Genomic DNA, 282330 nt, shown 5'->3' on the forward strand with positions numbered 1-282330 from the left:
ACTACATCCAATTTGGCTTCCAGCTTCACAAGATGGCAGAGGAGTTGCAAAAAAATACAAAAACACCACCCTCTCGTCTACAGGCTTACTCCACTCCTTTCATGAACTCCAAGAACTCTGCAAAAAAGAAGTCAGTGTTACAAACAGCTGAGCTTCAGACAAACTACTACGAAACCAGAACATGTCTTTATCAAGCAAATGTCTCATTGTGAATGTGTCTTAAAAAGTAAACACAACTGGTCCAAAGTCCTCACCATCGTAGTCAATTTTGCCATCGTTATTTTTGTCCCCATCCTTCATCAATTCCTCGATGTCGTCCTCTGTAATGGCCTCTCCCGTGGACTCCAGCATCATTTTCAGCTCATCCAGGTCAATATAACCATCTGTGTTTCTGCAGAATCAAAGGTGTGAAATGTCGTTAATGCGTAACAAACTTTAATTAAGCTTTACAGCTGGCATTGGGGGAAGAAGCAAACTTGTATTTGATGTGTGACTGGTCATATCTAGAATTTAAGTGTCTGGGAACCACCACGGTGAGAAAGGGAAAAAAAGCACAGCGAGTTTGTTCTTTGATGCTCAGACGAGGTGTCTGGCTTACATCGAGTGGGTGTTTAAAATATTCGGAGCTGTCAAAAAGGATTATGGAGCAAACTACATGCTGTACTCTGCAGAGCTGCTTGGCATTTTGTCTGTACTCATAATTGCACATTGGAAGCATACTTTGCTGGAACCACACAATGAAGAAGAGCAATTTGTTCAATAGACTGTGGAAATGCTCCAATGATAGCATCCTCTTGCCATAGATATTTCCCCCCCCCCAAGTCTGTCAGTAAGCATGTAGCACAGTATTTCTTTTGTGGTGAGATTTTGCTAATAAACCGCTCTGAGTGCAGGATAAAGTAGCTACAGGTTTAAATATGAAACGTACTTGTCAAACATCCGAAACAGCTCTGCCAGTTCTTCCTCTGACTTCCCTTTGCTGTCGTCCTTCATGCATCTCACCATCATGACTAAGAACTCATCAAAGTCCACCGTGCCACTCCCTGCACACACAACACACTTCATCACATCCTTAAACTGGGATTTTATATTATCCCAGTTTAACCAGATGATCAGCTTAAAAGTACAGTCTGTTCACCAATGGATCACTGCAGTGATGTTATAGCATCTCAACTGATGTTACAAATGTATTTGATTTGAAGCCTATAATTGTCTTATTTATTATATTTATAACAGGCATACCTGTGAATTAAAGTGTGTGTGGTCTAACTATACAGAACTCAATTATCAGCTTTAGCTTTATCAAACAAAACCAAGATGCTGTTTTCATATTTCAACATTAAATCACATGGAAAATCCAAGATGACAAGTGTAACATCTGACACACATTTCCCTTTAATTCAACCTGACACATCAAGTTGTATTTAAGATCCCTGACTAGCATTTAAGGTCAGAGGGCTCGAACAATGCTTGTCTGCATAACATGCTTGTGATGCATTTGGCAGCTGACCTGTGAGAATGAGAGTCAAACACAACCAATTATTTTGTTCTTTTTTTTTTCTTATCCATAGCCCACTAGCGGTTTCGATTTACCATCTTCATCCACCTCGTCAATCATCTCCTGCAGCTCCTCCGGTGTGGGGTTCTGACCTAACATCCTCATTACCTTCCCCAGCTCTTTGGTGCTGATGCAGCCGTCCTCTGCATCCTGTACGAAGATGTCAAAGGCGGCCTTAAACTCTGCAGCAACAAAGCAGCACACACACAAAAATATCTACTGAAGCACGTCTGGTTTAGGACAGGGTTAAGATTAATTCCTGGGCATCAGCACAAAAGGCTATTTGTCTTAAGTGTTGGTGCAACTAATAGTTGCAGTCCTGTTGAGGTATAGATTTTTTCTACCAACAACTATAACTAAATCATCTTTTAAAGGGACTCGATGGCATGCTCAAAGCCTTTACGCCTTCAGTTGAAAATCGTTTCACGCACCATTTTTCTGTTCATCTGTCAGCTGCTCAACCTGCCAAAGAGAAAGAATTGAGAGAGAAAACATCAGCTTTCTGGGATATATTCTGGAATTTCTCTGTAACAACATATTTATGGGTTTGATTGCATTTTCCAAAGCTCCAAATATATCTCGGTTAAGATATCTGGAAATCTAGACTAGATTATTTCTGTTTGTTTTGATAACTTTTCAGTTAACAAAGCTCCGGGACATCCCTGACATTACACAGCACCTACATATCATACATGAGAGCTGGTAAGAGGAGGAGTTAAAAATAAACAGTCAGAAGAGAGGCTCAGGAACGACAGATAAAGGACACAATACACAGTGCTCTAAATTAGCATAGCTGTGGATCTGTCCCAACAATGGAACAGTAATCCTGGAAAAGCTACCAAGAATGAAAGAGGGAGACAGCTGCTTATGTAAGAGTTATTGACTGTTGTCCACTGTAAATTAACCACATACATACAGTATACAGACTTTCACATTTAAATTCCACTGCTGATGATACTGCAAAAGAAAAAAAAAACCTGAAACAGATGTAATATACATTCCAGTGTGTTTTTATTATCTCCCCGTTGGACTGTGAGCAAATAGGAGAGCCAGAGGACTATCTGTGCAAAGGTGGATAAATAGCCACACGGCTCTCAGGCTCACAGATAATGCTGGAATTCAGCCATGGGGCGGTTTATCTAAACCTGAAGCTCTTCTCTGGCACCAGAGAACCACTGAAACAGAAGCATCTGAGCAACTGGCCAAAATTAGCCACGTGAAGTGAGACCGTTCCATTTGAAGTCATGAATGAAGCAGCAGATTGTGGTCCAGGGACATGTCCTGTCAGTGACCTTATGAGTGGCTCTTATCAGTTCTGATAGGGCTGAAGTAGGAGGAAATCTAGAGACATACTTGGTGTTAAGGCTCCCCCGAGACGATGTAGCACTAATGAAGGCAACATAGGTATTTTACAACTATTTTAATAATGTGAGCTTAAAAAGGCTTAAAAAATGATGGGTGGCATTTTTTCATGCAACAAATAAACATTAAAGTGCAGCTTTAAATGGGGAAATTACACTCTTTCACTCTTAACTACTGATTACATTTAGCACTATTAAGAAATGTTAAGGATAATGGTTTTACATCCATAAAAACATCACTCCCACACTAGATTAGTTCTCACAGTGTTCTGGTGAGCACCCAACAAATCAAATAACTTCACCAGAGGAAGTCAACTGCACTCTTTCAGCTGTGTTTTGAGTGGGATCATACCGCTGCCTTGTAGATGTCGTTCATGTCGGAGGCTCTCTTGCTGCCTGTCCTGACAGCGTCCTGGCACAAAGGAAGGAAGTACTGTCCAGTTCAGGGCAGGACTCTGGCCTCATCCTCCGAGGGTTTTATAGCTGGAGTCCAGCGCTCTCTGGTCCCTCCCTGGGCAGAGCAACCTCCCCTCTGTTTGTGTCCCCTTGTGTGTCCATAAATGTGTGTGTTTGTGTATGTGTGTCATTTGGCAAATCTGTCACAATCACCAGGCTCAGATAAAAATGTGGCAGCTCTTAGGGGGCACACTTTGGAATGGAATGAAGTGAGGGGGGCAAGTGTGGTGAAGCCTAATCTCCTGAGAGGGGGGGGGGGGGGGGGGGGGGGCTGTAGGGACACTCAACATTCCTCTAGACCTGGACCACAGAATATATATGTGTGTATGTGTCTGCGTGTGTGCATGGAGGAAAGCCAAGCTGGGAAACATCTACAATCAGAAGACCAAGGAGGTAACAAGAAGAGAAAGAAGGCAGTTCTAAGAAGTCAGAGAAGACCAAGGTCAAAGGGGTGTTCTTGTGTTTCTTAAAGTCCTGACCATAGATAATCCTTTTGTTTTTCAACAGTGGACAATTTGAGTTGTTGTAGTTTTAAAAAGTAACGGGAAATAGATACATAATTTAAAGCACCAACTTCTAGGAAGCTATTCTATTGTGCAACACTATGAAGGTGGACCTGGAGTCCCCAAAAGGATAGCAATCATTGGTTGTACCAGTGGTTAAGACGAATAACCTTTTATGCTGAAGATAGGAAGAACTTTTAATGTTAGCAGGAAAAATTAAAGGCTGTATTTTCCCTGTGAAGAAAAGAGAATTCTATCATTTCTGGAGGTCTTTGGGTTTCTGCCTCCATCAAAATACAATCAAAGTGACTGGGATCTTGTTTCTGATGTTCACAAGACTGAAGATGACATTAAAAACTTCAATGACCACGTCTCTTTCCAGAAACGGTGTCCCTGTTTCTCTTTAATCTCTCTCTCTGTCTGACATTAATGTAAAAAGGCTCAACTGGAACTACTTTCTTGAAGAAAAAAAATCCCCAGTTAAACTGTTGACAGTGTCCTGCGTGGATTAGCCAGAATAAAAGGATCATTGTGCCTAGAAAAAGAATTTGATACAACATTGTTAAATTAAATGCCACATTTTCAGCGATGTAAGCGCCAGAAACAAAATTGCATTCACGCCTGCTGTGTTGGGTTAAAGGTACAGAACATTATTTTGACAGCTCTGAATATTTTAAGCATTATCTCCATACACATTAAAGTGAAAAAAGACTATCTGTTGGATTCTGTCTGAAGCAAATTTTCAATGTTAATCACAACCTCCGCATATTTGACCACTTGCAATATGCTTGTATTTATTATGCAGCGTATAGGCCATTGTTTGAAGTACAATTTAGCCAGTTGTGATTTATGTGTGCACATTTTTGTTTGACCGCATTACAATCAGACACAAACAGGTTTGCTAACCTCTCTGAAAAGAAAATACTCACTAACTTTGTTATTTATGGAAAAGTAAAACGTTCATTTGCTGCTTTATTGCTCATTATATTATGCTTTAAGGCATAATTTCTGATGAGTTCTTCAAGATGCTCAGTTGTAAGCACTAACCAATTTTTAGCTTACAGATTAAGTCAGCAGAGGGTGCTGTTCACTACATATCAACTAAATTAAATTGTAGCACAAGGCTGCCTCCAGATATCCAATTTATCAATAGAGGGGTAGGTGAGAAATCTGGGTCAAACAAACCAGACACATTCAGACACATTTAAATTGAAATGTTTGCGGCACAAGTCTTTGGAAGCTTTTTTCCCCCTGTGTTCTTTTGAAACAAGGCCATCTCAATCACTTGACTGTGTGATTTACACACGTTCACACACGTGCCCTCACAACAAGCTCTCTCTCACACTCTCTCACACACACATACACAGAGCACGCTGTGGCAGGCATTCTAAGTGACGAGTGATCATGCTGGTTTATAATGGGATGCTAATGGAGACTGGCACAGCTTGCAAGCATCATACAGATACTCAGATGGAGAGAGGGAGAGAGAGAGCTCACATCGCACAGCATACATGTCCCACTCTTAACATGGATAAAGACACAGCTCTCCTAACGTCAGTGAAAGCCAGCCACACGGAAAAGTTTGAGCTTTTATTTAATAAGAAAGGCAGGGTGGGTGGGGAGGAGGTGTGGAGGTTTGGGAGGAGGCATGTGGCAAAACACATTCTGTGTGTGTACGTCAAAATTTCATAATCAAGACGCCGTGCACTGTGTCGTACACGGCTGTTGGAACTCAGAACAGAAATGAACCGTCATCAGTGGCATCGAGTCAATCAGCTGAAACCCAAAGCATACTGATGAGTCTACATGGTCAGCCAGACAGATTCATTTGGAAAGCTGAGTGCAGCCTGGTGGGTGCCAAGAGTGACGAGCAGCTCTGCAGGGGGCACTAGCTTCTAATGTAAAGCTTCCTTGAGCGTGCACGCACACGCACACCCACACACACACACACACACACACACACGCTCTAGGACCAAAGGCTGGCACGCACATCAAAGAAAGCATATGGAGTGCTGTTTCATTGGAGCTCTCCACCAATTTCCTCTTACAGAGGAAGACTGACGAAAGAGCCAGCCATCTCCTCCACACAGCGCAATCAGACAGCGCATCTCAAATCCACAATTCACCGCACACCGCTTTTTGAGGGGTTGCCATAGAAACTCTGCTGGGTAGTAGCGGGCAGAAAATGAGAGGAGATGAGCGGGGCTATTTCCCCCCACCACCACCTTCCTCTCTGCCTCCCTGCCACCACATTTTGTCCTCAGAGCGACTATTTTATTTTTCTATTCCTTGGCTTCTATTTGCATACATGAACACAGCAAAACTGCATATACATGCGCCGTGTCACAATTAGGGTAAACAGTCGCAATTTGTGCACGGGAACCATTCATTCATGCAAATTTGGTAATTCCAAATGATTGTGTTTCATGTCTGTGGATTAAGAGTGGAATGCAATGCTTCCACTCCATTTATGTTTGTATTTAAGCAGGTTTAAGACATGTTTTAAAGATTCAAACATGCACAGTGGACTTGTGAATCCTACTTAACATAATAATAGTCATCTCACTGGCTTTTTTGAGACTCAACCAAAATCTCTTACAGCAGAACAACATTGAAGATTTCCAGTGTGCAATATGTTGAAGTGGACATGGTGTGACATCTTGCGCTGGCAGTTCTGAATCAGCTGGAGCTACTACTATACATAGCATACTTCATGTGAGTTTAAATAGTCATTCGACATAATGATTGGGTTGACGTGCAGCTGAGCTTGAAGCATGGGTCCTGTGCTCTCTCCTTCTTGTCTGTGTGTCCTCGCCTCCCAGATTGTCAAGAGGAGGAGGGGAGCTGAGCCTGTCAGCATCTCTTTCTTTCTCTCTATTATTTCCTGCCTTCCTCTGTGTCTATTTTCCCCCCCGCTCTCTCTGCCCCCTTTCATTGATGACCAACCTGTCAGCAGCTCCTGTTGTGGTAGAAAGTGGATGCTCTGCATGTGAGTGAATGAGGTGCACAGCCTTCTTTTTTCTGTATGAAAGCATTTCTGTCTGTCCTGCCCAGTGTTTAAGAAGCTGCTCAATTTCTCATCAGTTTCTCATTTGAACCCAAATGGAGGGATTTCTCTTCGGTTGATGCAGGAGAGAGGGAAGTCTTCACTTTGCTTCACTGCATTCAGTGGTTCCTTTCTGAAAGTCTTTGCGCTTAGAAACTTGGTGTCACGTAGTACTCCTTACATCAGCGCTCTAATGAACCAGTGGCCATATTAGCTCCACCACAGATACAGCCACACACTAACTTTCTGCCAGGGGGCAGCGTTTTCCAGTCCACTGGACCACCACGGCGCCTCCTACCACTCTTCATACCCCGCGCTTCCCCTCCTAGCCTCTATAACGTAGGAGGCACCCAGAAAAGATTTCATGTGAGATATATGGCACATGAAGTTCCCTTCAAGGAAAGGACAAAATGTGTTTTCAGAATTTTGTCTCGAAATAAATCATCGAACAAGCTCCACTCTGGCAATGGTGAAAAAAATAAATAAATAAATGGCAGATCTGTCGAGTGAAATATTAATAATGCAAAGTAAAGTTTTTATCTGTTAAATTTTATGTGTAGTAAATACCTTAGCTTAAATACAGCTGCCTTTCCTTTGATTTGTATAAATGACTAGAGTTTACCACTTTTTATGCTGTTGAACTCCAAATAACAAGAGCTGGCTTCAACAAACAGAAAATACCAAATACAAAGTCAAATTCCTTGCAACACATTAACTGTCTGATTGTAATTCTGGGTTAAACACAAGGGCTAAATGTGTGGCGTAAATACAATAAATGAATCCAGCAAAACTTATTTATGAGCCTTTATAAATGTAGCAAATCAAACGAGTTGCCTGTCTTTGTAGAAATGCTCACTGTGTGCAGACACACACACCCATTTTGGATTTGTCAGTGTCACTGCCTTCTACCCTTCGCCTCAAATAGCTGCTCTCTGAAATGGAATCCAAGGGCCCTCAGGGTTTCTGACAATGTTTCAAACATTTCTAAGTAAAATGAACAGCGGTGTAACCTCGGCATTATTAAATCTAAAAGTTAGCTCCAATGAGAATGTATTGAGGCAAAGCGGGTCACAATTTCTACTATTCCAAGTTGTTATCACCCTGCTTTTAGACTGTCAGCTCGAGCACCATAGATATGCAGTGAAATGCTGGCGAATGTGGATGAAAAGACCTAAATAGCAAAAAAACAATATTATAAATGTATTGCTTTTCAATGGAATAATTGTAAACATCATAATTGCCGCATGTAACATTTATTGCACTTTTTAAAACCAGCTGATGGTTAGAGTGAAGTTCATTGCATGCATATTGTATCTATAATGTGACAACTGCTTTTACTTGATATTTAAACCCAGATCCAATGAAATAACATTTTAAAAAGTGTAACCAAATTGTAAGGAGTTACACATTTTTAACATCCTGCATGCTTTTGCTTTGTTTACTGTGTAGAGTAGAACGCATGTTGTAGTCTCACTTGTTATCATTACTGCAATGTGAAAAAGAGAATACAAAAATCCCATAATGGAGATTTATAATCAGTATATTCTTTTCCATTGTACGGTTTTGAATTACCAGACTGCAGGACAAGAAATGTTTTTATTTTTATTTATTTATTTATTTTTACAGGCCTGCTTGACTACTAGGCAGCATTAACAGGCTGGGTGGGATTAAAACAAAATATATATTTGTGTAGTGCAAATCTTTGAAAGGTTTCTGTTCTGAGGAGGTAAAAATCACAAACTAAAGGAATGTTTTTAGGTACAATGGGATGTTTCAGTATAACTAGGGCATGTGGTGGCTCTTTGAGTCTTACATTTATGAATCTATCTATCTATCTATCTATCTATCTATCTATCTATCTATCTATCTATCTATCTATCTATCTATCTATCTATCTATCTATCTATCTATCTATCTATCTATCTATCTATCTATCTATCTATCTATCTATCTATCTATCTATCTATCTATCTATCTATCTATCTATCTATCTATCTATCTATCTATCTATCTATCTGTAGGACATTGTGCTAGATTCTACAAACCACATAACACTGTACTTTCCTATTTACCCATTTACATACACATTCCTCTACACTGGTGGCGGTGGAGCTGTGATTGGGACCAACCAGTGATTCAATGCCTTGCCTGAGACACTGTAACACATGGATGTGCCAGGGATCAACCTGCCAACCCTGCATTTTGTAGACAGGTAGTAGACCACTCTACCTGAGCTATGGCTCCACTTCACTACATCACTATGCAGGGATGTAACAGACAATAGCACCTGTCAAATCAGCAGTTTTACTTTTTACCTTTTCTTTCCTTTCCCTTTCTTTCTTTTTTTTGGACATTTGGACATTACTTTTGCTAGAAGAGGACATAAAAATTCTTGGTTTTACAGCTCCTTACACTGGTATTGGAAGCATAACTGACAACTGTGTAGTTGAGCCTTGCTTGCAAGCATGTCAGGCTGCTACATGAGGCATGTATATATAAGATTGAGACAAGGCTAAAGCACAGAAGCTTTACACAGATGTTAATATTAGAATTTTTTTAAAAAGGAGTGAAATTCATCACAACATTGAAACATTATAGATTTGATCTGTTTATTTCTTGGTTCAAATGAAACAGCTACAGAAAAAAAAGACTCAGTTTGTCTCGTGTGAGATATGGGTCCAGAAGTACAGTTTTATTTGTTGTACAATTCATGGAACTGTCTGGGAGTGAATGCCCTCCAGAGGCTCATTCATAAGATAAATTGGCCTGAAATTCATTGGTCTTGCAGACTGTCTGTGCTTCTGTATGTATGTCTCACTCTCTCCTTCCTGTTTTTTAGCAGCAACACTCGAACAAGCTCACAAACACACACATACCCTCACGCCCTTGTGTTCTTTTGTGTTTCATGGAATTGCCATGAGCTTGAGCTAAAAGAAGGGTAAAAAACACCTATGTCTGTCTGCATAGCTGAAGTCCAGCCTAGGGCCTCCTAGGCTTCAGTGAAGTGTGCTGTGATTTGACAAGGCCAGTGACGAGAGGCACTGTAAATATCCAGCTGTCATGTGACTCATTTAATGGCCTCAAGGAACCAACGAAAGGTCAATGTTTTCTGATGCCATTGCCAACAACTAAATTAAGTGACTTCATCTCTTGCTCATGCATTTCTCCCATTTTAGGAGATGGATACATTTGAGTTGCTGCATCATTTTGTGCAGACACCACTACAATCATTTCTACATACATTTCTGGCAGTACACACAAAAAGCATGCACACACACACACATACGCGTCCTCATGCATGTCATCTGTGAAAGTGACAGCAGTATATTAACACGTCTCCACAGCTTCTCTGATAAAGCAAATTATGATGCAACGCCTTTATACCAGCTCTGTGCAAAAGGTTAAATAACCTCATTTAAACTTAAACCATTATATAAAAGAATGAAAATCAGCTTTTCTGTGAATTTGCATGTCTCTCCTAACATGGTGTTACATCTTTTTGTACCTCTTACTGTTAATGAATGAGTACCTGTGTGGAAAGTTCTAGTACCACAAAAATATCTTGCATCATCAGACAAAAAATAGGAACACAGTGTTCAAAAATCTGCAAAGGAAAGTGGAATATCAGGTAGTCTGCTGCAAAGAAATACAACACCGTAACTAGTAGATGTTTTAAAGTAAAAAGGAAATAAGTGCCTATGTGTGTCCAAAACCCCTGAAACTCTCCAACGCCCCAGTGGAAAAGCCACTAATGAAATATCCCTCCCATGTCCTAAAACACTCATCGCACAAATTCACTGGGCAAATTAAAATCCATTTTTCAGTGTGCAACTGGTCTCTCTGAATAAAATGTGGTTTACTTTGTTCAGTTTACCGTGCCTTGGGGAGACATGGGAAATCAGGGAGGAAATAAGTAACAAAACTATCGGCCAAAGCACACGAGCAAGACTGGCAGATTGTGGCTCTCCCTCTGTGTAAGCTGAGTGGTGATGAATCTAACAAGTCTGGGATTTGTGCACAAAGCTTTAAAGTAATCTGTCATGTCAAACTTCCAAATAAAGGCAGGTAACATCTCTACTGAGAGACAGGCAGTACACTGGGGGTTTCAAGTGGCGCAGAAATGCACCTTACAGTATAATCAGAGGAGGGGGACTTAGTATTAGTTTTATGGTTAGCAATGGTGGGTGGTTGGTTAGTCTTTGGCGCAAGTGTTGGATCTGGCTGGGAAAATCAAGGACACTGCTCACTTATATAAAAGTTATTAGTCAATCAAAAGGTAGTTCTGCATGAAAGAATATGGAGTTCATTAATCTGTATTGGTTTGGTTCATTTCTATGTCTAACTGTCTCTATTAGTTTAATTATGGTGGATTACAAATTATGCATATAAAAAGTCACTTATAGCATATTATTAAATTATTAAATAACTGATAAAATAAAATTCCACTGGGATTGCAAAACAACTTCTTTGATCAATCACAATCCACACAGCATCATTGGCAAAGGCTAAAATGTGAGTCTCCTGCATCACTTAGGGGGCATATTTTGCTGGCCGACTAGCCTGGTTGCACAGCCAGGTGCATAGGTTTCCAAGATATTTGTAGACAATGACGTAAAAGAACAAACATTAGAAATATTGGAAAGCCCAGTTGTTCTTGATTAAGCTATGTTTGTGCACAGCAGCACACAGTTTGTTATAAAGTTATAGTTGCTGAAACTATCAAATGAGACCATAAACTAATCATGAAAGTGTTTTGTGAGGTCATCTATCAAGTCCTTTACCCATAGACTTCGATACAACTGCAAATCTTTTTGCAACCAGACATGTCGCCCCCTCCTAATGATCATAAAGAACTCAGAAACTTCTGGCTTCATTTTACCGATGGGGCTGCAGCCATCTTTTATATACAGTCAGATATGACCAAACATTAGTGTGTTACCTGACTTTCATCTAGTACCTCCAGCAGTACAAAGATGTACTTTAATCTGCAGAATATCAACACACTGATCGGGTGGTGTAAGGGGGGAGGGGGTGCAAAGAAACTGTATTGTTGCAATTGTTTTAGCTCCAGCATGATCTCTTCTCTGTGACAAAACTGAGACAACATGTGTTTTAACAACAAATGACTTAATCATAATACACCCTCGTGAATTTTGAAACGTTGCAGGTTATGGCAATGGTAGACATGAACTCGTAAGACCAAATGATCTATAAATGATTTAGTAAGTACATCACTTATTCATTGTGTAGTTCACAATATACTGAAGCGCTACACACAAGACAATGAATTTGTGGAAAGTGATAAAAAAAAGAAAAGAAAATATGGCTTTACATTTTTTCTTGTTTGATTGTACAGATTGTACATTTATTCCAATAGGTTTATTGCTAAAAAGCATTTAAATGAAAATGTTAGGAAAAATTCAGATTAAGTACTGCCAAGTAAGTATGTCTATAGTCTTTATATATCATAGGGAATAATTGATTTGTATTTAGATATCATAGATAGGGTGTCAAAACTTGTCAAATACCTTTTTAAAAATCTGACATCACTTAAAGCTTGATAGCAGTGCCAGCTGGATCCGTTTCTCCTAAAGGAGAGTCAGGTTTGACAAAACAGACAATTTAAATTTATACTTAGATTACACATAGACATTGTAGGTTTTATATATCATTAATAAATGATGAATACATAAAAAACAGTGTAGCCCTGATAAGATGCCAGAAAAGCATCCAATTAAATACCATGCAATGCTGTGCTATACCATCAGCGACTGCTCAGGGGAAAAATAAAATCACCCAAGCAGGTAATTCATGTCCGGGGTATGCTTTTGGCACTTTTATAAAAAGGACAGCAACACACAAGATACATGAATGTGAGATTTAGCTGAATTGCTGCTTTAACTAAACAAGAAGCACAGCCTTAACCATACTTCCCTATGTTTAAGATTGTGCTCACCTATGAGCTCTGTGTTACAGCTGATTTCAGCAGATTTTAGGTCACAGGCGTTGGCACTGACCAGACCGTTGGTGCTTGTGATTATAACCATCTTTTTTCCTGTAATTAGCAATTACCGAAGCTCTTCTCCGAGATGTTGAGGGGGCTGGAGAAGTGGTTTGGGATGGATTAAAGCTGACGTCAATGGCAAATGCAAATGTGCTTCTTCTAGCTTTATGTAAAAGCTCTGAATTGGGGGCTTAGCAGGGAAATTTTGTCCACATGCTCTAACCCATTCTTGTCAGCGCTGGAAGGATTGCGTAGTCTCGCTGATGGGTTGGACGACCAGCTCCCTCAGCTTTGAAGCTGATAAACCTTTTAAAACCATGACAAATATTCTCCTGCAATTTTGCCAGAGGAAGTCAAAGAAATGAAATAGGTATCGGGAGCAAGCAATATGAAAATTTGCTCCAACCACCTTGAACTCCGCACCATACAGCCAAGGTTTTTTTGTCTTTCTCTTAAAGGCTGAAGTGCTTATTCTTGCGCTGCTTTGAACTTGCAGTTGCTGTCTCTTCTTGAGCATTTTTCTTTTTCCTGGGTAAAAAAAAAATCACTATAAGTCTAGCAGCATGTAATGTCACATAGAGACCTGTGGCGTGTAGGGAAACAGTGAACAGCCAGCATTTTGCTGCACAACCTCCATGTCAGTGGCCGACATGGCTGCATGGCACAAGTTAGGCGGCAAGGGTGAAACATCCAGACAGTTTCCATAGTGATGTGGTTGAATGGAGGGGATTAGCAGGGGCAGTGTGGTGAGAAAGGATTGCAGGCTTCTGTCAAAGCTTCCATTTAAAGAGTTCCATGTCGTGGCTCCTTCCTATTTGGATATGCTGATGATGGACCTTTCGTTTCCCTTCGCTCCCCACACCTCACACAGACATGTTTTATGTGCACTGAAACTGCCACTTCCTTCTCAGTGGTGGTTTCTCAGGTGTAAAATATGTGATTAGCCAGCTTTGCACAGAGACATATGACACCAGTGCATAATTTACATACCAAAAAGTAAGGGTGGGGGTAATTATTTCATCAAGGTTGGCTTTAGACACTAACCAAGGACAAACTATTCAAATAATTAACATGCTGCATGATACAGCAATTTAACCTTCAAGCTGCACCCCCCAAAAAGGTGCTGACTGTTTTCTCAGTACATATTTAAGACCTCTTATATACTGTTTAGATCTTTTAGACAATTACAGACCGATTCACAACCCTCATTTTATTTCCAAATGTCTCAAAAGATGTTGTTGGAAAGAAACAATGTGATTATTTTCACTGCATGAAGCACTACTACTAATTTCCTCATAGCCTCAGATACTGGACTTAGACCTGTATTTGTCCTGCAAAATCTAAGTGCAGCAAATTACTAGTGAGACAAGGACATACCACTGGAATTAGTGGAAAAGCAGTGCATTGGTTTGAATTGTATCTATCTGATATAAGCACAGCATGCCACAAAGTTCTGTGCTAGGGCTGGTACTTCTTATATATGCTTCCCTTAGGCATGTGCAAAGTCGCACACAAAGTTTTGAGTGATCATGCCCCATCATATCTTAAAGACCTCATCAAACCAATAGAGCACTTTGCTCTCAGACTGCAGCTTACTTATAGTTCCTGAGTTTCTAAAAGTAGAATGGGAGGCAGAGCCTTCAGCTATCAGTATCCTCTCCTGTGGAACCAGCTCCTTTTTTAAGTTCATGAGACAGACACCATCTCTACTTTTAATATTAGACTTAAAATTTTTCCTTTTGAAAAAAGATAATACTCAGGGCTTGGTCATGTGACCCTAAACCACTGCTTAATGCTACTACAGGCTCAGACTGCTGGAAGACTTCCCATGATTTATTTTTTGCTTCTTCTCCACACCCCTTTTTTCATGCTCCATATATGTATGTATACCATTAATTGCATGTCAATAACCTTTGTCTTCTTTCACCCATAGTTTTTTGGTCCTGTTTGTTTTTTCTGGTCTCTTTACACACTCCTCTTTTGTGTCTTCTCTTTCCTGTTACCTCCAACCGGTTATGGCGGATGGCTGCGCCTCCCTGAGCAAGGTTTTGGTGGAAGTCTTCCTGTTAAAATGGAGTTCTTCCTCTCCACTGTTACCAAACGCTTGCTCATACCAAATTATCTTGTCTCTAATACTGTAATGTCTTTACAATATAAACTTCCACAAGATGCTGTTGTTAAGTCATGCTGATGTTCAAATAAATTTGATTTTAAATCTGTATAGTGTGCAGGGCACTCATAGTAGCGGTTTAATTTTGTGTATATTGAAATGCTTTCTGCATATTTTCCTTCAATAAAAAACACTCCTAATGTAATAATTATTCAGCATTTAGGAAGCTGATTATTGTGGATTTGCCATCCATTTATAATCAACTTGTGTTAATCCTATAAACATTTATTTTTCATCTATCGCTCTGCAACATTGTTTGGAATTATGTAATGCCCAGAGAGCCTTACTAAGCAAAAGATTATGGGAGCTGATATACAACTCCTAATTGCACAAAGAAAGTACAAGAAGAGTAAGAAGATAGAGACAATCGGTATATAATTCAGGGTGCTTTTGACTCACTTGTGTGGTTTACATATAAAGATGTCATTTATCGAAACTCAGGTGGGCAGATATATAAAATGATTCAATCTGAGACCGGACTATTGTTTCAGAAATGTATCTATGGTAATGAGAAAAAGGCAAGGCTTCCAAAATATTAAAAGTATCACTAGATACAATGTTTTCAGATTGTACATTAATATAGAATATCGACATAAAGTGAAGAGTAGAAAAATCTGTTGTGATCTATTTTAAGGTAAATTTGGGGAAAATGGTAAAAGTCTTACATCATAGATATGTATCCAATTAAGCCCTCTCCTGAGAGTGAGGAAAAGGGTTAGATAACAACATATGCTGCCAATTGAATTAATAAGAGTGACGTCTGTCCTGCCAGGTTTTTTTTATTCATATGGCAGAAATGATAAGATTCAGCTGCAAACAACAGACAATGTTATATAAACAACTAATATAAGCAAATAGTTATAATATAATGATTACAATGTAGAATATGTTATATCTATATTCGATGTATGTTATGTCTCCATTCATACAAACAGTTTAAATTCAGGCTATGAGTGGGCAAACAATGCTGCTCTTCTGTGCTTTTTTTTAATTTTTATTAAAGGAGACTATTTATTGTAACATTTCTTGTAAATTCTCATTTCATCGCTTAAATATGTAGTAAGTGTCTGGAAATTAGGCTGTGTATACTGAAACCAGTATGTCCAGTGTGCCAAATAACCTTTTCAATTTTGATCATATTATTTAAAACAATGACTGAAGCTGTTTTTGCTAGAATACAGTCAAACTCATGGGTCTAGGATCATTTGTTTCAAACGTCCTTTTAATCTTGGCCGTGCATTTGTATGTTGGAGTGTAATTCTGAGTAGCCTAGATGTGTTTTTTAGCCCTCAGAAGCCTAATCTGCACCATTAATGGACTTTTTGTAGAAGTTAATTAACCATTTTCAGTGATAGAGGTACAGCAATCCCAGTAGAGAGCCATATAAGGAGGGAGAAACGGAGGCCGATTATGTTGTTGCCTAGCAACGCATGTACAAAATTTGAAGCGATTTAGTGCCCCCATACTGGTTATCATGGAGGTCATATGTTTACTAAATCCACACCGTGTGCTGGCTGTCACACAGGGTTGTCAACACATCAGCATGAGTACCTGTCTCCGTCCTGCTCGGTGCATGGTGACAGGTCGATGCCAAACATGTTAAAGCTGCAGCTGGGCTGAATGTCTTTTAAATCATGACTATCTAATTCCATGGATTTGTGGAAACAGCATTTCTTTTGAATGAGTGGCAAACACAGCGACTGAATCCCAAAGGAGGAAAAAGCTAGTCTTTTACAGCGTTGCACAGTTGATCCCTCCAGGAAGGTAAAATAAGGGGAAATAACACAGAAAAGAGAAACAAAACAAAAGCTCTGCAAATTTGCTAGATGCTTCACTCAGTATTGCTGAAATCTCATTAGTCAGCCCACATAAATAATTCTTACATCCCACAATACTTACTACGCGTGTAAATAATCTGGCAAAAGCTGTTTGTTGTAAAAAATAAATAAATAAATAAGAAAAGAAAAGAAAAAAAAAAAACATTTAAACAACCAAAAAAATGTTCCCTCAGCTTGTTTTGCCTGGTTGTAAATCTCGTGCGTGTGTGTGTCTGTGTCTGTCTGTGTGTGTGTGTGTGTGTGTGTGTGGGGGGGGGGGGGGGGGGGGGGGGGGTATATATACATATTCTTGTGTGTGTGTGAGAGAGAGAGAGTAAAGGGAAAAAAAGAAGTCAAACAAAGAGCGAGAGAGAAAGAGAGATGTTGGGAAGAAAAAAAAGAAAGAGGCAAGACAGAGCTGCTGAGGCACTCACTTCACAGCAATTTAGGTCATGCTAAACAAATGCTATACTAAGGAAGCACAGACAAATACGAGTATCAAGCCTTGAAGTAATTCCAGTATCTTTAGAGGCTGTGTACTGTGAATATTCTGACATGGTGGCTAAAAACATAAGAAACTGTGTACATGAAGTCTCAAGCATCTCTGTGCAGCGTCTGTAGGTGTAAGGTAAATTTAATAAATCATTCCTGGAAGGGAAGATCAAATTATATTATGCTCTACACAGAAATACTGAGTGAGCATATATTCAGTTATGCATTACTTCCCTAGTGGAATACATGCAGGCTAGTCCCTCTATGATCAAGACACAAGTGGTACTGCATCGATATTATACTACACAAGTCCAAAAAAAATGTACAGCAGCAATCATGGTTACAGGCTGTTGAAAAGGGAGACAGCAGGTGAGAAGAGGCTGCACATCCAGGCTTCTGACAGCACAACTCTTACAGGGATTACCTAATAAGACAGACTTATATTTTAAATATCCTGTAGGAGACAGACTTGGTGTTAAAACAAAGGATTTATAAATATTTTATGTTGATTTTTAAATATATATTTGAATTGCATGTTCGGTGTTTTTAAAATTGGACTGAAACGTTCTTTTCTTCTTCTTCTGCAACATATATGTGGTCGTTTAAAAACATTTTCTTGATGCTGAACACAAGGAGCAATCCACATCACAGATGCCCTGTTTTTATTTCCTCAATCCAATGAATGAATTCATCCGTCCTTATTAGACACTGCAGCTTAAAAAACCCCCCACTAAACTAAAAACACTACAAGTAAAACCATCGTTTCCACTGTACATTCTCAGCAAGTTACCACACTGACTTGCATGTTTACAATAAACATAGAATGGGAAGTGTACACAATTCCAGCAGAAGGAGAAAAACAACTCTGCGACAATATGAATAAAATATGTGAATTGCTTATGATTAGCATACTAACGACTAATCATCATGCTAATCAGTTCATTTTGTGGCCTCAAATTGCAGAGGGGTGTTGAAAAATGAGTCCATGAAGATGCATTTCAAAACAGAGAATTGCATAGAGATTACCTGGCAGTTAAAACAATCACTTCAAGGTAGGTTAATAAAACAGTATTGACACCAACATAGAAAATGGAGTGACCTGCCCTCATCCTCGGGAGAGTATTTAAGCACTGTTTCAGACATTAAAAAAAGGGTTTACATTAAATTTTAATGCTTTTACCCATTTGAAAAAAACCTTATATTTAAAACCCTAAACAAAACATTTAAGTGCTCTTTTTTTATTGTTGATTTAATATTTTTCTTATTTTTTTAAAAATTTCCATTATTTATTATATTAATAGAACTGAAGAATTGGCCATATTTTATTTTTAATTTTCCAAAGTATGTAGTAATTATACATTATTTGAAATGCATTAGGCACATATCTAAGGTGTCAATTTAAAAAACATCTATACATCAGGGTTGAAAAATGACAATAAGCAAACAGTGTTAAGTGAATTGCACATTGGCTGCATCCTTCTGCAAACACCTCCCTAACATTTAAATGATTTTACAGCCAGTGGGCCTGTAAAGAGGGGCAACCCAAGCCTCAATCTCACTCACGTACTCTAAAAGCCATTACAAGAAAGGACAAGTAATTCCAAACTAATGGAGCACACACAGCATTCACTTGGAGCCAAATACAGGCTTCTGGCTGAAATTAAGAGTCTGATGAAAAGGGCTGGTGAAAAGGGCAGTGAGCTGAATCAAACCAAAACTGAGGGGTTAGGAGGTCAGCTGGCTGAGAGTGCATGTCACCAGCCTATTGGACATGCCTGTGTGCTCCATCAGCAGGTGTATAAATATGTGTCATGTTTCACACTCCATGTCCGCAGGGACGGCAACCCAGATGGGATTTTAAATGCTGCATTTAATGTGGTATCATTTAGTAGGTTAGTTCACCCCTCATTGGTTTGCCATCTGGTGCCCTCTCAGCCTGTGATAGGAACATTCACGCTGGAGTCTCTGCTCCTGATCTCTCTGCCAGAGCATTTCCAGCAGTTTGCTCCACAGTCCGCTTGTATTCCCTCCACCTCAGCGCTGTCACATGAAACATTTTTCAAATTCTGCAGCAGGGAACTAAGTGTTAGTAGTCAGCACGTGTGGAGTATGAAAGCAAACTACAAGCATGGAGGCAAACTACAAAGCCTTCAAGTTACTCAGATGACAGGCAGGATAAGCCAACGTGACATCACTGATCACGCAAGAAAAATAGCTAAGCTAAAGAAAACAAAGTTGTTCCTAAAATTGAAGTAAATCTAACAAGTGGGCCTATATTTATGTAATTTACTTACCTTTGCACTTTAAATTCACAAGCTGTTCCACAAAGATGTTTCGTTCTTGTCTTCTACTTCCAGAAGGTTTACTTTAGAAGCAAGAATAAAGAAAAATTAAAAACCTACTACGAGTGGATCCATTCTTCGCTGTTCCACGTGTTTAATAGTTCCCCCAAACCATTTTTTTAATCTTTAAGTGTTTTCCTTTTCCTTTTCCTTTTTCAGTCTTTCTTTTTTAATTGCGAGCTTATAGTCCACGTGTTTATTCTTCTCATATCATCCCCCCATTTGTGGAAGACGTCGGGCTTTGGACGATTACAGGCAGAGTTAGACAACCAGCCAATGTTCCCTCCCTTTATTGACGGGCTCCCTTTATCACAATTTGCCAGATTTGCAGACAGCCGGTAACTGGCCTCCCCTTCCAAATACACGCGTTTGGAGCAGATAATGTTGCTTATATTAGCCCCCATATGTTTCCATTTTGCACCTCGATTTATTAGTGCGGGGGGGGGGGGGGGGGGGGGGGGGGGTCCTTCCGTGTGTATCTGAATGTGGAGGGAGGGGGGGTCATCTTTTGTGTAGCCAGGAGCAGAAGATCCCAAAATCTCATTTTGCCACCTGAATAAAATTCTTTTTTAAGCCCCTGAAATAATCGCAGTTTATCGCTTTTAAAATGAGGAATAATTGTGAATGGGAAATCTTTATTTCAGCCAGTGTTTTACAAAGTTGCTCTTCTTGTTTGGGGGGGATAATAGTCAAAAAGAAAAAAATGTGATTACCTATTTGACAACAATAATTAAAATGTAAAGGGGGAAATCGTTTGAAATAATAAAAACAAACAGGCTGCAAGTGCGATGTCAGTGCAGCCTATAGATGAGGATGAGGAGGATGAGTGGGGGGGGCGACTTTGAGATGACATTGAGGCTGTGTAGATGGGAGTTGAGTCTCTGGTTGTTGATGTTAGTCGCACAAGGCGAAGCGGCTGCTGCCCGTGTTGATTCAGCCTCCTCCTCCTCCTCCTCCTCCTCCTCTTCATCCTCCTGGTCTTCAGCACTGCTCCCCGCTGGACAGCTCCTGCTTGGACCCCTCTAATGCTGCATGGTCCCTTTAAGTCTTTTAATGGAAGTAAAATCTATTTATGTTTCAAGAAATATTGGGAGTTTACAACTTCACCCACAGGAGGAATCTACGGATACCTCGTTCCGAGATTTGTGGCAGGCAGCGTATCCTCGGCGGCACAGATCACAGATTGACTGTGAGTAAACTGGGTGCTGAATTCTTGCGTCTGTCTGTGCGTGTGTACGTGTTTGAACACCTATACAAACGATGCTGGTTAAAGCATGGTTATTATTTTTATTTATATTATTTTTCGTATCATGTGATAATGATTAAACTCTGAATGGGGCTAGCGACATGTAGCTGGGATTCATGTAAATTGCACGATGATCTCTGAACCTACGCGCTGTATCCAATTAAATGGTGTATTGATTGCTGCATGCCAGTCATTTGGATGTTGCAAGTGTGGAGAGGACGCGATTTCATGCGTTTAATAACGCGCAAGGTTCTCAATTATTCGGGTAGATTGGGGTAGGAATTTGTGCAGCCTGGTGCGTAAAGCTTTTACGCATTGGAGATCCCTTTGTCCCTACAATGCGTTTTGCATTCGAGTTTGTTTGAGAGGTTTATTTTGTATCCCTGCTGCTTTCAGCTCTTTACGTGGTTAACTGTTAAGAATCTGTAGGTGGTAATTGGTGGACTTCGCTGTGCTTAGATCTCATAGGCTATTTGCTATCGCTACGGTGCGTCTTGCGCTTATGTGTATGTTTTGGATCCTGTAATTTGTCTCCAAGTTTGTTTGCTTTTTTTTATAAATATTTTTTTCGGTATCTTTTAATAATATTTGCTGGATAATTAATTGCAAATATTGTTTAGGCTTCCATGTCTGCTGGTCTGGCTTTGAATGCTGTTAATTTATGTGCAATCTACCGTCTGTGTTTTAGTTCTGGAGCAAGTCAGCATGACTTTGCCCTCGATGGTTTTTGTTGTTTGTTGAGTCTGACATAAATGGAAATTTTTTCTTCAGGGTGCCAAATGATCGGGAGGTTCGCTAGTCTGCGTTTTCATATTCATACATCAGAGATAAACAGTGTTTATATTTGATTTCCATTCTTTTATTACACCTGCCGGGAGTATAACATGTCCATATTTGCTTATTAAATAACCACTTTTTCTGCGCTCCCTTGAAGAGACAATCAATTAGCCTACTCTATTACAGGTTAACGACGACTGACGAGCCTTGAGCGCACAGGCTTCATCTCCAGACATTTGGTCCAGGGGTTAGGTCGAAAAACCGCGAAACTGCTGTCTACGTGGACTGGTGCTGAAGCCTCCCGTCCGACTGCCAGGACCTCTGCCAAATCCAGAGACATGGCGACGAACGGCACCAAAACGGATGGACAAGTCACAGAACTGAATGAGGTGGCCACTAATAATGACAAACCCAAGTCACTGGACGTGAAACCCGAAAAGCAGAAAAAGGAGGTGCCTGATAGAGAAACATGGAGGGGGAAATTTGATTTTCTTCTGTCGTGTGTGGGTTATGCAATTGGACTGGGAAACGTATGGAGATTTCCCTATCTCTGTGGAAAAAACGGTGGAGGTAAAGATTATTTTCACAGCTAATTTAACTGCATGTATCATTCAGTTCTATGATACACATAGTCGAACTGACCAAAGTGATCGTGCTGATAACATAAAAATAATTAAATCATCGCCATGTAATTAATTTACTCTAGGCAATTTTAGCCTAAAATTGATAACTCGTAAGTGCATAACGTAATCTCCTTTTGTCCATCCAGGGGCCTTCTTAATTCCCTATTTTTTGACCCTTATATTTGCTGGGGTCCCCTTGTTCCTGTTGGAATGCTCCCTCGGTCAATACACATCAATTGGAGGGCTTGGTGTGTGGAAACTGGCTCCTATGTTTAAAGGTATATGAACAGAATATTTATAGGTAACCAGAAAATATTTACTTTGATGAAAAAAGCATGAATATTTATGATGTTGATGCTTATAAGAAATAAGTATGGCCATCACTATATGTGGAGGCCACACTCAAATCCAATAATAGTTGTATAGTGGCTAATTCATTTTTCTGTGACAGGTGTGGGCCTTGCAGCGGCTGTTCTGTCCTTCTGGCTCAACATTTACTACATTATAATCATTGCCTGGGCCATTTACTACCTGTACAACTCCTTCACCACTGTAAGTATTATACAGTGTGTTTCATTTAAAGCTGAAGGAAAGATAAGAGCAAGGTTGTTCATTGGGAATGTAGCCTGCAATATCTGCAAGAAACTGGTAATCCCTAAATTTGTCATGGAGAAAGAAATCGCAAATTTCTATTTTTCAGGAACTTCCATGGAGCTCATGTAACAATGAATGGAACACAGAGAGATGTTATACAAACTACAGCATTGCAGACACCACCAATCTCACCAGTGCAGTGGTGGAGTTTTGGGAGTAAGATATTGACTGCTTTCTCTTGCTTTTCACAACAGCAGCGCTTTAAACTGTCCTGCATGCTTCCCCGAGCTACATAAAAGGCAGCCTCCTCTGCTGCATGGTTATTTCCCTGTGTGTGTATAATAGTCTTATTGTTGCTTCCTCTGACTTATAGGCGCAACATGCATCAAATGACTGATGGCTTGGAGAAACCAGGCCAGCTTCGAGTGCCACTGGCAATAACGCTAGCTATTGCCTGGGTCCTCGTGTACTTCTGTATTTGGAAAGGGGTTGGCTGGACAGGAAAGGTAAGATGTTTGATAGATTTGGTTACCCAAGACCTCTGATGCTATGCTGATTCCAAAAGTGGAACACTATGTGAGCTATGCAATATTAATCACTTTAATATCAGCTCATCAATCATTCAAATTGCAATCAGTATCGTCCAGATTTGTTTCAAAATAGGAGAGGAGTTAGCATAAACTCATGTTCACTAATCCTGCTCTGCCTTATGGTGGCTCCCCTAATTCTGCTACTCCTGACACTTCCTCTATCCTGCATGTGGATTTGTGATAGGTAGAGCAACAAACAGCCGCTTGCAAGAATCTGGCTTTATCTTTTCCCTTTACTTGGGGCAGATTCCCTCTCTTGGGGTGCCACATTTTGAAAGTGAGGTTTATCACATGACCGTGGAAAATAATATTTGGTTTGGTCACAAAATATCCCATCCCCCATCGCCCCATGCTTTGCACACACATATCTTACACTGTGTGAGAAATTCAGAGAGACAAACAGGCCAGCTGTAAGTGAAGTTTCATTTGCTTTTTTGTTGTTGTTGTTGTTGTTGTTGTTCGGAAAAGCTACAGAAACTTTACAGATCTCATGAAAATGTATAAATCTATGGATCATATATATTGTTAAAATGCAGCGATGTTACCCTGCTGATAATGGTCTTACATTTTCAGGTCGTTTACTTCTCAGCCACATATCCTTACTTCATGCTGTTTATTCTCTTCATCCGTGGGGTGACTCTACCTGGAGCTAGAGAAGGAATTTTGTTCTATATCACCCCTGACTTTGAAAAGCTCAAAGAATCTGGGGTAATGACATATTATTACATGATTCATACCCATGTACTGCATGCCTGAGTGAGCAGACGACGGCCTCACGCAGTTATTTTCTCCTTTTTTCAGGTATGGCTCGATGCAGCTACCCAGATCTTTTTTTCCTACGGATTGGGATTGGGGTCACTTATAGCTCTAGGCAGTTATAACCCTTTCAATAATAATGTTTACAGGTAAGACTGGTGATGATTCATGAACAGGATGTAATCTTTGAGACAACGACAAAGACTGCTGCTGAATTTAATATATGAGAGTAAATTGCAATACCTGAAGATAGAAGTAATTAAATTGTTGCTACTTTATAAGATAAATGTCAGTTCCTGGCATGAATATAATAAAAATCTAAGGCAGCTTCTTTCTGTTGGTGTGTGTGCTGGAGGAAAAAAAAGTACTATTCTTGCAAAGCCTGTTTTCTCCAGCAGCCCCATGGTTCTGGGTCACATAAACAATCAGTTACATAAAAAATAGTTGCATTCATTTTGTGCATTTTGTGCCCTTGATTCAAACGGATCTAGCTTTCTACAACATCTATATCTATAAAAATGTGACAATGGTCATGTTTGATGTGAGGTTTTGAATGGAAATATATTTATATCATTCACAATTAAGAAATATTGCATATATATATATAAAACACTACAATGAAAAAGAACAGGTAACAATGATGACCTCATTTTGAGGTTTTTCAGAGAAGATCAGTTAAGAAGCACAAGAGTTAATCAATTTAAGTCTTTGACACAAGCTGTATTTTACATTTCCTCTCCCCAGAGACTCCATCATTGTGTGCTGCATCAACTCGTGTACCAGCATGTTTGCTGGCTTTGTAATCTTCTCCATTGTTGGCTTCATGTCACATGTGACAAAGAGACCCATCGCTGATGTAGCAGCTTCAGGTAACTACAGATTGTTTTCTTCTGTAATGATTCTGCGTCTGCACAAAAAAGCTGCACTGTCATTGATGCTCACTGATGAACAGCATCAGTCAACACTTCTGTGTGAATATGTATGCATGTCGTTATCAGAATACTGTGAGAGTAACCCTGACGAAATATGATTTTTCCTGTTTTCCAACCAGGTCCTGGCTTAGCTTTTCTGGCCTATCCGGAGGCTGTAACCCAATTGCCCGTTTCCCCTCTCTGGGCCATTCTGTTCTTCTCCATGCTGCTCATGCTGGGAATAGACAGCCAGGTAAGGGGCTTGGAGATGATCTGCTCATGGGCTGACCTAAATATTTTAAATGCAGGTACATATCATGCAGCTCACCCCTGCTCTCTGCATGATAAGCATGCAATTTGCTTCTTGTGGACAGATATAGCTGGGCTTTGACATTGGCTGTCAAGTATTTTTAATGCAACTTTATCACCTCCATTTGCCTGCAGGTCCCTTTACGTGTGCGTGTGTTTTTTCTCTTAATATATGATAGCTCAGTTTGAATAAAGCTAGAGAAATTTGAACACCATATATGCAGTTACACAGTGCCCATGAGCATCAGCACTTCAAAGTAAAAGACTAATTTTAACCCTATTCTAATATCAACAGTGCTTTTGCATACAAGAGCTATTACCAAAATGGCATCCAAGAAGTGAATGCTTGGTCATTCAGAAGATTACATTAGTGATTTTGTCCCATGGTTTGCTGCACACTGCGGTTCTTTGTTAGTCTAACCAGTTAAATAAAGGTTCTCTGTTAAAGAATGCGTTTTGCTATATAACTGCAAATCTCTGCAAAACGTAGAAATCCGTTCTTTTAAAAACACCCACATTAAAGAATATAAAAACAGCAAAGTGCAAAAAAAGTGCTAGTATTCATACTTATCCCTAATGCTGTTTCTATGACTCTGTCCTTCAGTTCTGCACTGTTGAAGGCTTCATCACTGCTCTGGTGGATGAGTTTCCCAGAGTTCTTAGAGGTAGACGAGAGCTCTTCATCGCAGTTGTCTGTCTGGTGTCCTATGTGATTGGACTTTCAAACATCACGCAGGTACAGCAGGGCATCTTTCTCATATTACCACTGACTATTCATGGCGTTACGTTACACAAATCAGTGAAAGAAAGGAGAAAAATTATTAAAAGATACAAGTAAAACATGTGCATCTATGTACTATGCAAAAGGCAATTTATATTTTAATCAGTGGCTTTAATTGATTACAGCACTAGAGTATATTTGCACATAAAGTTTTCAATAACACCTATCAATTTCTCTGTAACCAGGGAGGAATCTATGTGTTCAAACTGTTCGACTACTACTCTGCCAGTGGAATGTCCCTGCTGTTCTTGGTCTTCTTTGAATGCATCTCCATATCCTGGTGCTACGGTGTGTATCGGGAATGTTCCATTAAACATAGCAAGAGAAACAAAATAAGCTTTTTTTTTTTCTTTTTCTTTTTTTTACAATTTTAAAATAGGTTTGCAAAAAAAAAATCTAATATGTGAAAGGCTGAAAGCCTCAGGTGCATCCAAAGATATGTGCACAACTTCAAGCGACGTTCAGCCTCAAGGTCACGAGCACTCATGTGTTCCACCCCACCATCCTCATCATCATGCATGGCAGACCAGGGGCAAATTGAAATAAATTGGATATGAATATTTTGATCATAGATTCATTTGTCTCGCAGGTGTGAACAAGTTCTATGACAACATCCAGGAGATGATTGGCTACAAGCCTTGCATATGGTGGAAGTTGTGCTGGGTTGTATTCACCCCTCTCATTGTCGCAGTGAGTCCTCCGAACTAACAGAACAGTACATCTAAAGTCACGACATGAAAAATGAAACAATAAATAAAGTCAATATTACCTGCCTGCAGCCATGTCAGGCTAAGACAGCGCTGCCTGTAGTCAGTGGTGTCAGGATGCATAAAGGGTTTCATGTCTCCCACAGGGGGTGTTCTTGTTCAGCGCCGTACAAATGGTTCCTCTCACAATGGGAGACTATGTGTTCCCAAGCTGGGGTCAGGGAGTAGGCTGGCTCATGGCACTGTCCTCCATGATTCTCATACCAGGATATATGATCTACATGTATCTCGGGCTCAAGGGCACTTACAAAGAGGTAAGAAGGAAATCATCTGTTGTTGGGTCACTGGGTAAACAGCACAGATTTTGCCAGCTTTTATTTGTAGGTTTTTAGCTTCACTCTGTAACCTAGTATCTTCTTTCTCTTATGTAATTATTTTCACCACGTGTTCTGCTCCCAGCGACTTCGGATAATGCTTCAGCCCCCTGCAGTTGTCAGGCGACCTCAGGAAAATGGACCGGAGCAGCAAGTGGAAACCAACACCGCTAACCTGTCCAGCCCTGCCAATCCAACCAGTGCTGCCAGCCCAGCCAACCCGGCTCCTGCGAACACCGCCAGCCCCACCAGTCCAGCTCCTGTCAACTCAACCAGCCCAGTGACACCTGCTGTCCCTCCACCAGCTAATCCAGCCAGCGCCTCTAGCCCTGTGAATCCTGTGACAAGTCCTTCCACCACTATCACCACCACCACCACTACCGCAACTGGTCCGGCTAACCCTCCCACCACAACAGTTAGCCCAACCAGCCCACCACCCAACCCAACTAGCCCACCAGAGCCCGTCAGCCCCCCGAACCCAACAAGCCCGACCTCTAACCTGACCAATGCCGAGGCCAACGTGTAGACAACAAAGAAACCCTCATGGAGCATGTAGACAAAAGAGAACATTACAAAGGACTTCCAAGATTATAATTGATTCACCTACCTCCAGGGGCAATATGTGATCAAAACCGATTTTCAAACCATGTTTAATTTTTTTCTGCATTTGTAAAACCAAGCCAACGATGTCTTATTGTTGGTTTGCATTCCGAAAACAATATCAAAGACTGTTAGTGTCCACAAATACAAGCATAATTCTGGGTAAAAAAAAAAAATGTAAAGATACTGTGTAATACTGTGAGAAAAGAAAAAAAAACTTAGAGATATAGATTAGAGATTTGTTGAATATCTTCATGAATCAAGTAAATTCCGTGTGAATATAGTAGATGAAGTAGTGAACAAAATTGACAGTGCAAAGGATGGCGTCAATTTTCCTTTTTTTTTTGTGGATGTTTTCTAAACCTCACACAGTTGTCTCTTTTCCAAATGTTGCTCTCTGTGAGGTAAAACATGGCCACACGGCAAACGGGGAGCTCTGAGTAAGCCCAATGCCAATAAGAAGTTCATGTTAAGGAGCTCTGGAGCGATCCAGTATTTGTTGCAAAAGATTATGTGTGTGAGAGAGACTGTTATTTTTCCTTCATTTTTTCAGTGAAAAAAAGAGAGAAAACTTTTATGTGATCAAAACATTTTTAGAATTATTTTTAGGATGTTTTATACTATATGTGTTGTGATGGAGGACCAAAATCAATAGGCAGACAAAAGCAAAAACTATGCTATTAAGTATTCGGTTGGTAAAGCACAGGGTACAAAGAAGTACAATAATAATAATAATGATGATGATAATAATAAAAAGCACAGGGTTCAAAAAGCGATTTACAAACATCGACTATCCCTTAATGCTGACAGTCAATCCTGTTTACGTTTTGCATGCTTTCCTCAGGAACATCAGTGAAATACTGCTGAGATGTCTCCTGACAAACAAAAGAAGAGAAACAGAGTAGGCCTTAAGCCAGTACACCAATTCCAACTAAGCCATAGTCTGTTTACATGACTGGGCAGAAGTACAAAATAGCACTTTGTATGCTAGCACAAAAAAAAAACTGGACCAACTCTGTGTTTAAGTACAGTCATGTTTTTTTTCTTTGTGTGTCTTGATCAAATATAGTTTGATCAATATGTATTCAGCAATACATATGTAGGTGTATAAGCGCAGGCCATTAAGCAAGTGGTCTGTTTCTCTTTTTGTTGATGTTGTCTTTGCTTTACCACCGAAAAAGCATAAGCTTTAATTTTACCAGAGTTTTGCCATGGTGTGTCAAGACAATGTTAGTTTGCTTCTATGGCAGCTACTATGAAAGGCATCTGGTTGAACAGCACATGTTTACTTTGAAAAGCAAAACAACTGAGCGAAAATGTGAAATGGCTACAGTTCATGTCCTGTGAATTTTGTATAAAGTTAATCTACCACAGTTTTCTCTGGAAGTTTGTTGTAAAACTGTACTGTGTAAAACATGTAACTGTAAATGTCTGTAATACATTGGAAGTTATTGTCTAAATGTTGAAAAAACTGAGTTGCTGTTTTCTGCAATAATATTTTGATCACAGAAGCTAAAGCACATATCTTACAGAAATATACGAAATGATGATGATGATGATGATGACAATGAAGATGCTGACGATTATATTAAAAATAGAACCTATGTCTAGTAAAAAACAATATTGTTTTGTATATTTTTAACTGTCTCACTGCCTAATGTAAAACATAATATAAACATGATATGTATCTAAATGGTGTCACATGATAAAGCACGATTGTTATGTTCTACAAACAGAAAAAGACTGAAAAAATAAAGAGTTATAGAAAATATAAATACAACACATGCCTGGCATATGTCCCTTAGCTTTTGTTTTTTAAACAAGCAGAAAGAAATAGTGGTTCTGGTAACACTGTTACCAGAAAATTAGGTCAACTCCAAATATCCTATCAAAAAAATAAATAAATAAATAAATAAAAACATCCTGCACTGACTCTTCCTGCAGTAATTGGCTGTTGTTCCCTCGCTTGTAAATAAACCCTGTCCTTAGAGCATTTCTAGTCAAAAGATATAAGAAAGTGTGAAACCAATAAAATTACATGGATGGATTTGGTGGGGGGGGGGGCTTGAAGTGTTGTGTAGCTGCATTCATCTTTTGTTCTTTTAGAATGAGACCAGGTGGGACATGTAAAATAGCTGCTTCTGTAGCTTTGGCTGAAGATGACATCCAGTTTAACTCTATCATGTGGGTAAAATTAAACATCATTACAGTTAAAAAGTAAATAAAAAGCAATTACACATCAAAAGCGAAATTGACTGAAGCCCTTCCTTGTGGTTTACTGAGTGTCAAAAACACAAGCTGATAGAGAGGCCTCAGCAAACAAGAAAAACATCACCACAAAACAACTCTTGCCCCGGGGCCTGCCGTCCCCACCCGCCCCATCTCCCCAACCTCTTACGGCTCCTTGTGTATTTATGTGCACGTGTGTGTGCGCGTGCGGCTGCATCTTCTCCCCCACCTACCACAGTTGCTGCTTCCATTAGCTTCCAGTGTGATAAAAGAGACGGCACCAGCTGACACCACAACAATGACTCGCCGTGGATAAAAGAATGACTTGTCCCCTGTAGTAGCTCATAGCAAACTGTGCATGTGGGCATGTGCACGTGTGTGCATGTGTGTGTGTAAGAAAGAGAGCGAGAGAGCAAAGAGAGAAAAAGAGGCAGGTCAGGGATAGAAAGCTATCTGTTTGAGTGGACTAGGCTTTGAATAATGCCTCTAATCGCAGCTCATATAAACTAGCCACTGATGGATGACTTAGTAGCCTCCTTTATTCCCAGTTGTGCAATTTAACATCATTACCTATCAAAACCAGTCACCACTGAGACAACCCAAACTGATGTCTTCTGTCCAAAAGAGAGGTGCATCATCATTTTTTGGCAGAGGAGGACAGGAAGAAGGAGCTCTTTATTAGTTAGGCGCAATCTAGCAGAACACAATTAGCTTTTGGTTAGGGCAGGCAATTTCTGCAGTTTCCCCAGTGACAGATGTAACTTTATAATGTTTTATTGCATTACCAATGCTTCCAGCAAAATGTTTAAAAAAAGAAAAAAGACAAAACAATGGGATTTTGGTGTTAGGGTGGGGTTATGACTATGGTCCAAAATCGAGACATTTTTGTTTTCCAACATAGCAATTGAACTATTTTTTGACTTTTATCCTCTTTTTTCCATCTTTTGCAAAGGAATCTCGGCCATATTGCCACTTCAGGTGACTTCATCATTGTGACATCTAGAAAAATGATCGCTCTGTCGAATCTATTTCACCAAAAATATATATATGATTAAAAATATGACTCAATAAGATTTTGATTAGGTCACAAATTTTCATTGTGGTGGCCACTTGTGCATAGATCTGTCTATAGAGCACTAACAGCTCATCTGTGTTCTTCCTGTTTCAGCATAACATCTATTTTAGCATTTCTTCCTCTGATGAATAAATTGGTGCTGACTCCCTAAACAGCCTCTTCTTAATTATTCTCCCTGCTAATCAGGCAATTTTCTCTTTTTGGTCTTAACAAGCAGATAAAGGAAACGCCGCCAAAGTCTAGTGAGGACGACACTGTACGGCCCTCTGTGACTCCGTATTTAAAGGGTTTTTGAAGAATACTGCACACATTATTTGAAGTAGACAGCATTTAAAGACATGATAGTATTTTTTTTTTAATTTCTTTTGTCATGTGGAGCACGGTGTCTCTGTGCTGATCGGCTCCATTTTGTGGACAGATCTGAGCAAGGGGACGTTGTTTGTTATTTAGCATTCCTTGGCACTCTCTGTCGTGAGCCTATTTTTAAAGTTAAAAAGTGCTTGCAGTGTGGCTGCAAGAGAGGACACTGAAGAAGAAAACTGGTGATCCATGATGCTTTTATGAAAGGATGACAGAACGCTACCGCTTATAAACTCACACAGACGGCAATGATTAATCCTCATAGCCCACTTTGAACAAGAAAAAACAATTCTGCGTTGAAGATGAAAAGGCTGATAATTATGTTTATACTTCCTCTGTTTTTAACCCCAGTGCCAAAGGATTTTCTTAATCACAGCGCCCATATGGATTTATTCTATTGTGGGGTCACTGAACCTGCATTTTTTTTTTCTGTGGATTTTGTGTGATCATTTGTGACAATTTTCCTTAGATGCATTTGGCTTGCCCCAGACTCCTGGCTGAGGTACACTCACACGAGAATTCACAGCAAATACATTAATGAATAACTAATCTTTGCAGATGCATGAATCTACATATCAATGTAATCAGAGGATGTTGTGTGCATGGCTATTTCCAGCAGAGGGGCTGAGAGGATGTCAAGCATGCAAAGCCTCTCTGCACGTATGCTAATTGGGCTCCATTTTCTCAATATGAATATGAACCTTGCTAAAATGAACTTGTTTAGCAATTTACTTTTAAGGATCCAACGTCTCATTTTGCCCATGCACGCAAGCTGCACTGCTGCTTGCATACTAAGCATGCATTCATGCACTGCACCTGGGAAAGATGTCAGTTTAATGGACACACTCTGAGACATCTGAAATGGTGGATTCCCAAAGATTTTGCTGTTTCATTATTTGTTCTCATGACACAGCAAATATTTCATAGCTCAAAGCTCAGAGGCAAACAGAGCATGCAGTTTTGGTACAGATGCTCTGGAGGCTAGGTCAAAATGGTTAACCTGTCTTACGTATCACTAGAGATTTTTAAGTGTGCTGTAAAATATCTGAAAGTTTGAATGAACAAATCCTATTTCTCTGGAACTCATGCAGACCCTTGAATTGCTTCTGTAGCAGCTCATAAACCTACAATATTACAATGCAAAGAAACGTCTTTGCCCAACATGGTGTCTAAGGTAAATATTTATACTGGTGAATTTCTCTTCTGTATATTTGTGCAACAAAAGCCATCACCTCTGATAATAATATAAAAAAAAAAGTAGTTTCAAGTGTAACCCAAACAGTGGAAAGCACTTTGACTGAAGGAAGACTTCAAAAAAGCAGCTATGATTAATATGAATCTCTATAAGTGAGAGTGAATTTAGGGACACGTTCAGCTAATCAGGAGACTATCCCTGCTACCTTCAGTTTGCTCTAGTGCTTCTCGTCTTTTGTCACAGCTTATAACATCTCCCCAATGTGCCAGAGGCTTATGGGGGAGTCACTGTAGATTACTGCCTGGGTCAAAAACTGAATGCAAATCAGGACGAGGAATATGCAAAGTGAAACACTGAGGGAAAAAAATCAGGGTGCAGAAAAATATCTACCAAACAGCAATCTTTTCTTTCGTTCCCATTCTAGAAATGTGAAGTACTCTAAATTCCAAATGCGTGTGTGTGTGTCTAAATATATACAGATGTATATATTTAAGTATTCTGAAAATGTTAGAAAATCTGAACGACTGTATTCTAATGTTAACTATTTTTAGAGAAGCCTAATTTACAAAACTGAATAGTTCATGCTAAACATTTCCCAGTTCACATGTTGCTGTGCGTGGATGTCACGCACAGCGGGTGCTGTGCACAATCTTGTGGTCTGATGTGAAGCCAGTGGGAGGAAATACTAGTTCTCCAGTGAAGCTCCTCTAATGGCTTTCTCCTGGATTCCCTACCCAAATGGGCCTGTGATCTACCCTGGGCCTCTTTATTCTGGAGTTTTTGCTGTGGGACTTTGATAATAGCTGACAAATGAAAAACTCTTCCAGCATCAAATGGAGTTATTTGTTTTTCTGCCCTTACACAAAAATGACAACAGAGGAAACATACCCTGTGTTCCACTGAATTTCATTACTGTGAAGCTAATCTCCAGGATCTTAACCCACACTGACTTGCAGCGCTGCACGTTCATGCATCCTTTTTTCTATCACAACTGCATTTTTTGCATAGTAATACATGAATATTATGTCTTTATTTATACAGTAATTTCTGCATAAAATAGAAAAGCATGTATATGCATGTGTGTGTTTCCGTCGGCATGTGTGTACGGGGTTGTTACTGTATGAGAATACGTACAAACGCTCCTGTTAAGTGTGAAGACAGGACCAGGCAGCTGCTTCAGGCACAGCTTTAGTAAAGACCTGCATTCTAAATAAGTTCTGTCAGATTACGCAGGCACACACTTTACACTTCACTCCTCAGGATGTTGGCTGAGTCTACTCAGTTTATTACAGCTGGGACCTGAAAGTAAAGTGGAAAGTAACGAGCAGGTGATTAAGGAAAGCTCATAGCATGACCTTAAGCTATTGTTATTTCACTTCAAAACAAGGTAATGGATTATATGATTTACTTTTTCTATTCTTTTAAATGTGATTTGGATATATTACAGGCAAGAATCCCAGTCGGGATGTCTATGTTTTTGGTGAGAGCAAATGAATATTAATTTGATTATTTTTGGCACATTGTTATATGCAAATGTGGCCAACTGACCTCCACACGTGCTTTGCATGTATTATCCCTACAGTTGCATGACATTTTCACTCATGTAGTTATGCCCTTGACTGCACATTTTAACTGTGCAGAATAAGACACAGAAATTTCAGTCGCCACATATGAATAAATACCATCCTCGCTCAAATATGAGCCGAAAACTGCAGCGAGCACATGAGACGCGTACAGTGCTGTGCTTTCAGGAGACATTTTGAGGGCCTGTTAGGATGCTGTTTACTCTTTCTGACATACAGAAAACACACAGGCAACTTTTATAGAAGCACTGTCATATGCAAACAAGTTCATTCATTCCCTGTCTCTCTCACTCGCTTCCTTAAACAACACACACGCAAACACACATACGCACACGATGATTAAGAGTGCTGAGGGTCTTCTGGGCATGCTTGGACTTGAGGCTGGAGTGAATCACAGCTATGATGTGGTGCATGCTTTCTATTCTGATCTGTCAGAGAGGTTTGGGAACTGTGCTCACAGATGAGTGAGTCGGACCAGGCTGGGCCACAGCGGCCTGCCCAGTCTGTCGTCCTCACCTCGGGCTCCTCGGCTCTGCACACTCCCTCCCTTTAGCTAAATAATGACAGGTAAGACACCCCAAAGAGCAGACGAATGGACGCGCAGCAGAGGTGAATGAGGTCAAGAAAAAGCCAAGCACTGGAGCAAACAGGGTACATTGGTGTTACCTCACAAGACACACATCAACAGCGGAACCAACCTCTATTCAACCAAAAGAAACATGTTGACATGTGGAGACAGAAAAAAAACAAGCATAATGTTCCTTTTTACTTTTTCAGATATAGTAATGCATTTGCCTAAAGCCAAAGTTCAGTCATAGTTTGGGTTTCTTGGATCAACATAAGTTTGGTCTTTTCCCTCAAAGTCAGTGTTGTTTATATTATATGTAGAAGATGGTAGCACTGTTTTTTATTTATTATGGTTTATCATCAGTTTTTATGGTCAAAACTACCTTTAAGCTCAACAGTGTTGAGAACAAATATTATTTCAACTGTTTTTTAGAATTAGTGCAAACCCAAAAGCTGCACAAGGTCTGTAAGTTTCTAAGATTTCTTAACTTAAAACTTAAGTGTAGCATAAGTCAAGCATAAGCTAGACTTTTTTTTCCCATTTGTAGATAGTATCATAGATGAATATAAGTTTCTTGAATACATTAATGCCTGAGATTTTAAGAATATTCAGCAAGAAGAAGGGAGAGTTCTGCAACAGATGGCATGGCCCCCACAGAGGCTTGATCTCAACATCATCAAAACAATACTGAGATTACAGGAAGACAGAACAACTGAGACAGCATAAATCCACACACACAAAAAAAATCAGTGCTCAGTTCTTCAACATGCTAGTTTAACTAACTAAGGAATACTGAGGATTTGTGCTGTTGTAATAGCAAAGCAGCAGAATGTGCATTTGATTTATTTATTTATTTTATTACCATTAGTAGCTGAGTATAAATAAAAACTGCACCTCATTAAAAGCTTAACTTATATTGTGTCCTTTAGTGGTTCCTTGTCTAGTTTCTGATAATCAATCCAAGTGCTGGTTAGGGAGGGCGTGGTTGGAGATCTCTTAACTTTCTTATTACTTATCATTGAATATGTGGACAGGACTTAATGATCTCATGCTCACATGACAGGTTAGGTGGAGAAAAATGGTCACGCTGAAGAAATCCCTTACTGATGAATCACAGTCCTACACAGGCTTATCAGTTTGTTTGTTTTTCATAACAGTGACTGTAATTGGTTATTGAATGTGTAATTTACAGAACACTTTTCTTTTGGTTGTTGTCAAAGTTGACAGTAAAGAAAAAACAAAGTAAGCAATGATTTTTTTTCAGCGGTGGTAAATCTACCTGTTTGCGTCTGTTTGCTTGGCCCCTTACTTATGTAATAATCAGATAAAACAGTCGAAATCCTTTAGATATTTTTTTAGATTACAAAATGATACGTTATCTGTCTAAATATTTGGTACAAATGGCTCAAAATGTAACCTTTGACATACATTTCAGAAACAAAAATGGAAAAATTTAACAAAACACAATTTTTAAAAAATTCTATTTCGCTAGAATATTGGAGTTTTATGGAGATGGTTGTTGAGCACCATGAAAAAAAGTCATTTTTACCATAATTTTACTCCTAAAACATGCACACATATATCAAAACTTGTAGACAGCAGTAAAATGGGAGGCTTGGTGTCTGTAAACATTTGAGTATGTAAGTATAAATGTGTGATTTAAAAAATAAAATACATATTATAACGTTTCATATATTTTTACTGGTAAACAATGAAGGAGTGGAGCATGGCTTGAACTGTGTTTGTGGTTGACACAAAAGTCCAATAATAAAACACTACTTTGGTTCAGATCAGGAAGGCTGTTCCTCACTGTTGATGCCAACATGAGTATTGAAGTCTCCCAGCAAGACAATGGCTAGCTCTTGGGGAAGAAGCCTGAGCTAGTGCAAGGAAGCCACTTTCTCATCTACTTGGGAAAATCCCAACATGCAGGCAGTGAACTGGGGGGATACTAGTGTACACACCTCTGCCACCTCTCACCAAGGGCAATCTATCCAGATGATATCTCTGAACCTCGTGCACTAGCTCAGGCTTCTTCCCCAAGAGCTAGTTTCAGCAGCCAGGGACTGGCCTACCAGGAAATTCACCCATGACTGCCACCTGAAAATACTGTTCACTGGTAAAAACTTATACACGTCACCTAGTCGATTACTAAAATTAAAACAATTATCCTTTCTATTACAAGTTAACTGAATTTTTATGTTTAAACATACAAATTACATATTTTGGATAATTTCTTTTTACCTTAAAGGAGGCATATTAAACCAAAACTTGTATAGTCTTGCCATAAGCTGTTTGATATGTTAAGAAAATAAGGTATCATTGTGATATGACATCATGAACACATCACATTCACACAAAAAAACGTAAATAAAAATCATGGATGAAACTGTAATCAAAGTCTGTATTTGATTAAGGCTCCACATGAGAACTTGGAACTACCAAGTAGGTCTGACAATATGAGTCAAGGCAAAGCTGGAGTAAGTTCCTGTGGTCTGTCAAACACATCCTCTGGCTGGGCTTAATGTGGCGTGTGACACGTCACACCCTATCACTCTGCCTTACAGATGACCAGCCGCTTACGTATGCCGCGTGCACCACTGGATCCCAAACCAGACACTGTCAGGTGTGATAACAGTTTGAGCGGCAAACCCACTCTGAAGCCTTGCCCTCTCCCATTCCCCCGCAATTCATTTGATGCTGCAGCTGCACAACTTATGGTCTGCTATGCACTATTGCAAGCATGTGCTCTGTCCTAAAGATGCTTTTATTCCTGGTTCACCTGCTCATTCCCCCCGGGCTGAGGGCCAGTGATAGCCCAGCCACTCTGTTCCCTTGGACCAGTGAACCACTCTCCATCACTGGGGGGTTAACAGAGATAAGGACTGCTGCTGATCCCAGCTGTCTGGAGGGGATCAAATACTTCTAAATCAGCTGACGCTCACTGTGAAGATAGACACTGAGAAAAAATGTTGTATACATGGCATGTATACCTTTATGTATCAAATGTAACTTATGTCATGGCACATATCAAGGCACACTGGCAAGTGTTTGCTCCTTTAGAGCATTTATTCTGAAAAATGAACAGCTTCAGCTCTTTTGGTGCATTATATTTTTTTACATTCACCCTTTAGTCTCAAAATAGAGGTAAATGTCCCTCCAGCACACACTCATTACTTCAATCCCCACAGTGTTGTGGACAGGCCCAGCCCCTCTGACAGCATTTGATGCTCTCTTGCTCTTTGTCTCTCTGTGCTGCTGTTTCCTCCTCTTGATGGAGACTTTTATTTTAGCATGAAAAAGAGGTGGCATGGTCTGCTCTTTTATTTGACTGTTTCGTTGCTGGATTCGTGCATACATCTAGTCAGGTATTTAGTGGAATTAAAAGAGAATTTTGCAAAATGCTGATTGGAAAGCCTCTTACAAAAAAAAAGTTTTCATTATAATTATAACAGGTTTTTTCAGGATATATGAAAAAGATGAAGCTGAGTAGCCTGAGGATATTTAAATTCATTTTATTAAAGCATACTGACTGTTACTGTCTTGATTTTTTTTTTTTCTGACCTCCAAAAGTGAGGCTCAATTGGAGCATCGTCATGCCCTGCCGACCTAACTTTTTTCTTTTTTTTAACAGTCAACCTCAGATCATTCCCCATTTTGCTGTTTGGTTTTCAACATGAAGGGGAATGCTGAAGCGGATAATGATACAATCTACTGTACAGTCTCTTGGTACTGAAGTCTGATAAAACAATGCGATGGTGGAAGAGAAGGAAAATCAGCAAGGAGCAATTTTTCTGTGCTGGATTGTTCTCTTTGATCTGGAGTGCAGTGAAAGGAGGGCATTATGTAACGTGTTCAGCACACACATGGCCCACTGTGTGACTGCCAAACACACAGGGGGGAGTGGTAGAGTTGGTGGTGGTGAGGTGCTGTGGCAAAGGGGGGCGGCAGACAGACAAGAGGAAAGAGATAGGGCCATGGAAGCCAGTAGTAGACGGCCGTGAGAAGAAAAACATTACTGCTCATATCGGTGTTGGGTCATTTTCCTTATTATGGGTGCTCAGTCGAGCAGCTGTAATGTGGGCCCTAACAAGCTGTATAATGAGAGATGAGAATGCCCCTCAGTGATGGTTCAAACATCTATCTTCTGTTCAGTGCCCAAAACCCAATGTTGCAATGCACATCCTTTCTGTCAGTCGTTAAGAGAGGAAATCTAAATAATTATATGGTGTCGTTATAACATTTAGTAAGAATGGAGTCGCAAACTAAACAGAAATATTTGCGCATCATTTGATTGTCCTAATTGGAAGCAATTTATTATTTTAAAGGAACAACAAAACAACAGAACATTCATGCTATTGTGCAGCAGATGGCCCTTTAAATCAATCATTTACAAATCAATAATATATAAAAGAGAGGAATTTAAGCCAACTAAATCAGTGGGAGATCACTGGCTGTATCGAGCACCATACGGCGATATGGCCCGCCAAAGTGTTCAGCAAAGCAGGTCAATAATGAAGCTGATTGAGTGTAGAGGGATGTAAAGGAGAAATGTATGTATAGGATCCTGCCAAATCAGTGTAGCCTGCGTGCCACACAAGGAGGCCTTATGAAGAAGGATCTGTCTTAACTGATGGATGGAGGAAGAGCGGAAAAGGCAACGAGTGATTGGTAGAGTGTGTTTGTAATGGTGTGCAGCTGAAAACTGATGTTGAGATGGCCTGACAGGGTCTGTTTCTGTTCATCGCAAGACTGTTATCTAGAGTGACCGTGTTGTCTTCCCTTCCCTCCACAAAGGTTATGCCATTGCCAGCAGTCCACATGACACAATGAATGAGGCACAATTGCCTGAGCCAGAGACGTTCATCAGGTCACTCTTAAAGCACAAAAGACCCCTGCGCGTAATTAAAACACATTCAGGAGTCCTATAGGTGTAAGCCCGCATTGGATCTCAACTTTTCCTCTTTTGTTTATGACCTATGGTGAGGCTGCGGCTGCATTTTAGAAATGACATGCTTAGTAATCGGGTGTGTTGGGCTGTCAGCTCAGGGTGCATGATCTTGCCAGCATGACTCAAGTCTGCCCGTGAGCTGCTTCCTGTGCCTGTGCATCTACTCCAGTTGCTCGTATGATCTATTTTAGATTCTTTTGCCCAAGGATGTGTGTGCATCCTCACAGCAGAGAGCCACAGAAATAAGAAAAAGAGGAGGGGGAATAGATGATGTTCAAATAATCTACAGGCAATCATGCAAATTCCCGAGACACTGTGCACAGGGGGGTTGCTGTAGATAGGGATGCAGCCTTGGATTCTATTCAGGCACAACAAATTTGGAATTATGCAAACGAATGAATGAGATCTCTATCAGCCATTTGCGAAGGCCAGCATGTGCACAATATGTGAGCCAACATGTCTGACACTCCAAGGACCACTTTTTAAAAAATTGAGTCTATGGTGAAATCATGCATTTATTCAATTAGACCGATTATAAATCCGGAGCCTGTTTTCATTTGTTCATTCATTTTTAGGTAAGCAAGAGAGCACAAAACGACGAGGACAGATTTCGACATATGTTTGTCTCGACTACGTCTGAAAGCAGCAGAGTCCGTTCTGTTACAGCTGTAGCAGGAGGCAGCGAATGAGAGACCAGTCCTCCATCCCGAGCACAGATGTCATGCTCCTTGTGGCCTTCACACATTGAAGAGGCCAAGCTGAATTTGGCATGACCCTGATGTGTCATCTTGATTTAGACACTTGTTTCGTGTCGACTAACGATGCGGCCTGATATTTGCGTGCGTGCGTGTGTGCTTGTGTGAGTCGGTTTTGTGAGTATCTGTGATTGGTTTTGCGCAAGCAGGAAAATGTGGATCTCCTCCCCGTAATCCCACATGAGGAGGCTTCCTTGGAAGGCACGGTGCAGCAGCAGAAGCAGGGGCATTGTGGTTGGTGAATGGCTAGCTAATCTTGTGGAGGCAGTGGTCTGTTGGAGGGGCTTTTGAGCAGATTTGAGCCTGAGGGGTGAAAGCAACACCAAACCACAAAAAAAGGGGGGGGGAGGGGGAAATCAAATTTGCTATAGTAAAGTGGAGGTAAGCTAATTTACATTTTCATTCTGCCTTTGAGAATTCTATTTATAGCTCACCTTTTTAAAAAATCATTAATCCACCAGAATTTCTCCAATTCAAAAATGAATGTAAAATAAAATGTCATAAAAGACCCTTGAAAGCAGAAGTCTAGGATATGGGGCCATGTTGAGTAATCTACATACTGAGAGCAACGCATTCTGCTCCCAGCATTAAAGCAATGTATTGTTACTTATAGAACCTTTTTATGTGCAAAGTGCATTTGCATATTACCAATAGACACACTAAAAGAAATGCTGCATCCACATCAACCTTCCCAGGATGATGACGCTCTTTGTTTGATCTTCAGCAACTGTAGAATTTGTGCGTGCTGTAGCGCAGTTTAACAACGCCATCTGCTGTTTGAAAAGAAGACATCACAAAATCCCAGATACGATTACAATTGTTTTCCATCATTATTAGTTCAAGGGATAACATTTTTTCTGGGTTGATGCTTAATTGTCCATCAGACAATCCCCACCACTGAGTCACCAGCAATAATTTCCCCTTTTTCTTGCCTTAAAAGTAACGGATTGTTCCAGCTGCAATTATCCAGCCTTTTGTTACCATGACACCAAATCAAACAAACACCATCTATGGCCAGCTGAGCGCAAAGAGGCTTCAACCACAATGTCAAGGGGAAGAAGTCAGCTGCTTGTGGAGAACAAGCCAACTTGGCCGTATAATTTATTGCATGCGCACACAGCCAGTAAGTAGAAATAGAAAGACATTAAATATACAGCTGTTGTGAGACCACTTTGTCAACAGGCTTTTTATGCTCTACTGGAAAACTAAATCTATAGAGAACATTTTAGCAACCGCAAATGGGACAGGGACCGAAGCACAAAGACAGAGAAGAAAAAGTCTCACGGTGTCAGCAAATATTCAGGTATGTAACTAAAAAGCAACATTTCTGAGTAATTCTTTAGGTTTTGTCAACTTTATTTGTAATATTTGCTTAGAAAAAGTATGGGTACCTCTGGGGAAAAAGTTAATGTTTCAGATATAGAAGATAATTGTGTTTTGTACTAAGGAAATTTTACCTACTCTACATTTGACATTGTGTAAATACCTGCAGCCAACTCAAAGTCTTTCTGTTCTTTATTTAAGACATTTCATACATTAGTTCTAAGATGTCTCATACCCTTGTGTGGGAACAGCATGTTTAAGTTCTATTTAAAGACTTTCAAGTCTGGGAACTGTGAGAGTCGTTTCAAAACTTCAATTTTTCACTTTCATGACTGAGCGCATTAAATTTCCAATCAGAGTTTGTTAATATTTGGTGGAACCCTTCCCGACTTCTAGTAAAACCTCTTTTTTAAATTCTACCCATCTAATGTTTTTTTTTTTTCGGGGGGGGGGGGGGGGGGGGGGGGGGGGTTGCTAGTTGCAACCCACAGGTTAATATTTCAACTCTCATGTGTAATCAAACTTTTTTATATTTTCCAAAAATACTTTTGTTAATTGTGGACAAGTGGCACAGTTTGGAGCCTATTTGCACAAATGCACAAAACAACTCTTATCAACCCATTTGTTGACCCCTCTTTATCAAAATTTCCACAGTGGACTTTTTAAGGGTTTGCTGGGTTTGCTTATGATACAGTGGAGGAGTGCATTTGTGTAATTTGTGTGAATTTTCACTCTGTTTGTATGCCCGACATATACACAATTTTATCTCATACATTTCCTAGTTTCCCAAAATTTGTATTGACCTCCAAAGTTCCCCTTAACTGCCACTTCTTGCAAGCCCCAAAGTTGTTGTGTGAAGTGTCAGATTCCATCAAGCTCCAACACCGCCAAAGGTGGATAGTTTCTACTCGCACTTCTTGACCTGTCAACATCTGAGGAAATCAACTATGCTACAGTAACTATTTAAACGTTTATTACATTTTTTTAAGTAAAATAATGCAGTAACAATTAAATAAAGGCTTGTTTTAATGTGTCTTGAATATTCAAAGCAGAGTTTGTTTTCATTCAAGCCCAGAGGTGTGCTTACTATGCTGCTAATCTGCATACCCAGTGTGATCCAAGTTTTCTAAAGCCATCTTTTACAGAAAATAAAATATTTTTGCAATGTTAGTGGCTTTTCAGAAGAGTTTTCAAAAGGCAAAAATCACAGGGTTAACAAAGTAGTAACAGAAAAGCAGGTGATGAAACACCATTACACACTGCCATTCCCCAGCCCTGATTCCACTTTGTTTAAGTGGTCTCACTAATACATTGATAAACCACTTCATTTCAACCAGCAGCAGTAAGTGAAAACAGAACATGAGCAATGATTCCTGATAAGATGGTTCATAAAAGGCAGCTTTAATTACTGAGACCGTGTGATTGCACCATTCCAATTTCATAAATAATCTTCAGATTTGCTACGTAGCTTTTTGCATCTCCAGATAACCCTCAAATAGCTTGTATGTGAATAAGCATGCCATATACAGTGTCAACAGCTACACTTTTGTGTTAATCAGAATAATGTAAAACAATGAAACATTTTTGTACAACAAATTCACAAAGTATTCAAACCCCCTTCATTCCTTGCACATTTTTATTGCATGTTTTCAAATGGATTAAACTTGTTTCTTCTCCATCACATGACAATAATTAACCCATAATGAGAAAGTGAAGACATGTTTTAAAACTGTTTCTGCAAATTTATTCAAGTGTCTTTTAAAACACAAGCTCCCCATTTTCAAAAATATTAAAAAAATAAATTCAGCACTTTGTCAAGGTGCCTTTTGCAGCACTTGTAGCAAGCACACTGTGCATGTCTCATTAGGCTCCACCTTTATTCTTCCAGGCAGACAGCAGACTCCCAACACATTGCTGACACGTCAAGGACAGTCTGAAAAAAGGATTTACCTAAACACTGGCTCGAGAGCTACGAAGGCTGAATATTTTTTGACAGGTGTTTTTATTTAAATAAAACTTAAACTCACTTCACATTATGAATAAAGTGTAGATTCAAATGTTACAGACTTTAGAGTGAAAAAGCCTAAATACTGTGTAAATCCCCCATATACACTACTCTGAATCAAGGAAGCACTGTATGGGAAGATTGTGAGGTTTTATTTATTTCAGCTCATACAAACATCATACCCATTGTTTTCTGGCAAAAAAAACAAACTATTTTAACTACAGATTTGTGTAGACAATAAATTAATCTCAAACTGTAACCATTCACTGTATTTGCCACTACTCTCTTAATTTCAGTTACAAGTGATTATAAAGGACAAAAAGACATATGCAAAGGCAGGCATTATATGTTTATTTTGAAGAAATGTAAGTAAAAAAACAAACAAACAAACAAAAACAAAAAAAAAAAAAAAAGGTGGCGTTTTCTTCCAGAGAAATAAGGACAAAAATGCACAACTGTTTTTTGTATTTGGATGACACCTTAAACAGTCTGAGATACAGGTAGTGTAAATACAGAAATTAAATAACAATTGACTAAAACCCCAAACATATTATTGAAAACCCTACTTGTGTCAAACAAGCAGATCCTGTGACAAACCCTAATTTCTACTATGGTACGAACAAATCCTACACAAACTAATAGTGTTACAGAAGTACTTTTGACACAAAGAAAGTCTTGGATCAAGAGGCTGTTGTGTTCCTGCACATAATAATCATCTGACAACTGTGGGAAAATAATCAACCTGTAGAAAGTTAGAATCCATGATTACAAGATATTGAGCATCCATGCTACAGAGAAGTACACTACCGAAAGAAAAAAATAATAATAAAAATCAATCATTCCGCACGGCGCAATGATAGTCTTGTGAGTAAATTAAAGTATAAAGTCAGGATAGTGTATGCAATGACTTAAAAATTGCAGAATATTAATAACAAATGTATAGATTTTCACAGGCAGTTAAATGACCAAAATTAGACTTTACAATACCCCCATCTCAGTCAGTGTGGACAAATAGTTTACGCTAACAAAAGAGAATTTGACAAGAGGAAAAATTTAACTTAACCGAAACGTCACTGCAGAAAAAGACAAAACTTTTCTCATTTTTTCCTCAATCAAAACTTTTGCAGCACACACCATGACATCACCTTGATTCAAAACAGACAAAATACTTGTAACAGTAAAAGCTAAACACAACTGAAGTGACAGCTTGGCATCAGGCAGCAGTGATGGAATGTTGATGCCTACTTATAAAAGGACACCCATATTGCATGTGCATGAAAATCTAAAGCAATGGAGAAATCCTTTGTTGTTCTTACTGTTGGGGGGAAAAAAAAAAAAAAAAAAAAAAAAAAAGCCCCCACCTGATCGAATTAGCTGATTTTTTTTATTAATGTGTTTGATGAAGCCATAAAAGTAGTTATCTTCAAAGTTTGAGCAAATTCACTGTTCAGTTCAATACTTGGTTCAATATTTTTTCCATACAAAAAAAATGTTCATGCTTTTTTAATTTGTCATTTATTAAAATTATAAATATATATTTTAACTCAAAAGTACAGTTTTTAAATTTAATGTTGCTGAAACAACAAAGGGATAAAATAATAAATTGATCTGATCGAGAAATCACTCATCTTTAGAAAAGAGACTTTATTACAGAGAAATGGCTCTTTCCAAAATAAAAGCTATACTATACGCTTCTTCTGGGGTATACTCTCAGCAGCATATTAAACATATTAGGTCCCCATAAGGAGAATCATGTGCTAACGGCTGTCTAAATGACGCGGGTAAAGTTTGTAGCATGCGTGCTTGTTGTTTTTGTCTGCTTCCACTTGTCTTTGCACTAGGATGATGTCGGAGTAAATGTGCAGTCATATTCGTTGTGTTCCCACTAGTGCTGTCAGCGTTAATCTGAAATGACGTTAACACCACAACACGGCAAATCTCTGTTAACGAGCTACCGCGGATCGCCCCGTGCGTGGGGCTAGACGGCGTCAACACATTAACGAGCAAACTGCGCTAACGCAGTAGTTCCCACCAATGTAATTGAGCATTGCGTGGCACATCCAACATACTGTTTTACTTTTGTCCATGATGCGCTTACCTTCAGGGTCATACTTCACATGAAAACCAAAATAGTTCCAAACGCCAGATCTGAATGAGGGTGGGGGAGGTTAAATTTGCCATGTTGCAAGGAGCTTAGCATCGGTCTTGCTACCTTGCGCTGCGCTCAGTGGATCTGCGCTCGACAGTGCAGCCTGAGCGGAGTAGTCGAACGCAGATCCACTGAGCTCTCAACACAGACAGCATCCTCAGAAGAAAAGTTGATAAAATAAATTAAAAATTTTGTATTGTTTGATACATATGCATACCGAACCGAAATCACTGTATCGAACGGTTCAACCATAAGTTACATTTTAAGGTGACCCAAACAATGACGACTACAAAATTAAGGGAAAAAAATATCACAGCTAGAAGATCAGCCTAGTATCAAATGTACGAAATAACCAATTACTCTAGATTTTTTTAAAGCTTGTTTCAGTTACTCTATATCACAAATTAAAAAGTGCAAAAAATTTGAATGCACCATTTAGTTTCCTGTAACTTTCTATGGCTTTATTAAGCATACTGTAGTTACTGTAGAAAAAAATAAATGTGCTTACTGTGAGGAGGTGAGGGGTGGGAGGCACTAATGAACTTTACATGGAATGAACCATTTAAAAAAAAAAGGGAACAACAAAAAGAAACACATTAAAGTCAAAGATCTGTTGTCACTGCATTTTGCCAAAAGTCAACATGAAACTATCAACATGTGAAGAATAAATAAAGTCACTGCTAATAAAAAGCTACAGAAAGTCAGATTTAGCTGTATTCAGTCTTGTGTAAAGCCGCAGTGTTCAGCTCCACAGAATTAACAAACAAAAAAAATAAAATATAAAAAAAAAAAGCAATGCAGCCTATTTAACTGTATTCATACAACCTTGCCAGAGGCTGTGACTTGTAGATGGATGCTAGGATATACATCTACATATACTAATGAAAACCGGATACAAAAAAATATATTGAGTACAACTGTACCAGCAGTGAGTATTTCTAAAATGTTACAGATAAAAAATAAATTCTGAGTAAATATATAGTATAGAATAAGGATTGTAATAGAACCCAGCTATTTAAAACATGCTGTCTAGTTAGATATCTACTGTGATATTAGTTTATTAAGTAATCGCCCACAGTGAGTGTATAGACAGGAAACTATAATTATTCAACAGTGGATACGTCCAGTTCACCATCATAAAGAAGACTGATTAGGCTAGTGTCTTCACAAAGCGGGGGACCAGAGCCTTAATTGCATTATCACAATCACAAATGTATTCGTGAACACATCAGTTCCAACTGAAACAGGTAACCTGCTACCTTAAACGGTCAGAAATGTAATAGTGCAAATGAGACCTGGTTGTCCTTTTCAAGTAATATAAATTCAAAAGCAGTGTGATTTAGATGAAAATAAAGAGTAAATCCATGGCTTATATGTTGATTGGAAAGGCAGGAAACTCTTTGGCTATCAAGGCAGGTGAAAGGCAGGTAAAACAGAGCATGAACTCTGAACAACTGACCACTGTGAATCTCATTTTCATTTCAAAATAAAATCTGTGATTGTTTCCACAACTAACACTGTCAACCCAACTATTCAATATTAAGATTCTCTTCTATTATAAGAGAGATTTAATGATTTCAGATTACAAATCTGAGCTAACAGAAGGTTGACCCTTGAGGTCCACAAGCGAACAGCCGGTGTGAGCACCATATGTCTTACTCTGTTCTTGGTTAAGGGAAGTTGATTCTTGGCAAGAAATGAGAGCGAGCGATCTCTACTCTCATTTGCACATACTTAAGTGATTATAATGTTTACTCCCCTCTGATTCACGGATCAGCGTCTGGAGTTTGATGGCCCCCACCCCTGGCCTTGATTTGGAGCCAGGCATCTCCCAGTGCCTTGGCAAAATGGTCATCCACTGAACCCGTTATGGACACTGAGTTAGACACAGACTCTGCTTCTTTGTAGTTCTCTCCAAGACTTCGACGAAAGTGCTCCTCAATCACAGGATCGCATACTAAATTGGATGGAATAACATCACGTGGAGGAAGAAGACCAAAAAGAAATTGTTATTTCCATGCATCTAAACTGAAAACTGAATAAATACCTTTTGATTTCTCAGTTCAATAAAAAATTTTAAAATTAAAAAAATAAAAAAAAAATCAGCTTTGGAGATGCTCTCTTATCAAAGTCTAGGAAAAACACAGCTGGGTATTTTGAAAAATAGCTTTGATTGCAAATTTGATGCAAAGTGCAGAACATATAATAGCTTGAGTGCATGAAAGTTAGTTTTTAGATTTATTTTTTTTTAACCATTTCATTTTGTTACACTATTTGGTACATTTACAATAGATCAAATACAGATTCAGATACAATTTGTTTGATTCACTACAGTTTTTCCTAGGTATGTGTCATTTTCAGAGGTTGCCTTTATGATTCAGTTTAGACTTAAACTAAATCAGAAATCTTAAAACAATCTAGTGCAATATACTGGTGTAATTCATTTTAGGATAAGCTTTTGTTGTGTGCAACCATTGCAATAAACTAGTTTGCATAACAGTGAGTCAAAAACTCAAACTACATCTGATTAGGGCTGCATGATAACTCAAGAATTTTCAAACTGGCCAATGTACAACCACATATTACTTTTATGTTTGGAAAGAGACTGAGAACACATACACAAAGGACAGAGACACCAACTTGTGGCAGCAATTGCTCTTAATTATTGACAAAGTTGGATTTTAACGTTGATAAATTGGTTAAATTAGCAAAATAAAAATATGTAACTTGGATATATTTTTGTGCAACCACCCAGCACTGTTGAAATTAAAACTCCACAGGTCTTTTAGATCTTTTTTTTTTGTCATACTTTAGCAAATCAGTACATGGAAAGACAAATATATTAGTTTGTTAGTGCAAGTATCTTAAAAGACTTACCATTAGCCATTCTCGGATCAGTAGGTGGGCTAGTAGTGCAACCATTCATGTGGCAGTGAGAGAGGTTGCAGTTGCGGTTGCTCGCAGGGGCACAGGTAATAACCGAGGGACGATTCTGTATAAGAAAAGGAGGAAGAAAAAAAAAAAAAAAAAAAAAAAAAAAAGATTCATTACTGACCCACATTACTGGTTAAATGTTTGTTTGTTTTTTAATCCATCTGTGATCAACCATAAAGTATTTACACAGTACTTCCAACCATCTTGCAAAGGCAGAGACACACACACACACATACACACACACAAGTGGTCCGCAGGTGCGCAATCGCTGTCAAAATAAAAGACGCGCACCAGATAAGAAGTTGCAACGCACGTTTGCGTACATAAGATTTTCTGGAGGAGGATAGACCTTTGTTTAGAACTCTTAAAGATGTCGAAGAAGCAAGCTCCTTTAAGCAATTACTTTGGTGTTCCTCCACCTCCAAAGAAATGTCAGAAGGAGTCCGAAAAGAAGTGTGGATTCTCCGAAAAGTGGTTGCAGGCGGTGAGCTGGCTTCAAACAAATGATGAACGCACAGAGATGTGGTGCAGAATATGCTGTGAAAATCCCACTCTAGCGGACAAAAACAGTGCCTTTAATATGTACACAAACGCGCGTTGCAACTTCTTATCTGGTGCACGTCTTTTATTTTGACAGCGAATGCGCAGCTGCGGACCACTTATGTGCACCCCAAATCTGCAAGACAACTCTAGTAACAGGACAACAGGAAACATGGCCAACACACTGTGAACACAGTCTTTATTCTGTCATCTGTGTTAATCGTGGCATTAAATCTCTGCTGGCCATCACATGTAGCAACCTTTACCTTTATACATATCTGTTATTTTGATCTCCTTACACTGACTTAAATACATAAGCCAAAATATATAAAGATATTAAAAATAAACTGATATGTTGTCTTTACAGGCAGATAAGAAACATTTTCTTTGTTCATCCTCTTAGTGAAATTCATATTTTTATTTGTTCTCACATTAGCTCGTAGTTGTGTTTTTCTTTACTGTTGACTGTAATAAACCATAGAGGTTTAAATAGGTCAGTATTTAAACAGTTTCTCAAAACTGATTTTGCCAGCCTTACAATACACCCTTACAATTGTTGTTTTGCACACAGTAAATGCATTTCAGTACATGTTTTATCCATCCACTGGTCATATCTCACTGAACAACAAGAAAGGTGAAAAAAATTAAATGTGTGCAACCTTTTTAAAAAACAACAACAACAACAAAAAAACCATCACAATGCTCTCTTTATGTGCTACAAGTTGACGTACCTGCTGTCGCTCTACAGTTCCACTTATGACAGACCTCTCTGTTCCCCTAACTCCAATGTCATGGCTGCTTTTGGTCAGAGGTATCGGCTGGTCTACAGCATAGCCAGCAATGGAGGCATACAGATGGTTCCCATGGAGACCATTAGAGGAGGAAATAACGTGCTCCACAGGACTGTGGCTGAGGCTCCAGTGCTCACTACGGTTGTCTCCAGCAGAGGGACGCCCCCTTGATAAAGACAGTTAAAATAAAATGTACTAGCAGCTTCGTGGACAACTTTTGTTTTAATTGTTGTGCAGAGGGGATGTTTTTTTTAAGCAGACACAGATGAAGTACAGGAAGGGGTTTTCATTTGTAATGTGCAGCTTTATAATTATTATTATTGTAGACTTTTCTTAAGATTATATACAGCTTCATTTTAAGATTTGTTTATATCAGTGAACTACTTTGTGTCAAGTCTTGATGCATGCTCAATCAACCAGGTAAGGAAGTATGTCCAGACCAACAGAATCAACTTTTTGGGGTTCTCTGTGTCACACTTTACCATCAAACTTTAAGAGGCTGATCATTAAAGTCATGGTCAGATTTATTTTTTTCCTTTCAGCCTGTATTGTGAATAACATCAGACTGAATGTTTTTACCCATATTGGATAAAATAAATACATTTCACAGCCAGAACACACTGAAACACTGAGTGCTGTATTTATTTATTTATAAATAAATAAATAAATAAATAAATAATACCATATGCTGGCTTCGAGACTTAAATGAAACCAAACGAAAAAAGGAGATGAATACAAGGTTGTTAGGGCTTCTTAATAATTTTATATTTTTGTATGACAATCAGAAAAGTATCACGGGGACCCTGTTTGTAATGCATGACTCTTGTCACATGATGTATTACATTTACAACTCATATATTGCACTGCATACAATTTATTCAATCCAACAAATATAAAAAGCCAATACAGCAATAATTTCAAGACCCACACAAAATCATAATAATTTTTTAAAGGCACTTACAGCTGGGTGGCAAACAATCTGCTCATTTTGGTCATGTGGTCTTCATCACAGTGGAATCGGTCTTCCATTTGTTCTTCGCCATATTTTCGTTTGCTTGGGCAGTGAGGAGGAGGCCCACTTATATTGGACATAGTGGCAGAAAGGGAGGGCATCTTGGACTCATCTGTGGGAAAGAGTTCAGTAGTAGAAATAACTTAATTAAATTAATTTAGACTAAAAGGAAGTTTCCAGAATAAAATACACAATAAACACAGTAAACTATAAGGACTCTGTGTATTCCATCAATTCATTTTAAACTGACTTTTTGAGACTGCACTGGTAGGTGATCAAGAGTTTCATAAATATACCAAGTAATACAATTTGGCCAGATTTTAATAAACCATGAGCTACAAAAAGCAAAGTAGAAACCAGTTTGACTAAGTACATCTTGCATAATGTTAAAACAATGTAAATAACGTATAATAAAGTTGACAATATTACATAATCTGGGGCTATTGCACAAAGGAGAACACTTGATACATATAGTTATAATGGAGAAGTACTTTGGGTTTTGGTGAATTAAAAAAAATAATACCAGATTTATTGGGGGACCGGAGATCATAAATTAAGTAAATGGCAACTAAATTATAATTTACATTTATTTTTTTGAATTCCTATTATAAAACGACTCTGACTTTGTTTCATGTATGGAGGTGCAATTTGTTTGGGAAGTAAACTTTGATCAAAAAAGCCAATAGAGCAATACACAAGCAGTTAAAAATCACCCACTCATCTAAGCCCAAAGGAAACTGTGTGTAGAAACATGATAAAGCACATTTTTGAGCAAAATTTCCTGATTTCTTTAGATGTTTGACTAAGCAGTGGCACAAATGAGTGTTACACAACCTGAAGCTTAATCACTGCTACATCATATGAAGCAGCATTGTAGTGTATGCTGTTATAGCTTGGGAATGTCTACAAATTTCAAATGAATGTTATTATTATTCAATGCCAACTTGTTAAATACAGGCTATAAAAATCGTATTTTAAAGTTGCGATGTTATTAAACAAAACAGTCGTTGTTCTCCGCACCAACAAGTTGTTAAACATGTCGTCAGTCTCGACGCTAGAGTCAGGATAGTCAAAAGGGTAACGCAAATCACAACACAGGGGTATCTGGCGCTGAATTTAGGGAAACCACAACGTGTTGCGTTTTATAAATGAACTCAGGAACTATAGGACCAAAAGAAAGAAAAAAGACAAACTTACCTTCGTAGTGCAGTCTCCCAATGTTATTGTTCATCTTGTCCAGGAACTGAGAGTTTATCATGTCCATTCTAGCATTTACACGAACAGGCTACTTGCTAACATTAACGTTAGCAAGCTATCCTAAAGGAGATAGAAATGTTGTCATGTTTTTAAAAATGGCATACGTTTACACGCCAGTTAATGGTAATCCCAAAAGACATTAGTCTTTATTTTGTTCCACGACAGGCACTTCATGACACTGAAGACTACAGGCTTTAGTGCGGCTAGCTAAACACGTAGCATACGCTGAGCTAGTTGCTACTAGCCGTTCATCAGTGCGAGCTTTAAATTAAACTACGACGTTTATAAACGCTTATATTGAAGAGGTTGTTGTTATTAAAATACAATGTTATACATGTATTGTGACCAGCGGTCTGCTTAGTTGCTGAAGCCAAAATACAAGACAGCGAACTTTGTCTACTTTACTCACGACACAAACTTACGTTAGCCAAGTCGCTAACTTTTCAATGCGCTAGGTCAATGGTTTTCGTTTTAACTAGCAAAAACCTAAAAACTACAAGTCAGTATCTACTTAGTTCCAGGTTAGGTTCAATAGTCTACATCCAACAAACTGAATTCCAAAAAATGGGTATTCCTATTCTTCCATGATACTTACTTCTTCGACAAAAATTAGCTTTACGGCAACACCATAGTTAGCGGAGTCTGCCTACGTACTCTGCCTTCTTCACGCACTTTCACACAGCAGCAGTCCTCAGACAACAAAAGAGCTGAGCGGCCCTAGCGGAGAGATACGAGGCGAACCGGGGCTTTTTGAAGCATATTTAAAAGGTACTTTTATACGGTATGAACACTTTGATATTAACCATTAACAAATTATCCTATCATCCTAAAAGTAACATTGTTTTTCAAGTTTATCAAGCTACGCAGCCTATGAAGATGCCCAAATGAAATGGGTTTAACGTGAAACACAATAGGCTACTTGATTTTTTTTTTTTTAATGACACTGCTGACCATATAGATAATGTTTTTGATATGTGAAGAAAGTAAACATACAAAGAGCTGCTTTCTCTGAACTGCTGTTGATTTTACACGAATCATTATGAGGAGTTTCCAGTGATTTTCACTGCAGTGAGTTTAGTTTCCTGCAGTCTGACTGCAGCACAGCACATTGAGGACAGACTGAGGGCACAATGCCCTGGCCCTGCTGGAGCGTCTCATCCACAGACATCTGACTAGAATGGCTGGGTTTCAGACTTAAGCAAAGCTGAGGTTGGTTTTGTTGCTCAATACACTGATACTACCACATGGTGTCACAATAGCACACATGTTTAATAGTCATTGCAAGGTACACCATCTTTTAGCAATATTATTTTCAGATTATTCTTATTATTTATTTCAGCCAATAGATTCTCTACCGATTCTACACACACACACACACACACACACACACACACACACACACACACACACACACTGTAGGTGCAAAATTACTAGCATATAGCAACAATCAGCTTTACCAATAGCATCATTCTAGCTTTTGATTAAAACCATGGACAACAACTCCAGTCAGCGATCGAGAGAATGGTCACATTTATCTAAGCTCATGTATAAACTCATATTATCTTCCTCAACTATGCTGCCACAACCCCAAAAACAAAATTCACCCTTGTTAAAGTGACATAAAGATAACTGTAATGTCTGCCAGCATGCAACAAAACAGAGGAGCCTGTTAATCACAAATCTTTACACCATATCAACTGATAAACTGGACTAGCAAAAGCTTTGAGAGGGGAGAATTGGGCTCAAGTGATCTTGGTATTCCACCCCCCCACCCCATATATGCAAGATGCACAGCTACAAGTATTCATGCATAGTACATTCATAAAGAAATAGCAGCTAGTAACAGTTGTAAACATGCCAAAGCAGGATACAAACACAAGAGACATTTTCTCTCAGTACAGAAGTGGATCAATGAATTCACCACACACAATATCTCCGTGTCCATGCTTGTTGGCTGTGAGCACACAATATCTTCAATACAGTTCCATTTGTTTAGCAGTTTTCAGTAAGGTCATGTATTAAAGCTGCACAAGTTGATAAATGACATCTTTTTAGTTGCCAAGGCCTGTGAAAGTCTTGTTGGCATCTTCTCCCAGGGAACTGAAAAATTGCTGATCCAGGAGGTGTTGCTTACATTTGGTTGTGTGGAAGGGAGTTGACCTGATGCTTGTGCAGAACAGAGTGAATTACCCTGTAGTGGCATTTGCACAGTTGTTGAGCAGGTGGTTTCAGGTTCCTTTGGGTTGTTTGAAGAGCCAGACTCCACTTGGTCGTCGATATTCACACACACACATAAACACAGCAGAACAATTCCACATTAACTATGTACAGATGGGTTTTTTGGAGTATTTATTGAGTAATACTCTTATATAAGACACAAAAGCAAGAGTGTTGGAGAAATAATACCAATGGCAATGAAAGCTAGTTTTAGTTTTGAAAGCTATAACAATTTCAAAATAACTCTCAAAATAACTAATTTACAACTATTTTCAAGATAGGACTGCAACCATTTATGACATTAATGCATTCTCACCTTTTCTGAATACTTGAACAAGTCTTCGACTTTGAATTGGTGTCAAGAAAGGCTTGATATCATCAGGCTCAACAAACAGGAGATCTTCTCTGTTTCTAACACCAATAATGTCTGTCAGGTGCTCAATAACTGCCCTCTTTGTCTCTTCATGCAGGTCAGGTAATGCCAGGTTAATTTCATGATGTAGGCTGCCACTGTCCATATCTGCAATGAATTAAGAGGATGATATTGAATGATGCAAAGATACAACGGTTAAACCTGAAGCGATATACACTGGCAGAGGGTAGTAATCAAACAAACTGTCTGCTTGAACACATATGAATCTTTTTTCAGAATTGTGTAGACAGTGAAGTCCAAGGTTGATCAGTATCACAGATTGAAGGATGTCCAAAACAAAGTGTACTTGTTTGTGACTGATGAGGATCACTGAGATTTTTCCAAAGATGTGGCCACATTCATCATGACCCATAGCAACAACAAGCCCTTTGCAATATTTTGTTCCTTTGTAAACTACTGCTGATACCTCTGACGTTGTTTCTTTCATCAAGCCAGCTGTCCTGACAGACTCCTGAATTAGACCATTGTACAACTGCTCATCATATTCACTAGTTTCACCAACTGCTTGAACTGCTGGAGCAAACAATGGTCCACTGCTGAGGTACGCCTGAAGCAGCTGGTGCCTTTCTGCCAGTGTTTTACAAAGGTGAACAAAGTTGTGCAGTTTCCGGGCGCATTCCTTGAAATACGAATGCTTACTCTCGAACCGGAGAGTCCACAAGCGAATAAGAGGCCCAAAGTGCAAAAAGAGGTCACTATAGTGCAGTAAATAGTGATGCTTGGGCTTGAGTGGGTGATTAGGGAAAATTGTGTGTCTTGAATGAACATACTCCTCTGTTATTATCTTAAGGTATGCAATCTGGTCATGATGGATCTTGGGAGCACATATGAGCTCAACCATTTCCTTGAGCTGTAGATACAGTTGCCAGACCTGACTGTCCTCAGGATTTTTTATCCTGTCACCAACCAACAATGGCAACAGTCGCAACAGACACCAGTTCTGTGCTGCAGAACCAGAAAGTTTTTTGCCACACTCCTTAACCTCACATGGTTTACTGAGACTATCATTCCCTGAGTATTTAAACTGTGTGATCGACCTGTTTAGTTGTGCATAAGTGAAATGCTTTTCCTGTTTCACTAAATGACTGATGTACAATGCCAAGTCATTAGAGACTACACCTTCAAATAAATCATGACCCAAACATGGGGGAAGCCCAGTACAGACATGAAAATATTTCAGAGAATTGAAAGGTGAGTCAAACTTTACCCCCTGTACCATGTCTTGGTCAGTGGTGGATAGCTGTTGTACACTCTCCTTGTGACCAGTGATGGTTCTTTTTGGACCAAGCTTTAGTGGTGTCTTTTCAAAGTCTGTCCTTTCAATCAAGCAGTATCTACAAAAATGCGTACTACAACTGAAGTTTTCAGTGAAACCACCTAAGCAGTGTGAACCAAGATTATCTCCACAAATGGAAATCAAGGCCGCTTTGAGGGTATTTCCATCATCTGTCTCAATCCCTGTATCTTCTAGATCTTTAAGGTCTGTGATAATACTTGAGAAAACTTTCTCCTGACCAAATGTCTTGAAGTCCCTTTCTCTGCACAGCATCACCAACTGCATGGGATCAACTGAAGAGCGATTGTGTGGCTGGACCTCACCAAGACTCATGTAAACCCCCAAAACTTTATGTTTTTTCTTCCCTGACCCAAGAGGATTCACAACCTCAAATCCATCCTGGTAAAGGATGATGGACAATGAAGAAGGATTGTCTTTTAACAGAGCATTTTCTTTCACATTTCTTCCATCTGCCACATCCTCTACAACCATGTTGGAAGAGGTATGATTTTTGGATTGGTGATATTGCTCTTTAACACTTGACTGTCTAAGGAGTGATTTTAATGTCTCTTTGATGGAAATGTACTGGCAAAAGCATTCCTTTCCAGCAGCATCACTTCCCAGATAAATCTGGGTGGGTTCAACATAGTCAAAATACTGCTTGTAAAATGTTCTCCTTGTTTTGTCAGATCTGAGTATTCCTTTGTTGTATATTGTGAAGACATCCTCTTTAGAGAGATTTTGAATAATCATTTCTATCTCAGTTTGTGGTATGTCTAGCTCAGAAAGCTTGCCCTTCAACTTGTCAAAAACATCTGCCATAGAAGTGCTATGGACATGCAGAAATCCATCAAGAATACATTGTATTGTGCTCGCTGGCAACAGCATCTTGGCTTGCATTTTCAGGTAGAAAAGAGCCAAATTATGTAAAAATGTCTCTTGTTGATTATCACACGCCTCTAGATGATCACATGGAGTTGGAGTCAGAGTCTCCTCAGAAGGCTGAGTACAGTCTATATTTTCGGGGAGAGTTGACACCTGAGTTGTTATCACCGGCTTATGTTTCCTGGATAAATGTGTGGCAAAAGATGAGCGCACTCTGAAATGTTTGTGGCAGTCATCATAAGGACAGACAACTTTCTTGCCATCTTTAATATGAAATCTCAAATGAGTGCATAATGCTGAAAAATTCTCTGCCACATAGAAACATGCCTCAACTCCACAAGCAAGATTTCCTTTAAAATGGGTGTGTTTAGTCTGAGCCCTGCGATAGCGGTGGTTCCTGTGCATATGGGATCTGAATGCAGAAAATGTTCGATAGGAAGAAGGACATTGCTCTATTCCACATGTGAATCGATAATTAGCTGTGTGCTGATGTTTCTTCGTATGATAACAAAATTGTCTTAATTCTGAACAAAAAACACCACAAAATTTACACCTGTACATGGCTGCATGTGTCTGAATTTGAATTTCCAAAAAAATGTTGTCTACCTTTATTCTCACTAAATATGTCTTTTTACCTGCTGTTTTGTCTTGTCTGTCAAAGAACTGAGGCTACATCACACTGTCAGCGCGGCCAGCAAGGGCAGGAGAACAGCAATGCACCACACTGGGCGGGAAAAGACAGAGAGACAACTGTTAATTTAATGTTGCATTTATTTAACCCTTGAAAAATATATTTACATAAGTAAAAAAAAGAAAAAAAACACACAACCCATCTTTTCCAGAATAATTCAACTAATTCCCTTTTGACCAACCTAACACAGACGTTACATGGTTTTCATATGAAAAAGACCCTGGAAGACGTTGTATTAAAGGAAAAAAAACATGCTCCCCTTCCCACTTAAAAAAATAATAAATATTAAACTTAGGTTGGAGTTCCTCGCGCCACCAACCTAACGTTATATTAACTTTTTAATGTTGTGCACTGCAGCTCACACAAAATTAAATAAAGCAGGCTAACCTACATGAGCAAGCTCAAAACTGGATAAGATTGTTTTAGCAGTCTCTAAATTTCCAAAAAAAAAAAAGTTGTCTTACATTATTCTCATTAAATGTGTATTTTTACCTGCTGCTTTAGCTGAAGCTAAATGTCCCACTGTTAGCATGGCCAGCTTCTCAAAAGTCATAGAACAGAAGCGCAGGAGGACAATGCACCACAGTCGGCGGGAAAAAGACAAAGACTGTCGTTGCGCCTGTGTTCCTCGCCCCTCCCCGTGGAAAATATATATCTAAATATTTATTTGAATAAGAAAAGAAAAAAACACACACAACCTATTTTTTCCAGAATAATTCAGCTAATGTGCTATTTCGACCAAGCTAACACCGAATTTAAGCCCCCCCTCCCCCCCACACACACACAAAAAATATATATGCTCTTAAAAATTAATAAACGAGTATGTTAGGTAGGAGAGTCCTTTGCATTACCTTATGACGTCCCGTTTGCAGTTTCCACACAGAGGTCCAACAATAACGAGGTGCAAAATCTTTTGTCCTCTCGAGCATATCGTAACGAAGAGTTAGCAAAGTTGGCCTGTCTTTCCTCTCCTGTCAATCACTGGATCACAGGTCATGTCAGTCAGGATATGGAGTGGTGGTTGGTAGAGATAGGTTGGTGGGCGGGGCCAGCATGCATTCAGTGTGTGTTTCACTAAGTTGGGTTGACTAGTTCCCAGAAGAGTTCTGTACATGTAAATGAGCAATTCAGTTACTGCTCGACTGAGAAGCCTCCACCAAATTATTACAATATTCTCCACTGACTGAAGTTCGCCTTTGGCAACGCAGTGGCAAGCACACATTTGCAGCAGCTGTGCATGTGCATACAACTGCATGCAGCAGATTAGATGATCAGAATTCTTGAACCTTACACACAGGCAAGTCCCCTAAAAAGTCAAAACCATAATACTTTCACTGGTATCATACTGACAAATGGCATAGGTTGGAGGAAAATCTGGAAATGGTTGGCAGTGAAAGAGTTAAAATGTAATGCACTATTGCAACCAACCACTGAAAGAGTAAAAATACACAAACAGTATGATGAACCATTCAAATCACATAATACAGTAGCACTACTGCTAATGTGTTAACGGTAGGTATAACTACTACCGCAATTTTAAAAAATACAGTAAGTAAATGTAAAAAACCTTAATATACCCATAATGCAAAGCAAATTACAGTAATTAACTGTAGAAATGTTTTCAGGTAAGTTACTGGGCATTTTGTGGTATTTTACTGTGAAAAATACAGCAAAGGTTAACAGTGCATGAGGGGTGCTCCCCAAAGTCTGACCTGCATAAGCCCATCTATTCAGTGTACTCCTTAGTCTCGCTAGTTACTACAGTTGCTGCAGAAGCACTAAATTATTTAAACTCAGGAAATAAAGTGAGCCCACACTAGCTTGTTAGTGAAATGAGCTTTAACTTTAAATTTTATGAATTAGTATAACTTGTAGTTGAAGTGTGTCAGTAGGATTCAGCTGACGGGGCACAGTTAGTAGAGGGCAGGCCTGGACCCTGCTCAAATCTAAAGTCCTAGAGGTATACTTATCCCGCTGTCTTCTCTCCTTCCTCTTTTAAGCACCATTTATTTGCTTTGGCTCGCTAAACATAATCCAAATTGCTGCTAACAACTAGTCCTACAGAGTCAGTAAAAGATATATAGTAGCTGACTGTCAACAGGTTTACAGGCATTTTGCACAAATGACAGAGATCAGGGTCAGAAAATACTAATATCATATTTCCCAGAATTTCCCTTAATCAGTGAAATGTAAAATGAATGAATAAATAGTTGTAGACCTGAAATTCAATTCATAAGGTAAATTTATATTCCATAGAATTAATTATATAAATTATTATTATTATTATTATTATTATTATTGTGTCACGTTGCCAAGCAACAGAGGAATTTTCTCCAATTTCAGATTTTTAGTATTAGAGGAAATCTTCAAATTCTGTAAAAATATTTATAAAGCATAAAACTAATTCCATGTAAAAATTTAGCAATTTGAAATGTCATAAACAACATATAAAATATACACGGTATGTGCAAGTATCTCATAATATCTAAAAAAGTATTGTATTAATATTTTACCATGTTATTAACCGTTAAAATGCAGGACTGAAGTGGGGCTGTAAGATTTCTAGTTAACAAGTCATGCCATGATGAATGAAGTCATATAGTAATATTAGCCCTTCATTAGAAAATATACTCAAACTGCGATATAAAGATTCAATGTCCTGACTTGCAATTTTTTTATGTGTGCCTATGTTTGAATTTATCTTTTTACACTTTAACAACCTTTTACCACTGCACATCACAAGTTATTGATTTATTGAATTGTTTAAAAAATCCAGTCTTTTGTTTTGTCTTATATAATTAATAAGTGCTTTACAGAAATTACTGTGTTTTTAGTGAACCTTGTGATAATTAGTGCTAAGAATATTGCATGCAGTGTTTTTATGCTCTCATAAGCATCAAACGTTTATATAAAATATAATGAACACAATGAATTGTGCCACCCGTAATGGAGACATGTTAGCCAAGTGAGTTTGTAATGTTTTTAAATTAAACAACTATTGTAGTAAATTATAATAAGGAAAATTATTACATAGAGAGAGATTCATTAAACAATTAAGACAGAGAGTTTTAGTGCATGAATTTGTTTCTCAAGGGACGGCTGATGACGCTTCTTCTCATTCACCAGTCCTAACAGCCATTTTAGATTTCATGGCTGCATTCTATAAGCAGGGAAAACAGCACCCAGACAGAGGGCAGGGTGAACCTGAGTAACAAGGGGAGTAGGAGTAAGGGGAGGGTGATGTAGTACACAGTACACCTTTTTGCACTTTCACTGGAAACCCCTCTATTTTTCATGCTCTGGTTCAAAAAAGGATGACGTCTCTAAGGCAGTAGAAAATGGGGGAGGGGTAGAAAAGGCAGGCATGCCGGGGGGAGAGAGAGGAGAGAGTGGAGGGCGATAGCAGGAAGGAGAGGCACAGCCAGAGCATCATTTGCAATGCTTGAGGAAAGCACGGGGTAAAGTGATTGGCTATGGGAAAGTGTAGCGTCACTGCCAGTGAGGGGGAGCTTCGAGGATGCTCCACTGAGCTGAGAGGGAATACATTTGTTGGGAGTTTGCACTGAGAGCTCAGCCATTATCAGCTGTACCACTGAGAACAGGGGCTTCTCGGCAGAATACTTTTCCACACCCAGTGCTTGTTGACTCTTCTTCTTGCTCCTCTGCAGCCATGAATTATTTGCGTCGGCGTCTCTCAGACAGCACGTTCATCTCCAACCTGCCCAATGGCTACATGACAGACCTTCAGAGGCCCGATCCTGCTCAGCCTCCTCCACCTGCCTCCAACACCCCTGCCAAGTCTCCGACATCTGGGCCAACACCTCCAGCCACTTCCCCTGCTCCAGAGAGGAAACCCCAGCCAGTTCAGTCGACAGGAGCGGGTTTCTTCAGTTCCATTACCAACGTTGTTAAGCAGACAGCTGCCTCTGCAGGGCTAGTGGAGCAGACCCAAGTCACGACACCTAAGAAGTTTAAAATTCTCCTGGTCATTGATGAACCACAACAGGAGTGGTAAGAGAAAATGCTGCTCTTATATCATTCGTGTTGTGTCATTCAGATGCTGCTGTAGGCATTGTTTCTATGTTTCAGCCATATAGCTGTTAGGTAATGGTTAAAGAACTGCTGAAACAACATCTCTATCAAGCACCCTGCAGAGATGAATGGGGAGTGCTGCTGTGGTTTGATGTTACACCATGCCAGTGTTCAGAATAATACACTCAGGCAGCCAAAACTTAATCAAAAACAATCCACTGATTCTCAGCAGTAATGCCATTATCCCAAGATGGAGGACTTTAAATGTCCTTTGTTTGCTCTTTTTTGTAAGAAATGCAAATGCTTTGTTTAATCGTTTTATTTAGTTTTGCATCTGTCTGTACAAAAAGCTGATTAATTAATTAAAAATGGTGAAATACTGCACTGGAATGTGATTTTTCACCATTTTTTAAAAAAGGAATGGTATTCCACAGGTTGTGCAGCATTGAGAACTGCATGTTATTTCTAATACTGCAGTGCTTCCCCTCAATCAATGGGGTTTCCCCCTGCTCACTGATGGAAGATCACATGGCATGACAAGAAATTAAACCTATGGTGCATAGGGTTCTCTTAGTTGTGAGTCCAACCTTAAAATGTATAACATAGTTATGTTTCTCAACCCTTAACCTCAATAACCTTAAGGCATTAAGCAGTTGTACTGGCAGCCGTGTCCTAGGGGATCTTAGTCAGAGGTAGCTTAAAGCAAGCATCTTTGTCAGTCGACTGCTTGAAGGACTTAAAATGTTCTAAATGAGTGTATGCATGGATTTATATGGAAATTACTTTGCGTGTTGTCAAACAATAGAATATATTTGATTAACTCTCTCACCACATGACAAACATTTATTTACGCTGGTGGCATGTTTTTCACTGCAGCATATCCAGTCATTTTCAGTTACCACCTAGACATAGAAAGCATAGAACTGTAACTTAACTCTTTAATGCCTTTGATGCCTTTTTAACTGTATACCACAGAGTATACAGTGGTATACAGTTAAAAAGAATGAAAAGAATCAGCTTGCTTCACTTTTAAACATATACACATAAGATATCTTGCAGTTACATGTATTTTCAGCAATGTGAAATTTGTTTATTTACATTGCTGAAAATACATGTTTATTCATATTCATAGACTACACCTTATTCCAAGGTGTAGTCTATTATTCCCCCAAATCAGCTGGGATAGGCTTCAGCCCCCCAGTGTATCTAAAGTGGATAAGCAGTTAAGCAGTTAGCTGGATGGATGAAAACACCAATAGTTGAAGGAATATAGTAATAGGTAGACAGCATGGTAAAATTTGTCAACACATCATGTCTCAGAAGGTTAATATGTTACCATTGTTCTATATCATGTATCAACCTTAGCTAAATGCCACTGTGTGTGTGTTTATTTGTGCAGGACTGGCCATTAATGGATTAGAAACCCTGATCGTTGTTGTTAATAAGATGAGACCCTCGTTAGCAGGATGGATGCCAGCTTTTATATTCACTTGTTCTATATTTCTTATGAGAGGAAAGGAAGATCAAATATTGCTCTGCATATCTGGCACAGAAACAAGATATAGTAAATTCAACTAAAGTTTTGCCCTTCATCAAAGACCCTTCTTATAAATAATGTAGGTTGAGTCGGTTGAGCTGATAGGATGTGGCATTATTTTTACTGTCAGTATACAACAGGAGCTGATATGTAGAAACTCCTGTGTAAAAACCTTAGGTAATTATCTGCCCTGACTGTACCTATATTGCAGATAAATCCATTTTGAAGCTTGATGTGTTCATAACATGTGCAGTTTACTGTTGTTGCAATGTGCATCTAGTGCATAGCCACTTTGGACATCAGCTTTCAAAGGGCTTCCTCTTTCTTGAGCTTGCATCAATTTTTTAGGCCTGCTCAATATCACCACGAGGGAGATATTACATGTTTGACTAGGTTTTGTTTCTTTTGGACAGGTTTTATGGGACCTTTTGCCTAGTGATTTATGGTCACTATTTCAGTATAAACCAGTTTACATAGTGTAGGCTGGGATTGCTTTGTTTTGTTTAGCCTTTGTACTCATTCTGTTAGAGCATAGAAACCCTAACCGAGAACGATTCGGTGAAAAAAAGTTTCAGAATAGATGTTTTTATATTAATACATGTTTTGTTTTCCTTTGCCATGTTGGCACAGTGTACGTTTTTGCTTTGTATTGCTTACATGCTCACTGTGTGGCAGGATGTCCAGACTTTTGTCTGCACACTGCTGCAAATGTAAGGAAGATTAATGAGAACCTGCTGGCCCAGGACACAATTGAAATCAAGAGAGGTCTCCGGGCTAATTGCATCTGTGAGAAGGCTCAACCATTAAATTCTGTTTACTTTCTAAAACATTTAATTATTTTTCACTTCTGAATGTTTCTGTAACATATCTAATTGCCTGTAACTTATATGTTTTATTATTAGATATCTCATGTCTTTTATGTACCCAGAGCTGGGCAAAGATGAAATCACAGTAAGCGTAGAATGACACGAAATCTAGAATATAGAGAAAACAGAAGATATTAGTATAGACATTCTATTCTCTTCATTATACAACAAGCTAAGCAGAATACTTACAGTGTGTCGTGAAATCTGGGTGTTTACCAGGGTCAGAGCGCAGACTGATGCTTTTTGTTATTCAGCCAGTGTTTGACTTGTTAGATGAGGCTGTCAGTCATGAAGAGTTGTTTATTTTGTTCCAGGATGGCTGTGCTATAATTTGCTTTTACAGGACAGGAGGAGCAGATGGCTCACTGTCTTACTTATCAGACTAATGGCTGAGATGCCTTGGTTCCTTGCACACACTATATAATGTAGCTCAGTTTCAGAAACAGCATTTCTTTAATTGAATTGCTCAATGTTAAAAATTACCCAAAAAATAATTAGTCTACTGCTTCATCTGATATCAGAAGAAGATGCTGTGAGCTTAATCTAGTTCAGACATTGCCAATATGTGAGAGTGAATGTTACGCAAGCAAAGTAATAAGACATTAACATTCAGCAAGGATTCTGGCTTACCAAGCCCTCAGTGACTCATCTGAAAAAATGTCTTTCATAGCAATCTTTAATTTGGCAAATGTTTTACAGCATTTAGCCAAAACCAGCATCCCCTTAAACCTTAGATGATCCTGAGGACATTGTGTGCCATTCCATTTTATATTTTTATGCTATTTTGGCTGTGCTGAATGAATATTAATATTATTAGGATATTAATTTTTTTAATGTTAGAATGTTAGAATTCTTGTCTTGGTTCCTTAAATGAGCAGCTGTGCTGCAGCCATAGTTATAGGTATGAGCATTAGTGCAGGAACAGTCATTTTGGAGCTACTAAAGTGATAAGTGTGTGTCACTATTGATGTTGGATAAGGGTTTATGTGTGGTGCAATACAAATAATAATCAAACTCTCGTTGAATTAAATGAATTATTGTAGTTTTTTGTGGAGCTATGTAAACATATTGGCCTTTAAAGGGTTAAAATAAAAAGAATTATAATTAATTTTTCCTATTTATATTTCAGATTGAAGTAGTTTTAAAAGCGTTATCACTGAAAACAAAACATTAATTTCTTATTTGTTTTTTAACCTCATGTTTAATTCAAGTCAAAAGAACCCCTGTTGATTCTTACAAATCAATGATCCATGTAAACATCTACTGTCATGCTTCCTCGTTTCAAACCAAGCAGGTGTGAAGCCAGCAGTCAAATCCAAAGGAAGAAATAAATATAGTTTTATATAAAAATAAAGTTATTGGTTTTTGGACGAAAGCTAAACTTGACACCAGAGAATCTGTTTGCTGCGAGCTGACAGCCACATTCTAATGCATATTAATGCAGTGCATTGAAAGATCACTTCTTTAAATGTGTGGCTTCGGTGGCCTTTTCAGTGTGCTGAGCTGAGACGTTCTTTGCACAGTGAATAACCATGAATCAATCACATAACCACACCTCTTCTATACAGTCATTCCTTATGCTAAAAAATATTATTATTATAAATATTAATTTAAAAAAAGCTTATTTGTACAAAATAAAACTTATCGTGCATGATGTACTTGATTTCAGGGATCATGTTTTGGAAATAATATCTTTTTTGTGTAGGTTGGCAGAGAGCATTCATTGCAGTGCAAAGCAGGCTCTTCATTTTCCTAAATATTAGAGCGGTGATTCATATTTTAATGCTTGTTTTCTTCAGCAGCCAAGTAGATCCCAATGCTCTAATTACATTTTGAATGAATTATTCAGCTTTTCCTCCCTGTGTGACAGGAGGGTGATGCAAATGAAAAGGAAGCCCAAGTAGGAAGTGAAAAACATGTTTGCAAAATATACTTACATCATGCGTCATAATGTCACATTGTCTACAAATTTTCTTTGAATATAGCTATAATAATTTATGTAGCACACTTGCACTGTAGTAGCTGGTGGTTAGATTTAGTATGAACTTGAACCTGTGGAAATTCAAACCAAAATTCGAGCTTAACAATGGCAGCTTGAGGGAAGGATCTTTATTTGTGCTCTCCCTAGTATTGATTTGTCCCAGTAGTATCTGTGGCCACAGCTTATCTTGTCTGGGCCATCCCCTGTATATCAGTAAGAGACACAGAAATAATAGGCGCAAAATCGCTGTGAGGCTTTGGCAGTTTTCATCCATGTGTAGTTTTTGGTCACTGATCCACCTTAATCGCAAAACCCCGTGATAAGACTTCCTCTTCAACAGTGATCCAGGTGACGAAAAATGTGGGGTGTCACATTTATTTTTAAGAGCTGAATTACAAGTCTGAAAGGTGCAACCATTTTTGGGAATCTTTGAATTCAGTGAATGTTGCCTCATTGCATCATCCGTGTTATCCCCCGTAGGCACTACTGTTACTGTCAGATTGAGGGGGAAAGGTGTTGGAAATCTGCAGTTAGAAAACCACAAAGTGACATGTCTGGATTGTAATACTTCATGCACTTCACACATTTGCACATATTGAGCAGTGATTTATGATCCATATTTTGTGTTATATTTGTTGCAAAGTAAAAACTAATATGATCATTATACTCAGAGGTGCAGTCAGTTGAATCTATTTTGGAAATCTCTGTAATCCTGTTGTTGTATTTGTGATTACATTAAAAGTTAATGCTTTCTTTTTACCCAGGGCCAAATTATTCCGCGGAAAGAAAATACTTGGGGATTATGACATCAAAGTGGAACAGGTACAATTCATCAGCCAAATTAAATCCATTGCAAGTACGCTTTGAGTGCAGAGTATGCGAGTTCATAAGTTTAAATGCACTGTTCTCTTTTCTAACGATCAACTCCCTAGGCTGAATTCAACGAGATCAATGTCATAGCTCATGCAAATGGAACCTGCGATGTTAACATGCAGGTTCTGAGAAATGGTACCAAGGTTGTCAGGTAAGACACATGCAAACACACACAGAGAAGATTCAATGTAAAGTGCTGTTTATGTAGCACTTTTCTAGTTTTACTCAAAGTACTTTAGACTGCAAGTCACATCTAACCATACAGTCATGCAGCCCTTTACTTTGCACACTTCTTATCTACTTCACATCCCATAGTTCATCTTCACCAGTTAATCTAACAAAATGAGTCACTTTCGCTTTCTTTTTTTAAATCAATATATATACACTAACAGTCCCTACCTGATTTATCTACATTGTTATCAACACTTTAAACAGCCTGTCATTTTTATGGTGAGTTCTCGCCACATCTATGCTGTAATTCTATTTTTTAGGTCATTCAAGCCAGACTTTGTCCTCATTCGTCAACATGCCTTCAGTATGACCCAGAATGAAGATTTTCGCAACCTGATCATTGGCCTGCAGTATGGTGGTGTGCCAAGCATCAATACCCTCGAGTCCATCTACAACCTGTGTGACAAGCCGTGGGCGGTATGCAATCAGCAGTCAGGCAGTGGTTTACTTAGAACAATAGTAGCAGGCAGATGGATGAAAACACTGATCTTTTCTGAATGCCCTGGTTCTGGATTGCATTTCATATTGTTTAAAAAATTCTGTGAAACAATTTCCAACTTTTGTATGTTTGTCGGTTATTTCTTTATGTGTGTTTATCTTTATGCATGTGCAGTTTGCCCAGCTTATCAACACCTGCAGAAAGTTAGGTCCTGAGAAGTTCCCTCTGATCGAACAGACTTTTTACCCAAACTACAAGGAGATGGTGAGAACCATGTCATCTCCCCCATTTTTACTGCACAAATTGAAATGTAAGAAGTAACTCAAATTATAACTTGTTACTTTAGGTAAGCATGCCATCGTTTCCTGTTGTTGTGAAGATTGGACACGCCCACTCTGGTATTGGAAAGGTATACAGGTTGTTCCTGTTGCAATAATATGAAAGTATGCAGACTGTGGATATACTCTTCATTAAAACAACTATCTTTTTTCAATATTTTACTATTTTCTGTCTAATCATTTTGTGCACAGGTGAAGGTGGACAACCACAGTAAGTTCCAGGACATAGCTAGTGTTGTGGCTCTTACCCAGACCTACACCACCACAGAGCCTCTCATTGACTCCAAGTACGATATCAGAATCCAGAAGATTGGCACCGACTACAAAGCTTACATGTATGTAGAACACTTTTGTTGCTTGGCATTACAAATAAAACAGAAGATAGGCTGACATTGCTTTAATTTGTGCAATTTACCCATATCAGGAGAACTTCCATATCTGGTAACTGGAAGACCAACACGGGCTCAGCTATGCTTGAACAAGTGGCCATGACTGATAGGTGAGAATGCTACAGTCAGTGTTTGATGTTTATGTAAGCATTGTGGTTATAAAGGGATAGATGGTCAGCAACAATGCTCATGTAGGCTGTGGTGTTTAAATGGTATTCACTTGGTACTAAAGGCCTTTAATTAAATAAATAAAGGTATGAAGAAAAGGATCTCTGAATGTACACCACATCAAACCTTCAAGCACCAGGTGTCACTCATGTCAGCTAAGAACAGGAAACTGAAGCTACACCAAAACTCCCTGATCATTGCACTGCCACCAGCCTTAATCATTAATCCAAGACAGGATGGATCCATGTTTTCAATTCTCTTCCTATATTTGGCATCAACAAAGCATTTTTGCCTAGAGTTGCTCAACTTAAATTTCAACCGGTCATCTTGGCAATGTCTGTATGCCTAAATGTATTTAGTTGGTTTCAAGTTACATATTTTTTTTGTTAGGTACAAGATGTGGGTTGACACCTGCTCAGAGATTTTCGGGGGTCTGGATATTTGTGCAGTTAAAGCTATCCATGGGAAAGATGGCAGAGACTACATCACTGAGGTAGGAATCTAGGACTGTCATGTTTAAAAGTGAACTTGTGCATTTGAAACATACTGAATATACTGTTTGACATGAATGTCACATTTTATATTAGGCCAAGCTTTTTACAAGACACTGCCCTCTGCTGTCTCTCTACTGTAACTATCTTCCACTTGTCGTAGGTGGTTGGTTCTTCCATGCCGCTGGTAGGTGAACACCAGGCTGAGGATCGACAGCTCATTGCAGACATGGTTCTAGCAAAAATGAACGAGTTAGTGGAGAAAGAAGCTAATGCTCCCAAGAGACCCACCACCATACAACCATCCCAGGTACAGCAACACACAGGCACAGCAGTTAGAAGCAGTAGCGTTGTGCTAGTTTTGTTTTTGTTTATGTTTTTGAATATTGTCAGTGGTGTGTACTATAAGATTAAAAAAATATTTAGCTGTTATAATTTTTCACCAATTAACTGTTGAATGAGTAAATTCCTAAAAAAAAAATTCTGTTTTTAGGGGACCGGCCAGAAGGGAGAGATTACTGGTGAACCCACCAAGAACGGTGCTGGGCGCCCGCCTCAAGGTTGTCTGCAGTACATTCTTGACTGTAATGGCGTTGCAGTGGGTCCGAAACCAGTCCAGGCCAACTGAGTAACCCAGTAGAATGGGGATATCTGAGAGTCTAGATAACAGCGATGTACCTGCTGAACACATGCACAGACGTGTGTATGCGTGTGTGCGTGTGTGGATGCTCATAGCTAGAGTCAAATTTTTTGGTGGCGTGAGCTCAGTACAGATGAGTGCTGGCCTGGACTGTGTTTTAAACTCTATGCAGTGTCAAAACGTACTGTCTACTTGTTGACCTGTTGATTTAAGTGTGCTTTTATAGGACACCTGTGTTTCAGTAGCTGTGGTTTTTCTTTGGGGCTTTTGTTGATGATGTAAAATGCAGATTGTGCCTACACTGAGTTCGGTGCTGCTCTGTGCTACTCGTTTAACCCAGCTATGGATCTTTCATTTGCCCTTCCCACCCCTTTTCTTTTTGTTTTGGTGTGTACCTTTAGATATTGTTCAAACTGTGGAAGATTGTACAGTTTGAAACTTGTGTATATCTCAATATGTAAACAGTGGGTGTGTATGGCTGTAGTAGTGATTATTTTCGTACTAATACTAATAAATAGAGTTTTTTTTTTATTTGTTTTGCATGATTGATAGAAAGGCAGGTGCAAGTCAGTTATAAATGTCTGATCAAGTGGGATGTTCACGTAACATCGCTGTTACACCGCTGTATTTATCTAAGCTGTGTTCCCTGTGATTCATGCATTGTGAATGTGTCATAAGAAATGCATATTATAAGTTGTACAGGATAAAGTGTAGAGATACAGTAGAGACATACAGTATATTGCCTTTCCAAAATCTTTTTTTTCTCTTTTTCATTACTAGTTTCACTAGAAAAGAGATTATACAGAGTTTTAATAGATATTTAATCGATAATAGAATTAGTCTAAGATGTATTGATGATTTTATTATGCAGAAGGTGTGCAGGTGTCTACAGACAACTTCTATATATTTTGAACCAAAGAACATATCGGTTACTTTTAATCAGTCTTTGCACTCCAGTAACCCACAACGTAAGTACCAGTGGTGAGACCGTTAATTCTGCGGCTGTCACACGGAGTGTGCAATTTAATCAGAGCTGAGCGCTCCAAGACAACAGTTATGTTTTCAAATTGCTTGTTGTAAGTCACACAGCAGTGAACTGACGCTGCATTCAAGCTGTTGTGTGGAGGCAGACATTGTTTCTGATAATAAAAAGCTGTGTAATGTATGATTTGCCCCCTCCATTCCTTACTCTCACTCTGGAGATCAGCTATCATTGGAGGTGTTGCCATGACAACAGTGCAAGTGCTCTGAGATTTAGTCTGGATTCCGGTAGTAGTACTGTGTCCCCATTACTGCCATTCAAAGATTCCTGTGAGATGTTGGAAGTTGCAATAATTTATTTATTCATTTTGACTCTTTTAGAACAATAATGTATTTTTTTTAATCCAACCAATCATCAAATTGATACGACAAAGCTATAGCCATCCATGCATTAAATTGTGTTTAGACAAGTGGGTTGTTGGGTTTTGTTTTGTTTTTTTTACACAATCGATCGTTGTCCAGTGGCTTTTGTGTGGAAGCCATTTCGCATATCCAATACAATAAATGGTGTAACAGCTAAAAAGCAACCAAATCAACTTTAAAAAATAAATCTGCACCATTTTCCAACAATTTGTTTGTTACAACAGTATAAAACATGTTCAGCAAGTTCTGTGTGCAGTCTTTTTCTAAGTTGTATAAAGTGCCATTGTAACTGTGAGCGTGTCCTTGTAAAAGCCATGCCTGCGGCTTATTGGATGTGTTGTTCTGTTTAATAGGAAGTATGCCATGACAATGATTTTCAAAGGAAGAACATGCAGAGGTACCCCATCAGTAATAGCTGCATAGTGACGCCTTGGTCGGTGATTGTGATTATTTGGTCACTGTGTTGAGGTGGAACTTGTGTCGTCAGACCTAGTGAACTGTATGCGTTAAAGACCGTGGTACTTCTGAGGCCAGTGTTGAGCTGTTCGTATCAAGATCAGAGGACAATATATTGTAGAGGGGAAAAAATCCTCTCTGGAAATTCAACCTCTGTCACTGGCAATAAAGCTTCCTTTGCAATACATGCTTGGTCTGTGTCCTCGTATGTGTTACGATTTTATTAATTTTATTCATTATGGCAACACTGGGTAATATGACAGGCTCATCTAAATTACACAGTCTAGTAGGCAGAAGTTCAGCTGCTAAGTGCACATACTGCGATGCTTCCAATGCATGAAATTATATCTGTATTGTGAAAGAGATGGTGATAACACATCTCCTCTGCTTTGTGCCTTCATATTGTGCTGTTTGTCTTATATGTTGAGAATGTGGGATATTTTATTTGTATCAGACAAGTTAATAAATAAAACAGTAATCATGGAGAACTGGCTACTCTACATATGAACACATATGAAGCTTTCATTTATCATTTTGTCTCCATAGCTGTGATACACTTTACAATCATAATTATTATTTTCACAAACACCTGCTCTAAAGCTCATCCTCAAATGTAAAGTGTTTAAAAAAACAAAAAAAACAAAGCATAGCAGATTTTTTCAGACACTGCACCAAGAAAGTCTAAGGTAGACACTTAAGATTCAAAAACTTTTATATTTTCAGTGCACTCAAGTTCCAGGATTGAAGCCAACACTTCAGTTTCTCCATAGAAACACTTCTACCTATCTACACAGAGCTATAAAGCACCAAAACCACTAAAAAAAAAAAGAGCATGACAGTGAGGAAAACCACAATGACCTCCAAAGATGAAATAGGAATACATAGATTCTGTCATCAATGCTCACATCAGGGCTCTGGTTTTCAGTTATTCAGAGAGCAAATATACTCTTGCATGAATTCACACACAACCACACACATGCTGATTGACTCTGCACCTAAAAGGTTATGATTTTCCTGTTTTTCAGTAAATCCCAATCTCTAAGGAGTGCCTCTGGAATGAAAGAAAAAGGCTTTTTCTGCATTTTCAGTGAAGACAAAGCCCATCTGCAACTAGAGGAAGTTTATTTTCTGAAAAAAAAAGAAGTAATTTTCAACCTGTATCATTCAACATGTTGCAAAATAAACAGAAAAGGTGCCTGGTGTTCTGAGGCCTGCCATAACAAGATATACAAAAAACGATATAAATAAAGAATGGAAAACATGAAAATGTACATTTTCAGTTTTTGCATCATCACAAAATTGCTGAAATCTCAAAAGGTTTTTTTCCCCACAGTGAATGTATTTCAAGTGTAACTATGAGGACATTTTACTTTCGATTATCTGATTGTAAAGCTAGTGTTATATTTTACCTATATACTCTAGCATCACCTGTTATCATCAATATTACAGTTATAGACATATATGTACTTTTTGCACCTTGCATTGTTGTGTCTTCTGGTGATATAAAATGACTATTACAATAATTACAAAATACTCTGCATAAAAAGTGGTTGCAGGAGAATTTTTATTTGTAACTCTGTTCATACCTTTGAGGTGTATGTGAGAAAATTTGGACAAAAATGCATCGCTTGTATTTACAGCTCAGTTGTATTAGTATTCCACTATTTGTATCTTATTAAGCTTTCTTATGCATTAAGTAATGAGTAGTAAGGACTAGATTGTATTCTCATTCTAGTCCTGTTTTCTTATTGAAAGATTGAAATAACAGAGCATCTGCTGTCTGATTGAACACATTTAAACATTTAACTATACTTAAATAGGTTTATATCAAGTCTTCATGAACATAATATTTCATTCTTTTCACTTAATTTGTGCTGTGGTGTGTTCATTCTCTTCCTGATATGAGTGGCTGCACAGAACAGCAGTCAGCACTGATAATTTTTTCTGCCGACAGATGATCCATGAATAATTGACATGGCTGCAGAAGCCATCCTGCATTATAATAGATGCATAGCTTTGCTATGAATTCTACTGGAGTTAGATGACAATCAAGTCTGTTGTTTACTTTAGAAGATATCAATATTCACACAGCAGATTAATTTTATCTGTTTGAACAAATATTAGCTGTCTCCCACAGATAAAATATGTTCCACAGGCAGCATTTGTCAGACTTACAGATGGTCCTTTCTCCTCACTACAAGCAGACCGACCTGGCCGGTTGAAGCTTCTGAAGAACTCAAGAGGAATGAATGTGGGTTCTTGAAGCTCCAGCTTCTGTCCAGACTCCTGCCAGCTGTCTGCCAAGCTGCTGCTCAACATGAACACTTTGTGGCCTGTAGGGGCACGCTGCGCTGACCATCTGGTGAAGATCACAGTGGATCACCACTAATGAAGGAACATGTGACCTGCAATAAACAGCAGCATCTCTGAAAGTCATTAATTGCACCCAATTCTAACATGTTATATAGATGTTTTTGTTTTTTCCCAAAAATGTGAATAAAGGGGATAAATTTAATTAAATCAGACCTGTCAATCAAGCTGACTGTTTTCGGATTGATTAATTAATTAAAAACTACTAACACATTACCACCACAAATGCTGAACGTGACATCCTACTTGTGTCCTACTTAAAATTTTAAACCTAATAAAAATATATTAAATGTGTAATGAAACCAAATTTATTATTATCAAATAAAAATCTAAATTTATTCAGTTTACAATAATATAAGACCATGAAAAGTTATATTTCATCTTATGTGAAGAGCTGGATCTAGAATGCGCTTGTTTCAAACGTGACTGGTTATGTTTCTGTAAATCAACTGAAGAATAAAGGAACAGAAATATTGAGCTTTATTGTTGCCATCTGCTGGTGGAGTTGAGGTACAAAAATACTATATATAGTATCTTAGTTTGTAAGATTGCATAACCAGCCACTTGAGCTGCATAGTGTACCTTCAATTTTTCACAGACTGGCATCACAAGAATACATCGATCAACTATCCAGCTAAAAAAGGAAATTAATTGCTTTCTATTTATTGTTACTTATTATTTATTGAAGGTAAAACCCTTGAAAGAGAAAGGCAAGTAGCTGTCTGGCAGACAACGTCAGATAAATCAAAGATTGGTACGACATGTTTTCAGGTCGTTTGTGAAACTGCATTAGTCTAATGGCGGAGAAGAATACATCTTGTTGTGCCCCGCCTGTCTTTGTGGGAGGCTGTAAGGTGTAGACTGGAGTTTAGGGTTATTACAGCTTCCCCTTTTACTTAAAGCATATTTCAGATGGCAACATTTTTTATTGAACTAGATCTCCCAAAACAAAGATCAAAGAAAATAATAATTTCAGAATAATTATCAGATGGTGTAAAACTTAAAAATAAAATGTTTCATAAACAATGATATTAGTTACCATCTGACTTTTAAACATTTTTTAAAAATGTAGATACTGAACTACACAGTCTTGTCACAGTTATTCCACATGTTTACCCCTCGAATAGATATACACCCCTTTTCATATTTGTCCTTACTATTGCTTTTCTTTAAATTAATGTTTCCTAAGTTCGCATAAGTTCACATCTTTTCTCCTCTACTCCACAATCTCATTAGCTAAGTTATAGCCAACAATTACAAAAAAAGAACAGGTTAACTATTAAGATCTTTAGTTTTAGCTATATTATTTTTACAGTGTAATTAGGATAGTTTGCTTTTTCACAACTTGTGTCAAGAACTGTCCATGTTTCTTAAGTTACTGCTAAAATATCTTGTAATTATTCCCTTTCACTGAGTCACTAAATATTTATTTATTTTAATGTATTTTACTTAGTTCTACTTTTAAAAACATCCTATTATAGTGCATCGTCCTTTATACATGCACTCTCTATTCCCTTTGTGATCCATGGCTTATCCACATATGATTGATTCCTCGTGAATTTTTTAATGGACATTTTTCATCACAAAGCATTATTAATAGGCTTTGTTTTGTTTTGTTTTTTCTTACATTAGCTCTGTCTAAAGGGCAGTGATGGCTTCTGGTGTTCTGCTTTAGATGATTCAATAGGTTTCATATTCTTTCTTAAAAGGTTTTGGAAAAACATTTGTAGACCAGCTATTATGTTGCTCTCTTTATACCTACAGTGGCAGTTCATTACACTACATTACGTTACAAGTTCAAATGCTTGTATTCTAACTGTATTTTACCTCAAAGTATTTCTCGTTTCTGTCTGTTTAAACCTATATTTCCCTGTTACCAATACGGATTCTGAAGTACAATTTCACTAACTCGTGCACACAAGGCATTTTATAGAATGTATAATCTGTGGTAGATGTTTGACTTGAAACAACAGATTTAATCTCCACATTTCAACTTTTTTCTTAAAATAGGATTTTGAATTTTAGCACAAAATTCCAATTTTATTCACAAATAAACAATATATTTTTTTCTTAATACTCTTTTGTGCACTGGCAATGAATAACATTCTTTTAAACCTTTTTAGCATGTGAGCCCTTACCAAAAAGATTATCCGGTTAATTCAGATGTCTATGAGTGAGGACATTTCTACCAATATAAATAAATAAATAAATAAATTTAACCTAAAAAAAAATTTGTGACCAAGAAAAAAAGAGAAGAAGATACATTTCGGTCCTTGGACCCACATACCTAAACCGTCTAAAGTAGTAGTTTTAAAGGAAACTACTGCAGACTCATCTCACCCTGCTACATCAGAAAAATATTAATGTGTATCGTGATATCGCAATTTATATTTGTCCAGTAGGGATGTTTTGTGATAAAGTACATACCTTCTGATGACATTACATCTTCCTCTACTGACAACTATCAACACCTAGGAAAAACCAGTAGATGGTGCTATTGTAATCCAAGAAAGTAGGGCAGTTAGGACCTGTTGACTTCATTTTAACCAGCTTGTGTGGCTTGTCAGGTTGCAGAAATAGAACAGATAAACACATATAGCAGTTGTAAAAATAGATGACTAGTGGTTGACCTAAGAGTTTGCTCTTGTTGTGTTGCTCTACCTTTGATCACGTCATTCTGTATTTCCCCCGTGCTGGGCATCATTTAAAGGAAAACAAAAGAAGAACTCGAAGAGCTTCCCTCTTATTTCCTGCTGTCTTCAATGCAAAGGGCCACATACAAACAAAACTTTCCACATTTAGAGCATGGTCATTTTCCCCCTATATTTACTATAAATTTGCTCTTGGGACTAAACCAATTAAGTGGTCCTGCCCAGCAGGAACTGCACATTGGATGTTTACACTAAAACAAAATAACTGTCCTCTCTCTTTCCACCACATGTCCCTCCCTTGCTGAATGATTGTTGTTCCACTGAGTCTGCCAGTGGCTATACAGTGCACAGTGTCATCAGCCAATGGTGGAATCCCTTGGTGGCGTGTCTGGACTGTATCCCCTGTGAGGTTGCAGCACGTTGCCACTGCTACAGCAAACATGCCACAAACCCTTACACATGTGTGGGATTTTGCTGTGCTAGTGAACAAGAACTAAGGCAATAATAATAATGTCTACATCACCTGCTTTCATTGCTGGAATTAAAAGTATTTTTAATCAATATGCAGTTTTGGTCGAGTCTTTTTTTTTTTTGTAACTTTGTCTCTGTACACTCCCATAGTGAATTTTAAATCAAACTATTGGGAAGTGATTGAAGCACAGACTTTCAGCTTGAATTCAAAAGATTTAGCAAAAATCAAATTTACTGCTGAAGGATGGCTTCAATTTTTTGTACATTTCCTCCCCATCCCCCATTTTCAGAGACTTAAAAGTAACTGGACAAACTAATATAATTTCAAATATACATAGAATTTTTTTAAAACCTTCATGAAAATTCACTCAATGAATGCCTGAAGTCTAGAACCCATAAGCATCACTCCAGCTGGTTTCTGTTGCTGCTTGTTTGTGTCTCTGCCTTTTGTTTTGTCTTCAGTAACTGAAAACCATGCTCTGGCCCCTTGAAGAACATAACATTTCTCAGGCTTGAAACACTCAAGTTTCTTTTACAGTTTGCTTTGGTCTTTATCCATTTTCAGTGCAAAGTTCCCCCCAATTAGCTTTGCATTGCAGCATTTGGCTGAATCTGAGCAGGGTGTGTAACCCTGTACACATCATCAATAAACACTGATGAACCAGTTTCATCGGCAGCCTTATATGCCCATCCTTGAAGACTGCTTCCACCATGTTTGACAGATAATGTGGTAGATATTTTTCTCGTCCACACTTCTTTTCCTAAAATTCTGGTACAAATGAATCTGGTAGTTTCATCTAGCCAAAGATTTTTTTTCCAGAGCTGTGGAGGCTCTTAGAGGTTTTCTGGCAAAGTTTAAACTCTCTTTCCAGTTCTTCAGAGCAACTAGTTTAAACTGTTTTCAACAGTTTCTATTTACATTCATGAAGCCATCTCTTAATTGACTTTGACAATGACACATCTGCCTCAAGAGTATTTTTCACTTGGTTACATATTGTGGTCTTTCTTTATAAAATATAAAATTCTGCAATCACTTTGTTGTCTGTGGTTTTTCAGGCCTTTTGAAATTTCTGAACTGGCCTGTGCATTTCTTCTTGTAAAGATTGTACCAGATTCCTACAAATGTTTTGTGATTTATTTTGGTTTTTCAGTTTAATGATGGCCTCTTTCACTGGCATATTTTGTGCTCTAATGAACAGTATATAAATACAAGTTGAAATAATCTTCTATCAGCTTAACTTGTCAAGGAATATTGAAGTAACAGGTGAAACAGTCAACTGTCCATTCACTTAAGTAGAGGATTGTATATAAAAATTACTAATTCTTCAACAGCTAATACAAATTTCTGTATTAAAGCTGAAAGTCTATACTTCTATCACATATGAGTGATTGAAAAACCCACCGTGGAGGCAAAAAACAATTAATAAAATATGTTACGGTCCAAAATCTCACAGAACTACCTACATGTCCATATGAGTTACAAAGACGATCCATATAGTCTATTTTGGCAAAGGAATTTAACTTAATTTTTATTAAAATATCAAATAAACAACTTTCTCACCAAGTTCACAATAAAACATTTAACTGCCTGAAAGTGACATGGTAACCAAATACAAATTAGTTTCCAAAGAATTTTAAATATTTAAGACAACTGCCTAATGTCCAGCTCATCATAACCTAACAATGTAAGAAGTGATAAAGACGTGTGGGTATCGGTTTACTCAGAGGTATGACACCTTTGTGCAGACTGCTGAAACATATCCATTGTTTTTGCTTTGAAGAATGTGCATGTATCCAACATCACATATGCCAGCTGTCTGACAGACTATAATTCATCCAAAAGGACCCCAAAAAATAAAGACAATTAAAAGAAGTCAACAACAACACAAAGACAAAAATCCCCCCACGTCTACTCCATTATCATTTAAGACAACGCAAAAAAATAAAAACATAAATCAACTACTACTGTGCAACTAAATGGACTACATCCAACTGCTTTGTGATAACAGGAGGAGGTGAAGTTGTGCAGGATCTTAATCCAGGCTTCATTTCCTCTTAAGGCAGGTAAGCTTAAAAAGTCCTTTTCATCAGAGAACAGAACATTCTGGTAGGAGAACAGGCTTCACATCACAGAGCCCAAACTGAGAGAAACATCTGTCTTGAGCTTTCTTCAATGTCCATTCATGGTTGTCTTAGGTAGGTGTGCGTGCATTTATTTACAAGTTATACCAAATCCAATGCCAGCATGAAGCCCTGGCATACATTTAAAATATATATGGTGATAACCAAGACATCACCTTGACGTATCTTATGCCATCCTCTTCATGTGTACATCCAAATGCAATCCAACACTAATCAATCCCTTCCGTAGTTGCAGATGCACTTCCCTCTCTCCTCTTTTTCTTACACAATTTACTGATTAGCATGTATGTATGTAATTTATGTCTTGTATGACTGGATATGTATCTGTCGAGCTACATTAGCATCTTTATGGAGAATTTGGGAATACTGAATGTTTGAGCTAATTCATATAAGTCGATGAGGCAGAGGAGGTGGGTGAGCGGAAGCCGAGGAGGAAGGGTAGTGCTGTCTGAGCCTCTAAAAAACAGGCACTCTGGTCAGAGTACAGGCATTAATATCCTCAGTGTGAGTGGCTCTGTGCAGGGACGGTTCTGAGGCACTGCGGTTTATCTTAGGGAGGGCATGCTGGAGAAGCTCAATGGAGGACAAGATCTAAATTTTTTAAAAAAGAGAGAGATTTAAACAGGGTTAAACAAAACGCTAACAATTGAGCTTGATGATCTACAACTGCCATGAGAGTAGCTCACCTGTGGAAAGAGTGGCCTCTCATCCTTGGACTTCTTGGTGCAGTCAGCCACCAACCTTTTCATGGCTTTGGGGCAGTTTTTATAGAGCTTGCTGAGGTCTGGAGATAGATAGCCTCTTCCCACCATGAAGATAATCTAACGGGAAAGTCAGAAATAGCAGACCGAGTAGAACAGCAATCACATTTTAAAGTATTTTAAAGCCAGTACATCTGTAGTGGACGACTGATCAGTGCTTGATCAGTCCATCTTGCAGATAAAGATATGGCATGAGTGCGCGATGCTGCAGAGATAAAGGATGACACGTACTCTATGTGCCTGCCAGATCAGCACAGTTCAAAGTCATGCTACAGTATCAAGGAGAACAGAAAAGAATAGTGGATCACAAGATTTACGGGTGCACTGTGCAAAGGTTTTAATTGAATCTGAATACAAACACAGTGAAGTAAATTCAGTAAGACGCCACATATGACCCAGGGCAGGACTCATGGTCTACGAGAGGACAAAAACACCTAAACATGCACATATGCACACCCATGCTCCCCTTTTCTCACACACATACAGGGTTGTGTTACGGGGTCTAAAATTAGGCCAGTGGCTCCATGGCGCTCGCCTCTGTTCCACAGTGGGCCTTGGGCCAGCTCCACAACCCCCTTCAGACAGTGACACAGTGTCTTTCCACCACCTTCTAGCCTAGGTTTGCAGAGAGCTACAGCTTAGACATGTGTCTGATTGCAGGCATACAGCACTGGAACCCTTAAGTTAACACTATGTCTAACAAAATCAATGTTCTAGCCAAGTGACTTTTATTTGCATGACAAAAGAGACTTAAGTTCTTTAATGTCATCAAAGATGCAGTGATATACTCTTAAACCATTAGTGTAATACATTTAAACATCTTTACCTGATCTCTATTTCCTATCTGGGAGTATGGGAGCTCTCCCGTCATGAGCTCAAAGAGAACAATTCCATAGGAATAGACATCAGACTGGAAGCTGTAAGGATTATTATCCTCCATCCGGATAACCTCAGGAGCCTGTAAACATAGAAAAAGAAACCAAGTCAGGTTTTTTTAAATAGATGAATAGTTGGTTTAATGCTACTATCTAATCACAACTCATCAAGTCCCTTAATATAGCCCACTTGTGGCTACAGCGGAATTAAGTTCTTAGGGATGAACTTTCAAACTTTAACATAGTTAAAATAATCTTATTCCTCAATGACTGACAGTCCCAGCTTGTTCCAATGCTTTATATAATCTATGATAATTTTTTTAAAAAGAAGATGATAATTGCATCATTAGATGATAATTAAAAAATGTAACTTTGGATCAGCACCATATGGTGTTACTAACCATCCAAAGAATGGATCCAGAAGGCTGCTCGACCTGATGTGAGCCACTCCACCTTGCTTTCACCGTAGCAAGACCAAAGTCGCCAATTTTTACTGTTAGCCCTTCATGCAAGAAAATGTCTGCACAACAGTCAAGGAATTACACTGAGGAAAAACACATCCTGTACACCAGGTGGATACGTTTTTGTTTTTTTGGGGGGTTTTTTCCCCATTAACAGACACTGAAAAACCAATAGAAAGGATACTGTTTGATTTCATGTCTCGGTGAATGATGTTCTTTGCATGAAGATAGCTGAAAATGAAGAAAAAAATAATTATATCCCAGTTATTGTTGATTTGATTTTAAGAAAGAAGTGAGATTCTGTACAACTTACTCCATGCCCTGAGCAGTCTGCCTGGCAATATCTATGAGCTGGATCATCTTGAAATTTGTCTCCAGGACATGTATGTGCTTGTAGAGGCTGCTACCCTCACACCACTGTGTCACAATGGCCAGGTTGTCCTTAGTCATATAACCCATGAACAACAGGATGTTGACATGTCGTGTTTTCCTGTGACCAGATGCAGAAAAGAAGAGGAAATCACCATATCAAAGATCAGAAAAACATTTGAAATGTAGATGACTCAATAAGAAGTCAAAAATATAAAATATTAAAAACACCTGAAAATCTTAATGCTGGTAAGAAAAACATTTTTATGCACTCTCACCTGAGGACTGCCACTTCATTTCTGAATGCCTGGAACTGCTCTGGTGTAGGGTCTGTCACCTTTAAAATCTTTACTGCTACATCACCTACAGCAAAAATAATAATGAAATCCACAAAACTCGTATGACCAGCAATTCTGCATTCACTCTGCTTATTGTTTATTTTTTCTGTCAGGAAACTCTGGGAAGTGATACACGTGATGGTGCGTAGCATCTGCAGCTCATTCCTACCATGCCATTTTCCTTTGAATACAGTTCCGAAGGAGCCGGAACCAATGCGGGAGTGCAGATAAACCTCGCTGGCCTCAATCTCCCAGTAGTAACTGGAGTCACGCTTATCCCGAGGCCTCTGAGTAAACAGGAATCAAAAAGATGCAACTGATGTCATACAAAGCAGAAATACACCTTAATCATAAGGTTTCATTCTGAAGGGGAAATCAAGAGTGCACCAAACTGTCTGATATCATTAAATATACAAGACAAAAAAAAAAACAAAGCTTACTATTTTAATTTTGTCCTGAGTGTTGAGGGATGGGGCCCTCTCTCGCTGGGCAGGTGCAGGGGTTTTGGATTGGGATTGGGTCCAGCCTGTAGGACTCTGGTTGGGTGAACTCCCCGCTTCAGGAATACAAAGCAAAAGAGTATATAGGAATTAAGCATAGAAGACTTAGTGAATGATATGGATCCAGGTTATGTGTTATATAGGCATCTCATCAAGTTCACTCTTTTATAGGGATGGGAATCGAAAACCAGTTCTTGTTGAGAACCGGTTCCCACTGTTTCAATTAATTGGAATCGTTTGCCATTTTTGCAAACGATTCCCTTATCGATTCCAGTCGCCTCGAATGACGTCACCACGTTGCGTAGCGTCATTTACCTGACAGGAAACATGGCACCTAAGCGGCACAAACGCTCAAAAGTTTGGTTATACGGATGACAACAGGGCAACTTGCAATACTTGCAAAGTAGATATTTCATTAAAGGGAGGAAACACTACAAATATGCAAAAGCATTTGCTCACAAAACACACGATAACTTTAAATGAATCTCGTGTTTTTAATTCCGCTCCAGACTCGTGAATCTCAACCCAGCAGCGGCGGTAATGTTTGCACGTCCTCTCCCGTTAACATGGCAGGTAAATAATCAACTAACAGTGCATATTATGTTAGCGCGATCGGCCTTATTACAAAACCTGCCTTTACTGTGCATTTAGATGACCACGATGAGAGTGACAGAGTCTGGCTGGCTCAGATGCTGGCAGTTCTCGCTGCAGTCTACCGGTAGCGTCTCCTTTCAGGCCTGGATAGACGAATGTCACCGAGCAGTGACTAAGTTTGTGGTCAAAGCCTTGCACCCATTTGCCACAGCAGATGCCCCGATTTTCAGTAAGTGAATGTGTTTAATTGTAGGCAGGGACATTACTGGATATTCTTGTGTAATTGTTACAGAATAATTTATGTTATACTTTGTTATTGCTACAGAAGAATATTTATTTTATTAATATTTTACATTCACATTTTTTTTCCCCTGTGGACCCGTGACACCCCATCAAAGGCTGTGGATCTCTTAATATCTCACTGTTGGGTTTGTAAGGCCATGCTACTCCTAAATTTCTATCTTGTTCAAAGAGAAGACATAAAACAAAGTTCTAAGTTAATCGACCTGTGTGTTCTCCTTTTTAAAAAAAAATAAGAATCGATAGGAGAATCGATATAAAGAATCGAATTGTTAAACAGAATCAAAAATGGAATCGTAATTGTGAAAATCTTATCAATTCCCATCCCTACTCTTTTCACGCATGATGGTAGTTAATGCTCAGTGAGCATATCAACAAAACACTAGAGGGAGCAGGAGATCGCGAGATATTCAGTTAGTCAAAATAATTTGTGAACTTTTTGTTTTGCACAACAAAATAGGAAACTGAAGTGAGGAAGAAGACACAAAAGTACATGACATGAAGCTAATGAAATGCAGACTTACCCGAGTCATGATCACGCATTGCATCCTAAAGAGACAAAGAAAAAAAGAAAACCACAAGCAAAGTTTTGTTAGCTTGTGCAAACACCAGGCCTTGTGCTGTGCTGTCACTCATGGTTTGACAGTACATCTAAGAGATGTGAATGCAGATAGCCTGCTTGCAAGGCATGCCATTGAGACTGCACACAGACACTCTGCTTTCTAACCTTTTCTGGACTCTCAGGTGAGGCCTCAACAAAAGACTGGGAGAAGTGCACAATACCTACTTTCCTCTTCAGCCAGAATCTATGGCACCAGGAGCTGGGGGAGGTATTCAGGCAGTCTAGCTACTCCCCAGAAGGGTACAATACAACAGGCCAGTGAAGAGACAGGAGGCAAAGGGACAGAGCAAAGGAAAGTGAGGAAAGAACAAAGACAAAATGGATTTCCAGGTTTTACCTGGACAGAAACTGGGGAAAAGATCTACAAAGCATTCAAAATGATTGAGCCGATTATGCAAGAACAGCAGCTGCAATAAAGCAGAAGCTAGAACGAACCAGGGGGAAGTCAATTGTCACAGATAATAAAATTTGTTAAAACAGGATGCTATCGGGCTGAAAAACAGACCAAGCCCTTCTGAGTGGCTTAGCTAACACTCAGGTAGATAAGTAGGAAAAAGAAAAGCAACTCAAAGATCATTGGAATGGAGGCCAAGAACACTTGCAAGCACAAGATATTTTAGGAGTGACAGCCTGAACCTACAGGAGCACCCAAGGGGCCCATTTGGTGTGTAGTTACCTCGATCACGCTGCTGTCTACAGGCAGAGTAGTGCTAACCATGTGGACATTTGGTGTAGAAGTGGAGCGCTGCCTCTGGGAGAGACCGCCACCAGTGGGTGGTGCGTAGTTGAAGGCATGAGGGGTGGAATAACGGTAGGCTGAGCTGTGAGGGAGAACAAGATTTTAAATATTAAGAATCAGGTGGTTTTAAATGTCAGTGCTTCAGATGGCACAAACCACTGACATTTAAAAGAAACACAAACTGAATTCTGTAACTTCTTTAAAATTTGGGCCAAGCTTGGGTGTGGTTATAGTTAGTCTAGAGCCTTTCTGGTTTCATTTCTGTCATTTTTCTTCCATTCCCTTTCCCAACTCACATTTTTTGCCAACAACAGATGCCCAACAAACAAAGTCATATACAATATACCATACTGTAACCACAACAACAAAACAAAGGGAAATTAAAAAGAAAGAAAGAAAAAAAAAACATTACAGGGAAGTAGTTGTTAGCCAATTGCATTGTAGCCATCTTCTCATGCCATTTTTGGCAAACTTGAAATTCAGAGGCATTTTGTCCTTGATATTTGCCAAGATCAGCGTTGGCTCAGCTGAAGAGAACAAAGCTCACTAACATCTAAAAAACATAACTCACTTAAGATGTTCACTTACAGGAAAAACAAATCATTTGAACCCAAGTTCAAATATCCACAAATTTATGATCACAATTTTGCATGAATGAAAGCTTCCTTTTTTTAATTTATCCAAGCCTCTTGGTACACCCCACTGTTACCGAACCAGTTGTAATGTATTGTAGCTGCTGGTTAAAATTGGGACAGCAGGACCCCAGCTCAATGACGTATATAAACAGAGATCATATTATATCACACCCACAAACATGGAGAGCACTCTTTGAGCACAATCCCCTTTTTGGCAATATCCCACTATGTTTCAAAAGAGCACTGGGGAGTGCTCTACATGGAACAACTTGATACTTTGTAAGTGCTAATTTGGCAGCTCAGAGCACTTTTTAGCCATTTTAAGAGCTACTGAAACAACAGATTCTTTTCACACCGGGCTCCTTCAGCCCTTGGACTGGTTAAGCCCTCATAAAGCCAAGGACGTCATTCAAAAACAAGATTTAATGTAATTAAGATTACGGTTCTGGTAGAAATAACAGTATAGCCATCCAACAGCATCACTCTCCCAAACACGCATGCATACAATATTAACATCTTAATAATTATTGAAGTACTTTCTTTCTATATTTCTCATCTAGTTGCAAGTAGCAGCCTGCACTATTAGCTCTCCCTACAACATCAAACAATGCCTGATAGGGAAAAACCCCCAAAACAAACGCTGGACAAAAGCAAACAAAAAACAAAACAAAAAAAACCCCTTCAAACAGCACATATGTATTCATGATCAGAGCCTTTACACCTTATGAACTTAAAAGTTCCCTGTGGTTTCTGCTTTCTTCTGCTAGTTCCATGAAGCTGTTTACATAATTGAAACCCCATTTTGTTTATCTCTCTCTCACACACACATGCACGCACTTTGATACAAATGCATGCTAGTGACATGATACACATGCTGCTAATAGACTGAAACTATCCAAGTGATCTGCAGGTGGTAACATGCAGGTATCAGCCAAAATCAACACAGGGTTTCGACTGCTGTTTTGTTTTTTAATGTTTCGTTCTGTCATTGTCGTGTCATTGTTTTTAAGGGTGTAAAATATATTAAAACATTTCAGAGAAGCCTTTTAAAAATGAAGTTGTTTTAGGCTTTTTCAGAAAAGGGTAGATACATTAACAATTTGAGTTTTATTTGAAAATAACGCTAAGAGTGCAAATTATACCGAGACTCACCTTGGAAGCCGCGTTAAAGACTCTCTCATACGCCGGGACGAAGGCGGTGGCACAGACGGGGCATTGCACTCGCCGGGCGTTTGACACAATCTGACAGAAACAAAGTGTTCGTGCAAACACACCAGTGTTTAATCAAGTAAAAGCTGACAGCTACACAGGACAGTGGTTGTAAGGGGAAATAGCTCATCTATTCAGTGTCATTGATAAAGATCTCAAAAAGATTACCCACAGCCTGCATGCAAAATGCAAGTAACTGAGCACAAACATGCAAAACTGTGTATATGAGCTTAGGCCTACATGTAAAAACTGTAGCATCAATAAAACCTTTTTTTGTTTATTATCCTGTCTGCATGTTAAATCCTACCTCATATATATATATATATATATATATATATATATATATAGTTACAATTCCAAAAGCTATTACTTATGATGTAACATACAAAAATACGGACAAGTTGTTTACACGCTTTCATATACTTACAAGAGTTGCCTGATATTGATCCAGTCCACACACATTGTGGGCACTTTGGTGCTACAATGCTCATGGAATTTGTAGCCACATGTTTGGCAACGGAAACCATTCAGAAGGAACTTCTGGCAAATATCGCAGAACGCTAGTTTCAGATATGTTTTGCGAACCTGAAACAGACAGGGATAAATATTCATTTGTTTCTTTAACAGTGACACTCTCTTGAGAGCTGAGGATACTTTTGAGTGCTTTTGGGTACTCACAAAATTATGCGTTGTCAAGGGGACGTGATCTAAAACCTCCACCTGCAGCTCTTCCCCAATTAGTGAAGTGGAATCGGTATTCCAATCCATCCGTGATTTTCTACTGAGGGAGGGAAAACAAAGGGAATGAGATATCTAAAAAAGCAGCTACACTTAGCTCTGATTCTCATTACCCGTGCTTTGAAAATCGACAGCAGTCCTGAGCTCACCTCCCCTGTCCTGAATTCAGCCTGAAGACAGCGCAGCACTGAGGCTGCAGGCCCCGCACCCTCAGTGCTTTAATCAGGCAGTGGTAAAGAGTCATACCTGGTCGCACGTTTACCTGAGATGACAAAAAATACCCCCAAAAGAGAAATCAGTTATTTTTTTGTGATGTTCCATATTGCCATGAGTAGTTTTATACCAGTACAATACTTTTGAACTGTTGCTATTTGCAGTTATGATGGTGAAATTTTCTGAAGCACCAGGTATGTCACCGTTAATAGAAATCAACTCACCACAGTGCGTTGCTGGTTCGGGAGGTAGACACGGATAGTGCTGCTAGCCTTTGAGTCGGGCATCTTGCTGTCATCTGAGGAGCGACGCTGGCAGGGATAGCCCTGGACTATGGTCGGAGAAAGGCAGGGGCCCTCAAACGGAGAGTCCTTCATTCCAAAACCGTTGCTCAGGCTCTTCCACACTCCCTGAGGGTGCGCCATTAGTAAAGCCAAGTGCTTACAATAGTCTGAAATGTAAAAAAATAAACAAGATGAATAAATAAAAGATTAAGAAGACAGTAGAAAAGCCTGCAAATTAAAGAACATGAAAGACATCAGCTGCACCTGACCATTTATCTTTCTGACAGAACTGAGTATTAACCTGCTTGTACTGAAACTCAAACATTCAGCCATGCAGTTTAAGGTTGTTTTTTTTTGTTTAGTTTTTTTTTTAATAGAGACAAGCACAGTTGACTTGTATGCATGCCATCTACAACTGAATGAAATGGTGACACAGAATGCAAAGGTACCACAACAAAGACATAACTGGTTAATGCAATGACAACTTTTTTGCTGCAATCACTAAATATAACCTCAAAGAGTGCAGACTTCTTAGATTATAGCAAGATTGGGCCCAATGCTGATATGAAGGGTATCTAAGCAGGATGCCTTAAAGTGTGACAGGAAACGTAAAAGGAATCTTTCGGTTAGCATCAAATTAGTGGTTATTTGAGTTACAGAAAACCACATTTTGGTTTAAATGTATGATTTAGTACTCTTGCCATCTTGTAAAAGAAATGTAGACTAACTATACTATATTAAAACCAACAAAATCTCTAACAGGGGTCAGTCACAGTTACTCACAGACAAGGTTCACAATTATTTCAACACAGGATGAATTGAAACAAATAAAAAAGGGTAGTTTTCATGTCAACTGGGACTCCTTACAACTCAAGGTGTATGTACCCACCACAAACAAATAGGTTACTGCCCCCCCACTCCCCTTGTGCTGTTTTCAATATAAACTATAGCGCTTTACACAGGTCATCACATTTAGTAGGTATGCCCTAATTTTCTGTGGTGTCACTTAAACAAAGCCCTGTTAGCACTGGTTAGCTGTCATAGCAGATACACAGGTTTGTTTTTGTTTTTTTCAGAAGTACAGAAAAGCAGGAACTTGCAGAACTGTGGCTGGGCCACCTTCCCCACCATGCTGCTGGAACTGTGTCCAAAACAAGTGCTGTCACCCATCCAGGAAAGAGCCTCAAGAGAAAGCATGTTTGCCAAATCTAGAATAATTAAGATTTTACTCCCATCAGCTTTGATCTGTTCTTCATAGCAAGTCAGTCTAAGCAACACAAGCCCACATCAGTGGTGCATCCACATAAGATCCTGTGACAAGTATCCAAAGTCGCAAATGTAGGTGAGAGCAATCTCAGCAGGTTAGCATTATTTGTAGGTGTTAGGTTGAGGGGATCACTTTACTTTTGAGTTTTGAACTTTGTCCAAATAAATAAAAACGTGCTGCTGAAAAAGACAAGAAGGTACGGCTATAACCGAAGTGCGTGAGTGCTTTGTTCTGCTACAGCAACTATTAGAAGTTACGTGTTTTATAAGGCCTGGTTGATCCAGTTATAACTATGGAATTGCCTGAAGGCCGTCAAACGCGGACTATATCGTCAAACTTCACTGCACGGCTCCGTTCGCCCTCCATTCAATTTTCTCTTGCTCAAACGATTCATTTCTTTGGTAATGCGAGTCGTGGTGAAGCGGTTTTAACTAAAGAGTTAGCACTTCAAACATGAGTCAAAGAGTAGCAATGCTAGGGGCCAGTAGCCTGTATATGCTCACCAAGAGAAGTTAAAAAAGTTGTGCTCCGCCATAACTTCAGGAAAAAGTGGCCTCGGTGACATCATCATATTTGCAACGCATTCAAAGAAAAGAGGAATAATTCCAAGTCGGTAAAGATCCAGACACTGTATCAAATAACCCTGTATCCGGTAAATGTTGCATTAATGTAAGAGGGTAAGGTCATAGGCGGGTCTCCTTTTCGAACCACCCAAAATAAGAGAAGAAAACTTTTTTTCTTCCTCTTCTTTTTTTTTAATCTCCAATTCGTGGTAAAAGCGAAAAAATCCGTCTGTCCGTCGGACCCTCAAAGTGACACGACGAGGGATATTCTTCAAATCCAGCGAAGCACTTTCAAATTAAAACCTCCCCCCACAAAAAGTAGGTCCGCAGTGCTTCGCTTTGCAGCTCAATGTTTACGTTGTTCGGGAGAAGAAGGTGAAGCAGTTTAAGTTGGTGTCGTGCGTCCGGCTGACGCCACTGATTGAAACAGGACCTTGCAGTCATATCAAGAGTTGCAAGCATCATTCACACTGCGCAACTATAGCACAAACTAAGCCCTCCCACTTTACTGGTATTGTGGTTTTTTGTGCTCATAAAAGAGTGAGTATGATTACATCTGAATTTACTGGGTTCGCAATAACATTACATATAAGATACTTTGTAGCCATATTGTGCAGCTTACGCCACCCTCATACTATCGTGCTGAGAGCTCATACTTGCAAAAACATGTTTTTTCTTTTCCTCAAATGGTACTGCGCATGAAAATTTAACATGCATTGAAATTATTATTATTATTATTATTTTAAAGTAGTCGCAAAAGTATCTTTTGAAAAGCAAGCGAAAAGGCCCACTACCGGTTTGGTGTGAAGGAGTAATCCTCTCCAAGGGCACCATCATCTGGAGACTTTAGAGCAGTGCAATTTTGTAGACCTGGACATAATTTTATAGCCTTTTCACCTCTTAATGCTAAAATTCTTATACTTATGTGGCAAAAAGGACAATGAAGTCTTGTGGTATGCCATGCAGGCTGCAGCTATTAAAAAATGTAATCAATACAAAAAACAAATCTCACTTATAATGTGCAGCACAGAAATGCGTCATTGTTTTATTTCTGTTAGATTTTTATATGCTTTTCAAACATCCCAGCTGTTGTTTTTTTTAAATCATCGAACACCGCCACTTCATCCTACCCAAACTAATACATTATCACACTCACCATGTGTTCACCATCTCTGTTGCTTCCAGGTCTGGGTCCCCTGAGGTGTCCTAATCACAGATGGTTCATAAGGTCTTTTGAGCAAGCTATAGTTGACACCATCTGAAAATAAAACACCACGTTCCAATCAGTGGTTGATTAAGCATCCTCGTGTTGTTTTCATATAGCACTAGCAGATTATTTTAGTCAAACAACAAAATCAAAAACCTACCATCCATAATCCAGTTCAACAGGAAACTCTACTTTCAGTTCTCATATGTAACTTTCCAACTAGGTCTTCTTTTCTGAAAATGACAGATATTCAACCAAACAAGTAACAGAAACACCGAATACTGTTTCTGTGAAGATGAGGGCAGGGCTTTGTCATTGTGGATCATTTTAAGGTACCCCACTCCACATACAATAGGAGCACAGTTTATCAGTCAGTGAGATATATTAAAATTCTCTTAATATGTGCAGAAATATGCTTTACAGGTGGTTATATTTTGCCAGATCGCCAGTAAACATTTTGAGCTGCAAAATTAAGACTAGAAAGGAGAGAAATTGCCACCCTGAAGGAAAACAACCAAAGCCACCTTAAGACTGAAATGAATGCATTTCCCACTTATTGATTTGGCACAGCACTCAGACCAGTTAGCTGAGATGCTTGCAGCTCCCACAGATTGTCTCTCTATCAGTTATCCTGTATTCAAAATGTGATGCTCACAGTAGGAGTTTTTAAAGAGCTGGGGTTGTGCAAATGAGAAATCACCAGCTTGAAACACATACCCTTGTACTCTTTATCATAATCAGTGTTACAGGTTTATTGACAATAACATTCATATCCCAGATCCTTACAAGTTTTCAGAAATACATGTTAATGTTCATTTCTTAACTTTGGGCACTCACAAACACGGCAGTTTGCCTATAAACAGTAAATTCAGATATGCTTAATAAGAGGAAAAACATTAGTGTAATGTAACATTTTTAACATATTTATTATTCACCTGGCTATTCTCTTAATTGACCTAATAACGCAAAATAATTTCAGATAAATCCAGTGTTGCTTGATTGCTCTGTCAGAGATTATGACAACGATACTCCAGTCTTTGCCAATTTATGCCAAACACATTTAAACATTTTCAACTGACTGGATTAACAAGATAAATGTCTAAATTGCTTATTGTATTAATTTTGTAAACAAAGCTGCTTCTGAAATCTTTCTCAGCTAATTTAAGTTGTCTTAAATCAAACTGCTCAAGTCTCTATGATAGGGGCATACATGTACAGCCAACATTTTTATTAAATATTGTGAGATCAAAGGCTGTACTTGTTATGATTTTTTACTTAGATGTGGCCTATGGGGACATGCAGACCAACCAGTTTTTAACTTGCTCAGTCCTATAGGCAAATTAACCTCAGTAAAATGAAGAAAGATGATAAATAAAAACTGTCACGTAGAAACCTTTTCAGTTTCCAGATTAAATGTGAAGAACTGTGAGTATTTTGTATGGGCAAGCCTACTGTATCCATGCTGTGACTCTCACATGTGGTTAATTTTTGAAGAACGTATTATTAATAGTTAATAAAAGCGCTGTGTTGTCCTCTTGTGTGAGGAGTGTAGTGCAGGTAAAGCGAAGACTATAACATTCTCTAGCGTTTGTTTTAATAAGATGCTTTTAAATGTTGAACATGAAGAGGGGGGAAAAATAAGGTCAGTCGATTAAGGGAAAAGGGACCGTTCTAAAGCCACGATTGGCTGATTCGCAGAGGCGGTGTCCAGAGCCTCTCATGTCTGATTGGCCGCTCGCAGAGTAGTCGACCAATGACTGTGCGAGCTTTTAATGGATACGTTGAATGACAATTCAGGAACTCCTGCTCGCACCGCATGTAGCGCAAAGAAGGAGGCGTAAACACTGACATAGCTAGGTAGCCATCAAGGTAAGCGATAAAACGACATTAAAATACTTTCATCAATTTACGTTGTATATCTTTTAACTTTGAAACTAAGGCATGTTAAGATTGATGTTAACCGTTACTTGAGCGTTTAAACGAATTTTCTTTATTTTTTAAATACGCACTGGTTTAGTTTAGACTCATTAACGGAGCGTCGGGATCTTGGTCAGGCCCGCTAATGCTAGCTCGTCACAACGACTTTGGTGTTTGCTCCCTGCGCGGGAAATTTTATACTTATGGTAAATTTACTCAAATGCCCGCGAAAACAATGTATTGTGAAAATGTATAGCTGTAACGGTGGGTGAGACACTTTTCTATATGGGGAAAGAGGACTGATCGTCGACTGAACCGTGCTTCTTGATCGTGGTCGTGTGGTGGTGTGCTAGCATGTACTAGCCAGCAGCATTGGTGTCTCGCGAGTACGCAGAAAAATCAACGTGACTAGGCCCGTGTTAGCGTAGCTTCAACCTTTGGTATTTGATTTCTGTTTTGGAAACGCAAAATATTTCTGAAACATGTAGTCAGATATGTACATTTAACAGACATACAGTTGTTTTTTTTAAACGACTCGGGATATCGTGCTATTGTTTGTACCTCGAGTTTGCTGGTATCTTTGAAGGCGTTAAATCAACAAATCAACGATGCGACATGCTGGCCTCTGAAGCTAGCTTTCTAAGTAAGCATGCTTTCGTGGTTATTTACGTAGCAGTCAGCAGTGGGTGGCATTAAATTGATTGTTTTAACGAGGATTACTTCATCACGGCTTTCTCCATCAAATCGAGGCGCTTTGGGTGTCCCCATGTGGCCCGTAGATAAACGTTATACGAAATTTTAGAAGGCGTTTAGTGACGAAAGTTGAAGTGGGACGGACACTTGGATGGACAGTAAAGCAAAAAAGGAAACACGTTTCACTGTATGCAAAGTCAATAAAATCTATCTGAGTCATTTTGTGTCCCCAGGTCTTCTTTTGGGTGGGTAATACGCGAGAATTGATTACTAATTAACTCACATTCTTCCTGATTTGAATATCTTCAGCACTATCAGCAAACAGAAGTTTGACCTAGGGCAATTACAGCATGATCTCGCTGAGGAAGCCTTGTAAGTTAGCTTAGTAGTTCAGTGTAGTCTGGTGGTCAGTTATGATAGACTAGAGCTTGGAAGAAGAAAAAAGCAAAAACTATTGTTTGATTTTAGATTAGACCCCACCCCGTAGTCATTATACTAGAATGACTCCTGTAGTAACTGTGTTTCAGTTGTGTGGTAAAGTTGTTTGACACTGGCATAAGCAATTTCAAACATGAGACAATAAGAGTTAGCCTACTTTGTCCACCCTTGAAAATCATTATTATTTTTGTTATATTCATGTACTTTTTGATGTTAGGTATTTATGGCAGAATTTTTTTTGTTTAGCCTTAAATTGTTTCATCAATTAAATTGCAAGATTTTTTTGATAATATAAATGTGAAATAGTGGTCTGCACATAGAGATGGACTTAGATTAATGTGCAGATTTCACATTTAAACTTCATTCTAAACTTAAACTGTCATCTATAGAATGTAACACAAACTGGTATCCAAATTTAGCACCAGTAAAAGGCATTTCTTTCATCTACAATGTCCATACATGTACCTCTCAGAGGTTAGACTTAAGTTGGACTTTATGGTCACATCAAAACTGGAAGTTTGGAGAGTGCCAAAGATGATAGCCACATTCTCCAAGGGGGCGAAAGGGGGTCTTTGTTGAAATTGACACAAAAGCTAAAGCGAACAACTGAAAAACAACTGAAAGTCAGTGTTCATAAGGATCATTGAGTACATGAAACGATGTGTTAACTAATTTCTGTTTTGTTTTTTCTTGAAGGTAATGGAGATGAGCAGCAACAGTGAGTGCTTTGGATGTGGCCGCTCTGGACATTGGGTCAAGCACTGCCCTAATGCCAGTGGTTCGCGTGGCCGTGGCAGGGGACGAGGACGAGGCAAGGGTACTATACTATTCTTGCCACACCCAATATAAACTGGATTTAGTTATAGAAGGCATGGGTGAAAATGAAAGGAAAAGGTTGATTCTTGTAGTTTTCTGCTTTGCTTATCTATCTGTGTCATTACAGAGCTGTTCTGTTATCGGTGTGGAGACCAAGGACACATGGCCAGGGACTGTGACCAAACTGAGGATGGTGTGAATTCCAATTGTTTTTCTTCAGTTTTACTTGGTACCAATCTTTCCCAGAAATGTTTTTTTTTTTTTTTTTTAATCGTTTTTTTCCCCCCCGATCAGCGTGCTACAACTGCCACAGGAGTGGTCACATTTCCCGGGACTGCAAGGAGCCCAAAAAGGAGAGAGAGCAGCTCTGCTACACTTGCGGGAAAGCTGGTCACATGGCCCGTGACTGCGATCACGCCAATGAGCAGAAGTGCTACTCCTGCGGTGGGTTTGGCCACATCCAGAAGCTGTGCGATAAGGTGAAATGTTACAGGTAAATATGGTTCTGTTTGGAGAAGCAAGCCTGGTGCTACAGTTTGACCAAATTTCTACTATTTTGAAGCCCTCCAATTCTAATCTTTAGGTATACTTCTGTGTTAATTTTACAGTCTGCTTTTATCACACTCGCCACATTCTTTCTTTTTCAGGTGTGGTGAGATTGGTCACGTTGCTGTACACTGCAGTAAAGCAAGCGAGACTAACTGCTACAACTGCGGAAAGGCAGGCCACCTGGCAAAAGAGTGCACCATTGAAGCCACCGCATAATCAGTGCCCTCTGTTGCCCCTCCTTTTTTCAGATTGATGGTTGGTTGTATTATTTTCTCTGAATCCTCTTCACTGGCCAAAGGTTGGCTAACAGAGGCTAGTCCCAGGCCAGTGAGCCTCTCGACATGTAATACAAAGAAAGGGGTGAAAAAAATATCTTTCTGCATTCAATACAAAAAATGTTTTAGTTTGGTAGCGGTGTTATGTATAATGCTTTGTTAAAGAACCCCCCTTTCCAAGCCACTGGTGACCAGAGATGATGAATAAACGGGACTAAACATATGGGAATCTATAGGACCTCTGAGCTTGTGGAAGTGTATCTCAGTAAAATGAGATAGAAGAAGGGAGTAAATGGAAACCAAACTTCCATGTATGGTCATTTTGGTTTGTTTTAGTGGGATATGAGTTGGCCAAGAGAGTATGACATGGAAACAGTTCATAACATGATGCATTTCAGCCCTACAGCAGCTAAGTGGGCGATAACAAACTACATGTTATATTACTAAGATATAAAAATTTTGGAGTTGTTAAAAGGAACATGCTCTTTTATAGAAATCTGTTTACAATTTAAGTAACACGGTAGTCCAAGGCAGACTTTTCCTTTTAAAATGGCTTTGGAATTATTTTTTTTTTACCTTGGCAAAACTTAACATCAACAGTTGTCAGAACGGCAGAATTAGGAGTTATTTGGGAATGAAAAATGTTTTCACAGAAAATCAAAAATGTTATTTTTGTACAATATCACTTAGACTACTGTATAAATACCATTTGCTTGTACTCAGTTTTTAAGTCGGAAGGAAAGTGCAACTGAAGTCCTAGAAAATAGAAATGTAATTTTAAACTATCAATAAAGCTGGAGGAGCACGGGGAGGATCTTCTTGTCTGATTTCTTTTGCAATACACGCAGCATGTTCCACAGCTCGTTTTGCCACACTTTATCTTTACAGATGCTTCTGTTCTCAACTCGTCTGAACATCTTACGCGAGATGTGGGACGCTGATAACTTTTGAGCTGCTGCTTGTGTCCTAGAAGTTCACATAAAGGATTATCTGCTAGATAACCTACAGATTATTGTGGGATTAAAACATGCAAAGCTGGATCTTGTATTTTATATTAATCTAGACATTTTGTTAGTCTGCATCTGCAGTATTATATCCAGAAAATTACGTGTTTAACATGAGCAGCCATATTTCTTCCACTAAGAAATGGTTAAACACTCCCTCACTGGATGGATCGCTTTTGCCTATCAGGCTTCCTGCAGCACATTCCTGGCAATTTTTGGACTCGACGTACTCCTGCATGTGACATCAGCAACTAAACCGAGCTGTTTGTGTTTGTGTCATTGCTAAATAAGATTCACCCGCATCCATTTTGAGCTCTCTGCTGTACATATACTTGATCCGGAATGACAAGGAGCGGTGATCAATGAGTTCTCCTATTTTGTCTTTACTCTGCGGCCTCTGTGATCCATGCGTGTCTTGTGCGTACAAGAAATGGAAAGCTCCACCTCGGTGTCTAAAATGGCAGCGGGGGTTGCGGTGCAGATGCAGCTCCTTCCGGCAGAGATGCAGCAAAAGACCCTCCTACTCCTCATATGTCGTCATCGGGTCTCAACCAGTCAAATTATAGGCGAGAAAATATATGCGAGAAAACAAGCCCAACCAACCAGCCAGCCAGCGCGGCCGGTGCGAGCCGGCTCACCCTTCTTAAGGGGTTTAGATTTACACATTATTGTCTATTTTGTTTTTTCTCCATTAACCCGGTGGGTAAGTAAAGGAGATGAGGGGACTCCTGCCGTTTTACCGGGGTTTGTACACCCTGAGTAACCGCCAAGCCAGTCGTAAAGCTGGGATTGTCGGTTCTCGGTGCGGGCTTTGCGGAACTCAGTCTAATAGCAAGGTACGGTTCGAGCTGTTGCTGTTGCTGTTGCTTCGGGCTCTGGCAAACAACATGTCGTTGACACTGATAACAAGGCGGTACTTTGTTTGTTGTTCTCTCGCATTGTTTTTTTTGTTACAATGTATCGTATCGACGTGGCGTGCGGGGTTGCTCGCAACTTTCTCAGCTGTGGATGCGCTCAGGGATGAAACAACAGAGGCGCTGACATCAGGGGCAGCAGCAGATGTAGCTCGCTGTATTTTTGCCCCCCCTCCCACCATGAGAAAAACAACCACTGATACACTGTGTTCTTTCTTTGTTTTAATTAGTCCCAGCTCCAGGGGGGGAAAGAATTTTGAGGTTTGGGATACTGTAAGATTGATTGTAATATGCTAACAGGCCTGTGTACTGCTGTGTCACCATAGCAGTTCTCACTATAGATTCCTGTCTCCCATGTTGACGTCAAATAGAAACCAGTTGTTATCATTCTTACACGATGATAATGATGATTGCCTACAAAGAATTTAAGTTATGTAAAATAATAAATGATCAGTGTCATTGGAAATGTCATACTGTGCAGAGTAATAGATTATCCTTTTTAAGACATCATTCAAACCCATTGGTTATTCAGTGAACCGTTATTCTACTTAATTTGCCTGCTATTAATCACTCATGTTGTTTCCCCGCTTAAAAAAAGTTCTTATTTGTTTGGCTGATCAGTGTGTGTCTGTCCTTCCCTTCTGCAGCCACAGCCAAGGTTTGGGCTGTTGTTCGACATTGATGGCGTGCTTGTCAGAGGGAGGATGCCAATCCCTGCGGCAACAAAAGCATTTGAGAAGTTGGTCGACTCTCAGGGACAGTTTGTGGTGCCAGTCGTTTTTGTCACAAATGCAGGGAATTGCCTCAGACAAACAAAAGCGGACCAGCTCTCTCACATACTGGGAGTGCCTGTGAGTTTTAAATTCCTGTGCAAGTTTTAATGGTGTTAAGGGTGTATCCCCTGCTCTTTGGTGTATGCATGCAGTGCATTCAAAACTTTTTCAGTTTCCCCTTATTTAAGAAATAATAATTTGCTAGGAAAATAAGAAATTTTATTGAAAGATGCACAATGTACAAACTCTGTACAAACACACATGTTTGTACAGAGTTTGTACAATTCTAACAAGCTTTAAAGTCAATATTTGCTATCGCCACCTTTGTTTGTTTGTTTGTTTGTTTGTTTGTTTGTTTGTTTGTTTGTTTTTTCAACATAGGCTGAAGACTGAAAATTGTCCATTTGCTAACCTGTAGATATAAAACACTAGTTCATCTCTTGAGTTCGGCCCTTTTTTTTTTAAATGCTTGAATGAATGACAACAACAATTATTATTTTGGAAATGTTCAGGTAAAAGGACTGGACTGAAAATGAGTAAAAACGAAGTCAGTGTTCAAGAAAATCTGGCTCTTTGGAAGCAAAATGTAAAGAAATGGGTGGTGGCTTGAGACTTGTGCACAGTACTGAAACTGAAGTTGTTACGTTTTATCTCTGATTATTTTTGGATAATTTGGTCTCACCTGACTCCTTTGCTATTAACCTCACTACAACTGTGCTATTTTCAGATCACACAAGACCAAGTTATCATGTCCCATAGTCCCCTGAGGATGTTTAAGAAGTTCCATGACAAGTGTGTCTTGGTGTCAGGACAAGGACCTGTCCTGGAAATTGCTAAAAAGTATCCTAGAAATCTGCTTTGTTTAAATTTACAATATAATTTATATATTTACATTTAAACTTGAGTATTACTTCTTCATTTCTCCTTAACGTTCTGTCTTTAGTGTGGGCTTTAAGAATGTAATCAGTATTGATATGCTTAGAGAATCGTACCCATTGCTGGACATGGTGGATCACAACAGGAGACCAAAATTGCCGGTGAGATTTTACAATCTGGTGCACAAACATGATGTTGGAGATATGTATAATATAATGTCATAACTTTAATTTCCCTTCTTTAAATGTAGTCCAATCCTGTTGTCAGCCTTCCGAAAATTGAAGGTAAAAACAGTTGGCTCTTCTCAAATTAAACGTTTATCTTTTGTCATTGACATGGTACACTTACTAACATCTGCTTTGATAGTTTTGAAATTCTTGCAATTTTGATGAACGCTGTTCTAATCTTTGAATTCCACAAACAGCTGTGGTTTTGTTCGGCGAGCCGATCCGATGGGAAACCAACCTGCAGCTGATAGTTGACGTTCTGTTGACCAATGGTAACCTCGGTAGTAGTCACCAAACCCAAAACACTCCTCAACTTCACCTGCTGGCCTGCAACATGGACCTCATGTGGATGGCTGAGGCACATTCTCCTCGGTAAACGTTACAAAAATCTGTCTTTTTATATAAAATGTTTTTAAAAAAATTGTACTTAAGAAACTAAAACAGTCTTTCAAGTAATCAAATCAGTGTACTGACATATCTGTCTTTCACCGTCTCATTTTGTTCCAGGTTTGGCCATGGAACATTTCTTGTGTGCCTAGAGAACATCTACAAGAAGATAACCGGCAAAGATCTGAAGTATGAGGCTCTTATGGGAAAACCCAGTGAGCTGACTTACCATTTTGCAGAGTACCTCATCAGAAGCCAGGCCATGCAGAGGCAGTGGGAACTTCCCGTTACTTCCCTATATGCTATAGGGTGAGACACCAGCTTTTAACTCTGTTTTGCCTTTATACTTAACATAAGACCAGAACTCACTTATCATGATGTCTGATAGACAGATAGGCTATCAAAAGAAGATTTTACTGAAACGTTGCTCAATAATTTGATGAGAAAACTGTTCGCTTTTAAATGCTTACGTGTGTTAGTTAGCATGTCATTCTGTCGTGCTTTAATTTGGGGACTTGCATGTTTCACTTCAGCTTTTTTTTTAGCTGATTGTTTGTTCTAATTCATGTGACTTGCACTCAGCACCAGGAAAAAACCACACACATTTCAACATGTACTGATATATAGGTCAACTTCATGCATGCTGCCTGGGGCACAGAGTAATACCCTTTTCTTCTGCATTTTTAGGGATAACCTCATGACTGACATCTATGGAGCCAATCTGTACAACCGCTACCTGGAGGAGAGAGTTGCGAGAAAAAACCCCAAAGCTGTTGCTAAGATGGTGTCTGCCACTGGGTCCACCACAGCGGTGCCCAGGGAGGAAGAGATTGACAGCCTGTGGGAAAGCGAGCTCGCTCTGCCCTCTGCTACTTCCTGTAAGTCTGTCCTAGTCTGTACAGGGGTGTATAACCCCAACGCAGAGGTGCCGTCTGATGCAAATCACTGCATCAAGGAGACTGTGTTCCACGGGCACCGGGACTTCATATTTGACCCTGGTCTCGTGGAGCCAGGCCATATCGTGCAGGATGTGGCAGAAGCTGTTGATCTCATCTTTGAGCAAGAAAAGTTTGTGCCTCAGTAGTATTTTGAGCCAACAGGCTTCGTGTGGTCATGGAGATCCAAGCAGGGGGAAAGGGAGGGAAAGCGAGCATTAAACTGGTAGTACCACTTCATGTTCAGACCTCTAGAAGCCTAACACTGTGGACTTTGTTTAAAAACCTGACAGGGCATTGAGATAATATAGGTCATCTAAAATTTTAACAATAAAGGAGATTTCAGAGGGGAAAAAAGATTAAATAACTGTTGTTTTTTCTGATAGTCATTACCTGTTTCTTTTTTTTTTTCCAATAAGGAAATGTGTAAGAACTGCCTTATTTGACCTTATTAAGTATCTTTGTTAGATAAAACTACTGTTCTAGATTGTTACAAACCCTGAAGCCATCCTATATTTATTTACAAGCTAATGACAGTGTTTTTAAGAAGCATATTAACATTTAATCTTTATTCTTACGGTGACCTTTTGTTATTGCATTTTTAGCTATTTGTTTACCCATTTGTCATGGTAAATCTATGCATGAATATAAGAGTAATTCTTGTATCTTTAAAACAACTGTTCGATGTGCAATTTTTTTTTCCTCTAATAGCACTGTCTTGACAGTTTCAGTTTCGACAGCCTTGACCAGTTTTTGCACAGATCAGCCTTTCATCTTTGTGTTACCATATCACCCTTTCATAACATGGTTGTTATAATTTAGAAGGTCATTCTTAGTATAACTGACAGACCACTTGTAAGACAAATTTATACGTGTATACTGTATGTAAATACTGCTCAGAAAACTAGGAGAACAGTTTTTAACTTTGCTTTTTGGTGTAATTTTGAATCTAGCACACGAGGGGGTTGATTTCGGTTTTCAATGAGTCATTTAATTTTACTCTCAAGATGTTACGCAGTGTCTGTTAGTATATGTGTGTATGTTTCAACTTGAATATTTAAAGAGCCGATATGTGTTTTTCTAGCGTTCGCTTAATTTTTTGAGCAGACCGATAAATGTGTTAGGGTCAGAGTAAGGTTAGGGTAACTGTAATGAACAACTTTCGCACAACAAGTCAGAAAATGTTCTGGTGCATTTAAAAATGTCAAATGTTTAAAGGGTTCTCTGATTAAAAGAAAACAAACAAACAAAATGTGTCTCCCCAAGGAATTCTTGTTTGCTGAATCATGAAAGATTTTGCCCTTGTTTTGTTGGAGAAGCTAAAAGCTGAAATGCATTGGTTTGGACTTGGACCTACATGCGGTGGTCAAAGGAGCAAAGGGTTCAAATGATTTGTAAATTGCACAACTGGGTGATAATGACTAAAGAAGCTGAAATACTGAAAGGTATAGTATATTCCACTAAAACATGACTGCAAAGAAAGTTCAGATGACTTAAAAAAAACAACCAAAACTGACTTTTGATGCATCATCTACAAAATAACCAAAATGTTCAGAGTTTAATCCTTCAGGACTTAAAGGACAATTAAGGGTCTGTTATAGTTTAAGGTGCGAAAACATGAATAAAGGAGTGAAAAGTCAAGGACAAGACACTTACCAGCAGAGGATTTTTATTTTTTAAAGGAAAAATGATTTAGGCAAGCAAGCCAATGGCTACTATTATGTGCATTTTATTTCAAAAAGCCAGGATATTTTAGGGTTCCCTTTAATCTTTAAGAGTAACTCTAGTGGACTAAGATCACTCAGGTAGCCTTTATCTTTATATTGTGCTTCTTGTGCAACGCATCCAAAACTTGTGGCAGTAACTCCATGTTGAGAAGCGGCCTTTCTAGATCCTCCGTATGACCGAGAGACTCTGAGTCGACACTGACCTCTGATAGTCCAGTGTGCAGTCTCTTCCTGTGTTTGGGCTTCAGTGAACGTAAGGAGTCGGCCTCGAATCCTGAGTGTCTCTCATCTATATCCAGAGTGAAATTGGAATTTCTGGCCAGACTCAAGCTCCACAGAAGCAGAACAATGAGGCAGCATAGTGCTACTCCTATTATGATGTTGTATATCCCATTAGTGCAGTTTGCAACAGCGCAGTGAGAAAAGTAGTCATCACTAAGTTCGGTGATGGCTTTGTTAGACACAGAGCTTGGACTGAAGCAAACGGGCTCCTTCAAAACAATAGCCCTGTTCTTCAGCAACCAGTTCCTCAGGTAGTGAATTTGACAATCGCAGTGGAAAGGGTTCTTGGACAGGGAAACCTTGTTCAGCCCAGTATATCTGTCAAACAGGCCTGGAGACACCGAGGTGAGCCGGTTGTTCTGCAAATGGAGCTCTGTGGTGTCGGAGGGCAGATTAGGCACCTCCACGAGGTTTAAAGCGCTGCAGTTAACTACCAGTCCAGCAGGCCCGAGGGTTGAACAGTGGCAAGGCTTAATGATACTGTGTGTTACCAGGACGTGGAAGAACACGAAGCTCAAACTGAAGATCATCCTATAGGATCAGAAAAAGATTGAAGTACAATAAAACTGCTTAATGTGAAAATGTCTCATGTAAAATGGTTTAGAAGATGCTATAGAGACCGAAATCTTAATGTGTATGAGTGAAATAATGTGTAAGGTGAATTCAATTGTTCATGGATAGCCTGAAGTTTTAGAAAAAAATATTAAGTCATTAAATATAGATATTAAATATAGATATATACCCATCCCATTAAATATAGATATATACAATTTACAAACCTTCCAGAGTGCCAGTCATCTTTAAATGTCATCATACTGCCACCGTCCTAGTCCAGTGCAAAATCTGAGCCCGAGAATATTTCAGAAATGCTCCCCATGTCAAGGTATCCCTGTTTTGTAACTGATGTGCTGCTAAGCTCACAATAATCACGCGCGTAATACAGAACGGCATCAGTTTGAGGATTCCACCAATGACAAACGGTTATAGCGCCTACGACATGAAGGAAATCCATCTGCTTAAAAGAGATAAGTTTATCTACTAAAATAGTGGTGGGGCCATCTGAAACTCTCCCGCAGAGTGTTTATTACTAGCGTCCACGGCGATGCTGAGGGCACGAGGGGCATTTTGCGGCAAATTACAGCTCTGAGCATGAAAAGCTTTGTGAGGATTAGAATGCACATAAGAAATTTTTTGGAAACCTAACACTGTTTGAGCTCGAGGGCAAGGAGAAAACGCTTCTTAATGGAAATGTTGAGCTACAAAGCAGAATGGACAGTGAGAGTGTCACATTCAGATTTACAAAACTGGTTTAAAGCTGAAAGGTAAGTGTAGGCACAACCATTTTCACAGGCTGATCTTTGTGAGAACTGTGTATACTTTTCACCCATAGGTGGTGTCATGGCACAGATTTTCAGATCTCATGTCATTTTTATTCATGTCCTCTAGTGGAAACACCGAAACACTAGTGGAAAGTGGGAGATATGAGAGGCTAAGGATAAGACCCTAATGTGAAATGCCTGGCCCGAAAAAAGGGGGAAGACAGATTGATTTGTATTAACCATGGAGTCACAACAAACGACACACGTATACCATAAGTCATATATTTGTTTATTTTGCGTTCAACATTGTCACAGTTGAAGTTTTACAATAACTGGGGTCTTACTGACTCACTATTCACTGTACAAACAGAATGCACATATAAATGAGGCCATTCCTCTCTCCTCCTTTTTTTATAATGTGTCTCACGCCAGACTGAACAGCTTGCAGCAGGATGTGTGTCATCTGTCTGTGTGTACGCTGGGCTGTACGTATGAAAAGAGAGCTGGATGTAAATGGCAGGAAACTTCCTAACAGTCTGTTTTTGATTTCTACAGCAAATGTCAGTTCACCACTGCTGGAGGCAGAGACAGTCGATATGTTCATATATCACCCCTCACATCCATCCATGAGGTGATGTATATACATCCTGATCTTAACTTGAGAATAGAGTACTGATCCTATACACATTATGTACATCTCCTTTAAGCCCCAGTCTTGGTCCCTTTACAACCGTCATAAAGATAAACCCTCTAAGCCAAGCAGCTCATCTGTTTGCACATCAAAATCCCGTATTTACACGATGAAAGCCCTCAGCTAAGGAAGTGCAATGTTCTTCATGTTTATAATTTACACAATGGCTTTGTTGATGAAATGCATGCTGAGCTTTAGTAACTACCAGGCTAACATGGAACAACAAGAACACATCAACATCTGAAAATTCCAACCTAATCAAAACCAAAGGAGAAGTCAAAATTCATAGGCCAACTTTTTTTTGAATCCCCCCCATTAGCTCACAGTGAATAGGACACATGATGCATCAGATCCATGCAGTGCATTGCCGGGGTACTTTCTCGCAAAGAATGACTGTAGACATTTGAAGAACTACAACACACACCAAAAAAATAAACAGATTAAACAGTTTCAAATCATCCCAAGATATCAGAGTTATAGCAAAGATATGATATCAGTGGAGCGACACATTCAGCTGATCATTAATGTCCAGTATGTGATATGTCCGTCTTAAGTCACATGAGTACAAACGTGTGAGTGTAAGCCTGACTTATGGCGATGGTTTTTCTTCGTGAATGTTAAAATACATTTACAACCTGAATATCGGGACAAACAGTTTACTGTCACTAATTTACACACTAGAATAGACTTTTATTTGTAGAATGTAGAAAGTTATTCTTTACATATACCCAGTTTGTTTCTTCAGTTTGCATTTTTGTATATTGTAACTGCATTTCCTGAAAACAATGAAAGTGTTCTTTCAAATGTGCTTATCCAGCAAAATATTTCTGTTCAGCCCAAGGAGAAGTATATTCCCTTTTATTAAAATATATACACACATTCTTCTTTCCACTGTGAACTGTGTAAGTATTATATATATATATATTTTTCCTTATTTTGAATGAAAAAAAAAAAAAAGATTTTTCTTTTTTCACCTGAATCTTGTCCTGACGACAAGATAAGAGACCTCCACTTTCAGTACAAGTCTGCATTTTCTGAACATGATTGCACTTAACTTGCTATGGTAACACTGACTTGTTATACAATGTGCAGAGGATAGCCTCACATCAACAACATTACATGCAAAATTATCACTTACTTGACATTCCACTGAACTCCAAGTCTGTACCTCTAATGAGACCGTGAGGACAGCCAGACATTAATTTACTGAGAAAAGACTCTTGACAGGGGTCAAAAAAACCAAAATAAATAAATAATGACGCGACACGAAAAATGCACAGATAGGAGGGACACCTTGCTTGTTCTTAATGTACAAAATCAGTACAAAGATATTGCACATATAATAGAAAAAAAGATGAAAAAATACTTCACTATGTAAGAACTGATTTTATTCACTCACCGAATCCTGGTGAATAAAAAAATATTCTAAACAAGGCAAAAAGAAGAGCTAAGAAATGTTTCTGATTTTGAGAGTCAAGGAGGCAGATGTTGCACATGTTAAAGGCAACAGACTTAACATGTCCAGCACTTTGCTTTTGTAACAGAAACAGAGCCACGTAGCATTGGAAATGCCTTTTTCGCTGTTATTCTTCACTACGTTACGTCTTATGCAGCCACAATATTGGAAGGAAGCAGAGCTAATGAGCGACCTACTTTATCGGCTCCTAAAGTTGACAAGTGGAGTCTGCTTTGAAGCTTCAGCTGTGACTCCACAGCATTTTGAGGCCCATATGCAACAGCTGCCATCCAGAGACTCTTTCTAATCCATTTGGAAAGGCAAAAATTCCAGAATAGATTAACAGCCGGACTAAATGGGAGTTCACTCCTTTCAGATCTACATCCTGTTACCATAGAGTCAGTATAATACTGATAAAGTTCATTTTTGCTGATAATAATTGCAAGTATAATCTTACAAATTACTTTACACACAATATACTGTACATGAAGTCTTGACTAAATAGATTATGCAGTAATAATTGGCACATTTATTTATGAGAGCTAGGAGACAACACATATAGCTGTCATCTACAGTAAATACAGCACTAGAACTACTATGACTGACTCAGTCAAGTTCTTCACCTGTCCTTTGATTTAATTTAGTGTGAAATGATTACATCTAGGTTTTTCACTACATATGAGCTCTACAGGAGGCAACAACAAATAGCATTCAGATGATGTTGGGATCCGCAAAACCAAAGATTTGAAAAACTGACTTCCTAAAGGCTGAGCACGACAAGTGATGTCATTGCGACAGAGAAAACAGTCAGCTGAGTTTTCGTCTCAGGCCATCTTTTCCCCGTGGTTACGTGAAGGTAAGACAGGTTATTGAGGGAATGGAGTAGCAGGGAGAAGCTTGGTGAGAAAGCCTATTTTCTCCTCAGCTGTCACGGCCGGATGGTGTTTGTGGAAAACAAAGAGCATCTTCCTGTGCAGAACTCCACCCATACCCAGTACACCCAAAACCCCGATGGGACCAAAGTCCCTGATCAGGCAAGCTAGTAAAGGCCCTTAGTGGAAGATTTGAGTCCAATATCCATCCTGCATATATTTATTGGACCTGGAAGTGAAAAAAGGTGGCTGCATGTGATTGGTTTCCATCACAGCAGCAGAAACACAGTGGACAGGCCATAGAGTTATGCTGTCAGTCCCTTTGGTGTAAGCAAATGTCCCTTCTTCAATAAGTTCCCTCCTTGCTTCTCCTCTCTGAGTTAGGAGCATCACACTACGGTGCTGATGCCACTGTGTTTGGGTTTGGGTCCGCCAGGCGCCGAACCCACTTGCTGACTGTGGTGGTGAGAGTGCTGCGAGTGCGAGGTGTGGTGGGAATGCTGGCTGTAATGGCCGTGCTGCGAATGGCTGTGTTGGTGTGCGTGTGAGGAGTAGGCTGGGTGCTGGTGGTACTGCGTGTGAGGTGGGGGGTGGTAGTGGTGGTGGTGGTGGTAAGGCGGGGGATTCTGCGTGCAGTACTGGGGATGGTGGCCGTGGTGTTGGGTCTGCACTGCGTGCACCACCTGCGCCGTGTGATGGAGGTTGGTCGGGTGGGGCTTGTGCGATATGAGAGTGGGGTGACCAGGTTGGGGGAAAGGAGGGTGGCTCTGAGACGGCGGTTTCCCTCGCTTGCTGCCAAAGAGCGACCCGAGGATGGAAGTCGATGCTGAGTTAGGGATGGATGGATGGCCGCGGGGCACGCTCTCGCGAGGCGTGTTGGCTCTCCTTCGTGTGTGTGGACTGCTAATGATGGACCCCTGCAGGAGGGAAAAAAACAAGGTAACAGTGCGTCTGTGAGACACTGCGCTACTGCAGAACACCTACACTAAATTATAGCTACAAGGCACCAGCAGGATGAATTCACAGTTTTCTTTTTTTCAGATAAACAAGTAGCAAAATGTTATAGGACATGCAAATGAGAAACCAAAAATGTTTTCATGAGAGGCAGCACCAACACTAGGAAAATTTTAGCTTGGGAAAAAGACCTCACGATGAAGGGAGCTTAAATCCAAAAAAAGGTTTTGCTGTAAGGGAACTAACTGCCTTGACATACAGTAAATCTGCAACAAGAGAAATTAAATAAATACTGTTAGAAATATAGATCATTACATTAAGGAAGTTAAGAAAAAAAAACTTCTTCACTGTAGTCAATGTGCCAACCCCTCTAAGAGTCACACATGCAACGTGTTATAATCAAATGAGGCATAGTTTCCACATGCAGAGGGTGGGGCAGGCAAACTCGTCATCCACACAGTAGCATTCATCTAGAAGACAGAAGGCAGGAGGAACTAGGCGCTCATGTGCAGACTTCTCAACACGCCTGGACACTTTTCCCCATGTTTTGGGTCCAACATTACTCGATATCCAGGTGTGACTCTCCTAAAAAAAGGCTTTTCCTTTGGCACATGCTTCATCTAAGACTGGAGAAAGACCACAAGATGCCTTTGAAAGCAGAATGAAATTTACAGCGTCCAAGACTACAACTGGACACATGAACTAATGGACACATGAAATGAGTGAAATATGAATGAATGAAATCCACATCCACATCTAAGTCCATGTGAAACCCATTGCTAGACCCCTGGCTAGGAAGGCTACATTCCTCCCTGAAACTTACATCATTTAAGAGAGGTTGTGGATAAGAGAAAAACAGAAAGACCCAGACAGGGAGAGAGGCTGGAGAGGGTGTACAGTTTCCTAGTGTCTTTCAGAGCTACGACCCTGCCAAAGAGAAGAACCAAATGAAAACCGCTTGGATGTGATTGAATGAAAGACAGAGACAGGCGACAAGGGGAGGGTTCAGAGGAGGCATTAGTAGAGTCATGCTTGTTTGAAGGTAAAGTGTATATTGGTCATATAACATGACCAAATCAGGGAAATTCTCTGGCTTCCAAAAAAGGGGCAGGATCAGAGGCAGGCAACCCACGCATGCACACTAATTGAGGCAAGCAGGTTATAAGGCATCCCAGGAAGAAAAATAAATGATCCAAACAAATGGACTGAGTCTATGAAGCAAAGAAGGTGTAAGACCAAAAATAAAGTTGAGTGTTTCACAGTGCACATCATCACATAGAGAATAGCTTGGATACCAGCTGCTTCCAACTTACTTCCACATTGCTGTCTAGTGATCCTGCACTGCTGCGACGCCCACGCTTGCCTGCCCGAGACATGCAATACCAGAGATTAGAGATCGACAGCACTTCTGGATCGACTACACACGTTTAGGCCGCCCACCAGTCCCATAGGGGGCAGTGCAGTGGATTGTGACTGTGAGTAAGATCCAAATATGGGCAGGTAGGGGGGAGGGCATTCAGGTCTGAGAAGGTGGTGGTTGACAGGTGGTACTGTGGTTTTCTTTATGGGGAAGGCACATCTTCACTCAGGTTCAAATTTCAGCTATTTTGTTCTTAAATCGCAATACGGAGGCTGAGTCAAGCAATACCTAAAGATGTTTGAATGTATTATCATAAATCTCAATAAATACAGACTCCATGACCATCGAGTCTTGACAGAACAAGGAAAAAAGTCCACAGTCAAGTTTTACCAAAACACAGCCGCTATTTCTAAAAACCTCAAGCAGGACTGTTGCTTCACCAGAATTTTCCCAGATTTTTTTTTTTTTTTATCGGTTTTTATTTTTCCTCCGAGAAATTCGACAACTTATTTTTAATGTTGTCGCAAGATGCAGATTTTCATCCAGGTCAGTGTCGGCAAGAAAGCCAGTCTCGGTGACAGTCGCAGAGGAGACATCAAAAGCAATACAGTGGTTGCTGCACATGGAATGTACAGGCATATAAAGGTCTGAAGGTGGACAGAGCACTTTTGCCATCGTTAGGCACACTCAGCCAATGATATATGACCAATAATTACACATAAACAGGAGAATACCTGATGTGTATGGGCAGAACACAGTAAATACACATGAAATGTCACATGGCAGGAAAGGAAAAAACAAAAAATAAAAAACACTTAACCAAAGTGACCCCACTAACATGCCACGTCCTGCACTGAAAAAACAAAGGAGACAGGAGGGCAGATGGACTTCTGCTACAGACTCCTTCACTGTCTGATCTATCATTTCCCATTCAGGTAGTGATCATAAGAACAAAGCATATCGTATTACCAACAAGTGAGGCAGACCCCCGACTGGATTTCATTTTCTTATCAAGTTAATCACCTGATAACTTCACAAAGCTGTTATCTGTAATGAATGAAATGTATTCTTGCTTCAGAGACACAGCAGCTGTGTTAAACACTGATATTCATGGGTATGACGTGATTCTTAACACCAAGACAGAAACTAAGTCTTCATCTCGTTGCTGCTTAAGAATGGTGTTGTTTATAAACATACAGATGAGGAAATGAGACATGATTGCTGATTAAAACGGAACAGATTGTAAGGAATGTCTTTGGATTAAACAAATGCAAAAGTGCTAAATAACAGGAAATAAAGTGATGATGAAAACACAAATGGGGGAAAAAAACTGCTCATAATAAATCATCCAAATGAACAGGGGTGACACCTGCCTGTCGGTTTCATCAATCAGTGAAAAGAAAAAATCTGCATTGCTAAACCTCTTCTTAAACAGGTCCGTTTTCAGTCTTTGAGCTGTGGAAAGTTGAGGTCTCTCTAAAACAAAGTATGCTGAGTACAAAAGAGGCGCAACACTGACAGGAAACACCGTCCAGACCAAACCATCCAGTCATGGGGGAGGGGGGAGGGAGGGGGTGTTAGATTATGGATTTAAAGGGAAGAAGAAGGTATGGTGCTGTGAAACAACATTTTGCTATTTTTATCCCCTTGATATCATCATAAAGATGTGGATGACAGAAGGAGTGTACTTCTCCCAGCTAGTAAAAGCAAAGATGTTTTGGCTATACCTGCTTCAGAGAGATCTCTAAGGGAGCTGCTGAGGGCACTCCTCTTCAGGCCCTCACCCATGGCGTAGCTATCATCCAGACTGGCCCGGTTCATGTTCCCATTGCCTGCTTCCTTCTTCAGGCCAGAGCTCTGCGACATGCTGGGCCTCACTACCCCTTTCTGCTTCTCCAGCTCAGCTGTAATATTAAAAAAAAAAAAAAAAGCCAAGGAAAGACTGAGGTAAGTGGCAGCGGTTTTACATCTCACTTTGGCCATGGAATGCATTTTTTTTCTGTTACGTATTAAGCCACCCTTTGCTGCCTGAAATTTATGAGGTGTGCAGTATTGATATGCTTAATTTTTAACATCCTGCTCTTGTATGTAAAAATGGAAACCGCTTTAATGTCCCCAATAATCTGCCGCCCCTTCTGGTAACCATCCTGTGAACTTTGTAAACATTCTCTCTTGAAATCTGCTGCATTTGAGTAATGAGACCCATGCTCTGTTTCTACTTTACACAGCCTGAAGCAGACAGAGTAACGGGGGTGGGTGGGTTGGGAGGGGAAACGGTCAGCTCACACTCTATTCTGTATTTCTCCATTTCCTGGACCTCAGCAATGGACTCTCGTAGGTCATCTGTAAACTTCTTGCGGTCCTGGGGGTTGGGCGCATTAAAGTTGATAAGCACTTTGATGTCTGCACCTGGTATCGCTGATGTAAGTCTGATTCCATTTGGATAATCTGGGGCAATGGGAAACGGAGAGAGAGAAAGAGAGAGAGTCATTTACAAAAGGTTCATTCATCAAAACCGAGGCGAAACCCATCGGGTGAATTCTGTCTGAAGTTTTGGAGAGTATAAACAACGTCGCAGCCCATTTGGTTCAACTTCCCATTCCAGCTGCCTGTGTTAATGTGCAACGTCAAAATGTGTGATGTAAATACTGTCAGCTAGCATGCTGCACGGAATATAATAAATGGAAACTCTCAGTGCAACTTACACTGATTTTCAAACAGCATGACTTGCATCCCATATAGAGAAAAGGACTGTCTGAAGCTGTAGGTCACTGAATTCTTCTTTTTTTGGAAAATCTTGGTTACCTGAAATTATACAAAAATAACCCTGTAAGGACGGTTTGGACAGGGGAGGGGAGGCAGAAGGGAGAGGACAGGGCGATATTTACCACTAGGAGGTCGTTGAACAGGAAGATCTCCCGCTGATGCAGGCCTAGCTTCTGGAGCTTGTTTGGATCTGGCACTTCAAACAGACGGCAGTAACACACCAGTCTACGGTGCGGCAGCGATAACACCTACAAGGCAGAGGAAAACAGCACAACACTTTAGAGGTAATTATGGCCTCAGTCCATTGCGTAACAAGGAACAGAAGTTATTCTCCATCTGCAAATTTGAAAAAGGTATGGCCAAGAGATGACTAATTTATTCCTCCCTTGGGCGCTTTTCATTATGCCAACTTATGCCTCCTCACTTCCTATTTCCTCCAGTGACCTAGAAATTGTTAACCTCTGCCATTAGGGAAGATCTTCAAACTCCTAAAGCGCTCCAATTTACAAGGAGAGAGGAGGCTCCTGAAGGAGCCAAGAGCAAGGAATCACAGATGTATCCTTTCCGAAAAAACCTTTTACATTTTACAATAAAAAAGATGAACACTTATTATTGAGCATATAATTATGCTCTTAAGTAAACATGGCACACATAAGAGATCCTTACATAAGATTTAACAGGAATATTAAATGCATATTAAATTTAAAATACTGAGTTTTTTCCGCACTGGTATGTGACTATGTTAAATCACAGTCTCTGTGACCGTGAATAGCTCAAGTGGCTCAAGAGTTAGGAGTTCGCCTTGTAATCGGAAGGTTGCCGGTTCGAGCCCAGCTTGGACAGTCTCGATCGTTGTGTCCTTGGGCAAGACACTTCACCCGTTGCCTACTGGTGGTGGTCAGAGGGCCCGGTGGCGCCAGTGTCCGGCAGCCTCGCCTCTGTCAGTGCGCCCCAGGGCAGCTGTGGCTACAATGTAGCTTGCCATCACCTGTGTGTGTGAATGGGTGTGTGAATGGGTGGATGACTGGATATGTAAAGCGCTTTGGGGTCCTTAGGGACTAGTAAAGCGCTATATAAATACAGGCCATTTACCATAAATATACACCCATAGACCCATAAAGCTTTAGTGTTCATCTTGAGGCAACTGTTGTGATTTAGGGGCTATACAAATAAACCTGTATTAAATTGAACTGAACTGCCTTTCATGAATAATGTGACTCTTCTTCTCCTAATATAAATTTGGCATAATGGAAATTTATGGTAGTATTCTGCAAAATATTGTGAACCAATTCTGTTTTCAAAAGCCACTGTAGAAATAAAACATTTTAGTTTGTTATAAATGTCATTATTTTGGGGGAAAAAGGCATATGTAAAAATTATATATCGAAGACTTTTTGTCTGTTTTGTTTTAAATGTCTTGGTATTTCTTTGTGAAGTGCTTTGTAATCTTTGTCTTAAAAGGTGATATATAAAATAACATTTTACTTTACTTACCTTAATTACACGTTTAAGACATTTAGGATTAGAATTTCACATTTCTTCCTGTAAAATGATTCTTACATGAAAGCTTCTTTGGATTTTTGCACCAGTTTGACAGGTGACACAGCTGTGGAGCATGTTTTAAGCAACCATGCTCAAGTCTTCCCCAACCCTCCCCCACACATTCTTGTTGGCAGTAGCAAGGATGCAAATGAAGTCATGCTAGCATAACAAAACCACCTGATGTTTTGGATTCTCCACCCTTTTCGTGACACAGGGAAAATTGTCCGACAGTGAATGCTGCTGCTGGATTTTCTTTTTGAATTCAAAGTTTAGTGATTTATTTTCCTGTAGCAAGTCCCACAAAAATGCCAAGAAAGAGTAATGAGCCATTAATCCAACAGTCGTACAAATGCACACTGTGCAGACTGATCCAATAGGTGTTCTCTTTGAGAGTATTCAATAACTTGACAGTAACAGGTGACAGGCTACCTTCTGGGTTTTTTGTTGTTGTTGTTTTAAATACCTAGGTTACTGTGCGCAATGATGAAAACTGTAAAAGAGTTCATTCAAAGTTTAGGTAGCCTTGCATATATAAAAAGCCAGTATACGTGGCACTCAAATGAATGCACTACTAGTGCTAAGTCAGCTTAGCATAGCTCATTCCTTAAGGATTGATGTGACAAGCACACCGCAGTGATATACACCCTGCTGAGCACAGAATTTGTAAACGCTGCGGCTTAGCGCCACCCAAAATTTATGCCTTTTGATTCTGCCACCAGTGTAAAAACACTAACTGTCCATCTCTCACCAACCAGTGTAATGTCTCTGGGAAAAGTCGTTGCCAGTCTTGGAAAGCTGACTTAAAAAGTAACTGCATGATGTTGAGGAATCACTAAAGAGACAGAGATGCAAAGTGAAACAAAGAATAATAAATGATCATCTGATTTACAGATAATCTACTTACACATCCCAGGCCATGGTGGAGAGATCCAATCTAAAAAGAGAGGACAGAGACGATGTTAGGTGCAGTTAGTATATTGAGATTATTTTCACTAATCCATCTTATAACTTAAAAAAAATAATTATATATATTCCCTTCTTAAGAAGGATTTGCCCTTGTTAACAGTTTTCCCATTATAATGCCTATGAAAATGCATGCACCTTATTGGTTTGGTGCAAAAGTCGTCGATTTTTCTTTGTCTTCAGATTTGTAAGAATCAATAACGATACTGGAATGAATACAGATCCTGTGCCAGCACTAGTGGACCTGATTATTATAGAGAGGATTTCCAGCATGCCTTTTATGTTAAACTGTTTTACTACGTGTCCTCCTTAATTATGCAGCTAAATGGTGACAAGGAATCATTTTTCAATACATTCAATTATTACTGGCAGAGCAGAACAGACTCCATTCATCTGAAAACCGACTAAAACAAAGTCATCCATGCCAGACAAGCCTCTCCCTGAGGGTAAGTTAATCACACCTTTAACCTTCACACATGGCAGAAACAGTATTGCCTGCAGAATACTGCAGAAAGGCTGTCTCCAGCTGCCTACAAGGGAATGGAGTAATGGGAGAACAAAATCTGATAATAACTTTGATCCAGTATGTATGGAAAGAGATAAACAGACTAATAACTAATCAACGGATTAAAGCAATGCAACTTATGCCAGTCAGTTAAAGAAAAATGGATTTTGCTCTGCTCAAGGATAGCAACTATTATATTGTGTTAAAATGGCAGGATGTGCCTATTTTTCATCAGACTGCAGCAGTGTGCGACATTTCACAAAGGCCTTGTGTGTGTTGAAATCACCAGTGCGTGTCTGAAGACTTTTCTACATCTTAGCGTTCCTTCTCTGAAATAAGCTACGTAGGAGAGGGTAAAGGATATGTCCTGGTCTGTGATGTCTTGCCTTGTAATAAAAATGAAAAATAAGAAATCCAACTAACACTTTTGTGACCTTGACAGAAAGATTAAAAAACACATAACTTACTGGTTTCTTTCCCACAATGAGCTTCTCAACCTTCTGCACCTGGGAGACGTGGTCTTCGTTGGTTTTGAGCTCTCGTTTACGAATCCTCTCGTATATGCCGACCAGAGTCTCCCGGGGTATGTCCTCTCCATCATCCACACCTGAAAGTCAACGTACACATACACCTGAAGGATTAGAACAACAGTAAAAGGATTTTTTTTTCTTTTTTCTTTTTAAAGGTCAGGATAGTGAGAGAAGATATTAATAAAGCAAAGAGGATTCAAATTGTAAGGGTTGGTCACCTACTCTGCTCCTCTGTAGTGAAAGGTTTAATTTATTTTTGAAGCTGAATTTCACTTATTGCCCCGTTAAGGTCTATATATAATGCCTTCACATGTATTTCATAATAACAGTTTTCTGTTACCTCTTAAGTTCTTGATAAAGTCCTCCAGCTTCATCTTCCTCTCTGGCTTGACGTTGGGGCTGTACATGTCGGTGTTGAGGAGGATGATTGCAAAAGCTAGGATGAAGATGGTGTCAGGGTTCCTAAACTGCCGCACTACTGTTGGGTTACAGATGCAGTAGCGCTGGCTAAAAATAGAAAACGGGAGCATTAAGTAATGTTAAGGAAGAGCAAAACTCAGACTCTAAACTCGATGCAAGCGAGTCAGAGTGAGGAAATGTTTTCAACACTGCCTGAAGAAAACAGAAGTAAATGGGTTCTCTTTATGAACCAATAATTATGCAGATGACACAGCTGTGAGGAAGACCGATGATGTTTATTAAAATGCTTTCAGTATTATGAACACTAATGCTAATGTTTTACTGCACTTGACTACATGAAATACACAGGGGTCGTTAAGAATCAGCTCGGTTTAATGATCATAGTAAATAAATCCATTTTCAGTAGGAGGATTGGGTCACTAAACTTTCTCAAAAATAAAAAAAAAAAGTTTATATTGCAGTTTTTTATACGGCATAAAACCCCAACCTGAAAGCCTCAATGAGCCGCTCCACCTTCTGTGCTTCACCCTGGACGCGGATGTGGTTCTGAAATTTCCTCAGGGCTTCGTCGAGCTCCATGCCCTGGAAGTCCATTTCGTCTACCACACAGCTGGTACGTGAGGAGAGGGATGAAGAGAAAAAAGGCAAATACATCAAAACACAGACTGCCACAGTTTTTGTGCTCATCCTCATTCACTGGTAGCTCAACAGGGATGGTTTGGCCCAGATTCTATCATGGAGGATATGTCAGTGAATTCTTGTCATATTGGTGCCATAAGTCACTCTCATAGAGTGTGGGATCTTCGTTGAGTAAATCCTCTGAGCAATTGCTTAACTGTTTTCATATGTTCCACACTCCTTTTTAAAAAAACAAAACTAAGTATGCTTTGGATTATGTTGCTGTCAGTAATAACAATATTTTTTTGATCATTCCTGTGGCGATACTTACTCCAAGACATCTCTGTTGAACTGCTTCTGTCGATTGCCAAGAAATTCTCCAATCATCTGCCTGCTTAGCCCCTTTCTCTGCAGCAGGAAGTGAGCCACTCCGACTGGCGTGTCAGGGATGAATCCTCTCTCAGTAAGATACTGAATGCCCTTTTCTGGCTTCCTGAAAAATTCAACATGTCCCCAGATGGTTTGTTTTTAATTCCTGGACAGATGCTGGCACATTTTTAAACTGGGAAGAAGAATATGCTGCTGCTTAATCTTGTTCTTAGAAAATCCATCTATATTACTGTTATTACCCAAAATTTTGACACAGGCCTAAAAACAAAACACACACACACTTCAAACCTCTCATCTTATTGTCATGTAGTTACGTCAGATAAAATCTAAGTAATACAGATGAGTGAAAGGCTTTCATTAAGAAAGAAATATATCTCTGGAAATATTAAAGCAGTGATGGTGCAATTTAGTTTTATCAGTTTTACTAAGCAAACAATAGAACTGCTGTTTGTCAAACACAAATAGAGGTATTACAGTTTGTACTTTTCAATATGAGTTTCATTATGTTGAGTGGGTTTATTATTTTTTTCTATTCCATTTTTCTTTTAAAAATAGTTTTATTAATTCCTAATAAAATTAATTTTTTAATGATTTTTTTAACTTAAAAAACAAACAAAACAAAACTATAAAAGGATCAAAATTTATGAAGTTCAGAAGAAACATCAGTGATGGCAGCAACATGCGTTTTTAGCCTTCACTATAAACGCAGGTCAAGCATGTGCTCCAGCAGAGCAGAGTACCTACTTGTTGAAGAGATTCAGGCCGATGCGGTAGTGTCGCTTCCGGATAACATCATTGCTGAATATGGGCGAATCCCAGCTATTGCGAGTCTCTTTGTGGTAGGTCTGCTTACTTAGGGTCTGCTCTCGCAGGCTGTCTCTTGATGAGGACTCAGAGCTGCAGTTAATGGTGTCATTTGAGTTTGATGTGCTATTGATGCTGTCATTGTCCCCATCTGAGAAATCGGACTCTGACTTGCTCTGTCTGTTAGCTGAGCCGTTGATAGCCAAGTGGCTTTCTAACTGTCTGTGGCGGTGGCGAAGAGGCGCGTCGTCGTCACGGGAGGGAGCTCGTGGTGGGGGCCCGTGGGAAATGTGTTTGGGGCTTGCTTGGGACGATGTTACAATGTGGCCGTGAGGTTCATACACAGGTGGCCGTTTGACAGTGCTCCGCTCTGACCGGTCGCTGAGCTCTGCGGAGCTATCGCTAGGAGGTTCTATGGTCAACAGAGGAAGATGGTCCATTCTAAGACGCTGCTCTTGGCACTCTAGAGAAGGAGTGCTGCGGCAGCTTGTGTCTGTGTCACGACCCTCATCTTTGGGGTCAATAGGCCAGTATTCTTGAGAGGAGTTAACTGACCGCAACCGTAAGTCTGATTCTGTGCTGGAGGGCTGGTCCCCTGACCTGGACAAGGCAATAGAAGGGGACATGTCCTCCTCATCGATGAACAGAGTAACATCGCTATAAGACGCCATCGTTTCATCGCGCATCCGTCCAGCTGCCCTATGGTGGGACTTCACCTGATACTGCACATCCCCCTGTCTCTCGGAGCAGCCGATAGCCTCTGGGTCAGGACCCTCATCCCCCTGAAGGCTGCGACAGTTCAGAGCATCATCTATCGACTCAGCCAGAGACTTGACTTGTCTTGAAAAGGCGTCCTCCAGCTCTGTGATGGCATCTGTAAGGTCACCCTGAGGTGGAGGGTGTGCCATGTTGGCCTGCTGGTGAACCTCTATATCTCCGCATTCTGACTGCACCATGGACAGCGGGGTGCCGTCCTCCGTCATGGACACCTGCCTCCCCTCAAAGTATGAGCTGTGGACTTTTTCGGGGCCCTCAAATGAGAGCTGCATCCTCATGTTAGAAAGTACAATGCGTCTGGACATACGGTTCTCTGACATAGAACTCCTGAGACGTTCAAAGTTCTTGTTCATCTGATACTGGCGGAACGCCGTCTGAATGGTTCGAGCTGCATGTCGAGTTATGAATCGTCCACCATATTTGCGCTCTAGCATCTCCACCTAACAAAAACACAAGTAAATTAACTGTAAGACTCATGGGTTACTTAATTGGTTTTCTTAGCTGCAGATGGTCTATAAAGTCATCATCGTGGATGTCCTGTTAGAAGCTAACAAAGTGTTCTTTACACAGCTAGCTTTCTGACAAGAAAAGATTCAAAATATATGATTTTTTAAAAACAGATATCATGTGACTCTTTGAATTTCTGTCAAAAACAGTCTTTTACCTGTTTATCCTGGAGGTCAGCAGAGAGCTCATAGCTCTCAGAGAGCGATCGGGACCGCTTGATGGCCTCCTCCTCAGCCTGCTTACGGAGGATGGACTGTGAGTGCTGGAGCTTGGGTCGTCGGGGCCTCTGAGGCCCAGGCTGGACCCCGTGGCTGTAAAGTGGGCTGTCAAATCGGTCGGGGCTGATGGCTGAGCCGTGGGTCACGGGACCCTGGCCATAGCTGGCTCCCCCATCCAAGGAAGGGCCACTATCACTGGGCCGTGCATCCCCTTCCACACTACAAACATAGGAAAGAGATGGATGGATGATTAGAGACGGTAGAAGGAAAGAAAAATCTCTGAGGCAGTACTGGATTTAAATATTATCAGGTTAGTTCAATCCCAAAATGCCTTAACAAAGAGTAGCTTAAGTTAAATATCCATTATATACAATTAAGTATGGTATTAGAAATATGGTATTGCACAATAGCATGGGTGTGAATGAATATAGCCTTTTCTGGGGCATGCGATCCTGACATACTGCATAAACCACACTTAATTAAATTCAAAGCTGTCTGATGCTAATAGATTTCGCAGAAGAAATTACTAGTGTGTCATAGTTTTTGCTGTACCACATTTAGGAGACACAAAAGACACATAACCGCTCCTAAAATAAAATACATTTGCAGTAACACAGTCCTTGTGCAATTGCTTCCTTTACAAATACTGAGAAAGGAACAAAAAACAAGCGATTACTCACTCACTCTTACATTCTACCACACTAGAGGTCTGCCTCTTACGAAGAGACCGTCTATTTTCAATAAAATGCCAACTCTTCCTCCATATCTTGTCCACCATTCTTTCTGTCAAATGAAGTCCAGAGTACACAGAATCCTCCAGGAAATCCAGGTTTATGTCAGCTCAGAGGCCAATCAGTGGCCCAGGAGAATTACATCATATTCGCAGTAGCGACGACACTCTGTTCCAATTCTCGTTACAAAGTCCAGTTTGGAGAAGAGTGAGTAAATATAACTTCAGTGATCCCTCAGTCAAAAAACAGAAATGCCTTTCAGAGGTGCCGACCCGCTCTGTAACTATCATCACACCAACTAACATTTCTTCCCTTCTCCTCTGATACGATTAATGCACAGTTCACTGGCAGCCTAATGTGTTTGAACTGTGACTTGACACACCCATGCAGCGTACACATCTACTTCCTTTATTGGACTCCCTGAAATCAACATTCGGCAACAGCCTGTCAAACACAGCAAAGAGCACAAGCGAAAAAGTGGAACTGAATTTGGTTCAGGAGTTCAGATGGCAAATGTACTGTAATATAAGTGTAAACTCTTTTTGTGACTTCCGAGTAACCCCGCTCAGCACGAGGATTTTATGGTTAATAAAAGACAGCGAGGCTCAGATGTAATATCTGCCTCAGCTGAGTTTATACTTGTCATTTAGGAAATTTGAACTGGATTTACAACCCACAGCATGTCTTTTGATGTCCCTAGATTTGTGATTAACAGAGAAAGTGCAACAGAAATTGAAAATGTTTTCAAAATTGCAATAACTACACTTGCAAGGCTTAAGGCAAGTCATTATTAGTGATTAACATATGAGTCATGGATGTTTGCAAAGGCTTCAGGCAGCTTAGTTTTCAGATCAACACAAATGCTTTGGAGAATAATGCCCCCCTCCAAAAAAGCACTACTGCTTTTCAACTAAAGATTTTAGAGTGAAATATTAAAACAGATTGCACTTGGCTGCCAAACCATCATTAATAATTTTTAGGAAAAGCACAATCCCGAAAATACTCAGCCTAATTCCACAAACTAAGATGGCATTTGGATGCAAGTGGAAAGAACACACTCATAGAACACTTTCATAACTACACCCATTCAAAAATGTCTAATCAGCCAATCATGTAGAAGCAACTTAATATGTTTAGGCATGCAGACACTGCCAAGATAACCTCTTGAATTTCAAACTAAGTATCACAATGAGGAAGAAAGGGGATTTAAGTGACTTTGAACGTGGGATGGTTGTTGGTGCCGAACAGGCTGGTCTGAGTATTTCATAAAATGTTGATCTACCGGGATTTTCAACCATCTTTATGATTTACAGAGAACTGAAAAGGAAAAACTATCCAGCAAGGGTCAGACTGCTTCAAGCTGACAGAAGGGGGAAAGTAACTAAAATTTTTACTTATTACAACCAAGTTACGTAGAAGAGCATCTCTGAACAACTTAGACAACAAACCTTGAAGCAGATGGGCTACAGCACCAGATGACCACACTGGTATTACTCTTGTCAGCCAACTCTCCTGTCAGGAGACTGAGGTTACAATTTGCATGACCTCACCAAAAGTAGAAAAGAGATGGGTGGAAAAATTGTGCCTGGTTTGAGGGTCATTCAGACGGTAGGGGTGTTAACACCATGAAAGCATGGATCCATTCTTTCTTGTATCAATGGTTCACACTGGTATTTCACAGGGGATATTTCTTAACTGAGCATTGTTAAATCACCACAGCTTACCAAACTAATGGGCTGATCACGCCCATCCCTTTATGACCACAGTGTACCCATCTTTGATGGCTGCTTAATGTGTCACGTCACAAAGCTCAAATCATCTCAAGCTGGTTTCTTAAACATAACAATGAGTTTACTGTACTCAAATGGCCTCCATCGTCACTAAATCTTAAACCAATAGAGCATATTTGAGATGTGGTGGAACAGGAGATCCACTTCATGGTTTTGCAGCTCACAATTCTGCAGCAACTGTGTGGTGTTAACACGTCAATAAGGACCAAAATCTCTGAGGGTGTCTCCAGCACTTCGCTGTATCTGTGGCACAAATATTTAAAGCATTTCTGAAGGCAAAAGGAGCTTCAAACAAGTATTAGCAAGATGTATCTAGTAAAATGGCCAGTAAACTTATGAGGGAGTGGAGGTGAGCCATTCAAGGTCAGCCAAACCCACAGTCAGACAGTGAAACGTCAAGCTAAGTAAATGCTTACCAACTCCCCTCAGGGTAGAAAATACACATAGTGTTTTAGTATGGACCAGTGCACAGCAACAGAGCCAGACTTGCCCTTTACATAGCTGGAACAACGCTAGTACCTAGCAAAACACATTCAAGATCATACTTCATTGCATAATCACAGCTGGGATAAAAGTTCCCAACCATCTGTCAAAGCTGTCATCCCTGGAGTTAAAAATTACACTGTGTGTGCTGTCACTGTGTGCTTGCAGGTGGCAGTCATTGTTTTTTTATTTCTTCATTTGAGATAAATGAAGAATTAACGTTATGATGACACAAGGGATTTGGACATTAGTCAGGAGGAGTGGGCATTTAACAAATGTGACATTTCTCTGACATAGACTTTGTTAGTTCATTTGGCTTCATTTTTCTTTTAATACCAAAATGATGGTTTGTAATCAAAGTCTACAAACATTTTTAGCCAAACCAGCACCAATGTCCATTTTTGGGTCGGTGGCTCAACTCATTTTAATTTTTGCGTTGCTTGGAATGACATTTTGTACACACAGTGAGTTTAATGACTTTACTGATCCTCCTAATTTTCATCTAGCACCATTATCAGGTCAACTTTGCGTGTCTTATCTGCTTCATTAGACCCCGTAGATGTTATTTAAGCTTAGCACTGTTAATGTGAAAATGTTAGAATGTTAATCTCAGTATTTACCTGCTAACGGTAACCTGACAGAGCTCTTAGGATGACTAAAGTATTGCTATCATTATGTAATGCAGTTTAAATATTTTTTTCTTTTGTACCAATTTGTTGGGAATAATTGCCTTTTCATTGTTTTGCTTAATTGCTTCTGTAATTATTTATGAACCAAAATAAATTTCAATTTATGCTAATAAGATGGTAAAATGAATTGAGTTTAATTGAAATCATTGAAAACACAAAATGCATGCCACCGTTAATAATTACAGCAGTGCACATCTAAAAAGAAAAATAATAATTATATTAATTTAAAAACATATTAAGGCAAAAGTTAAAACTCTAACTGTAATAATTTTCCCCGGGTGAGACCTGTGAGCCAGCTTCTTTACTACATTTTGTTAATAACTACTCTGCTTTTTACCAGCCTAGCATCCAAAGAGTGTTTGAGTGAAAGCAAATGGAAGAAAGAGAGAGAGAATAAGTACTGCTGTGCAGTCAGTGAAAACTCTACAGAGCGAGGTCAGCTGCCAGTGGTGGAGGGAAAAAGCTGGGAATAAGAAGAGAGTGCATCATTTTAAGATCTGCACTGATATTTTAAGCTTAAATGGCTGGTGGAAAAGGGAAAAAGAGCGGGAGAACTATTACAGAGTCAGATATTAATTATTCGGTGGACACAAGTGGCTTCAAATGACTTTGAAATGAATGTTTTATACATGTTTTGGACTTTAATATGTGAGCATTGTGGAACCCAATGTTGAGTGGTGGGGGAAGCAGTGATGTCATGCCACACCACTTCCTGATAGTGACTGTACAAGCCTTGAAATATGATCTCACAATATTAGCCCCGACTGTCCCTCCGTCTGGCTCTTTATCCACCAGGAGCCCCCCCTCCATGAGCTCTGATGTAGGCATGGATAAGCATGTCAGCACGGCTGGCAGTGATTTTCAGCCACAGGATCCAGGGATTTGGAGGGGTGGTGGGGGGAGAATCGACAATCTCTCTTTCCTCCAAACACATCCTGAACAAACAGGCCGAGGCCCCTGCCCAGGCCTCAACCCGTACCATCAGTCGGACCTGAGGGAGAAACATTCCTCCATCCCGGAAAAGAGGAGTCACATCTACAGGAGTTCTGGGAATAGCAGAAGGCTAATGAAGTACAGGCTGGAGTTAGAAAGGAAGAGACTGCTGCAGTGTGTAACTAGCGCAACTTCCAAGCAACGTCACAGAGAAGTTTACCACTCTAAAACATAACTCAGTTGTAAACACTAAAGCGATACACACATAGAAAAAATATTTCTACTAGCATTGCATTCAAGGCCTCACTTTTGCCATTTTTCCAACTTTAAAAACATGTAAGTAATGTAGTGAGATTTCATTGAAACCAAGCAAGCTCATGGGGGAGTTTCTTAAAGTGTTAGCATGTGCAGAGAAAAGACTCATGTATGTTTGAAAACATTGTTGCTGGGGAACAATCTAGACATTGTTATATATTAAATTACAGTACCTGTAAAGTTACAGAGGAAGGTCAAATCTGATTAAAAAAAGTTACTTTTCTTCTGTAGCTTCTTTGTAGGACCTTACCATTTATAGAAATATATATTTCTTTATGTGTGTATCTGAACAGAGGCTGTGAAGTGACCCTTCTAATAAAACGAAACAGCGCTTCCATACCGCACCGCACACCCCACATGCAGTGACAGCATGCGCTCCAAGCACAACAAAAGCAGATGTTTTTCCCTCTTTTGAAAGCAACTCAGAGAGCTCATAAATACAGATGCACACACCAGATCTCACTGCACACAGATGTGATGGAATAAACTTTTCAGGTAAAAGGTCTCGCAGACCACACAGAGGCATAATGATGAAGCCCAGCATTAAAAGCTCGAATTGCCAGAAAACACTATATGTCATTTCAGTACCAATAATTGGACTAATGAATTACTTTTTTAGCTGCTCTAAACACACACACACACACACACACACACACACACACACGCAAGTTGGGAATTTACAGTTGGACAAAGCTACGAGCTGGAACGCTGCTCTGGCCAGCAGACTGACAGTAATGCTCCTGACAGTTTGCAGCAGACAGTATATAGTCAACTGGAGTCTCATAAGCCTCGTGGCTGTCAACTACTGTAAGTTGTATCATTCAGAATGAGAGTTTTAGGATCTGACTGTCTTTATATATTTCAGACTGCCATTTGGCATCTAATGTTATCAGAACCAAGGGTATTAAATAGCTATACCCGAGAAAAAGCACTTTTTCCTGTTTTGAAAACTACAACCATAGCCAATTGAGGATAATTAGCAACAGTAAAATTCCTATTAATACCGGAAAAGCAGCTTTTCATTTCTCTGCCAAGGAGAGAGCTGAGGCAGAGCCTTTTGATAACTAAGCTGAATTGGGTATTGCCTTGGTGGAGGACAATCTTCAAGTTCCTCTCTATTTGCATCAAGCTTGCTGATTACAGGTATGCAATCATTCATCAGGTGCCACTTAATGTCCACACAATAATGAAAAAAAAGTATACAGTAGCAAACTGAAACATACGCCACTGCCAGTATGATGAGTAATTTGATGGTTTGTACATGCCACTGAATGACTTGTTGCTTAAGGAAATCTAAAGTCAATATTACTCTCACGCAGTAACTAACAGTCCTGGTTCTGTCTGATCATCCATCCTCCCCCCTCATGTCAAGATTCAGCAACAACAAAAACAACAACAACTGAGCCACTGTCATTATCTTTCAGTGATGAATCATTAAGCTGTCCTCCAGCACTACGCTCAGCACCTGCCCTTGAAGACAGAGCTATGAAAGAGCACACAGCCGTGGCCAAGTAAGTGGGAGGGCCACGACACACCACAGGAATGCCCTTCAACGGAGCGGAGGGGGAACAATCCAACTCAGATGGATTCTGTACAGTAAGACTAAACATATTATGATAGCACAGGCATACAATGACGCACAGAGAGGGCATGATCTGTTTTTAATTAGAATGGAGTCAGAGCTGGAAATGCAGACAACACTTTAAAAGTCAGTCATTTAAAGTGCAAAGCTTTACATTACTGCCGTCATTATAAGAGGATCGTGTGAAATCATAAATGGAGTCCTGGAACACGGTGAATGATTCAAACTCATAGCAGCTCTCTTCCTCTCCAGTGTTTATTAAACACAGGCTTATGAGGGTTAGCAGCCAGGTGTATCCTCATTCAATGACAACACACACACTCACACATTAAATCAAGCACAGTGTACACTCTCCTATTACTCTTACCAGCTATTCAGCTCCAGCTCCAGCAGTGACTGGGTCTTCTCTGAATTACACTGCAAACACCACATGCTGGCCAGCACTTGTAAGAAGATGTACTCCAAACATTAGCAGATCTCCCACCAGTCCCCAGTGCTCCCTAAAAGGCTCCTCTAAAAGACAGACACAACTCAAAACTGCCATCTGCTACAGCTTGTAGATCTCTGCCACTTACAGACGTTTTCATTTCGTTGCCTTGTGATAGCAGTTTCCTATAGATGGTAGGCGTGCATGGTCAGTACTAAGTGGCAGTCTGCAATCTTTGACAGTCAAATGGAGCCCTTTCTTTTTCTCTTTCTTCCTCTCTGTCGTCAGTGCGCGGGGCTGGTAGGAGTATAAGGGGGGTGGAGGCTATGAGACAGGGGAGTGTGAGTTTCTGCCAGGGCCCGAGCGGTATGGAAGAGGGCGGGGTGCTGGGAAGGGGGTGTGAAAGTGTGGAGGCTTTGTAGCTGGGCAGGAAGAGAGAGAGATGGAGATGAAACACTTATCATGCAAGAAAGGGACACACATGACCAGAGAGGAGGCGACGTGGAAAAGAAAGTCATGTTTTTCAGGCACGCTATCAAAGTGTAAAGACATGAAAAGGAGAGACAGAGAGTGACAGCTGGGAATAAAAGATAAACCAATGCACTAAAAAAAAATAAAAAGCCAGGAGGGAGGGTAAGAGAGTGGCAGCTGAGTTAAGTGCATATAGGTATAGTAGAAAAATAGGAGTGAGATGGAACAGAGAGAAATGGGTAAACAATAAAGTATGAGGAGAAAAAAAAAAGAGAGTGGTTGAAGGAAACAGGGTTTGGAGTGTTTGAATGTCAGGATCTTTTGTTAGCTCTTTTTACACAAAAGGAAAAGGACTGACTTGGTAGCGACTGCAAATAAAAGAGAGCGCCTCTATTAATAGAGCCTTTCAGGGCTGAGCAGTGACTGTTAAGATGTGCACTAAGAAAAGGGCTACAGATTCGGTGTCTTTCGCTGCAGAAAATCACAACAGATACACAATAGAAGCTGTGTATCTTTATGTCTTCAATTTTCACTCGCCTTGAAACAAACACTTCTTCATGGATAGTGTTACACACTGCATGAAATTCCCCTCGTACTGCACCATCAGCGCAAACCTCACCAAGCCCCAAACACACAAACTGTGATGGTGTCTTGTCTCTGGACTTCACAGTGTTGTTGAGACAGGGCAGAGACTAATCACCCCTCTGAGAAAAGGGGGTTGGAGTAAACTGCCCCCAAGCCAAAGGTATTTTCTATCTAATGACAACAGGCACAGGAAACGGAGGAGAATGACTCCCACATGGAGCCAGTTTACAGGGACACCAATCATCCACAGAGGCGTCCACACCAGTCTGTAAAAGAGAGGGATCCTGAATTCTTCTAATTACAGACCCGAACCCCTAAAATGATCACCTTGTCCGAACTGTTTTCATCTGAGGCTTCAAATGAAAGATGCAGAATGAGAGACAAAAGCATAAGAAAGGGTTACTTAAGGAGAAAAAGCAAGTGTATCTCAACATGTGTCATGGATCACAGCAGGGGAGACTTACTTGCAACGTGTGACTCAGTTACAATGAGTATGTGTAGAAAGGCAAGCAGACAGACAGTAACCGGCCAACTGGTCTATTTCAGTTTGAGACCTTGACCCGTACTGTGGCGGCTACAGCTGCTAATGCCTTATGGAGCTGCAAGATAGTTGACTCAACTTACAGAACTCACCTATCACGCAAACACACCATAAACAAAAATGGGAACAAAAGCAATTTAAGACCTCCCTGTAATAAATCTGACATCCTCATTACTGAATCATTTTGTCACACTTCACCCAAGACACAAACACAGATGCAGGCATTTAGTTTGGAAATATGTGCATGATTTTAGATATTTGCCCCAGCAGATGCTTTGTTTTCTCTTCCCCCCACAGTGGACCACAGGGAGCCGCTAACTAGAGTTTATTTGTTTTTGACTGCGATATGAAGTAATATTGTGGTCTCATTTTGAAGGCGAGCGCACGATGCGTATCAACCTCAAGTATATTATGACTGTTTCATCATGGGGCACAGGGGTAACGTCAGTTTAGGCATCAAGGAGGGTTATGCTGAAATGATCTAATTAGAGGTATTCCAGGTAAAACTGGGCTGTAAAAGTTTTCACAAACCTAGCTGTCCTGTGTAATGTTCCCTGTCTGCCTGCCTCCACGTCTCTCTCCTCCTCTAGTGTTACAACCCAGTCTAGTCGTCCCGTCTGGTGAAGGCCCACTCCATCTCCCGAGCCCTGGCTGCACAACGCTTTACTCCAAAATGATGTCATTGAGAATTCCAAGCAGAGGCCCACTCTCCGCTCATAAAACTGTATTTCTCCAACTCAATACATATGGTCTCTCTGCATTTCAGCTCCTACTCTATCACTCTCCTCCAAATCCAAACCCTCCCTTTGTTTCCTTCCCTTTCTTGTCTCAGAGTAAAAAGAAAGCTAACTACAGAAAACAGGGGACCAGTCCCAACAGGCCCCAAGCGGTCAACATACCTACAGCTTTATCAAATGCTTCCCACAGATGTAGTACCCGAGTATCAGGCAAAGAAAAAACACGGACTTTCCAACTGCAAAGAGAATGAAAAAAGGCAGAGCAGAAGAAAAGAAAGCAAAAGAAACGACAGGGGGGGAAAGTGATATCTTCCTGGAAACTTGGTCACAAGTTTGGCAGACGGTGCTCTGTCTACATGACATCATGCATCGTTACTCATTATCTGCTTTTGCTGGATGCTGAGCGACTGAGACCTGCGCTAAGAAACGGAAAATAAAATGAAAACTCAGCCTTCGCCTGGTCTGGAAACAATTAGAACAGGCTGATGTCATAGTTTGATACAACAGCATACTAAATGAGATGTAGTGGCCTGGGATAGTTTTGTGAACACAGAGAACTTTGTATAGGGGGCAAAAAAAAAAACAAAAAACAAAACAAAAAACACATCATTCCTCTGTAAATTCTCAGGAACAAAGAATTTCTGTGCATAAGGAGGGACTGGCAGCAGATGTTTAAATAGAGCTGAAATAGAAGTAATTAAAGGATATGCAGAATCTGTTCATCACATCCTGGCAGCAAAGCTGGAGCAGATGTGTTGCCTGTGGGATCCTATGGGAATGATCAAAGATCATCAGTGGCAAGTGATGTCTGTGAGGCTTTTCTTTTTCCCTGTTTGCATATTGTTGCAGTAATGCATCCAGATGCAAACAAAAACTGAAGGTTTTGGGAGAGATGACTTTTTAATTTACCATATCCTTTCCTCTAACTATAAGTACATTGTGAGATTCTTTTGAACTCTTACTGAAAATTGTCTGGCGACAGGCTGACCAGTAGCAAGAGTAAACAAAATCCTGGTGAAAAAGCAGGCTTGCTTCATTATTCTTCGAAGCTTTAGTGGGACATTTTTCAAAAATATTCACTTCCTTGTTTATTTACATGAGAATATTCATACCACTTTACCTTAGATTATCATTAAGGATGGATGCAGGGAGGAACAGTTAGCTAGGAGGTCACGATGCACAGCCAAATAAATGCTCCAACAGATTGCTTAGCCTTAATCCACGAACAACTGAATGAATGCACGAGTTTAAATATGTAAAAAATGAAGCAGTGCAGGCAGGTAATTTTTAAAGCATGAGCCAGAAGTTTAGGATCCATTTGTGCTGCATGCAGTTTTATGCTACGCTCCTGCCTATAGCATCACATGTGGGCAAAGATGATAGTGGTTTCAAAAAAAATATTTCAACAGTGGCTTTTTCCAAAAATGCACTGATCTAAATTACAAATGTGCCAGCATGCTGAGAACAATTTAATGACTTTGGGCCTGCTCGTACAAGGAAAGAAGGTCTAAGGTTTACTTCTTCTTGGTTAGAGTTTTTCTTTGGTCTCTTTGTGTTTGTGTGGGTGTCCTCTGGTTTCTTCTTACATTTTAAAGACATGCAGGTCAGGTGGAGTCTCTAGCTTTGAAATATGAATGGAGGAAACTTGTGATCAGCAGTCGGGCACAGGTCACAAGACGACACTGATAACCAAAACAAATCTTTACTATATAAAACCAGCCACATGCTTTTGTACTCTTTTTTTTGTGTCTGCATTAAAATAAAATCGCCAAAAAAAAAAAAAAAAGAACTACACTAACACATCACTTCAAAATAATCTTGTCTGCTTGAAGATGCCCTCTCCCTCTCAGTTAAAATATAAATAGAGGTGGTGTCTTTTGTGCTGTAACCATTATTAGAAGCAGGCCCCCTTTGTCCAGTAACAATATTTCCCCTTTCAGCTCACTCCATTACCAGATACTGTATTTCTCCAAAGCTCTTAACGTTAGCTCCACCCATCAGGGACACATACTACAGCACAGTTCTCCCCTGCTAAAAATAGACCCATGTGAGGTGACACGCTCTGGTAAACACTCCGAGTGAGACAAAGCTTTGAAGAACAAGAGAAAGAATACACATCAGGAGAATGGCCATTGAATGCCCTGCTGATATCATCTCATTATCTGTTTCTTTGTAGTGCATTGATGTGCAGCGTTTTTTAGTGACACCGTGAAATCTTGAGGTCAACTGGAAAACAGAGTGGTACTCGGAGCAGCCATGACTGTAAATGTGACATAAGCCACAGCGGGTATAAATACTCATGGCGGTCGTGATGACCGCAGGAGCACAGCACTGCCACCAGAACAATAAAACAGACCCGACAGAGGCTTTGCAATGATTGGACCCAGTCCACAATGGGCTCTCAGAGTGACATCGCCACCCACTGGTTAGATATGATACTATATGTTCCCTTAAAGATGCACATTAGGTCTGGGGGCAGATATGCGGTTGATGATGTCATTCAGGACAACTGGGGTCAGACATGTTTGTCACAGCTGCATATCAGGAGGGTGGTGGGTTATTCAAAGGCACCGGGATGTAACGAACCAGGTTTTTCGGGTGGGGAGGGGTTTGTGCAATAATCTATTTGAGGCAGCAGCAGAGCCCCCACCTGTCTCAAGTCACACAGTCTGCGGTTTAAATGCATTACAGGTCAGGAAAGATGAGTTTGTGGCATGCTGCAAGACCCCACAGCGAAGATGTCTTATATATGTAACCTATATCTTATATAGACTTAAATATATTCAAAGCTTTTTCCCTTTCTTTGAATCACATTTTAAGAATGTATAAAGTTGTCCAGTACAGTGTAAGCAACTTAGGCTTAACTGATTGGCTAAACATCTTCAACAAATATCAGAAAATATTTCTAATATCGTTTCCAACCTTCCTAAAACATCCATCTTTCTAACAGCACCATGCTGGCCAATCAGTCTTCAAACAGACTCCTGATTTATTGCCAAACACTATCAAAATCACGTCCTGGTGCTACACAGATTCCAGAAATGATTCTGTGGAGCCATCTATCAATATTATCTTAGATTTTTTTTTTAAATAGATAAATATATATATAATATAATCCATCATTTGACATAAACCAAACGTGTTCCTAAAATAACTACTTGTGCATGCACTTTTGAGCATACATGTGTATCTCTCAGTGCAATCATTTTGGAGCCATGAGCTAAGTCACATCATTGAACTGGGTAAATTGACTTCAAGGCTTACAATGATAATAATTGCTGTTTCAATCAGATTCCATTCATTGCCGACAGCAACAGAGATCTGATTAAATAGCTGATGATCTTGAACACGTTGTGTTGCTCAATCATTCCAATCTCTCACAAGATTTCATTAGCAGTCAAGCAAGAAATGATGTTGTGGCTTAGAGGTGATTGTAGTATAATTAAGTGTCTAGTGAAGACACATGCTAATTGCATGGAAGGTTTTGAATCAGAGTCTCTTTTCAAATGTACGATTCAGCATCAATAAAGAAAAACTGTTTATTTAAAATCGTCTACATAAGTTGCTTATTTTATGCAGAAGATGATTGAGATTGAAGAGATACAGATACAGTGAGGAGATGCAGATTGAAATCTCTGCATTCCTATAAAACTCAGACTGCTTACATTCCACAAAAAATTCACCTCTCCGCGCACAGCTGTCTAATAGCTTTACCAGAGCTTGCCTCACTTTGTTTTCCAACAGCCCTGAACTCCCCAGTCAAGACTCCAGTTTCTTGCCATGCTTTGCTGCCCTTCACAAAAGCAAAGCAAACTGCGCCTCCATGGCACCCGAAGCCCACAGCATAAACACTACGACTAAGCCTCGAGGTGCCCTGAGGAGCTCCTTCCCACTCGGCCATATACACTGGCACAAGCCATTGTTTGCATTGGCACATCATGTAAAGGCGGCTTCTCTCATGTCTGCTTCTTTACGCCTTTCAGATTCTGCTCCACTTGGAAGTGAAAGCGTAAAATGTATTTCATTTTAATGCCCCTCATTAGGCTGACAGGGAAGGAATCATTCAAGAAACCCAATGTTATTTCAGGAGAAAAAAAGAAAACCGGAGAACTGAATACAGATGTGGGGAAATGAAGGCAGCTAAGAGTATCTACACTGTATCTAGTGTGCAAATACTATGAATAAGCTTCAATCAAGTCATGCCACAGAGGAGCTCTTACTCGAAAGATTAATGCACTTTCAAGCTTAGCTCCATTCTAATCAACCTAACCACAGCACTGACAAGAGAAATTAAGCAAAACAATAAAAACAAAAAAAAAAACAAAAAACAGATCAAACAACAAGAAATATTTGTTAATGCCCTGGGGAAAAATATCTAAATGTATTTGCTAGTACAAGTTCACTGAGTGCAAACGTCTTGCATTGATCGTTTTAGTCTCTAAGAGGCAGGAGGTTTGAGCAGTACTGAAAGGATTGCTGTATCAGGATCCCAGCTGTCAAAGGAAATCCTGACTGTTAACTTTTTCCTTTTTCCCCTTTTTTCAAAAACTTTGCACATCTAAGCAGAAACACCAAATCAGCCACAGAATTAACATGAGAAAACTCAAGATTGGTTTACATGTTATGAGAGCTTTTCCCTGCCGTAATGAAAACTTAATCAGTCGTATTTAAATATTAATTAAAAGCCACAGCTGAAAGCACCTCAACAATGGGAGCAGAATTAAAAAAAGAAATAATTCATGATCCCCACCTGTCCTCTTTATAGATTCGTAGAGACACACATGTCAAAGTTTTCATAACCCTCTTGACAATGAGCCTAAGGTTCAAAAGTTATAAAAGTTGAAAAATGACTAAGTGGCCATGATTCTTTTTTTCACCCCCCCAGAGCCACAGACAACCAGGAAGCAATCAATCACAGAACAAGAGCGCAGAGATAACGCATCCTCGATCTACGTTCCTTTTCCTCACAAACGTAAAAAGGAAGCTGAGAAAACCTTTTGTGCAGGTCACGAGAGTGCTGAGAAATGGATTCATGTTGACATATTCCACAGTGGAACAAGATATCCTGAATGTGCAAGTTCCATTCATACCACATTTCCACAAGACCCGGTGGGTGCATGTCAGCAGATCTTATGCTTCTACATATACTCCATTCAGGCAGTCTGGCTGGGACACGAGGCCCGGCTTTTACAGAGCGATAGAGATTTTTTGAGAGGAGCAGTTATGCAGAACCGTGTTTATTGTTTCATTTCTCTAAATGCCTCCTGTAACCTCCGCTTGAGATGGTGCCAAAGCATTTTACAAGAAAAGGAGGTCACACATGGGCGCAAGCTATGGATTAAATTTGCCATCTCAGTGACAAACTACCTGACACTGACAGTGGTTAATGGTGTTTGGGTTCCATTTAATTTGCACACAATCAAAGCATATTTGACAGCTACGAACTCACATTGGAAGTCAATAACAACCAGTCCTTTAGGAGTAAGATACAGAAGAGACAGCCAGCCGTGTCGTGCATGACCACAATGCTTGGAACAGACAAATTCCCGTCATTTTAAAGGAAAAGGTTTATTTTAAAACAAAATTGTAAATTTGTCTGCTACCTGTCCTTGGAGGCTGGATTTTTAGTCCATAAAGCTTTCAGTCTTATGGACTCAAAATATGTCTCTATAGGCTTCAGGATACATCGATCTGTAACCCGTCGATTACTTATTAGAAGTCCCTGGTTGGTTTTCTGAGCCCACAGGACAAAACGCTAACGTTTAATGGAGTTGGCTCTTTTTATCAAATATGACAATAATGTCAAGACACGTCAGCTCGTCAGCATTAGAAATAAAGATACCAGATGTTTTTGTTTTGTTTTTTTAACCTTGAGTCATTCTTTTTTCCATGATGCATGTTTCCAAGATAAACAGGTTTGTACACGGGGGTAGAAATATAAGAAGGCAGAAAGGATGTTTCTCTATTTCAAGTTCTTTTTGGAATCCTTCTTTTTTTCCTTGAGAACTCAAGGGTGTAACTAGAAGACTGAAGTGTCTCGACATGCTGGTTTGGTGTTCTTTTTATTGAATAAAGAACAGACTAATTCTGTCAGACAAATTTTAATCAGCTGAACTTCCTTATAGCCTCCAGGGTCAATAACAAGCAGGAGACTGTATCAGTGGAAAGTAATTCTCACACCCACATGGATCTGTGATTGACATAAAAATCAACATGGTCCAGAGGAGAATGTTTTCTCTTTTGGTGGAGTTCATTTCCCTTTTTTTTTTTAAATTTAAAAAATAATAATAATAATAATAAAAAATACTGGCCTGGCAGAACTTTGGCCAATATATGGGAAAAAAATGAATATTTAGGCTACAGCAAAGAGAAGCAGACAGAATTTTGCACGTGTAAAACTGACAAACTTATTTCCAGGTCTGGAGTCACGTGTCTATGTCACACTCAGGGTAATAAAACACATCATACAGAAGCTTTTATGACAAGTTAGGTCATGTTGGTGTATTAAATTTGATAATTTTCTACAATTCCAGTAACTGGAGTGACTGTTGATTCAGATTCATTTGGTAGACTTCAAGGATAAAGTGCTTTGTTGAAACTTTGAGCACAGTTTAGGTAACTACACAGAAATGCAGACACTGTGACGGCTTTCATTATACTGAAGGGAACTGTCAATGTCAGCTTTCGGTGTACTTTGTCATTCCTGCTGTTCAACAAATCCACTGTGTAAAATAAGGTCAACCCCCTCACTTGAGTAAACTGTTCAGCCTACTACAACAATCCTGCAGTAACAGCTGAGAGGAGCCATTCCAGAGGGAGGGACATAACATCCTCAAACCAGCCATGATAACAGGATGAGATACTTCTATAATCTGTTTACGTGTTTGGAGCAGAGCACTTACAGCTCAGTCTTAATGCTTTGAGTTCCACAGGAGGGCCACTGTGAGTGTGACGGGTCATATTGTTGTCGGCTAAACCTTTTGTTCAAGTACATAAACATCTGGCCAACATAAGGTAAATTCTTCCACATGATGCGTTTCTGCTTCATGTTAAAAAAGGAAGAAGAAGAAATGCTTTGTTTTCATATTTTAATGGTTTCCCATGTGGACAAGAATAATGAATAGCATTTTTAGAAAAGCCAGTTCACCATTTTTTGAAATTAGCGTGCATTCGATGATGAAACACCAAGAAATTCTGTGTACTAAAAAGCCATTGAGATTCATAGCAGCTGTACCATGCCTAATTGTCCCAGAAGGGAATTTTGAATTTTATCTGCTATACAATAAGTCAGCGGCATCCTGTGAGGGGACAGAATGATAACAATACATGTGATGTGAAAGCATGTAAACACAGGGCAGGGACATAAATGGACTGAGGGAAGACTGAGAGGAAGGTTTGAGTTGCGTGCGATGTAGGGAAAATGCAAAGTCTGCATACACGGAGTACAATGCAGCTCTGTTTTGTATAAGACTGAGGGAGGGACACGCAGTGTCACGGTCAATGCATCTAATAGGTTCTAATGATGTCCTCACCAAAGCATCCATTCTGTTAAGAGGACTAACGAGAAGATGTGTGAGTGGACAAAGCACACAGGCCCCTCGCAAACACATGGAAAAAAACAGAACGGCAGCCGCCTATAGGTTGAAAATACATCAACAGGATGTGCCTTATGAAGGAGACAATCAGCAGGAATGTGCTGAGACTCAGCCTGGTGAGAAAAAGTCTTCACTGGTAAAAAGGTGGAAATCAGAAAGATGGCAAACAGATGGCAAATCCTTTTTTTTTTTTTTTTTTAAATGTATCACGAATCTTAAAGAGGTTGAATTTGCACTTTGTAAATAAGACACCAAGTAAGAAGAGAGTAAAGCGCATTAGAGTACAGCCAAACTACAGTGCAGCAGCTACAGCTCTATTTCATATAATCTCCATACATATAGAGCTTAAATGTCTGCATAAATGAATTATTACAGTTCAGTTTCATACAGCCCGATATTATATCTGCACATACCAGTAGCTTGTTTTAACAGAACAATCGTCCGTGATACACCCCCCCCCCCCCCCCAAAAGCAAACAAACAAACAATTCTCACAAATAGATTTTCAATCGTTTAAATATTTTTTAAACAAATTTGTTAGTAATTCATGATTGATCGTGCATGCAAACCAGCCTGACACGCTGCTGGACAGCTGGACAATATGTAAACAGCTTGAACCTGCACTTCACATCCAGATGTACCGCACTCACACGCACCTGCAGACCAGAGCCCACCTACCTCCACACATCTGTCTCCAGGCTGGTCCATACAGTATCAAACCAGAGCCAGGCTCTGATGACAAACTGCTGCTTTAGAGAAAGTTAAGGTGACCGTGGTTACTGGAAAGCTGCATGTTTTTGTTCCCAGTCTCCAGTCATACACGGGGGACTAGGAACCTCCATCTGAATGATGTACTTTCCACTAATCAGCACATTCTCCTAAACGTCAATGAAAAGAGGGGGCTCTCCGCACACTGCACACCCTCCCCCCTGCCTCAATCATCAGCTTCACTTAGCTTTGTCCCTCACAGCCTCAGTTTCTTTGAATCTCTGCCCTTCTTTCTTCCTTTAGTCAGCCCCTCTCTCTCTCTAGCATCAGCTGTCTTCTCACTCTCCCATCCAAATATGCCTCTGCAATGGTCTGTGGTCATTTATTCAGCTGCTGGGTTGATGTCTGTAAATCAGTGGGGGCATGTGTGGAGCCTGCGTGTTACAGCTCTACAAGGTCACTGATTTTTTTTTCTCTCCTTTTTTCCTTTTTGCCCTCTTCTCTTTAGGACACATGGTGTTGCCAAAGGGTAAATCTGAGCTCTCAACCAGAACACATCCTCAGACAGCCAGAGCATTTCTAGTTAGATAACAGGTCGTCTAAGAGTGCCTTCAATTCTGATGCAAAAATAAGAATTCTATTCAGATTATGTCACATGTTTCATGTGTCCTCCTTATATGGGATAAGAAACACTGTAGCATCTCACATTGAGGGATAAGGCTCCGTTTCTCCATGGTTCATGTGCTTTGGTTTCCTGCATTTTTCCATCAAAAATATAAATAAATAAATTATATATATATGATTTCTCTTTTTTTTTCTTAAAGTGTGTCAATGGGGAAAAACGCAAAGGGGCCAAAAAATAAATTAATTAATTAAAAAAAATGACCTCAGCTTTCTTTATTTAGAAGAAAATCAAATCAGGACAGAAATCAATTTCATCAACAAAAAAGAGGTTATTTTTATATTTTTAATCTTCCAGATAATATGAAACAGTTAAGTAAGCCTTGGTAGTAAAGCTCAGTATCAGCAATCTGGGAGAAAAGCCAGAGAAACAGGCTATAAGGCTACAGTAGCCGCTGTGGGACTCCAGACAAAGCAAGAGCCCCCATCTGCCTTAATTTGTCTTTTCTCCCTTCTGCGATGACTCACAGTGGAATTCAGGTCCACTCATTTATATGACTCGTAATATCTCCCATTGTTTAATTTCTTAGCTCTCTGCACTTGACTTACTCGCAGCGGAAAGCCCGACTAGTATGACTCTGCGCCCATTAACAGGCAGGCAACTCTGACCGTTTCTCACTTTCTTCATAGAGAATGCAGCCAAACCCACGGACTATCCACACAGTGGGAGGGAGATTAACATAAGACCTCTATCAAGTAGTCGCAGGAGATTCTCTTAGTCCTTGAGGCTTTTCTCTGTCCTGAAGTCTTTCTACCAACAGATGGTGCTGGTGTACAGTCCACTGTACATAGAATGATGCTGTGCTTAGGGATATATGACTGATTAAAAGCATCCCACTCATCTTTATCAAGACGGGGGAGGAAAAAAGTTGATGTAAAGTAGAACAGCAGAGGGAAGGATGTTACAAAAAGAGGAAAAAGTGTATATATAAAGAATTTAGAGCAAAGGCTACACAAACCGAGGGAGTGGAAATTACTCAGCTCCCAAGGGAGCTTATTTAAGCTGCAGGCAGACATGTACATGTCTTCATGAGGAGAAAAGTTTGATCTATTTGACATGACCGGTCCTTGTTTATTGAGAATGAATGATTTCTAGCGTGACTGTAAAACACCGACAGCTTAAAAAACAAAAATAAACTAAATTTAAAAGCAGATTGATAATGATAATGATCAAAAATGTTTTCGTAACAAGTTGCTAAGCAAATCATTGTATGTATTAAATGCTTCAAACTGTCCATTTTCAGGGTTTTCCTTTTACAGAGCAATAACAGTGTTGATTATTAGAATGTGTTATGGTAGGTATTATAGATAAATGCTTCAACGTGCATCTCGTAGTTGTTTCTATGCGCTTTCATGTTGCAAAATAATTAAAACCAAAATATATATATAGTACAACTCCTACTATGATGGGCACTGAATGATACAGGTCTCTGTGGATGGTTTCTCATAGATTGAAATCAGGATTTATCACAATTACGTGCACGTGCACAGATCTCCGAGGCCAGTTGTCAAGGCAACAGCTAAGGCTGACAGGAAAAAAAAAAAGCAAACAAAAAAAAAACCAAAAAAAAAAAAAAACCCACTGTCCATACCTTTAAAAGATGCTGAAGATATGTGTATGTGTGTGAAATAAGAAAACAAAATAACCTCCATTTAAACAGTCCAAACCAATGAGCCCAACCAAGATAAACATTTAACTTTAATGACCATTTACCAGTCGCAGTCCCAGCCTCATGACAACATGCTTATTTCACTCTCGTGCAGGGACATGTGCTAATTCGACAAATCATGCTCACACACAAGCAATAAGATTAATAAAGTATATAATCAAATATTAATTGGTGAAAACAACACATAGTATACAGAGAGCGTTATGTGTCACATCTAATTTGTATTCTTATAATATGACATTGAAAACCTTGAAGAGCTAAAAAGCCCCCAAAGGAACCACTCTGTTTTATAGAGCAAATGCACTGGCGTGCCATTTTAACCCCCCCCCCCCCCCCCCCCCCCTCCCCTCCTCTCTCATCCTTTGACCCTTCCCCACCTTGCTCATTTCTGGCATTAACTCTGGATAATGCAAGTCTGCTTTGTTGCTGAAAAGAGTTTGTGGATTAGCACCAATAGTCAGCCTGAGCTCAGGAGGCTCAGCTTGTTCACAGCTGAGCTTCAGCTCTCTGGACCAACGGTGATGCAGGTAAAGAACAGTGTGCACATGCCAATTCCCATTCATAGCAAAGCACTGCCAGAGCTAAGCGATGAAAATATGAAACCACAGGCACATGATCGAGCTGAGAGCGCATACCACTAATCTTCTGAGGACCGACTTGCAGGTTCGAACACCAGCTGGCGGAACCACTTACTGAATGTCAGTCCTTACTTTCTTCCCCCATTTCCTGTCTCTCCCTCATCATCAGTTATCAATAAAAAAGTGGCAATATTTCAATAAAGTTATAAAAAGCATGGATGGCAGCCTGCAGCAGAACGCTAAATTCTAATTACAAAATTATGATCTGCTCTTTTTCATTCTACATATGCTTTATTTTTGAAAGTGAATCAGTCGACCCGATGCACACAAAATAAGCCTGCACGAATGCATATGTGCATGCGCAATAACACATGGCTTAAAAAAAAAAAAAAAAAAAAAAAAAAAAAAAAAAAAGACCACAAAATGCAGAGTGTGTCTATAAGAGCTGCAGTGCAGCAGCATGAGCTCATCACTCTTCTCTTCCCCCTCCTCCTTCACTGCCCCCCCAAACTCACCCCTCCTCTTGCTTGCCATTACATAAGTTAATACAGCACACATGCTCATTATTCTCCAGGCAGGCGCTGTGAAGAGATGCAAAGGAATATGTCATCAAAAGTAGTACAACAGCCAAAAAAAAAAAAAAAAAAAAAAAAAAAAAGCCACAGAAAGCGACAGCGACTGTGCTTCTCGGAGCTCGCGCTGTCCCCGACTGATCACAAAGAGCAGAACAGAGGCAACACATATTTTGGCCCTCCTTTAATCACACACATAAAGTACAGGAAAAAAAGGGAAACTGGGAGACATTCTAGAAACATCGCACTTTTTTTCCCCAGTGCATTTCTGTTTAGTGCATTTTCCACATCAGACACCCCAGTAAACACTGTGAACGTGAAATGTGTCTCCAGAGGGAAGCTTTCTTAAGCATTAGAGTAAACAAACTTGCTTATTAGCATTTCAAAAGCTGCACGGCTTAACATGAGCAGTGTAGATACTGCAGCACAGGCAATGTTCCCGAATATATTCTCCCATAATGTTGCAGCCCTGCAGCAATAGAAGGTGAAAAGACAGTGAGAGCCTATAGCACATATACCCATCTATTACTGTCATGATCAAACATCTACTCAACACAGCGGGGTGACCAAACTCTTACAAATGATTATATGAATTTCAGAAATAATGAAGGGAATAAAACTTTTCACACAATATGATGTCCCTCCGGTAAAGACATGATTCTAAATTATTCAGCAGTATGTGGATACTGACTCCAACTTAAGCACTGATCGGAAAAAGGCACCTTTAGACATCAATACTGAAACGAAACTGAACAAAGTAATGAATGAAGGTCTTTTTTGGTCAACCATACAAAGAAGAGCAGTCGGAACCAGTTTTCTAGTAGATACAAGCATTTTGTCAAGCTTCAGGGGAAAAATAAAGTTTTTAATAGAAGAAATAAACCGGAAAAAATGTTTTACAGTCGTGTCAACTCTTCATCGCACTACTTCTTAATATTTCAGAACGTTAAAAGATGGGCCACTCAGATCAGCAAATGCCATAGATGTAAGTCATCAGGACCAATATCAACCATTATAAAAGAAATGTTACTCTCACTTTAATACACTGAACACCAAATGTGGAAGCCATTAGACTAACTGCAACTAGAGAACCTCTTATTAACAATAACAGCCTGTTCACGTCTTCATCATTGTGACATTTTTGAGCAGAATACGGCTTTTATCCTAGACACGTCTAAGCTTTTCCACCCGGGAGGGTTTTTTCTTTTTTCCCTACCCTCACCGCAGTGGAACTGCAAGCTCGTGCTGGCAGGTTGCTGCTTTTCCATTACAACCCCCCCCAAATAGACCCAACTTGTCCTATAGTCAGTATGCCAAAGTAGGAAACCAACAGAGAGGTCAGTGTCTGCTCTCGTTTCCCGACTGCCAGCTAACACTAGGCTCATGTCTGAAACACCTAGTTAACCTCACGTTCCAAGTATTAAGGTCCTCTTTACCTATCACGAAGCGCTGCAGGTTAGCATCACAGTTCAGTCAGAATACACTCCGCAGAGTTTCCTTTCAGTACTCTGTCCCGTGAAAATCCACTGTGGATTGAGGAGGCATCACTGACAAGCTCCAGATCCACAGACATTAAATAAATAATGCTCCCGTCGTCACACACTTTGACATAGAAACAGCGAGATCAAATGCTCCCTGGTGTCTACAGTGTCACAGCTAAAAGAGTCATGATGTAATCAGACATGCATGCATCGCCTGAGCAAAGCAAATGGTTATCAATAACCCATTCGCGAAAGATCCACCTACCTGTGCTGTTCATTTTTTCTTGGTTATATTCATAATTTAAGGAGTAAGAACTTATTTGGGGTAGGTTCTGTCTAAAGAATTACACACATGGCCAGCTAATAAATATCTTTACAAATATGCACGGAAGTTTGTCACATTTTATAATGAATCTTTAGTGTATAAGGTTAATGTTTATTTAAATAAATGGTAAATAAATAATCACTACACGTCTTACTCCACAAGGATTCTACTGCACAGACACTGAACTACAATGCGCCAAGAATGCATGTGACCTTGAGAAACATTTCAAGCAGCCTTGAAAATAGTCTAATAAGAGCGACTGCTCGTCTGTGGCACACACAGCTGTTTATGTGCAAATGAATATAATCCATGCATGATACTTGTGCAAAGAGATCCATCAGACATGACAACTTGCAGACAATACAATTTCTGCATCAGTGTGACTTTGAAATCCAACCTCTATCATGTAGATTAGGTCACAAACAGCAAATTGTCTTTTTAAAAAGACAAAAAAAAAACAAAAAAAAAAAACTCTTGAGTGCTTAGCAGCACAAACAGAACCTAAGGTCGCATACTCAAGATTTAAATCTTCAGAAGTTCAAAATTAGATACATGTTTAAATATAAATTAACAACTGATATTCTTAGATCGCATTTTGTGGACAAGCGCCCACATTTTAGGTTCCAAGTTTTCAAGTTTGAACATGCTATGACTGTCATGGAGACTTGCCATTGTGAAATGGCCTGATTATTCATGCACCGTCATATATCGCAGGTAGACTCGGTGACGTTAGGATCAGGGCTATGTGGGGGGTATTTCATCTGCTGCAAGCCTCCTTTTTCCGTATTCTTCACAACAGTCCTTTATGATTGGTGGTGTATATCCGGGGCCACTGAATGAATTTGGGACTGATCAGACTTCTCCCTGATGTAAAAGATAACTAAAAATCAAAACTTCCCAAAATTCCTGTACGGATAATGACTGGAAACTTTGTTTTGCCAGTCGGTCAGGAGCATTTGAAATTCATTTTAAGAGACACAAATCAAAACTATTATAAAAAGGCCTGTTTGACTGAGGTCATATGAACACCTAAGAATACTTGCAAGCTTTATAACCAGTTTGCCAGTTGAATATTAATAAAAAGACACAATGAAAAGGTCACTTAGTATTAAAATCCAATCACTATAGACTGAATAATGTAAGGTGGAAAAGAAGATCTTTCCTGAATGTTGGTTTTTATGTTCATTCCCAAAGTGATGTGTCAGAGGACATTTCTGTTGTAGTCCTATGGCAAGGCAAAGATAAGGGAAAGGACTTAAAGGAGATAGAAATAAAAGAATGACAGATTCTTCTTAAGTCTTTATTATTAAAGGCATGTCCCTGATAAGGTAAACTGTCAAGTAAGACCTTGAAAAGTCTTGACTGCTTCCAGTCTGCTCTCTTCTGCTTTGTGATAGTACATTTCCATAGTTCTAGAAAGGAAACCACCGAGCATATAGACAGGAATGTTATTGGATTAGTCAGAAATATCTGCACAGACTGCTGTGGTCAGTCGGAAAGACAACCATCACTTTTCGGAGGCCCCTGCCATCCGCAGTGGTCAATGCCAGATGGTCTCCTACCTTATAGTTCGGCTGGATATGCAGTACTTCCACATGGCATTCCAGACGGCAGTGACATCACCAGAGACATCAGACATGCCCGAAAAAAATGTACATGGCACCAAGAGGAAGTTTAAAAAAAAAAGTAAAAAAAAACAAACAAAAAAAACACAACAACTACAGCAACTCCCCTTAAATGAGCCAGAAGAAGAACAGTCTGTGCTCACTCCTTCCTCAACCACAAATTACACCCCACATCCTTCACTTTCCATAGAAAACCCACAGAGAAGTTCATTCTTTCGCTGCTAAAGTTACTTTGTGTGTGCCTTTTCAAAGTTCTCCTCGTCCTAGTTTGTGTAAGGCTCAGAGTTGCTGCTCTTGCAAGCTGCCTGATGACCAAGTAAGGTAAAGGCCCAGCATGTATAGCAGAAGAAAATCATCCCTCTTTTTAACAAAAGCTCTCCACCCACAATAAACCGCGCACCAGTCCTCTCTCTCTGCCTCTCCCTCTCTCTGCAGACACCCCTCTCTGCTTTTTGTTACTTTTTCTTCAGTCCAATGTAATCTTTCACATATCTGCCGCTCCCATGATGCATGCTCCCCAGTGGTGATGGGCTGGGCCTATGTCATGTGTTTCATGGTTACTTGTTTATGTGGACATGCCTTTTAATGAGAGAGAGAGACAGAAGGAGAATGTGAGCAAGAGAAAGAGAAGTAGATGAAGAGATAGAGCACGAGAGCTTTTTGTGCCTGTCTACATGGTAATACTTCGGCAAGCATCCAACAATCACACTGCGCTCAATGGGAAGGCCACGCTGGAGGGAGGGTGAACCCCAGTTCAGCAGCTGGGAGAGGCTGTTTTGAGTTACTACACTGACATTGCTTTAACAACACAGGCTGCTACACTGAAGCCAGTGCAATGTAATGAGTTACACCCAGTGACCAGCATATTCCAGTAACTCTGTGGGATTAGACACATAATGAGTTGTTTGCAGTTTTTGGAAAGAAAAAAAAACACACACACGAGTGTCCTAAATAATTCCAAACAAACCACTGAGTCATAAAAGTAAGAACAGCTGTTGATACAAGAGTTTGCACTAAATAAAGCACTACGAAATATCGGCTAAAAAATAAAAAAAAAATAAAAAATAAAAAATCGATTATTATAGAATGCATAAATGATGAAGATGCACCTAAATCTGGGGGATTCCCTGAGGCCTACATTCACAGTTTCCTGCTAAATCCGCGATGCATTATTAATGAATCATGGACATACTGTGTCCTAGCCTTCAGAGTACTAATGCCAAAGAAAAACTGCGTGTTTATATACATACAGAGATTCAACAGAAGGCAGGTGCATCTGATTTTCACAGGTCCTTGATCAGCGTCATCACACTGCAGCTTGCTTCTGTTTGAGACATCAAACAGCACGATGGGATGTGCATAAAGGAAACCTCTGCACACATATGTGGTTAGATCTCTCTGGTGTAGCAGGGGGATAATGGTGCAAAAAAAACAAAAAAAACAAAACATTGCAGTCTTTTTCTGTGCAGCTCTAAAACCTTGCGCCTAAATTATATTGTTTAAAAGGGAAAGTAATCATTTTGGGAACTAGTGTCTGAGCCTAAAACTGCTGCTTGAAATACTTCATGACTGGACATCAAACAAATAATAGACCACCCCTTACAGCATCTTTATCATTATGGGAAATATATCCATTTCTATTTTTCTATTCTACCTAAAGAGATAATGGTGATTTTCTATTTAAAAAAAATGGGTGTCTAAACTTTAAGGATATGTGGGATATCAGATATTACAAAACACAATTTTTTTATGATTTCAGCAGAGTGGCAGAGAGAAGAGGTGGGCATAAATTAAGATGAGTATATACCTTTAAACAGAAGTGGAAGCTTTGAAACATGAGTCTTAAAACTTGTGTGATATGTTCAATTTAACAGAAATTAAAACATGATTGTCAAGACTGAGCAACTTGCAAGCTTAGATTCACTGCTGGGATTTATGAATTTAAATGTCATCAAGGACACTTAAATCAAGTCTTAGGTGAAGTTTGGCATTTTGAGGTGAAAGACGAAAGAACACAGCCAAATTTAATATAAGCTAAAACGCTAACCTCATCAATCATGCATCGATTGTGCTGTAGGTGAAAGGTGAACAAGAAGAGGCCCCAGTGGGACGGAGACGAATAGATTCAGTGATAGCCGCGAGACACTGACACTGACTAAACAGACACTGACAAGACAGTTACTTAACCAAGCATTTCAATAACAGCTGTAACCTCGTTTGCTGGAAGAAATGGATAATGGTTAAACCAGCTCACTCTCCCTTGAATTATGACTTTCAACATGAGAACCACTATGTCAGCAAGCAGAGCTGAGCACTAAAGTTTTTCTATTAATCAGATGTTCTTTATGAAGTAATTCGAGGGTTGGTTTTAACAAATTGAACTGCTTGATGTTGGGAGTACTTCAGCACAGGTAGCAACATCAACAAGCTGCGAGCGAGCTGTTCAAAACACGTAGCACTTTCAACTTCAAGAAATGATTAAGCCAAACGTGAGCGGCTTCAAAACATACCTTTTATAAAAGTTGTTGTGTGGGTGCAAACACAGCACATGCCAGTAATCCAGGCAAAAAGCTTTGAACTTCCACATCCTCACGTCAAACAGTCAAACGGTTGAACAGCTGTGGAATCGAACAACATTAAAAGGCACCATGGCACAAGCAGAGGAGCAACCAGTGAATCCCAGGCATGGACGATAAATCTGTTCTCCTCTGGAGCTCCAGCTTCGCCACTGCCACTGGATGGCAGCCTGAGTGGTTTTAACCCGCCCAGAACAACCACATCACTTCTGGACCCGTCTCAGTCATCGCCAAACCCAGAAAGCCAGGCCTACGAGGAACCCTCTGGGACTGATTTGGACCAAGTATTAACGCTTGGGTTCCACCTCCCAAAAATAATCTCTATATTAGCTGCTTCTGCTTCGTTTTAACTCTTATCCAGGTCAACCGTGTGTCCTCTGTGCTGGTCCCTTCACACAGTGCGTCAGCCTTGGATCCTCAGAGACATCATGCCTGTATCTAATGCTCTGCGTCGCTCCAGCAGGCACAGGTAGTGGAATGTGTAGGAACGCAGATAGGAAGAGGAATTCCAAAACTCACTCATCTGTGTTTGAACAGCACATACTCAACAGGAATCCTCTTCTGTCTCCTCCCGCTGCAGGAACAAACTTTCCTATGAGGCAAGAGACCGGATCTTTTCTCTCACTGCCAACATGGATTCAGTAATGCCATCTACTGCTCCTGTTCTCCTTCTTCCAGCTAAACCCCAAACCATCTCTGTCTCCTGCTCCTCATCCTCATCCTCTTGCTCTCTCTGTCTCTCTCTCCCTGTTACAGCCGCTGCCATCCACACAGGACCTCCCAGAAATGTGCCGATTCTGGTTGCTGGGCAACACTACCGTACTACTGAAGCTTCAAATGGAAGCTTCGCAGAGCAGCCAGTGATTGGTCGTCTTTTCAGCGAGGAGGGACTGCTGCAATGTTGTATGACCACATGAGTTTATATGCATGCTTTGTTAAAATAAATATGAGCTTCGAGGTTTCTCCGATTTTTGTCAGCATAAAGAAATATTTTTTAGACTCTTTTTTTAGACTCTTCAAGGTCATAGAATCATCATAAAAACCATAAGTGTGCCTAGATTGCTGGAACAAATGTGAGATTATAGTCAATAAAATGATTCATACACTCTAAGTAAGATATGAAAGGTGCATTGGCAGACCTATTCAGAAAGAATGTAATAAAGGAAGAATGGATTTCAGGTGCATAAATAAGGCCGGCATATTAAACCCCTCATAGATAAGTTTGTGTCTGTATTAAAACTGTGCTCATATGTGCTGCAGGTCCTTGTAGAGCTATAAGGCTTAAAACGTTGCTCTCCTTTCTGTCTAAAGGGGGTTTTGCATTTGAAGAGAAGCACAGAGCTGTTCTTTCTCTGCCTGAGATGCAGTGCCACGCTGCAGTGCCACCCAGTCCCAGCAGTCATGGGAAACGGGCGTGGAAGGGCCTCTCATCAATATTCAGCCATTGTTTATGTCCAAACACACAAACACTCAAAATGCCACATATTTACACAAACAATTAAACTCACGTATGCAATTACAGACAAACAAACACGTGGAGTAATGTTCATATTTACATATTAATATACTAATTACTATAGTTAGATCTGTTTGGGCTGAGGAGTCAATCACCACATGACTCCTTTCACACAATATGGGCTTCATGTCCGCTTTCCCAAGCCAAGATATAGAAAGACCAGAGCAGGACAAAGGCTTTAGTGGGAGCCTATGTGAACAGAAGGGAGACTGAGGAATTAATGAACCTAAGCACCATTCGTCAGGCTTTTGTCACAACTGAGGCCTCCTGATTTACACACATCTCACAGAAAAATCAGCAAATCTGTGCTCTTCCTGTCAATTTACTTCAGCGAAAGCTGTAAGTGTAGAAGTGCGCTTACCCTCCTGTGTACATTACTGCACTCTGAATTTTAGTGGTTACATGTCATGTGACATTTAAAGACGATACCTAGAGATGAAGACGACAATTAACCTGTAGGTAAAAAGCGTGTATCTGCACTTAACTTCTGTTCTTCTCACCATTTGGAAATGGTGATGAAAGCCCTTTTAGTTGTCCCTTTCTTTTTCACACCAGTGGTTAGTGTATGTAAAAACCTCACTGCATTGTTAGCAGAACATATTACAGTCTGTCAAGGCAAAGAAGTATGACTCTTACAACAATATAGATGGCATAATAGCTTAGCGGCTCTGATTCAAGAGCACATGACAGACTATTATTTGGGTTTTTTTAGGACAAAGACTTGAGTAAGTGCGTATACAAGTGCAACAGGCTGTAATTTCCTGAGCAGATTGACGATTGTTCAAAATTGTAAGCTTAGGCACGTCCACATGTGTGGGGAGCAAAAATGTGAGAGCAGAGAACTGTTCTGTTAACTGTGGTCAAAATGGGTGCTTTTCACTATAAAGGCTTTTACTTTAAGTTTTTACCCTGTAAAACAATGTCAAGTGCATTTTTGCGCAGGTCAGAGTCAAGAGCAGTAATCAACTGCATCGCCCCAAGTTACAAAAAATAAATAAATAATGTAAGTCAAACACAGCCAAAAATTGCTGGCGATAGCTCAGGAGCTAGGGCAGGTCATATGGTAATTGGAAGGTTGGTGGTTCAATCTCTGGCTGCTCCAGTCTGCATGCCAAAGAATCCTTGGGATTCCGCTTGATGCATTTAGAGTGTGAATGTTAGATTGAAAGCACTTGATGTAGAAGAAAGTGCTTGTATGAATGTGTTTGTCAGTGGCTGAAAGAGAAACATTGTATAAAAGCACTTTCATTACTCAAGTAGAGTGGAAGAGCACCAGATGAGAACAAGTCCATACACCACGGATCACACATGTGGACCAATATGCTGAGCCATCTACAGTACAAGCTTTTCCAACTTCTCTTTCTAAGGCTACGTCCACACAATTTTACGTAATTTTTGAAAACGCAGATTTTCTATGTGTTTGCACCTTCCGTCCACACGTAAACGGCGTTTTCGGTCACTGAAAACGGAGATTTCTAAAAACGCTTGCCAGGGTGGATATTTTCGAAAACTCCGTTTTTGCATTTACGTGTGGACGAGAAAAACGCAGCGTCAAAGGTGTGCGCCTTTTTTGACGTCACACTGTGCGCCACATTATTGTTTTGGTGAAATTAATTTCTACAATACTGTTACTGGTAATTGTACTCTCTACAGTGTTTAAATGCTTACATATACACACACAGTTACTGTCCCTCCCCACATACGACTTTGGCATGTTCCTGGCAGCGTTTTCCTTAATTTCTGCGTTTACGTGTGGACAGGATTATTTTTTAAAACGGAAACGGAAAATCTCAGTTTTCAAAAATACCCGTGTACGTGTGGACGTAGCCTAAATCCTTGGCATTAATACAGAATAGTTCCCCCACTTTGCAGCTGTAACAGCTTCCATACTTCTGGAAAGGCCTTTTAAAAGATTTTAGAGTGTGGTTTTAGGGGATTTTTTGCTCATTCACCCAGAAGACCATTTGTGAGGTCAGATACCAATGTTGGCTGAGTGGGCTTGGCTTGCAATCTCAGTTCTGGTTTATCCTAAAGATGTTCAGTGGGGTATAGGTAAGGGGTCTGTGCAGACCAGTCAAGTTCTTGCAAATCAAACTCATTCAAACATGCCTTTATGGACTTAACGGTGTCCCATTGCACAAAGTAAAGCTGAAACAGGAAAGTGTCTTAACCGCATATAGTAACCACAAAGCTACAAACACAGAATTGTCAAAAGATTTCTTGATGAATGGAAGTATTAAGACTTCCCTTTACTGGAAGTAAGCGACACACCCCAAACCCAGAAAAACAACCTCATAGTGTTCTCCTTCCTCCACCAAACTGTACAGTTGCCACAAAACAGTCAGGCAAGTAACATTCTTCTGATATTTGCCAAAACTCAGACTGACCCATCAGACTGCAAGATCATCACTCCACAGAACACGTTTCCACTGCTCCAGAGTGCAGCGGCGGTGTGCTTTGCATTGACTATTGAATGCTTTACGTCACAAGGCTTCAGCTGCTTGAGCTTGGACGCCTGTTACATGAAGGCCCAGGGACAATTTCTGTGGTGATGTTAATGGCAGAGGGAGCTTGGAGCTCTGCCGTTATCGAGTCAGCAGAGAGTTGGCGACCGCGGTCTGTAACTTTACAGTTTTTGCAACTTCATGACCAAGTTGCTGTGGTTGCTAAAGACTTTCCACTTACAGCTGATCATGGAATATCTAAGAGGGAAGAAATTCATGAACTGACGTATTGCAATAATGGGATCCTATTACAGTACCATGGTCAAATTTAGTCAGCTGTTTAGAACGAACTTCACAAATATAAAGCCAAATTGCATGGCTAGGTGTTTGATTTTATACACCTGTGGCAATAGGGCTGAAATCACCTGAATTCAAAGATTAAATTCTGTGTGCCAACACTTTTGTCCGTATAGTGCATGTAAAATAAAATAAAAAATATATAAATATTCCAAATCTTTCATGACTGAAATCCTCAGAGCACTGCAGGTGGATCAATACAGCCCACACTCTCTGAGATCAAAAAGGCTATAAAATACCTGTTCAACCATCAGTCTGAATACATGCCCTCATTTGAACGGCCTTGTGACAGGTTTTGTCTCCACTGTGCTGCTGAATTAAACTAGTGTAGTGATAAATGATGATACTGAGCACTACAGCCACAGGACCCCACTTCTCCCCCATGACTGCCACAGTCAATCACTGATAAGGTTGCTTAAAGACTCCATGATGAGGGGAAAATATGGGGAAAGATGGTGGTTGCCTTTGCTAGTAGGAACCTGGTAGGATGATGGCCTTTACCAAAACCATGCCAGGCCTTATAACATCAGGAAAAAGCTACACAAGCACGCATTATGATGACATAATTATACCCATCATTTCATTAAGTGCACAGTTGATCCTGAGCTTTTGATTTATTTCTGTGTGAAGGACAGTCTGTCTGAATGAATATGTTAGAAAAGTTCACCCCCTGGTGGCAAATTTGGGTAACTTTCATATTTTAAAGGCATCGAAGCCACAAAAGCTGATGTAATCGGAGCAACGAGGAGTCTGACAAGTTTGCCGATTCACTCAAGAAAACAAACAAATAAAACACCATGGAAGTTATTTCTTCCTAATTCATACCACATCACATAAGCAGGGCATCACTTAGATCTCCAGTGGCCAACTTCAATAGGCTTCACAAAAGGATCCATTTTTAAATCACTACAAATGTATTTATTATAAATAGCAGCATAAAATTTAAGAGTGTGCCATGCAGCTTTTCTTCCTCATCTGTTTGGGATGCTGACGTCCTGAGCCCAGCATGTTAATTTCATTACAAGCAAAATGGAGACACAGAAGTTAAAGTGTCCAACTAGCATGACAGCTTATACTACAGGGCAGCTAATCTTACACTAAAGTTACAGCAGTTTGCATGTGCACAAGCTCCTGTATCACACAGATTGTACAGTACAGCTGCTCAGCTGTCAGCCTGAAAGCAGCCATGCAGAGCATTAGTTGGATGGTGAAAAAAAGGACAGAAGCAGAGGCGAAAGAGAATGAAAGAGAAACAGAGGATGAGCCATACTGACTGTAAATTCACTCCTCCAGTTTTTGTTTTGCATTGAAGCAGAAAAATCCAGACACAGTCATAAAGCAAAGCACAGACAAAAAGAAGAAAAATAAAAACAAAGTGGGGGAAATACTTTGTGGCTTCTGGAGGAGGATCTCACAGCTTTTAGTCTCTCTCAGCCGTCCTGAAGCTGTGTTATAACCTTTGGGCTGGTAACAGAACTGCTATAGTATATGCACTTGTCCAGGATTTGTGAATGCAGGTACACTGCTTTGAAATGTTTAATATCCCTGATAGGATTAGCATGTCTTGTATGAAACAATGTAAGGCAGCATGAGCCACTTGGTAGGCACTGTGCAGAAAAGGCTTTAAGTGTGACAGTTACACCTTTCCCAATTATGAACAGAAAACCATGAAAGTCTCAATCAAAATGAAAAGACAACAGTAGTCAGTGATCGCTTGGTTTGGTTGTTATTATGTAACATTGTTGCAGACAAACACACCCGCATATCCATTTTTATTTTCGCTAAAGGAACAAAATGTTCTGGAGATGCATCCTTTTCTAAAGCACCCAACTCTCCTCTGTGCTGAGGCTTCTGACGGTGCCATTGGCAAAGGCAGAGGCTTATTATGGGCTGTTTCAAACCACAAATGCATCAGCACTAGCTACTCCCCTGAGGAAACTTCAACTCACTGAGATGTGCCCCCGAGAGCCCCACAGCTCCCACTGGTTTGATCATCCTCACACATGGCTGACACAGCTCCAGCTGCAAACTCAGCCACTATCTCAGTGTCAGTCGACAGATGTCCAGCTGCTGACGTTTTAGTGTGCAAATGACAGCCTTTGAGCTGATTGAGCACAGCCAAGTTTGTGCCATTTCGGCAAAAACCAAAATGCTACTGTACTGCTGGTACATTTCTGACTGGATGTTGAAGTATACTATGCACCTGCACCTTCAAAAAAAAAAAAAAGAAAAAAAAAAGCATGGCATTTGTTTTCATATATTCTGTTTAGTTTTCTGCCAAAAACAATGCTGATGAGGTAAGAGGGGGAACTATAAGGTGTAAATATCCTGCCATCAGTCAAAAATTAAGGACTGATGAGAACGCAATTGATCGACAAACACATTATATATTTAAGTCCTTGAGTAAATTAAGAATTGCCATGAGGGACACTAGACACAGACAAATAAAAGAACAAAGGGCTTTCATGAAGACAGGTTTGTACATACAAAGAGCATGTGCTTTAACAAGTGACTCACTTCCTGCTTTTAAGCATTATGCCCCATCAGCTGATGCCATGTGAACTGACAGCATGCTCGTCGTGCCTTGTGCTGGCAATGCAGTTGTTGTCTTATGCAATAGCTCCATGCATCTCACAGTTCCTGTCTACAGCAGAGGCATATTCAGAGCAGTGCTGGCAGTTGTCTTTGAGCTTGAGCCTCTGACAGCAAAGTGTGCTGGGTCTGCAGACTGAGAGAGCACGCAAAGTGGAGGAATGTGGCGTCACTGCCTTACCCCCTTGGTGACGCATTCTCTTTTTCATCAGCATTGGCGTCACTTGATCAGGGGGCAATGCATTTAGAACATCTAGTAACAGGGATTGGCAATCCTGTTAAAAATTAATTCACTCCACAAATGCCCTCCAAGAATGCATGGCTCATCTCAACGAAAGATAAAGCCAGTTGATGCTTATTACCTGCTTTGTCCATGAAATGTTGTATATTCGGTGCACTGCAGAATATATAAGAAAGTGATTCTGAATCCCAAAAAATAATCCATGCACAAAGATCACACCTTGTGGATGCGAATGTTACGGACAATAGTGATACCAGCTCAATTGATTTTTCACGCATCTCGACTCCAACACATGCATTTTTTATGATTTAGAAAACCAAAAATAGTCTATTATTAAAAAGCAACAACTCTTTTTGTGCACACGCTAAATCAATAAGTACTGAATAATGTGGCTGCTCAGCATTTCTGGTGCAAAGTGACTACTGATTTATGTCCCTCAAAACAACTCGTGTCAGTGTGAACATGATGTAGAGTAAATGTTTTGCATAAAATACCTTCTGAAAATGCCTGAATTCTTCTTCTTTAAGCTTTCCTTGCAAGAATAGTATATATACAGGAGCCAAAACCAATGCATGCTTGTTCCACTGTACTCAACTGAACAAATTACACTTTGTGTATGATGGTGTATTCAGCTCAAGACAACCTCTGCATCCCTTTAGGGCAGGAAAGTCTTTGGTGAAACCCAGGACATCATCATCCTTTTGGCATTCCACTGCTGCAGGGACAGCATCGGAATTCCAGAGTGAGGTGGGCGGCTGCCAAATACGATGAAATGACATTTACAACACAACATGCTTGTCCAACTCCAGCTCCTCATTAAAGGAGTATTGAACAGACATTGTGATCCTCAGTTTGTTTGACAGACACAAAAGTCACAAGCATTAGTGTCAGTCAGCAGTACATCTTCTCAGTCTCCAGACAACAATAACCACAATTTGCACAACACTTTCACTTTCCTGCTGTCAGCTCCTCACCCAGGTCATGTGACAGTCTTTGGTTAAAGATTTTACTTGGATTAGAGCTGAGAGGGAATGAGGATGAAAGAAATAAGCGACCATCTCTGAACACAACTGCTTAATATGCAACAACAAAAACCAGAAATGCAATTCAAAGTTAAGCATAAAATTACAAAATTGTAATTATGAAAGAAACTTTAAAATCTGAGGAGTGTCCATATTTACTAATACAGGCTGAACAGAAACAAGGCAGAGATTAAATCTACTAAATGGCAGTGCCAGATTGCCTGTGAAAGACTCAGTGGAGACCCATGAAGGTCTCATATTCATTAAGATGACAGATACCCACGTATGGTATTAAATCCTGACATGACAGCGTAATACAGCTCACCGTTATGCATCAGTTAGTAAGTACATGTGTGAAGTTCAAGTACATGGTTACACTCAAAGGGTTGTAAGGAAATCAGAGGGTCTACAGTGATGCAGCAAAGACACGCTTTAAGAGGGAAAACAAACCTGAAGGTCCCTCTGCAGAGAAATAAGGCAGCGAAATGCTTATTCAGCTGATGTGTTTATGTGCTAGACAGCAGAAGAGCACATGTAAAAAAAATGTGGAGCGCAACAACAACAATAATACTATTATTTAGCTTCAAAAACACATAAGAGGATTTTGTCTCTCTTTCATTACAGGAGAATTCACACATAATTTACTGAAGCAGAAATGCAAGCTTTCCACACAGACCGTAGGACTCATCGCCATCCCAAAAATAACAGCTTAGACCCAGCCGCATTTTACACACACACACACACACACACACACACACACACACACACACACACACACACACACACACACACACACACACACACACACACACACACACACACACACAGACACCCTCAAATATACAGCAGAAGCTGTGAGGAACTCATGTGCCCAGTACGAGCTGTCACAGCATCATCCAGAAATGAGTCATGTTTCCCAGCCACCAGAGGCTCTAAAACCATTATTCACATGACTCTGTTGTGCTTTCTGTTATAATGGCAGACTCAAAATACCAAACAACACATAGGTTTTATCAATTTACATGGAGACACATGGTATTAACTCATCTTGCTGAAAACTGAGAATGTCATTCAAACAAACGTATGGTCCACCTCGCCGCCCCTCCCCAGGAGAGACGTTGTTTACGATGAAGGCTCAGGAAGGGAACACAAGAGGACGAAGCAAGGTCCGGATGCCATAGGTGACTCAGCATGGACACCAGAGAGGTAGACACCCTGTATTCCACCGCCACCCACTCAACTGCTGTCTCTATGAATGGGAGCTGCATCAGTGCCGCCCAGGCAGGCGAGCCCGCCTGTCTGGCTGTCCTGTCTGCATTCGCACAAAACATGTTACTCACATGTCGTAGAGCCGGTAACCCATGGCGGAGCCCGGTCTGCTTGAATGGGACCCGGGGTCTCTTGTTCTCCTGGGGTCTGTGCTGCTCACCACGGCGCGCCAAACACTTGGTTTGTCCATCCTGTATGCTGGTCAACGGGACTCGACAGTGGGACAGCGTGCGCACACGGGCTCACTCACATTCACACTCCCTCTCCCTCCCAGTCACAAACACGAGCTGCCAGAGGGCAGTGCGTGTGATGTAACAAGGAGCATCCAAGAGGCTGGCAGCTGGTGGGGGGCTAAGGGGGGTGGGGCTGATGGTGGAAGAGGAGGTGTGGGGTGGGGTCTTGTAGAGCTCTAAAGGAGATGTCTCGTGATAAGCCTCTCTTCCTCTTTTTCTTCTTCTTCTTCTCTGTGATTACTAATTCTTTACTGATATCAATGCCAGGGGTGACTTCCACATTTAAAGGAAAGCAAGAAGGCACTACCTCCTGGAGAGCTACTGGGATTTTATTGGCTCTCATAAACAGAGAGGAGCCTCTGTGTACACCTCTCTCCACCCTCTTATCTGCTCTCAGTAGTACAGTCCTCAGCAGGGCTGTATGATTGGCTCCTTGGTCTCCATAGAAACAGGAGGATGTGTCAGAGGTAGGGCTCATTATCATGCCTTCTCTCTCTCTCCCCTCCCTCCCATTTTGTTTTCACTCCCTCTCTCTTTTACCATTTCTCTTCTTCTCACATACCCAACCCCTGTTCCCTCCCTCGGCATCTTTCTCTCCACTGGAATCAATGCACTTTTCTCTGTAGTGTCTTTCAAAACACACAGTCTAATGAGGAGTGGCGCAAGCAGGTAAAGATGCAGCATGGCTCTAGTTAATTATGCCTGCATAAAAAAATATTTTAAAAACTATGAAAGAACTAAGGAGATCAGTTCATGGATATATGGCAAATAATCGTCTAGAAATAAAGGTAAATAAGTTACAAATCATATTACTGCAGTTCATAACTTTGCAATCTCTGACACACCAAGTTGGGTATTAGAAACAACATGGCTTGCACAGATATTGCATCATGTGCAAGTAATTCCAAAACCAGACAGGAAGTGTGAACTAACAAGCAGAAATACAGTTATATTATGGAGAAAACTGAAGTTTTGGTTGCAAAAATGCATCAAAACAACCACAAGATGCACATGATGTACAGTGTGTCTTATTATAGCTACAATGTACCATGCCCTTAGGAAATAGATGTTAGTGTTGTTGACTTGACACCCTCAACAGCATCCAAAGCGAGACTGTAGGCAGGGAGGATAATGTGTATGAAGAACAACTCTCATAGGGACTTTACAAGGCCACACACACACACACACACACACACACACACACACACACACACACACGGTAGAATATAGACAGAAACCCAAGGCTTGTGGTTCAAAGTCCAAGAAGAATGTGTTTCATCATCAAAGTTAACCTCACTTCAATCCAGTGTCAAATTAGTGCAACCACTATGTTTGTTAATGAGCATGTGCAGTGGTTAAAGATGTACAGCACGTCCATTATCTAAATTGCAGTCACACAAGCTGTGTATGCTGTAATTATTAAGAAAAGTGCAGATTTCTCAATTTCTGGCATAATGTCTTGAATTTGTGATTTATGAGTATATGCATGGAAATCAAGTAATGTTAATCACAGTCAGTTAACACAGTCACAGTCATTGATCAGTTCATACCTCTATACGGAAAACAAGACTCCCAAACAACGAATGACAAGAGTGTCAAATGTTCCTGGGTCATGGCTTGCAATGTGAGATTTAAAATTTAAGATTTAAATTTACATGTACCAAAGGAGACAAGCCTTAGTATAATGCAGGGGTGGGCAACTCCAGGCCTCGAGGGCCGGTGTCCCTGCAGGTTTTAGATGTGTCCTTGAACCAACACAGCTGATTTAAATGGCTAAATTAGCTCCTGCAGTTCTCCAGATGCCTGGTAACGAACTAATCATGTGATTCAGGTGTGTTGACCCAAGGTGAGATCTAAAACCTGCAGGACACCGGCCCTCAGGGCCTGGAATTGCCCACCCCTGGTATAATGGCTATACCACAGTTTTGCTGTATACATCTTGTCACTTCCCAACATTGACAGCGATGGCAACCAGTTGAGTGTATAAGTAATAAGAGCATTCATTTTAATAACCTCAGCACATGCTTCCGGTTCTCATCCAGGGCTCTGATGTTAGCATTGATATTAGTTCTACTTAACATTTTGCTAAATGTATTGAATATTGTACCATCTAACTCACACACTAGTCGTTTTTATTGTTGCACTTTTGAACACATCTGATGTTAAATTCAACATTGGATTGATTGTGTATTTTTTCTTAGATTGAGGGGATGTTGCTCATCTACCTGACAAAGACTGGCTGGAAGATTCCAGGTGCTCAACTGTTCGGGGCCTTTTTTTGTTGTATTTTTAAAATGTATAACTTTATTTCCATTTCTAACTCTAAATACAGGGCTGTAATGTAAAATGTGCATTTATTAATTTTTTAACCAAACTGGCATATAAACATAGTCAGTGTAGGTGTTTGTGGGCATGGATGACAAAAAGATACTTGGTGGTTGGAGGTTGATGGGAACGATGGTAAGTTCCATTCTGTTAAACGGCAAACCAAGAGCAGAGATTTAGTAGTCAGGGCACATACAGACCGAGGAGCACAGTGGCGAGAAAGATGTTCTTTAAACCTGACAAATAACATTAAATTCATGGTTACCATATTCAGCACAAAGGAGAGGTTTTCAGGCCTTCAAAACGAGACTGAATTACAAGTGCTGAGGTTGATATTTCAGTTGCAATCTTATTTTATTGCCAGGTGTACCTTTGCACACATTAAGATATGCTTCTGTGCGACCTTTATGTACGATGTTGAATTTCCAGCCGTAGACGGTACGCGGGATATTATGCAGAGGGCATGCACACAAAACCAGACGCAAAGAACACCAATATCTTGTCTGTTTACGTATTTTATATGAACACACAGGCTTTTATACAGGTCTGTCTTCTTAAAGGGGGGCGCCAGACACATTCGCTAAATGTTACGAAGGCAAGTGAAGATGGAAATAGAGATGGTCACAGGACTGTCTTAGTGGATCATAAACAGCAAAGGAAAAAAAACAAATCAAAAGGAGCTGACTGAGTGTGCCTCATGTTCTTGCATGAAAGCTGAAAATAATTTAATTGACGGAAAATTAATCAGCACCGTTTATGCACAGACCTAAAAATCATTAGAGCCACATTCTTAACAGCACATATTGATTGATTTTTTTTAAACTGTACCGACAATTTGAAGATTAAACCTCTTGTACTAATTGTGATTGACTTTTTTCCCTCCTGTTGTTTAATAGTTCAACAGTTTAGACAAATAATCACAATCACCACTGTGTACACTTCATCACTGATAATAATCATTAAGCTTCATCTTACACTAAAAATGTCTACTGCTGTACAATACTGCCATTGTCCAAAAACTGTTTCTCAGCTTAACTTTAAAGTTGATGTACAAACATAACAGAGACTGACAGATAACAAGTCCTCTCCATAAAGCAAGTTCTGCTTGGTTTAATGTCTAAAAAAATAAACTATGTATAAAACAATGCATCAACACATTTCCAGTGAAGTGCAATCTATTTTCTTCTCTTCTTCGGGTGACTAGGTGCCTCCTATTTCATCAAAACTGCACACTCAAAATGCAGTGCTACGCATGTGTCTGCACAATCTGTAAAAAGCACTGGTGGAACCGACTGTGCCAGCAGGAAGCCATATTTTGTCCTAAAATGAGCCGTCTCCTCTCATGAGATTTCAGCCCACTTCAAATCAAGACAAGCTGAGTGATGAAGAGCAAGAAGAGAGCAAAAGAGAAGACATTAAGCACAGCACTTACAGTGACAGACCACACGGTGGCAGTGCACTACATCTTCTGCAATAAGATGTGACAGGATGTGATCAATAAGCTTACTGATGCTGTCACTCATGGGGGTTTAGTGTTGCACCAGATGCTACAGTGTTGCTTAATTTGGATACATTAATCAAATGCATGTGGTTTTTAAGCAATCTCCCTTTAAGAAAGAAGGCTAACAATGTATCAAAGCAAACCCATGAACAAAGATTATGTACCGTTTATGTACTTTCCAACAAAAAGGTATCATTAAAGTGAAAAACATCACAAAACTTGACGCTTCAGTCATTTCAGTTTTGTTTTCAGCTTTCAGTAATAATACTTACAAAAAAAATACACCCAGCGCTTTTTTGTTCCATAAAAACATTTTCCTAATCACAACAACTACAGTCTCAAAAGCTAGGAAAACTGACCAATCCCCTTTAGATGGGGACCTCTGCACAATGCTCTGGGGAAAAGAGGTGAGAGGGTTAGTTTGCCTGTGTTTTTCCATGCAACAACACAGCACATCCTCTCTGTAGTTCGCTGGCAGAGGGCACAGTGCTGTGCAAAGGCTCCTTCTGTCACTGACTTGGCCTCAAGCCTAAGAACATCAGAAGCAAAAGACAGACAAGCTTTTCATTGCAGGCCAAACAAAGAGCTGTCTCTCTGCCTCTAACTATGAAGTATAGACAAAGACATTACTTGACCCCTTGGGCCTCAGCTGAGGCTCATCACAAGTTTAGACTCCTCCATAAGCCGATGTCAGTAATACTGCTACAGCACTTGGTATAACTGATACAGCATGCAAAGGAAGACGTAGAGAGATCATTTATGGCACAATTACCAGTGAATTAATGTAAAAATCCTACAAATTAAACTGACATATTTAAACATCATATGAAAGGGAAACTATATTGCTATACACTTTTTTTTATACTGTTCTAGGTGCTCACTATAAATAAGCACAAATTTAACAACTTTGGGGCTGAATTTCTTTATGTTTTATAATCAAATTTTGGAGAGGTGACCAGACAAATGAGTTGATGCCAAAAATATAAGTCAGTTAAACATGTTTGTTTTTTTATTTATTAATGTGCAATTAAAGTTGCCAGTTCAAAAAGCATATGGCATGACCGGTCACCACCCATGAACAAACAACTGTGCCCTGCTGTTGTTCGTTCTCTCTGTGAATAGAAGTTGTAAATGAGCAAGAAGGAACCAGCGTGGCTGCGCTCTACTTTAGCCGCGTCAGAAAACAAATAATGTAATATAACCAAGCAGCTGACCACTTTCTACACTGAGTTATAGACACTAGAATGGAGGAAACCTAAGCTACCACTGCTAGCACTGATAAGATTAGCCAAATTGGAAATTAATGTGTGCATTTGCAGCATCATCAACCAACCAAAAAAATATTTCTTTGGCCAATGTTTAACTTCCATGCATTTAATATTTTCTTAGATTTTCTGTTATTAGTTGCCAGGAACATCCATAGTTATAAGCTTATCACACAAACGAAAGGAAAAATAAACTGTTGGACTATGTCTGTGTGTACAGACAGAACAGGTATCAGCTCGGTTAAAGTCTGTTGACTGTGAAGGCCGCAGCATATGATTTACATCATGTTCATACTCAGATGGAGCATTGTCCTCCTGGAGGAGACCATGACTTTGTAATTATTAGCACTGATCCTTTTCTCTAAGGAACAGGTAGATCCAAACCACTGCAGCGAAATAGCCTCCACAGTATAACTGAAGCGTTCATCTGAGTCTTCTTTTCATTTAAAAACGTTAATATGAAAAGTAGCATAATGCTATTACTTTTTTCTGTAAAGCTCACTTACTTTTGATAATATGTACTGCATGGTTCCATGTTTGTATACAGTACAGTACACAGTATGCAATTACTGCATTTGGTGATAAAAATCCTGTTTAATTAGAAGTTTGTCTTACTGTAAGGTCACAAATTGCGAGATCTAAATCCACTTTTCTTGCTCAAGCCTCAATTTCCACCAATTACAGCACTGCTTGACTCGCATAGTAAAAACAAGTAGGAAAGAAAACAATCCAGATACATGCAAATTTTAACTAAGGTTAAAAACAGAGCGATACAGTATGTATTATCGTCATAATTGTAATGTACAGTTTGTCATTCATCTCCTCGCTTGCAGGAAATTTCACCCCCACACAAACAGATCATTCATCCAGCAGCAGCAATACTTTAATATCTTGTTTCACATGCACAGACAAATCCCTGCTCTTGAGTGGCAGAGCTGAAAAAGCAGAAGAGAACAAATGTTTCAGTTTTATTTCCTGGATAAGCTACTCCTTGCGCCTTCACCTCATCCCTGTGAGCTCTTCCCCCAGCTCGATCCGGGTGCTGATGTGGGGCTTTGGAATTGCAAATGCCTCGTATCAAACTGAGAGATAGATCTGAAACACTCCCAGTCTCTTTTGCCTGATATTAATGTTGCACGGAACTAATGAAAGGATAAGCTCTTTGAGGCAGTCGCACAGTAGCACTAATCTCTCACTATATCTAATTTAACACGGAAAGTGGCAGTGGGTAATACAGTGAAAGAAAAGCACTGGTTGAGGAAAAAAGGATGCTCTGACATGTTTTTTCTTCTAGCTGGAGGTGCAGTGCTTGCACATGTATCACCTAAAGGCTCTCCAAATCATACTTGTGTCACACATGATTTTGTCTTGAAATGTAACACCTGTGCCCTGTCGCCACACATCTGGGTGACTTTTCATTACTGCTGACGGGATGCATTTATAACAGACACATCGGAGTTCAGTCATGCATGAAGAATTGCAAACTCCTGCCTTTCTGAAGGGGAGCACACAAATACATTTTATTCTAATTAAACCACTTTCCTGTGCAGACACATGTTGTAGTTTCAAAATTATTTTCTCATCTGCTGAAAACACAAAATTATTTTTATTTTATTTATTTATTTTTTTAAACAAGAGCAGTATGTCATATCGCAAATCACGCCATGGCAAATTATTAAACTATTATTAGGTTTTCTGGCTGATAAATGATTCAAGATTGAAGGTTTTAAGGCTACGACTGTAAGCAGAATGTGTGCTCATTTTAATAATGTCTTAATTTTTAATTGCAGCGTGGTTATTATGACTGTCAAGGTAATAGTGCATCCAATGGCAGGTCTTACCCTTGGAAACAGACCAAATAGAAACTGCACAACAAACACAAAATGTTAGGCAATATCTTTTTAAAAAGCTACTATGCCAACAGATACTTAATAATGTAACATGTTTAGAACTGATTTTGTTTTGTAATCAACTTAACCCTTAAAATTCTTATGAAATGAAATGAAATACATGTCATTTACCATTTCCATGAACCATTTCAAAAATGCTCAGCATCTTCCCAAATAAAAGAAACACGCTCAGTTTCCAAGGAATAGGCAGAAAATAATCAACAATGAATGAATTACTTTAAATGTTATTTCTTTCTCAAAACTCTCAAATTTTCAGTCAGCTATTTTATATAATTTAACTGATTGAAAATGAGTTTAATTTTAAAACAACAACAAAAAGAACAAACAAAAAGAACTTACAAGTTTTCTGGGGTCTTTTTATACAACTTTTAGCAGTCCTGTATAGATTATTGAATTGAATTTGCTGCAACATTAAAACCACTGAAAGGTGAAATGAACAACATTTGTGACCTTTAAGATGCTGTTAGCTGTTACTAACTTAGCGCCCACCTAAACACCACAGGGCACCCCCAGACGTCCTTTTCTAATTCCCCCCCCAGTGTCAGAGCTGTTTTAGTCACAGAGCAGTATAAGCATCTACACAGTATAAGGCAAGTTTTATTGCTGTGCGGGTGATATGTATAAATCATCTGTAATTCTTGATGGGGAACTCTACAAGAGAAGCTTTGTGTGATAATATTTAAAATAAACCTTATTTATAAGGTGTTAAGACACCTTTTCCCCCCACACATGCTATACGCCACAAGTAAAAGACAACAGTGAGAGGGTGAGACTATAGTGCTCACCACTACTCAAAGTTTTGTTAATGTCTAATATGAGCATCCACCATTTTTAAACAGAGTTAAGTCCACACGTTATGGGCAATTGTCAATAAATTAAAAAAAAAGAAAAGCAAAAGAAGAAAAAGAAAAAGAAAACAAAACAAAAACCCACAATACACACTGCCAGGCAAACTACGGCCCACAACAAAAAAATCCTCTCCTGCACATCCTACAGATTCTCACTAGGGTTAAGGTCCGGATCCTGTGGTTTTCGTTCCACATTTGAAATCATATCTCATGTTCCCTGAACCACTCTTTCACAATTTGAGCCTGATGAATCATGGGAATGTCATCTTGCAATATGCCTGTGGCATGGAAAAAGAAAACTCCACTGATGGAAAAACCTGGTCATTCAGTATATTCAGGTAGTCAGCTGACCTAATTTTTTGACACATAATGTTACTGAACTGAAGAAACCCCAGATCATAATAGCGGCCCCACAGGCTTTCACGGCAGGCGCCAGGTATGATGGGCGCATCACTTTGTCTGCTGCACCCATCACTCTAGAACAGGACTCATTAGACCACGTTACCTTTTTCCTCTACTCCTGAGTCCAATCTCTATGATCACTGATGAGTGGATTACTTCAGCTCTTTAGTCCCAATACCCTAAGGTCTCTTTACATTGTATGCATGGAAATATCCTCACTTTCACTATTAAACATGGCAGTGAGTTCTACTGTGGATTTTTTGTGATTTGATTTTACCAAATATTTGAGAAAATGCCAATCATGATTATACAAGTTTTTTCCCCAACCCATTTCTTCCTCGAAGGTGATGGTTCGCCACAGTCTTTCCAGATCTGCATAATTCTTTGGACAGTTTTTAATTGAACTGAAGTGTCATTGTCTACAATCTACTTTCAGATGCTCCACATGGAGTCACCACAGTAGATAGATTTGAATGTTTGATTTGACAGATTTTCTTTTCTGTCTGTCCTCCTGGGACTAAATGTACAATCTTTCACTGTTAGGTGAATGTAACCATATATATGACAGAAAATAAGAAAAATCATAAATGCTCCCCATTATGAATGAGTTAGAGTGAAAACATAGCCATAACATCACAACTGACAGCTTGCCAGGCTTTATAGCACAGCATCGCAATCTTTGAAAACTGTTTATGTGCGGCATGGCTGTCTGCATGCGAAAGTGACAGCACACATACGCAGATCAACCACACATGCGTGCATCTTGCCCAAAAGCATTAACTGCAAAACTGAGTCAAGTGAAAGGCACATGGCACAACAAAAAGCATCAAATTCTGCTCTGCTACTTAGAGTCAAAGCAACTTATTACGAACCAAATGGCCTGCGTTTACTTCTAAATCAAAACTGTGTGTTCCCAGCTATGCAGCTTCAGAGCGCAGCGTGGAGCCTGTAATTAACTCTTAAGAGAATGTGATGACGAAACAGAAGCTGGGAACTTCAAAGAGTTTTCTCAAGAGTTCAAACACATTAAGGTAGTGGGCCTTCTATTTCACAGGCCTATTAAATCATTGCACAGATGTAATTTCCCATCTGGTGGAATCAAACCTTTTCAATATTGACGGCAGTAAAGAAAAAGAACCAAAAAAGAAAGCATTAAATAACAGTCTGAATTTTATGGAGGGCGGAAGGCACTTTAATTGCTCTTTTTTTTTTTTTCTTCCTTTTCTTTTTAAAAACCAACACTAACTCTTGGACACAACTGCTCATTCATTTATCCGGGACTGTTTGCAGCCACATACAATAAATGTTTAGTGCATCGTTAAACTCCTTTCCAAATGACCACGGATACTGTCAAGGCCTTACAGAAGGGGAATGCTGCAATGAAATACCTGCAATAACAGTCATGATGCAGGGTTCATGAACCTACATATTGTCATTTTTCTGTGTATGTGTCGCTTTGCACTATATTCACCCCTGCAGCTAGATCACAGTCTCCCGGGCTGCCTTTCTGCCTCCAGCCATCAGCAAATAAGACATTGGCTGCATCAGCAGAAGGTTAGGGTGGGGGTCTGCGATCCCAGGAAGAAAGGCCAATTTGCAGGAATCAATGAGCTCTGCAGTGAACGTAATCACAGGTCCTGTTATGAAATAGCCATTTAACTTTATAATTATAATTAAAAACATAAAACCCCGGAATTAAATATGTACTAGTGGAGATCCAAGTTTAGGTGTTTTCTAAAAGTCAAATGCCAGATAATACAAACATCAAATTCAAATAAATGGACCAGTCCAGTAACAGCAAGTTTACAACCTACTGGAGCCTTAAGAGAGGGGTGTAAACACTTCAGAAAGAGTTACACTTCACCATCCCACTTTTACTTCTGCCCCTTAGCTATTAATCAAGTCAGATGGGTTGTTTTAATTGATGAGAGAAAAAGGGAGACACAGATACGTACCACAGAGTCAAAGGAGGTGAAAGATTACAGACCAGCAGATGATATTTATTTATTTATATTTGATTGAGTGAAAGAACAAAGAGAATATCTGGAGAAAAAAAAGGGGGGGGGGAATTAAAAGAGAGGCGTGAGGTGAGGAAAGCGTGAGAGGGAAGAGAGGGAAAGCATCTTGGGTAGTTAAAAGCATTCATTCAGCCTTGGGCTGAGCTTGATGGGTGCAGAAGAAGTCTTAAATCTGGACGGGACTGAACTAGAAGGCAGCTGCAGGCAATGAATACATGCAGCACCCAAAATCAGTTAAAACATGCTTTCTGTTCATGTAATTTACAGATACTGAGGAAGAAAATGTGTTTTTTTACCCTTCATTTCATGTGGTTGTCTATATTCCTATATTATAACATATAATATGCTGCTTTTGTACCATTTTCTTTCAAGTTTCCATCACATGCCTGCAGATGAATTTGGATTCTTTTCCCTCAGTAAACCGTATAGAGCAATGATCCTTTCTCACAATAAGCTGAGATCCTGCATCCCTATTGGACTGGCTGTATGCTCCAGTTTCGCTTTCTTAGTCTGACATAAACACACTTCCTGTTTTCACCTCTCCCACTCTACGCTCAACAGTCATGGGAGAGGAGTAGAAATGAAACAGCCACTAGTCTTTACAAATGAAACCAGAGCCACAGAAGAGACAGAAGTGGGAGAAATCGTTACAGAGGCGGAGATGGCAAATGATGAGACTGAAAGCTAAATATTTGGCTGTATTTTGAGTTTCAGTATATCGCTCACTAATAATAACAACTAGTTATTTAAAGCAGCACTTAAAAATCATGTTGCGAGATGCTACACAGGAGCAATACAATAAAACCAAGACTGAACAAAATAAAAACAAACTAGAGCTCCACTGACGTTTAAGACCAATGTGGACACAGATATTTGGTGATGTAAAAATCTGATATACTGGCAAATACTTTTTTCCTTCAGTCACACAAAATAAAAAGTGAACAGTTATTTATGTGTTCTTTCTTTCTTATAATACAACAACAAGTCACAGATTACTCTATTATTCTCTGCCCGATTGTGCTCGGATCAGCTGGTTGTTTTATTTGTGTGTTGTCAACATTTTTTTTTGTTTTTTTTTTACATTTCATTTATTGGCCATTTTAAATAAAGCCAACATCAATTCCAATAAGTTGTACTGAGTAATGTACTGAGGAAGTAGACTATTCAAAGCAAGTGAAAAACTCAAAGGGAAAGCATTGTCATAAAAATGTGTTTTAAGACTCAAAGAAAGACTGACTCGACTTAATTTCCTCTAGCAGGTCATTCCAGAGCTAGGAGCAAGCGATACACTCAGCGGGATGCTGTACAGGTAAAATTCACACACTGGTGATGCAAGCTACATTGTAGCCACAGCCACCCTGGGGCGCACTGACAGAGGCGAGGCTGCCGGACACTGGCGCCACCGGGCCCTCTGACCACCACCAGTAGGCAACGGGTGAAGTGTCTTGCTCAAGGACACAATGACAGAGACTGTCCAAGCCGAGGCTCGAACCGGCAACCTTCCAATTACAAGGCGAACTCCCAACTTTTGAGCCACGATCGCTCCGATAAACCAAATGTCATTTTTTTTACCATGGTTGCTGGGAAACTTTAACCTAATCTCTTTATAGTTTCAGTTCTTAGGTTATTAAAGCCTGTTATCAAGTGTAAGTACAGTACTTTCACTTCTATATGTAGAAGTAAAAACATTTTGTAGATAACAAAACAGTATAATTTATAATTAATATGGAAGTCATCCATTTTCTTTTTGTGAATTCACCCCTTTAAAATAACTTTCCTTTTTTTTTTTTTTTTTTTTTTTTTTTTAAATGTAGTTATGTTTCCTCTTCTCTCTGTTCCACTTTGGTCTACAGACTCTGATTTGTCGCTAGCTCCTGATTTACTGCACTTTAAAGCAAGTCAAGAATTGAAAAAGAATTATATATCTTGAGGAAAATTATGTGTGCGTCCTGATAGAAGTCAGGCAATCCATCTTCTTTGTTGTGGTTCACATATGCTATTACATTGCAGGCCATCATCACACCAGTAACATTTCAGTGTTTCAGCTGGGTGATTTACGTGTGAATGCTTGGAGCTTATGCTGACACATTTTCCTGTCCAAGGTGCTAAAGACCACCACCAAGAGTAGCAAAATGTTCACAGTTTTTCTTACTGGTTTAAGCGGGCAGAATCCCATCACCAAAATGCTGGTTCCTCTCGACTGGCTACCAGTACGTTTCAGATATCATTTTAAAATTTTCACTTTTAAAGCAAGTTTGAGTCTGGCCCCTTAGATACACAGGAACAATGTTGACCCTGTATGAGCGAATTCAACCTCTAGATGGGGTCCTCCTGGCAGTTCCAAATATCAAGGCTTAAATCTAAAGGCGACTTTGCTTTTGCCATCAGGGACCCTCAGCTTTGGAACTACCTGCCTCAGGAGCTCACACGATGTCCTTCCAATAACTTAGAAACTCAATTAACTGATCTCAGCTAAACATATTTGTTTTTCAGTTATTAAATACAAAACTGAATGCAGAATGACGCACAAACAAGAAGCAACTGAAGGCAGCTGCAGTAAAGGGCCAGGAAAGCTGGGGGAAAAACAGGATTTGATGATGTCCATGGATTCTAGATTTCAGGACTCATCTGTGGCAAAGGACTTAGATCCTTATATTCATCTTAGTATGTTTAATTACTTTTGAGGGGCTATGCATAAAAATGTTTTTAATTCCTAAAGAATTAATGCGATAACTTTACTATACCCCTTGGATTAAAGCTAAAAGTCTGCACTTCATTGTACACTACCACCATAGATTTTAAATCAAGTAGTCAAGATTGAACAACATTTGTGTCATTTTTCCAAAATGTATGGGGCAGACTGTAAGTGATATCTCTTACTGCCTGTGATTCTCTGTAGTTTCTGGATGTTTTGACAGTTTCTGAATGAGAAAAATCGACAATATTTCCATTCTGTTGTCTACATTAAAGAAAACAAATCATGCACTGACAAAACCTGCTGGGACCAGTTTTTTGTGCTCCAAACATTTGAAGGAGATTACTTTTCCACACTGGTGGTATGAAAGTGAACTTTTTCTAGGCTTATTGTTGTTGCACTGGTCTGGTCTGATCTGTACAGTCTCATAATATCACCAGATTTAGTGAAAAAAAACATAATCAGATGTCCATTATTGACTCAAACAGACATGTTTATGCATGAAAAAGTGTTTTTCACATCTAAGCTAATGGATTGCCTTGCTCTAATGGTGATGAAATGGTATTTGATCATGTAAATGCTTTGATGTAGAAGAGAACAGAGAAAGAACAAGTACATAGTAAATAAAGCAGAGCAAACAAGTAAAGAGAAGTAAAGAAAAGTATACAGCAGAAGCAACAATTAAAGTCAGTGCCTGGAGTGTGTTTATGCTGTTGCAGTATAGCAGACACTCTACATGCTCTGAATGTAATTGGCCGCCCCCAGAGACTGCCCTAACTCTGGAGGATGAGGAGCAAGCTGAGCTCTGTGAATGACACAGCTTTGACACCAAACTTGTTCCATTAATCCCTAATAAGTCTTTTAACTTAGTTTCCAAAGTCTAGAATTACTAAAACAATATGAAATAATCTGCAGGGCATAGCACAGCAGGCCACAAATGCCATAGTAATTAATATTTCACCTTCTCCATTTTGTTAGTGCCACAAAAACATACGGTACTTCCAAAAAAAAAAGAGTCACCCAGTCGATGAGAGCCTCAAACACCCAGCGTCCCTCGAGAAGGAAGGATAACCCAACATTTCTTTTCAGACATGATGTGAAAAAAAAAATATTGTTTTCTAGTCACTGTGGTGTACAGTGCAACATCCTGGGTTCAAATCTGGCACAGGACCTTTGAAACACCATATGCAGCGAGTTTCCTCTCTTTCTAAAGGAAATAATACCCTCCAAAACAAGTCAAGCATGACAAAAGACAGCTGTGACCAAGGCCTTTATAACAAATGTTTGCTTACATTTTGGGCCATGCAGTGAACTGATTTGCAAACTTCCAGTCCACCCTGTCACTTACCATTTCCTGTGAGTGTGCAAGCACCGGTGCAAGTGTGTAAATGAGTGTGTGTGTGTACTATGTTTATATATCTTTGTGGGGACCAAAACACTTGTGGGGACCAACAGCACTTATGGGGACATTTTTTGAGACTCAAAATGTGGTTTTGGTGTTAGGGTTACAACCAGGTTATGGTTAGGTTTAGGCTAAGGGTTAGGGTTAGTCATTCAGTTTTTATGGTTAGGCTTAGGTGTAGTGGCTAGCGTAAGCACTATGTCAATTAGATGTCCCCACAAAGATATGCAAACATGACTGTGTGTGTGTCTGTGTGTGTGTGAGACACAACTCTATCATGTTGACCAAACTGATCCATTTTTCTGCTTTTGCTGTTGGTAATTGTGAGCTCTCTAACTAAAAGGAAAGATCAATAATAATTAACTTGCGCACATTAATAATTACATCTGGGACGCAGCATTAAAGCAAGACCATTTGAAATCAATCAGCAAAGCCAAAACGATCAGGAAGGGGGCTCGTTCTCTTTTACCATCATTTAATAATTATCCCATTCTAACTGTGAGATAAGTAAACGCTGACGGACGCAAGCAGTGCTGCTGAGCTGAAGAGGAAAATATTAAACCTCAAAGCACAGCCATCATCTTGTTTGCAGTCATGATCCATTTAACCCATTAACTTTACGCCTGAAAATTACTTACTGTATAACAATCATATTGAGACAAATAGATGGAGCATGAGTGAATGAGATATTAATCAGCAAGAAATAGCAAAGCCTCCTTTCTGCAGTGTTACAGAAGTCTAAAAACAACCCACAGATGTTACTACTCATCAGAAACCTCTGAACACTGCTCTTTAAAAATAGAGCATGTTCCCACTATGCAGTAGGATTTATTTTTGGGTTGCACGCGAGCTAAAATTGGGCTGTGGATTAGGGCACGTTGCTTTTTGATGATGAAGCATACAGCACAGGGAGGTGTCTCTTATGAAACTCATGCCTTTTAAAGACCACCCCCAAGTCTGTCCCGTCGATGCGACTTTGTGCTCTGCTCCCTCCTCATTGTTGAGAGATTGTCAAGGTCCAAGCTCAGCACGGCTAATGGGTACGCAGCAATGAAGGGTCATATTTCGTGAAGGCTATACTTAATGATTTCCTCCTACAGTGCATTTGGTTATGAAGACTTTAATGTGCAGATCAGAAAAAAAAGGCACTGCAGCAATCAAACTGCTGTGTCATAAAAAGCTGATGAGAGCAGCTGCAAAGCCTCGAACATTAGGACGCGGCAAAGTTTGCAGCTGTCAAGCTGTCACGGCCAATACTTCCGACATAGAGAGGCTAATTAGCAGGGCGATCAATATCACCAGTGAAGAGTTTTAGACATTAACAAGAGGAAGACAAGGAAAATATTGTTTTGCTGCAGTGCTTATGAGACAAACTGAATGTGAAGTAACTGTTAAAATTAACATCTCACTGTACCCAAAGGAAGCAGACTTCCACTTGCGGCAGGGGGTGACTCTTCTGCAACCTTCAGAAACCAACCTCCCGGGATTCTCTGTGACTTCAACTGGTAGAGATGTATGTCTCCTACAAAAGGACACACTGTGTTACAAAAAACAAACAAGAAAAAACAGAAATGTGGTACCTGCAAGGACAGATATGACAGAAACATTTTTAAAATGAAATGACGGCTGTGTGAGTCTGTTTGTGTGTGCGTGCGTGCGTGCGTGCATGTACACGCCCATGTTTAGACTCTTTGTGAGGACAGAAAATTGGCATGACACTATACTTGTGGGGACCAACAGTCACTTATGGGGACAAAATCCCCGTCCCCACGAGTTTGAAGACATTTTAGAGGCTCAAAATGTCATCTTAGTATCAGGGTTACAATTAGATTATGCTTAGGTTTAGGCATTCATTTTGATGGTTAGGGTTAAGGTATGAGGCCAGGGAAAGCATTATGTCAATTAGATGTCCTCAATAAGATATATAAATGTTTGAACTCTTCATGTACAAGAAATACATCCAGGTATGCATAACTTCATGCTCTTTTTTTTTTTTTTTTAATATTACTCCAAACCTGTTTCTCATTTGATTTTGTGAACAGTGGTGCAAAGTAAGTGCTGCACACTGATAACATAACAAAATGGTGTCTGTACTGCCAGATAATTACATTTCTCTGAAACAAATATGGGTAAAATGCCAGTAGGTAACAGTAAAATGTAATGCGTGTGAAAACTTGGGGTGAAAAAAAGACCTCAATCTGACTGCGTCAAAGAAAATAAATGCAATCCCTTAGCCTCCTAAAACAAACCTATGGTATCAATTTCAAAATAGTATGTTCTCAAGTTATCGCATCGCATTCACAAGATTTTCAGAAAACTTGACCTCTGACCTTGAAGTCGAGATCACTGAGATCTTTAGTAAATACACCAACGGTACCAATTTGTAACTCCTATGTCGCCTCATTCTCAAGTTATCCTATTTACATAATTGGGAGTTCACATAAGTTAAGCTCCTTTGTTGAGTATATGCAACTTCACGGCTTGTGCTTTGTCTGTAAAGTTAAAATAGTTTCTTCCTCTACTACTGATTATTCAGGCATTTCTCATCTTCTTCCACAGGAGATCACTTCCACAGAGATATTTCTCTCTCATCTGTTAAGGTTTTCACTGAGCCAGCCCCCCGTTGGATTGCATGTCTATCATGGGCAAAGCACATTTCTCAAGCTGTGGGTTATAGTCAACCCACCCATCTCTGCCAGAGAATGAAGTCGTCATCGAAAACATACAGCCGCATCTTACTTCAGAAGAAAAACGCTATTATTGTTCATTGTTTAACTCAGTGTCGAGATGAAAAATCTTGCACCGAGGCCCTGAGACATAGCAGTGGCTAATTGTGTCATGGCTGCTGCCATTTGCTGCTGTTTCGGCACAATGAATTATTAATTTCAAAAATGCTAATGTCTCTGCTCTGGCTCAGTTGAGAGTTATGAACCTTGGATTAGTCTGAAATTTTCTTCCCGTCCTCCATTAGTTTTTCAGAAAGTCCCACAGAGTCAAGGCTCAGACTTTGCTTCAGACCATAAATAAATGTCAGGTCTTTCCCATGAGAGTGACACGTCATGTGACTTTAATTTGCATCTTCGGATTCTGTCACCACACACTGCACACTCCCGTGTCTGTAGGGGATTGTTTCAGGACAATTCCTTGTTAAGATCTGAAATGCAGTTTTCTTAATCGGGAAGGACTCGTGCAAACAGCAGGCTCTGTGTCCTACCCATCAAAATTGGCAACACGAGATAGGTTTGTGTGATCCCTGAGGAGTACACCGGCCAAGGGTTCAAGACTGCACTGGAGCAGTTCTGCGACACAGGCCTGTCACGTCTCGTGCTTGTAGACAAGTATCAGTTCAGCTGCCTGACAGTGCACTGGAGGACAGCCCGGCTCTTTGTAGGATAGATTTGTGAGTGAATTAAGTACAGTTCACCCCACGCATTGTGCGGATCTAGAGAGATGCCCTCTCTTCAGAGAGAAATCTGCAGTTCCAAGCCTATTTTAGGAAACGCCTCATGAGCAATAGAAGTTGCAAGAGTGCAGTCTCTTTGCTCCTCTTTAATGTTGTATGTTAATTCTTATAGTATATCACTGAACGTCATAAATCTTCCCACAATCCTGTTACAATAACAAATTACTCTGACTTAATGTTTGAATTAATTGGAAGGGCTTTGCCTATGGTATTATTTTGAGATGCACTCTAAAAAGGGGTTCTGACGCCCCCCAAACAACAGCCCAGCAAAGCTTTATTCTCTTCATTGTCATTCCTACAATAATGACTGAGCTGTATAATCCCCTCCTCTCTGTTTCCCCAACTCTCTGCGGAGGACTACGGGGAAATCAAAGCTGCAGCCCTCGCTAAGGCTTTCCAGAATACCTCCAGTCACCCACTATTACTGCAGCTTGCTGACAAGCTGGCCTTCGTGTGCGTGAAGCCAAACATGTTCAATACAAAAAAAAAAAAAAAAAAAAAAAAAAAAAAAAAGACAGAATGTGGAGTGCTCAAAAGGGCCACGGTCATGGATACAGCATATGAAACAATATGAAATTGGAACTTGCTCTTTGTTCTCAGACACTCCCAGACAACTATAACAACTGCCATCCATCACAAAACACAATCTCACCGAGCCCAAGTAAACAGGTATAAATAAGACAAGAGCATTTTCATCCTGCATTCCCATTGCAGTTGGCGTGATTAAGTGCCCGACTACTCCTCAGCTCTAGGCTTTGGCCATGTGCTCGTCGGGCTTATGAATGAGTGCTGTACAAAATGTGGAGTGGGAGAACACCTTATCATTAAACATTCACTGAAGAACAATCCAATAAAAGCAGGTCACTGAGGCTGATGAGCGCCTGCCTTCCTATCTGAGCCCGGGTGTAATCACATCTGAATGAAACCATCCATTCTGATTACACAACAGCAGACCAATTAAACACCGCCATGTTGCTACTCCTCTCTCATTAGCCATGGAGTGTGTATAAGAATAATCCCCCATCGCCGACTGGGCCAATCTCTCCCCACACGCTCACTCAAACTTCTATCAAACCAGTGCAAAGCAATCTTCCGGGAGCATGGCTTATTTATTTATAGCGCCTGAACCAAGTTCGGTGGCTTTTCCATTATAAATGATAATGAAACCTACCAAGCCATGTAACACACAAAATTTAAAACAACCCGACTCACTTGTGTCATGGTGTGGCATATTAACAGGGTGAGAGATGTAAGTGACTGTAAGTCTGCTGTGTGTTGTCAGCAGAGTGCTGTTTTGGCAGTTGTAGCGATTTTACAGTAAACAGCTTTAAGCTGCGATACAAAAGGAAACTCGAGGCCAAGATGAATCGAGTGAGTGACGGAGAAATTTATGGTAGCTGTCACAGCAATTTGAATCTGGCTGCTGGTTGGTTGCTAAGAATATTTGCACTGAGATAGTATATCCATATCATGGGAACAACATTAGAAGCAGTAGCATGAAAAAAGTTTTTTATAAGACACAGAAGATGTGCATAGTGAAACTTAGTATGGAATCGCAAATAGGCTTAAAAAAGATTTTATTTATACATTTTATATACAAAGATTTTATTGTTTCAAATGTAATTTAAAATTTTTATGTTTAATGTTAAAAATCATCATTTAAAATCCGTTCTGTAGATCTTATATTTAGAATTTCTCATTTTATATCTCAATTGCACCACTGCTATGAGCATCTTGATTGCCTTTACTTGAATTTGTAAATACATCTGACCTATACAGTATTTTAGATTGTGGACAGTTTGAATACATAAATTGTGAAATAAAGCATCTAACTGAGTACCTAATTTGTATTTCCAAAACTCAAAATAATTAATCAAAAGTCAAAGAGATAATGAATTACGCTCAAACCAATAAATGTTACTTTTTTTTTCTTTTTTCCTTTTAAAAATACTAGCACGCTTGTTTAACCTAACACAAAAGGTGTTTTGTGCATAAATGCTAAGACAAGGTCTTGTTAGCATGTTGCTAGGTGGCTGCCAAGCTACCTGGTGGCGTCATAACACATCATGCTTAATTTAGATTTTGTGGATATAAATTAGTTGTTATTATACTGAATTTAAAATGATACAAAACCTCATAAAAGCACCATAAGAGCATGAACAGAAAAAAATAAAATGGGCCATATTATCCCGTTGCAATGTGGTTGCTAGGCAATGCGACGATATTGTAACATAATTCCACTTTTGTTGATATAAATGAGATGATACTGCCATGAATTAAAATGATGGGATGAGTTCATGTGTGTAGGCGCATAAACGCAAAAAACTAAGTCTTATTTGGCCATTGCTAGGGGATTTCCAGGCAACCTGATGGCATCATAATATATAATTAAAGACTTAAGTTTTGTGGATATAGATTAGATGTTATTTTCCTGACATACAAATACAAGTAACCACTGGTGTTACCCCTCAGCCTCGAAGTACGTGCGCCTATAGTATAAATTTGAAAATCCCAGGTGATTTTCAGAAAAGCTGACTTTTGACCTTGAGGTCAACATTCAAACAGCGAGACTCAGTTGTTTCGAACACCTCTGAAATTTTTAATAGATGCACCTATGGTATAAAATCTAAAATCGCTGTACTCAAAAACTTGAATACACCGCCTGCCTGCCCCGCTGGGTGATTATAATACCACATCAGCCTTTTACGGCTGAGGGGTAAAAATGATATGATGCTTTCATAAGGTCCTATAGAGGAAGCGTACATGTTAAATAGAGGTATTTTTAGCGTACTGCTAAGTGGTTGCTAGGCAGCACGTTGACATCATACTACGTGATATAGATAAGAACCGTCAGGTGCCTAAGGTATAATTTTGTGTCACATTTGCTTGCTCAATTCCTGATCATGTGGGAGGAGTCTGCAGACATAGAAACACAGCTAAAAAGGCTTTTTGTGTTATATGATTGTGTGTATTCATTTTAAAATCAAATATAAGTTTCTTCGTTTTTGTATTGGTAAATTGTTCTTTTTAGATTTAGTTACCCTCTTTAACCAATTGGACTATTTTATACATATCAACCTTCCCTAAAAGCATTTCAGCACTTTGCTCTAATTATTCATTCAATTAAATCAATGCTTGAATCTTAAACTGTTTGCTGATGGATTTATTCATAGGCTTAAAAAGTATTTTATTATTCTCTCAGCACACATACCAATCCATTTCTAAAATGTAATGTAGATTTAGTCCTGCAATGTGGGGTGAGAGGTCATGAAGCTTTTCACTGATTTACACAGACTACCATAAATTTTATTGCTAAAAAGTGAGCAGCAGCAAGAATTCAGTCACAAGTATTATAAGTCAGTATCAAGTTTGTGTGCAGCTCCCAGCAAAGCTGCAAGATCCAAACTGTGCTGGCAGAGATGCTTAATGCTTGAATTTCGAACCACATTTTACACATAAGCATATTAACAGTTTTGGGACACTTAACGAACGGAAGATTCTGGGACTTGTGGCCAAATTCACAAGCAAGAATTGCAAGCAGAAGGCTGCTGCCATTTGAGACTTTTCCAACTACATCAAAACACCAATTTGGTGAGATGGGATTATTTGGCTCTCAAGCCTTGTCCTCCATTTCTACTGCTTTGCTTCTTTGCTTTTACAGGGCTGAGGTATATGAAAAAAATCAAATTATGATAACCAAAAAATCTGTTCACATCCGTTTCAGACACAGGAAGAAGACAATAACCCTGATAATGTCCAAAGAAAGTCTTGCAGCTAAAAACTCAATTCAGATGTTTTAAGTGAAATTAATATTTGGTAATAGTAAAAAAAAAAAAAAAAAAAAAAAGAAGAAGAAGTCCAAAATAGAAAATTAAGGATAAACGCTTTGATTTATCCAAATTCATACAGAACACATAAAAGTTTCATATAACCCATTTTCTGGGATGATTTACACACCGAGTGTGAAACAAACCTCATATACACACACACGTCTCTGCTTTGCAAGCACATACTGAAGTACACATATACTGGGACTGTACAAAGACAAAGACTGGCACACATCTTCAGGCTGTGGCCCTCTGAATTTACTTCAGATTTGTAATGGGACATTTAGAGCAGAAGAGAAGCAGCCTGGGAGTGCAGACAGCAGAGAGTATAAGGAAAGAACAGACACAGCCTGGAAAATTGGTATCAAAAAACACGGGACAGGCTCTGCCACAATTTTTCAACTTTTCTAGACTCTGTTAGGTTCTTGATACACCGCACTACAGAGGCAGGGGGAGAGACTGTTTGGATCCCATAGCGAGACATCCCTAAAGAGAGAAACTGCAGATAAGGAGTGTGTTTACCAGCAAGAGAAGCCCATCTACTCTCTGCATGCAAGCCATATTCCCTCAGCTTTGTTCACAGCAAATGATGGACTCACATTACAGTTTTAAATCAACCCACAACTTAACTCTGTCAGGAGAAACAAACCTATAAATCTCCAGCTATCGAAGTTCACACAGCCAGCAACTATCAACAGAAGAGTGTGACCTTGGACTGGACATAAAAATCTCATTACTTCCTCCACACTGCAATATCAAGAAACACCAATAACAGCCCTACCTCAGTTCCTCACTTACCCTGGCTAGCCTCATGATCCTTGGTTATTCATTTTCCTCACTCAAACTGAAAGACTTATGTAGGACAGTGTCTTCACCAAAGTATTTTCTGGAGCAATAAGACGATTTCCCCAAAAGGCACAAGCTTTTCTTTAAATTAGATAAGTATCAGGCAGATGCATCAACCTAAACAGATAAAAACAATAATAACAGATTTTTAAAAGCAGGTGGACATACCTGACCATTCTGGAGGCGTCACATTCAGATCTGAAAAACAAATGAGACACACGGTTTTAATGGTTTTTGTTAAACAGGTAGAAACAGGGATGCTGCAGTGCTTCAGTAGGACAGCAAAAGACAAGTGAAGTTACATAAAATGGCTCACTAACCACCAGGCTTTGATTCAGCAACTGCATTATTGCAGTAAAGTGCAGCTATCTGACACTGACAGGTGCTACACTTTTAAACAGATCAATCTGGTCTCCTGAGAAATGGACACAATTTATATTCTAGATACAACTTTGGTGTGACATTTACAAAATATTCCACTGAATGTGTCAAAAATGTGTCTACTGAATCCAGTATCTTGTCCTTGAAGACAAAAAAAAAAAAAAAAAAAAAAAAAAAAAAAAAAACACCAAAAAAAAAAAAAGAAAAAAAACCCCAACCTTTTTATACTTTGGTGTTTAGATAGGCATGAAACTTTCATGATGGCCTGTGTAATAGAATAGACGACTCGTGGACAAGAAATGTGAAACTACAACTATTCTGGTTGTAACAGCCACAGTGCTGTAAAATACACAAATAAATAATCCAATTAAATACAAAATGCAGTAGTCACATGTTGATTCATTTAAGGGAATATGGATCAAAAAGGGAAAAAAGGGATGAAAAGCACACATCGTGGCTACAGTGGACACTTTCCATTGCTTGTAAGGCTCTTTATATGTTAGAACTTCTCTGTGGCTGGCTGACTGACCGAAAACAGCATAAGCAAGGGTGGCCCACATGTTAAAAAGTATGTGGTACAACCACATACTATAGTGAAAATAGTCATCTATGTCCACTGTGAGCGACCATCTTTGAACAGAGGCGGGGGTTTACGACACCAACTGCCTGCCATCTATAATCCAGTTTTGAGTTCCCTCCCCAGACGCCTTAACGCCCACTCACATCCTGGGCCATCTGACCTCAGGAAATCGCATGATAAGGTGGGGTCAGGTTTCACAATGAGCTCACCCAAAACCCTGGCTGATTGGGACCCACACCCGCTTTCACACCTTGGCTCATGTGATTAGAGGATCATCAGGGGGTCCTTTTGTCCCTCTTTGGGGGGGATACTCCCACTGGGTTTAAATATTTGACCTTAGAACTGAAGAAGCTTCTCGGATGAGAGGTGAAACGTCTTCAAGCAACTTAAAGAAGTCCAGACGCTTTTCTTTGCAAGCTCCTTTGACTACGATGACCTGGATGACTGAGAACCTTCACAGACACTATAGTGAAAGCATAGTGGATCTCTCATGAGAGCCTTCCCATGAGCGGCTGGCCTACCAAAATCTCTACAAGAGCACATGAACGACTCATCCATGAGGCCACAATAGAACTGGAGCCCTCACTTGCCTAAGTTAAGTTCAGTGTTCATGATTCAACAATAAGAAAGAGACAGGACCAGAATGACATATCTGGCAGAAAACAAATAAACAAACAAAAAAAAACCCCACAAAGTCTTGTCTCAGATTTCCCAAAAAAAAAACAAAACATCTTCATGATGACTTGGAAGGTTTCATTTGAAGTAAAACTAACAGCATAAAATGAACATCATACCAACAATGGAACATGGTGGTGATGGTCTCCTGGAACCATGGATTTTCCTCTCTAGCAGAAAATCTTGGAGAATCTCCAACGAGCATGTCATGTCCAAAAGCTCAGGCTTACTTGTGTTATGACAATGTCCCAAACACACCAGCAAGTTCACATCTGATTGACCATGAAGAAAAAGAAAAAAGGTTTTGGATTGGTCTACTCAAAGTCGATGGACTAATGGACCATAAACAACCACACAAAGAAGAGTGTGGGCCGATATCCTTCCACAGTGATGTGAAAGACTTATTGCCAGTTGTTCCAAATGCTTGATTGCAGTTCTAGCTGCAAGCTTGGTCGGTCATACCTATGAACCTTTGACCCTGCCATTTCATAGGTTCTTTTAGAAATTGCCTTTAGTAAATAGCATTTTAAAAGCAAGTACAGTGCTATTCACACTACAGAAATAAAATGTAGTCTCTACTGTTAACCAAACCAAACAATGAGGGATTCATTTGTGAATAGACGGTATAGTTACTGGTACTGTACATCTAAAGGCTTTTCTTAGAAGGGTTGTGCTGTTCATCCTTATTGTTGATGATTCTCTGCATAGTTCTTCATTGGTGATTGTTGTCCTCCTCATCATTCCAAGTCATTTTACTTGTTTGCTTGCCTGGGTGTTGGCCATGTACCATTCCTCTCATTTCAAATATCTATAGCTCACCTAAACATCTCCTTAAGACTGTCAGCAATTTTTCAGCAACGGCATCCAAAAATCTTAATTATTTCCATAAAGCACAGAAGAAACCTGATACCGTCTGCATTTTCATTAACGCAAATCCCATTTGGACTGTGGAAATAGGCTGAGGTAAGAATACAGCGGAGTCAATATAATGCAATGGTGGGATGAGATTCATTGACACACATTCTCCAGTCCAGATACAATTACTGGAGAAATTGATTGCTGTGTATACAATGCATCAGTGAAAAAAATGATCAGACAAAAACCATGCTTCACAAATCTTTGACTAAATGATATTTCCATCTTTTAAACAACTTCCCACTTTCTAACCCACCATCCTCAGAGGCGGCCACAGCACACAAGAAGTGGTCAGTACCCTGGACAGCTCCTCCAGCCTACAGATTGAATATGACTTCTACTACTACTAGTACTACTACTATTACTGTTACTACATTTGCAGAAATCCTGACTTGTGTGGTGAGGCATTCATTTTTATGGTCTTTCCTGCAAAACTGTCACCCTTGTACAGAAGACAAATGGACAGCCTGCTGCATCTTATACAGCTCCATGTATCATCAGTCATTTGTATTCATATGGAGCCTGACTTTCTGCCCCTGAGTCACTAACTTGTTGGCTATGGAAGGGCACTGGCAAAAAGGCTGCAAATGCAAGTGCTCATACAATTCTTAATTTAATATGGGAAACTGACAAGAAGCAGCTGCTCATTTACAAATCCAGCTGTTACAGAGCAACTAAAATTAGCATTCACAGAGTCATGTTTCTGATCACTTGGTGAATTTCATGTCTAAAAATCCAGTGCGTGCATCTCTATTGATCCCTTAAGGAAATATTTCCCTCTTTAACCGATGCTCACCATCCCCAGCAGTCAGTGCTCAGTGGGTTTTAGAATTGCCTGCAACAGCTGAAAAAACACATACGAGCTGTTAGAACGATTCAAAATGATCAAGTTACCTAAACAGTAAGCAGAAACTCACCATAAAGTTCTGTAACGGTTACAGTGACATGATAGAAGCACCAATTAAAGCCATTTTAAGGCTGTAAGTGACAGGTGCATCCATTTAAAGACATTCTTTTGCCTTAATTAGTCACAGCAGAGACAGGCAGAAAGAAGGTGAGAAAGAAAGCATGAAGTACACATCCTGCTGGCTAGGAATCAAACTGAGGACATGCTGCTGCTGCTGATATTTTCAGCAATGTACAATGAACTGTAAAAACTCTGATGGCTGCTTTACTGCGATTTGCAGGACCTGCCTCTTTGACTGAGTCATTAGAACTCAATCAGGAATTGTACCAACTAGATTTGAGCCAAATTAGATTTCCGAAATGGCTACGGAAAACAGCGAGTTGAGAAAAAGCGCCTTCAGAATGTAGGGTTATATGAGAAAAGAATATTAATGGATTATTAATTCACTCAGGTTCTCAAAGCTAATTTGGGTGGTAATGGAAATAAAAATGAAATCCACTTTTTATTGCCTTATTTAAGTGGAAACTATCATCTTAATGATGACAAATACATGAATGAAAGCAAGAATCCAAGTTGAGCTGTTTTTCTTCTGCATTGCGCTGAAACACCAGGCACTTTCAGGTGCATTCCCAAAGCCTTTTAAATAATGCATGAAATGCCAAATCCCATTGGAAGTATCATTCCACAGGAAGGCCTCCTCAAGCTGTGAGGGTGGTTTCTCCAATAGCGGCCTGCAGAGAAGTGAAATCTCAAGTGGTAGAATTAAGATTTCCACCCCACAACCAGTATTACATTTACTGCCATCTCAGTGGCTTCCACTTGCCCTTTACCTCACTGCATGTGTACGGTACATATTTAAGCCCCTTTTTTTCTCCTTTGGATCAGATACAGAGTCTGTTGCTGTGAGGACAGTCTGTTTCCTGTTGTGAGAGAGGAAATGATCAGGGAGGGCAGAGCGAGTGCAAAGAACGCTGACTCAGAGTTTATCAATCTGCGTTTCTGCAAGAGTAAGTGCAACTGGACACGGCTGCAGAAATGCATTAGTCTGCTCATTTAATCATATCTCCCTGCTTAGCATCAAATAAACTGGAACATCATCTACTGTGCAACACACAGACAAACACACCTTGCTTCCAACAAATTCCTGTTTTTACACTGTGTATGGCTTATTGTAGGTAAAACATTTTCTTCGCTTTCAGATACGTTACCATGTATTATTAAAGCTTGGGCACATTTTCCTAAAGCTGTTTTACTTTCCTCACCTCTTTCAGGAAAGGCCTGTCCCAATGTAATTAGAAACCCATTATTTGTTTTTCACTGTAAAATATTCAGTAGGGTTAGGCCTCGAAGAAATAGCTTCTAGCACTTCATCACTTTTAATGTGGCAAAAAAAAAAAAAAAAAAAAAAAAAAAAAATAGCACTGGGCAATAAAGAAAAACATGTGCACCCATTTCCTTCCACTTATTTAGAAAATATCAGAAGCTACTGTAGTTATTATTATTTATTTTTTTAAGGCATTTGATTGATGACATTGCAAATAAGACTACTGCACTGGAGACCATATTTAATACTGCATGCAAACAGTGCTGTACCACATATTTCTACTGCAATTCTCTTACTGTACTTTGTGTTCTATCGGCCTCAACATTTAAAATAAATAAATAAATACAATCAGGACACACAGACCCATCTTCACCTCTGACCTCTTCACCTCGCACTTGACAAGGCTAACAGCAGGAATGCCATTATGAACGTCGCAGTCCTTGACTGAACTGGATAGACCAAAGTTATTTCCAAAGTTACCTAAACAGTTAGTGGCTTTACTGAATAATATACTGTGGAATTCAGCAACAAGCGTGGCAGTTATGAAATGCTTTAAGCTTCTGCGATCAAACTCCTTCAAGCCGTGATGAAAAATAATAAATCAAATCCAGAGTTGCACTCAATTTTCAAAACTTTCTACTGAAAGCAGAACAGGCCTTGTTGCAATTTCGTGGCTCTTGCCTCCATTCAGAACAATGCCATCAAATGATCAATGACTTGAACCTGCGGTCGGCTATAACAGCTCACTCACGCTGACAGGTCCCTCAGAGGAGGAACACCAAAGCTAGACGCTCTTGTGTACCTTTTCACATTTATTGTCAATATTTTATAAGATGTTTCCTTTTCAAAGAACACTGCAGTCAAGATGCATCATTTTAATGTTTGATGTAGATTTTACACTTGCTTCTCTGGTAAGATGCTTGTTTGTGTGTCTTTATTACTACTTCCCATTTTTTTTCCCCCAGTCAAGTACATAAATTAAGGCCATTCATCAAGTCTTAGGCTCCTCAGTGCAATACACACTTCTTGTGTCCATATTACTGAGACCTAAATGATCTGTATTAATCAGCAGCTAATTAAAAGCACAAATGTGTCTTGCTAAGCAGATCTAATGAGTCCTCTCTGTAGTGGTTTGTTTCTCATGGTGCTGTCAAATTATGTATCTCTGAGGAGTTACTGGTGCATGACCCCCACAGGCTGTCAGCTCCTGCATAAAAGGAAAGTGGCAATTCTTCACAAACACACATTCGTACACACATACACACTTGTACAAGAAAACTGCACAAAGCCCCATTCTTCTTTTGCCCACTTTAAGTTCTCATCATCTACACTGGAGTACCAGTCAGAGTTTTCCCATCTGTGCTTAAGACTGTTTTTTTTTAGCTGCCCAAAAGGTTCAAGACACTCTTTGTAATTTTTTTTGTTTTCACAATGAGCAAAAAGATTTTCAATGGGTTCTTTCAGGTAGTTTTTCTTTTCCAAGCAGCATTACTCTTGAAATATGTGCAGCATATGGTTTGACATCACCTTGCTAATTTAAGCAGTCTTCCTTGAATGTTGGTCAAGAATCAATAAGGCCTCACAGATATGCAAGTTGTCCATTTCATGTACAATAATGTTGCTGAGTGAAACTGGTTGTACAGAAGGTGATGCACTTTCACAGACAAGTCTGTCGCCTCCATTAAAACTATGACCGCGGCGATTAGCTAGCGAACAAAAGCAATCACAAGGAAGTGGTTTGTAAATTGGTTTGAGAAATTAAAGTTTATTCCCCTAGTGGTTGTGGACATCACTGACCCGTCTGTAGACCTGTGTTAACTAAGACTTCGCAAATCATTTTCTGAGCAACTGCCATCAACCTCTAGCAACCAATTGCAACCAGCTGTGGAATATTCACTTTTACTTTATGACAGGAGGTTGTCAGATGGTCGCAGATCATTTTCTAGCCCTATGAGACCGGGGCCTTATTCCTACATAGTTACCATGATTGTCAGACAGCCAAAATGGACAAGTTAATCCCACCTGGTTAGTTGTTAAATATCTGTAAAACATCAGAAGTAGTAAATAGGAGAGCAGTTTTCTGACTCTATAAACCGGCGGTCCCCAACCCCCGGGCCACGGACCGGTACCGGTCCGTGAGTCGTTTGGTCCCGGGCCGCGAGAGTTGAGGCTCGGCTGTGAAATGTATGGTTTTCAGGGTTTTTAGTGTTATCGTTTTTATCGTTAACTCTGTTTTCCTGGGTCTTTTCATGTGTGTTATGATTAAATCTTTTTTTCGGTACCGGTACTGGTTTTATTTTGTTGCATTTATCCGCGACACTATAAAGGCCGGTCCGTGAAAATATTGTCGGGCATAAACCGGTCCGTGGTGCAAAGAAGGTTGGAGACCGCTGCTATAAACGCTTTCCTAATGACTTTAAGAATCGTTAGTCGTTAGCCAATGAGCATGCAGTTTTAAAAAAAAAAAAACAAAACAAAAAAAAAAAAAAAAAACACCTGCTTTTCACATTCTTTTTTTTTTGGCTGCGCTGGAAATGCTCAAAATGGGACTTCAAATACCAACAGGTGACATTAGTAGCTATGTCCATCTTTTATACTATGTATGAGAAAAAACTACATATGGCATGACAAAAAACTCTGCTTAAGAAAGAAAAAGCTCAGTGATGTCCCCATTTCAGACACTCTGCTGGATGTTCCCTGTGCTCCTTAGCTTTGTGGACAAAGTGTCCAAATTTTGTTTTGCAAGACCACGGGACAGTTGAGCTCTGGTCCAGAGGAGTAAGCGGACATAGTTTATGTTTCTTCGCATGGTAAAATTTTAAACTACATTATTTCTGGATGCAGCAACACATTTCCACAACAGGAAAATGTCTATTTTTAATAAAGTCATACCTAAGGGCCCAAATAGCAGGGCCATTCAATATTAGTTCTTTGTCCATTTCATCCAGAGATGTGGATTCTCTGCCTCTTTAAAGGGAATTCCCAAATTCTTTGCAATCTGACTTTAGTACTATATTGTCAAACACTTTGAACCAACAATATTTCACTTTTTCGCAGAAGACGATCCCTCAGGGAGTCTCTTTTTATAACTAATCATGTAAATACTTTAATTAAACTAACAATGTTGTCCCTGATTGCTGGCATCAGATTCAAAATAGCTCTCTATGCAATGTTCAAAATAACATAATCAGCATGTTTACCAGACATGGATTAACTGCAGTCCCAGACCAAATCTAACCAGTAAATTTAAATTTTTAAAAAAAAAAAACATTCAAAGAAAAGTTTATGATCTACAACTAGGTATAATTCATGTCTGGGAAACTGAGCCGTAGGCTTTAAATGGTTTATAAATTAAAATTTAATTTTGTGTTTCTTCGTATATAAACAGCCTCTCAACTTTTTGGATGGTCGTGTTTCAAACATAAACACAATCAGCGAGATTACAATAGCATCTAAATAATATTAGACTTTTGTTTCCAGACATTTAAAGCTCTTGAGCATGTTAAAAAGGCGCACTGGTTTTTTCCTCCCACTTTGAATCCAAGTGGTCTTAAACACCTGACCTAACAAAGTGAGCTGGATACAGGGGGATCTCACTCTTACTCATGCTGCATTCCTGAACATATTGCTCGGATTTGGGTGAGCCCTCAGAGTCTCTTGCAAAGTCTGAGGTTATAAAGAACAAGAGAAGAAGTGCACTCCATCTACAAGCATCTGAAATGCACATACCGCAAGCCAACACCTGAGTGGAAGCAATTGAACCTGTTAAACCAGCAAGTAACCATCAGCAAACTTAAATACACAAACCAGTTAAGTACTCGCAACAGAAAATTCAGCCCAGCCAGCTGTAACAAGGCCTGTGTTGACATCTATCCATGGTGACTAAGAAGAGTGTGTGTAAGCAGTAGCTCCTCATCTGTGTTTAACTGTTGACTCAGCCTCCACCTTGTCAGCTTTTCACGCACACACACACACACACACACACCGCACTCCCACTTGGCAGAAAACTAGTGGCAGCATTTCAAACAGCTCTCCACAGGTACTATGCTACAAATTGCCTTCGATTCAGCTGCTGCATCAGCTGGTTTTGACAGCTGTGAGGCAGATAATTGGTTCAACTGTGAAGAAATAAAGAATGAACAGGCAACTATACTTTGGCCTTGTGGCCGCTACAAGTGTGCTGTTTCAGTGCTGATCACAGTTTGCAATAATAAAGAAAGCAAAAACATCAGGGAATAAACAGAGAAGAGAACATTTTATCATCCATAAATCTTCTTTAACACAAAACTGACAAAAATGAAAAAGATGAGACTCATTTAGTACATTTTGAGTAAACATAATATTGTAACTTTCTAGCAAAAAGCTGTTTTTGTCTCCATGAACAGTTTTTTGTTTGCTTTTTTCTGAAAATAACCAACTATGAGAACACAGAAAAAAAATCTTGTCATTGTAATGTGCTACTTGTGAATCGTGAGCTCAGTGCTCCATTACATCATATGCAGTATGGTACTATAATACGCACAATATCTAATTGTGAGTTTCTTCCTTTGTCTGCCAAATCCTACTACAGCATCAGGGGCTGAGCAACCAAACCTGGCCAATAAGTACATCTTGGGCCCCTGAAGGTTCTCATAGGTATCAGATATTATGATGTCATGCAATCACACAGCAACATGTTAAAATAACCCGTTTTTAGGTTTTATAACACCTCATGCAAGCACACTGTTCTTTTTTATTTCATCACAACAACATCTCATTTATTGCCACAAAACTTGAATTGCACATGATATATTATAACGTCATCACGTTGCCTAGCAACTGCCTAGCAATTGGCTAAAATGACCCATATATTTTTGCATTTCGGCACCTACAACACCATAAAAACAGCACTGTATCATTTTCATTTCACGGCCAACAGCAAGAATAGGCCAAACAATACTGTATCTGCAAAAGCTGTTCGGCGCTTTGAGAAAACAGCATGTGTTCTTTCTTTCCTACTCAGAGCAAGGTGAGACAATTGATATACCTCACTACTCATACACTACCATCAGCAGCGAGTTAGATTAAATTATTAAAAAGACACCCCCCCCCCCCCCAAAAAAAGAGAAAAACACATGAGAAGTTAGGTTTATATGACTAACACTTTAACCATACGTGTTTACTTAAGCTTCGATGTCCATCAACACACCTTAGTCAGATCTATTGGTTTATCCCTGAAGTTCCCGATCATAAATCATTTAAGCGCAATGCAAACAAGCCACACAACTTGACTTTCAGGCATCCTTGTTTTCACTCATTTCATTCACTGAATCGACGCTCAGTCACAATCCAATCATTGTGGTTTCTGAAACGCATGTCAAATGGCGCCATACTATCCTTATCTAGTCCACTGACATCATTACTCTCAAATCCCACAGGAATTGATATCAAGACTTTACTTGTAAGTTAAATCCAGCTGAGTTTGGTGATTTAAACATAAACGGTTTTTTGGTGAAGGCTTTACTTGTAACCCCATGAGGTAACAGTGTTCATTATGGCCATAATTATCCTATCTTATGAGACAACTAGCAAGAACAAAGGACACAAAACAACTGTAACAGTGTCGTGATAGGCCTGATTGGGGGAACCAGAGGTCAGCAGTGCCTGGCTTCCTTCCAGCAAGACTGCAGTCACACTGAGGAGGGACAGTCTATTACACCTAAAGGCAGCCTGCAGTTGATTTTGAGTGCAAGTTTCAAATTCTCTTTGGCCATTGCCTGAAATTTATAGGTGGGTCTGGATGCAAATCATCCCTGTGTAGACATTAATCTAGTAGGGGCATTTCATTAGAGGGGGCTTTGCTGGAGAATGGGAGCCCATGTGCTCGTAAATTTGGTTTGGCACACTGATTGTTCAGCAGATCACCGGGTAAATGAGTGGACACCACCAGCCACAAGAAGCAGCTTTCTCCATTATGCTATTCTTTCCAGCCATGTGGTCCCAAAACACATGCTAAAGCCGTTACAGTGGCATGGGGTGAACTATTTATGAACCTGCCAATTTCCAGTCGACAAGCTCAACAGAGGGGGCTTAGGAAGGGCAACTAAGTTGTTCTTAGGCAGCAAATTACAGCAAAGAAGCCAAGACATAACATCTGTAACCCACACAGAAAGCAATACAAAACCACAGATGACAGTGAACAACAGTACTGACCAAAATCAGCTACCTGAAAGGACATTTATCAAGTACTTGAGTATCTATTGATTCAATTGACGACACTAATTCCTATCAGTACTAACAGGCTTGGTTCCAAGCACTGGATCTGCAATATAATGAGATAAATTAAATAATAAAAAAACCAAAGCTTTAGAAATTGAAATGCAAGTTCCTTATTTAGGTATGAATCTCACGGAGCAACTCATAATAGCTTACCACAAAGATATGTAGCGGTATCACAACACAACGCACAAAACAATTTGTCTATCTAAACCAGGGGTGCCCAATCCCGGTCCTCGAGAGCTACCGTCCTGCAGCTTTTAGATGCATCCTTGTTCCCACACACCCGAATCAAATGAATGGCTTGTTATCAGGCCTTTGCCAAACATGATGGCATGCTGAAGAGGTAACCAAACCATTTGATTCAGCTGTGTTGGAGTAGGGATGCATCTAAAAGCTGCAGGATAGTAGCTCCCGGGAGCTACTATCCTACAGTCCCAATCCCGAGGACTGGGATTGGGCAGCCCTGATCTAAACAGAAAAGAGAACGGAAAAAGAGAAAAAGGAAGAATTGTTCACTTATTGCTGTATTATGGTGTTTTGTGGATTATTATTATTATTATTTAAGTTCAATAAATGTGTCACTTGAGTTATTTATTTACTTCTCTCATTCATTGTTTCTTATGCTCACGTTACCGTGTTTGATAAGTGCAACCAAGAGGAGTCATAAAATAGTGACTCTGGTTAGTCAAACTGTCTGGGACTCCATTTTTTACAAGATAGGAATGGTTCAGATTTTGTTGTTGAACATTTATTAAAGAAAAGCCAAATCTCAAATGCATTTTAAAAAGAAAATGAAATATCCAACTGCTTTAACTGTCAAACATTTGCTCCAAAGCACAGTTTACCAGCTGCTGAATATATGAAATGACAGTAAATGAATCTATAAAACATATACTGAAAATGCACTGCCTGCCTAAAAATGTTCTTCTTGTTCTCACAGCCCTACAGAAACTATGCAGTCTGTGTCTTGGCAAGTAACCAAGCCTAGCACTGCACATCATCAGCAACTCAAGAGCTTTGCTGCTCATTCACCAGCATTCAGAAGTCTTGTTCGAGCACTGGTGTTTGAAATAATTTCTTGTGTTATTGATTAATAATTGATCACTCAAGAGCACATATGCTTCTTTATGCTCTTCATTTTCAAAGACTGCCTGGAATTAAAAAAAAAAAAAAATTTATTAACAAAGTCTTCTCCCACAGTCGCTGAACTCAAATCTCTAACATGACTCGGAATTTTCCACTGTTGTTTCAGTGCATAATTACATCAGATTTCCAAACATAGAATAACCAAAACATCTACATTCAAATATCTCTTTAATACACTTTGGAAAACTAAAAACTCAAAGGCTGAGTGAAAAAAAAAAAAAAAAGAAGAAGAGTTTCAGAAATGACATATCAGCTGTTTGTCATCTACAGTTGAAGTTATCACACCAGCAATCACATCAGCATCACAAATTTTGTTTACACTCGGTTGGCTATCTGGGCCTGGGACACAGTCTGAATGCTAAATGTGGCCTGGCAGACGCATCCACCAGCTCAGAGATAAGAAATGAAAGTAATAGCAAACAGTATTCTACCCCCAAACCCCAGAGGACCTATTCGGATCACAGTGGATCCACTCTGATTAAAACAGCAGCTTCTACTGCATCACGCATGGAAAAACATTTTTTCGCAAACACTGAAAAGGTTTCATTAAAGGTTTAATTTGTGGCTGTAATTGTTTTAATCGCTTCTGAGACTGACCTGGGACACGTGGCCGAAAAGCTGCCACAGTCTCAACTTAACTGCACATGTAACCACTTATCATTAATGCGTGCAGCGAAAACTTGCAACGCTGTCTTGAAATACGTGTAACTTAATTCCACTGTGAGTACAAGGAATACAAGAAACCATAGAGGGCTGTTAAAAACAAACTCCATTAGGAAAGAAACTATATGGTCAGCATAAATACTGTTGAACTAAAGGGCTGACAAGGCAGGCAACCATAGAGCCAGAAGTAACATAATATGTATGTGACTGTTAACTCTCACCTGAATGCCACACACCGACACTGACTGGGAATAATTCCTATTCTGTTAGTCTTTCTAAGCCACTATGTAGTCACCCAGGTGGACAAGTTTATAAAATAACAGGGTCTGTGCAAACTGGGAAGATTTTTTTTTTATATATACCTTGGCAGTGGCTGTCCATCCTGAGAACCTGACTGACAATGTTACAAGAACCTTTTCTGTAGAGTTCACTGATAAATAGGTTGACTCTTCACCACAGGTTCCACTATCAGTTTCACATCATATTTCCTGCTCTCTCTGTGTTGTGTCCAAAAGAGGACAAAGAGAAAAAAATGTAAAAACAACACAGAGGGAAAACCCGTCTGTTTATAGCCAACCAGAGACACCAGTAAGCAAGGTAATGCGTCATTCAGTAGACTTTTTCCCCTTTTCTTTGACTTGTAGTCCCACAGCTGTTTTACAGTGGTTGTGTTTTTGTTTCTCTCTTCATGGCCCTCTTGAAGTGACTTACAGATGTCATCTTCAGCCAGCAACAATTGAACCTGCCAGCATAGCTCAGCGCTTCCCATATACAGTATGAACAAACATCACAGACTCTATTCAAGATCACTATCTAACAAGAAAAAGGCATGCTGGCTGCAGCAGACAATCAGGAACTAAAAACTATATTTTGACCTGTAATGAGAGCAAAATGAAGTAACACTAAATCCGCTACATATTGGTAGGGATGGGTATCCGGTGCCATAATGGTTCTGACATAAATGGTAGTAACCAGCGCACATTTCGGTGCTTTATTTCGGTGTTTTGTTTTTTTCCTGAAATGTCATACACTTTGGATTCTAGCCAATAATTTAACCTTTCCAAGGATAGTAGGTGGGCCCAGGTACGTACGTTCTCTTAGAGCAGAGCTACAGATTAAAAATGCCCAAGGCGAAGCGGTCAAAAGTCTGACTGTACTTCACAGCAAAAGATGCAAACTTAGCAGCCTGCAACAAGTGCTTCAAGCACATCTACTGCGGGTGTGGTAAATCTCCATTAGCGAGTTAGCGCGGATCGCCCCGTGCATGGGGCTGGATGGTGCTTATCATTTTGCAGAAAAAAAAGAGACTGCTAAAAATAAAAACAAAAGAGGTTTTTGGACAAAGTTTGTGTTCTCCATTCTTTAAGCACCGATTCGAGCACTGTTTAAGCACCTGCACCGTATCAAAAGTACCGATTTGGCACCGGTATCGGATAAAACCTAAACGATACCCATCCCTACATATTGGTACATTTAGCAGGAAGAGTTAGAGGTAATGGCTTTAATCTCAAGAAAAGAAATGAGCAAAACAATGGCATAATGCATCACGTGACCATGCCCCCAACCCCCACCATGCTTTTTCCCCCCTTCCTAATAAAAAGTTTAACACACAGCATGAGCTCAGCAGTTACTTTTCTAGTCTCACAGGAACATATATCTATATCCAACATCTTTCCACAGCATGGTGAATCACACCACATGTAAATTGGGGAAAAGACAACATTATAAATCCCAGTCAACTAATTACATCCAGTTTTCTGAAATTTTGCATTTAAAATATGCAATTGAGCCCTTATCTGGTTAAATATGTGTTAACTACACTTGTTTAAGAACAAATAACAACAAATCTAATATATTAAAGTCAACATTTTACACAGAGGGGATTCTGGAAATCTCTGGTTCACTCCATGAATAAAACCATTGCTAGGTTTTTACAGTGTTGGCTGTAAGTGTTCAGATTAATATTTTGGACTCACAGAAAATTACTATTAAATATTTTTAAGAAACTGACTTCATGCAGCTCTAATCATATAAATTCCATTCCCCAAGTACTTAAATCAACACGATCTTTCTGTGATGGAAGTTGCATGACATTTTATGCTTAAATAGGCAAATGAAGTGCCAGTTTTTCAAGTATCCATTCATTTGAATAACTGTCTAATACATAACACCTATAGTGACATTTTCTTCCAGTTAGTCTGAAACGTACAGAGACAAACTGTCAACATTTACCAGTGCATGACAAAAACATGTTGTTGCCTGTAATGCTTCGCAATCAATTTTAAAAAAGTAAAAACAATGATGCACATGGGGCTGGGTGGAGTTTTACAAAGGTAGTGATCATAATCTTAAAAAAAAAAAAAAGTTTATCTCTACCATTGAATTTCAGGCTTTGCCTTCCTGAGAAAGACAAAACTCAACGAAACCACTCGTTGTCTTCGTGACAAAAAAAAGGTGATCAGACAGTCATATTAAATTACTATAGAGAAATGTTTAAAAACATTGCTTTTGGTTAAATAAAAGCAATTTTTAAAAAAAGGTATTAATTAGTGAGACTTAGATGTAGTCAGATTTTTGACATCTTCAAACAAAAACCAGGCAGACTGTTATTCTAAGTTAAAATAAGCATCTCTTGGAGTTTATATCCAGTATATAGTCATGAGTTGGTGCTCTAGTTAGTTCATGCTTAATATTCTCCTTTATTTCCAAGAAATAAAGGAGAATATCAGAGGGTCAATCTATTCCTCAAGAGGAGACTTTTCACACAGACAACTGGCCTAGTTTTGGGAATTACTTGTTTTTCTGGTAAGGTATTCGCTTTCCTTTTTACTGTACTTTTAATGCTAGTCACTTCCTCATTACGTAACCGGAATGACAACTACCACAGTAAGAGGAAAGAGGACATGCCTGACACAGCAAAGAAAGCTTTGTCTACATTCCCGGCATAATGTAAAAAAGAAAAAAAAGGACAAAAGACTGCGTTGACATGGGGGTGGGGCGGGGGCATGCTTTGCCTCATCCGAAGGATGATTTTCAGGACAAAGAGCCAAAAGGTCTGACGTGCGTGTGTTTAAACAACATTATCATCTGCTGTTTGCAGATAATTTTGATATTCGGGCATGTGATGTTTGATTTGCACTGAAGTGTTTTAAAAGCTCATTGTGATCACAGGGGGCATCAGCATGCATGTTTCTGAGATAGGAGGCAGCTCCTCCTGAAGAAAGAAACGAGTGGAAATGTTGTGTGCCTAGAATGGGGGTAATCATACAAGTCTTACAGCTGCCTTTCATCGGCCAGTATTTGTTGTGACTCAATGACAAGCGCTGGGTGGTAAAAATAGAAAAGGAAACTGCAGATACAAGTAGCAAAATGAGAGCTCTCTGCTGAGCAGCCCAGAAGGATTTTTGATGGAAAATGAGCTTCTTAGATGTGTCAAAAGATGGGAATATTAGTACAATAATTGGTGACATATACAAAAAAAAACAAAAACCAACCCATTACAAATTAGATGTTAGTTTTGCATGGCTAGGATTAATGTGCTAAACTAAAAGCCATCTAAATACTTTGTGTTAACAAGCATGTCAACATCCTAATTTTCTATAAACAAAGTACAGGTAAGGCTGACCGCAATCTTAATATTTTGCAGGTAAATTTTTGAAAAAGTAGATACCTTTTGGTAGATCTTTGATCAATTTAAAAACAAAAAAAAAACAAAAACAATATGCGTGTATACATACCATAACTGTGGCTCATCTAACCTACAGACAAGGACTGCTGTCTCTTGGCATGGGTAATACCAAAGCACCAAGTGGTATCAGCACATCTCCTAGCCTTACGAAAGCTGCTCACTCCTTATGGAGGTATGCACAGATATGGCGAAACAGGAGAACACTCCCAAAGTGGGAATTCCTCAGAGAAACAAGTTACTCAGTAGAAATATATGGGCCTATTTTTCTTGCCGACTGTTACCACTGTCCCTGACCTTGTAACACGGGGGGAACATTATGCACTCCACACTGTATATAAATGCCACTTGTTTTGCACATATTCAACTCTGTATATTTTATATATTTTATTATTATTATTATTATTATTATTATTATTATTATTATTATTATTATATTTTATTTTTTTACTATTTAATTTGTAAAAATGTGTATACACACACACACACACACACACACACACACACACACACACACACAGGAAAATATTTAGTATACACATCCAGAAATGCATACACTATTATATATTGTACATATATTTATTAGTTTCAGGTTGGCCATTCTTGTATTTTGCTCGTTTGTGTTGTTGTGTTTGCACATCTCTGTTGCTTGTGGGGCTCGCACACAAGAATTTCACTCGCATGTGCTGTGCCAGTGTGCCTGCACATGTGATGTGACAATAAAAAAAAAAAAAAAAAAAAGTGATTTGGAAGCATGACTAGACAGTTTAATTTCCAAGCATATGCTATTTAAATCCCATCTTCTCTTTGCTAAAATGACCTTTGCAGATCTTAGAATTAGTCTTGCTTAAGGCATCTGCATTCCTTAAATTACTCACTGCACTTAAGTGGCATTTTTAATCCTGCATCCTCCATAAACCCCACTTTACATTATTAACAGCTGCCATATTTTATCAAGTTCACTGGGTTAATCAGGGGCTCCTCTGTAACCTTTGTGCCAGTCTACCACAACTGGACTCAAATAGTGTTCAGACACTGACAGTACAGAATGAGATGGTGACAGGCTTTTTCCCAGCGAAATCAGCTAGAATACCCACGTGAGATTTATAGATGGGGCTCACTAAAGGTCAGTGTTACAATGTCCCAATCTCATGAGTCTGGCTTTATCAGCTGGCAAAGACATACAGTCCATGAGTCATCAGTATTGATTTGCTGCCAGTGATCTTCATGACACTAACATGCCCCTGGAGATGAAGGTCAAGCACAATCACATGATCCTGCAGAGCGTCAAAACTGAGTTAAACGTCTGCAAGCATTTTGGAGATACAGCCAACAGGGAGTGAAATTCAACACAGAAATGGTACAGGGAGGGTAAGACAGACTGCTAATACAAATGCCCCACAACTATCCTACCTCCTCTGCTCTGCCTGGGGCTTAACCCTTTGGGTCTGTCCTAAACTATTATTGCATAACAGATTCATCCAAAGTAGCATATGTGTGATGTTTCCCAAAGACTGCAACTACTGGTTTCTCATATCAAGGATATTTGGAGGATACGTGTTTGTCTACGCACATGAAACCCTCCTTCAAGTGATCTTTTAAATGAGTTCAAACGATATTCTGCAAGTTTAAAACTCTAATTTTTAATCCAAAAGAACCAGAAAAGGGGGTTTTCTCAAGTGCACAGAACCATGATCATGTTTGTGTACAGCATGTTATCTGCACTAGATCTGCAGACCTCTGAGTGTGTAACTGACAATTGCTGTGCAATTTTTAAGATTTATCTGCTGTTTATTTGACCAACAGACACATAACGATGATGGCTAGTATGGTCACCAACCCATCAGCAACGTTAATAAAAGGAGACCGTTGATTCCCAAAGCAGCAGCTCCGTGTAACTGTGTGCCATGAATGTGGCTCCGCGCACTTTGGCTCTCGTTTAGCATTAATTACTTCACTCACATTTAGAACTTTTTTAAAGACTAAATGAGCAAACGCAGCTCTACGGCATTAATTTAACTTTGACAGAAACAACATAAGATGCCGTTGTGACTTACTTTTCCTGCGTGGCGTGCTCCTTTATGGCTCCCAGCGTGGAGAGGCTGTTGCTGCCCTGCAGCAGCCTGCAGGTTGCCAGGTGCCGCTGGTACTGCTCCTTCAGACAGGCGTTCTCCGAGCATAAGCCGGACACTTGCTGCTCCAGTTCCTCTATCCTCCCCCTCTGCCTCTCCAGCAACTCCTGCTGCGTCTCGATTATTTTATTAAGCTCCTTCAAATATTCCGCAGCCCTAGTAGGGTTCTCCATTGGGCTTTCCATGTCGCTCCAACTGCCGTTTTTCTCCTGCGTTCCCTGTCGTAGCGCAGAAGCCGGGGAGATGGTCCTCTATAGTCCAGGCTCGGGTTTAGGCGCAACAATTCAGTGCGTTGCGCCTTTTACGCCTTGTCATTGTTTTGTTTTGTTTTTTTTAACAAACAAAAAAACAAAAAAACGATGAGGGTGATAATAATCCGAATCAGAAATACTCCCGGCTACACGCGTTTCCAAGTCCCACTGCCACGAAACTAGAAACTACTCACATATCAAGGCTGGGAATGTCAAGCAGGCTTCAACATATCATTCACCCGCATGTGACAGACTTCACCGTGAGGATCCCGGCTGGCTCTCTAAAGTGTGCTCATTCCCCTGTTGGCAACGCGGTATGACATTTTCTATTAGGTCCCTCTCTCTCCATGCCGTTCCCGTGACTTTTCGTAAACAGACGCTTGGCTGACGGAGTGGGCGGGGTTTTCAAGTTTTATGAATCTACCGCTCGCAGGCAGCTGTAATTACTTTTGGCCTAATGCAGGGGGGTAAATGACTGTTGAGTTTGTCAGGAGCTTAATTTTTCCCACCCTTTTCCATTTCAGCGGATCTATTTCCTGTGCACGTCCTCTTCTCTTCTCCAGGCAGGCAGACAACACACGCATCGTCTGTTCTCTCCGACAAGGATTCATATTGCAAAGAGCCGCACGCATTTTGATCAATTTTTGATTAGGCAGAACTTTGTTGCGACTGTGTTTTGCGCTGTAACACAGTCTGGTAGACACAGAGTGCTGCTGCGTCTTCCCTGCAGAGTTGTTTACTATGCTGTTTGTGTATTGCCATTTTCTCCAGCAGGCTATATTCCCCTCTAATGAAATGATCGCGTTAGCAGCAGCATACATTAGTTTTTGAAACAGAAATGACTGATGTGTTCTGTGCATTTGGGACAGGGGGCTGTATATTAAACACGAGGTGTCCCAGAGAAGGCCAAGAGCAAACTGCAGCACCCGACTCTGATGACAGAGGTCGATGCTTAAGTTTCACCTCATTTGTTCGTCACATCCTGCTTTTAAAGCACAGACTTTTAGATGTCGATGTCTAAGAACTGATTCCTGTCCTATATATACTGCTCTAATGGCAGATGCTCATATTAAGCATGATCAAAGTTTCAAATAATGAGGGCAGATATCTGGAAGCTATCCCCAGGAACCAAAAGCTTGGGCTCTAGCCTACCTCGGAGTGTTTTTTTCCTACTGTTGGCTCCTTGTGGTGTTAATAAGTGTGGATATTGTTAATATGGTGTCTCAGGGCTCAGAAGAAAGTTGGGTTAAGGCACGAGGAAAGGGTAGATCAACTTGATGCACACAGATAATAAACTGATGCCCTGCAAGAAGATGAATAAAAATGACTTTCAACTGCAAATCAACAGTATGCAAAGCTACTGTAGAAGAGTCCAAGAATAAAATGGGAGTTGGAATTGAGCACAATGGGTACTCTGCAGGATGTGGTTTTACAAACACGTGTGTATAGGAACTGAGAGGAAGATGGCAGTTTGCTCTTGTAACCATTCCCCCATTGCTGGATTTTTTTTTTTAAGAGAAAAAGAATCAAAGCAACATGCACACTCACACTTTAGTTGTCAGAAACTCTGCTGCTCCAACTCTCTCATAACTCCCTTCTCTCATTTTCTTTTGATCAATTTTTCAAAGCTCCAGTTGAGATGCTGCGTTCGTGGATACAGTTACAGTGCAAATGGAGAGTGCGTCATCCAAGAAACTGAGGGCTTTACCTTTATGCTGCACCACCTGACGGCTGCACTTGGATCATCTGAGATAACTTGTTTTAATGTGGAGACAGAGCATCAGCAAATTCATTCAAACCAGGAGCAGTGGGAAGCAGTTTAAGGACATGCAGTACAGATGGAGTACATTAGGTTTTTCCCTGTGGCTTCCTTATCCACATGGCAGGAGGCCAAGGAGAGCAGCACGAGCCTTGAAATGCCACCCAGAAGGATATACCGTATACAGCTATTAACAGCTGAATGTCGCAGGCTAATGTCACATGTCAGCGCTGCGCAATGCCTTGCTTTATTTCTTACTTCTGAAGCATTTCTCTGTGATGGCACATAATGCCTTCAGGTAAAAATGTATCTCACCAAAACTGCCATTTTACTATCCATTTACAGGTCCCCTCAAGCCAGTGTCTTTTAGAAAAATTAAATTGCCTTTTAGCAAGTCACTGAAGCCCATCCAGCAATGATGAAGCTGCTCTTCAAGTGACCCTGTGTTTTAAAGGCAGAAAGTGGGGATAAAAAGAATCCCACAAAAATCCCAAACATAAAAATTTGATTCCTTTAAACTTTGTCCACAATTACACTATCAAACCACACAGCTCAATTAGCCATACCTTCAACTCCAAGTTGAGTGTACTGGAACTCCTGTTTTGTGGATAAGCAAATGCCAGCAACCACATAGTATTAACCACTTCAAAACGCACTGTCTGTCAGTATTATGCTCTTGGGCTGGCTCCTTTCTTCCTCTGGCTGACCAGTCATACGGCGTTGCCAATGTGGGTGGCAGCCAGTGAGATTTATTTTCTGAAATCGCTCATACAGTATATTTGCCCCTAAACAAACCCAACCCGAAGCCTCTAGGTTCAGCCCTACAAAACATTTACCAGCTGCGATGAAAGAAAGACCCCAATAATCTCACCAGCAGAGTGGAAAACATTTCCTTTTTCCCTCCAAGAGAATACAAAATAGTCTCTACTGAGCCGACAACCACCTCATATAGATGTGCATTTGTGTGATGGATCTGAAATGGCACACGAGAGGAAGCGTAGTAGGTGTTAGAGCGATTTACTCACTGATCTCATATTGCACGAAATATATAATTAAAATCATAAATGCATGAACCAAATGGGGAGTTTTCTGAATGGTGCTTCTGCAATAGTTCAAAACAGTAATAATACAGAGCGAGTTGATTAGCCTGAGTGATTTTATATGAATCCTGAAAATTGAACTTCAGCACTTCTCTCGTCATACTGCCGCAGTGTTGCTTAGGAAATGCATCGGCAATGTATTTACATCCATTATACAGATATGGAAAAAAAAAAAGACTATTAACTACCAATACTGTCATGAGGTCCATCAGCCTCTGATGTCCCTTTTAAAAGAGATCTTCACACACAGTCTTGAAAACATGTGGGAGCTGCCTTATCATTCTTGTCAGGTCTCATTCAGTACCACATCATTGATCCTCTCCACCTCCAGCACAGTGACACATCTGGAACAGTGGCGGTTTTGCTTCACCCGAGACACAACAGCCTGATAGGCAGTTTTTCCACAACCTGTGTCCCTTAATGGCGAAAATAAATTGAGTGTCATTTATCCACGGAAGACTGCCTTAATAAGCCATAAATATACTGTACAGCCACATGCAACTACCTGTTGATGGGAGTAATTTAAGAGACGTTCACTGCCGCTTTTGAATCTCAATGAATTTTAACTGAAGCAGACAGCAAAATAACAACTGCTACCAGTGCCTCCTGAAAGCAGTTATTGAAGTGGCAAGGCAGTCAAAGGTTGGTGGGTTTGCTTACACAACACACCGGTTAAATGTTTCCTTTTTCTAAGGCAGCCAACATCTTAAGCATACCCACGAGCCCCCGTTGTGGCCACAGCAGCTGGTGTTCCTGAGCTTTCTCATAAACAGCTCTCAGGCATGAGTTGAGGCTTTGTCTGTCTAACACCCCCTTTGAGAAATAAGGAGCGTGGGGGAAATAATGCAAAGACTATAGCTGGAGCTGAATAAGTCCCACTCAGGATTCTTCTTCTTGTGCAGCAGTTTACATTGGTGAGGGTTTATGTCTCACAATATGGTTTCCACTGAGCCCTGGGACTAGCCTAACAACAACACTGGAGCTGAAATGATTTAATTAACAGAGCATCAGAAAAATAATCTTTTCTTCTTCTTTCTGTTGCTTCCTTTAGGGGTCACCACAGAAGATCATCTGCTTCCATCTCACCCTATCCCTAGCATCCTCCTCTGTCTCTCCATCCCTTTGCATGTCATCCTTCATCCCCCTGTCCAATAATCCACAATGTCAGAAATGTGCCTTCAGTTCTTAAATGTAAGAATTGTGTGCCTTTCCTTATTATACATCATCATGATTTTACCATTTTTTTATTTACAAGGCATTTACTTACACAAGGCATTTAATCAAAACTGCTGTCAGGCTCGTTAGCTGCAGTCCTAAATAAGATGAAGTCGTAAATTACTAAAAAGTGCACATGTCGACAAAGTGAAAACCCCTAAGAGCTACTTTTTGGATTGTAGTGTATGTGTGCCACGACTGATGTTCTGCTGCTTTACAAACGATCCTGTGGTGCACGGTCTGCTCTGCTCACCTATTTGGGTTTGCATTTGCTGACATGCAGGCGGCTGCTGAGGGCATACAAATAAGCCAGGTGACCGAGTCCCACCACGGCAGCCCAGAGCAGTGTTACAGACAGATGGGAGATATTTGATCAGTGGCCACAGACCTTTACATGTCCTGAGGGAGCCCAGGAGAAAGACGCCCCACCTCACCCCCCCCCCCCCCCGTCTGTTTGTGTGAAATAAGGCGAATGCGTGTATAGAGCGTGCTGGCCTTTGGATACGTGGGAAGTCAACCGTTGCTAATGCAAAAATCGTCCTCCTTTCTTTCCTTCTACTGCTATTGATGTTTTGCAAAACTAATCGTGTTCAAGTAGTTTACAATTTACTGAGAAGTTAAAAATATGCAACTTCAACAACACTGAAAAGGATAAGAACGTCATGTCATCAAAAAGCAACAAAGAGGAAAACAAAATGTATTAATGAGCACATTAATGAAACGCCGATGCAGAAATCCACAGCGAGTTGCAAAATTGCCAAATGTGAGTGACAGAATCGATGTTTCTAGTTTTCTGCATTTTGAATTATTCAAAGAAGACAATGCTTTCTGTAAGTCTTTGCATCTGCCACAATTATACTAAACTGACAGCATGTGGAAAGAAGAGAAATTCACAAAAGGTTTTTGATGAATAATTCTGACAACAGTGAACAGAAAAAGTAAAAACTTTAATCAGCAAAGAGGAGAGTATATTCACACAAATTCATAACTGCATCATGTGCTAAATGCAGGTCAGATGTGACAGTAAGGCATGGATCTGGAAAAAAAAAAACAAACAAACCCAGATGGCTAGCATAAATACAATTCCTGGTCGTTAATTTTTTTTTCTTCACATACAAAAATATGGCATTTAAAACAAAAATCACACATCAAATGTTCAAGCAATTCAACAATGCTACAGTAATCTTGTTCAGGATAAATGGGCTGTAGGAATAAACAGAAGCATTACATTTTCAGAAATGAGACCTGGTCACATTTGAGTGCTTTTTGCAATCAAGCAACACTGGGATAAAAACTAAATGACAGTTCACATTTCGTTGCCGTTTCACATTAATGAATCAGACAGAGGCTGGATGCATTGTGGCTCGAAAATCAGTAATATTGAAAAATGGGAAAAATCAAACTCCCCCCAAAATGCCCTAAAACAGAAGTAGTCCAACCTTTTCACGGTCAGTAATATGCACATTTAAAGGGTTCATTATCTTTGTGGATGGATTCAGTGGACGGCACTTTTCCTCAAAATGTATACACTACAACATTACAGAGAACAACATCTGCTCGTAAAAAATAAATATTTTCAAACTAACAGTTGATTTCTGTCTTATAAGAGAATGTGGTTTATCCTGAGTTACTGCATTTTACACTTCAATTTAGTAGCCAAGCAAACAAAAAGAAAAAGAATTATGAGCATAAACTAAAAGTTTTTAAGTGCGCTCCTCACTGGGTGTCAGTCAATGAAGTGGTTTTGTATAAAAAGCTATTTTCATGGCAAACCACAAAAATACATACAGGATATGTAGAATTGTGCACACACATATAATTTATATTTACTTCCACACACATAAGCAAACACACAAGAAAACTGGAAAACAGCCCTATAATAATCTTGCATCGCCTTTTAACTGATCTTCCACGGTAGAAATTGTTTCATTTATGCATCTGTACCAACATTTCAAAACAAAGATACTGAGATTTTGCTGTCACCTCCCCACAGCATTCATCCTGAGGGACAGAGGCACATTCTCTACACTTTAATGGCCTGGGGTGTTTTCATTTTAAGGAGGAGAGACTAAGCAGCCGGCTTCATCAGGACTTGTAGTCTGGGGAATAGAGCCGGTACCTGGGGCTGCTGTTCAGGCTGGTTCCGGGTAACGTGCGGTTGAAAGAATTTGATAATGGTGAGTCTAAACCTGAAGAGAGAAATGTTAAATAAAGAGTGTAAACAAGGCATCAAGAGCCAAATGGCACAACCACTCTGTGTGACACAAACCACAAGTGGAAGAAGTCTGTTAGAAGTTATTAGTAAATAAAAGCAATCTAGAAAACACTACATAGTTTAAATGTCATTTAACCAGCATAATTTGACACGCTAACACATACATCTTATATCAACACTCCAGCTTCCTTCAAGACAAATGAGTCTGTAGAATGATAAATAATTTATGCTTTAGGTTCACATCCAAATGATCTTTATAACATGTTGAGGTGACATCAGTACAACCAGGCTAAGGGGGAGGGAAATACTAACAGCTGATCATGTCCAACTGAAAAGTAATCAATTACTCAACTGGTTAAAAAGCTTTGACTCAAGTTGGAACATATTGTGCACTTCTGGAAGAGTTACACTGTAAAATCACTTTAGCTGTTGTTAATCTAACATGTTTAGTTGTCTTATACTAACAAATTTCCAGGGAAAACACTACCTAGGCTACTTTTATGCTTATATTTCACTTATTCTGAGTTACTACTATTGCACTATAGCACTGCTGCTGCCAATGGCACCTCATTTCAATAATTTCACAGTACAAATTAAGACGCATCTCATCAGTGACAGCAGTTCATTGGAAAATTATTTTTTCCTCATATATTGTTAGAAATACCATCATTGCCAATTTTAAATGGACCTCCGGTGTCCATGTTTTTTGGGGGGGGGGGGGGGGGGGGGGGGGGGGGAGAGAGAGAGAGAGAGAGAGAGCTATCACCCAGAGCCCAAACAATAGTCCACACTAAGATGCCAACTTCAGATAATGTGGGGAGCTGTGTAAAGCTGCATAAGGGGGCTACTTTGAAGGGGACAGTAGCCAAATTAAAATCCGATATCTTTCTGCTTTTTAGGCACAGTCAGCTTTTTGATCAAGCTGTATATTCTCATGAATGTATGTTCTCATCTATTTACAAATCGCTGTTTGGGTAAAGTCACAGTGACATTGCCCTACCTGAGACTGGTGACGACGGTGTCCTCTGGATGAAAGCAGGATGATAAGTTCGTTCCCTTGGCGTGAACACCGAGTGGAGGACTGCCCGGGGGGGATACATTTAAAAACATGAGTGTTTGTTGACCTTCCTATATAAAAACTCTTAGCCACAAAACATAGTATTACAACTTTAGGTGCTTTAAATTATGACCACCACTGATAACTGACTGTCAAGTTAAAGAAGTACTTCACTGTGAAAGAACTTGTACCACTGCAATACACTGATGCATCAGCTTGTGTTTGAAGGATTTAAAATTTTAAAATACAAAACATGTTAATAGCTTTAATGGATGTTCCAGTAACAGTGGAAAAACCTTGCTTGTACACAGTCTGGATAATGAGTACTGTAACTTTCCTTCAGGCTCTGTGCTTTTAGCATAATTAATTTTGACAAAGAAGTACCGCATTAAAAAGATGCAAAGTCTCAACTTTAATTTTGTTTAAGACGTCAGTATTGAAAGGGTTTCATGTGAGATGCACCCCTCAGGGCACAAACAGTTATTCAAAAGTATTTGGACATTTTCCTAGTTAATGTTCTTTGGGCTGTGGTTCTGTCTCATTCACAGAAGACTCCCTTGTGGCTCGAAGTTGATTGATATTTGAGAATTGATGCGACTTCCACAGGAAGGACAAATCATTTTAGAGACTGGACTACACCTACGTAATCATGACCCGTTTCCCTGTCAGTGGTCATAGTACAACTTCATGACCATACCCTCAAACTGATGGCGAGCTTCACAAATAGAAAAGCCTAGTTGGTAAAATGATCCTGCCTCAAAATGATAGACTGTAGTGTAGAAGAAAAGGGGAAAAGAAAAAAAAGGGGGATAAACTCAAAGCATGACACCTCATCTGTCAGAGAAGGTGGTGCATCCGTTATGGTTGCCTTATTGATTTCAAGGCTGACAGAGGCAACAGGACTGTAGAGGTGCACAGGAGCATTCTGTGTGCAGTGATTGAGTCAAATCAAAACTAATTGGTTGCTTCGGCTGTACTTTTGGGATCGCTGAATGATGAAACATCCTAAGAGCTTTCTAGGCTGAGCACTTGGAATAGCTTTGATTCATCAGTAAATATTAAAACATTCCAATGTGCCTCAACCTAAATGAAGAGCTGACTCCAAGCAGGGTTACCCCCACAACAAGCTGGAGCTGAGGGTGGATCTAAAGAAACGCATTAAAGTGTAAGTTGAGACAGTCGAGGAGTGCAAAAGTTTTCCACAAAATACTCAATGACATTTTAATTGGCACTTGTACCTGTGATGTCTTTTACATGGGTTACAATTCAAACAGCAATTTTTAAACCTACTAAAATGCATATTTTGTAGTATTTTTGTGCATGAGAATGTGCACAGAAATCGATTCCCACTCCCTAAAAAAGTAACTGTCCAAATACTTATGGTTTGGTCTGTGAACAGCTGTCGAAAAGGACGATTTTGGTACACTCCAGGTACATAAAAATATTACTTTGATGACAGAAAACAAACTAGAGTGCAGTTCTTTAAAATGTGATCTAACAGGTCCTCCAATTATGTAAGGCTTAGTAATTCCAACAAGAATAAGGCAACCCACCGATTATGAGGATAGCTGTACCAGCCAGCAGAGCGAACAGGGTGCAGAACATCATCTGGTAGGAGTTTATGAAGCTGTGGAAGGAGTGGCCCCCCTCCATATAACCAACTGGAGAAGCAGCTGCTCTGAGAGAGAGAGAGAGAGAGAGAGAGAGAGAGAGAGAGAGAGAGAGAGAGAGAGAGAGAGAGAGAGAGAGAGAGAGAGAGAGAGAGAGAGAGAGAGAGAGAGAGAGAGAGAGGCGTTTGAGATAACAAGCCCATTTGAAATGCTGAAATCACACAACACACTCAACATATTAGCTACGGCAGAAAGGATAATGATGTTGTTACAACACTGGTGATGTCTGATACCTGAATGGAAAGATGGTTACTAAAAATATGCCATGTCAGTGTCCTCATTTCCCACAGATGGCAGGGCTGGTTACGTGGCTGGCATTGATTACTTAGCAGTAACCCATTTAAACAGCTAATTACCTCAATACAGAAGGTTTTTTTTACATTATGGCCACATTTCTATTTTCTGTTCAATTGAAGGGTAAAAAAACAACAAACTGTTAAGCACTGTACGTTGAGATGTGCATTTTCTGTCATTGAACAAAATGATGATATGTATTAAAAATATAAGATTAAACAATGTGAATCATTTACGATGAACTATGAGTAGCTTCACATTTATAATAATACATTGTGAAACAACCCAGCTACATTTCCTGCAACATTACACATAAAATACACTTAAAGTAAAACGACAAGTTTGGCTTTAGGTTCTGTGGATTCTCATTTGCACTGTTAATATCTGACCTTGAATTGCAGCATTGGGATCAGCTACGTGAATCAAAGTGACTGGGATGACGAGATTCTGGTCGGAGGAAGTGCTGCTTATAGAAATGGAAGCAGAAACTGCTAAATGGGGGTCCACAGCACTGACGGTGTACTTTGAGAAACTGGGGAAGTTATGGTGTACCTCCTTCTCTTGGACAACAATGTTGGGAGAAGTAGACGCCACCTAAAGATACCACAAAGTGATGCATGCTTCTAAACATCATATCTTAAGTTCACTAAAACATGGAGAATTAAATTAGAATAGCATTATTTAGCTTTAAAAACATATTGTACCTCCACATTGGACAGGGCTGCAGTAGGGCCATAGACTGTGAGTTCAGCTGATGGGTGTAAGTTTGAGAGCAGCAGCTCAGTCTGGTCTGAGTACAGGCCTGGCTCAATTGGCAGTCTGGCACTGACTTGTACCCCAGAGAAAGTACTGCCCTCCAGGCCTGCCTTCACCAGCAGGTTGGTCATGGATACGCTGAGCACGCGGGTCTGCTGGTCAGTGATGGGCTGCAAGGTCATGGAGCATGTGTAGAAGCCTGAGGCATTGGACACAAGTAAAGGTGATGGTTAGAGATAAATTACTAATGTGTACATTTGGTACAAGACCTGATCATGAATACCACCATGCATGTGAGCCCTGATATAACTTTGGTTACAAAAAAGATGCCAGGTACATACAAGAAATATGTATTTTTCCCCTTTAAACTCTGAATATCTGAGAAAGTATCACTTCACAATCACATAGTTCTATTAGAAACCCTTTAAAATTCAGCTGAATGGTTACAACCTCATGAACACACTGTGGATCCCATTGTACATAAGCCAGCAACTAGGGAGAAGTCCCAAAATCCCAAACACAATTAGACCAGTGATTTCAGGCAACAGGGCATCTGCTCGGTTCAATACATCACCCGGACAACTTTTATAGCCCCTGCTAAATTCGTTGTATGGGCAATGCAGGTATTGATTATGCCCTTGTAAACAGTACTTTCCTACCCCCTTTGCACACCATACACATAAAAAAATAAAAAATAATAACCTATGTAGTGGGGAGGGAGGTTATGTTTTAAAAGTATCTTTTAATTTAAGGGGGGGGGGGGGGGGGGGGGGGGCTCTCTTACCAATGCTGGGGTCAAAGGTGACGTGCGTTTTAAAGACGTCATTAGCAGAGAAATCGACAATGTCGCTGGTAAAGCTGAGATGGCAGTTTACAGATGTTTCTGGCTGCAGCTGTGAAATAGCTTCAATCTGGTTAGAGGAACAGGTTCCTGTAGTTTAGGACACAATAGAACAAGAAATTTGTTATTAAAAAAAATAAAAATAAGACTTCATGAATCTTTACATTTATATAAGGGGGGAAAAAAATCCAAAAACAACAATAACAGAAAGTTTTGATATTTGGGATGTCTGCTAAAATGGTTTCTCATATAGAGATGATTTACACAGCTTCCATATCTGCACTATAACGTGATTATTGGGTGAAAGAGCTAGCATGGCTGTGTGAAAGTAATAAATTCCTATAACATTTCTTCTAAAACACACAAATAAACATTTAAACAAAAACAAAAAACTAAATATGAGTTCAATACCAATGAGGTTGGTTCCTCTTTCTTTGGTTGTCAGGAGAACCTTTGTCTCCTTGCCATTCCTGACTGGTGTAGCCTGTGCCATAGCTGCTGTCCGTGTAGGAGTTTCCACTACTACCTACAGAGGCATAGAGAAAGACACAACAGCTAAAGGAAAATCCAAGGAAGATATAAGTGTGTACATGGAATAATCACACTGAAATTTGCATTCACTAGTAACCGTTTACATCAATCAAATCAAACCGTCGGGGAAGCAAACTAATTAAAACACAGCTGAGTGCTGAATATAACATTCCACCCACTTGTTTCAAAGACTTTCTCACACTGATAAAAAAAAAAAAAAAACCAACATCTTAATTCAGTTCCTTTTAAAATGCATGTGAGCTCTTTTCTGTTTAAGATAGATAGCCAACATAAAAACATTTTAACTGCTCTAAAAGCAAATATTCATTAAAAATTGTGGTCACATTCAGGGGGAAGGAGCATGATTTAAAGAACAGCAACATCCAGAGAGCCAATTAATCCTTTCCACGCACCGTGTACAAGAATCCTAACAACAGCATTTCATGCGCACACATTATGCATAAATTAAGTGTTGTGGAAGTGATGATGGATATGCAATCCACTTGTTTTTAATTTTTGTTATGATACATGTCTAGAGGATTCCTGCAATATTCTGCACTAGTAGAGGAACAAATGTATAAAGAGCAGCGAAAGATCAAAATGGTACTGCATGCATAATTAGAATTCTGTTTATTAGTGCACATTCATTAAAGCCATGGCTAAACCACATACCAAGCTGCACTATAAGTAACATACCTCTCTGTATGTTTTCAAAATACCAGGTATCTCATAGTACACAGTAGCTGTCCCAGAGTCTCTAGCTACAGCAGCTCCAGTTTTAGGGTCCACCTGAAGAACACCATCTGCAGTGGAGCTCCAAGTGCCATGAGCACCTACAGAGAAGGCAAAGATAATATTGTGCTTTTAAAATATGTACAGTACACTTAAATTCACGTAAATTGGTACTCCTTTAGTTATTTTTGTGACATAAAAAGTAGGGCTGGGTATCGTCACTGATTTCTAGAATCGATTCGATTCTGATTCACAAGGTCCCAAATCGATTCGATCCACAATTCGATTCAATTCGATTTGAATATGGGAAATTTTGACAGTCAGAAATATTATAATTCAGATCAGTAAATTGACATATTTTTGTATCTATAAAAAGGAAGTTGACACACGCAAGATTTTATCAAATCATCACACAGATGCCTTCGTGTCAAAGTAGCTGAGGATAAAACACAGAAAAACATGAAGATTTTCCTGGCCTGGGATTTTATAAAAATACTCTGCAGTACATCAAAAACGAAAGAAAACCATTAATGAACATATGAACGTTACCTCTGACGTTACAGCGGTTTTATTAGAGACACGGCTGAGCGTTTTGCATTTTGTATAATTTTAAAAAGTTTAAATTTGTTCAGTATTGAACGGCAGAAATTAGGTTTGATTTTCAGAAGTATGTAAACGAAAAAAAAACAGCGGCCGACAGCGCTGTAAACAACGGTAGACTTGTGCGTAACAAACAAGCGAATAACGAAGAAAACAGTACAGAGAGAAAGAGAGAGCTGTGCATGAAGTGTGATTTTATCGTGGTGGAAGCAAAACAGTAAAAGTCAGAGGGAATTCATGACGATGTTTATGTGAAGCGTAGTTTGGATCTTCTTTTGCTGCTGGTTCAGTCAGTTTTATTTTTATTGTTTGGAGAGAGATAAAACTAACAGCTTTAGAATCGGCGCAAAAAGGGCGTAAACACAAAGCGCGGATCCGCCGACACATCAGAGTCAGCGAGCTGTCGGCTTTCAGCCCCGACCGTGTCTGTGCCGTCGGGTGAGAAAGTCACATCTCACTGATTCTGATCCACGGGTCGCGCTGTGTGTTTAAGTCTTTGTGCAGAATCCGTGTTCCTGCTCACATTTACTGTCTTAGCTGTTTGGTGGTTGTTGAAATTTTGTGAGATTTCACCTGAGATTCTGTCATTTCGGGCAAAATAAATTTATATTAAAAAAATCGATTCAGGATTTTAATGAATCGATTTCACGTTATCCAAGTCAGAATCGATTTTAATCGATAAATCGATTATAAAAACCCACCCCTAATAAAAAGTACTTTGTCCTTATGGAAAGTCAATGAAAAGCAATCAGAAAACATAAGAAATACTTATCTAGACTGTAAAATTGTGCCAAATTTAACAGACATTTTATTAACTTTCACAATGTTTTGTTGTGCTTTTTATTATTTTATGACAGCATTTGTGACATTTTAACGTGTAAATCTCTTACCACTGGGATTGGTTAACTGGATGTGGAAGCAGACCACATCTCCCACCATCAGTTTTTTGGCATCATCCATATGAATAGCATGTCCCACTGGAATTGGAACATAGTCTGCCACACCCATGTTTTCGCTGTCCCAAACTGCAAGGAGTGTGAGTCCTACATTAACTGTTCTCACTGTGAGGGTGTGATTACCAGGCCCAACCCCAACCTGCACAAGATCATCTCTAAAGAAAAGAACATAGGAACAGATTTAATTATGATTATCATTTGTACACGTTTCTGTGAAAGTCCTAATTTTTCAGGGTGTTTCAAATCAAGCGAGTTAGAAAAAAGGTTGGCCAAAACAGCTCCAGCCTTAGACATCAGTAAAAGAAGCTCTTAGGGGAATTTTATCACAGGCCAACAATCAAAAATGTGATACTTTCCCACTAAAATCATCTGTCAGCACCTGGAGAAAACCATAATAGAATCAATTTATTGTATTGCCAGGCGTGGGAGTCCCTCATTGGAAAAAGTGCAACACTGCTCTGTTCAACACACACATTTACCTCGCTCAGTCAGGTGGAAACAAGTCGTTCTGAAACTGGGGTTAAAGGAATACCTCTCTAAATTAATCAAATTACTCCTCATACAGGCTATCACTAGATGATGTTGTGACCTCAACTGCTCTGGTTGGATTGTACAGAAAATGAATGTACAACAGTATGAGTCAAGAGGAGTAGTAGAGTAGTATCGTGCAGAAGAATAAAACAAAAATAATGTTAGTATTAAAGATATACGGCGATGAGCCAAACATTATGACCAACATTGGCTAATAAGCTGTTGTTCCTTCACCTGCAGTCAAAGTAACTCTATGCTGCTGAGGCGTGGACTCTAAGTGACCTTTAAAAGTGTCCTTTCACAATAAGACCATAGTTTTCCAAGTTGTGAGCGGACCACATCTCCAGCACACTGTTCATGGTTTGTCCAATCTTAGACCAGCAGACAGTGCTGACCCAGAGCACTATGCAAGTCTTGCCTCAAATCACCTGAGTGGCCAATATTTTTTGGTCACACAGATGAGTCATGTGTGAAATGAAAGACAAAAAACTCCAGGTCAAATATTATATCTTATTATAATACACAAATTCTCTGTTCATGTGTTTGCCTCTTTTTCAATTCCTACTACACAATCAGGAGTTGTATAATATATTTTTTTTTAATTTCATCACAACAACATCTCATTTCCACAAAACTTCAGTTATGCATGATATGTGACGCCATCAGGTTGCCTGGCAACCATTTAGCAACGAGCTACAATGACATCTTTTTCTTCCTTTATGCGCCTACAAAACCTTATGAAAGCATCCTGTTGTTTTCACAGCAGTAACATCTCATTTATATACACAAAAGCTGAATTATATAGGATATATTAAACCATCATGTTCCTACCACCTAGCAACGGGATGCAATGGCCCATTTATTGCATTTATGCACCTACAACACCTTATAAAAGCATCACATTTTCATTTCATGGCCGACAGCATGAACAGGCCAAATGATACCATATGTACTAGTAAATACATAGACATAAATTATACTAATAAATATATACATATATACTAATAAATATATACATATATACTAATAAATATATACATATATATATATATATATACATATATATATATATATATATATATATACACATATATACATATACATATATATATACATATATATATATATATATACACATATATATATATACACATATATATATATATACATATACATATATATATATATATATACATATACATACATATATACATATACATATACATACATATACATATACATATATATATATACATATACATATATATATATACATATACATATACATATATACATATACATATACATATACATATACATATATATATATATATATACATATACATATATATATATATATATATATATATATATATATATATATATATATATATATATATATATATATATATATATATATATATATATATATATATATATATATAATGCATATATATCGGGTCCTGTACCAGAGGCCTGGGAGCTTGAGGGTCCTGCGCAGTATCTTAGCTGTTCCCAGGACTGCGCTCTTCTGGACAGAGATCTCCGATGTTGTTCCCGGGATCTGCTGGAGCCACTCGCCTAGCTTGGGAGTCACCGCACCTAGTGCTCCGATTACCACGGGGACCACCGTTACCTTCACCCTCCACATCCTCTCGAGCTCTTCTCTGAGCCCTTGGTATTTCTCGAGTTTCTCGTGTTCCTTCTTCCTGATATTGCTGTCATTCGGAACCGCTACATCGATCACTACAGCCGTCTTCTTCTGTTTGTCTACCACCACTATGTCCGGTTTTTTAGCCACCACCATTTTGTCCGTCTGTATCTGGAAGTCCCACAGGATCTTAGCTCGGTCATTCTCCACCACCCTTGGGGGCATCTCCCATTTTGACCTCGGGACTTCCAGGTTATACTCGGCACAGATGTTCCTGTACACTATGCCGGCCACTTGGTTATGGCGTTCCATGTATGCCATGCCTGCTAGCATCTTGCACCCTGCTGTTATGTGCTGGATTGTCTCTGGGGCATCTTTACACAGCCTGCACCTGGGGTCTTGCCTGGTGTGATAGACCCCAGCCTCTATGGATCTTGTGCTCAGAGCTTGTTCTTGTGCTGCCATGATTAGTGCCTCTGTGCTGTCTTTCAGTCTAGCTTTGTCCAGCCACTGGTAGGATTTCTGGATATCAGCCACCTCCTCTATCTGCCGGTGGTACATACCGTGCAGGGGCCTGTCCTTCCATGATGGTTCCTCGTCTCCCTCCTCTTTCTTGGGTTTCTGCTGCCTGAGGTATTCACTGAGCACTCGGTCAGTTGGGGCCATCTTCCCAATGTATTCTTGGATGTTCCTTGTCTCATCCTGGACTGTGGTGCTGACACTCACCAGTCCCCGACCCCCTTCCTTCCGCTTAGCGTACAGCCTCAGGGTGCTGGACTTGGGGTGAAACCCTCCATGCATGGTAAGGAGCTTTCTTGTCTTTATGTCAGTAGCTTCTATCTCCTCCTTTGGCCAGCCTATTACCCCAGCAGGGTACCTGATCACGGGCAGGGCGTACGTGTTGATGGCGCGGATCTTGTTCTTACCATTCAGCTGACTCCTCAGGACTTGCCTGACCCTCTGCAGGTACTTGGTGGTTGCAGCTTTTCTAGCGGCCTCTTCATGGTTCCCATTCGCCTGCGGGATCCCCAGGTACTTGTAACTGTCCTCTATGTCTGCAATGTTGCCTTCTGGTAGTTCAATCCCCTCAGTTCTGACTACCTTCCCTCTCTTTGTTACCATCCGACTACACTTCTCCAGTCCGAACGACATTCCAATGTCATTGCTGTATAGCCTGGTAGTGTGGATCAGTGAATCGATGTCTCGTTCACTCTTGGCATACAGCTTGATGTCATCCATGTACAGGAGGTGGCTGACAACTGCTCCGTTCCGTAGTCGGTATCCGTAGCCAGCCTTGTTAATGATCTCACTGAGGGGGTTCGGGCCTATGCAGAACAGCAGTGGGGACAGAGCATCTCCTTGGTAGATCTCGCACTTGATGGTGACTTGTGCTATGGGCTTGGAGTTGGCCTCTAGTGTTGTACGCCACATCCCCATTGAGTTCCTGATGAAGGCTCTTAGGGTCCCATTGATCTTGTACAATTCTAGGCATTCCAGTATCCAGCTGTGGGGCATTGAGTCATAGGCCTTCTTGTAATCAATCCAGGCAGTGCACAGGTTGGTCAGTCTGGTCTTGCAGTCTCGGCTGACTGTTCTGTCTACCAGTAGCTGGTGTTTTGTCACATATTGACAGTGGCTCACCGATGCCAATGACATAATTACCCAGCTACACTTAAGAATCTAAATAGAGAACACTGATGGATAACCTGCTACCTGAAATACAGTTGATAATGGCTAGGAAGGCTGTGGGTTGACATGACTTGGTTTGCTGTATTTGAAATAATTGTAGACATTAGCTCATGTGAGGCTGGGCGAAGATGCACAAAAGGAGTACTCAAAGTGAGGCCTTGCTTTTTTCCCCTCTATAAATAGGGCCCAGAACAGAAGGATAATAGCTTTTCAAGCTTGGGGTATTACACTAACAGAAAAATAAATCTTCCTCTTTTTCTTTGTCATGCTTCGATCTGAGAATCATACAGCCTGAAGCTTAATGAGAATTGCTAATGAACCTATAGGTTGCTTAGTCTCTCACCTGTTTGTGGTAAATGTAAGGTGGGAGTTGGAGCTGTGTAGTGCTTCTCCAGTGCTGGCATGAAAGTGGACAGTAAAGGTGAGTACAGTTCCCAGGGGGAAAGCCTTCAGGTTCTCTTTGGTGTTTGTGTGGAGCACCGGACTGGTACTGAAGCGCAAATAGGACACAGGCACCACCTGAAGAATAACATTAGTGTCGCAATCAGTAACTGCAGCGAGATGTCAGCTGTCACTTCAAAGGCCTGTGCTGTTGCTAATAGTTACAGAGTGGCTATAACGATTCCAGTACGGGCCAATTCTCAGTGGGCAGAGAAGAAAAAGGAGAAAGGCTCAGTCCGACATACGACAGGCAGTTACTACTGATAATATATTTTTAGAAAGATTCAATAAAGAAAACTGGCAATAGAAACCCTCTCCTGTATTCTTACTGAGTTCTAATGAAAACAAAAAGCTAGGATTTTAAATAAGAAAAATAAAAGGCGAAAAGAAAGTTGTCTTTTTGTTTTTTTTAAATACAAGCCATACCACACAAAAATACCAGATTATTAAATGTCTATCACTCCTAGTGCTATGCATTTTTGTCACTTATGTTTTAAATTTTATTATTACACAAACATAACAAAAGTAAACACAATATTCAGTTTTTAAATGATGATTTCTCTGATTACGAGAGAAAGGTTATCCAAACCTACCGCATCCTGTGTGAAACAGTAATTGCCCCTCTTGTTAAATCATGAATCAAGTGTGATTAAACAGATTTTTTGGAAAGCTTCAGTTTCACCAAACACACTCAGGCCTGATTACTGACAGAACAAGAGAGATCACTTAAATAGAACCTGTCTGATAAAGTGAAGCAGGTTAAAAGACCTCAAAAAGCAACACATCGTGCGACGACCTAACAAAACACCTGAGAATTAAAAGTCACTGTCATCTCTGTCTGGAAAGTGTTACAAAGCCATTTCTATGGCTTTGGGACTCCAGTAAAACACAGTGAGAGTCATTACACACAAATGGAGAAAACTTTGAACAGCGATGAAGCTTCCCAGGTGTGGCCGAGCAACCAAAATTACTCCAAGAGTGCAGGAACGACTCATCCAGGAGGTCATAAAAGACGCCAGAACAGTATTAAAGAACTGCAGGCTTCACATGTCTCATTTAAGGTTCATGAGTTCATGTTATAACAAGAAGAAAGAGACTGGGCAAAAATGGCATCCATGGAAGAGTTCAATGAAAAAACCACTGCTGACCAAAGAACATGAAGGTTCGCCTTACATTTACCAAAAAACATCTTGATGATCCCCAAGACTTTTGGGAGAATATTTTGTGGACTGATGACTAAACTTTTTGGAAAGTCTGCGTCCCATTACATCTGGCGTAAAAGTAACAGCGTTTTAGAAAAGGAATATCATACAAACAGTAAAATATGGTGGTGGTACTGTGATGGTCTGGGGGTTTAGTGCTGCTTCACGCCCTGCAAGACTTGCTGTGGTAAATGGAACCATGAATTCTGCTGTCTACCAAAACATCCTGAAGGATAATGTCCAACCATGTGTCAGTGACGTCAAGCTGAAGGGCTCTTGGGTTCTGAATCACTTAAGAAAAACAAAATGAAGACTTTGGAGTGGCCTAGTCAAAGTTTTGACCGGAATCTGATTGAGATGCTGTAGCATTACCTTAAAAGGGCAGTTCATGTACGAAAACCCACCAATGCAGCTGAATTACAGCAATTCTGCCAAAATCCCATCCTGTGCTGCTTATCCTTTTCAGGGTGTGGTGGGGCTGGAGCCTATCCCAGCTGTCTTGGGGCGAGATTTGCCAGATATTGCAAATGCTTGATTGCAGTTGTTGCTGGCCTGATCAGTTATTAGGTTTAGGGGCAATCACTTTCACACTGGGCCATATAGGTATGGAATTTGTTTTTTACCCTTACAAATAACACTGTCATTTAGAAACTGTGTTTACTTGTGTTATGTTTGAGCCAAAAGCATTAGATCTTTATATTGTTGTGCTTTTTAAGCTGCTTAATTTGTTTAATCAAGGTTTCAGCAGTCAGACCGCGCATAGTTTTTGGCAGGAGGTCAGAAGATGTGTTTTATAGTCAATATCCACATGATATCATGTTTAAACCATGAATCTCAAACAATTTTCACATTGTAGCTCTTAAACTGACCTTCACAGCAAGGATGAGAGTTTGATTGACACCAAAGGTCTCTTGTGAGGTAACCAGCAAAGAAGAGATGCCAGTGAGAGAGCCAGAGAAGAGGAAGCCCTTATCGTCTACTTGAGCAATAACAACCTGGTCGGGACCATCTAACATTCGATAGGAGAGAGCACCCAAACCATCCCTATTGGACAAGAAAAAACAAAATCACATCATTCATTCAAACAGTATACATATTTTTATTACATGCTATAAACTACTGAAGAGCTGTTTTTCACCTGTATATGGAACAGAAAGAAAAAAAAAAAAAACACCCCACTGTGCAGGTGATTCCTACTCACCTGTTAGTCTGGAGTTTCAGAGCCGAGTTCGGAGCCATCAGTAACTCCCCAGCCTCTACTTTGGGATTAAGCATGTGCAGCTTGTCATAGACCTTGATCAAAGCAAAATGTTGAAACTCCAATTATGCGAGAGCCTTAATCATTCTTTGATGTTTCTGCACTAGTGACATGTCATAGTTTAATACAATTTGAAGTTGGATGCACTGCGCTCCCAATAATCTGCAGTGTTATCCCTTCAAAGTTAACAGCTTCAGATTTTTATTAAAACTCAGCAATTTCAATGCTCTGCTGCCTTAAATGCCAGCTTTCCCCATTATGGAGAAGCAGCAGGGGACACAGTCAAGATATGCAAAGCACTCCATAAAAGGGGTATTTATAAAATATCTGAATAGGATGTATTTATGGTACTTTGTGTTTCCCTTCCCATTGTTTACAGATGTCTATAAAAAGTGAGCTATAGCCATGGTGCTGTACCTGAATCTGGATCTCGTCACTGAGCTCCTGCAGGTTGTTCACAAGCTGCTGAGCCGTGTGGTCAGAAACTCTGAGTACCACCTTCAGCCCTGTCCGCCCTCTCGTTCTTCCAGTCACCCTCATGCCAAAGTTGTGCTCTGACTGAAGCTCCACATTAGCCTAGATAAGACAAGGACCATTATGAGCATGGCAAAAATAGAAGCAGCAAATCAAATAAAAAGGCAACAGCGATGAGGAAGCAGGGGAAAAGCAGAGACAAAGCAGACGCTAGTTTTAAAAACCATAGTGAAATGGATGGACACCAGGTCTGAAGTAAATCTAAAACGATCAATGGGAAATGAGAGACAAAAATAGAAGCTGCTTATGATATCAAATACAAGAATGAAAATCCTCAATGCTGGGTACCTCAATGTGTCTTGGCTGGACATCCAGGATGTCTCTCTTAGTAGTGGACCAGTGGAAGGTAAAACCAGGTAGCACACTGCCAAATGAGAAGGGTGTTTGACTGTTGGTCAAACCCATCACATATACAGGCATCTAGAAAAGGAAAGAAGATTTAGAAATACAAAAAAAATAAAATTGCGCTGTTCAGTTATTGGTTTCAATTTTGAGTCTAAAATTGCTATTTGGACTCTAAACAGCAAAGAATCGATTTTGAGTCCGTTGTACTGATTCAAGTATAAAACGTTCACACCTGTGCTCCCGTCTCCATTCTTGTAATAGGTGCTCTGATTCGAATGGCAGTCAAAACCACAACTTCGACTTCTACTTGATCCTGAGGAAACAAAATAGTTTCGTCTGTCTTATGTGCAAAACCCACCCAAGCATTACACTTTTAAAACCACAAATATACATTTACCTGTGAGACAACAACTAGCTTCCCGGTTTCTGCATCAACAGCTTGGACCAGTCCAGTAACAGAAACATTTCCAACAGCAATACCTCTGACATGGCCCATGGGATTAACAGAAGCTACTTCCTCATTAGAAATGGAGAACAGGATATTGGACTGAGGCTGAGGACCACCTTCAGATGTGATCTGTAAACAAGCAGGATTGAAAAAAGAAGGAGTAATTTAAATTTAAAGAGTAATCTTGACTAATTTCTCCACAGTGTAGTGGTTTACACATTTCCCAGCAAGCAAAAAACCTGGTCCTGGGAAGAAACACAAAAAACATGGAGGTACCCATTGTGAATCAGGGAATAGCTAAAAGTTGATTTTTTCTAGGGCTCTTAACTAAACTGAATTAACTCATGTGTGCTGCCAGTGCAACGTAGACCTATTGTGCTCATATCCAAGTCTATTTTTTATTTCTTCTTACTAATCTACTGAAGACGATCGTCTTGATTCATGGTTTGAAATAATCCTAATTTTGATACACTGGGACTTTGTGTAACCCCCACAGCCCATCCACATGAAAAAAGTCATTGTAGTTCTGTTCCCTCTTCTTTTAACCCAACTTTCTTCTGACTGATTGTCCTGTCTACTGCATGAGGGGGGGGGGGGGGGGTGTACACTCACAGTCAAAGCTATGTGCCACAGATGAGCACATCAGGGATACCTGCTCTGACAGTTTTTTTTCCCTTTTCCTTTCATTCTCTCTCAACTGAGTGTTTGGCTCAGTTATTGCACACACAGTTGACCACCATCTTCTACTGTAACAGTACACATTAAATATTTTCTAATTAAAGTGTGAAATGAAGCAAATGACGTATTAGACGTACCTGCATCATTGCTCCAACTAACAGGGTCATCTTCCTTGGGATTAGCTTGAAAGGTGGAAACACCTACAATAATAAGAAGAAAAAAATGTTTTTTCCCCCTGTATAAAATGTGCCGCTAATAGAAGACCCAAAATAGACTACAAAAAAACTCCACAAAATTATACCTCTATTTGCTGGGGTGCTGAAGCAATTTTTCTCCCATTTTTATCCACAACAACAGCTGATACAGTGGTCTGACCGATGGCAACACCTTTCACCAAGAAAACAGCAGTATCGCTTTCTGTGGACTCCACTAATGGTCTGCAGAGGAGACATTCAGAAACAAAAAAAATAAAGCCTTAGATCCCCTTTCACTCTAAAGGTAAAACACATTTTCTACTACTTACTTCAGAGAGACTATTGCAGAAGCTGTCTTGAGTTTAAGATTCATGAATTGGAAATAGCTGGCAGGGAATGGCTTCCTATTATCATCCAAGACTCTGACATAAGCTCTCACAGATTTGCCAATCTCCACCTGTAAGAGATGAAAAGCATCCATTAGCAGCAAAATAATTCTGGTTCACAGGAAGGGTAAACCTAATGATGAGTGTTAAAGACAAGCTGACTTTCAGTGGAATTTGAAAGGGAAGTGCTCAAAGACAATAACCATATTTAGTGCTTATAAGTCACTGAAGCATTGCAGGGATGTGTGATACTGAGAGATTTTTATAGTCAAGTAGTGCTTAGACCCCTCCAGGATGAAGGGCTGAGGCAGGACACTGACCTTGTCAACCACTCTTACATAAACCTCCAAGATGTCAGAAACATGTACAGTTGCTTTGGCGGGTGCGGGAAAAGCCAGGCAAAGGTCATGAACCATCACCTTAACCATGCCTGGAAGGATGGGAGAGACCTGGGCAAACAGCAAATGAAACAATTACATTTCAATACACTTTTTTGAAATTCTACATTTCGTAACGTGTGCAGTCTACTATAGATAGACACAGTTAAGATGTTCCTTCTTACCTGAGCGGTGCCCTGAGCCTCCTGGAATACCACATTCACCATCCCTTTAATGCTGGTATTGACAAAGAAGTGCCCTGAACCCTCTCGCAGAGCCAGATTCACCTACAAAACAAAACTGGAGTGAGCAGTCTGCAGTGAAAATTAATCACAAAAATGATTCAGAAGACCATCTGTGTTCACAGTTGTTTTTCTGACAGGCAACTGGCCTTGCATGTTACATAAAAGGGGACAGATAACCACCTCTTTAAAATCCTCTAACACAGGTCACCAACAGTTATTTAACCCCCTACACCTACTTAACCCTGCTCCCATGTCACACATGATTAAGAGGGGAATGCTTACTGAGTAAACGGGGCAAAGGGTACACATTACAACTACGTGTGGTGATAAGCACCATCTGAATAATTCAGCAGTTACCTGAGGGAGTAAATCACATTTCTGCCCTGCTGAGGTGAAATGGTGAAAAGATCAAATCACATCCCTCATAATAAACATTAAATATACATTTTGGTAAAACAAGCCATGAGAAGTCAGTGAGAGTGTTGATGTCCAGACTTAGGGGGGTAAAAAGTAAATGTACTGATGTGTCTGTCCACTGGAACAGTAATCCCATAACTTACTCGCACATCCGGGTGGTTGTATATGGTCACTATGTCAGGAGAAATCTTCACATCTTCAACCAGCAGAAGCTCCAGTGTGGCTGAGACAGGAGTCATGGGGTCATACTTAGGAGGACAGAGGCAGAAGAAGGGGAAGACAAGTTCAAGTATGATGACTGAGGCTATTAAATGTATGATGTAAATATACAACAACAAAATTAAAGCTTTCCACACATTCATTATATGCAAAAATAGATTTTTCCTCTCCTGTACAGAAACTGAGTTACAAATGTATTTAACAGGACAACATGGCTGTTTAAAAAAAAAAAAAAAAACAACTCAGCTGATGAAGTCCTGTTCACTAGAAAAGCGTTTACAAAACAAAACGTAAACTCACTGAGATGAATCTCTTTTGCAAAAGAGACCTTATTACAAAAACAATCCATAGATCTTGAATAATACTTTAGTTAACCACTTCTACTTTTTAAGAGGAAGCGAGAAGCTGTTTTGCATGACTTGCTAGCGGAGCAACTATTTTGACTTACTGGACTGGGGACTTTGGCTGCAGCCAGGTGTGAAACCTGGTAACCGAGAGCTGTTGCTGTGATGGCAGCAATGCCTGTTTGCTGGTGGACAAGAACTTCCTGCCGTCCTATCACAGATCATAAAAAGAAGTAAAAAGTAAATACATGAAATCAATGCATTTTTCATTTTGTAACTTATGAATAATATCGTAGATAAAAACAAAAACAATCTATTCCTGGAGATACTTAAACTGATAACTGACCATTCCATTCAAATGCCCTGAGATTAAATTTTTCTCCTGTTTTTCTTTCATAAATTTAAAGTTCAAATGATATAAAATGATATGATCTTTTACCGTGAAGTTTCATCTGTTTGTTGCCCTCCCTGAGCAACTGAAGCTTCATTGGCATAGTAGGTTCAATACTGGCCAGCGATACCTTTGTGGATTCCCACAGCATGCTCAGAGAGCTAAAGTTGTCAAACTTCCTCCCTTGATGATCAAAAGCAGCCAAATCCAAAACAGGGTTGCGGTAATTTGAAACAGGCACCTAGAAGATCATTGTTTATATGATGAATGTGCTTTTCAAACAGTTTAATTCCATTACACAAAAACAAAACACCAAGATCTTGGACTTCTTTTTGTTAACAAATATAATTAGCTATTTTCCAGTGCCCCTTCATACAAATCAAATTTCAGAAGATCATATTAAAAGAAATAAATAAATCATAAACTTGACATTTCTTCAGCTGGTGTTGAAAAATCAATGGATAAAAAATTAAATGAAAGAAGTAGCAGTATAAAAATCAATCTACACATCTAAACACAGCAAAGGAGTCTATTAAACAGTGACCACATGCATACCACTTGTTTATTCTGCTGCAGCAGCGGACAGGTCAGGTCTAGCTGTGGGCTCGTATACACGGGCACCAGAGTAAGGCGGGATGGAGGAGCACAAACGAACTTGACGACTGCTGGCTCTACAGCGGGATAAGGATTGGTCACACTGGCTTTGTTCCCCACCATCACCTCCAGAACCTGGAAATAACATTTAAATTCAGTTGAAAGATAAACAGCTGTACTTTTACAATGGTTGTAAAAAAATCAAAGTAATTTATTAAGGACACCCTTGAGTTATGCTAATCGCAATGGCAATAAAACGAATACGATTTTAGCTATGACTTCAAACCACGATATTCATTTTAGAAACACACAATATTTTAGTTAGCGTTGGGAATGGTAAATACAAGATATACAATTACACTTAAGGTCCTACCTGCTCTCCCAGGGCTCTGCAGGTTGCCCTGACCAAACGCTGATTATAGTTGTGAGACAAGGGACTAATCAGGGTAAGACTCAGGCTGGCCTCATCTTCAGCACTCAAGTTGCAGAAAAACTTTGAGGGCTCTAAGACCCAAGGCCGCGGCCCACCCTCAAACAGCATGTCTTTTGATGATCCCAGTGTCACCACAGCAACAGATACAGGGTCAATCGCCTGCCAGAATAACATTCAACTGTTAAGAAGAACTTGGCTATGGAAATGTTAATACAAGGCATTACACAGCAGAGAAATAAAACTGGGTCAAACTTTAGCTGCTAGGGCAAAACAAGCGAAGAAACTCCACAAACATGTCTGCAGTATTTTGAAAAACACAAATCAGTGCCATGTGAGGCATTAAACAACGCCGTATGCTACTGACAGCTCGATTGTAATGTGCACAAAAAAACGACAGTATGTATGTTGTTCACAAAAATGACTAAATATTTTAGCAGAGAAGATGTGACATGTCAAACTGTTGCATCCAGTCACTGTACTGCAATAGCTGTCAGTTTTATTCCTTTGTCTTACAGTGTTTGTGTATTTAAAAAACAAACAACAAAAAACAAACAAAAAACCACAAACACCTGTGTCCCCTGTGTATAACGAAATACTAAAATTCCCAACGAAAACCAATGAGAAGTAAAATATAATACTCGCCAATCGTTGCATTTCTGTAGGGTTAGTCTGCATTCACTAATCTGCATGAATGTGCTTCAGTGAATCTGTTTTCTTATAAGATCCATGCTTATTGGCAGTTTACTGCAATTTTCTTTTCTTCTTTCACCTCAAAGTCCAGCTTAATATATTATTTATTTATTTACTACAAGGTACTTAGCAACTGAAATAGCAGCTCAGCCACACTTTATGTATGGTATCATTTATTAAAGGAAGATGGGTGTGTCTTTGTTTGCTTGCACAACCCAAAATGCCACAAACAGAATCCAATTCAGTAGAAAACACTGAGATATATAAGTATTTGTGTATTTCAGTGTATCTCAGACATACACGCACTCACACAAAAAAAAAAGAACATAACTAAAAATGTCCCAAAAATGAAATCAGTAATTGGAGATGAATCCTGGAAGCCTTAAGAAAAAGATATTATGTACAAATGCCTCATCCATCGTGATGAGCCAAGTCCTGAAAAGGACATGACCTTTAGACTCACTCTGAGAGGAAGATAGGCAGCAATGGTGATCTTGGCACTGAGATGAACATTGCCGTGAGTGTAGCTGACACTAAGCACGGTATACCCAGGAGCCAAAGCTTTGGCTCTCACTCCACTGCAGTGGTCCTGGCCTGCAGTTAGCCTCCCTGTGAATCAGGAAAAATGGGGTTGGAGAAAGTCATAGTACATGATAATCTGATATGACAATGTATTAAAAAAAACAAAAAAACAAAACTCACACTCTACAAGGTTTAATTATACATTCGTTTAATTGTAAGTAAAACAATTCCATAATGGAAAACTAAAGATTTTTGGAAAGATGTAGAATATAATAAATACTGTGATGAAATCTAAAATGTTTTCTTCTCATTCTAGTGTTTGTTTCTACTTGAAATCAACAATGGGCGCCACCAGTAGACCCACCAGTAGTCCACCCCCCCAAAAAAGCAGGCAATGTGGGGCCCACATTGGATTGACACTAAACATAATAATCAATCCCTCACTCGACAGAATGAGCCTCATTTGTTTGGTAGCCATTACCAATCGTCTATCTAAAAAGGACAGTGAAATAAAACCACACTATGCATTACTATTAAACCAGCTCATACTGCTTACATTTTTGCATCTTCTTTTTTTAAATTTACTGCATCTTCACAGTCCAGTCGAGGCGGACAGACAAACAGGACTCACCGTCTAGTATTTCAAAGATGCCATAGTTCTCCTGTTCAACCACCAGGTCAAAATGGGAACAGTCACTTAACATGACCCGCTCTTTTTCCCCCTCTTCAAGCAGACCAAAAATCCTGAGAGGCAGATCCAGTATGAGGCCCAACCTGGCTTCTACTGGGCAAGGAGCAAAGTCCATTGCTACAGGCTCAACAACATACACCTGGAAGAAAGCATGATCCAAGACACGGTGAAGAGTGTTACTGAAAAGTGATTAATGCACTTTTGCCCTTAACCTCCTAAGACCCAAACTCTTTCATGGCATGCATTTTTATTTTCTCTTTGCTATTTGGGCTGATTGGGACCTAATGAATGTAAAAACAAAGAATTTTCTTTTTACCTGATATACACTTACAAGGACAATACATTACCACTGTTCTATCAAATTTAAAACGAGTCCATTTAGTATTGTGCTCTAGACAACCCAAAATGTGATGTCCACATATGTGGACGCCAGGTCCTATGAGGTTAAAGTTGGAAGAATCAATGACATCTCATACAATGAGATATAAATATCTCATTTAAAATCGGTGTTGTGTTTACTTACCTTCATTTGGCCAAAGTGTAGTGGGTTACGTAGATCATGAGCATAAATTACACTGACGCCTATGTCACTAACTGTGGTCATCACCCCTTTCACAGTCACTGTGGCAACAGCTGCATTTGAGGAAGTCCAGCTGAAATTTCCACTACCTCCTGTTGCCTGAAAAGCACCAAAGAACAGGTGTCTTTTTTTTTCCTTTTTCTTTTTTTTTAAATAAAAATGACATCAAATTTTTGGATCTGACAGTTAGACTTGGTGGTAACAAAGCTTGATCTATGGTGTTTCACAGAATATGAAGGAATGCAAATGCTAAAGCAATTTATACAGGATGTTAAGTTTAAATTGCCTGCCCCATAACAGAAGTCACTTAAATAAGGAATGATTACCTTTATTGTGTACTGATAAGCTCCAACTTTGGGCTGCCATGGAAATGTGAGAATACTGGGACTAAGAACTATGGGGTTATAGATTTCCACATCCTGTTCATTGTGGACTGGGTTGGCGAGAGGATGGACATTTCCACTCTGAAAGAGAACAGATAGCACAGGAAATGATCGAGCCCTCTCGACTGAAGCGGAAGAACGTGTCAGTAGGTTGTAGCAATAATAATAAATCCAGGGTCAAAGCTGCATCTAAACTTACTTTATCCACGACAGCTTTTAAGGTTGCATCAATAAGTGTCAGGCCTTCCTTGAGTGCTCTGACATGGTGATATGATCCATTCAAAGAAGACTCCAGGATTTCAAAATACTCCAAAGGGAAAGTAGTGTCAATATGGACATTCTGCAAAATAAAAAAAATAAACCACACACAGATTTATAAAACACTGCCTATATATTGATTTTTATCTGCAACTAGTACACTGCAAATGATTTAATGGAAGCACTTACATCAGATAGGTAAATTTTGTTGCTAGATTTGTCAAATACTTCAATGTGGATATCATACACTCTTCCAGTTTCAAGAATCCAACTATCTCCTGGGTGAATTTTAAAACCTAAACAAATTGCAGACAAAATATTGGTCAACTTAATCTAAAACACACACAACTTTTTTTTAAATTAGACTTTCAGTGAAGAAAAAGAAACAGACCTAAATAGCCTGGTTCAACAACATATAGGGTGCTATTGGGTAGGCGAGACACTCCTTGCATCCGAAGGCCTGAGAAGATACTGTTAAGGAAAATTTAAATGATAGACTCCTCTTAATAAAGAAAAAAAAAAAAAAAACTGAATCATTTCAGTTAATTGACAAATAACAGAATACACATGTTGTAGTAAACATTAGATTAAACAGTACTATGCAAAAGTCTTGAGGTACCACTCAGTTCTTTATATTATGCTTCAAAAGAGTCAGACTTTCTTGTAACTGTTTTTCAAGTGATCTTGAGCAATAGTTCTCCAGGCTTCCTGAAGATCTTTTCTTTGGAAATTTTTGTGAAGTCCCTTAACATCAATTCAAGGATAAAAAAGGAACCCAACTCAATGGATGAAGCAATGTTGTGTCTACACAGACAGTTTAGCAAAGAAACCAATTTTATAATACATCTGTGTGCACTTTGCTACCAATTTGATGGCATTTGTTCAGTTTAATATTTGAAAAATTCCAAAAACAACACATACTCCAAAATCCACTGTAACAGGTGTGGTGCCTACATTTCAGCCAGTGATGTTTGAGATCCTGTCAAATTTGATGGACAAATGAACACAGAAAAGTGCCATCAGATTTTGATCCACCATCTGGAAAGTGTGCGATAGGCAGTGGCTTTATTTTTCAACTTGACAATGATCACAAACACACTGCCAATGCAGTAAAAGCATACTGAAACAGAAATAGCACACAATGGAACACTATTAGTCATGGATTGGCCTCCTCAGAGCTTAGACTTCAACATTATTGAAGCAGAGTGGGATCATCTTTACAGAATACAAAAGAAAAGTAATCCAACATCCAAAGAAGAGCTTTGGATGTCCTTCAAGAAGCCTAGAGAACTATTATTGATTTAACTACTTAAATTACAAGAACACTTGCCAAAGAGATTCAGGCTGGGTTGAAGAATAGAGTTGATCATACTAAATATTGATCTTCAAGCTCACTAGAATTATACCAACTTTATTTTTGTTTTATATACTGCATTTCCATTTATGTTTGTACATGTTTAATCATTCCGTTCATAAACGATTTTCCTAGTAAAATATCAACAAATGAAAGGTGCTCAAGACTTTTGCACAGCACTAGACCAGAACAGTAACTGCTCAATAGAGGTGCAATAGGTCAGAAGGATACTCTTATGATCCAGCACCACATTGATGTGTCCCAACTGAACTGCTGTAACAGTGGAGGTTCTTGGATCCAGACTGGCCACAGCAACATCTGGGTTTCCATTAGTACCAACAACACTGTTCTGAAGGTGCAGCTCATACTGATCACAAGGCATAGAGAGCTCTAGACAAACAAAGAGAAATTAGCTGAAAGGTTGGCATTTATGTACCATGCAGAGCTGCTCCTCTCATCTGTGACATCAATGACTCGACTACATTTTCACTTCATATATTAGCAACACTCATGCAAACTCATGTAGTACTACTGAATGTCTTTGCATACAGCTTCAGGAAATGTACATCAAGTTAAGTAAACATTGAATGAAGAACTTCACTCCTCATTAAACAGAGTCAGACCTGTTATCGTTCCCTGTCTTATCTTCAAGACTCTGTATCTGATCGAAGTTCCGGCCAGCAAGTAGATATCGTGTGCGGGGCTCAGCAGGATGTTCTCTAAGATCAGCAGCCTTACCTCTGCAGCACCCACATCCTGTGGCATGGATACCATGGTTACACAACACAACACAGCTTCAGCTTCCCGCCTTTTCAAACCAGATCAAACGGACTGCAGTTTTATAAATGCTGATATGAATTCAAACTACAAGTGCCCAACAGCCATTTTCGCAGATTTTCTATACTACCAAAAATAACTTTCCTTTGTTACATATGGACTTAATTGGACATTTATTCAGAATACAAGTGCATCAGATGAAAACAAAATGCCATCTTAACAAAAAAACCAACCAACCAACCAACCAACAAAAAAAAAAAATTAAAAAAAAAAAAAAAAAAAAAAAAAATGTTGACAAGACAGAAGCACAATTTAACTGTCACAGCAGCCTTGACATCCTAAAGTACTGCTGCTATGTAATATTTTGCTATTTTTAGATGTCTTCGTCTCCAAACTAAGTTATTACTCAAAATGGGCCAAATTTTACCAGAACTCTGACTTCTTTTTACCGTCCAATAATAAATACATAAATAAATAAACAAACAATATCATTATAACAATAAAAGGGAAATATTTCTACTCTCTACTGGTGACAACAGCAAATAAAATGTCCTTTGCACCATCTTACCTTATAAAGAGGTTCTTGTATTTTTGCCTTCAACTTTGCATGTCCCGTTTTCAGGCCTGATACTAAAATAATATCACCCTGTTTCCCAACACGTTCCATTTCAGATATGTATCCAGGAGGGGTGTATGTGGACTCTGAGAATTTAAGTACCCTTGAACACAGAAAAGAAATCAGAAATACATTACTCAAGTCAGTGTAGTTACATTTTTGGCACAGCGCAGAATGGACCACCAACACCAAATCAAGAGATTAATACCATAAGAAGTGTTTAATCTTTACTATCAAACAACTATTAAACAGCAGAACATATGTACTTCTTCAATACCCCTCTATCCATAGCTGCTATAGTTTACATATGAGGCTACACCGTAAGCTGCGATCCTTCTGTATTATATTTAACCTCGAGATAAATGGGTTTTTACGGGACGTAAAAATATAAAATTAAAATACCGCACAGGGAAATCCAACAGGATTGTTCAATAAGCTGTTTATGATTACACTAGCAGTCAGTTTGCTAGATAACTTTTTTTTATTTTTAGTTTACCATCAATAAATCACGTAGTTCAAGACAGCCTTAAAGTAATAACACACGCAAACCTACCGTAATGAATTGTAAGAGTCAGAGAATCCATTCACATCTTTCACTAAGGTCCAGTCAAACACTAGACCTGCAAGGGTGCTGAAGGTGTTTCCTGAAATAAAGCAAAATATTTATTTAAGTCACCAAATAAAACATGGCTGTGTGAGACTTGGTGAGAATTATCTGCAATGAAATTCTAACTTGTGGTTTAAGGCCAAAGTCATTAGTGGCTGTATCTAATTTTTTTCCTTCTTCTTTTAGCTGTTGCCTTTAGGGGTTGCCACAGTTGATCATCTGCCTACATCTCACCCTGTCCCTAGCACCCTCTCCTTTGACACCAACCCTCTGCATTCCCTCCTCCTCTGCATCCATGAATCTTCTTTGTGGTCCATGTCTTTTCCTTTTGCCTGGCATCGCCATGTATAACATCCTTTTTTCAATATATCCTCTATCTATTTAAATAAAACTTAAAACTGATCCCTCCCTTGAACATGGTCCAAGCAGTCTTAGCCTTAGCCTCGCTATCATTGTCTCCAAACTACTACTAATCAATTGTCTGTCTTTAATAAGCAGGTGAAATAGGTGAAAGAAAACCAAAAATGAACCTCATTACAAGATGCATACAGACCCTTTAGATTCCTTAGATGGTGTATACTTCAAAAATAAATAAATGTAAAAAACAAAAACAAAAATTGCATAACACCCATAACACTAGACCCTCGAGCCACCATCAGAAAGAATCAGGCTGTAGCTACAGCTCATTAAACTAAGTGTGCCAGGCCTAAATGGAACCAGTCGAACAGAACAAAAAGCCACCTCACAGCAGCAGCCTGAGGGGGAAAGAAAACACTACCTTAAGCCAGCTCACTCATTACTCTGAACACTCAGAGCACAACATAAACACTGTGGACTCCTTACAGCTTAAGAACTGAGTAATAATACAATATGAGGAACTATTTACCTTACCAATAACACCAATAGGCTAAAATTAGAATAGCACTCTCCAATAAGAAGCCATTTTAATGTCACCTTCAGAGTCCAGTGCATGAATCCTGAGTGCCAGTGGTGAATCCTCAAGATGTAGCTCTCTGGTGGTGGACACTATCTGGATTTCACTGATGATGTCGACAATAGCATCGCAACGCAGCACCTGTCCTGTAACTGCAAACAGAAGGCAAGACTATTAAGTACGTAGGGATGTTTTCTCCAAATTGAATCAAATGCATTTCAAGATTTGATTTGACATGCAAAGCTTGAAATCTACTTCCTCACTAAAACATTTTATCGCGACTGTATGGAAATGAGAGTGGAGAGCAGCAGCTCTAAAGCTTCCTTTATTCCTTGTAGTATGCAGAGTTATCAGTCAAGTCAAATGTTGTGGCTTTTTTGGTTAGTGGGCATGAAAGAGTGAGCGAAAAGGCTATATTAAATTAGGCTTTTAGAAACCTAAAACTGCTCAGTTATTGTGGAAAAAATAGATTTATTTATTTTGTTTGAAACATTTCAGATGTATGTGGCAGGGTAACCATGTCACAGCAATGACACAGGGTCTCAGGCAACAGATGACAGCTTATTTCACAACTGCAAAGAAGGAAGGATGGAGAAAATGTGTTGTGCAACAATGATTTGTATGAAGCTAACCATTAGATATTATTTGGATAGATTATAAAGTAATGATCTAACCCTAAAGAGACAATAAGAGATCCAGGGGGGGCATTGATAAGAATGAAGTTGTAAAAATTAAACCGCAAAAATGTGCGGTTGTAAGCCCATAAAAAGTGAGATAAAGAACCCTCTGTCAATACAGAATAAACCTAGACAACATGCCACCACATTGTAAATATCAAGAATTTCTAGGCTGTTTGAGTTCTGTTATCTAATTTGAATTAAACTACGGGGAACTGTGAAGCCCATTTTTAAACATGGGGCAACATAACTTTGCAGTCATTACTCAGTCCTATTATTCTGACATAGCTGATTTTCCCAATCTAGTGCTCAGTTTGAAATTCAAACAGAGCATCAGAATGAGGAAGAAAGGTGATTTAAGTGACTTTGAATGTGGCATGGTTGTTTTTGCCAGATGGACTTGTCTGAGTATTTCTGAAACTGCTGATCTACCAGGTTTTTTTCAGAGAAATTCACAGTGGTGTCTGCAGAGTGCACAAATACTTCTTTGCAGACAGGCTTAGAAAGGAGATGTGTCTGCTTGGATCAGGAATAGAGTAAGAGAATCAGACGAACGTCTTCATCATACTGCAAATTAAAAACAGAGCCGCTGAGGTTAATTACGTTCCCATTTCTCTCACTTAGTTCTCCATTTTCCAAAACAGTCTTTTGAGACACATGCTTGTTCTTGCACTGGTCTAATAAAGTGACTACATACACCTCAGACTTCTGGTGTTTTCAAAAATATTTAAATATTACAAGCAAAATTGCAGCCATTGCACCTGTCATGACTATATCTCTTAAGTGTTGTACTTCATTTCCACCTTAAGCTGTCATTTCTACTTAATAGCATCTTTTTTAAGCTGGATTGCACACTGTAATTATACAGCATGCAATTTTTTTCCCCTGATGGAAGCTGCATGATCATGAACATTTCTCTACATCTTTATGCAACAGTGTGGAGAGTTATTAAACCATAACACAATACATTCTTTAATCTGACGGCCTGGTTGACAATCTGACTATCTGCATCAATTTCCAATGGCAGTTGATTTAAGGCTACTGCTGTTCTTACCAACATCTTCAGCTAGGATAATACTGGTCAGTCGGGACGGCTGTGTTGAAAGAGCCTGGAGAACAGCTTTCCGGGAGCAACCCCTGATGTGGTCCTCATCCACAGCCTGGATGCTTGCGACCTCTGGTCTGGTGGAGGACCTGAAGAACAAGGACAGCGATAAGTCGTATACACTCCCTGGTTATTTTATAACGTACTGTTGTTATAAAATTCTGCTTTGCTCTACTGTAAATTATACTTTTACAAAGCTTTAACATTTTATTTATTTTTTTTGTTCATGTACTTGGGTAATATATCAGAAACAATTGCAATGTAGCTTAGTAAACCACCAGGACCACCCACTATGAACTCCTTAGTCAACAACACTGTCACCTTTTGACATCAAGAGAAACTAAGATTATATATAGCAGTTAACTTATATTAGCTTTAATTTGGATTAAAAGATTAACTCAAAAACTAACAAATGACACTGGAAAGCCATGTTAAACCTAAAAAGTTTAGCCTCTTTGTGGTCCTCATTATGGCCTCAAATGTACACACAGTGCATACAGTAGAGATTGCCATGTGGCCTCATATGCACCACACACCTCGACACCCCCTTCGGCTACGAGTTTCCAGTTTTTCTACTCACCATCTGTAGCAGCCTTCAGTTGTTTCCAGTGTGAAGTTAATTCTTGTACTTCTGGCAAGCGGAAGCAACACTTTGGGAATATTGAGCTTGGAGGAACACTTAACCTGATAAGCGGTTAATAATAATAGCAACACCAACAGTAATAATGTCAGCGCTTTCATTTCCGATTCACAAGTGATTTACCAACGGTCGAATGAATGAACGCTAAGTTTCCGTCCTAGCTAAACTTCCTCCGTCTCATTAAGTTGGCTATTTCCGCAGTAGTTTTGGACTTATGGCTCTGAGACAGGCGGTTAGGTGAGCTAGCATTGCCAACACTGAAGCTATTTCTCAATCAAACACACGCTGCCTTCCTCACAGTTTCAGTTCGTATCAGTTGTTAACGGAGAGCTGCCGCATGACGATAAGAACTACTAAGTCCTCCTCGGTGCTCTATTCGACTCCTCAGCCTTTTTTATATTCCAAGGTTCTTCGAGACACAAAGCAACTATTTATATGAAATTTACTCTTTCACAGTCAGCAGACGATAGCTTAAAATACGCATGTTTCGTACAATACCCGCCATTAGCAATAATTGGACTTCCAGTGAGCATGCCGGGAGTGAGGAAACGTCATAACAAAGGAGGGAGGGGGAGAGTGGGTGAATTCGTTCTTAAAGGTATACTGTCAATTCAATATAATTCAAATGACAAGTTTAATATACTAGGATATATTGGGGACAGCTGTTCATCTACACGTTGATGCAAATATCTAATCAGCCAATCACATGGCAGCAGGTCGGTGAAGTTAAACAACCTGATGAAGCATCAGGACAGGGAAGAAACGTTGTTTATGTGACTTTGAAAGTGGTTGTTGGTGCCAGATGGACTGGTCTAAGTATTTTCCCTCACAACCAATGTCTGAGGTTTACACAGAATAGTCAAAAAAAATATATATAGAAAATATCTGGGGAGCATCAATGACCAGACTGCTTCAAGCTGATAAGACGGCAACAGTAACTCAAATAATCACTTGGTTTGCAGAAGAACATCTCATTATACATTTACCTAACAAGTGAAAACTCCTGAGAGGAGATCCTGAAGGGGTTGGGGAAGGAGGAGAAAGGCATCCAGCATAAAAATCTGACAAATCAAACATGGAGAGCTACTAACTGTGGTGACCCCTTGTAATTAAGGCAGCAGCCAAAAGTAGCTTTATGCATAGGGACATCTCATCCTTAAAGCAGGTGAGCTACAACAAAAGCCATACTGGTTCCATTCCTGTCAGCTATGATCAGAAAACCCGATGCTACAATTTGCACAGACTCACCGAAGCTGAACAACAGAGATTGTCTGGATGCTATGGTCAGCATTTGGCATATACAGCATAAAAGCATGGATTCATCCTGCTGTATATCAGCCAGAGTTATTTGTAATCTCTGGCTCTCTTCCACAGTTTGATTTTGACCCATCTCTCTGCCATTGCACCCAACTTGGTTGTAGCAGATGACTGCCCCTCCCTGAGCGGGATTTTTTCTGAGGTTTCTTCCTGTTAAAAGGGAATTTTTCCTTCCCACTGTCGCCAAGTGCTTGCTGAAAGGGGTCCGTCGCGCTGTATAAATACAATGTAATTGAAATTAAAATCAGGGATTCAGAATGGTGGTGGTGTAATGGTGTGAGAAATATTTTCTTGGCACACTTTTGGCCCCTTAGCAGAATATATAAAATGCCTTGACATGACTTTTGTTGATATATATATATATATATATATATATATATATATATATATATATATATATATATATATATATATATATATATATATATATATAATTTTTTTTTCTTCTGAAAATTGAGGAAAAAATGAATCTTCCCATTGAACGTTTTTTGTTATTTCCTTCCTCTTTGGAGTTAAAAGAGGACAGGACATATCAATGGAAATCCCAGGATGTCGTCTATTTAGTAAATCAGGACTTATAAGTCAAATGATATAGACCACAAACAAATCTCCATTACAGAACTGAACAGAATAGAACTAAACCTGAACTGAAATCATTTCAAGTAAATTCAGCTGAGCATAGTTTGAGCAACACCATAGAGTGCTGTTGTTGACAATACCTATCCCTTTATAACCACAGTATGCCTTATATCTTATGATGACTGATTCCAGGACAACAGTGCACAATATCACAAGAGATCAGAAAGATCAAATCTTGAACATAATAGTTTCTTGAGCATAGCAGTAACTTAACTGCACTCAAAGGCCCTTCCCAGTCATTAACTAAAGTAAATAAACAGGAAATGTCTTTATTTTTAGTCTTTCTAAATTTCGCCAAATTTAGCATTACACCAAGCAAAAGGAGACAGTGATGCATAATCTTCAATGAGACTGGGATTGTCTATAGCTTATGTAGCCGTGTACCTCAAAACTACTAAAAATACTCTATTCATTTTGGGCATGTTATCTGAGAGCAGGAACTCCGAAAAACCCTTGGAGTTTAAGAGGACTGTAATTGAAATGAACTGTTAATTTTTGTTAATTTTTGTAACTTCTAGTTATTCAAATAACTATAAGTTACAAAAATAAATACACCAACCCAACTGTGATCCTGAAAAACATCCATCCAGCTGATAAATCAATAGATGGTTGGATTTCAGCTCTGTCAAAACATCTGACTGACTATAAATTGCATATGATTTAGAGGCTAGCTGCCATAAGTAACTGTTATAAAGAAAATTTGTACTTTATGACAGGTTTTTAAACCCATAGTCTATGATTCACACATCATGGCAGAAATCATTCACATCTGCTTATTACATTTATTTTATTGATGTATTTAAAGAAAATCTACCAATATTTGCTTGTTTGGGCCTCGAGTATTAATCATGAACATGCAATGCTCAACTTTTTACCCCTAGGTGTCACTGACAGCTACCTGTTTGTCATCAGGCATAGATAACAGTAACATAAAAAGTTCATTTTAAATTCCCTTGAAAGACTGCAGCATTTATCAAATGAACAATGATTTGAAGCCATATGAATAAAAATGAGCTGAATGGTGATGTGTTTGAAAGATTAATGCGTGAAAAAATCAAAGGCAATGCTCTAAAAATCTCAAATCTTATTTCCCCTTGTGTGTGAGATCATTTCTGGCATTAAAAATTGGTCCTGAGATAAAACATAAATTGTTAACAGACTGTTAATTATACACTGCGGATTCAACTGGCAGCAGCATTATTTCTGATCCGTCCTCCCGTCTCCTTTGAAGTTAATACAGCAATGCTCCTCCTGAATTGTTCATCTTCTAGACACATAGACACGATTTGATTAGCAGATGCACTGTGGTTTTGATATGTTTTACATAATGCTGCTTTGTGCCAAAGGTGACATATTGTTTTCGTCAGACAGCATTAACAAAAAAAGGTCCATCACTGTCTGGCGCTGTGTTACAGCAGATTTTAATATCACCAATGAAGTTGCATTCAAAATATATGATAGATGCAGCGTACGTTCACTCTATACAAGGAGCGTGAACTAAAGTGATGGCTGTTTCAACTCGTTTTGACTTTTTCAAGCTGTTTTGGGGTTGAAATAAAGTCACACATCTTTCTTTAGTGCAGTAATACCAGTTGAGAATGAAACCCGAGAAGAAAATAAAGCTTTCATTTACTTTGACAAGGCTGCACTGTGAAAGCTCCAGTACCACATTTAGTTTCATCTTTGTACCCTGTCCATGGGCAGCTCACATATAATTGATGTTAGGAGTGAATGATGTAATGTCTGTGAACATGGAAAACAATACCTGAATGTCACGCTCTGTGAGTGCAGGAGGAGGCTAAAGACTACAAAACACAAAGCGGAGGACTGAGCTCATTCCAAGGCAAATGTGTTTGTACTCAATATGAGTAGTTTCTTGGTAATAGATAGATTTTTATGTGATTTCTTCTCAAATAAATTCTCAAATAGATGGGAATATTTATGCAGAAGATTTAACTAACCATTATTTTTTAAGGGTTACCATTTCACTTTCCAATGTGTTGTAATGGGAAACCACTTAAAAATTAGGTAATGGTCATTCAAAGCTTTTCACCTACACTGTGAGTCCAAAATTATGTTGCAGCACTCATACGTTGTGCATTAAACATCTTCCTGCATCACAAATGCCTGCAGAACTTGGCAATCTTATGTATTGTCTCCTCATCTGGTATGCATCAGCAGTCACATCCTTCCTGGTTTTAAATCAGGAACCTTTCTTGGCCACCATGCTTGGCTTGGTCTAAACAAGTGGGTGCAGAAGGCCATAGCGATTACTTAAGCTCTTACTTATTGGCAATCTTCTCAAATGGTGGTTCTCCTTTCACCAGAAATGTAATAGGCTTTGGAGGGGTCACTTCTTCAAATAGCTTTGGAAGCAAAAACCTTAAAGGTCCCCTAGGTGTGAGGCGCAGTAAAAGCTGCTGTAGGTAGGCATAATAAAAGGTGTTACTATCCGGTGAAATAAGCCTTTGCCTCGGGGAACTTTCTTGGGTGTTCCAAGAAATGTAAAAAGGGACAGGGAGATGGGAGTGGTACAAATGATTACCATGGTACCACTCTGTGATAAGAGTATAGATGTCCACAGGGTTTGTTTTTTGGGGTTTTTTTTACTCTGTGCAACGCTACATTAGGTGATGTTTTTATGAATTATAACAGAAGAAAAAATCTTTAAATATCGACATTTCCCTTGAGAAGTAAAACACCTTTTTACTTACAGATTAACATGGTCTACATAAAGTAAAACAGGCAGAACAGGGAGGGCTAAAGAGCTGTGCTGCAAGTATTAAATCCACTTACACAATCTACAGCATGCTTTAAATTCCCTTGCCATTTCCTTAGCATGGCCAGCAGTCTGAGCTCAGTGGGCTTGGGTTTGCAGCTCTGCACATTAATAATCGTGGGCATTGTAATTTTGCAGAAGTGATTCTATTTAAGTGACATTTAATATTTAATGACCCACTACAGACTGTTAGATATTTAATTAACAAACCAAGTAGAATCCAACATTTTGCTGTAGTTTAACTAAAGCCAGTTGTGCTATGGGGCTGCACCCTCTATCAGCAGACATGGCTCTTTACAGCAGCCTGGAAAGTCTTTAGCAGACACATGTGGGGAGCTACTTTCACCGCATTATACTTGGGTCCTAATTTCCAATGGTGTAGCCCCCTGCAGAGCTTTAGTGCCCTGTCGTTGCTGGTTACTTTAAAGACTTCCTCTCTTCACTTTATCCAGTGGACCTGCAGCAGAGCAATGACAAGAAACATATTGGAATGCACAAGAGGGACATTTTCATTAAGAGGTTTTACAACATTTACAGTTCATTAGCCAGATGTTAGGGTTTGTTTCTGGTGACCGGTATTGTTAGAAGATTTATCTGGAATATTCTGTTTGCATGTACTTATTGATAGGATTCGGGCTGACGAACTGTATTGCTCAGTGTTTTAATCACATTACGTGTTACGATGATTATAGTGACATTTTGTTTAATTACTATTAAAATATATGCAATCCATCAGCTGACACCATTTCATATTGCTTGTTACTTAGCAAGGGTCACAACAAATACTATCCAACACTCCTATTTAAACAAAAGCAGAAGACAATGTATCACCAAATGGAAAGATAACATTAACTCCAACTGCATTAATGCATAGCACTGTCACCATCAAATGAACTGAGGATAGAAAGACGTCACTGCTCTCGATAAAAAAATAAATAAACACTCTGTATGAAACTTTAATTCAATATTTCTTGCATAATAAAGAAAAATTGTCCATTTGGTAGGATAATACAAAGCAGAGGTGCAGTTATTGGGCTTGGGCAATTATCAGTGGCCATAAGTCACCATTCAAACATGCATGAATAAGAAATTACAACAGTGTGGGGTGCAATTAGCTCTCCTAAATCAGTGCGTTTCAGATGACATTATCTCACCGGCTGTGAGCTATTACTGCACTGAGAGTTTCAAGACCCAGAAGAGTCAGTGGGCTCAACTACTGTGGGGGAAAAGATCGTTTGGTCCCTGCTTGTAACATGAAAACATCTCTGTGGAGTCTGAGATCCTCCAATGTTCTGAAATCTGCAAAGCCTGAGGCATTTAGGATTTCATTTCTGTTAAAACATTGTTAATTACAGGCCTCATTTTAATTGTATAGTATGTTGAATCTGATACAATGTGTTGGTTTTAGTACAATTTAGAACTGAAACCAGCATATGTGGTTGTTGAAATTGTTGTGGTAATTACCAAAAGTGTAAGTAAAGTGCATTTTAACATGCATATTACTGCAGGTGCAAACAGGAAATCTGTTTTATATCAGCTTTGTCATTTGTCTGTGGAAGAAAGGCTCCTGCAAATCATTAATACTTTTGATGGAAATTTTACTTGCCTGCCACTCAGTCTAAAGGTCAGGAGCTGATGGCCATTGTGTAACTATGTTTTAACAGCTACACAATGGCAACGCATAGCAGGGCAATGCTCTGAAAAGGCGTGACTGTCACGGTCTGCAGAGGCAGACCGTGCGGAAATGTGTGTGGTGGACCCAGGAGCGAACACAAGTGAGGATGCAGGAGTGGAGTTAAACAAAAGCGAGCCTTTTATTCTGGCTGATGAAAGGAACAAAACAAAGTGAGGGCAGCATAAGAGTAATAGTTCAAACAGAAACCTAAACTGGACATAAACTAAGGCAAAGCTATGGCTGGAGATACGGAACACAGGGGGTGGTAACACAGACGACGCGACACAGACTACATGAAACACAGAGACTAAATACACAAGAGGGATGATCAGGGGAAGTGGCCACACATGGGAACACAGCTGACACAGATAAACATAACAAGACATGGCAGGAGTAAACAACACTGACGGGAGACTGTCAAAGTAAAACAGGAAGTACACAGGTGCAAACAGGAGGAGAGAGAGAGCACGGGCATAGTGGGCTGGGGAAACATGGAATGAAACAAGGAGGGGAGATGAGGGCTCACAGATACATAGAGGGGCACACAGGGGATAAAAGTCACAAGGGGAAGTCAAATAAGGAACACCACAACAGGACAACTTAGGAAACATGGCCTAAATAAGGAACGAAATACAAAAATACAAGAAACTAAGAATACTGGGCCCACATGGCCCAGGACCATGACAGTGACAACAGTCTCTCTGCAGAATAGCTCCCCAACCACTTAACTCATTTGTTCTGATTTTTAATTATCTTATGTGTGGGTCAGTTCAAGGATGAACTTGAGTCCAGTGGACGTCATACATGTTTCTCCTGCTGGGGTATAACACAAGTTGCCTACCAGGCATTCTGGATGAGATCATATCACTGACCCATGAAAAAAAAATTGTAGCTGACTCATGCACTAATCTAAGTTGTGCAACCACGTTTAAATGGGCTGTCAAGGACTTGGATGCGCTGTTTCCTTGGATTCTGTGATCCATGCACTGTAAAGAAGTCACAAAGACGTAAAGCAGAGTAGTTATTCTGAACTGTGTACTAGATGAGACATAAAGATTTCATTTGAGCAGGACATACATATAAGAACCTGGGAGGTCACACAAGAGTGTGACTTGTGCAAATGTACCTGCATTTGATTATAATAAGCAGAGAATACTAATAATAGGGCAACTGTCTCATCCATGTCATTGATTAGTCAAGGGAGGGCCCTGAAACAAAGTGGCCACTTGCCCATCCGCTTGGCTGATCAGTCTATTCACCAAACCAGGCAGCTTTTGTTTGTTTTTATTTCTAAAGTGACTCTGTGATTCCTTAAGTTTAAACTGGAAAAAACAACAACAGCGAAAACGTAGAAAAGATAGAATTCACAGAGGAGTCCTTTTTTATCCCGTCTGAAAAATTTAAGCTGTAATACACTTACAGCTTTCTCTAAAACCCCATTGAAAAAGATCACAGACAACATGTGATGTCTATAATGCTGGTATGAGCTTTACTTGTGAGTAAACGTGTTAATCTGGCTGCTAAGGTACAGGATTTCAAGGTGAATTGTGCAATACCTAAAAAACAAAGAACAAACGTGATGTTTAAATCGTCCTTATATTCATATAAGACCACATCATACTCGGCACTGTTTTTTCATTGTCGTCATTGGATTGCATTTCCAAACAGGCTTACACAACCTCAACTTCCTTAATTTTTTTCCTCGCAAAGCACATTTTAGTGTTGTCATTTCTTGTACTTTGGCTGAATCATTATGCTCAAAAGGAAGCTGAAAAAGCTGGGAAAAGGTGGAAATAATTCTATAGCAGTCTGTCCCGCCCTTCCCCAAAAAAGAGAGCGGAGGCGCTCCCATCCAAAGAGTGAGCCCGAACTTTACGCACAACTGTTGCTCAGAAGCACACCAGCGCTGCAAGATCCTGGAACGCGAGGTAAGCACTTTTAGAAATAAAACTGAAAAAGTACTTGCAAACATGAGTTTCTTTTGATTTTCACTTAGATCTCATGAAACATGACGTGAGCATATGAACAGACGCTTAAATTAAACTGTGTATTGCACAGTCTAATTACAGCTAATATTAGTTTAAGTGTTTTGGACTGCCGTTTCTTGTTCTGACCGGATAATTTGATGAATGAATTAAAGCATCGGTTATGTAATCTTTATGTGCGGCTCTGTGACTGAGACGTTCAGTCAAGGCACCTCTAAGGCGGGGTGTTGCTCATCACAAATGATTGTAAATGATTTGGAAGTTTGTGCTTTGCTTTAATAGGTGTGACACTCTGTTTTATCAACCATCAGGGAAACGTTTAAATTATGACAAGTCAGCGCGTTTGCTTCTGCGCAGAGGGCAAAAGCGGTTTTTACAAGTTTTTGCGTGCACGCGCGCGTGTCTCGGTGGGCACAAGGGTAAAGGTCAACTTTTGGCTACTGCGTTGGCAAAACACACAGATTGAAATGCTTTGCAGGACATTTTCTGAGCCGAACCGAACCTGAGCCGAACACACCGGCCCACAGACTATTTTTCAACATTATGATTTCCTTATCAGTGGTCCTTTCCATGTTTAACTTACCATTTCACTTACTATGGGTTTTATAGACAAACAGGCAGAAGCTTTAGTACTTTTAGGGCTGAGTTCAACACTGCTAAAGCACCACAACAGAGTGCTGGTTAGAGGCTGTAAGATCTGGTAAAATGATTTTGCAGCAGGAGCACAAAGACATCATTGATTCTTTAAATGGAGCTGCAAAGCACTTTGTTGTTCTGCCTGTGCCTGAATTATGAAAAGAAGACATGGCAACAGATGTCACATTATTGACCTGGAGTCCATTGTGATTACATCTAGACTTCATTTTATTACCTTGGCGTAGATGCATTTCATATTTTTTGAATAGTTACTCAACGTTACATGAAAACAAACTTACAACAAGATTTATGTTTAGATAGCATCGAACCCGAGTCAGGTGTTTATCCTTAAGAAAAAGTCACCTTTGAGCATACACTCTTACGTACCCTCTACAGCAGCTCTTCACTGGGTGGGGATCTGCTCCACAATGTTGCTGGTGCAAACGTGATAAATGGCCTGCATTTGTATAGCGCTTTTCTAGTCCCAAAGGACCCCAAAGCGCTTCACACTACATTCAGTCATTCACCCATTCACACACTGGCAATGGCAAGCTACATTGTAGCCACAGCTGCCCTGGGGCGCACTGACAGAGGTGAGGCTGCCAGACACAGGCGCCACCAGGCCCTCTGACCACCACCAGTAGGCAAACATGGGGTTAGTATCTTGCCCAAGGATTTTTGGCATGCAGCCCGGAGGCAGCCTGGGATCGAACCACCGACCTTCTGATTAGTGCTCTGCCACCTGAGCTACAGCCAGAATAAGCTTCAGGAAGAACTCTGTTTAAGTTAGAAACATTTCAGCAGGAAATCGCTTAAGACAAGTTTGTCATGCAGAACAGTTTTGGGCTATTCTCTAATTTTAAAATCATACTGTTTAGTAGGAAATGTCACATAAGTGTTTTGCGCTTGGCACTAGAGCAAGCAGAGAGGAAAAACAGGAAAAGTAAAATAGAAACCACCTGGTTTTCAGTATGCTCTCTGATCTGAAGTCACATCACTTTTCTCACAGGATCAGGCTTGACACACTCTGACTGCATCTTGCCACTCTGTCTCTGCACTGTATTGTATACAAAGAAAAGGCTCCAGATCTTTAATGAAAAACATTTATAGCTCCTGTATAATTCTTTGTATAGATCAACGTGTCTGATGTACTTAAAATATTAATTCAGTGTAGGCAGCAGCAAGAGCACAGTTTGCTGAAAACAATTATTATGGAAAGATATCAGCAAGTGACTCGGTCAACATATCCACCATAATCTAGGGATGCAGACAGGACTTTTAAGAATATACTACATGCATTCAGACACTCAGATGACAGATTTTTGAATACTGAACTATTGTATTGTATGAAGGGTGTTTTTGTTATTGAACAACATTTTTTTTTCAAGCACTGAGAAATGTAGCTGGCGTATTATTGTTTATATTTCCCTCAACATCACCGTTTGCCAAATTTCCATGTGCAATCAAAATATAAACCACAGCTTTCACCCTCCCTGGTGCCAAAACATTAAGCATGGAAAATATGTACATCTGGCATGTTGTCAAATGAAAACAGACAGGTCATTAAGTGAAAAATATGCTTCTGATAATAGCTGTGAAATTTATATCAATAATCACTGTTTACTTTTACAGGCTAAAGAATGCAAACATCCTTGTCATTTGGAGGCTTATTTTGAAGAAGTGAATACAAAAAAAAAATCGAAAATGAACATGCAAAGAGCAACATTGTTTCTATGTTCGATGATTTTGTACGTGGACGTCTGTCTAAGCCAGAGAGACTGCACAGGCGTGGACTGTCCTGTTCTCCAGAACTGCATCGAAAATGTTTTAGAAAAAGGTGCTTGCTGTCCTAAATGTATACAAAACGGCTGCACCTGTGAGGGCTACCAGTACTATGACTGTGTGAAAGCAGGCTTCAGGGATGGGAAAGTCCCAGAGGGGAAATCTTACTTTGTGGATTTCGGAAGTACCGAGTGCTCCTGTCCTCAGGGAGGAGGGAAGATAAGCTGTCATTTCATTCCATGCCCTGAAATTTCCCCCAACTGCATTGACATTTTACAACCTGCAGATGGATGTCTGCAGTGTGGTCGTATTGGCTGTGCCCATGGCAACAAGAAGTATAAAGCGGGGCACTCCTTTCAGATAGATCATTGCCAAGTTTGCCACTGTCCAGATGAAGGTGGAAGGTTAATGTGCTCACCCATCCCTGGCTGTGACCACCGCAGTGTTAATAAGCCCATGTCGGTAACAACTACAGAGAACAACAATCCTTTGAGAGACTTTCGAGGCAATCGCAACAGCCAACAAACGAGTCTTGCAGAACCATTTTCCAAGCTGGTGAGGGAAAACACTCTACCGCTGTACAAGCAGGACCCACCCAGTTTTGGCACAGAGGATTATGACTATACTCTGGCAGAGCCAACATCTTCCACTATCCAAAATCTGGCCCAACCACTGGAATCTACTACATTACCACCAGCTTACCCAGAGTCAAGCTCCACTAGCCTCAGCTCTCATGATGAAAGGAGACACAGGCTACAAGAAGAAAGCCCAAACACACAAAGGAGCACAGAGGATGAGGTTACTCATAATATGGATCCAACTACCACAGGAGGTGAAAACAAAACATCATCACCAAAGGCAACTACTGCCACACAGATAGTGACCACCGGGCACCACAGGCCACAACAGGAAACTGGAGAAAGACCCATGAAACATGGCAGTCACAGAAACAGAGCGGGTCAGGATACTCTAAGAGACACAGCACCCACTGCGCGTACCAACAGCCGGCCCTTTGGCCACAACAGACAAAGTCATGGCGACCCCCGTTCTGTCTCCAACAAAGGACATGAAAAGGCAGTGGAGCACAGGCAGCTGATTGGTAAAGAGGAACGACAGTTATACCCTACAGTTCAATTCAGTCCCACTAGAAGAGCTCCAGTCAGGATGAGAGAGGAAGGCGAGGAGCATCAAAGACAACCTCAAACACTCAGCAGCTATCAGACTCGAGATGCTGAGGCCTACACAGAAAGTAAGTTAACATATAACGCACAGTTTTAAGTAATCCTAACCTTAACCTGATAAATCAAAGCATCCCTACTTGTGTGAATTTTCATTGAAGGTATTGAATTTAAAACAAATCTGAAACATGAAATGTTTTTGATGCATTCAAGGCCTGCTTCAAAATAAATCACACCGTGATGATGTACTGATGTACTCTTTCAAAGGAAATCTCCATTTCCTTCTCTCACATCCTCTCTCTTTTCAGGAGGAATTTATAATCACTCTATTTTATCTGGCAGGGATCCAGGAAAAACAATTGTTCGTGGAAAGATTGTTCTCCCAAGATATCATTTATCTACCTTACTCAGAAGGGAAAATTACTATATCTAGTATATATTCATTTTCATACATTCACATTAAGAAAATGCTATTTTTATTTCTCTAGAGGTTTCTAAACAGCAACAAAGAGTAAGCCAGGCACTGCTTTAAACAAAAAATGATTACATCATAATGCTTCGAATAAGTCTGTGTCTCATATTTTCCCTGCTTTGCTCCAGTGAGACCACACCACTTGCTTAAATCCTTCATGTGTTTATTAGCATATTCTCTAACAGATCAGTTCCCCTTCGGTGCATATACTGCTGGTCAGAGTACTGGATAGAAAGCAGACAATGAAGTTTGTCAAAGGCAAGTTACACAGCACTAGGAATATGTGAAGTTAGTTTACATATATGCAATAAATCAAAAAAATAATTACAATTTAATAATCCAAATTTATATTGCTTTGAGTTTAGTGAAGAATTTCATTTCAGGAAAACCTACTTTTTACACGCTTTATGGCTTTAAGGCACTGGTGGGTTCACTATATTATAGATCTCCTATATGAGGTGGGTGAACTAAATTATAAATGCCTAAAAGGGGAGAAGCTTTTAAAAAATCTTACTTATTCCTGGTGTTTTGTCCAGCAAACTGCCATTGAAAGGTGTGTAGTTAAACTACTTTCCAACTCTATGATTTATTGTTGAGACCTGTCAGAACCAATTTTTCCTTTCAGCGCCTGGCCCCTACAGGTATGCACAATATATGCAGAATGCATCTATGTGGTTTTTCTGTTGGAGCGCACTTCAAGAACTAACTGTAAAGCTCATGTACAGAGAGGTTACTTTATTTGTATCCATAGGTAGTCTGGTGTCCAGGATGTGAGTCGTCTATCCTTACATTGAAATTTTTAAGACACTACAGACAGAAGATAAACATAATGCAACACAGCTGAAAGTCTAAGTGGGCATAGTATTTCACCAGCAATAAGGAGCTCGAACTAACTGGTCTGGCTACTCAGTTTGCATGATGGAATGAAGTGAGAGTTCACTGGACTGGACTAAAGGAAGACGTCCAGTTTGGTGACACTTCAAGCACAAGCTGTCATGGTCCTGGGCCATGTTGGCCCAGTGTTCTTAGTTTTCTTGTATGTTTGTATTTTGTTCCTTGCTTAGGCCATGTTTTCTGAGTTGCCCTGTTGTGTTGTTCCCTAAGTGTTTTCCCTTCATGGCTTTTACCCCCTGTGTGCCCCTCTGTGTATCTGTGAGCCCTCGTCTCTCCTTATGTTTTATTCCATGTTTCCCCTGCCCATTATGTCTAAGTTCTCCCCGTGCTCTCTCTTCCCCCTGTGTGCCCTCTATGTATTTATGAGCCCTCGTCTCCCTTTGTGGTTGTTTCATGTTTTCCCAGCCCGTTATGTCTGTGTTTTCCCCGTGCTCTCTCTCCTCCGGTCTGAACCTCTGTGCACTTCCTGTTTACTTTGTGACTCTCACGCCCGTACATGTCATGTTCAGTTCACCCCGCCCTGTCTCGTTATGATTATCAGTGTCACCTGTGTTCCCCGTGTGTTCCCACTTTCCTCGTTAACCCTCTGTGTATTTCTGTCTGCGTCTCCCTCTGTTCAGCGTGACGTCGTCCCTCATGTTGTGTGGATCTCCCTGTGCCTTCCTGCGAATGTTAGTTTACTTTTTCCCAGTTAGTTCTGTATTTCCTGTATTCTGCCGTGCCAGCATTAAAGCTGTGTTCTTTAAGTTCATCCCCGTGTCTGTGAGTTTTGCATTTGGGTCCTCCTCCTGCTTGCCACACAGCGATCCATGACACAAGCAGGAAAAATCCCAGCTGATAAGAGTCCTGACTAATGCCTTTTTATCAGTGCAATTATCTGAAGATGCCAAAGTTATTTAGACAGCAAAAGAGAAAACATAAATAACAAGAACACGGACATTTTTCACAAAACATAAATGAGTTGCCTTTGCTGCGGCCCAAGACAAATGTGTTTGTGCTTTTCTTCAGTCAATAACTCCTGCTCATTTGCCTTTTTTCCTTCCCAGACAGATCCAGAATGTGCTCAGAAGGAGGGTGGAATTGTTTAGACTGTTTAAATGCGGGGCTAACCTGGTTTAGGATTTCTTGGGGGTTGTACCTGTGTGCAGCATAATACCCATCTGATGAATGAGCCTACTGTTATGGCTTGATTGCCAGGCGCTGCTGCTTCTCCCTCATGAGTCCATGTGATTACCCATCTCTCACGAGGATGCTGGTTTCCCAGTAATCTTCCCAGTAATCACTCCATCTGAAGCGCACCTCTGCACAAATTTACTCTCACTAACTTTCGTTCCTGCTGTACCAAACACAAACCACAAAACAAAACAAAACGGGAACTGTGGATAAGGCACAAGAGTAAAGGACGAAGAAATATAAGAGGTGAAGTGAAATAACGTGGAGTAGTGCTTGTTTTTGCCAACAAAACTGTCACAACATCTTGCATGTGGGCATGGGGAAGGGAAATGTATAATTTTCCTTAGGATAAAAGGCGGGTGAAATCCAGAATTGGCTACGTGAGAGTTCATTCCAACTTCTGTAAAGATCAGTTTGAAGAAGATAATTAATCTAAGTATCTTTCAGTTCATTTAATTTTGGCTTGTCTCCCATACGCATCATCCGCTTACTAAAAAACCGCCTGAGCCTCATGTCACCCATGATTATAAATATATTTTTTAAAAAATTCCAGATGCTGGAAACCACTCATAAAACTCACCCACAGCATAAGTAAAGCGAGATTGGTGATAAATTGTAGAAAAATAACAGGTTTGTGTCTTGCACCCATTTGCAGTTCTGTCATAAACATATACGCATATGAACAAATACATGTAATCCAAGAAGTAATTGACTATTTCACCTCCAGTCCATACATTCTTTTACACAAAATATTTCATTTATACTTTAATGCAGAAACAGAATTACTTCTAATGGGACTTTTAAAAATTGAAAAGCACAAATTAGGTATGAATTATTCCCTGCTGTTATTTCTATGTGTCAGGTCCAAAGATTTCCTCAGGCAAAACATGGCTAAATTTCCTGTGTTATGGCTTGTGAACATAACTTGGAATCCATAAGGCTCCATGAGGGAGGGGAAAGTAGGTTCAAATTACAAGACGGTGGAAAATAATTTGATAGAGGTGTGCTGAGGAATGTACACTGATGCAGATGTTGTTTATAACTCAAAATACACAAAAATGTGTGGGCTGTGATGATGGGTGTTAACACTGGGAAACATTAGGAAGCTATAATTCAAAGTAATTCAATGCAGCAAATAGTGGCAACCCTGGAAAGTGTGTATTAATGTTTCACTCAGATTATTTTACCACAAGGAGGTGTAATTGGATTGGGGTTTACTGTGCAAAACTATCAAACAATGTGACAACCCTTCAGGGCTTCCATGACTACAAGTCTGTGAGCCAATAATCCCACGATTATTGGCTCACAGTCTCGGGGGAAATTAAGGCCAAAGTTGCAAATAATTGAAACCTGAAATGTCTGTTTTGGAAATGAAATCATAGCATGCGAGTCATCCCTGTTATGTCACGGCCAGCTGTTCTTGGATAGCGACTGTGTGTTTCAAAAGACACGATATCTCTGCAAGTACTCGTGTAGAAGTGGGGAAGAACATTGTGTCACCTCCTCGGGTGCTTAACCCCAACCTACGCACACACACACACACACACATCTCCTCATGCTTTTAAGCTTTCAGCCTAAATCATCTGGCATGTTCAGCCTCATGAGTTTGCATGTCGGCGACCTTTGGCATGCGTTGTTTTTCCTCAGTGCTGGTCCTGATCTCTTCAGCCCACCTGTCCAAGTGCACAAAAGAAGAGACACGCGAGCCTTGATTAGTGGCAGCGCACTGCTTTATGACACCTTCAGACATGTTGAGAGTTGCCCATTTTGGTTGTTATTGTAGCTTCATATTTTCAGAGGGTGTGATGTCACCAGTTCTGGATTTAGACAAAAGTGAAGCATCTGGTGTTAATGTTACTTTAATGGACAGATTTAATGACAAGCCTAGAACAGAGAGATGACGCTAAGCCACCTTTCAAGTGCATCTTGAATCGCTGTCGTGGAAGCACAATAATTAGCTTAGTTAATTATTGCACAGCTGAATGGAAAATGTTTCTACACAGGCTTAATTATAAGGACTGTCAGAGAGAAAGGAAGAGACTTGGTTTGACTAGATACATGTTTGGCTGATATAGTTTATCATTGTTTTTGCCCCCAGTAGCTATTTTCATGAAACATAATCTCCTACAGACGCAAAATCCTTTTGAAACATGATGATGAGCTGTATGTATACATCCTGCATTTTGATTTGACATGTGGAATTTATGCTTGTTTGTTACAAGTGGAGTGATTCCACTTGGAGAAAATGAATAGGAGGCATAAGGAGAGGGTGAATAATTACGTTCCCTGTCGTTCTCTGTCTTTTAATATACTTCCAGAAAGGTTCAAAAGGACTTGTTTACCTGCACGGCGTACATACAGATACTGTAGTTGTGTATCAAAGAGGCATCATGCCTTTCAAGGTTTAGATTTCCTCATTTTTAAACCCTTAAATTATGCAGACTGCAGCATTCACTCACTCCGCTATGAGTAATTGCTTGGGCCTTATTACACAGGTAGGTCAGAGAGAAATAGTTCAATGAAAATAAGTGAACATGGAAGTTAAAAAGCTGAAGTGGCTTCAGGCATGCTTGATTTCTCTTCAGAGCATCATCTCTTTAGAAAAGACTTTTGCTTGGTCTTTCCTCTCTATGATCCCTGCCCTTACTTATGGCTGATTTTCCAAACGACCATACTGCAAGAAACCAATTAGAGCTCTCTGAGAGGGGTTTTTAAAAAAATCTTTAAAAATAAAATAAATCATTTTTACCATGCTCTAGTATCCTCTGCTTTGTTTCAGACTTAACTGAATTGTCTCCAAAACACAGAATGGATTACTACTTAATCTCGCACAGAAGACGAAGGCTAACTTTCATCACCACCGATGAAATGTTAACACAAGTTGCTTTGACTTAAATATATCGTCAAGTATTGAATAGAGTGGGTAGCAGCATTTTTTTTTGTCTCAATTTGAACGTAAATTGGATAAGAACATGTTATTTGCAAAATTAGGGTTAATTGGATGAGTAAAAAAGGAAAACATAGCCATTGCTAGGTGTAAATTTTATGATATTTATAATCTTGCAAGGTGTGACAAGCTGAGAAGACATAAATGCAAAGAGGTTTGTCTTGTACAGTAGTGCAGGGGCCACAAATCAGCACAGGAATGCGCTTCCCTGTTATTCAGGAAACACATATAAGCTCTTTTTTTCCTCTGTAAACCGAATCATGTGTTTTTGCTCTGTCTGCTCTCAGCTTAAAATGAAGTGCTAATATATTATCCCTTTATTCTGATCCAGCAGTCATCAACCTGGATTTTACAAAAAAAAAGAACAGTTTTACTCTGAAGCTAATTTTATAGAGTCTGGGGTTTCCTACTTTTTGTTGCCATTTAAAGTGAGAGCAGAGTCAAGGAGTCTGAAAAGAAAAGAAATGCACACACACACACACACACACACACACACACACACACACACACACACACAGTAATTGCTATTCTCAGCGTGCAGTCACCGAATCCAGCAAACTCTGTCCCGCAGGAGATGAGATTTGATTGTATTTCAGATATCAATAACCACATTTTTACAGCATCTCGCTGACAGGATTCTTAGATAAAAATGATGTACAATTAGAATCCAGCGATATGCATGATGTCAACATTATTTTATGTGGCTTGAAACCCTGGCACACTGAGTAGGATAAATCTGTATCTTGGTGTTTGTGTTTTATTACAGTGTCTGCCAAGGAGCAGCTGAAAACCTGCTGTGAGACAGGGGCGAAATGGGCTTCAGCTAATGGTCACTGTAACAACATGGAACCACCCGCAAAAGATATCCACTCGATGTGCTTGTAAGGGCATTATTACGTAACACCGATCTACTTCACTGAACATATCAGAAGAATATATTTCTCACCTCATTAAAGGCCACAAAAGACATAATGACAAAGTAATTTTCACATTTCGTTACAACGAGGTGTTTTCTTGCATGATTAATCACATTTTAGCTCACTTTTCTTTGGTGTTGCTGAATGATTCTCAGAGCTAAATATTAAGATTTTCATTTCAGTTTCTCCATCTAATAGAATTCACAGAAACCTGGAAACACAGTCCTGTCAGCTCTGTGGTAACACTCTCTGGAAGAATTTTTGCCGCTGGAAGGCCACAGTTGCAGTCCAGACATTTCTGCAGTCATTTCTCATGTGTGCTTTTCTCTGTCAGGACTGCCCAACAACAGTGTTGCCTCGGTTCCCTGAGAGAAAGTCGGTGCTTGGCTGGAGTGAATGCAGCCAGAGCAGGAAATATGTGCAGAGAAGATGCCAGCAATAAATGTGGGATTGATTATTACAAGGCAAGTATATGTGACCAGGTAACCTGGCAAACACAGTTCAGCACGGCATTTGCCAGTATTTTATTTTATTGTAGATGTCCTCTGAGATTTACTGGTGTTGTGCCAAATCCTTTTTATTTAATGATCCTATTTAATCTAGACACTAATTTAGGGCCTGATACAACCCCAGATTCCCACAGTCTTGCAAACTTTATTAACTTCACAGCAGCCCTAGGCTATTGGACATGTCAGATTTTGATTCTATGAAACTGTGTGAACATGGTGTCATAATTAAAGATGTCAAAAAAGCAGCAGGGCAGGAGAGACATTGAGGCAATCAGTGAGGTCCATTCGCGATGACTGCGTAACCATTATATGTCCAGATGCCCAAAGTAACTCATTTGCTACCTGACCTGTTGAAGGAAATCAGCCCATCTGTTCAGAGGCACATGAGCAGCGTGAGGCCATTACTGGCACTGTACAGGTGTTAAATATTGGCTTTCACCACCTTTTTGAGGAACCCCTGTAGTTTTAGTAATATTATTCCATCTACAAGCACGCTACATCACAGCAATCATTACTTCAGTTTTATGTTTCCCCATAGTCCCGGGCACTTGCAGCAGTAATCTTGCTGAGAGCTAGAGGGAAAACGAGTAAGAGCCCACACACAAGGGGAGAGCTGCCCCAAATTCAGACTTGTAACTACTAAAGATCAATCCAACAAGATGAAAAGCTTGTGGCTCTGTGAATTTCTTGCACAGCAGTACTCTTGGCTAAACAGGAGTCTGTTAATATGCTTACAATAATAAAAGTCTTCAAAGAATTTAGAAATGAGTATTTAACACAAATACATCTGAGGCTAAGGGAATCTAATTCATTTTCACGGTGTGAGAAAACTATCTGACTTGATGATGGCACAAGAGGAAAGGTTAAGGGATATTTATCTGGAGGGGAACATAAATCTGTGTATGAAATTTTAGGATTAGCATTAATTTTAGGACCAGTTCTCTGAAACTAGCCCATAAATAGCAACAGTAGCAACAGAGGAATAGTCAGGAACATTCAGGTGACTGCCAACATTACAAGTATACACTCACTACTCACATCCTGCCAGTAACAGGTCAGACCCCCTTTTTGCTGTCAAAACCACCCTAATCCTTTGTGGCATAAATTGAAGAACTTGCTGAAGATATTTAGTCTATGTTGTCATGGCAGGATCACACAGTCGCTTCAGATTTGTCCACTGCATATCTATGATGCCAATCTGCTGCTCCATCACATCCTTAAGGTGCTTTATTGGATTGAGATGTGATCGCTATGGAAACCAATTTGATTGTAGTGAGCTCATTGTCATGTTCAAGAAAGCAGTTTGAGATGACTTGAGCTTTCTGACATGGTGTGTTACTCTGCTGGATGCAGACGTTAGAAGATGAGTAGACAGTCATCTGCAACATTACTCTGGTACACGGTGGTGTTTAAACTATGTTCAGATGGTGTGAAGTGTGAAAACATTGCCCACACCATTTCACCACCCCTGGCGTGAACTGTTGATGCAAGGCAGGATGGATCCATCATTTCGTGATTTTTACACAAAATTCTGACACAACATCTGAATAACGCAGGAGAAACTGTGACTCATCAGGCTGGGCAATATTTTTCCAATCTTCTATTGTCCATTGAGTCCATGTGAACTGTAGGCTCAGTTTCCTGTTCTAAGCTGACAGGAGTAACACCCAGTGTGATTTTAATTTTGCTGTATGTTCAGAGATGTTCTTCTGCAATACTTGGTTGTAACAAGTGGTTGAGTTACTATTCCCTTCCTACACCTTGAAGCAGGCTGCTCTCATCTGACCTCTGGCATCAGCAATGCATTTTTTGTTCAGATAACTGCTGCTCACTGGATATTTTCTCTTTTTCAGACCAGTTTCTGTAAACCCTAGAAATAGTTGTGTGGGAAATTCCCAGCAGATCAGCAGTTTCTGAAATAATCAGACCAGCCTGTCAGTGCTAATACCACATCCAAAATCACTTAAATCACCTTCTACATCATTCTGGTGCTCAGTTTGAACTTCATGTCCACTTGCTGCCATGTGATTGGCTAATTATATGTTTGTGTTAATGAGCAGTTGAACAAATTAACCTAAAGAAATGGCCAATGAGTGTCTTTATCCTCTGGAAACCATTAATCAGGTCTCTGCAAAACAAATCCACAAAGTACAGCACAAATCTCGATATATTTTACTATAATTTAGAGCTACTGGCACTATGAAGAGTCAAGGGAAAATATGTAAGATTAATTATATAGGCAGCAAGCATGCCCACCAAGTTTCTGGAAATGAGTCCCATTTCAAACATTTGACTAAAAAAACAATTTGCAGAGCTACTAGAGGAGATGTCAGGGTCTCATTAAAAGCACAAAACATTATCCTCAGGGACCATACTCTGTAAAAAAAAAAAAATTAGATTGATAAAAAAATGTAATTTCCCTGTTTGGCAATGCAGCTGACCTACCAGTTGAAATATTAAAACTGTCATCATTAGACCCACATTGCCGGGAGAACAAATCATGAATATGGGATGGACCACAGTATGTTTTGTTTTTCACAAAGTGGGTTTTAGACTTGTTTCCATGCTACTTTCAAAACTTACATAAACCCCAACTTCACGTTCAAAGGCTGTTTGTGTGAATTGCAGGAGTGCTGCACTTGCTGCTCCCTTGGGCTGCAGTTTCGCAGTGAGGGGCATCGCTGCGAAGCCCACCACTTCCTGGATTTTCACTGCAGACACATCTTTCTAACCTGCTGCGAGGGGGAGGAGGGGAGGACTGTGAATCAAGATGGCCGGCACACTATCAGAGAAAGGCCTCCTTTGAACTTTACTCCACCACCAAAAAAAGGTATTCTGAACAAATATTGACATGCATGAATTCACATTGTGAAAGGCATGCTGCAGGTTGAAAGCAGGAGTATTAATGGGAATCCGGCAGTGCCTGGCACCAGTTTTAAAAACAAACCAGGTCATTTTATTTTATCAATCTTTTTTATCAACATGGTATTTCTTCAATATTGAGAAAGAAACCGGCTGAAAGAAACATATAATAACCAAATGTAATATAATTATAAGAGATTTAGTGTGTACCTGCTTGCACTGTATTCATTTCTATTCTAGTAAAACACTGTTATTGGAAGTTACCATACACTGATTTTCTTTGGCTGCTATAGGTTGACAGACGTTCAGTCCATTGCATGGCTAAATCTTCAGCATAATTAGAAATACAGCACGTGTTTTGGTGGATTTTATTCATCTTGCACTGGATTGATTTTCATAATAGCCCACCGATGAACTTGTTTGGGATGCGAACGGTGTCATATGTGACTGTTGGTCATGGTCCTGGGTCGTTGACCCAGCGTTTTGTGTTTCATTTTGGATTCATCTTGTGTTTTGTGTTAATTCTTATTTTGTATTAGTGCTTTGGGTTTGGTTCTTGTGTTTAGCGCTTTATTGTTCTCCCTCCTGTGCTCTGTTCGTGTCCCTGAGTTTGTCTTTGTGAATTTCCTGTTTTACTTTGAAGGTCTGTGTCTGTTATCACTGTGTCAGCTTGTGTCTTCCTGTCGTCTTGTGAATTAGGATCAGCTGTGCTCCCCTCCTGTGTGCCATTACCTGATTGCCTTGTGTGTGTGTATATATAGTGGGTGTCAGTCTGTGATCCTTGTTGGTTTGTCTGTGTTGTGCCGTGTTAGTCAGCTTTTCGCCTCCCCTCTCTGCCCTGCGTTCTTCGTGTCATCTCTGTGTATCTCCCGCTGACCTTATGTTTCCAGGTTTGTTTATTAGTTTTTCCCAGTTTAGGTTTATGTTCTGGTCTGCCCTCACCTTAGTTATTGTTCACTGTAAATAAAACTCGCTCGCACCTCCGCCGCTGTCTGCGACTTGCGTCCTCATTCACTCCACCACACGACAGCTGCCCCAGCCGTCACACTTTTGTCCTGTGCAGTCAGCCCTGCAAAAATAAACTAATAAAATAAATCCCCCTTACTACTATGTTCCATGTAAATATTGCAGGTAATTAACAGGTTTTGTCCTTGATGATATGCCATGACTTGTGAGAGTAACAGCTGTTCTCTCCTTGTGCTGTAGTATCGGACAGCCCGTATCGTAGAGAGGCCTTCTCCATTGGTCAAGACCAGAATGGGGAGAATGCGGTGGAGAGTCCTGTTGAGGTGGAGGATATGGATGAGTGCCTCATATATGAGGGCAACATCTGCCACCACATCTGTGTTAACACAATAGGCTCCTTCCGGTGTGAGTGTAACCCCGGGTATGTGTTGCAAGAGGACGCCTTCTCTTGCGTGCAAGGTAAGTAAAGATCACCAATCTTTTTCTGTCACACTAAATACCACAAGACCTTTCTAGTGATAGCAACACATGGGGAAAAGGCTCTCTCTGCCATTTGTTTTTTTAAAGCAATGATTTACAGTCTGCATGCATCCCAGAGATAGCCCATTTATCTACACATTCACTGTGTATTATTTTCCTGGCCTATTGAGTTCCTTCCTGTCTGCAAGGCCTGATAGTGCCTAATAATAATTATTCTATTCATACAACATCCCTTTCCTGACTGACAGCAATGGCCAATTAGTCACATCTCTGCTGTCGTCAAATGGGATTTAGCGAAAGTTTTTCCACGCTGTTTGAAATGTTTGTTTTTTTCAAGACAAAAGTGAAGATCTGCTCAGATTCACAGTTCAGGAGTATTTTTAGATAAGACTGCAACGTACCGGCCTTTAATCAACACTAGCTTTTACCAACAGAAGCCTGTCTCAACAGGATACTAATGCTAGAGCTCTCAGCAAATTACAGTGAGCAATGGGCCTCACTGATAAAACCAAATGTTTGTCTGCAGGCAGTGTTTTTTCCTGTCTCACCTATATTGCTATTACAACTTTCATCCGTAGCCACTAGCCTCATATCATCCTAAAACGCCGGTATTCCACAACATCTAAGTCTCGAAGACCTTTGTAGATGGAAAGGTGGAATTTGTGATTACAGAGTAATTCCTCGCTTTTGTCTTGACATTACTCATGTTTGTGCAGAGGCGGTGGATGAGGAGAACAGACTGCAGGAGGTTGACAGAGCAGCAGTGGAACCCACCTCTCCACTTCCGTCGTCAGTCCTACTCGACCCCTGTGAAGGTTAGAAATGCAGTGCTTGATAAATGGAGAGAGAGAGCTGCAGATCTGGCGGCTCATAGTGAGCACGCTCATTCATCTGGAGACCGGAACATCCACCTTAATGCCGCTGAATATAACTCTCCCTTTCCATCACATGTGATTGTGCTGCAAATGTCAAACACAAGTGGCATTTTGGTGTTAGTAATTCATTCTTCATATCATAATGAGTGCCATGTCACATTTTGTTGCTCTTGTTTGGTTTCCATGACACCAGGGTGGAGGTCCACCACACTGTGAGCCAATAGTATGAAATTGAATATGACCAGGTCAGCAATCAACCTGGAAACCTGGAAGAAAATAAGCAAACGGCATTACAGTAAACAGAGTGTTTCCCCCCCCCCCCCCCCCCCCCCCTCCAACACAAGCGCTCCACTGTTTCTGCTGAAGTAGTGCTGTGTGTAATGATAATGCAGTGCATTTCATTTGACCTGACAACACGGCACTATTTTCAGGAAACAACATCTGTGAGCAACAGTGCACTCCAGTGGGCGGACAGCCCCGATGCTCCTGCTCGCCAGGATTCTCTTTGAGAGCTGACGGACGCTCGTGTGAAGGTAAGGAAGTAAAATGTTGAAATAATGCAGAAAACCTTTGAAGAAGTGAAAGCGGCTTGCATTTGCAGCACTCATTTAAGTCTTCTTCTTGAGCTCGCAGACATTTGGTTCCATTTGAGAAGTTTCTTGGCAAGACTGTCTGCCACTGTTTTGTCTCTTCCGCTCATCAGCACCTCTAGATTTGCAGAGGAGATACAGCCCTTAATCCCTTTCACTTTTAGCCACCAACTGGAAAAGAAAAAGAAAACATAAGTGGAGAAGTTTTGATTTTCCAAAGGGATTATCCCAACTATCCATGCATTATCAGAATATAGCTTAGCAGCTGCATACCATACCTCTTATTTACATTCAGAATGGACTTTTTATCCTTTTTATCCTGAGTCTGATCAGCTACTGCACTATGTGTGTAAGCTCTTTCCCTCAGGATCTGTCTTTAAGCTATAACCATTGGTCTGTTCTCTACTTGGCAGCAGCAAACTGTGACAGCAGCTCACTGTGGCAACAAATTTCTCATTGTGTGGATTTTATACCCAGTGGTCTTACTCCTGATCTTTCTCTTGGAGGAGGGTCTGACCTGTCTCTTTAGTCTGCGTCAAACTGCTGATTGTCAGATACCAGACAAAGACATTTTTTTTCTCCCCACATCTTGTCTGGTTTCTCTAAATCTGTGCATCTTCTCATTGTTTATTCTCTTTCTTCACACTCTCACATTTGTCCTGATTCTTTTCTTTTCAAAATCCAGACACAAATGAGTGTTTGTCTCCACATGCCTGCCAGCTGAATGAGCACTGCATGAATACTGCAGGGAGTTATGTCTGTCAGAGACTGATCACCTGTCCGCCTGGATACCAGATCAACAATGACATTTGTGAAGGTACACTACACCTTATCAGCATTAACCAGCATCAATGTATTTACTTACATCCACAGTGAATATATTGTAAATGGCAGCAAGGGAGTATGTGAACTACTGTGTTATTACAATGTAATGAAACTGCACTGTTCCAGTGTTTATAAGCCTTATGAGTATTCGCCCTTCACCTTAAAATCACCCTGTAATTATGACATTTTAAGCACACAGTAAGCTTGAATAACAAAAAAACCCCAAAACAACAAAACATGAAGAATCTACCTTTTTCTATAGTATTTCTTGCTGCTAATTGTATGAAGAGCTTCCAGGCTCAAGGGTGGGTGGTGCCCAACTTTGGTATGAAATAGTAAACCTCCCTATGCGTCTCATTATTTCCATGCACCATAAATTGGGCCTGTGCAGTGGTCTCCTTCATAAAGCACCAGCAGTGTTCAGGAAGAAGGGCCTCTAAGATCAGTATTAGTAGCATTTGAAACTGCAGATGGATTTCGAGCAAGGACAGTCAGCTAATCCGTATTCCTTGTGAATGTAAAGGATCTTCAGTCGGGCAAAACGAGCATTTAAGAAGAAAGTAAGCCTCCAAACAGATCATTGGCTCTGAAGTAACAACATTATCCAAAGCGGGTTGGGAGCAATCAGACCAGCAAAATTAATGATAGTCTGTCAAAAGCACACAGACCTTTTCTTTCTTTTAATTTGTCACACAATGTGCCAAGAATGTGGCTGTTTCACCCTAGGTAAGATAATGCAAAAACGTCTTTATGCCGTGCTACTTATTCCAACTTAATGTCTTACCACGAATGCTATAATGAAACACTCATTTAGCCTCCTCACACAAATGAAGCACATTCAGCCTTCAAAAAGAAACAAATGCTTTCTTCCCTCATCTGGGAAGTGAATGACTCAGTTAAGACCAGAAAATTAATTGTGCAATCTTGCATTAGTGCTCGCTGTCTTGCCGTTGATTTTGAAAATCTTGGTTCGTGATGAGCAAATAAAGACTTTTCCCATTATCAAATACAAAGCACTCGATTGCGCATTTGTAGCTGCAAACAGAGACAGCTAGCAGCAAATGTAGCATGATTTTCTGTAGTGCAAATTATTTTAATATTAGGAGATTAAAAACATATGTAGCCCACAGCTAACCCAGCGTTCCACTGCAAAAATTACATTTCTCATTTTCAGCACCCAGAGCAGGATGGGGAGAATAAAACTAGAAAACATTAACAAGAATTTGTCAAAATAACTTTTTTAAAATGTGACCTCTGAACATGGCTGCATTACCTAACTCTGCAGTATTTAGTAGTATTGTTTTTAATTTTTAAGTGAAACACTGAGAAAACTGACTGGTTAAATCGTCTCTCGCAGCAGCATGCGGAGTCTTTGACCTTTCAAGGTTCCTTGATCCCTCTGACTTCACTGCGAGGGGAAATCACTACCAGTCTCTCACACATTTATCCTGCTTCCTGCTTTTTCTCTGTCTTTCTGTTGGTGTCAGGCTCACTCAGCTTCTTGCTGAGTCTGCCAGGTTTGTGTCAGGAGCGAGATGCTCAATCACTATCTGCTGTTTAGAGACCTACCCTGTGTCTGCAGGGCTGCCAGAACTAGTTTAGGCCTCTGTACAACATTTGCAGTGGTGAAATACTGCACACCTACTTGAAAACACAAGACTACTGTGAACGTTTTCATGCACAGACATACACAAACACATCAGTATTTTCTTTTTTTTAAATATTTTGAGAGTATGATTTCCCTCCAGCTTTGCTTCACACCGTGGCAGCAGATGTGAAAAGCTGATTTTCAGCAGGTAAATCTTTGAGTAGACAGGTGTTGTGAGACTCTCGGGGAATATAACGCGGTGTTCACTCATGCAATGCACAGGAGACTTGTGTTGGTTTGACTAGATGTGCTAATCAGGTTAATATACCTGAAAGGTCTTTTGTCCATGACAGCTTTTTAGTATACATATGATTTCTAAGTTGTAATTACTTCTTTTAGCCTTGACTTAGAATGCTTTATGATGAATGAACAGCAGCAAAAGTCAAACACTCGATCTGCTGTTTAACCAGAGTGCCATCCAGTGGTAAAATGTGCTATTACATCTTCTCTCCATTAAACCCTCTCTTCTCCCACAGACATCAATGAGTGTGCGCAGAGAACCCATAACTGTGGAGATGGCTTTGAGTGTGTGAATACAGAGGGCTCTTTCAGATGCAACCCCAAAACTCGATGTCCTGTGGGCTTTAGCCACAACATGCAGGGCAGGTGTGTAGGTAAGAGAAACCAAAAAATGTCCTTGCTAGACCTGCAGCGCTTTGTTCACTGTGTTTTCTCGGTTACAGGTGTAATAGAAAATTTTTTATTTATTACAAAAAGTGAGCAAAAGATATAATTTCATACAACATTCCTACATGTACAGAGACACATATCATCAGTTTCACCTTTTTCTCTTATGTTTTGTCCAACTCCAAAATGATCAATATTGCTGCAGATTTTAATCACATATTTGTCTTTGGATATGTTTTTATTTTGCTTTATTTTTTCCATTTGTTTCAAAACAAGATCCTCTGCCTCAGACTAGTTGTAAAGACCTTTTTCCTCAATATTCTGCTTATATATATTTTTTTATTTTTATTTTGATTGAGTTCTACTACTAATAAGATGAATAAACATATGAACAAAATAAAACTAAATGAACAAAACTTGGGTTAAAATCGGGGAGTTGCTCAAACAGAAGATGGTCCAAAAATTCAGAAAGACAAATCCAAATACTGACAACAAGGATGCAAGGAAACTAAATCCAAAACACAGGAACATGGGGTAAAGACCAGCCAGGGAATGCTGGCAACACAGACTGACAAAAGATAATCAGAAGACGTGAGCCATAAATATGTAGAGAACTTAAACGGGTAAAACTAAACAAAGGATGCCAAGGAAAAAGAGACACACAGAGAGAAGTCATTAAAATTGGCAAACCATAACAATTTTTTCATCGTTTGTTTTTTCTTTTTTTTCCTTTTAAAGAGATTTCTTATCTTGTTTCCAAACAAATGAGTGAATCCGGGCAGATGCACCAACAGAAATTCCCCCACAGGTGAATCATAGTGCGGGAAGATGCACGGTTGTTTGTCATGCAGGTGAATCAGCAGGTCTGCAGTGACAGAGGGGTTAAATGCCACACAGACATGAGATCAGAGAAGTTGCTGTTAGGGGCTGCAAAGGGTGGATAAAAGCCAATCCTATGTCCTCCTCCAGTACAAACTGATGCTGTGGAATTAGCCCCCAGGGGCAGGAACTGAGGCATGTCGAGGCAGAAGACGCCGCTATAAAAGGAGCGTGAAAGAAATGCTCTGAGAAATGAGAAAATGGAGAAAATTTCTGACACACACACGCACACACATACACACACACAAAACAACAACAAAGTTATCCAGAGGAATGCAACTGTGTGATGTGTGGTTGCTTTGATATCACAGCTGTACAGTGTGGCTAAAAAGCTGCACTCTGGTCTCAGGACCCTTGTCTTTGTGCCTTTGGGGCTTTCCTCTTCTCCTGCCTTTCTTAAAACGTATCTTCCTCCCCCCTGTGGTGTCCGCAATGCCAGACGTTGACGAGTGTGGTGCTTTGACCCAGCCGTGCAGTCCAGGATTTAACTGCATCAACACAATGGGATCCTACATTTGCAACAGAAAGATAACATGTAGCCGTGGCTATCATGCTAGTCCTGATGGGTCCAGATGTGTTGGTAAGATTCGTATTGAAACGCATCGTAAACAAACAACCCTACATGTGCAGACTTAAGGTCAAAATCAACATGTCTTGTATGCGTGTCTTGTTTAAACAAATGCTATTCATGAATATAATTTCTGCCTTTTTTCCTTTTTTTGGTTTATAAATGATGCCTTTTTTAGATGTGGATGAATGTCAGAGCAACGTACATCGATGTGGAGAAGGCCAGCTGTGCCACAATTTACCTGGCTCGTATCGTTGTGAATGCCGAACAGGCTATCAGTATGATTCATTCAGAAGGATGTGTGTAGGTATGAAGGACATTACATATGTAATCTGAAGAAAAAGTTCCTGTTTTTCCTTGTGCCACTGTACAGCAATCCCTCTGGTTTGGCTGCCTCTTCTTCTCCCCCTATTTATTATTCTGTTGTGGGAGAGCTGCTGCTGTTTCCCAGCCTCTGCTGTTGGCCTCTGCCGCTGAGCTACCCATCACGTCTCCTGCAGCAGAGGACTTTGTCCCACCCCGGCTTATCCTGCCACTGCTCCCTCTGTTCGGGACTCACTGTGTTGTGACTCTCATAATAATGGACTCTGCTCGTGTGTTTAGACTATCAGCAGACAGATGGTCCCCTCACATCGCACTCTCGTTAACATGCACGCAAGCACACACAGGCACGTACGTATTTGTGCAGGACAACAAAACTGCACATGCCTGGTTGCGTGCACGCACTTGCACACATGGATGCAAACTCACAAACACAAAGTGCACTCACCTAAGTATGATGATGATGCTGCCTCTTTCTTTCAGATATAAACGAGTGTTGGAGCTACCGAGGCCGTCTGTGTGCCCAGACCTGTGAGAACACCCCAGGCTCCTATGAGTGCTCTTGTACCTCTGGTTTCCGCTTATCTGGTGATGGCAAGAACTGTGAAGGTGTGTATGTGTTAATGTCTGCCTGTACGGGTGTGTTTGCATCAGTCTGTGCATGCTGACACATGTCACTGTAGATTTTTGTGCATTTGTGCATAAAAATATGTGTTCTTGTGTATTTATTGAGACACCATGCTTGTATGCATTGATAGACAGGCTGTAAGGCTGAGCTGATGTGAAAGCTGGGCACAGCACAACATGTGCTGGTTAGCTGCATTAGTGTATTGTACTGTGTATCATGCCATGCCTTCAAGCTGGAACCATTAAAACCATAATTGGCTTCATAACAACATCTTGTTTATATGTTGGGATAAAAACATTGAAACTGCTTTGATCAAGTCAGTTGTGACAGTAATGAGCTCTAACCTCTAATCCCCAGATGTGAATGAGTGTCTGGCCAACCTATGCAGTCAGGAGTGTGCCAACGTCTATGGTTCCTACCAGTGCTACTGCAGACAAGGCTACTACCTTAAGGAGGATGGCCACACCTGTGAAGGTGCAGTATGCTCTATTACACATTGCAAGCACCGTGTTTATACAAAACGTTTGTTTAGACAAGTTTATATATCAATTTGACATGATTTATTCTCCTTGTCATGCAGACATTGATGAATGCTCCCAAAGCATTGGCCATCTGTGCACCTATAAGTGTGTGAATATTCCAGGCAGTTACAAGTGTGCTTGCCCTGACTATGGGTATACCATGTCTCCAAATGGACGATCTTGCAGAGGTGAATAGCTCTCCACAACATGCATGCGCTCACTGTACTGCAGCCGCCTCAGAGCAAGTGTGCCCCATCGAGCTTCGCCCTGAAACTGACTTTAAAAATGGCTCAGCACCCACTTACATAGCATACACTAATGGTTCTGCTCAGATAAATATAATTGTTGGTTGGTGCAGTAATTACACAGCCTGTAAAACTTTATTGGCCTAAAAATCTTGTCAAACTAATTCGATTTTTTGCTTGAATAGTCTTTTTTCCCCACAAGGACATTTTTTTCCCTCCATTACCCTGTGACTAACCAAGTCGGTGACTAAACCAGCTCTTGTGCATAAACTGTCTGTTTTAGATATCGATGAGTGTGCCACAGGGGCCAATAACTGCTCCTTAGCTGAGACCTGCTACAACATTCAAGGAGGGTACCGCTGCCTTTCTTTTAGCTGTTCGGCAAACTACCGAAAAGTGTCTGACACGTAAGTCAAAACATGCCTTAAAGAATTCTATTCATTTGGTCTTTGTAAAAATTTACAGTGTCTATGGTTTTTTTGGGTGGGCCGGGTGGGAGGGGAGGTCATAGGCAGTTGCATAATTTTAGGAAGGATCACTTCAACTGTTGAAAAATCAGCTCAGCACAAATAACCCCTCTCAGTCAGAAGGTCATCATTATAATTTTCAATTTTTTCTGTTCAGTTTTTTCTACTCTAGGCTGTGTATGATGTCACTTGGATGGCATATCCCTACTTTGATCAGTTCAGGTGCACAGGTCTGGTTGTGAGCGTTTGAAGCCCAGCCTGTCTTTTGTTTAAACCTTCTGTGTGTGAAGGATAACCAATTAGAAGAATTATACCTTAAACACAGGGTGTCCTGTAAGTCAAAATGACTTGTTTGAATGAACAAATGCACAACACAAAGTACAGAATAAATATAGAATAATTTTGAAATGTAGTTTTTTTTTTTTTTTTTACCTGTCACAAATTCAGATATGGAGCTACATTGGCAAAGCAGAGCCAGTGTGCATTTAAAACAATGTGTCTTAAAGTCATTTTGAAGTGTCTTGCTATTGGAAGGTGATAAAGCTGCTGTATAAAAAAAGGTTTCCTTTCTTTCTCCCTCATAGGCGCTGTGAGCGAATCAGCTGTCCTAACTACCTGGAGTGTCAAAACTCTCCTCTAAGAATCACCTACTACTACCTCAGCTTCCAATCCAACATCATCATCCCTGCTCAGATCTTCCGCATCGGACCCTCTCCTGTCTATTCCGGAGACAACATCATTGTCAGTATCACAAGCGGAAATGAGGAAAACTACTTCAGCACAAGGAAGCTGAATGCCTACACGGGTGCCGTGTTCTTAAACCGCCAAGTTCAGGGTCCCAGGGATTTCCTAATCAACGTAGAGATGAAGCTATGGAGACAAGGGACATTTACCACCTTCCATGCAAGGATATACGTCTTCATCACAGGCAACTTACTTTAACAGCTGGAATTGTGCTGTGGCCAATATGGACCTTTAAGCAATTCCTTAGGACTCATCTTTAGCGCTGTTTAACAATACCACTGTCACTAATGTCCAGCAGAAGTTATTATTAAAGCATGGCTATAGAAATTATGGAAAGAAGCTTTCTACTTTGTGCCACTTAAAAATTACATCTTTTCAAAAAATATTCAAAGTCTTAGTCAGAAACAACACATTTGGGGATATGAAATATTTAAATATCACAAAAATGACGCTTTCTGCAAAATCATAGACAATGACCAAGCTTCTGCCACTTTTTATATATCCACTTTCGGCTGATATCATTGCGTTTAATGGCAATTTGTAGGTTTATAGCATTGATAAAAATGATTTGTGAACAGCTGTCCCATTTCTTTTACTGTGTACTGCTGCTTTTGTTCTGTCTTTGATGCATATGCAAAATATATTTAATCCTACATTGTATGTTACATTTTTATATCTCTGTACCTCTCAGACATATTATGGATGGATGTATCATATTTTTTATGCTAAACCCATGAACAACAAAGTATTTTAGTAAAATATTTAAAAACCATGGTTTGGTGAGTACTGGTCTATTTGTATTTGCAAAGGTGAGTGTTGTTTGCATTTTTAACTGAGACAGAAAAAGTCTTGTTATTTTGTACACAGCAATTCCAGTAACATTAAATAAAATTGATAATTTCACATAAAAACTATTTTTATCAATTCAAAAAGCAGATGCTCATTTGTCTAATTCACTGAGATGCTTTTTAAAATAATTTCTTTTCACCTGTCAAACTGCTGTTATTATGCATCCAATAATATCTAGCACATTGTATATTATAAACATTATTCCCCAGCTAACCTTTTAAAATATACACTGCCTGACACAGAAAATACCAATACCTGCTTTCATATTCGTCTAAATAGTTGCGAGAACTTAGGATAAGCATCCATCATTACACACAGGTTGATCAACATACAGGTTTATGGCTCATAAATGTAATCGGCATGTAGTGTTTAATAAAAAACGTAGTAGTCTTTTCATTTTAACATGTGAGGTCTTGCAGACTCTGCACATTACAGCTGCTGCAGTTTATAAAATAGAAAGTGTTACACTCCCACCTACAGGATGAAACAAATGCTACATTCTCTAATGTTGGCTCTAAAGCAACAGTTGCACAACAAGTTCTAAAGAAAAACTGAAGGTCATTAATTGTGAATACATTTTAATCACTTTTAGTATATTAAAAAAAACCCTCCTCTTCCCCCCAAGCTACAATCTGTCACTGCTCAGAGTTCAGTGAACCTCCTGGACCTGCTGTAATCGTCGGAAAGGGCGTGTGTTTCTCACTGACAGCTGTATTAATGCATGCTGCGCATCCAAACAGAGCCCCTCGCCAGATTACTGTTCTCCCACATGAGTTATACTGTCAAAGGTCATTACAACAGAAAAGTAATTTATGTAATTCTTGCTCTAATTTTAGTCCACTTACTTGGCAAAAATTATTATATCTGGCTAGTTTGAAAAACATAAAGGAAACATTCAACCCAGCATTCATAATCTTCAAGTTCTGGGCCATCCTCTAGATATAACTCATAATAATAGCTATGTGTGTATGACTGACTCAAGCTTTTAAACACACCCATTGACTGAGATGCCACTCTTGGTATGTGCAGTAGCCTACATAACAAGGCCTGGAGCACTGATTGATGTCTCTTTCCCCTAATTAGCTTTATCTGCCGTTCAAGATTAGGTGGTGCTGGGTTTCAGGGACAGTGAATCACGCATCCCAGACAGGGGAAGATATACACATCTATTATGGGTTTAGTGATACTGACAGGAAGTTGTGAAATATTCTAGACAAAGCAAGATGGACTGTAAGAGAGTTATGGGAATGGGCAGTTCTGGAAGTGACCAATATAGCGGTGAAAGTCACTCTAATAGAGACACATGTAGGCTCAGTGATCCCAGATGTGCTTTGTAACATATCTGCCAAATATCCACTTCGAAAAAGGAAGGTAAAGGATATACATTATATGTATATATAAATATATATTTAATATTTCTTTATTTTAAGAATATTTTTTAACATGCATCAAATGTCTTTCATCATGGGAAAAAGAAAGTGTTCAGTCCCTTTACACCTTTACTGATACCATTAGGATTTAAAGGATAAGTAGCAGTCAGGTGCTAATGAAATGCACTTAAATTATTAATCATCAACAAGTGTGAGCACCTCTACAAAAGCAGAAGTTTTGGCAGTTTGCTGGTCTGGAGCAATCAAATCAAATATCCTAGGAAAGCCTCCCTAAAGCCAGATCTTGCAAAGCTCAGACACAAGTTAGGTTTGCTAAGGTGCATCAGAAGAAACCAGAAAACTGGAACAATATCCTTTGGACAGATGACACCAAAGTGGTGACATTTGATCATAATGTACAGCACCATATTTGGTGAAAAAAAACCAATGCATGTCAGCATAACACCTCAAACCAACTGTAAAGCATAGTGGTTGAGGGGTTAAGATTTGGGAATATGCTCCAGCTATAGGACCTGGCCACCTTGTGGTTAATGAGTCAACCATGAATTCTTCTCCATACCAAATCATATGTGAGGCCATCTGTCAGACTGCTACAGACAGGACAATGATCTCAGGCACAGCAGCAAATCTACGTCAAAAATGGATGAAAAAGAAAATAATCGAGGTGCTAGCTGCAAATGCCCAGTCAAAATCCAGACCTCAGCCTGAATGAAATCATGTCACAGGACCTTAAGAGAGCTGTGCAAACATGAATGTCTGCAAACCTGAATGAAATTAAGCAACGTTGTAAAGACGAGTGGACCAAAATTCCTCCTCAATGACGTGTGAGATAGACTGATAGTCATTAATGAAGCTGGTGAATCATACAGTGTACTTTTCACAGGACTGTGTAGAGTGCTGTATTTTTTTAAAATCTTTTTCACATGACTGCACATATCTTCATAATACTGTGTTGAAAAGATTATTAATAATATTGTGTAGATTAGGAAACTGAATGGGCAGTGCTTTTCCCTTAGGCTGTACTAAATCATAACAAACACCTGAGCAGTTATGTCAATGTACACTAATCAGCCTCAACATTAAAACAGCAGACAGGTGAAGTGAATAATATTAATCATTTTGTTACCACTTTTCTAAATATATATATAAAACCTATATAACCTAACCTAACCTAACCCTAGATAGATAGATAGATAGATAGATAGATAGATAGATAGATAGATAGATAGATAGATAGATAGATAGATAGATAGATAGATAGATGAAAATGAGGTCAAGAATTGAAACAATGAATCCGAGTATGTTCTACAATCCACAAGAGCTAAATAATTGGCTCCCACCTCAAAGAGGCTTCATGTTTATGCCTCAACAGATTGGTGCTGTTTTGGAGCCACACAAATTTAGGAAAGTGGCTTTATTGTTATGGCTGATCGGTGTAGCATCAAATCAATACTTGGTTAACTTATATTGGTTCTTTGATGGTGTTTTCACTTGATTTTATATTTGTTTTTGTCTTTATCTTTTGGACTGTTTTACTGTTTTACAGACTTTCTATTGATAAAAGTATGATTTCTATGGAGATTTGCACATCATACTCCAACAATCAATAAATATAACAGTGAGTTGACCCAAAGTGGGTCAGTTTTGAACGTTTGTTTTTGAGTACCTGTTTTAATGGCACAGGTGCGTGAGGTTTGCTTGCCAACAGTGAAGTACACCATCTGGCTCTCTGTCAAGGGACCTTTGTACCATGTTATTTTTCTCTCTCTGCCAGCTTTGTCCCCGACATCTACTTTAATAATCATAAAACTAGAGATGGACCGATCCGATATTACGTATCGGTATCGGTCCGATACTGACCTAAATTACTGGATCGGATATCGGAGAAAAATTAAAAATGTAATCCGATCCATTAAATATCACGAAAGCACCTCACAAAACTTGCAACACCCGTAACTCACCTCAGAACGTTAGCACGTCGGAGCAGTATGCATCACGTGATAGAGCGGCTGTGGCATGCAGGACCTGTGGTGGTCTGGATAGCATGTGGAGCTTCGCTAGCAACCCGGCATTTCATCTCCGACAAAGTTATCCCCGAGAGAAGTAAAGCAAGTGTGTAAGTCCATCTCTGAATGTTTGTAAAGCATTCCTGCGTTAAGCTTAACAAACGACTGCCTCTTCTTGTTGCTACTTCAATCATGAAACTGCTTAACGATCAGCTGATTGGCTTTTCTGTCGCGAGTCCGTCTCTCTTGTTTGCTTTTGGCCCACTTTGCACCAGAAAGAGGAAACCAGCGGCTGAACAACAGAAGCACGTTTAAGCTTGATCAGCTGTTGTTAGAATTTATTTAATATTACTTTCTACTCGAGGATCTTTTTCTACGTAGCTGACGGCTGTAACTGTACAGGGGCGGATCTAGCAAAGTTTAGCCAGGGGGGCCAATAGGGCATTAACAGGGAAAAGGGGGCACAAAGACATACTTTTCTTTCTTATTCTCATTTAAAATGTCGAGCTTTTAATAAATAATTATCTGACACCCAAAGTTTTAATTTGATGCAAAATGAATAGAAGTCAATTACTGTATATAGTAACTATTAAGTCTAATATATATACCCTAGTAAGCTATAGTACTTTTTCCTTTGGGAAGGTACCATCTGTGCAGTCTGCAATTCTGTTGAAGAAAGATGTTGAATCTATTTAATATTTCTTGAAAAACAATTGATTTCTGTGCATTTTTTTTTCCACACTGCATCAAATTAAGGTTGATTACGTCGATTAAGCATCATGAGGTGGAGCATGAGGGGTGGTTCCCTATTTTTTATTTATTTATTTTTGTTGTTGCTGGGAGTTGGAACCCTATTAGTTAGGTTGCTTAATATTTCCGTTAAGTACTCTTTAAAATACCAGAATAGGGAGGATGGTGTAGGTTTAAGTTTATTAGATTGATCAGTATTGCTGAACTATGAAATATTTTTTTTTGCATACAGGTATAACAGAATAGCTTTAGTGTTGTTGTTGTTTTAAACTTGAGTATGAACTTATACAAAATGCAGCAAGATATTTAAAAAACAGTTTTGTTGATTAAAAAACACTATATCGGATTCATATCGGTATCGGCAGATATCCAAATTTATGATATCGGTATCGGTATCGGACATAAAAAAGTGGTATCGTGCCATCTCTACATAAAACATAATCTGTTTTATATCTGCGCTCCAATAATACAAACCTGTAATGATTTCAGTGCAGAAATCTGCTCCAGAATCCATTTAATGAGTGAAAAGAGAAAAGGTTTAACAAACAGATGAAGGTACCAGGATGGACAGCTGCATAAAAGATTCAATAAAAAAGTTCAAACAAAAACAAATTAAGAATATTTTTCAGTTTTGCAAACATAATTACATCCTCAGTTCAATTAAAAGGGCAGCAGAAATCACCAACATCTAAAAACTCAGAAAATGCAACCTAAATTATCTGCTTGGCTGGATGCTGTGTGAGTGAGTGAACAGGTGAGATGATATCTTCCTTTCTAAGGTGCTGCTGTGCTGGATTGTACTGAACATATTTTATGTACCAGTTTGACTGCTGTGTAGCTGCAGAGGATAAATAATAGTTGAAAAGATCACTATTACACTGGTGATAATGGTGACGATGATGATGTTGCACAGATTCTGAATGCTCTTTCACAGGGGAAAACCGTTTTGACTGTACATTATGTGTCTGGGCGGCGGTCACAGCAAGGAGGGGTAAAGATGGAGCATGATGAGGGTGGAGGGAAGGGGGGTGGTGTTACAGACACGTTTGTCTTTGATAGCTCAGGTGGTCATCACCCGAGGGGGAAAAGAGCATTAATGGGCATTCTCAGCAGCAGACAAGCATAGGCTAGTGCTCCCTCTTCGCCGGCTGCCGTAAACAGGGGGAAGTATGCATCATTAGATTAAGCTGAGGCTAAGTACCTGCAGTCAAGTCCACTTCTTACAGTAGCAGGGTGCACAAACACATCCTCTCTGCTTGGCTTGGACAGAAGAGGGACTAGAGGGATTGGTCAGCTTGCTAAGTGATTACCTGTAACACTGAAAGATGTATGATTATAGGTTGCATGATTTGTCAGCATCTCTATTACAGCAATTATGCAGGGTATCATAACTAACCATTTACAGAAAATCTGGATCATATTAAGAGACAAAAGAAGAATCTTTTAAAGGATTTGACCTGTGGGTGAATGCATTGACACAGGCTGAGCATAGCAGGATTATCTGGTTAAACTTAAAAGTCAGAAAAAAAATAATAGTAGAAAACTTCAGAGCAAGAGATTATGCTTGATTTTTGTTAAAGGAAAACATATTTAAAAAAAACACACGCACGCACGCACACACACACACACACACACACACACACACACACACACACACACACACACACACACACACACACACACACACACACACACACACAAGAGAAGAGTTGGGAAATCTTGAAGAAGAGACAGAGGAAGAGGAATTTGCCTGAGAGGAAAATGAAGGAAGGTATGCAAGGGTGCCTGTCACTTTGAGGCGCCTGATAGTTCAACCAAGCTGTCATCTATCACACTTAGATATTTCACTATCTATTTTTCATTTATGGGAATAGAATTAATCACAATGCATGCCCTGAAAAGTCTAACAGAGCTTTGTCTCCAGACTCTGAGCAGACCAGAAGGAAGAGACCTGGATATGAGATTGGGCCTGAAGGGCAGATACAGAAGAAAGGAAGAGTCATTGCTGCAGGAACAGCCTGACCTCAGAGGGTGGAAAGATTTACTAGAGTCTAAATCACAGGTCAGTACCTTGGCAACAGTCTCTGGGAGAGCAACCAATGGGATAGAAGTCACAAGTGATGCGCTGCCTTGTTAACTGCCATTCTGACAGACTGTAATGCCAGATATCTTTGGCATGTGGGACTTCTGACACTACAAACCATGTTTTTCTCTTTATGAGTGTCTTGTATTGACTCACTGAAGTAAGCTTACACCGGTATAAATTTTTTATTAAAGGTTTATTTAATCCAAATACCTTGCAAATATTTGTTATTATCATCTGTAACCCTCATGCAGGTTTGATTAACTTACTTTTTATATTGTTTTCAAAAATTTCTTTGTCCACCTCGATAAAATGACAGTGTGGCAGGGTGTAGTCTGCAGAATAGGTGGTGCAGTGAGTTTGGAGAGGAGTGCCAGGGAGGCTAGGCTGGGAACAATATAACAATCAAACCTTCCCACATTTGATTGTAAGACACTGGGACCCAAGGGAGAGCGGAGCTGGAGACAAAGCAGCTGAAAAGCTGGGGAAGCACCTAAGCGAAAAACACTTTTGCCGTAAATAAGCGAACACTTACCTGCAACACTGTCTGTGTGCGTGTCTGTACCACAAACAGTTATCACTGAATGTGATGTGGCATGCATATTTGGTACATTACTATCACATTTTTATATCAAACTGGTCTTGTGTGTGTGAGTGATTTGTGTGTGTGTGATTTCCAACTTTAATAATTTTCCACATTATAGCTAACTTAAATGATTTAGCTTCTATACTTTTAAGACTTTGTAAAAAGGTAATAACAGAACTATATGCTAACCAGTCACACTGCAGAAACTCAGTGCATTTAGGTATTTAAATGCACTGAGTCTAGGCTTTACAAAAAATGGTCTGAAAAAGAGACCAAAATCTGCCATAAACAACATGAAAGCATGGAACCATCCTGCATTGTGTCAATGAATCAGACTGGTGCTGCTGGTGATGTTATAGTTTAGGGGAAATTGTCTCGGCCCACTTTGGGCCCCTTATTCTCATTATGGAAACATGACCAAAATCTCTCAGCAATGTTTTTTTAGGCCTTTCTGGACGTAAAAGTGGATCCAACCTGACACTACTAAGGTGTACCTAATAGAGTGTCCAGTGGGTGCTGTTTAGCAGATGGTAATATGGTTAACACACTAAACTTTGATGATTATCTTTGAATTGTCCTTTGTAACATGCTAACATTTTTTTTAGCCTTTAGCTCATATCACTGCAGTCCCACAGAGCCGTTAGCATTAGCATGGCTGTAGGCTGTGAACCAACCAGCTGTGTATTTACAGATATGGGGCAAAAGATAAGATATGTTGTGTAGGCTGGTTTACTACAGTGCAGTTAAAAAAATAGATTTTTTAGCAAAATGAAGCAAAAAACAAAAAAAACTGTATAGTTTGTTTATTATTTAAACATTTGTTAAAGTGTTACAAGGTTTCACAAAACAGTGACATTTTACAGTCATATACAATTAATTGACGATAAGATGATACTGATCAGTAACAAGTAAACAACTGTATATCAGTCGATAATCTGTAATTAAAATAATTTTCCAACTAATTCACACACACCTAGAGTTGTGATAAGAAAGGGTCTCCCCAATTTAAGTGGTTAAATTTCACAATATTGAGCAAATGAACTTGCAAGATGCAACAGGTACTGCTGCTTTCATGACTGTCTGCATACCAGTGTGACCACAGTCTAACTATTACTGTCTTTATCTCTGCCCCCTGCGGCACACAGGTAGAAAACTCTATGTTCTCTTTCCAAAAAAAGGCCCTCTTCTTTAAAACTTCTGTGGGATATGCACATTTGTTTGTGTTTACCCCTACAGCAAAGATTTTTTCATGACAGGTCTTTGATTTTTACAGAGAAAAGCAGATAGAAAAATTGTATGAACAGTAAAAAGCGAAACTATCCGGTATTTTTTTGCTGTACTAAGGACAACATTATTACTCATCTGTGTTTTCTTTCCCACCATCTGAGTGTTTTCTTAGAAAGATTGATGACTGCGTGTTTATCTGGTGTGAATACAGTTGTACGTGGCAGTGAGGAGTTCTGACTGACAGCTGCTCAATATTCTTATTCATAAACACAAGCAGCAATCAGCATAAATCATGTCATTCACACCACTTTATTCGCTTCAAGAAATATTTTTTTTAACGACAGATTGATTTGTTGTTATTTCTCTCTAATTGTCTAACTTGTCACTGATGCACACGCTTATGACTCACAAGCAACACGCCCACATAATGGTCCTGTTGCAGTGGGAAATTTCCCTAGCTCGTTACAATAACTTGCGGGTAGTCAAAAGACCTGTGTGGACGCCCGTTTGCACTAAAGGACTTGAGGATAATTCCAGATCCCTTCTGGGAAACAACGACACCTGTCAGAGAAAAAGAGCCTCTGGAAATGATCACCGTGTTTACATCAAGCGGTGTTATTGACAGAATTGAGTTAGATGTACTCCGTTCTCTTGCACAGACTGGACACTGATATCAGTGTTTGCCACTGAAAGTAGGTCATGGATAATGGTGAACTACATGTATACATTATTACATGCACATTACATGGTGTTTTTTCTTGAAAAATTTTGTATTTAATCTCAAAAAAGTTTGATAACCTTTGATTCATCTGTCCAGAGCATAGTATTCCTTTGTAATTTATTTAATTCATTTGTGACAGCACTCTGACACCAACAGTTGCTCGAGGATTCCTAGAAAATTTCTGAGGCTATCAGCATCAATATCATCTTTATTTGGCCAAGCTTGTGAAACAAGGAATTTAACTCTGACTCTGTGCAACATTTCAGTTTTTTGAAATCTAAGTATTTATATAGTTTTTTTTTTTATTAGTAAAAATAATTTTAAGTCATTTAGAGAGCTGGGCATACCTATTAGCAAACTTCTATCTATTCAAAGCTCTCCATTGCAACATCCACTCAGTGATATGTGTTTAAAAGTCTGAGTCACACACCTGTCTATCCCATACCTGCCACACTACAGTAGCTGTGATCTTTCTCACACATTTGGCAAATCTCCATCCACCTGACACATTTGGCCTTGAAATCACCCATAAATGACCCAGGCACACACAGCAAACAGGGCATTTCGTGAATGAAGATGAGGACTTTCATGCCTTCATTTATGGTTCTCCTGCTTTGCCATCTTTGCAGGGCCCAAATAAACAGCAGTAACAATGATTCTGATGATGAGACAGATTTGGCTGGCACACAGAGGCCCAGCATTGAGGGAAGTGAAGACGATCAGGTGCTTCAGACTGACATCTGGGTTGAGCTGTTGGCTCTGAGAGACTTGGTGGTGGAGCAAAGTGTAGAGCTTAGATACTTGAAAGACAGAGTGACAGTTCTGGATAGCCTGGTGGAGGCCTTACAGAAAGAAAATACAGGTACAGTGATGAGGGAATCACTTCATTAAAAATAGATGCAACTAAGCTTACATGCACTTTTGTTATAGTCATGGAGGCCAGGATGACTGCAGCTGAGATCCTGGTTGAAGAACTGCAGATAAAGAATGATGGTAACTAAATGCCCCCGGCCCTAAATATTGTATTGTTGTGTTCATTTTTACTTACTCATAAACTGTTACAACTTGCTTCAACTTCTCCTATCGTGTTTTCTATCATGCTAGCACAAGCTAGAGAGCTTGCAATAGCTCGGCAGGATCTCGGCGCTATCCAGGAAACACTGACAGTCTGTGAACTTCACGTGGAGGAGGTGGAGAAACAGCAGGAAGGTAAAGGGTCAGGGTTTTTGGTGTTTATTCTCTGACTTGTAAACCTTCACAATATACTTCCATTTCATTTATCTCCCTTTTCATCATGTTAGCTCAAGCTAGAGAGCTTGCAGCTATCAGGCAGACGCTGACAGTCAGTGAACTTCGTGTGGAAATGCTGGAGAAACAGCGGGAAGGTAAAGCTTCGGTTTGGGATGTATGGAATGATTTGACTGATTGGTTATTCATGTGTATCTTGTGATTTCACGGGGAAATACCACAGCGCAAGAGCTTCAAAATATTAACAGAGATAAATACTTTTCTGTTTCCCTGATAACAGGGGGTTGGGAATCGCATCTGTAACCGGAAGGTCGCCGGTTCGATCCCTGGGCTCTCTGTCCTGGTCGTTGTGTCCCTGGGCAAGACACTTTACCCTACTTGCCTACTGGTGTTGGCCAGAGGGCCTGATGGCGCGATATGGCAGCCTCGCTTCTGTCAGGCTGCCCCAGGGCAGCTGTGGCTACAACTGTAGCTTGCCTCCACCAGTGTATGAATGTGAGAGTGAATGAATAGTGGTATTGTAAAGCGCTTTGGGTGCCTTGAAAAGCGCTATATAAATCCAATCCATTATTATTAATTAGTGGATGATCATTAATGATTCTGAGTTTACTTTATTTATTTACTTATTTATTTATTTACTTATTTTGTTTTCTTGCCACAGTAGTGAAGGTGGCTTTTTCTGCCTCCCTCCTGGAATCTGGTGAAGGTAACATTGAATATGGCTCTGAATTTGCAACACTCATCTTCAGAAATGTCTTTACCAACACTGGAAACCACTACAACCCAAACACAGGTAGGCAGATTAGGCTTCTATTTAATTATTGGTTTCATTAGTTTCACCACAATTAGTTGTGACTTTTTTCTCTCTCTTTTTTAGGTTATTTCACTGCACCAGTAAGAGGAGTCTACTACTTTAGATTTACTGGTCATATAGCGCACTATGAGAAAAATATGAGGATGAGACTTGTCAAAAATTCTGATGCCATGGTTTTCATTGGGGACCGTCAAACCACAACCACCGATCCTGAGGACAATGCATCCAATGGTGTGGTGTTGCAGTTAGAAGTGGGAGATGTTGTTTTAGTACAACTGTCTGGTAGTGTTTGGGATGACCAGTACCACAGAACAACTTTTAGTGGCTTTCTGCTCTTTCCTTTGTAACTTCCAACATACGAGTTGGACACAAGGCAAAGGTAACATCAAATTCACAGAGGATTTTGTTTCTTAATTTCTCTGCACTGGGTAGGTTTATGGAAACAAACTCATAAACATAAAAGCATGTGTAATTCTGGAGCATTCAATTAATAAATTAAAATTCTCCTACACAAACTTAGTCTTAACTTTAATCTTTGACAAGACTGACAGCCATACAGTAGTTGATATGTCACAAATCTATAGCCCAAACTACATATTTTAAATTATAGGTTCAAGGCAGACACATCTAATTTGAAGCACTGTTAAATGACTTTATGGAAAATGTTATTCTGAAAAAACTAAAGTAATGGTGAGTTTAGATTAATTTACTGACTTACTCAACTCGTTCTAAGCCTCTCACACTCTAATCCATAAAGAGAAAATACAACACTGTTTTCAGTGCAACTAACCACAACCCCATTCGCCAAATAATTAAGAAGTTGTATAAACTATAAACAAAACATAAGCTTTACAGATGACTTGATTATTTAGAGAAGAACTTGCATATTTCAACAAGACAGTGCTAAACTGCATCTATTACAACAGCATGGCTTTGTAGTAGAGTCTGGGCGCTGAACTGTCCTGCCCGTAGTCCAGACTTTTCACCAGTTCAAAGCATTTGGCACATCATGAAACAAAAATATGACAAAGAAGACCCCAGACTCAGTTTCCAGATGTGTACAATCAGTTAAAAGTAGAGAGGATGCTGCACTTTTGTTGGACTAACATGGGCCCATCCCAACTTTTCTGAGCTGTGTTGCTGCTATCAAATTCAAAATTGCCTTACTTTTTCCCAAAAGGGTACATTTACTCATTTGAAAAATGTTATACTTCTTCTATGTTTCTATTATGTATAAAATATGAGCAAATCATCGCATTCTGTATTTATTTACACTTTACACAGTGTTCTAACGTTTTTGGAATTTGAGTCGTGGATGTGTGGATGGTTGTTATTGCAAAGTAGCCATACTGTACATTACTAGTGAGACTGGGGTCAGGTTTTCAAACAAAACCTCCTAACAGGGCCCCAGTTTGGAAAAGGTGAACACATTACGTTATGAAAAAAAGGGGGGCAAAAAACTAAAGAAATTCCTCAGATAAAAGTGGAAGAAAATGACATCTTATGAATGTGATCATTGTTTCCTTTCCTTTGGTGTTTCACATCATAAAGCTCCAGGAATGCAGCTGCATCAGCGTTTGAGCTTTGACTAAATCCATTCAGACTCTTTGTTGTGCAGTCATTCAGATCACACAGGCATACACAGACACACACACATTACACAACACCACACCTTAGTTATCAGTCATCTAGCATGGGTCCGATAACCATGATCAACACACAACACAGAGGCAGGCAAGCTACATCTCCTTTCACTGCCAGTGTCTGTGATGAACTCTTTCTCTCTCTTTCTTTCGCTGCCCTCTACTTTCCCTGTTTATTTCCCACAATCCACAGAGAACGCTATCAGTCGCAGCTGATCTACAAAGCTATCAGATGCCCTCACAGTACAATTTCACACCCTTGCTGGAAGATATGGAGACATTGTCCAATATCGTTACGCATCTACTGCTGTGAAATTTGTAGTTGGTAGGTAGTTAACATTTCTTCAGCCTCGTGAAAGGAAGGTGGACATCACTATCAAAAAAGGGGTGCTCAAAGGAATAATTCAGCGGTGTTTATGGAAAGAGCCCGGAGTGTATTGGAGACGCGGTGTCTCCTTTGAATTTGATGAGGAGTTTAGATCAGACCTGAAGCTATGGTATGGCTAAGGAGCGCTGTTAGTCTGATCAAACAGCTGCCAATATGAAAAGGACTACCGTATCCTCTCGGCACCTGGGGCTGTGTGAAATGAATGCAGCTTCTATGGTTTCCTCTCTCACAGGCACCTCTTGGGTTGGAAACATTTTTTCATAATTGCATTTAATTCTATGTTAGGTGTCCCCACAGTGCCACTATTAAGGTTGAGGCTAAGCTGGAGAAGCTTTTCACCCTTTGTCATCAAGGCTTCGGCTCGTTTAGAGGTAGTATCATTGATCCGACTTTAAGAACACAAGAAAACACACAGCACATTAAGGTGTATCCCTGTTATTGTCGATATTTGAAATATGCCCATAAAGACAGCATTTTAATTGATTATGTGTGCAATATTGTGAAATCCCTCTGTTTTGGGATAATTTAGCCAGCTGATGAATCAGCACTTAACGAGAGAGGGAATTTCCCATTTGAAAACCTTAGTTTCATTAGTCTTTCATTTATTTTTTTTTTCTTTGTCCTGGAGCTTAAGGTGTGAAAGCTCATTAAAGCTGTGACAGTGCACGTCTTCTCTGTCTCGTGAACGGCTTTTGCAAGCTGATCTTTTGAAGTGCGAATGTTTTAGTTAGAGCTGAGTGCACCAGAAAAGGCTGCTTAAAGTGTCTCCAATATCATTTGTTTGGCATCTTCTTGGTCAATGAAAAAAATCAATCAGAGCAGGAAGACATGTTTGAAAACCTCGTGAATGTTCTTTAGACACACTCATGCCTCCACTTGCTTGCATGTGTGCATGTGCACCCATACACAAACACACAACAGAAACGGCATGATTTCTTTTGACATTTAAATTAAAGAGGAGGTTCATTAGAGCCTGATAAGAGTCAGCTATAGATTTTCATCAATGCAAACTAACTATAAGGTAATTTATGACATAAATATGATAGCAATTGCTAAGCAAAATCTAAATCATTGTAACAATATGTTCTACATTTTTACATATGTGGAAAGAGTACTTGTTACACATTTAACTCGGTATACCCTTTTCTTGTCACATTTCATGCATAGCTAAAATAGAAATTAAATTTTAAGATAGATCTTGGACAGTGTGCCGTAACAGCTGAACAGATAAAGGAACCCCCATTAGTCTTCCTTCTGCACTCCAAAAAACATGTTTGGTGCAGGATGAGCCCCAAGGCGTGTGAGTGTAAATGTGCATTCCTTTCTGCCTGATTTAAAAGAGAAGTCTCCTCTTTTTTATGCACTTTAGTTGATCAGAGATGAGCAAGAGGCATTCCTTAATCATCACTATAACTATAAAAAAGGTAGACATCATGTGACTACTCTGGAAATTTCTATAGCTTCCAAGAGAGTTTCTATTGAGCAGTAATAAGAGTACTAGGAGATTGAAAGTGACAGCTGGTTTCATAGATCGCAGAGAGGGAAAAGCTGATTTCCGTTTGCAGCAAATGCGTCTATTTGCATGACACGTTTGCATATAACAGCGCAATGTGCTGTAATACAAAGGATCCTGGCACCGAATGTACATATTTCAAGCTCTGTGATCCGAACGTTCTGGTGCAGGCAAGTTGCAAGCAACAAAAACACAAAGGAACGACACACACAAGCAGAGACTCATGTAGAAACGCAGGTATGCACACAGAGGGCAGCTCTGAGCCAACAATTCACTGGAAATGAAGCCCTCCACTGTAGCCAGAGTCTATAGATGCATATCTACTCAGAGTCAAACAGCTGATTGTACTCAGACTCAAATGGACATGTTATTGGGTTGTGCAAATGCACACTGTTTTATTAAAAACATACTCATGTTAAATTATTTGGCATGATTAAGTTGCATTATTGAATTTTATAATGAGTAGGTGCACTGCATTAAAGGTTGTTGACAAAGCTCAGTATTAGTGCTGGTCAGAGAGGCTGCAAAGTACTTGGCAATCACTTCACATCTTCAAGTGATGAAATGTACTGGAGTGTTTGTCCAGTTGCATTGGGTAACAGTAGATACTAGAATAAGATAGCCGGTACTATCACGTTTCAGATGTGCAGTTATGGACCTTCAGTTTTGATCAAACCAGGGTCACCTTAGGAAGAACAATGACTGCAGCAGAAGCAGCAGCAGTTTAGACCTGGAGAAGCTGACTTACTGTTTAGGACCCCCTGCAGGATACCAGAGTAACTGCCTCTGCAGGTTATAAGGTTACATCTAGAACTTCTCTCTTTTTATGTAGCTGATATATGTGCATTAGATGAGATTAGATAAAATGATATTAGAAGAAACAAATGGTCTGGGACATGCTGCAACTTTCTGCATCACTTGTAGATTTTAGTG

General features: G+C 39.7%; 12 protein-coding genes across 23 annotated transcripts in view; 6 read left to right on the forward strand and 6 right to left on the reverse strand.

Moving 5' to 3' along the window:
- The window catches only part of tnnc1a (troponin C type 1a (slow)), a 3950-nt gene extending 551 nt beyond the window's left edge, over positions 1-3399 (reverse strand). The window contains exons 1-6 of the mRNA XM_080899918.1: positions 3272-3399; positions 1990-2020; positions 1594-1740; positions 929-1043; positions 255-391; positions 1-117 (exon numbers count right to left, since the gene is read on the reverse strand). The exon at positions 1-117 is cut by the window's left edge and continues 551 nt beyond it. Of these exons, the coding sequence (XP_080756044.1) occupies positions 86-117; positions 255-391; positions 929-1043; positions 1594-1740; positions 1990-2020; positions 3272-3295 (486 nt within the window). The 5' untranslated portion in view covers positions 3296-3399 and the 3' untranslated portion in view covers positions 1-85. The remainder of the gene's footprint in view (positions 118-254; positions 392-928; positions 1044-1593; positions 1741-1989; positions 2021-3271) is intronic.
- Positions 3400-20663: 17264 nt separating this feature from the next.
- Positions 20664-29768, forward strand: LOC308407947 (sodium- and chloride-dependent GABA transporter 1-like). Its single transcript, XM_080899932.1, has 15 exons — positions 20664-20938; positions 21959-22342; positions 22542-22673; positions 22847-22947; positions 23096-23205; positions 23363-23495; positions 24153-24287; positions 24381-24484; positions 25080-25204; positions 25387-25499; positions 26160-26291; positions 26522-26624; positions 26926-27026; positions 27190-27357; positions 27503-29768. Exons 2-15 carry the CDS (start codon positions 22111-22113, stop codon positions 27941-27943), a joined length of 2130 nt encoding a protein of 709 aa, XP_080756058.1. The 5' UTR covers positions 20664-20938; positions 21959-22110; the 3' UTR covers positions 27944-29768.
- A 15619-nt stretch (positions 29769-45387) lies between these two features.
- LOC308407544 (transcription cofactor vestigial-like protein 4) lies at positions 45388-53441 on the reverse strand. Its single transcript, XM_080899263.1, has 6 exons — positions 53340-53441; positions 52685-52804; positions 51437-51599; positions 50416-50641; positions 49088-49202; positions 45388-48167 (listed from the first exon to the last, which is right to left on the reverse strand). Exons 2-6 carry the CDS (start codon positions 52749-52751, stop codon positions 47977-47979), a joined length of 762 nt encoding a protein of 253 aa, XP_080755389.1. The 5' UTR covers positions 52752-52804; positions 53340-53441; the 3' UTR covers positions 45388-47976.
- syn2a (synapsin IIa) lies at positions 53394-72594 on the forward strand. 3 transcript variants are annotated; one of them, XM_080899262.1, is made up of 13 exons: positions 53430-53512; positions 53833-53953; positions 61915-62257; positions 67427-67484; positions 67595-67686; positions 68027-68183; positions 68380-68469; positions 68552-68614; positions 68736-68878; positions 68968-69042; positions 69491-69593; positions 69755-69901; positions 70085-72594. In XM_080899262.1, exons 3-13 carry the CDS (start codon positions 61917-61919, stop codon positions 70217-70219), a joined length of 1404 nt encoding a protein of 467 aa, XP_080755388.1. In that variant the 5' UTR covers positions 53430-53512; positions 53833-53953; positions 61915-61916; the 3' UTR covers positions 70220-72594. The 3 variants fall into 3 exon arrangements, with proteins under 3 accessions (XP_080755386.1, XP_080755387.1, XP_080755388.1); XM_080899260.1 differs by lacking the exon at positions 53833-53953 and having other exon boundaries at positions 53394-53512; XM_080899261.1 differs by lacking the exon at positions 53833-53953 and having other exon boundaries at positions 53426-53525.
- A 6505-nt stretch (positions 72595-79099) lies between these two features.
- raf1a (Raf-1 proto-oncogene, serine/threonine kinase a) lies at positions 79100-90645 on the reverse strand (the record flags this gene model as incomplete). Of its 3 annotated transcripts, XM_080899924.1 has the most annotated exons (18): positions 90134-90645; positions 88304-88530; positions 88016-88128; positions 87807-87909; positions 87556-87713; positions 87072-87161; positions 85222-85366; positions 84651-84770; positions 84448-84472; positions 82970-83085; positions 82699-82816; positions 82470-82554; positions 82136-82312; positions 82007-82053; positions 81763-81881; positions 81313-81444; positions 80412-80546; positions 79100-80316 (listed from the first exon to the last, which is right to left on the reverse strand). In XM_080899924.1, exons 2-18 carry the CDS (start codon positions 88502-88504, stop codon positions 80182-80184), a joined length of 2019 nt encoding a protein of 672 aa, XP_080756050.1. In that variant the 5' UTR covers positions 88505-88530; positions 90134-90645. The 3 variants fall into 3 exon arrangements, with proteins under 3 accessions (XP_080756050.1, XP_080756049.1, XP_080756051.1); XM_080899923.1 differs by lacking the exon at positions 84651-84770 and having other exon boundaries at positions 90134-90641; XM_080899925.1 differs by lacking the exon at positions 84651-84770 and having other exon boundaries at positions 80182-80316; positions 87807-87906; positions 90134-90643.
- A 2485-nt stretch (positions 90646-93130) lies between these two features.
- On the forward strand, positions 93131-96897 carry cnbpa (CCHC-type zinc finger, nucleic acid binding protein a). Of its 2 annotated transcripts, none has more exons than XM_080899927.1 (5): positions 93131-93269; positions 95145-95259; positions 95392-95457; positions 95559-95757; positions 95912-96897. In XM_080899927.1, the coding sequence occupies exons 2-5, from the start codon at positions 95148-95150 to the stop codon at positions 96027-96029; spliced, it is 495 nt and encodes a 164-aa protein (XP_080756053.1). In that variant the 5' UTR covers positions 93131-93269; positions 95145-95147; the 3' UTR covers positions 96030-96897. The 2 variants fall into 2 exon arrangements, with proteins under 2 accessions (XP_080756053.1, XP_080756052.1); XM_080899926.1 differs by having other exon boundaries at positions 93132-93269; positions 95145-95265.
- Positions 96898-97668: 771 nt separating this feature from the next.
- LOC308406882 (haloacid dehalogenase-like hydrolase domain-containing 5) lies at positions 97669-102456 on the forward strand. Its single transcript, XM_080898169.1, has 8 exons — positions 97669-97928; positions 98654-98857; positions 99507-99619; positions 99723-99816; positions 99906-99939; positions 100080-100254; positions 100390-100578; positions 100957-102456. The coding sequence occupies exons 1-8, from the start codon at positions 97809-97811 to the stop codon at positions 101351-101353; spliced, it is 1326 nt and encodes a 441-aa protein (XP_080754295.1). The 5' UTR covers positions 97669-97808; the 3' UTR covers positions 101354-102456.
- A 549-nt stretch (positions 102457-103005) lies between these two features.
- Positions 103006-103743, reverse strand: gp9 (glycoprotein IX platelet; the record flags this gene model as incomplete). Its single annotated transcript, XM_080898881.1, has 1 exon — positions 103006-103743. The coding sequence occupies one exon, from the start codon at positions 103741-103743 to the stop codon at positions 103006-103008; it is 738 nt and encodes a 245-aa protein (XP_080755007.1).
- A 1065-nt stretch (positions 103744-104808) lies between these two features.
- Positions 104809-198454, reverse strand: LOC308407911 (IQ motif and SEC7 domain-containing protein 1-like). Of its 5 annotated transcripts, XM_080899870.1 has the most exons (17): positions 197767-198454; positions 179344-179373; positions 172454-172561; positions 156512-156631; positions 119845-120124; positions 118344-119620; positions 117541-117702; positions 117079-117201; positions 116512-116678; positions 116109-116248; positions 115078-115107; positions 112754-112879; positions 112571-112670; positions 112152-112313; positions 111593-111769; positions 109819-109868; positions 104809-108468 (listed from the first exon to the last, which is right to left on the reverse strand). In XM_080899870.1, exons 1-17 carry the CDS (start codon positions 198024-198026, stop codon positions 107941-107943), a joined length of 3840 nt encoding a protein of 1279 aa, XP_080755996.1. In that variant the 5' UTR covers positions 198027-198454; the 3' UTR covers positions 104809-107940. The 5 variants fall into 5 exon arrangements, with proteins under 5 accessions (XP_080755996.1, XP_080755992.1, XP_080755993.1 ...); XM_080899866.1 differs by lacking the exon at positions 156512-156631; XM_080899867.1 differs by lacking the exons at positions 156512-156631; positions 197767-198454 and adding an exon at positions 195762-195838.
- A 4638-nt stretch (positions 198455-203092) lies between these two features.
- On the reverse strand, positions 203093-234574 carry nup210 (nucleoporin 210). 2 transcript variants are annotated; one of them, XM_080898281.1, is made up of 40 exons: positions 233970-234574; positions 233339-233478; positions 231628-231759; positions 230620-230710; positions 230019-230169; positions 229297-229429; positions 228905-229063; positions 227711-227779; positions 227509-227615; positions 227261-227401; positions 227005-227142; positions 226622-226777; positions 226039-226237; positions 225349-225494; positions 224136-224354; positions 223724-223897; positions 223217-223409; positions 222882-222988; positions 222358-222462; positions 221738-221839; positions 221496-221624; positions 221119-221246; positions 220897-221032; positions 220733-220795; positions 219867-220046; positions 219702-219782; positions 219413-219544; positions 219008-219166; positions 218534-218625; positions 218202-218376; positions 216033-216208; positions 211753-211973; positions 210227-210363; positions 209411-209525; positions 208943-209089; positions 208107-208357; positions 207792-207996; positions 206992-207111; positions 205382-205462; positions 203093-204355 (listed from the first exon to the last, which is right to left on the reverse strand). In XM_080898281.1, the coding sequence occupies exons 1-40, from the start codon at positions 234128-234130 to the stop codon at positions 204252-204254; spliced, it is 5655 nt and encodes a 1884-aa protein (XP_080754407.1). In that variant the 5' UTR covers positions 234131-234574; the 3' UTR covers positions 203093-204251. The 2 variants fall into 2 exon arrangements, with proteins under 2 accessions (XP_080754407.1, XP_080754406.1); XM_080898280.1 differs by having other exon boundaries at positions 206992-207114.
- Positions 234575-242271: 7697 nt separating this feature from the next.
- LOC308407067 (fibulin-2-like) lies at positions 242272-266967 on the forward strand. Its single transcript, XM_080898482.1, has 17 exons — positions 242272-242367; positions 244693-246091; positions 252273-252387; positions 252758-252887; positions 255561-255762; positions 257001-257219; positions 257957-258055; positions 258547-258648; positions 259391-259522; positions 261655-261792; positions 263124-263264; positions 263431-263559; positions 264057-264182; positions 264559-264675; positions 264782-264910; positions 265251-265374; positions 266019-266967. Exons 2-17 carry the CDS (start codon positions 244765-244767, stop codon positions 266374-266376), a joined length of 3588 nt encoding a protein of 1195 aa, XP_080754608.1. The 5' UTR covers positions 242272-242367; positions 244693-244764; the 3' UTR covers positions 266377-266967.
- Positions 266968-270273: 3306 nt separating this feature from the next.
- On the forward strand, positions 270274-279368 carry LOC308407615 (complement C1q and tumor necrosis factor-related protein 9A-like). Of its 2 annotated transcripts, XM_080899404.1 has the most exons (7): positions 270274-270534; positions 273099-273236; positions 276722-276784; positions 276896-277000; positions 277093-277176; positions 277701-277832; positions 277917-279326. In XM_080899404.1, the coding sequence occupies exons 3-7, from the start codon at positions 276724-276726 to the stop codon at positions 278198-278200; spliced, it is 666 nt and encodes a 221-aa protein (XP_080755530.1). In that variant the 5' UTR covers positions 270274-270534; positions 273099-273236; positions 276722-276723; the 3' UTR covers positions 278201-279326. The 2 variants fall into 2 exon arrangements, with proteins under 2 accessions (XP_080755530.1, XP_080755531.1); XM_080899405.1 differs by lacking the exon at positions 273099-273236 and having other exon boundaries at positions 277917-279368.
- Positions 279369-282330: the final 2962 nt, after the last annotated feature.

The sequence above is a fragment of the Rhamphochromis sp. 'chilingali' genome, assembly GCF_963969265.1.
Source record: "Rhamphochromis sp. 'chilingali' genome assembly, chromosome: 12".
In the NCBI taxonomy this organism is placed as follows: Eukaryota; Metazoa; Chordata; class Actinopteri; order Cichliformes; family Cichlidae; genus Rhamphochromis; species Rhamphochromis sp. 'chilingali'.

What these genes read in the sequence shown, in the direction of transcription:
- LOC308407947 (XM_080899932.1), top strand. Translation starts at nt 22,111, where the DNA reads ATGGCGACGAACGGCACCAAAACGGATGGACAAGTCACAGAACTGAAT. An exon ending in ACTGGCTCCTATGTTTAAAG is followed by an intron (nt 22,674 to 22,846) that starts GTATATGAACAG and finishes TTTCTGTGACAG; the next exon opens with GTGTGGGCCTTGCAGCGGCT. An exon ending in GGGTTGGCTGGACAGGAAAG is followed by an intron (nt 23,496 to 24,152) that starts GTAAGATGTTTG and finishes TTACATTTTCAG; the next exon opens with GTCGTTTACTTCTCAGCCAC.
- LOC308407544 (XM_080899263.1), bottom strand. Translation starts at nt 52,751, where the DNA reads ATGGACATGATAAACTCTCAGTTCCTGGACAAGATGAACAATAACATT. An exon ending in GAACTGTAGAGCGACAGCAG is followed by an intron (nt 49,203 to 50,415) that starts GTACGTCAACTT and finishes TTTCTTATACAG; the next exon opens with AATCGTCCCTCGGTTATTAC. An exon ending in TGATCCGAGAATGGCTAATG is followed by an intron (nt 48,168 to 49,087) that starts GTAAGTCTTTTA and finishes CATCCAATTTAG; the next exon opens with TATGCGATCCTGTGATTGAG.
- syn2a (XM_080899260.1), top strand. Translation starts at nt 61,917, where the DNA reads ATGAATTATTTGCGTCGGCGTCTCTCAGACAGCACGTTCATCTCCAAC. An exon ending in ATGACATCAAAGTGGAACAG is followed by an intron (nt 67,485 to 67,594) that starts GTACAATTCATC and finishes TCAACTCCCTAG; the next exon opens with GCTGAATTCAACGAGATCAA. An exon ending in ACCCAAACTACAAGGAGATG is followed by an intron (nt 68,470 to 68,551) that starts GTGAGAACCATG and finishes TTGTTACTTTAG; the next exon opens with GTAAGCATGCCATCGTTTCC.
- cnbpa (XM_080899926.1), top strand. Translation starts at nt 95,148, where the DNA reads ATGGAGATGAGCAGCAACAGTGAGTGCTTTGGATGTGGCCGCTCTGGA. An exon ending in GGGACGAGGACGAGGCAAGG is followed by an intron (nt 95,266 to 95,391) that starts GTACTATACTAT and finishes GTGTCATTACAG; the next exon opens with AGCTGTTCTGTTATCGGTGT. An exon ending in CTGTGACCAAACTGAGGATG is followed by an intron (nt 95,458 to 95,558) that starts GTGTGAATTCCA and finishes CCCCCCGATCAG; the next exon opens with CGTGCTACAACTGCCACAGG.
- LOC308406882 (XM_080898169.1), top strand. Translation starts at nt 97,809, where the DNA reads ATGAGGGGACTCCTGCCGTTTTACCGGGGTTTGTACACCCTGAGTAAC. An exon ending in GAACTCAGTCTAATAGCAAG is followed by an intron (nt 97,929 to 98,653) that starts GTACGGTTCGAG and finishes TCCCTTCTGCAG; the next exon opens with CCACAGCCAAGGTTTGGGCT. An exon ending in ACTTCCCTATATGCTATAGG is followed by an intron (nt 100,579 to 100,956) that starts GTGAGACACCAG and finishes CTGCATTTTTAG; the next exon opens with GGATAACCTCATGACTGACA.
- LOC308407911 (XM_080899870.1), bottom strand. Translation starts at nt 198,026, where the DNA reads ATGGAAAGCCCAATGGAGAACCCTACTAGGGCTGCGGAATATTTGAAG. An exon ending in GGTTACCGGCTCTACGACAT is followed by an intron (nt 120,125 to 156,511) that starts GTGAGTAACATG and finishes CTATGTTTGTAG; the next exon opens with TGTGGAAGGGGATGCACGGC. An exon ending in TTCAACAGAGATGTCTTGGA is followed by an intron (nt 117,202 to 117,540) that starts GTAAGTATCGCC and finishes CTCACGTACCAG; the next exon opens with CTGTGTGGTAGACGAAATGG.
- nup210 (XM_080898280.1), bottom strand. Translation starts at nt 234,130, where the DNA reads ATGAAAGCGCTGACATTATTACTGTTGGTGTTGCTATTATTATTAACC. An exon ending in TATCCTAGCTGAAGATGTTG is followed by an intron (nt 231,760 to 233,338) that starts GTAAGAACAGCA and finishes TTCTGTTTGCAG; the next exon opens with TTACAGGACAGGTGCTGCGT. An exon ending in TCATGCACTGGACTCTGAAG is followed by an intron (nt 230,711 to 231,627) that starts GTGACATTAAAA and finishes GCTTTATTTCAG; the next exon opens with GAAACACCTTCAGCACCCTT.
- LOC308407067 (XM_080898482.1), top strand. Translation starts at nt 244,765, where the DNA reads ATGAACATGCAAAGAGCAACATTGTTTCTATGTTCGATGATTTTGTAC. An exon ending in CCTACTCGACCCCTGTGAAG is followed by an intron (nt 258,056 to 258,546) that starts GTTAGAAATGCA and finishes CACTATTTTCAG; the next exon opens with GAAACAACATCTGTGAGCAA. An exon ending in TGATGGCAAGAACTGTGAAG is followed by an intron (nt 264,183 to 264,558) that starts GTGTGTATGTGT and finishes TCTAATCCCCAG; the next exon opens with ATGTGAATGAGTGTCTGGCC.
- LOC308407615 (XM_080899405.1), top strand. Translation starts at nt 276,724, where the DNA reads ATGGAGGCCAGGATGACTGCAGCTGAGATCCTGGTTGAAGAACTGCAG. An exon ending in GGTGGAGAAACAGCAGGAAG is followed by an intron (nt 277,001 to 277,092) that starts GTAAAGGGTCAG and finishes TCATCATGTTAG; the next exon opens with CTCAAGCTAGAGAGCTTGCA. An exon ending in CCACTACAACCCAAACACAG is followed by an intron (nt 277,833 to 277,916) that starts GTAGGCAGATTA and finishes TCTCTTTTTTAG; the next exon opens with GTTATTTCACTGCACCAGTA.